General features: G+C 46.6%; 6 protein-coding genes and 5 non-coding genes across 14 annotated transcripts; 6 read left to right on the top strand and 5 right to left on the bottom strand.

The window, feature by feature from the left end:
• Nucleotides 1-3,844: 3,844 nt before the first annotated feature.
• CPOX (coproporphyrinogen oxidase) lies at nt 3,845-17,714 on the top strand. The gene is made up of 7 exons (XM_074983541.1): nt 3,845-4,310; nt 6,472-6,615; nt 8,008-8,118; nt 8,502-8,643; nt 12,942-13,160; nt 15,679-15,783; nt 16,520-17,714. The coding sequence occupies exons 1-7, from the start codon at nt 3,872-3,874 to the stop codon at nt 16,605-16,607; spliced, it is 1,248 nt and encodes a 415-aa protein (XP_074839642.1). The 5' UTR covers nt 3,845-3,871; the 3' UTR covers nt 16,608-17,714.
• A 4,172-nt stretch (nt 17,715-21,886) lies between these two features.
• Nucleotides 21,887-21,958, bottom strand: TRNAD-GUC (transfer RNA aspartic acid (anticodon GUC)). Its single transcript has one exon. It is a non-coding gene; the product is annotated as a tRNA-Asp (tRNA).
• A 3,917-nt stretch (nt 21,959-25,875) lies between these two features.
• On the top strand, nt 25,876-25,949 carry TRNAI-AAU (transfer RNA isoleucine (anticodon AAU)). Its single transcript has one exon. It is a non-coding gene; the product is annotated as a tRNA-Ile (tRNA).
• A 635-nt stretch (nt 25,950-26,584) lies between these two features.
• TRNAI-AAU (transfer RNA isoleucine (anticodon AAU)) lies at nt 26,585-26,658 on the bottom strand. The gene has a single exon. It is a non-coding gene; the product is annotated as a tRNA-Ile (tRNA).
• A 409-nt stretch (nt 26,659-27,067) lies between these two features.
• On the top strand, nt 27,068-27,149 carry TRNAS-AGA (transfer RNA serine (anticodon AGA)). The gene has a single exon. It is a non-coding gene; the product is annotated as a tRNA-Ser (tRNA).
• A 1,648-nt stretch (nt 27,150-28,797) lies between these two features.
• TRNAL-CAG (transfer RNA leucine (anticodon CAG)) lies at nt 28,798-28,880 on the bottom strand. Its single transcript has one exon. It is a non-coding gene; the product is annotated as a tRNA-Leu (tRNA).
• Nucleotides 28,881-30,465: 1,585 nt separating this feature from the next.
• Nucleotides 30,466-74,190, bottom strand: TTF2 (transcription termination factor 2). 2 transcript variants are annotated; one of them, XM_074983542.1, is made up of 23 exons: nt 74,151-74,190; nt 73,641-73,752; nt 72,057-72,143; nt 69,197-69,263; nt 67,643-68,665; nt 65,709-65,835; nt 64,519-64,719; nt 62,433-62,590; nt 59,412-59,493; nt 58,557-58,670; nt 56,061-56,211; nt 55,291-55,396; nt 53,184-53,374; nt 51,927-52,080; nt 49,035-49,126; nt 47,039-47,124; nt 45,906-46,045; nt 44,938-45,108; nt 43,041-43,099; nt 40,987-41,140; nt 33,797-33,879; nt 31,469-31,543; nt 30,466-30,798 (listed from the first exon to the last, which is right to left on the bottom strand). In XM_074983542.1, the coding sequence occupies exons 1-23, from the start codon at nt 74,176-74,178 to the stop codon at nt 30,654-30,656; spliced, it is 3,606 nt and encodes a 1,201-aa protein (XP_074839643.1). In that variant the 5' UTR covers nt 74,179-74,190; the 3' UTR covers nt 30,466-30,653. The 2 variants fall into 2 exon arrangements, with proteins under 2 accessions (XP_074839643.1, XP_074839644.1); XM_074983543.1 differs by lacking the exons at nt 72,057-72,143; nt 73,641-73,752; nt 74,151-74,190 and adding an exon at nt 69,368-69,443.
• Nucleotides 74,191-80,957: 6,767 nt separating this feature from the next.
• On the bottom strand, nt 80,958-103,131 carry GPR161 (G protein-coupled receptor 161). Of its 2 annotated transcripts, XM_074999780.1 has the most exons (6): nt 103,027-103,131; nt 97,665-98,076; nt 93,615-94,339; nt 90,734-90,838; nt 88,683-88,802; nt 80,958-85,784 (listed from the first exon to the last, which is right to left on the bottom strand). In XM_074999780.1, exons 2-6 carry the CDS (start codon nt 98,030-98,032, stop codon nt 85,537-85,539), a joined length of 1,566 nt encoding a protein of 521 aa, XP_074855881.1. In that variant the 5' UTR covers nt 98,033-98,076; nt 103,027-103,131; the 3' UTR covers nt 80,958-85,536. The 2 variants fall into 2 exon arrangements, with proteins under 2 accessions (XP_074855881.1, XP_074855892.1); XM_074999791.1 differs by lacking the exon at nt 90,734-90,838.
• Nucleotides 103,132-107,212: 4,081 nt separating this feature from the next.
• On the top strand, nt 107,213-125,660 carry TIPRL (TOR signaling pathway regulator). Its single transcript, XM_074999802.1, has 7 exons — nt 107,213-107,374; nt 109,939-110,118; nt 112,189-112,288; nt 115,268-115,399; nt 118,028-118,123; nt 118,455-118,517; nt 120,567-125,660. Exons 1-7 carry the CDS (start codon nt 107,274-107,276, stop codon nt 120,714-120,716), a joined length of 822 nt encoding a protein of 273 aa, XP_074855903.1. The 5' UTR covers nt 107,213-107,273; the 3' UTR covers nt 120,717-125,660.
• A 2,834-nt stretch (nt 125,661-128,494) lies between these two features.
• SFT2D2 (SFT2 domain containing 2) lies at nt 128,495-139,435 on the top strand. Its single transcript, XM_074999837.1, has 8 exons — nt 128,495-128,630; nt 130,673-130,759; nt 131,715-131,800; nt 133,781-133,862; nt 136,510-136,545; nt 136,640-136,698; nt 137,632-137,661; nt 139,298-139,435. The coding sequence occupies exons 1-8, from the start codon at nt 128,568-128,570 to the stop codon at nt 139,335-139,337; spliced, it is 483 nt and encodes a 160-aa protein (XP_074855938.1). The 5' UTR covers nt 128,495-128,567; the 3' UTR covers nt 139,338-139,435.
• TBX19 (T-box transcription factor 19) lies at nt 136,644-188,367 on the top strand. Of its 2 annotated transcripts, XM_074999812.1 has the most exons (12): nt 136,644-136,698; nt 137,632-137,661; nt 139,298-139,340; nt 150,503-150,626; nt 158,219-158,443; nt 168,930-169,194; nt 171,616-171,750; nt 173,713-173,774; nt 179,582-179,643; nt 182,419-182,607; nt 184,558-184,693; nt 187,303-188,367. In XM_074999812.1, the coding sequence occupies exons 3-12, from the start codon at nt 139,313-139,315 to the stop codon at nt 187,538-187,540; spliced, it is 1,464 nt and encodes a 487-aa protein (XP_074855913.1). In that variant the 5' UTR covers nt 136,644-136,698; nt 137,632-137,661; nt 139,298-139,312; the 3' UTR covers nt 187,541-188,367. The 2 variants fall into 2 exon arrangements, with proteins under 2 accessions (XP_074855913.1, XP_074855923.1); XM_074999822.1 differs by lacking the exons at nt 136,644-136,698; nt 137,632-137,661; nt 139,298-139,340; nt 150,503-150,626 and adding an exon at nt 156,611-156,678.
• Nucleotides 188,368-287,000: the final 98,633 nt, after the last annotated feature.

Raw genomic sequence — 287,000 nt, forward strand, 5'->3', positions numbered from 1 at the left:
CTACTATGTCTCGAACCTCTCAAGTAAGACCATAGCCATAGTCAAGGCAAGTAAATGTGATGTTCATGAGCAATCAATTCAGCTGAAAAACATGGGTGTGCCATGGAACTGTTTGTCTCATTGAAGCGTGCCAGGTTACTGAAAAGGTTGGGAACCATTAGTCTAAAGCAATCTTATCATGGCCATTTCTGAGCTGTATTCACCTACCTTTGCTTATTCTCCATTGAGTTAACCTTGAGCAGGGCTGGCTTTAGTGACAGGCAACCCAGGTGACTACCTGGGGTGCCAGGCTCAAAAGCCACCTGTTTGTGTTGTTAGCAACAAAGAAAACAGAATTTTCTGAAATAACATGTTTCATGTGTTCCATATGTTGGTTCATTTTTCACTACTCTAGAATGTTTTCAACCTTTGTGAAATCTCACAGAACCTTTCAGAGAACTTTATTTTCATCGCACCTCGTTTAGCTCATTGAACTGGGCTCCTGGGGGCGGGGGTTGAGCCAGGGCCAGGGGGAGCAGGATTTTGAGTTGCGCTTTACTTATGTTAATACAAGTTAAGCACAACTCGAAATTGCGCATTTTGAGGGATTCTTGTAATTCATAAAAAGAACCTGTGTTTTATGACATAAGAAGTGTAAGTAGCAACTTGCAAAGGCAAACACATTAACAATAAATTATTCTAAAGTTGAACAAATGGGGAGGGATTCCAAGGATGCTCCTCACTTGGGGGACCATTTGGTCAACTGCTAACTGTGTCCCTGAGGTGAGAAGCCTACACATTGGTGCCTCTATATAGTGACCCGATGAAAACATAGACAAGAGTAGAAGTTTGAAGGGGAAAAATGCTAATTTAGCTGCAATGGCCTGCTCCCACCCTTGTCCAGATGTGTTTTCAAGTTGCTCATCTAATAGAAGATGTATCATATTAATGATGAAAACAACAATAGGCTTATTTCTAAAAAACGTATGGGTAACAAATCTGTTTTATTTGTAGTAAAACAAAACTCTTGTAGATCAGTTTAGCTCACTACCATTATTCACTGTGGTACAGTCACTTGTGCGTTTGTTTGTAGAAAATGTGGCTTTATTTGTTAACTAATGTCTTTTGTCTTTGTGCTAATCAGTTCATTGTACTGGCTGATTGTGGATATTGCTTCCCACTCTGACTTCAAGGCAGCTGAAAAAGTAGTTAATCAGTTCACTGGACTTGTCATTTTACTCACCAGGCCAAGATGTACTTTATTTTAGCTCAGGGTCAGCAACCTCCCTCTTTTTTGTTTACATTGCCTGTCCACACATATGGACATCCTCCACAAATCCCAGTGGCCACAGTTCACCTGCTTTAACTGTATTCAGTTGTCATAAAATTAACCTCTAAAATATATGGAAATATTAGCTGTGGCAAATACTGAAGACAATATGTGTGACATTTGGCCCTAGACTGACCCATGCCCTCACTGTTCCAAATTTTTGTTTTGTTAAAACCAGCTGGTGCCTGAAATTTACAGACAGAAAGCTTCTATTCTTCTCCCATTTCAAGTCAGCGGTACGATTCTCACGTATTTAAACGAGAACAGGCCTGTAAATATGCTAAACATATACCCAAATACTTCAGATTCTATAGAGAATGACACTGCCCATTTACAATAAAAGGCTCAATTCTGTGAGCCACTATCCTTATGAATAGGCCCTTTGCAGTCCATGGGACCTTTTAGAAGAATACATTTTTGCAGGATCAGGCCCCCAAAATAAGAATCCACTCTACTCATACAAGCAGTCCTTGCCCACAAGCAGCTGTGTCAACTTCAGTGGAATAATTTGCATGGAAAAGTACTAATTAGGTGAGCAAGGTTTACAAAAGCAGGTGCTTTTTGCTGTATCAGCCATAACATACAGTGATATTGGTGAAATCTATATGGAACATACCCATGGTTTCCCTTGCTCAGCCTTTTCCCGATATTAATAAAAGCTAAATTAACAGAAGGAGAGACAAAAGTGAAAGCCTGTGAAGCTTTGTTATCAAAAATCTACTCACTACATTCCATCAGTTAACTATGCATCTCTCCAGCTTGTTTCTTATGGGAGTCAAACAAACAAACAAAAGATTATGTGACCTTTTCTTATTTTTCTTCCCTTTTCTGTGGTTCCACTATTATAATATTAAATTTTGAAACCCAGCCCCCTGTTCACTAGCAACAAATGGTCAGAGGCCAAAACAGATTATACCAGGGGTCATCAACCTTTCCAAGGCAGAGTGCCAAAATTTGACCTTTTCCAAGTGCCACTGATACTTTTTAAAGTAACTAATAATCCTACTTACAACAGCTTCATTAATAAATAAATTCAGATGCAGAGCTTTACTGTTCAGGTGGTGGTTGTTAGGATAGTCTGGTCTTTTGTTAATCCACAGGCAGCATGGCTTTGAGCAAACTCCCAGCTGCATGGGAAAAGGGAGGTGGGCTGAGCTCCCACCTCACTGGGTGATGAAAATTAGCTAGAGTGCCATTCTTGGCACCCATGCCAGGGGTTGCTGACCCCCCAGGATTAGACCTTCTGTATGTTAATATTTGTTATTATTGTAGTATATGCTGGGCATTATAAATTCACATAGTAAGAGACAGTCTCTACCCCAAAAACCATACAATCTAAGATAAAGCAGACTGAAGGTAGGAAAAGGAAAAGACAGTGTGACTAGTTTAAGGTCATACAGGAAGTTGATCGCAGCAGCAGCAGGAAAACATAAGGTCTCCTGTCTCCCAGCCTTGTCCCCCCCAGCTGCCCTTCTAGCTATCCTCACATTCTATTCCTGATTCTACTACTCACCTGCTCTGTCAAGTCACTGAACTCCATGCCTCAGTTTGCTGAACAGCACGATGAAAGTAGTGAGAAATTCCTTCCATTACAAAGCACTTGGAGGTGTTAGGATGGAAGGCACGAGGTGCTAATTATTCTTCAAATTACTACAAAGGATTAACAACATTGACAAGATGTGGGTCAAAGTGGGAACTTAGAAGATGAGCTGGAATAGAGGTAGAATGGGGGCAGAAGGAGACAGTGACAGGCTTGAAGGAAAGAGTGGAGCAGAGGCAAGGCCTGGGGCAGGGGATGGCTAGAGGGGAAGTCGGTGCTTATGGGTCCCGAGAGCCACTGAATCAACCTGTAAACCCTGTATTTGATGGCAATCACTTCAAGCCAGGCTCTACCCCCGAGGGACAGTACGCTTTCTCTCAGTCGTGGCTTTGTCTGACTGAGGTATTACAAAGCCCTGCTGCAGACTTCCAGAAGTGTTATCCTGCAACACAGGCACAGAATTGGAGCCATTCAAATACAGCGGCACCAGTCTGGGTCGGAGGCAGCGTTCCCTGTGAGCTGTGCAGTGGGGCAGCCGCCCCGCTGAACAGTAGCGCGCCCACTGCCCACCCTAGCTTTCACGGGCGGTCCACACTCGTAGGTGCCTCAGTGCACGTTAAAAAATGATCGCGCGCGCAGGCGGACGCAAAAGATTGGCGGAAACCCTGGTCATGAGACACGCCCTAGGTTTGACCCCCACCCCGAGCCTTGGGGACGATGTGAACTCATGTAAACGCTCTCACAGTCCTACTTGAGGGCGGCAGCGGGAGGGGGATATGAACCCCTGCCCCGGTCCCCACGCACCCCGCCGCCCGCAAGCGGTTACTTCAGCCACCCGGGCCGGGCAAGAGCAAGACGTCCCAGTAGGCTCTCCCCGCGGAAGCCACGCCCCCCCCCGGCTCCTGCTGGGGGCTGTAGTGCGAGGGCCGCGCCCTGGGCGGTGGAACGCCCGCGCTGGAACTACATTTCCCGGCGTACCTTGCCCGCCGGCTGGTTCTGGCGGCTGGTGCTGCGGGGCTGTCATGTCCCTGCTGCAGCTGCTGCGGGGGGCTGGGGGCGCCCGGGGCGCGCTGCGTACATGCTGCCGCCGGGGTCCGGTCGCCTCCCGCAGGGGGCTCAGCTCCTGCGCCGGCTGCGGGGCCGGGCCGGGCCGGCGCTCGCTGCTGGCCGGACTGGCGGGGGCTGCGGCGGCGCTGGCCGGGCTGGGGCTGGTGCGGCGGGCGGAGATGGTCCCGCGGGGGCCGGCGGAGGAGGATGAGGCGGAGGACGAGCTGTCCCGGCGGTGTGCGGAGTTCATGGCCCCACCAGTGAGCGGGCTGCGGGAGCTGCGGAGCCGGCCTCAGGACATGCGGAGCCGCATGGAGCTGCTGATCATGGAGACCCAGAGCCAGGTGTGCCGCGCCCTGGCCCAGGTGGATCGCGGCGGCGCCTTCACTGTGGACCGGTGGGAGAGGAAGGAAGGTGAGGAGCGGGGCCCAGGGCTGCAGAGCGCGGAGCCGGCCTCTCGCTGCGCGCACGCCTGTATACATACGGGGTGCTCGCATGGGGGGCTGTGGCCTGGAGGGGTCTAGAGGGTGTGGGCTTATATGTCTGCACGTGCGCTGGGTATGATAGCGAGTAGACGGGTGGGCGACCCAGACCTCAAACCCATCATGAAGGCTCCCCTGGGTAGATCGTGCCTTCCATTAACTCTCTTGTACTTGCCCAACTTGTCATGAATTGGGTGAGAAGAGGAGCCTGCGTGTGTCTGGATGTGTCTGTCCCTGATCAGAGAAGAAGAGGGGTGCCAAAAGGAAGCATGCACCTCTGTAGGAGAATTTTGTATCTGATTAATCTTCTTCCTCTTGTTTACAAACATTTCCTCTTGCTTCTTCCCTTTCCAGTATCAGAGCTCTAGTGCACCTTAAAAAATAAGTAAGAAATTCCTAGGAACAGGTCTTTTCATCTCCAAGAACCACACGATCACTTCCCCTCTAGTATAAAATAAAATTTGTTGTGTTAAACCAAAAAAGCAGTTGAGTAACTCTTGTGAAATATTAGTCATCAGTTGTTGCAAAACTTGGGTAAAGCAGTTTGGTTTACAGACTGAGTCTGTCTTGCAATGATAACCTTTTTTGCAGATGTGACATTCTGCCTCAACTCTCCAAGACAGAAGTTCTGGACATTGCATAGAGTCATGGGCATCTAACAGAGAAGATGTAAATGACCAAGGGTTGAAAAATATACCAACCACTTATTAGGTGGAAAAATAAATCTATTACGCCTAACTACACACACACAAAAAAGGTTAGGTCATACCCATGAGTCCAGAACAAATATATTAGTAAGAAGTCTGGCTCCGTCCCCACAGGTCCCCAGCTGTGGAGAAGAGAGAAACTGTGGGATTTCCACCAGGATGCTTTCCATGTACCCGGTTTAAGGCGTTCTACATCTTATATTTGCCTTTGATTAGTAGATATATGGTATATTTGAAGATTTCTCTTCCTTTAACTGCAAGAAGTTGTTTTCCAGTTTTTCCCGGTCTTCAGAACTACCCTTCCTCAGTAGCCTCCTGACTGCTATGGGTGAAAGGGAAGAAGAAGAACGGTTTCTCTTAAGTCTTCCTTTCTCCTGAGCAACTCCAGTATTTGCATGTAAGGGTGCTCATTGTTTTCCCAAGCAGCAGTACGAAACCAACATAGTTTGTGACATATCTGTTATTATGTTCAGGGTTCTGAATAGTAGCAGAGAAGCTGATTGGAGCCTTGTAATTCAAACACTACTGCTTCATAGGAAAGTCATGAATAGCTGCAGCAGCAAGAAGCTGTCTGAAAGTCAAGTATAATTTTCCAGAATTCTCTCATTGCATTTCACAGAGTCCCTTAACAATCATAAGACTGGACTTTTGTTTTAAGTGAAACTAAGTTTTGTACAATCTCTGCTACTTGCCAGGGAATCTTACCACTGAAAAGTGAGAGTGATTTTTTTCAAGGCATCTAAACGATTTGTGGCAATCCTGTTTCAAAATGTGGCCTTTAATGAGTTACAAGCACAGGTTGAGAAATGAAGTGTAGTATTAATTACAGACTTTGGTTTTGTACCCTGGTAGTTGGGGATTTCATTTTGGATAAGTGGAGCTGCTTAAGTTCAAATTCAGGAGAGAGTACTAATAGTACTTAAGCAGGCCATTTATTTTTGCCACTTAACTTGGGTCATTGGGTGGTTTTTTTTATGGAGAAAACTGGGCTGCACATCTGAAATCAAAATCTGATTGTTCATTTCTTCCTGCTGTCATCCAGGTGCTTTGGTTTATGGTTCTCTTTCTAGCCAGGTTCTAGCAACTCCAGCTTCATCTGTGTATCCAGTGACAGATAAATGGACTCTCTGGCTCTTCACATAATTTATGCTCACCCTGTAAAATCCACTGCTTCAAGCGGTGATTGTCAAATAATATAAGCGGATTTGCAAAAGATCTAGATATTTTTAAGATCATCAACATAAACTGTAGTTATTCCAGGTAAACAACGAAGTCAGAATAGTTCTTGAGGATCTAGTGGTCACCTGTATACTTCTAGTCAGTGTTAAGAATCTACAGGTTGAGAGGTTTCTGAGACCAAAACTTTCCTGAATTTGTGTTTTACAGGTGGTGGTGGTATCAGTTGCGTGCTCCAGGATGGCCATGTCTTTGAGAAGGCAGGCGTCAATATTTCTGTAGTTTTTGGGCATCTTTCTGAAGAAGCAATACAACAGATGAGAAGCAGAGGGAAAACTCTGAAGGCCAAAAATGGTGAAACATGCTATTTAAAACTTCATTGAGTTGACAGTGTTATTGAATTATTGTGTTTGCGACAAGTAACTCCAGGCTTCTTATCTGTGTTTTTATAAACTGCCCAATCACATTCAAATAGATCTGGAAGGAGGATGCATTTGTGAATAAAATTACTTCTCTTCTCCATACTCTACAGGTCTTCCAATAGCTTGACAGTTTCTAGGCATGAATACTTGCCTAGAACACTTTTAAAATCTCCAGAGATTTGAATATCAAAATAAGTTTCTGTTTCTGTCTTGTTGCTGTATCTTGAAGAAAAAAGAAGTGCAGCCAAATTTGTTTGAGCACTTACAACATCCAGATTAAAGATGAAAAGGCACGTGGACTATTAAAACAACCTTCAGGTCAAATGGATTAATTGATATGATGACGTTAGATTTGTCAGAAGACTTATTTTTTAAAACTTTGAGCTCCTAAGGCTATTAGCACTAAAATGTAGTTCAAGTCAAAAAAGAATCCAATAAAAATGCCAGAGTATTCTGTATTCTACCTTCATCTTCTCATGAGTGTAAATCTCGTTCCCTTACACGACCTACAACCCTAGAATGAAAGTACAATTTAGGTTTTTATTCTTCTTTTGTATTACTAAACGGATTGCCTCCCTTCCCCACAAGTAAATTAGCATTAACTGATTTATTTTATAAATAACAAGCCATCCTGCAGCACCTTAAAGACTAACACATTTATTACATCATGAGCTTTTGTGGGTAAGTGTGTTTTACCCAGAAAAGCTCATGACCTGATAAATTAGTTAGCCGCTAAGGTAGCACAAGACTGCTTGTTGTTTGTAAAGCTACAGACTAACCTGTCTACCCCTTTGAGACTGATTTACTTTGTTACTGAAACAAAAAACAGTCCATATCATAGTAGTAAATTTTCTTACCATCAGTGTTTCCTGATCCTCACGCAATCCTAGTAATACTTCTTTGTCACTGCACTAAAACAGCATAAATTGGAGGACACAACTTGCCTGGAGCAAGCATGCAAGGACTTAACACTGTGCCATTTTGCGTATTTTGTTTTTCTGACCATGAATGCATGGTCATAAATAACATCTCACTGTTAATAAGTCGAGCTTGCTTTGAATTTCTTAAATTCCAAATGTTGCTGCTTGTTTGGAGGGGAAAATGGCTTGTGCATTGTATTTCGGCATTCACGAGATTATATTCTATTTCTTCAGCTGGCCCCTACAATCAGACCTGTTTAGTAAACAGGCTGACTTCAATAAGGCTCCATGCAGAGCCAATCACAAGATTGGAGCCATAGTTTGGAAGTCTTCAAGATAAAAGGTGCTGCATGAAACTTGTTTCTCCTCTTAACTACATGTTTTATGTATGTTTTGCTGTCTAGGTAAATTGCCTTTTTGTGCCATGGGTGTAAGCTCCGTTATCCATCCAAAGAATCCTCATGTTCCTACTATACACTTCAACTACAGATACTTTGAAATTGAAGAAGCAGATGGTAAGATTTGTAATGGTCACTGGAGCATGTACAAGTATGGGGACAAACTTTTCAAGTATGGACCATGACTTAGTGGTTAAAGCACAGGATATGAACCATTCAGATTCTGTTCTCACCTGTGCTACAAATTTGTTGTGTAGCATTGAATTAGCTTCTGAACTCGTTTATGCATCTGTAACATTATTTAATACTTCTTCTGTATTCTTGAGTCAGTTTCACCCATATAATATTAGTGTAAAACAAACATTTACAGTGCTACTTTGGGGCACTTTTGAATGTCATGTCTGAAAGTAGCTGCAATTGTTAGATTGCATCTGACACCTAGCATTGTATAAGGTTTGTGTTTGGAAATAAATCAATTGGTGCATGCCTCTCTTCTGTAGGGACCAAACAGTGGTGGTTTGGTGGTGGAACAGACCTGACTCCAACTTACTTGAATGAGGAGGATGCTGTTCATTTTCACAAAACTCTGAAGGAAGCTTGTGATCAGCATAACCCAGAACTGTACCCCAAGTACAAGAAGTGGTATGTGTGGGGAGATTCAAGTACCTTGGGCTTGTTTGTCTTTTTTTATTTGTGGGAAGGAAGAGGTATCACACAACATGCTGAGATAATGTTATTGCTTAAATTCAGTGATTAGCTTGCCTGACACCGTTTTTATGAATTTTATTTAAGCATCTGCTGAGTATAGTATACAGGTTGGTTTAGGAGGGCTGCATTCTGCCCTCTGATATGTATGAGCAGCTCCCAGTGAACTTCAGCAGGAGTTGCCAGTGTGGATCTGGGTAAAATTTGTCCAGATATGTTTGTAAATTGTTTGGAGATATTAATGTTTTCATATAAGACAACATTTTCAAATCTGTGTCTAAAAATTAGGTTCATAAATTGATATTTATACATCTAAATACAGCGTAGTCCTACCTTTTTTTTTTTCCCCAGAGTTGCTTTGTGCCCACATATCCTTCATCCCTGTCATAGATTTCCTGTATCAGCTTGGGGCAAGTAATTTAACATCTGTGTTTCTCGCTTCCTTCGGGGATAAAATGGAGGAAAATAATAAATACCCTTGTGAGATAGATGATGAGTTGATTGGTTACACCCAGAAAAGAGTTCCGAGAGCCTAATGAGAGTGTAGAATCACCAACTAATTCACTGGCTGTTTTTCAATGGAATCTTCAGTGAAAAGAGAATTTAATACTATGATATGGACTGTTTGCACTAATAATGTTTTTAACTGGTTTATTTTCATAATTTTACTTGTTGCCAACCTATCTCTCAATAAATTAATACTATACAATATGGTAATGTCAAAGGTTTAGGTGATACAATTCTAAAAAACACACTTGCCCTCTGTTACAATTGGGAATGCTTTTGCAAGTTTATATATAATTGAAATTGTCAACCGTTTTATTTATGGAACAGTGCCTTCCATTTTCCCCTTCTGCCTTCCATACCAGGCTCTCAAAACACATCAGAAATCTTTAGCAATTAAACTTAGGCCTTCATTCAAGTACCCTAATTATAAGGCTATATCTCCTTGTAACACAACACTACTTAAGCATATTTTTTCTTTCTTTTGTATATTTGGAGGGAGGTATGGGGAAAGTAGCAGGACATAGGGATATTGGCAGGGATGGGGGAGTGAGAACATGTCAGAAGGCGAAACCATAGGCAAGTTTCTTCCTGTTTCTGTGTTAGATGTGAGGAGCTGCAATGTGACATCTTAATTTTAGATATTTGGAGCTTCAAAAGACCTATTGGCTTACCTGGTCTGTTCCCTGCCAATGGAGGATTGCAGACAAGAAGTGCTTTGTCCAGTTTAATTTCTTTTGTGAAAGTTTCAAGCAGCTGAGCTTTCATGCTTTTCCCATAGAGCTGTTTGCTGAAAAACGTTTTCTTCATAGTCCAAGCGAATACATTTACTTCTCTTTTCATCCCTCTGCTTCCAGGTATCCAGTTCCTTGTTAGCCCATCCTAAGAAGTGGGTCTGTCCCACGAAGGCTCATTACCTAACAAATTATTCTGTTAGTCTTTAAAGTGCTACTGGACTGCTTTTTTGTTTTAAACAATTCCTCTTTCTCTTTGGGGCAAGACCTTAGAGTAGGTATACACAGCAAAGTTATTTTGAAATAATAGCCATTATGTCGAAATAACTACGCTATTGTCTACATAATGCAACTGCTGTTTCGAAATAATTTTGAATAGCAATTGTCTTATTTCAAAATTTGGTAAACCTCATTCTGTGAGGAATAGTGTCTGTTTTGAAATAGCTATTTCAAAATAGAGGCTATGTAGACAGGGAATAGAGCCTATTTTGAAATAACCCATCATGTGTCCAATGGCTCTATTTCATAATAGGATCTATGTGTGTAGATGCTGTATTTCAAAATAGCTAAGTGCTATTTCAAAATGCATTTTTGTGTGTGTAGCAGTGTTATTTCAAAATAAGCTCTTCTGGAATTGCTTATTTTGAACTAGGACTGCTGTATAAACATACCCATACAGTGCAGTTGTCCAAAGGACTTGGAGGCCATTTAACTTCGCTTCCACAGAAATCTATAATAAAACTTACATTGACTTCAGTGGGATCAGTTGGGTTAGTATGGCACGTTTTGAAAATCCCACGCCAGCATCTTTGCTGTCAGACAAAGAAACAAATGACTTGACTAAATTACATTAGAACTAATTAAGGCTATATTTTTCCCGTTTTTCCCAAGGAGGGAAAGACATTTGCCCATGTTGCAAGCAAGGGGAGTGTCCTGCAATGTAAATAGCCACAGCTTTCAGTGACAAATGTGTTTGGAGGCTCAGCTAGATACCACTTAAAAAAGTAGATTGAGACTGACTATCGCTGGCTTTGGAGGCTGATGGATTCCTGCAGTCTTAAAGCATAATGGGTTGTTTGTTGTTCTGCATTCAGTATCTTATCTGTCACAACCTATGGTATCCAGAGGAAGGGTAGCTTCTTTCTTTAAGCTGCTAGCCTTTTGCCTGAGTGTGAGAGATAAAGTGGGTGGGGCGTGTAGGGTGGTGATGGGAGAGTTTTTTGCTGCTATCTGAGGGACACACTAGTTAAGGAGAATACAATGTTCTAGCATTTGAGGAATGTCTTATGAAATAGACTGTATCCGAGTGGGTCTCTCTGTGCAGGTTGTTATATTTCCTTTACCAGATGAGAAAAATATTAAAGCAAGCTAGTGACAATGGGGATAGCCAGTGGTATTGGGGGGAGGGGCGTGATTTAAAGCATTGACACATATGCATAAGCAAGTGTGTACGACCCTATCAAATGATCAAAACAAAAAGCAGTCAAGTAGCACTTTAAAGACTAGCAAAATGGTGACTGCTTTTTGTTTTGATAGACTATCAAGTGATGTGTATGTGATTCAGTTGAATCAGCATGAATGTCCTTGTTCCCTGCTCAGAAGGCAGCCTCAGGGAGGAATACACTCCTTCCTTTCCTATGAGGAGGGGAATTGTGTGTTTCCTGTGCAGGTAGCCCAGTGTCCGTGTTGGACATAAGAAGCAGCTGTCCAGGGACATGCATGCTGCCCCCATGCTCAGCTGTTTCAAATGGAAAAGCTTGCATGCACTTACACTTGATGCATTAATTCCTGTCCTAACTTAAAAGTTTCTCATCAGGCTTGTATTCCATGCTGTTCTGTTGAGTCTCACACAATGTCCTGCTGTTCTCTCTCTGTTTCCTCCTTCACCCATCTTGGAATAAAAAGTTGATTCTCCCAGCGAAATTTTTATCTATAGTAACTGCTCCAACTGTGTATATATATGGTACCACTTTTTTAAGTACTTGAGAGCAGTCGTTGTGGACTGATCTAATAAAAGTCTAGTACAGAGAGTGACAGCATCTCGGAAGAACTCGCGGACAGCATTGTCCTATTTTGTTTCAAAATACACAGCTGCTGTGAAATCAAGCCTTTCTCATTCTGTTGCAAATCTGAAAATAGGCCTTCCTTAATGGGCAAATGTTTCTAAGGTTTGTGAATCCTTCAAGGGTTTTGGTTTGTGTTTTTTAAAAAGCTTGCAAAAGGGGCTCCTCCTTTTTTTGAGTGAATGGGCTTGTCTCATCCAACACGTGTGCCTTTTCACATGGTTTTGATGCAAAAACATGACTTGGATCAAAAATGCAAAGGAGAAAGTTTTTTAGGAAGAATGTGAAATGGCAAAAACCTGTGCAAAATTCCACAAACTTTACGCAGATTTGGGAACAAGGGCTGCAGAGATCTGTCGGATGAACCTTGGTAAGACTTTGACCAGTTTCCTTGGTAAGCTGAAGGGTATGGACTTATTACCTTGCAGACTAATGTTTGCATACATATCTATGTATTTTAAAATCTGCTGTTGTGCTTGTGTGAACATGTGCAGTAGCTGATCTTTTTTCAAAATAAGCTGTCATGCTCCTGTAATGCCAACAGACCCTGGTTGCTGGCCCCAGGGATAGAACCTGTGAGCAAAGGGTCTAAAGCCCTGCGCTCTCCCATGTGAACGAAAGGTCAGCTGGCTCTCAGCGAAGGCTGTAGAGCAGAGACTTCACTCACCCCAGATGAGGTCTCAGTGTCTCTGGGTACTACCCTTCTTTATAGCAAGCATATAGTCTGACCCTTAATGTAGAGCTTAGCTCTACTTGCTGCTGAGCACCTTTAGCTTTCCTTTAAGTCACTGGGTGAAGAGAGCATTCAGTACATAGCAGGATTTGGCCTTTCATCTGCATTTATCCAGTCTTTCGTTGGGTTTTTTGTTTTTGTTTCTTTTTTTACTCTGAACTTAGTGCACTAGCATTGACATCTGGTTGTTGCTTCTTCCAGGTGTGATGATTACTTTTACATCAAGCACCGTGGCGAGCGAAGAGGAATCGGGGGCATATTCTTTGATGATCTGGACTCTCCTTCAAAAGAGGAAGTGTTTCAATTTGTCCAGAGCTGTGCCAAAGCCATCGTGCCTTGCTACATTCCAATTGTGAAGAAACACTCCCATGACTCCTTCACGCCAGAGGAAAAGTTATGGCAGCAGCTTCGTAGGGGGAGGTGAGAAAAGCAGGAACAAAATGTCACCTAGTGGAATAGAGGAAGAGAAGCAGTGAGCCTGCGTCCTCTATATCATGACACACAGGAAACCTGCATGTGTTTGGCAGGGCTTCCAAGAATTCTCCTGTAACATCCTGATGATTAATATTTGCAGATTCACAAAGTTTTATGTTCTAAAAATAAACCCTGAAAACCTTACTTAAGTTGCTACCCACTGCATTTTGGAGGGTGGGTTGTTTTTTTTTTGTTTTTTTTTTTTTCCAACTTTTAAATGTGCTCAGGCTGACTCTGTTTTATAAGTAGGCTCCTATGCTCCTTATACCAGTACAAATTGAGCTCTTCGGAGTAAACTATTTTTGGCTTAAGGGGTGTCTTCTGCATATTCTGAAATCCTTGGAATTCTCAAGAGTGCAACAATACTCCTGAGCATTGAGAACGGCACACATTAGTAAAACGTGAGTTTTTAAACCCTAGACGAAAATGGCTGGTACAATGCTTGTGTTTTAATGCTCTGTAATAAAATGAGTATGGGCACGATGGAAAATGACGATGCAGACTAGGAAAAATGAGGCCCTCCAATTTCTGCATTTCTTAAAAGCAGTAGAGTGCAGAACTTCCCTTTTTAACCTCTTCCTGAGAGGAGGCCCATCTTTATGGTAGTGAAATTTAGTGAGGAAGGTTGTTTCTTGCAGGGCAGTGTTGTAATGGGGTTTCAAATGGCTTTTGCACTAGCTACACAATGCAAAGGCTCTTGCATATATGGCACTTCATTCAGACTTCAATACCTTGCTCTGGCAAACCTTTTTTTTTTTTTCTGTCCTCTTAGAAATTCTCTGTAGCTTAAGAAGTTTGAAAAGGGGCTGAAACTTTCCTATATATTTCAGCTGTAATCCTATTATTAATTGCTATGATATGTCATACTTCATCATTTCTACTCAAAGCATATGTATTGCTATTTCTTATTGCCTGGTTTCCTCCGTTTCTTCAAAAAAGTGAATGAATTGGTAAGAGAATGTAGACGTCCAAGATGAGAATGACTGACTGTATTTGAATCTAGGTCTCTATCCTACAGCCATTGCTGACCTGAGCAATCCAGCTTACTTTAATGGGACTCTTCATGTGAGCTGATCATTGCAAGACCAGGCTCATAGAATGGTTGTGGCAGACTCTGGTAGATTGTGGGGAAATGGGTTTCGTGGAGTTGCAGCCAAAGTTTTACTAGGACTGCTTACAACTTTTGATCTCCCTGCTCTCCTCCACATGAAAGTAAGGAGCTGTTCCCCGAGCTGTTCATTTGGTAAACCTGTCTGGTTCTTAAGATAGCCATTTCTGAGCTTTAGTGCTCCTTTTCAGTGCACTGAATGCCCAAATACATTGGTTAGTCTTTAGGGTGCCACAGAGGCCTCGTTGTTTTTGTTGAAACAGACTAATATGGCATTGGCTACCCCCCTGAAACTTGACCTTTACTTGTGGCCTTCTCCTACTTGCAGACATCAACATGGAGTACTCTCTTTTGTATCCGGCCACCCTGGGACTGAGAGTTTGCCAGATCTTCAAATACTCTGGTTAATAGAGGGCAGCTGCGGGGAGACACAGGTGCAGGTCAATGCCTGCCCCAGTAGCAAAGTTCAGCACCCCCCAGCGCCAGCTCCCACTCAACTGCTGCCTCATTACCTTGATGCGGGGAGGATGCCGTGGAGTTGCTTGCAGGGTTCGCGCCTGGCAGTGTGGTGCAGGGAGCCACACTGCATGGCGGACGCCAGGCAGGAGAGCAGATGATCCGGCTGGCTACACACACACACATGCAGCCAGACGGACGCTGGGTAGGCGTTGAGCAGCCCAGCCCTCGAGGGGTGGGACGTTGCTCACATGCTCAGTACTGCTCTCCAGAAGAGTAGGAAAGGGATTTGAGAGTTATGCCAGTTATTTGAGAGTTCCAGTTGATCGAATACTAGATAAAACAGAGTTTACTCTATGTGACAGTAAATTTATTTTTCTACTAACCCTTTGTGTCTGTGGTAGAGAGATAGCCATGTTAGTCTGTAGTCCATCATAATAAAAAAGCAGTCATGTAGCACGTTAAAGATTAACAAAATAATTTATTAGGTGATGAGCTTTCATGGGACAGATCCACTTCCTCAGATCATAGCCTTACCAGAACAGACTCAACATATAAAGCACAGAAGTCGAAAAATTGTTATCAAGGTTGATAAATCAGAAGAATTGTTATCGAGGTTGGCAAATCAGAAGAGCAGAGGTGCGACAGGAGGGGTATGTGGAGTGGGGAAGTTAGAGTTAAATAAAACGAAGTATGTAGAAGTGTCCTTATAACGGTCCAGGTAATTGCTGTCACAGTTCAAACCACGTTAATGTGTTTGAATTTGAATATAAGTGACAGTTCTGAGCATTCCCTCTGCACATGGTTGTTAATGTTCCTTTTCAGTAAGACACAGACTTTCAGGTCCTTAACAGAATGGCCCACTCCATTTTCCTTTGTGTCTGTGTTATTCCTCCACAGATATGTGGAGTTCAACCTTGTTTATGACAGAGGTACAAAGTTTGGTCTTGCAACGCCTGGATCCAGGATCGAAAGCATTCTTATGTCTCTGCCACTGACTGCCAGGTAAGGGAAAAGTTACAAGTTGTTCACGTGCTAGAATGCTGTTTGTTTCCCTTTCTACTGTCCAGGCTTGGCCAGGTATTGACATGTACCTGCAGACCATATATCCCTCTCATTTTGCAATCCTATTGCTGCAATACCAGCGTGTTGCTGGAATGGACTATTTTTATGTGCCAAAGTACTGGAACACTGCTTCCCTTCACAACATGACAAGTAATTTGTAGTGAAAGAAAGAGAAAGTGGACAAGGTTAAATACTGTCCACTGCTTGGAATATCCTTAACTATTTTCTTCACAGCCCCCCATACATTAAGGTTCGCTGAAGTTTCAGCAGCAGCTTGTTGCTCAGTGAACTCTCTTACTTACATTTTTAAATCAAAATTAACCTTGGATTATTGCCAAGCTCCTTATTTAGTCTGCAAACTAGACAATGAGCTAAGCAGTGGGTTAAAGGACTCTAGGCTGCAGTTTGGTGCACTGGGGCAAAAGGGAAGTTGAAACCTAAGGTTTTCTCCTCTCATTCATTGAATTATAGGGCCGTATATGAATTATTTAGAATTCATATATTCCACTATATTCATACCAGGTAGGAATATCTGTTCCTAATTTAGAATGAAGTTCCAATTGCGTGTGACCATGACATTTGTAAAGCAAATCCAATCAGAACGCAGATTTGGATGAGTGTTGTCTGGCCAGCCCTCCAAATGCTCATAGCCTTATTCCCTCTTTGTTGCACACAGGTGGGAATACATGCATGCGCCGCCAGAGAAGTCTAGAGAAGCTGAAATCCTAGAAGTCCTGCGCAATCCCAGAGACTGGGTACACTAAGGCACAGTGTGAGGGAGATGCTCAGCGATGAGCAAACAGTAGGAACTCTTACCAAACAGCTCCCTCAAACTGTCATTGCGTGTGCATTCAGTGTCTGGATTTATATTCTTATCATGTGCCTTATAAATGTTGCAAGCTTGTCATCCTTTGCATGTGAGTGAAGTGTTTCACTAGCTGACACACTTTTCTCTGTCTGATGTTGCCTTGTGGATGGTAGTTGAGAGATGATAATAAGACCAAATGAGATGTTTAGTAACTATCTCAATTTCTCAAAACATACCATGGTATAAAGTACTGTGAAATGTTCCTGTAAGGGACATAGTGTTTTCCAAGCCACAGGGGAATTGTGCCCTAAATTACACATCTTGGTGATAGGAAATTCACAAAAAATTTTAACGTTTTAAGCAATATTGTTCTTTGTTTCACAGTTAATGAATGTCTCTTCTGGTCTGTATGAAATGTCTCTTTTTTTTTTTTTTTTTTTTTATTCCCTTTCAAATACTTTACAGCTATGTCTACACTTGCATTCGTCTTTTGAAAGAGGATGATTTATAGATCTCTTCCTTCCTGAAACAAAATAGGAAGAAGGGTTCTTTCGAAGATGGGGTTTATTTTCAAAAGAGTCCCATCTACACAGCTTTTTTCTTTCTAAAGAATCTCATCCAAAAAGATTATGCAAATGAAGCACAAGATATGTAAATCAGTGCCTCGTTTGCATTTTCAATTTCCCTCATTTGCATTCCTCTCTCAAAAGAGGACTACAAGTGTAGACGAAGCATATATCCGTTACTTTTCACTAAGTGCCAGATTTTTAAATGTATTTTGGCTTCAATAAGAGTTAAGCACCAAACAAGACTGTGTGCCCAATGCTTGTTGAAATCTGGCCCTTAGTTTCTACACATATGCCAGACATATGTACTTGCCTGGGGTGCGGGGAGAGTAAAACAAGTTGAAAATCTACTGAAATCAAGTAGGAAACCTTTTAATCTTAGTGTACTAAGAAGGATACATAAACTCCTTTGCCTTTGCGGAGCTATGTTAAAGACAGACTGCACAGACAAATAAAATTGAGAAGCTGTACATTTTAAGGAGGATGTTTGGGTTTTTTTTTCCCTTTAATCTTAATTCCAGCTACCAAGACTGCAGTTTGATCAAACATTTTTAAAGTGCTTTGTGGATCAAAAATCCTCTAAGATACATTAAAATTTAACTTCTCACTAAAACAGAGCAAAAAGTATGTTTGAGCAAAGTGCCGACCCAAAAGAGGAAGAAATCTATAACTTACTAGTTTTTACACAAGGTTTCATTTGCATGAATGCACTTCTGAGATAAGTATCCTTCACGAACTGCTGCCTCTGAAGCCTTTAGGGGATGGTGGCAAAGGGTTGAGAGAATACATGCTAAAGGGGGGAAGTTGTGACCTGCTGCACTGCACATGCTCACAGAAGAATATCCAACATTGTTAAATGTAGGTGCTTAGAGTTAAGCACTGAAATCCGGGGTATGTTCAACCTCTCCCCACACTCTGTTGCTTATGTGGAATAGTATCTTATTCCTTGAGTAAATCCATGTGAGAGGGACTACATAATGAGTGAAGGCTTCATTCTGTGTCCTTATAAGTGACAGGCCACCTGAGGAGATAGCTGGAGAGATTCTAATCTAAACAAAGCTACACCGACAGGTTGAACCTCTCTTGTCCGGTCCCCCTGGGACCTGACTGATGCCAAATGAGAGAATTTGCCAGACAACAGGAGGTAAATGTCTTCTAGCAGCATTACCAACACTTGCACTCCTTACTGGGCTCTTAGAAGACATTGGCTACGTCTACACAAGCCAAAAACTTGGACATGGCCATGCAAATGGCCATTTCGAAGTTTACTAATAAAGCGCTGAAAAACATATTCAGCGCCTCATTAGCATGCGGGCGGCTACGGCACTTAGAAATTGACGCAGATCGCTGCCGTGCGGCTCATCCATATGCTAGAGTCCTTTCCAAAGGACCCCAGCAACTTCGATATCCCCTTATTCCTATGAGCAGATGGGAATAAGGGCACTTCAAAGTAGCCGAGGTCCTTTCAAAAAGGAGCCCCGGCTGGACGAGCCACGCGGTGAGCCGTGTCCATTTCAAAGTACTGCGGCCACCCACATGGAAATGGCCATGCATCTTTAGCGCCTCATTTACAAATTTTTGGGTCGTGTAGACACGGCCATTCGGGGTCAATTACAGCTAAATAACAGCACAGGATACTGGACTGGTGGCTGTAAACAAACCTTATGGGACGAGGGGAGTTCAGTCACATATGTGATAAGTGGTCATCGGGCAAACTGAAATCATGCCAGATTGCGGAGTTTGCCAGACAAGAAAGTGACAAATTAGAGAGGTTCAACCTGTAAACCAGTTAAGTTTCACTGATGTACCACACAAAGCAACAACTATATTTATTTCAAGATGGCTTATAATAGCTTGGTTTGCAGAGAGTGATGGAAACCAGGTATAAGCAGGCATGCATATCCACACAGAGACTTGCATTAGCTAAAATGAACTGATTTTCAAACCAGATTAAGTTAGTCCAATGGCCTTTCTATCCAAGGACAAACCCCAAGTGGGCTGACTTTAAAAAGTGCTCGGAATCGTTGAATATCTTGCCACTTGCGAAAGGTATTTTCAGAAACCCAAATCTGAAAAAGGTACCCTGTTCGTTTTAGCAGTACGGGGTGTGCAGCTTTCTTATTTTTGCTATTTGCTTCACGAATAAAGAGAGAAGAGCTGCAAGTGCGTTGGTGTCACGACGTGCGCATGGTCAAAGTGAAAAGATTATGGAGGTACTTGAATAATAAGCCAAGTTGGGTGTCCTAAACAATCTATACTAATCCTGTTCACAAAGAGGAGTGAGTGCCATTGTAAGCACCAGCAGTTTTCTGTGTAGCATCCATTTTTTTACATCATTCTTATATTTACTGCTTTCATGAAAGCCTTACCTCTCAAAGACAAGTAATTATAAAAAAATCTTAGCATTTTGCTTACAGACAGAACAATGAACCTTTTTGTCTCTGAAAAAAGACATAAGCCTCCCCCTTGGGGAATCAAACCCCAAAGCACATTCCTCCTTTTGCTTTCCAAACCCCTTTGACTGCACGCACCAACAGCCCTCTCCTGTCGCTCAGGGCTTTGCTCAGCGAGACGCACGCACCTCCTGTCCATAGGACCACCTGGGGCGGCCGCCCCAGCTCCCGCCCTTTGGCACAGGCGGGGAACGAGTCCCTGGGGCACAGCGCGGCGGTGGGGGCCGACGACGCCAGCGGCAGCCGCAGGGCATCGCCTCCCCTTCCATCGCCCCACCCCGCACTCACCACAGGGCTCTCCGACGCACCCTCACGGACAACTCACCCCCTTCCTCCTTGCGCACCTGGGAGGCCTACACCCGCCCACGCTCAAGTGGGCTTCCGCCGCCCACAATTCAGCGCCATAGCGCAGCGTGCTGAGAGCCAGCGGGGCACAGAGCCCGGGGGGAGCTAACATCCTGCGGGTGCCTGCAACTGCCCACCACAAGTCCCCTTCCCCGGGTACTCTCCAGCCGCCGGTCGCGCTGGGCCCAGGGGTCAGAGTGGGCGCGGGCAAGGGGCGGGGCCCGCAGCGTGGAGCGGCCGTCCGGGGCGCGGCGCCAGGGGGACCGGACGAGGGGTTGCCTCGGAACCAACACCCACCTCGCCGCGGCACGCTGCTGAGACGCTTTGGGGTCCCACACAGCTCTTCCCACTTCACCTACTTGGCACCTTCCTCTCACCGAGGGGGCTCAGCCACACTTTCCTTCTCTCACAACCCTTTCTTGCTACCTTCGACCTTGCTCACTTGCCACGCTCCTCAAAGGCACGCCATCGCAAGCCCAGCCTCGGGGCCCTTCGGGTACGCTGTGTCTCGGGCCCGGACGGGCGTCATTCTTTTCCACGCCTCGCTTTCCAAGCAAAGCGCTTTCCAGGAGGCCAGGAACTGCTTTTGGGCCCCAGGGCCCATAAAGAAGGCCCCATGCTCTCTTCCCGTGGAGCTGTCCCACACGCTCTCGCTTCCCAAGCCGAAACCAGGCAGCACCTGCTGGCTCTCTCCCCTCACAGGGGCCCAATCCGCCTCAGCCGGCAGACGCCGCTTGGAGATGCTCCGCTGAAAGACGCCGCCCTGACGCCGAGGCGAGACGAGGTTGCTGTGGCCACAGCGCAGAGTACTGAGCACGATACGATCCCAGCCAGCCCCCAAGGGGGCCTGACGCTGATGAGGAAGAAATGCTCGGTTCAGAACTCTCGCCTATCTGGCCCAGGGCCGCGGGCATCTCTCAAGTCTCCCCTTGACAGTCACGCTGAAGAGCGTCACAAGAGGAGAAGAGACGGTCGGCCAGTCTGCTGCTGCTGCTCCGTTTTTCCTTCTCTCCCTCACCGTGCCCTGGGCCAGAGGGCTTCCCTTTGCAGTTCTGCAGCGTCCCGACGCACAGGTGTTGGAGCTGGGCCCGGGGGCGCAAGGTGCCCTACCTAAGAGGCTTTCGCTAGCCTCTCTTCAGTCTTGGCGCTCGCTCGATAACCAGCAGGACGTTCTCATGTCACCCTCCTATCCGCGAGTCCTTGGACGGCTGATCGGCGTGATTCGGCAGCCGCAGGTCTTACCACAGAAGGGGCAGATGTCGGTAGCTGTTGGAGGGGCGTGGGGCAATTTTTGCCGCTCTTTTCTTTGCCGCCGCCGCCGCTCCTCCTCTGCACTGCGGCGGGACCTCTCCAATTGTGACACGCGCCCACAGATTACCACTCTCTACTGGGGACGGTCCCGGGCAAGGTTCTCTCGAGCGTCGAGACCGATGCTGCACTTTTGTCCTGTCTGCCTTCATCGTGTCCTGAGGTCGCTTCCTCTCGCCCCCAACGCTCCTCCATCCTTCCTTCAACTCCGAAAACAGAATCTGCTTCGGGAGGCGCTGATCACGCATCCGAACCACAGGAGCAGTCCAACCAAGCTCTTGGGGAACGATAAGGCCTTCGATGTCAGTCACGTTCCACTCTTCCAGGACGCGAGCGGTCCTGCGCCTATCCTCCCAAGAGATGTTGAGGATTGTCCTCAGGCAGCGTTGGTGAGGGCGGCTCGGGGGAGCCACAGCCAGCTCATCCTCACTCTGGAGGTAACCATTAACTCTTGGGGGGCGAGAAAGCAGCCCACCCATTGCGCATGCGAGCGTGTGGGGTGCTGCGACAGGCCTGAAGAAGCTGAAGCGCCTTTGTTTGTGTCTGTGTAAAAGGCCGTGGGCCTCCCCGTCGGGGAATCGAACCCCGGTCTCCCGCGTGACAGGCGGGGATACTCACCACTATACTAACGAGGAAAGGGGCAAGGCTTTGGCTCATGCCGGAGCCTGGCAGCCAGCAGTGGGCCACAGGGACCCACACTCCTTCAGCCCCAGGTCAACTTCCTCCTTTTGCTTTCCAAACCCCTTTGACTGCACGCACCAACAGCCCTCTCCTGTCGCTCAGGGCTTTGTTCAGCGAGACGCACGCACCTCCTGTCCATAGGACCACCTGGGGCGGCCGCCCCAGCTCCCGCCCTTTGGCACAGGTGGGGAACGAGTCCCTGGGGCACAGCGCGGCGGCGGGGGCTGACGACGCCAGCGGCAGCCGCAGGGCATCGCCTCCCCTTCCATCGCCCCACCCCGCACTCACCACAGGGCTCTCCGACGCACCCTCACGGACAACTCACCCCCTTCCTCCTTGCGCACCTGGGAAGCCTACACCCGCCCACGCTCAAGTGGGCTTCCGCCGCCCACAATTCGGCGCCATAGCGCAGCGTGCTGAGAGCCAGCGGGGCACAGAGCCCGGGGGGAGCTAACATCCTGCGGGTGCCTGCAACTGCCCACCACAAGTCCCCTTCCCCGGGTACTCTCCAGCTGCCGGTCGCGCTGGGCCCAGGGGTCAGAGTGGGCGCGGGCAAGGGGCAGGGTTCCGTTTTCCCTCTCTGCCTCAATGTGCCCTTGAAGTCCCTGGGTGAAGGAGCTCGCGCAGCGTGCACCAGTATTAGGCGCAGTAGATCTCCTCCTTTTGCCTCGCCTCGCCTCAATCTTTTTGGTTTTCTATCACACACCCCCAGCCAACACACTGTGCTTCATGATGGTTGCTTGGGTCAGCTATTGCTGTCTCATCCTCTCTCTGCCAAGAAGAATCAGTCAGGTGGGAGCAGGTGAGGGGCCAGGTCCGTCGTGCAGAGTGGGTCAGCCTGTCTGTGCTTAGGAGAAATTGTGGTGGCCGCCCTAAAACGCTAACATTGTAACGTTGTATAAGAACAAAGGAGACAGAAGCGACTGCAACAACTACCGTGGAATCTCCCTCCTAAGCATCACTGGTAAAGTGTTCGCTCGCGTCATCCTTGGCAGACTCCAGAAGATTGCTGAGAGGGTGTACCCCGAATCGCAGTGCGGATTCCGCGCAGAGAGGTCTACCATTGATATGGTCTTCTCTCTGAGGCAGCTGCAGGAGAAGTGCAGGGAGCAGAGAAAGCCACTCTCCATAGCCTTCATCAACTTCACCAAGGCTTTTGACCTGGTCAGCAGGGATGGTCTGTTCAAACTGCTCCACAAGATAGGCTGTCCTCCACGGTTACTCAAGATGATCCAGTCATTCCACGAAGACATGAGAGGAACCATTCAATATGACGGCGCATTATCGGATGCTTTCAGAATCAGGAGCGGCGTCAAACAAGGATGTGTGCTTGCTCCAACATTGTTCAGGATCTCCTTCGCACTCCTCCTGAAGCATGCCTTTGGATCTTCAACAGAGGGCATCTTGCTGCATGCAAGATCCGATGGGAAACTGTTTAACCTTGCAAGGCTGAAAGCTAAGTCTAAGGTGCGAGAAGTCCTCATCAGAGACATGCTGTTCGCAGACGATGCTGCTGCAGTGTCTCACACAGAAGACCAGCTTCAAAAACTGCTGGATCGGTTCTCCAAAGCGTGCAAGGACTTTGGGCTTACCATCAGCATAAAGAAGACGAACGTACTTGGTCAGGATGTTGCTGAATCTCCATCAATCAACATTGACAACTATACGTTAGAGGTCATCCACGAGTTCGTTTACCTCGGGTCCACCATCACTGACACCCTGTCGTTGGACACTGAGCTAAATAGGAGGATCGGAAAAGCGGCCACAAGTCTGTCCAGACTCAGCAAGAGAGTGTGGAATAACAACAAGCCGTACACTCACACCAAAATGCAAGTCTACAGAGCCTGCATCCTCAGCACCCTCCTTTTTGGCAGCGAGACTTGGACCCTGTGTGCCTGCCAGGAAAAGAGGCTGAACATCTTCCACTTGTGCTGCCTCAGGCACATCCTTGGAATATCATGGAAGGACAGAGTGACCAACACTGCCGTCCTCGAGCAAGCTGGAATCCCAACCATGCACACCCTCCTCAGGCAGCGTCGACTCCGCTGGCTTGGCCACGTCCACAGGATGAAGGATGGAAGGATTCCAAAAGACATCCTGTATGGTGAGCTAGCCTCTGGCAAAAGACCTCCCGGACGCCCCCAGTTGCATTACAAAGATGTCTGCAAGAGAGACCTCAGAGAGGTAGACGTGGAGCTGGACAACTGGGAAGAACTAGCAGATGACCACAGCAGATGGAGGCAGGGGTTACACAAGGGCCTTCAGAAGGGCGAGTTGAAGATCAGACAGCTAGCAGAGGAGAAGCGAGCGCACAGAAAGCACAATAAGGACTTGCCAGACACCCACTACATCTGCAAGAGATGCAGCAAGGACTGTCACTCTCGTGTGGGTCTTTATAGTCACAACAGACGCTGTAAATGAAGTCCTCAATTGAAACTTTAAAGGGCGCGATCCATAGTCTATGCAGACTGGAGGATGCCTACTACTACTGGTGGCCGCCCTAGACCCCATGCTTTTTGATGTGGGATGATCACTGGGGCGGGCAGGGTGGTTCCCTCTGCCATGCCCTCTTCAGCCATTGAGCTCTGCTAGTCCTCGGTGGCATAGCCAGGTCACCATCTCTTGCTTTTTCTTGGGCATTTGGTTAGTTCGGCCATCCCCCTCTAAAAAACCAGATTCTCTCTCAGCATGTCTGAGGTAGCCGTTTCTTTTCCTTTGGACAGGAGGCGTCTGCGTCCTGTAACCTGCTCTTGGAGAGCAGAGGTGTGCAAAGCGAGGCGTTGCCCCACTTGGGGGGGCCTGAAATGCTTTTATATGTGTGTGTGCACATTTCTATACTAATTCGCCAAGCTTTTAAGTGCGACAGGTTTATTTTCTTACACACACCAAAGGTTTGTTTTTTCAAATGAACGTCTCCCCAATGCCACCGGTTTCCATCAGACGGGTTGCGGGGTCTGCTCATTGCCGGCAGGAAAAGCGGGGCCCGAATGACTCCGCTCAGTGCAGTACCACATCTCGCTCGAGCTGCTCCCCGCTTCTTCAGCCCCCTCGTGCCTGGGGGCTGCAGCTGTCTTGTGTTGGAAAGGGACTCGGGGGGCATGTCCAGCAGCCCGGGGGACGGGTCCCCGCCTGCCTTGGAGAGAGAAGTCTTGTAAGCTGGCCTCCGGCGAGCCGCGCTCGCTGTGTGTGTGGCGGGAGTTCGCCGGGCGCGGGCTGCGGCGCTCTCACCACAGAGGAGGCCACCGGGAAGACACTGAAGCAGGTGAGGGAAGGCAAACGGAAGCCCCCAGCTTGAAGGGGCTTGGAGAAAGAAAGGCAACGCCCCAGCAGCTGGGGCTGGGAGCGGGCCGCGGGGTCCTTGCTCCCCGGGAGCAGCCCTCTGCGTCCCCTTCCACGCGCTCAGGGGCTCTGCTGGGGGGACCGGGTTGTTCCTTCCCAGTCGTGTCGGCAAAGGCGTTCACGAAGTTGCTCCCATGGAAGGAAACAAAAAGCAGTCAAGTAGCACTTTAAAGACTAGCAAAAGAGTTTATTAGGTGATGAGCTTTCGGGGGACAGACCCACTTCTTCAGACCGTAGCCAGCCCAGAACAGACTCACGGTCTGAAGAAGTGGGTCCGTCCCACGAAAGCTCATCACCTAATAAACTAATTTTGCTAGTCTTTAAAGTGCTACTTGGCTGCTTTTTGTTTTGCTCGTGTATAGACTAGCACGGCTCCCTCTCTGTTAGTATTCACCATGGAAGAAAGTGAGGGAATGAAAATCCCCGGCCCCCCCGCGCCGGCGTATGACTCGCGCCCCAGAGGAGCTTTGTGAGTGCAAGCAGCGTGCTCGGCTCTCTCACGGGTGGAAGCCCCAGCGTCTTACTACCAGCTGGCCGGTTAGCTCAGTTGGTTAGAGCGTGGTGCTAATAACGCCAAGGTCGCGGGTTCGAACCCCGTACGGGCCACGGTTTTCTTCTGCCTTTGCGCTCTTTTTGCCCCACTTCCTGGAATGGGGGGACGCAAACCTTTTGCATTCACTTGGTAGCCAGGAGCAAACAACAACGCAAAACGTCTCCCAGGCGTGTCAATGCTGTAATTAATGAACCGTCTACCCAGAGGGAACTGTGTAAAGCGAGAGAGCGGGAGCAGGAACGGAAGAAGAGCTCGACTCCCTCCACGCGGGCAAATCATCCCAGCAGCTTGTTTCTCCTTAACTGCGCCCCTCGGACCTGAGCCTGGGAGGAGAGGCCCAGCGAAGCCCTTTGATTACATCGCTTGAGGGGCAGGTAAAAGCCAGCTCTAGCGGGGAAAAGGCGCTAAGCCGGCGCCGTGCAGGGGCGGGCAGGACTGGGGAGCTCGCCCAGCTGCAGAGGGGAAAGGAGCCCTTACGCCCCATCAGTGCCCCTCAAAGTGGTTACTGCGGTGCCACCAGCCCTTCGGAGCAGATACGTGTGACTGAGCTTCCCATGGGTAGGTGGTTTATTCTTATTGCACTGAAGTGCGGGGCAGACTTTTTGGGTTGTCTCCACTTTACTTCCTTTAGGCCCAAAAGCAAATAAAAAAGGACTTTTCCCTCACCAGAGCGGGGAAAAATGTATTTTGGCCCGTACGGGGCTCGAACCCGCGACCTTGGCGTTATTAGCACCACGCTCTAACCAACTGAGCTAACCGGCCGGTAGTGTGAAGTTTGTTTAGATATGTGGGGTTCAGGATAGTAAAACTGTCTGAGCAATTTCTCCGGGACAAAGTCTGTCTTGTGCCTGCCCCATCGAGTGTATAGTCCTCGCCTCATCTCATTATACTCCAAATACGTGAATAACCCTGTGGAGAGCTTATTGCAGAAAAACTACGTTAACTTACACCCGGAGGAGGAAGCGCGAGTGCTGAATGAGCACTTCGGTAACATTGCTTGCGGGCTGTAATAGTGCTTGGAAACGGGAGCAACCTGGGTTCTGCGAGAAACAGCTGAGCGGAGAGAGTTGATTAGGTAAGGCAGCGTCTAATACTTGGTCGGCGTTGTCTACACACACTCACGCGACTAGACACTGAAAAAGAGAAAAGAAACCACCCAAATTTATAGCAAGTAGTCGTGGCCGAGTGGTTAAGGCGATGGACTAGAAATCCATTGGGGTCTCCCCGCGCAGGTTCGAATCCTGCCGACTACGAACTAACTTTTGCTCTCCCTAGATTTTCTCCGTGTCCCTGACGCGGTGGGCAGCGGCCGGTCTTATTCCCAGGTGCCTTGCCCCTGTCTCCAACGCGGGGCGAAGGGAGCCCGGAAATTCAATGCAAAGCAGCAGCGGTGCATTGTGAGGGCCGCGGTGGGCACGCTTCACCGGGCTCGCTCGCCCAGCGAGAGGCGCAAGCACCGCTGTCCGGCTTCTATTCCTGTCCCTGGGGAGGCCGGCAGCCTCAGGTCCTGGGCTAGTTTTCCCTCTTACACATTTCACATTCCCCTCTTCTAGGTACTTTACGGGAACCTCCCGATCGCCTCCCTGCCTCGGGGTGCAAACAAACCACCTGCCGGGCCCGCGTCTCAGCTCTGAAATCCGGGACACAAATGGCCTTAGCCGCCGTTAGTGGACACGGAGGGACTTCTGCATGGGCAGACACACAGGGATTCCCGGCAGGGAGCGGGACTTAACGCCCACGCGCAAAACTCGCGCAAGTGCATAAGAACCAGCGCCCCCCTAGTGCCCCTCAGGCACGCACTGGCCATCTGGTTAAAGCCTCTGACGCGTAAACAAGGGGGGCAGGGCGGGTAGGAGCGCAGCGGTACCCCAGCTTGCAACTGCGCCCGCTCTCGTTTGCAAACGCCGATTAAGGAATCACTCCCCCAGCCGCACTGGGAGCAGCGGGCGCTTCCAGCAAAGCAAACTCTGAGCTAGTGAGGGGCTTTTCCACTTCTTGAGACGCATGTGCAGCCCCGCAGAATACTACCTAGCGTAACCCCTTTACCGCATTCAGTTTTACCAGCCTCCCCCGCCCCCATATCGCTTTCCCCTTCAAGATCAGTCAGCACTTAGTCAATAATCCTCCCTCCATGGTTTACAAATACCACACTCTTTTGCAAAGAGCACCGGGGGGCTTCAATTGCCACGGCTGTCACAGCCTATTCTCGTGTTTCATGCAGCACGCGGCCTGCCCTGGAGTTCTGCTGCCACAGCTTCACGGCTAGTGTTACTGAAGCTAACCTTGGCTTAACTCAGAGAAAAACTAGCACTTGCATCTACCAAAGTTGCAGTTGCACCTCCTGCCTGCAGTGTGGCCGCCATTCCCTCGGAGACAACTTCCTCCGTGCTGATCCCACCAGCTGTAGCTACGCCTGTAAAATGAGATCCCCTACTGAAGCCACGGAACCAATAGCAGCAGCGGTACAAGTGCTACCGTGGGCAGCAATCGACATTTGCCCGAATCACTGGTGAAAATACACGAACACCGTTTACACAAAGGGCTCAGCAGCAGCACTCCTGCTGCAACTTTTTGGCCCTTGCAGGAAGTTACTAGCTGTGCTGTTGTAGAAAAGCCAGTTGAGAACCAGGGAAATCCACCAGCCTACCGCCAATGCTTCTGACTGGACAATCAAAAGTAGAGAAATCCATCTCTTTTTCCACTTCTGTTCTTTCCCATCAACTATGTTCCTTCAGCCAAGACTTCTGATGTGCAGGAGATTTTAAAGAATGAATGCCATTAGAAGTTGGAAGAAAATATTAGATCGCATTCCTAGAGTGACAGATTTCTATATTGAAAAGTTTGGAACGTTAGAATAAATTGAAAGCACTTGAGAGTAAACTCTGAAAAAGAAAAATTTGATGTCAGAAGTGGGATTCGAACCCACGCCTCCAGGGGAGACTGCGACCTGAACGCAGCGCCTTAGACCGCTCGGCCATCCTGACAGCTGTAAAATGGTCTTTCTTTCTACCATACAAACTGTGACCTGAGCTTACAGTTATTAAATTTACCAACGTTCAAATTTCTGAGTGATTTATTTTGTTACCATTAAGCATTACCTCCCGCTAGCAAATTGTAACAGGACAGATTGCTGAGTGCTGCTTCCACCTGGTGGCCTCCTCTCACATACTTTGGTGCATCTTTCCCAGTAACACTGTGCATATCGTGAACATAAGATGCAAGTTCATTGTGAGTTCCTAGTATGCAAAATAGTGGGTTGTTTTTGTCGCATAGACAAGTGCAGAGGACCTGACTGCCCACCCTACCATCATCACAATTCAGAGGATGTAAAACATTTGATGAAATAACAAAGCACTTTTTCTACAGGGCTAAACTGACAACTTTGACCATTTTCTGGATGCTCCCTTGAGCTCCAGCAGGGAGTCCCTTCCCTGGCCCCTCTGGTCCCTGCAGCAATTGATGTTTCAAGCACTGCAACTCCTTTTAGTGAAGCCTCCTTCCTTGGAGAACGCACCTGTACTTCTTGTTTTTGAGGGAGACATTGCAGGACCACAAGGCCCCAAAGAAGGAGCCTCAAAAAAGTACACCCCATCATAAACTTTTTAGAAGAGCCATACTAGGTCTTAAGGAATCACAATAGGATAAATGCTAACAAAAAATTAGTGTGTGTATTCACAAACATCCTTTAAAAAGGTGACATCCCTTATACTAGTGAATAGTCCCTCCATGGAAGGGGAGGGAACTTCCGTGATGGGACAGTTTTAGTTCATGCTGGAACATGCAACATTAGGTCACCATAGAGGGCAGAGCAGTAACAGACTTTCTAAATTCTGGTGTTTTTAATCCTTCCCTCCATTTTTCTGGAGAGCATATGTAATTTGAAAAGGCTTCCCTGAGGACTCTGGAAAAGTCAAATGAGATGTGTACTGGGCTCCCTATAGGGAACTTAGGGATCCTCATACAATGGGAAGAGGGTATATGTGCCATACGCACATTTCTAAACCTACAGTCACCCACTTGCAGACAGGTTAGAGCTTTTCAGCTATGTGTGGTGTTAGACACATATTCAATGTGTGTGAATACTGACAAGTGTTTTTACTCCCATTCCCCTCAGGTAGCTCTGGGATGAAATAGCACTGCAACTTTTATTTATTGCAAATCTGATATTACATAGGAACTGGTGTGGAGATAACTTCTCTTAGTACCTCACAGGCTCTGGGGACTTTAAGAGCTGATCCTCTAGAAATCTAAGGGTTCAAAAAAACAGACTTGAGCCAAAACCACACTAAATGCGCGCTCTCTCTCTCTCTCTCTCCCTCCCTCTCTCCTTCACAGCCACCCACCCATTCTCTTAAGCAACCTCTTGCTCTTTCCTATCTCGGTCTTCTTTTTGCTTCCCCTCTTCGTCTGTCCTATATGCTCCCAAGTTCTCTTTCATTCTAATAAGGAGAAAAAGAAAATCTTCAATTGAAAAGAAATGTGCTTAAACCCTTCCCCCCTCCTCAAAATAAAACTAAGCCAAATCTATGTGACTCAGAAGTACAGACAAGATTTATATAGTTTCTTTATTGTATACAGTTTCTAACAAATATAAAAATTAAAAAAATCCAGTAGTTTCTCCTCCTGGAACAGTTCTTGTAACAACTCACGTTATTGCTCTAACAAGAACTAGCTACTTTAAATATAGGACCTTTGCTGACAATGACCTGATCGCCTCCAGACCCTGGCTTGCTTTTAAGCTCTGCTGTAAGAGGCAGTTAGAGGCCAAAAAGAATTTTGAGGTCAGCCAGAGTAAGTTTAGTAACGGAATCTCCTGTGCCCGACAGCACTCGCTGAGCCAGATCTTTCTTCTTGGCTTGGAGTTGTGAGATCTTTTCTTCCACTGTCTCCTCACAGACAAACCTAAAACCCAAAAGCACCACATCATTCTAATTTCTGGTAACATCAACCTTTCGAACTCCCATCCCCTTTCAACTTCTGGTAACTCACTTTGTTTTCAAGAAAAGGGGATCAAATCATTTTTAGGCCTGTTCATCCAATAATTCAAGATTCACGTTGCAGCCATCATCATTTATCCTACTAAACATTTATGTTTTTAATTTGAAAGTTAATATTTTTAATTGTAAGGAAAGAACTTCAAGTCCCTAAACAATCCCTCCTTGAACCATAAGTTCTTACTGATATCAAAGATTTCCAAAGGTACAAGACCACAACTGGAACCAAGAGCTTGAAGACCATATTAAACACGTGTAACAATGTGTTTGTCCTTATAGTGAGAGTCCTGCTCATTGGGTGGGTTGCTGAACTGCACTTGGCAGTGAAACAGACCCAAGGCATTCTTCTATGGCTTGATGAAGAGCGGGACTGGGTTTTGACATTGTAAATCAGTTTCAGACACAACGATCAGATGGCAAATTCCAGAAACATTCATATGATGCAGCTTCTGTATGCTGCGCATAACCCAGATGTTCAGAAACAAACCTTAAACAAGCCTGTCACCCCTAATCAAAGCCACGACTGTATAAGGCAGTTGCTTGTCATGCACTACTAAGTCAAGACTAGAAGAGCTGACCTGTGTATCACCACATCATTCTTTTGCCCCACTCGGTATATGCGGTCACATGCCTGGTCTTCAAGTGCAGGATTCCTGCAAGGCAAAACCAAAAGAAAACACTCTTCAAACATTCTAATTGTTTGTGAACCTTAAAAGCCATGACAAGTGTCCTTATCTTCAACTATTTGTCCTGAGCCCCCTGATGCTACTTATTTCCTCTAGACAAGAAACCTGATCTTCTGCCAAGCTCCTTTCCTGTACTGAATACCAAGAAATGCACTTAAAATGAGATTCTCGCTGGACCCTTACTAAAGATCTACCACCTTCTCCAGTGTTGCTTTACTTACACACAGGAACTGCTATACCAGAGATCAAGAGTTTGCTGTGGTCTAGCTAGATTTTCTGTCTGACCACAGCTAGTACCAAGTGTTTCAAAGAAAGAAACTGTATAACAAGGGCTGGTTATAAATTTATAAATCGGGGAGTGGGGGGGATATTTGTTTTGTTTTAAAATAAAGGGACACTTTTTTCAAGAATATTTTTAATGAAAAATGTAAGCTTCTGCTTGACCATCTCTAGTGGACAGCTCAGCTATAAGCTGCTCATAACAGAAATATCTTCCTCACACTGCTTAGTAGTTGGCTTATATCCTGAAGATGAAGAGTTTCTTTAGAGAAAAAAAACAAAACAAAAAACAAAAAAGCAAACCCTAGCTCCTGCAACTACGGATGATATAATTATCCACATAAATGTCTAACTGTATGGCATCCTACTAAGTTCTTGCCTCAACATCCAGGGGCAGAGAAGTCCAGATATTAATTGCACATTGTACTTCTGTTTGTCAGTTTTAAATCTGATATCTTCAGCCGTGCTGCCTGCTCCTTTTTTCTTCTATTATGAGAGAACGTAAGATGAGACAGGCCAATTTACATTCTCTAAACCATTCTTTGTTTCATTTTGCATCCAGTCACTGCTCTCTCTCAACTGTAGAGTGCAAATCCTCCAGTCTCCTCTCACACAGGATTACTTTATGCCTCTATAATTATGTTCTGTCTTAATATCTACAAGAGCCTCATCATCACAGTCTCTGTAAAACACCTCTGAAACGTCCCTCATTTTTTTTTTTTTTTTTTTGTTGAGATGAGATGGCCAAAACTGAACAGTCTTCCAGGGAAAGATGTATCACTCACTTATGCAAGAGAATTTTATACTTCTAGGATTGCTTTGCATTTTATTCTATATGCACCCAATTGTTAGGGTGAAGACTTTCATTAGATGTTGCTGTGGAAAGCTTAGTTTTTTTTCCCCTCAAGCAGTCTCAAACTCTGGAACCCTTCAATAAGTCAAATTATTGGTACCAATGCAGATTAATTTGTACTTATGAATATTAAATTTTCATCTACCATTGAGTTACCCATTCACGTCGCTTTATTAGATCTTTTCAAAGTTCCTCAACGTTTTTCTCTAACCTTAGGCAAGTATCATCTCTTATCTATTGGTACAGACCCGACCACAATGGGGCCCTGCTCCATGACTGGGGCTGTTAGGTACTACCCATAATACTAACAATAATTCTACTATAAGTTAGAAGGCTTGCTCCCTTACAGTTCTGAAAAATAAGCAGATGATTTTTACAAAATATTTTTGTTATGCAGACTTCATTCTCATGTTCCCAGAGGTCTTGAAGGTATGCTATTCTGTCATGGTGAGGGGCTGCTCTCCAAATTTAATCACTTATCAGTTTATTCCAAAATGATCCCCATAGCCTCCAATAGTTTTATTTTCGGTACGGATTACATCTGGGATAGGCACCTCTCCAATTGCCTCTGTGGTAAACCCTATGCATTTAGCCTCTGTTTTGGTCTTACACACTTCATTAGTTTGGTTTAGCTACCAAGAGTAGTTTTGCTGCCATTTGCACAAACATGGGGGTCAGAGTGGCCATGAGTTGAATTGTTCTTGAAAGCTTTACTTTAAAAACCACTCCAAGTCAAGTCATTTCAGGGATGTAAAAATAATAAAACCTTGGCTATTCCTACACTAGCACCCCCCATTTCTAAAAAGGCCTCATGTAGACAAGCCACGTGCGATCAAAAGCGGCATTTTTGAAGTGCTGAGGCTGCCATTATGTAATGAAGTGCTGCATATTCATTGCTGCACCTCATTAGCATATCCCAAAGTGTCTCATTAGCATCCCCCTTTTGGAAAGGGGTGCTCGTGTAGACACAGCTCATGTTTTACATTTAATCAGATATATCCTTCCTTCACCCACAGTTTGTAAGCATGCACATTACCCATGCTGACATATAGAGCCAGTCTGCCCTCAAAGTTTCCACCTCACTTTACCAGTGCATGTCGAGAAGGAAGAGGTGGTTTCCTCCAGTTAGGTTAAGGCCAACACCTCCAGCCAGGAGTGAGATCAACATCACCTTCAACAAACAACAACAAGACAGAAAGATAGGTTACTTCCGTAACGTCATCTGTTCCCATAGAGAACATTCTGATAATCTAGTCAGACTTCTGGTACAACACAGGCCATAGAACTTCCCCCAAACAATTCAGAGAGCAGCAAATTTTAGGGGGGGGGGGAAAAAAAAAAAAAAAAAAAAAAAATCCAGCCTTGATTTAAAAATGGTCCATGAGGAAAATCCAACAAACTCCCTGGTAAATCGTTGCAATTACTCTCACCATTCAAAATTTACACCTTACTCCAATCTAGATTTGTTTAGCTATAACTTCCAGCCTTTGGATCATGCTTCTCAATGCTAGATTGAAGGGCTCTCTATCAAGTATTTGGTTCTACATGTAGATATTTCTAAAATGTAATCACATCACCCCTTAAACTTGGCTTTATTAAAACTCAATGAAACAGACTGAGCTTTTTGAATGTATCAGTATAAGGCAGGCTTTCTAATCCTTCAATAATTTTGTGGCTCTTATCTGAGCCCTCTCCAATTTAATCAACTTCCTTCTTGGTTTGCACCAACAGAACTGGATATAGCATTCCAACAGTGGTAGCACCAATGCCAAATATAGAAGTGAAAACCGCTCTACTTTAAGGGGGTAACTCCTAGAAAAGTTAACGCCCCTTTTATTCTAGGTTTTGGTTCAAGACAAAGGTCGCACCAAATGACTTGTCTGTGTATATTTAGTGCAACAAACATTGGCTTGATAGCCCTGGAGACGGAAATGATCTCTAACACTCTATGGCCTGCGAAGCAGCAGGGCAGTCTTCCCCCATGCATCAGTAGTAGGCATCCTTCAGTCTGCATAGACTATGGATCGCGCCCTTTAAAGTTTCAATTGAGGACTTCATTTACAGCGTCTATTGTGACTATGAAGACCCACACGAGAGTGACAGTCCTTGCTGCATCTCTTGCGGATGTGGTGGGTGTCTGGCAAGTCCTTATTGTGCTTTCTGTGCGCTCGCTTCTCCTCTGTTAGCTGTCTGATCCTCATCTCGCCCTTCTGAAGGCCCTTGTGTAACCCCTGCCTCCATCTGCTGCGGTCGTCTGCTAGTTCTTCCCAGTTGTCCAGCTCGATGTCTACCTCTCTGAGGTCTCTCTTGCAGACATCTCTGTAGCGCAGCTGGGGGCGTCCAGGAGGTCTTTTGCCAGAGGCTAGCTCACCATACAGGATGTCTTTTGGAATCCTTCCATCATTCATCCTGTGGACGTGGCCAAGCCAGCGGAGTCGACGCTGCCTGAGTAGGGTGTGCATGGTTGGGATTCCAGCTTGCTCGAGGACAGCAGTGTTGGTCACTCTGCCCTTCCATGGATATTCCAAGGATGCGCCATGCATCACCACAATGTATTTCTCCTGGACGACCACGAAGCCATAAGGAAGATCCATTAGCACCCAATCTGTGAGCTTTAGCAATGTGGATCTCCTGTAAACTAGAAAATGGATTAAAACCTCCTCTAATTCCTCTCATGGAGGACACTAACAATCAACAGATGGGAGACTGTCAATATCAAGAGATGACTGCTAGTGCCTATTCAGCACTGGGGAGACCACATCTGGAGTATTGCATCCAGTTCTGGGCCTCCAGTGCAGAAGGGATATGGCTGCATTGGAGAGGGACCGGAGGAGGGCAATGAAACTGATTAGGGGGCTGGAGCACATAACCTATGAGGAAAGGCTGATTAATTTGGCATTATTTAGGAAGAGACGAGTGAGGGGTGATTTGATAGCAGCCTTCAACTTCCTGATAGGGATCTCTAAAGAGGACAGAGAGGCTGTTCTCAGTAGTACCAGATGGCAGAACAAGGAGCAACGGTCTCAAGTTACAGAGCAGGAAGTATAGGTTCAATACTAGGAAAACCTATTTCACTAAGGATGCGTCTACACTACAAACTTACTTCAAAGTTAACTTCAAATTAAAGGGCTACTTTGAAGTAGCCTGCAGAGCGTCTACATGCACTTTCCCTCACTTTGAAGTTAAGGGAGGCTACCTTTGAAGTCACCACATTCCCAGGAATGGAGCAGTGCCCTACTTCAAAGTTTAACTTCAAAGTAGGGTGTGTGTTGACGTTCTGCACTCACTACTTCCAAGTAAGGGGTCCTCTAAGACCAGTGACTGCAAGCTTGTGCCAATTCCCATGATGCCTCACTTTCCACAGTCTTTGGTCTGTTCTTGTGAATGAGACATACAGGCTGCGTCTACATTACAAACTTACTTTGAAGTTAGCTTCTAAGTCAGGGGCTACTTCGAAGTCAGGCTAACTCTGAAGTCGCTACTCCATTCCTGGGAATGGAGTAGTGCCCTACTTCAAAGCAGGGCATGTGTACGTGTTCTGCACTCACTACTTTGAAGTACGGGGTCCACCAAGGAGGTCCCCCCACCCCCACCCCCACCCCGGTCGATGGAGACACTTTGGCCAGCCCAGGCAGGTGCTCTGTGGTCCCTGCTGGACGGCTTAAAGGAAGCAGCTCCCCAGCAGCCCCAGGCAGGAAGCTGAGACTGTGCCACAAACAGAGGCAGCATGAGTTCCCACTAGGGCTGCCCCTGCTCGACACACCACCCAGCCTCCGCACCACCTGGCCACCATAGCAGCATGCCAGGACCCTCCTTCTCTCCCTCCAGGGGCCCCCAAATGATGAGTCCAAGGTCTCAGAGTGACCAGGCAAGGGCCATGCCAGGAGGGGACCCTCCTGGTCCAAGGCAGAGCTGAAGGACCTGCTTGTTCTGTGGGTGGGGAGGGTAAGGGGCAGGAGGTCCTTCACCAAACCAGCACCCACCAGAGAAATGCGGAGGCCTTTGACCAGATAGCCAGAGGGCTCCCCGCCTAAGGCCAACCTGACTGCACTGGCAGCAGTGTCAGGATAAAGGTCAACGAGCTGAGGCAGGCATACGTCAAAGCCCAGGGTGCTGCCAGCCAGTCGGTGGCACACCCCATGCACTGCCCCCACTTCCAGGAGCTGCACATGCTTCTGTGGACAAGGGAGGCAGCCACCCCAGGGCATGCGGTGGACACAGCCGGTCCCTCCCCTGCAGACAGTGAGGACAAGGCGGGCCCCTGCAGCACCACCAGCTCCCTGTGTGGGGACTGGCCCACCAAAGGCGATGACGAGGGCTCCAGCAATGGGACCTTCATCAATCGCCCTCCCCTCTGGGACACCCGTCCGAGCCTTCTTGAGCTGAGCCTTGCCCGAGCCCCAGGAGATCGCAGCCGGTACCTATGGGGCAAGCAGGATGTCGCCAGGGACGGGGATAGCTCCCCCCAGAACAGCCCTGTAGCCCACACGCCTGGGGATGGGGGAGCAGGAGGGAACACAGGTCAACCCTCGCCAGGCAGGAACCTCCAGGCACCCAGGATCCACAGGGTTTACAGGCCATCCAGCAGCAAGGGAACAGGGTGGGGGCCAGCAGAGTGGGGGCCCCCAACCCCCTGGGGTTGGGACCCAGAACTCATGGGCCATCCCCCTTCTGTCTCCACAGGTCCATTGTCGGGCAGCCACCAGAGCCCTTCAGGGAGGGCCGCAGCTGCAAGGGGCTGGGAAGCCACCCCTTTGCCTCAGGACTGCATCCCCCCCACGACCACAGCTGGGCCACATGGAAATGATGCTGGAGGGACAAGGCGGCGTCCGCCAACCGGGTGGTCATGCAGGAGATGACCAGGGTGCTGTGGGACAGGCTGGTGATGGAGTGGGATGCGTGTGTGCAGCTGAACAGCAGCCTGAATGCCATATCCCGGGCCTTGGCCACCAGCCTCGCCCAATCTCCCATCCCGTCCCCAGCCGGGCCTGCAGCCACACCCCCCTCCTCCCCCCAGCAGCTGCCCACCACATGGTGGACCTGTCTGCGGCTGCCCCGGTCGAGCTGGTTTAGTGGCTCCTGGCCAGGGCAGGCACACCTGGCTCAGCCCTGTTGGTGCCCTCTCCGCACACCCTGCAGATGCCAAGCCTGCTGCACCCCCACCCCACCCCTAGTACTGTCACAGCCCTGCAGGGGGCCCCGGATCAGGGGCAGTAGGGACAGTTGCGCCCGCTGTGGCTCCCAGCCCCACACACCCCGGGTGACTTAGCCCTCTCCCATCCCAGCCCCTCTCCCAGTTCAGTCTCCCGCCCCAGTCCCCCACTTCCCTTCTGTGGGCCATTCCCCCCATGCATTGTAAATAAATAGAACACATTCTGTTTTGTTTCCAAATTACATTTTGGTGGGGGAGTGTGAGGAGTGGAGGGGCCTGTGGTGCAGAGTGTGGCTGGGAGGGTCATGGGAGGCCCTGCGTGAAGGCCTGACACAAGGCCTCCTGGACCCTGACCCCACCCCTCTGGGCCTTGCAGCATGGGGCAGCGGGTGGCTGTTCGCAGCCAGCCCCCAGGTCCATGGCCTAGCCCTGGATAAAAGGGCTCCCGACGACCTTCCGCACAGCAGGTGGTGATCACCGAGGGGACATCTGGGAGGCTGGCATCCAGCCTGCTGAGGAGACTGTGAAACCTCCCCTTCAGCCTCCCAAACGCCCATTCTACTGTGCCCCTGGCATGGTTGAGGCGAACGCTGAAGGTGTCCTGGGCTGGCACAATGCATCCGGTATAGGGCCACATGAGCCACAGGTGCAGCAGGGGTGGCTGGCCTTGATAGAGCGATGGCCACCCTCTTCCACATCAGGATCGTTGGCCACATCTGGGTGTCCCAGTGCTGGAGGACTGGGGCGAGCCAATGGCACATGCCCTCAAATGTCTGGCGGGTCATTCTGAAGTTCCTCAGCCACCACTCGTCACCCCAGTCCTCCAGCACCAAGCGGTCCCTCCACTTGCTGCTGGTGGTGAAGGCCTACTGGCGCCAGATCGAGGGTGCCTGAGGGAGGGGCAGCAGGGCCATGGCCAGGGCCTGCAGGCTGGGTCCCATGAGGACAACCTGGCTGCGTCACTGGAATAGCAGGGCAACCAGCATGGCCAGCAGGCTGGTCAGCATAGAGAGGACATTGTCACTGGGGAGGATGTGAGCGGGCATGTTCTCCAGCTCTTCTTCCCAGCACATACTCTGTTGCTGAGTGTAGCCTGGCAGCCTTGAGCACATGCAGGGTGAGGGTGTTGGGAGGGGCCCTTTAAGGGGTCAGATGGCTGTGAACCTGGAAGGGTTTGTCAGCCACGCGACCCCCTGCCTGCATCATTTCCTGGCTCCTTGCTTTGATGTAGGAGCTATTGTGCGTAGACATTTTACTTCGAAGTAGCGGGGAGCCTACTTTGAGGTAAGGCAGCGTGCTTTGTGTGTGTAGACGTTCTACTTCAAAGTAAGCAACTTCAAAGTTATTTCGTAGTGTAGACGTGGCCTAGGAGGGTGGTGAAGCACTGAAATGCATTACTTAAGGAGGTGGTAGAATTTCCAACCCTGGAGCTTTTTAAATTCCATTTGACAAGTCCTGGCTGGGATGATTTAGTTAGGGTTGATCCTGCTTTGGGCAGGGGGCTGGACTCGATGACCTCCTGAGGTCTCTTCCAGCCCTAGGATTTTATAATCATTGGCCTAAAAGCTGCTTGCTCAAGGGAAGCTAGTCTCCCGTACTATTTTAAAATCTCCACCAGCAGAGAACCCACTGCCTCTTGGTTTGAGGTTACAAGCTGCAAGGAGAAAGATCCATTTTGCAGATCATCAGCCTGTGGGTCTCTCAAACCTCTAGTGAGTGGAGACCAAGTCTTAATAACAACACTTTAGTGGGTAAAATGTTTGTCAGGAGTACAAAACCCTCTCTTCCCCAGCTGACAAACATTTCACTGATGAAAGTGTCTGTGCAGACAGTGCTATAACAGGGCAAACTCTCCCACCAGCACAGCTACCACTGGTTGTTGAAGGTGAATTAATTATGCTGGCAGGAGAGCTCTGTCCCAGCAGCACAGAGTGGTTACACAAGAGACCTTACAGCAGTTCAACTGCAGTGGTACAGCTGTGCTACTGTAAGGTCTGCAGTGTAACACCACCTAAGACTAGTGAAAAATATCATCAGGTTCATTGTGGTGTTTGCCACTTCCAAACATGGATGTACTCTGGTGGGAATGTAAATGGCAGAAACCTCCACAAAAAAAAACAAACAAAAAAACCCCACACCATTTAGAAGATAACTATGCATAAAGAGATGTTCATTCTGCACTCAGACTCCCCTGCCATGACAAGTTCCAGCAGACAGAATTTCAGAAGCAGTCATAGATGAGAAGGAAATCTTCAGCTCCGAACGGCCCCAACATCGGGCCACAATTAAAATATACATACATATCTCCAATCTGAATGAGTCAGCCACTGCCTCCTTCACTGGAGCTGCTACATGCTTCTCCCACCAGGGGTAGGTGCATACATGGGCAGATGGCACTCGCATATGTGCCCAACCCCTGGTGGAAGGAGTGTGTGGAGCCAGCCAGATACCTCCAGCAGCTCAGCAGAACTCCTCCTGCCATGGTCTGCCAGTTCCAGCGAAGGCCTCCAGCCTTCTTATTTTGGGGATGGGAGCAGGGGAACTGGAGCTGGAGTAGCCTGGCAGGGGTGAGTGGATAATAGCGCCTCATTTAACGGGCTTTCAGCAATAACGGACGCACTTCCCCCTCTATTAGGCTGTGTCTACACTACCTCCCTACTTCGAAGGGACGACAGTAAGTAGGGTGTCAGGAGTTTATTAATGAAGTGCTGCTGTGCATATGAAGCACTTCATTAAGCTCATCCCCCCCGCCCCTGCAGCAACTTCGACATGCCAGCTTGGGTCTAGCTGCAGCTAACCCGCCGGTACTTCAAAGCTGCCCAAGTTTAACACTTCAATGTTGCCGTCGGGGGGGGGGGCGGGGGGGAAGATATTTTTCTTAATGAAGTGCTGCATATGCACCGCAGCACTTCATTAATAAACTCCCAACACCCTACTTACCATCCTCCCTTTGAAGTAAGCTGTGTCTACATACCTCCCTTTGTCCATTAAATCGAGGGTTTACTGTACTTACATCTGGCTTTTTCAGCTACACCCTCCCACTTGGAACACACATCTGGACCATCAAATCCAATCACAAAGAAAAGTAACTATCCCAACTAATACTTTCCTGATACCATTTCATACCTGAGGCCCTTTGGGATTGTTATTGAACTCTTCCACCACATCCATCCTTTGCTTGGGATTGACAGAGCCATCCACTGTGGCATACTTCAGCCCTTGATGCTCAAGGTGCACTGCCACAACCCTCAGCATGCTGGTCCATTGAGACACAATGACACTGAAAAGAGAGAGTCCAAAACAAGCATCAGCTATGTTGTAATAACCCTGCTATGAGAAAGTTTTCACCGACACATTGTAAACTAAATCTGTGAACCTCTTATCTGCTTATCTGCTTTGTTTCAGGGTTTAATACTGCTGCCCATCACCACATTATGGAAGTGTTTTCCACCACAATCAACAGGAAAGTCCTTTGAACTTTATGGAATCTGTCTCTCTTCCATTTGGTGTCAAAATTCTGTTTGGCATAGGTCAGGTTTTTGGATTCAATGGTTTGGAGGGGTATTTTTTTTCTTGGGTGGGGGGGTGGAGATTTAGTAATAGAGGTGTCTGTTGCATGTTATTCTTATAATGGTCATGCTTTTTTTTTTTTTTTTTTTGAAGGTGGCTTTGCACTATTCCTTACAACATTGTCATACTCTGGACTCTCCCATCTACAAATTTATCCTATAAATGGTTTATATTCAAGATGGAGATGAGGTATCTGACCTGTAGCTGCCATTCTAGTAACCCAGAACTGTATTACCAGACCTAGCAGATGCTTGATTGCCACGTGTAATTATGGCAACTGTGCATGCAAGTCAGGTAAGCACATGGGTAACACAAATTGATTTCTTCCTCATAGGACTGAGAATGTGTTTTGCACATGAGTTGCCAAAAACCAGGCATCAGTTTCCAGTTGGAGCAGGTTGTGACAATTTCTTTTTACTAAAACCTGACCAAAGAGAAACTAGCGACTAAATGGCAAGCTCACCTCCCACAAGTGACCATTTGAATCCAGCATGTTATTTGGAGGCAGAAAGACTAAGCAATCTGTTCTCACTGTAGAGATCCTTCCACAAAGCTAATCTGACACAGTCTGGAGATTTCAACCCTGCCTGCATCAAAGGGGACATATATTGCTATGAAACAGTCCATTACAAAGAGTTTCTCTGAGCATTCAATTTTCTAACGTGACCCTTTTAAGAGGATGACCAAATGCTGCATTTAGATATATATCAGCTCTCTGGAGTATCAGTCTGGTATTTAGAAGCACATGCTCATCTCACCATATGAATATATATTTCTGATGAACAGTCATGATTGTGCCTAACATTCTCCTCAAGCTCTTTGGAGGCACACACCATACGGTATCTGAACATCTCCAGGGACCATTTAAAATTAAACTGAACCCAATTTTCCCTTCTCACACCCACACTCACTCTTTGGCACTTTATATCAAAGAAAATTATCTCCCACAAATTATTTATCTGGGAGCTCCTCCTTCCCCAAGGTTTCTCACATGAGAAAAATCAGAAGCCTTACATGAAAGATTCTTCCCCACTCCGTGTTGCACTCTTAGGTCTTCCCATACATCAGACCTCCTTGTTTCACATCTTAAAACCACCATTTCCCAAAGCAGGAGTCATGTCTCCTTGGGAAGTATGAAGGACTTGCTCAAGGGCCCATGGAAGACTTACACACATCAAGATTTGCAGAAGTTTAGCAACACAGTGACGTTGTGGAAGTGTAGGTTTGTTTTCAATTTCCTGAAGTGGGGCTCAGCTTTCAAAAGCTTAGGAAATGCTGACTTAAGCACAGATTTACAACATGCCATGATTTTTTTGGAATATCTTCTCCCAGATTCTTCTGTATGACCAAAATAATTCTATCATACCCAGGAGAAGATTGCCTGCCCGGTTGTCAGATCTCCTCAAAGACTCTCTATGGCTTTAATCCTGACCTCACATCCACCTAATTCCCCAACTGCCTTCAAAGGCACCTCTTTTCCTAATCTCATGTTCAGTTTTTTGTTTGTTTTCAAACATGGTCAACAATTTCACTGTTGGAGCGATCTGCGTATTCAATCATTTTACCTAATCTTCCCCCTGCCCCAGAAAGAAAGGCATTATCACACTTACCTCTTCTTGGATTTCGAGTGACTTTGGATAGTCTTCAGTTCAGCCAAGAGATGCGATAACTGCATGAGAAGAAATTAGTTTACTTGCTGCAGAGCCGCAAAGCAACCTGTACTCTACCATGAGATACAGGCAAAAAGCTTAATACAGACTTAAGACAGGTTCTCGCAGTGGGCTGCCTGAGATAGTAACTGACACAGGATGTAAAGCTGATTCTGCCTGCATGTACAGGGTGCACCTCTAGTCTGGCATCCTTGGAATCTGACCAGTACTGAATGAGAGAATTTGCTGGATCATGGGAAGTCAGTAGTGTCTAGCAACATGAGCAACACTTCCACTTATTACTGGGCTCTTAGAAGACATTTAGGGGTAAGGTACAGCTAAATAACAGCACAGAACACAGAGCCAGCTCTGGTGGCTGTAAAACAAAACTTCGTGGGAAACTTGGCCAATGCATGATAGCGATTCCTTGGCTAACTATAATCATGCCAGATTACAGATGCTGCCGAATGAGAGTATAACAGACTTGAGAAGTTCAACCTGTACAAACTTACGCTATTTTAAGGAGTAAATAATCCACAGACATTTGATTTAGGTATGTCAGTGGCCCTCAACCCTTCCGACTATTGTACCCCTTATAGAAGTTTTAGTTATCATGTGTAGCCCCAAATTTCACCCCACTTACAAATGACTTGCTTACAAAAAACAGACATAACTTACAAAAGTGTCACAGCACACTACTACCGTGAAATTGCTGACTGACTTTCTCACCTTTCACTGTCTCATTATAAAACATATGAATTGCAATATAAATATTGTACTTACATAACAGTGTGTAGTATATACAGCGATATAAATAAGTCTCATCTGCGGGAAATTTTAGTATGTACTGCTTTGCTAGCGCTTCTTTTGTACCATGTTAGAAAACTAGGCAAAAATCTAGAACTGATGCACCCCCTGGATCACCTCTGCATACCCCATGGATACACATACCTCTGGGAGGTAAATTACATAAAGTAAAAAACGTGTTTAGTATGATATGGTACAAAAAACAGTAAATTAACTCTACAAAAGCAATAACCTTGTAATTTGCCACTGTAACTTTTTACTGAAGTTACTGTTACATTTTAGGTAAGCCTCAGCCAGTAACAGTAATAGGATCACAATACACGGAAGTCACGATCAGAAATCAAGAGTTACGAACATATTTTGTAGGAATCACACCCCTTCTCCCACACACTCTCTTAAGATTTTGGGGGAGCACTTTTCTGCCCCTTCCTTTATGTAGAAGGTCTGTACTGTCTGATGTTCGAGATGGGCACTAGAAGTCCACCTGCTTGGTAGAATGTGTGTGTCCTGGTGATTTTGTTGCAGTTACTCTTCTCTTACAGCAGTGTTACTTAAAACTATGTTCCAGGAAACATTGGTGCTCCGTGAACAACTTGCAGGTATGCTGTGAGTGCTTGGAAAAAATAATTTCAAGACTATATTTTCTGTTATTAAAACCAGATACAAGGTTACTTCCTCATTGCTAGGATACCTGATTAAATTACTTTATTTTGTTTTTGCTGTATATGTTGCTGTTTGCTTTTTTTTTTTTTGGTCTGAAAATTTATTTTTCCTGAAGAAAATTTTCAGTGTTCTGTATAAAAAAATATTAGTTTGGTGTTCGGTGGGCTCAAAATATTTAAGAAACGCCATCTTACAGTTTCCTATGCAGTTTGACTGGTTGGAGTCTCCCTGAAATAATGTCATCTGTACATTCATCAGCCTATGCCCATACTGCCTACCTACCCATGCGGGCAACTGCAAATACATCAGGCTATCAAAACTGACAAACATATGAAAATGCCAAAATCTTGGCCTCCCAAGAGATGTGTCAAAACTGCAACCAGCATACCTTGGTGCTTTCTCTGGTGGTTTCAAAGAGATCCACATGGAAGGCCTGGCCATTAAGGTAGACGGTAGATTTCGGGTCAGGGCTCTGGAGTTCAGACAATGTCAAAGCACTGAGGTGTTCTTCCAGGGAGAGGGAAAGGCCTTCGCTCTTCAAATTGTCTTGGTCCAGGGCCTGCAAAAAAAAAAAAAGAGTACATAAGCAGCTCTAGTGAGGAATGAGAGCCACTTGCACAGAAACAGATAGTAACCACAGAGCATCATCTACGTGCAATTAGCAGCACTTTGAGTGTGTTGTGATGCCCATTCTCCTCCCTAGGCTGTACAGTGAAAAGAGGGAGCAGCTGCTTATAATCAGAGAGAGAGCGCATAACTGTCTCCAAATCACAGGTGAAACACACGACGTAGAGGGCGGTTGAACAGAGGCTATAGCACGTCATCCCTGAAGCCTCCCTATAAGGTGGGTAAGCTTTAGCCCTGTCTTACAGAGGGAGAAGAGAAAAGTTGTCTAGTGTTCAACGAGGTTGGCGCTGGACTTGTAAATGGAACTCACAAGTGCGGCCCACGGAGCTTTACCACGTGACCCGAGCTCGCCACTTTTATTTTAAATCTGAAAGGTGAGAGCCACAAGAAATTGCAGCCCAACATGAAAAATGCTGCAGTCTGCTCCATATTATGCCGATCAAGTGCAGCAGCTGGCAAGGAGCCCAGTTATGGAGGCCACATTTGCAATATTCAATGCTGGCCCAGTACCATGACAGGGAACTGGACTGACCTCGGAGGGCAGAACGCCCCCAAACGAGTTACCAACATAACACCCTCCAGTACCTGTGTTTCTGGAAGTTCCATTGAAGGAATTAGCTTAGAAGTCTATCGGGTGTAGCCCCATTGCTCCAGGCCATAACCAAGTGCTTCTAAAATGATTCATTCTATACACCCACATAAATTCATAGTACAAGATTGCATGGTTACCACTTTTAGTAAAGAAAGATGGCAGCAGCACTGGCGCAGTCTCAGCAGCATGGATAAGACATGGACAGTACTTGAAACACGAGAGTCCCTTTGGGACCCCACTGCTAGGGAATCCTTTCGACTGGCTCCAAATTCTTGTGCTACTCGGTAAGAAGAAAATACATTAAGCAAATCAGAAGCATACCAGAGCAGGAGCACCATCAATCAGTCCTGTTGCAACAAGAGGAAATGAAAAGTAACCGCTGTCTAGCATGTAATTTGTGTAGAAACATACCAAGCCTAGCAAAACACAAGACATGGAGAAGTAAGAGGTTACACAGACAATGCTAACACCTTGTTCTTCTCTTATACCTTTCATTAAACCTCAACACCCTTGTTGAGCAGCTGTTATACCCTGCCCAATACCATATAGTTGGAACAGGACTGAGAAGGCCAGTCCCCTGTTCTAACCAATACAATACAGTGCTCAGGTCCATTCTTGTCACACCAATACTTCCTTGTAACCTGGCACCATGTTGCCTCTCTTACCTACAGCAAAAATAAAGGCAGCAAACAGAGCTCTAGCCCATAAAGGAGAGCCTGGCAAGAGAACTGCCACAAAAAGGCCTTTTAGACACACACCCAGTGAGGATGGCAGCATCACCAGGCTCCTGGGCACAGCAGCTGGGGGGGGGGGGGGGGGCGGCAGGTGGAGGGGATCTGCTCCATGCCTGCAGAAGGAGTGTGGCCTTGGGTGGAAGGGGTAGGGTTGGGGTTAGGCATTCCTCAGCACCACCCAGAGAGCAGCGTGTCTTCCCAGGGTGCTGGCAGTGATTTCAAGGAACATCAGGCCCTTTTCTATTGCTGCGCCTCAGGGCAGTTGCCTCATTTGCCCCCACTCCTCATTGGAGGGCCTGCACCTGCCAGGTCACACACCAAGCCTCCTCCATGCATATTCAAACAGCAACACCTCTTACCAATGGTAGCCATCCAGCTGTTTGCTAAAAAGCCCCAAGGAGCTTAGAATTCAGAGGTGCTGACTTGTGCTGTGCACTGCCTCTCAATTGTAAGGAGAATGTCCTAACCAGTTAAAAAAGAAAACCTCCCCCACATAACATTTCCACAGGTGTCAAAGGCGCAGCCTGGAGTCTAACCTTTGTCAAAGGGGTTACCACCGGAGTACTCTCTCCAACGATTCTGCTGCTCTTCTTGTCTCTTTAAGTAGTCCTGTAGCGTTGATCTGGCCAAATGAGAGAGACAGAGCAAGCTTATGCAATCCAGAAATTAGTGACAAATATTTAGACACATTCTGTCCCCCACAAACAGTTCATAATCTAACCCAGTGGTCCCCACACTTTTTGTTTCATGCCTTCCCTTAGCCTTTGCCCTGGTGCTGGAAGCAGGGCTGTGGCTGCAGGAAGGAGGGCTATGAACCGAGTAAGGGATCAATGCTGGGGCCGCAGTCAGTCAGCAAGTGGGGCTCTAGGCGGGCAGCCAGAGCTGGGGGCACGCCCCTCACATCCCCTGTGGAGGCTGTCCCAGGCCCCCTGAATGATGTTCTGTGCCCCTCCCCACCCCACACTACAATGGAGCATGCCCCAGTTTAGGCAACCTCTGACCTAAGTACTGGGGTGTGGAAGGGGAAAAAATAATTGAGCTTCACCAGCAAGCACGTTAGCATGTTTCCAGTTAATGCTATTATTTTTTGGTTCACCTTTAAGGGAATCTCCCATTTCAGAGAGTTTCATCCAAACAGGTACAGCTAGAATGGAGAGCTACCTCACAAAGCATAGGAGGAACAAATGTCACCACGAAAAAAAAAAAAAACACACAAAAAAAAAAAACAACAAAAAAAAACCAACCAACCAACCAACCACACCACAGACACAAATAGCCTTATTTTCATAGGCTTGCAGTGTCCGATGGCTAATGTTTTGTGCAAAATGTGAGTGAAGGGCTAGGGGTTCCTCTGAAAACAGATATAAAAATGAGTAACAGAACACCCGAATCACCTCTCTCCCTCATCTCCATTCATGGCACTAACAAAGTCTGAAAGACAAAAGAAGTATAAATGAAGTAGGGGAGGGGTCCTGGCTGGAAGGCAGATAGCCTGACTGCTGTGCGAATACTGTAAGGGAAAGCCTTTTGCTTTACTCACTTAACTTGCATTTAACCTTTTATTTCTTTGTAATCATAAGAACGGCCACACTGGGTCAGACCAAAGGTCCATCCAGCCCAGTAGCCTGTCTGCCAACAGTGGCCAGTGCCAGGTGCCCCAGGGGGGTGGACCTAAGACAATGATCAAGCGATTTGTCTCCTGCCATCCATCTCCAGCCTCTGATAATCAGAGGCCAGGGACGACGTTCCTACCCTTGATTTGTGATTTAAATGCCTCATAAATGTAAATCACAATCTCATTTACTGTAGTTAATCAATTTGTTTTATTGTAAAACAATTACAGAGCTTGGACTGAAGCATTTGGGAAATTCAATTTGAGATAGCTAGGTACGTGCACATCGTTTTCCATTAATGAAACAATGGACTATACATGAGATGTACTGCCCAACTCTTTCCGTGGGGACAGTACAAAGATGCAGACTTTTGGAGGCAGATCTGGGACTGGAAATTTACTGATGTCTAAGAGCACTCATATTAATCAGCTGGGAAGTTTATATGCTAAAGGCTGGGTGTGAGCTGGTCAGGAGTGGCAGCTTTCATGGCAAAACAGAATAAAAGGAAACAAGCTAAAGAACTGCAGGGACACAGCTGTCCAATAGTCCAATACCCTGCATTTTGTCAAGAAAATCCCATCATTTTACACTAATATCAGAGTAGTAGTACCAAGGGCACAGATAGACATAGGAGTTTATAATCACGATCATCTCAATCCATTCCCACAAGTGTTTAAGAACATGGGGATAAAACCACCAATGATCTGTTGGTGATCTCACTGCTACAAACAACAACAGTGGAGCTACAATGATGAGTGTGCAAAAGGTAGATTTCCAAAAACATCTAGCATCTACACAGCCAGAGGGAAAAAATATTTGGAAAGCAGAATTTGCCTGGATAGTCCACCCCTGGCTTAAGATTTCATTGTAACATGAAAACACTGGACAGGAAGTCACCCTCCTTCACAGACATTCATACCTCGATCGTGCAAAAAGCACATTGTACACAGCCTGCTCATCTTCTGAGAGTTTTATCCGGTGCAACTGAGTGTGTCGTTCTGGCAGAGATATCTATAATAATAAGCCATTTACTGTGTAAAGACTTCAGAAAGCAGCAAGAGCACTACTCATTCCCACAGCTTCAGTGAACTGAACTTCACCTCACCTAATTACGCAAGACCCTACTACTGTCTCAGATCAAAAAGCCTGGTATTTCCCATGCCAGATGGTCCAGGGCTGCTGTGCAGACAACATGCCCAGTGCCTAGGGAGGAAAACTTTCACGCTGCTTTGGATATACCATTGAAGCCCTTCTGGCCGTCTACAGAGCAGTGGTTCCCACAGGCCTCCCCACAATATTCAAGAGTCAAGGAAAAACAACAGGATGGCAGCCATGCGCCTCCACGTGGCAGAAGCCCTGGATCACCAGGCCTAACAGGATGATGCTATATTTTAAAATGGGTCAAGCATGTCAGGTCCTACATGGGTAGGATGTGATAAGGATGTGGTGAGGTTTCTCATCCAACTTGAATCTTTAAAAAAAAAAAATAAAAAACAAAAATGCACAGGTGCCCAAAATTAATTATGCTAAACCATGAAGTGCACTCCTTGTTGACTCTGCAGCTGCTGGTACAGTAACACTCCACACTCCTCACTACAGTAGCTAACAAGTGAAGCTGGTAAGAAGAAAGGCAGTTTAGGCAGAGTAGGAGACACACCGCCCACCCCCCCCCACTGACACACACACTTAAAAAAAAAAAAAAAGTCTTATAGACATCCCTACAATCCACATTGATGCATCCCCAGCCATCCTCCTTACAGGTTCAGCTGCTAAGAGTGAACACGCATAACCTGAGGTGAGTGATAGTTCTGGAAGCAGAGATCAGAGAGATGACTTATCTCACCTCAGATAAGAGCTACTCCTAACTCCTGCCCTTATGCCATAGCAGAAAACCCTCCCTCCAAGCCACAAACTTGCACCTTGCAGTTCAACTCCCTAGATGTCAAGTTCCCTGGCCGCCTTCATCTAAAAGATAGTTTAAAAATGAACACAATTACCAACCCAAAACACTCAACCTCTGAATCCAGCCTCGCCAGACTAAAGAGATTAAAAAAGTAATATTGAACTCTTTTCATTAGCTGTCCGTTTTCGATCTGCTGGGAGGGACAGTGGGGGGGGGTGTATACTTGCTTTGCATTTTCATGCTTTTCTGTGCAATCATGAGGGCCAGAAATTTATTATTAATTAAAGCTGAGACTCTCATACAATAGCAACAGACCAGTAGCTTGGGCCTCAGGAAAAGAAACACTGATTATTCTGACGCTTGTGCTGTTCAGCACTGACAACAAGGTTCCCTCTAATTTTTTCCATGCATTGGTGGAATAAATATTCTGTGCACTGTAGCATGTATGAACATGCACCACCAGAAGGAACACATACTGCGGGCTGTGGGCACTCTGTTAATCAGCTAGACCACATCTGAATCTCTCCTGCGCGGCTGCCCAAGTGTTCAGTTTACCAGGAACACCGGTTAACACCACTCTGAGCTATAAAAGTTTAATCTGTGAATATATTGCATAAAAAGAAATAAAATGTGTTTGTATTTCTCTTTGAATATTGAGACTCCCTACTGCATTTTCCCTCTTATACACAGGTCCAAACAGGATCACTCCTGCCAGTCACTGACCAATGACAAGGTACTGTTGAGTTTTGACCTGGCTTTTAGTTAAAGACTTAACACAGTGTGGCACAGAGCTCAGAAAATGAAACTGTATTTCTGTAATAAGTCTAGTCAACCTAAATCAGTCATGATACAAATGGGTGTTTATAGATCTGATAAGCTCTGCTTAGTTAACACTCAGGTTTAAAGGACATGAAATGCTTTGTTTATTAAAAGGCAAAAACCAGCCAACCTAAGCCTCCTCAGCTGCCACATGCTTACTAGGGCATGACTGATTTCCGGGATTGAGAAAGCAGCTACAGGTTGAACCTCTCTAGTCCTGCACTCTCTGATCCAGCAATACCTGTAATCCAGCATGATTTTAGTTAGGTGGACAACCACTCATCATGGATGTGGCCGTGTTTCCTGTGGTCCCATAAAGACTGACAGCCACCACTCCTGGCTCCCAGTGTTCTGTGCTGTTATTTTGCTGTAATTTACCCCTAAATGTCTTCTAAGAGCCCAGTAAGCAGTGGAAGTGTTGGTAACATGCTAGACAATACTGATCTCCTGTGGGCCAGCAAAGTCTCTCATTCGGCACCAGTCAGATCCCAAGGGTGCTGGACTAGCAAGGTTCAACCTGTACACCATTCACAATCAGATACATCTATAAAGGTTGTGCAGCTAGCGTGTAGTAACCTTTCATGTTAATTAAAAAATAAAAAACATTCTGCATGCTGAGACACAATTTAAGACAGTAATTGGTTTTCTCTAACAGATTATAGGGGTAAGTAGATATGAAAGGCCAGTTCATTGCTGTTAAAATTCCAAGAGTAGGATTGGCAAGCCCAAATAAAATAAATCTGGTACTTGATTATTTCTCTTCTCGGAATATCCAGGCTCACCATCCCAACCTGGCTGTTTATTGTCTGTAAGAGTTCAGTTAAATCGATTTGCTGCTCTGTAGAATGTTTGGACAGGAAATTTAATTTCAAAATGATTTTAGGGGAGGCGGGTTGCTTTGCCTGCAGAAGAAGCCAAGCCCCTTAACTGCTGAATTATAGGGTCTGGTTTTGCATCCTAAATTGCAGGAGAGAGGGGAACAAAAGCTGTTGTAGAATGCCAAGCCCATACATAGTAGGAATGGCCATTGGATTGCTATGTAGATGGCACACCTCCCTTTCCTATCCCCCAGAAGAGAAAGGTCCTTACCAGGGGCTTGCCAGTCGAGTCCAACTGGTCCTTGGTTCTCCGCAATAAGAGACTTCTGGTTAAGATACTCAATCTCTCTCCCCCTTTTTTTGTACTGTTATCTACCTGGGTCTTCCACAGCTTGAATTCATCAAAAGGAGAGCAACGCAGAAACCTACCAGGGAGAAGAGAAAGACTATTAATATCAATTTAGGCAAAATACTTTAGTTAGTCTTGAGATGATCACAAGATAAATCAAATTGGTTCCCATCCCAAACAAGCAATTTCCAGTTCAGCCTCGTGTTCTGTTTACATCAAATGCCCTCAAGCAAAAGCCCACAGCAATAACAGAATCTATACTTAGACAGCACTGACATCTTTGTGCACTGAAACACAAACAGTTTGATGATTAGAGAAGTCTTACTCCCAAAGATGCTAGGGGCAATGCTGTTGGTTCAGCAGGTGTCACCTTCTCAGATGGTACACCTCACAATACCTCACTTTTTCTTAAAAAAAAAGATGGCAAAAGAAAAATAGTGTATTTGCCAAAAGTCATCACAATTAACGTTTTAAACCCCATTGCTCCAAAAAGAAAGACAGACAGAGAGAGACAGAATCTGTTCTTCTCAAGTTTGTGCAAAAGTTCCCTTCTAATCCCCTAGCCTGAAGTTAGAGTCAGTGATTAATCACAAAAATTAGCTGATTTAAACAAAACAAAACATTCAACCAGCTTACGACACACCTGGAGCCATTTGTATTTTTGCTGAGCCATCTAAATTCACAACTGGTTTGTTAGAAACTATTGCAACAAGGACATGCTCTCTCATTTTAACAAAGTCTTAGCAATGCCACAGGAGAGAAACAATGACTATTGAGTGACCTCAACAGTTCATTAAGGTTGGTGCCACGGTCAGTTCAATTCTCCTGTAAGAGTATTAAATAAGTTAATAACCAACATAACCCCCTGGACTATGAAATCAAAACTATAAGCAAAAGGACAAAGGCCCAGGACACAGAGCATCTAGTCTGTAGACTACCTCATCTGCAGGCATAGCCTCTATTGCCATACCAAGAACTGTGGTACAACTGCTGACCTGGACAAAAATCCATTTTACTGGAGATGTCTGCATTACCCATAAGTTGCTTGGTGGCAATGCACTACTCAGGAATAATTGGATTTGCAGTCCCCTCTGCACTAGCAGTTCCTCTACACCAACTGGATGAGGCCTATAAACAACGGTTACCAGGGTTACGTTGCTTCCCATGTGGTCAGCTCACCTCAGCAATGAGTACATATCCAGCAGATTGTTCTGTATAGGCGTCCCAGTGACAGCCCATCTGGCAGTGGCTCTCAGCTTGCACACAGCTATAGAAGTCTGAACCTTGGGGTTTTTGATACTGTGAGCCTCATCTAGTATAATCCGAGCCCAGGCTACCCGTAGCAGAGGAGAGCAAGGATATGATGCATCCTGGAGGAGAAAGCAGGTTTGAATGTACAATTTTATGTCAGGAGTGAGGGGCGGGGCAGGACACATCCTGAAGAACTACAAGTAGTTTTTTTTTGGCCAGGAAGTCCTTCTCTGGAGAACATCCCACAAATCTGAGCAGTGGTCTTAGCAGTCACTTTGAGTGTGAATTTCTTTTGACCCCTTTATCAGGTGCCATTATTATTTTAGTCAAGCAGCTCCCCAAAATGCTCAAGAAAGGTTACTAGCCCAGGACCAAAGTATATGCGCCTGGGTTCTTACTGTGATTAAGGATGATGACAAAAAAGCGTGTAATCTCCTGCCCAAAAATATATTCATTCCAGGCAGGCAGAATTTGGTCAGGTAGTGACAAAAAAGATAAATGTATCCCAAAAAATAGATTCACATCCCATGAAAGACATTGATCTACCTTTATGGCACAGATTTTACTTTAAGTGTCAGGAAATACCAAGATCCAGTGTCTGGGAGCCTGGTCCTTTGTGGTACGCAGATGTAAAGCTTAGAAGTAAAAATCTTACACAAAAGGGCAGTCAGGGAACAGAGGTGCACCCCAGCTATACCAGGCAGCCAACTGAAAGCAGTTTTGACTTTAAAACTTTCAGTTGACTACACAGTAGAGATGAAAAATGCATGGTTGATCCATGTCAGCTAAGTGAGGGGCTACGTCTACACTGCATTCCACTTCCAAAAGTGGAATGCAGTGTAGACGTAGCCCCTCACTTAGCTGACATGGATCAACCATGCATTTTTCATCTCTACTGTGTAGTCAACTGAAAGTTTTAAAGTGGAAATGGAATGCAAATGAGAGAGATTGAAAATGCAAATTAAGCACAGATTTACACATTTTGTGCCTCATTTGCTTATTCTCACACGATTGTGCTTCCAGAAGACGCTTCTTCAGGAAGGAAAAAAACCGCCGCATAAATGGGGTTCCTTTGAAAATTATTTTGTTTCAGGGAGAAGGGTTCTTTTGAAAAAAACCAGGTTTGTTTTTGAAGGAACCCCATTGACACAGCTGTTTTTGCTTCCGGAAAAGCCTCTTCCAGAAGCATGATTGCATCAGAATATTCAAATGAGGAGCAAGATATGTAAATCCACACTTGATGTGCATTTTCAATCTCGCTTATTTGATTCCACTTCCAAAAGCAGAATGCAGTGTAGCCAGGTCACAGAGCTATAAAACTGCCATGTAGGTATTTAGGCTGGATCCCCAGGACGAGTGAGGTTCCCAGAGCTTGGGCTCCAAATGAAACCCAAATATTTACACTTCAATTTTCTAGCCCTGCAAGCCCATGTCAGGTGATCCTGACCAGTGAGCAGGGGGTTACTGCAAGGTGGACCTAACCAGTTGTCGCATTACCTATTGCACAGCCAAGCACAGAGACCATTATTCCATGATTTTTTAAAAAAATCTGCATTTAAAAAGGTCCCTCAGTCTCAGAATTTAGAATAAACCAAAGAGAGATGTTCATGTTTTATGGGGTAGTAAAAATACCTTGCATGAAATTCTACTGAACATGTGTAAGGCTTAACAAAAAAAAAAAAAAAAAAACCACCAACTTCAAAACAAAAGAAAGAGAAAAAAAAAAATCACACTGACATCTTATAATTAGTTACAACCATTAAATAACATGATTATTGTAATGAAAATTAGGCTACATACTCTACATTTTCCAATTTGCTTTGTATACTTGTCCCCCCGTGTTGCTAGTCAGCTTCTCCTGTTTGTACAGCTCTCACAGCAACAGTGGATTGAAAAAGAAATAGAAATATTTTCCCAAGTACAATAAACTTAGGTATTTCAGGTACCACAAACAGGTTGAACAACTTCTCAATCAAGTAAGATTTTTAAGTCTCTGTGTAAAAAAGCAGCCTGCTGTCAAAGCCATGTGTCTCACCGTCACATCATGGTCCTCAGCAGGAACCTCTCCCTCTTCTTTCTTTGTGGGAATCTCCTTGGAGAGAAGAGTGTAGGTAGTGACAACAATATCGTATTCCTGGAGACTGTACAAAAGTAAGAGAGAGGTGTTTGTCAGCAATGTAAGAGTCAATACATTTGAAGTCAGATGACACACTCCAGTCAGCACCAAAATAAAGCAACACAACAAACAGTAATATTGCCTTTCCAAGTACAGAGGAGCTCAAATCTCATGACGCTACACTCAACTTAATACCCGCGTGAGACAGACGGGCATGGTCCACATTTTACAGATGCGGAAGGAAGGAGAAGCTGAGGCACAAGTGCTTGATAAGCCCCAAACACAGTAAATCAGTGGCATACAAGCTCTTCACTCCGAGTCCAGCCCTCAGGGGCACACTCTGCAACAATGTCGGTAGCTTCTGTTCCACTTCCATCAATGCCTGAGCTATTTTCAGCACACATGCAGGAGGACTCATTGTCGACAACCATTACCAGCAAGATATGCACCTGACTCCAAAGATGTGTAGTCTTTCAAACACATAAGTAGCTTTAGCTACAGCCAGTCAGCATGTGTAGGGGTTATGCAAATTTTCCCTACTCTACTCTGACAGGCTTCAATCAGCCCTGACTCCCTATGCCTCCCCCATTTCTACTATTGAGGTCTCCGTCCCACAACAGTTCAGCCAATCAGCTTTCTGAATAGTGCTTTGCTTCTCCAATGCAGAAGTGTCATGGCTTTGCACTTACACCTCTGGCTGTTTGTTCCGGTTGGGTCCATGGTACAGACAGACCCGTAGTTTGCCGTTGCTTACATGCCTCTCAACCTCCTTTTTCCAGTGGTGGATCAAGGATGCTGGACAGACAATTAAAGTACCTTGGGAGAGGATAACAGAGGAATCTGAAACAGAAAGACCAGAAAAAGAAGAAATTTCAGAACTGTCAAAGTTTGACTCAGACTCACAATTTATCAGACCACTCTGTTTTATTAGCAAAGCCGCTCTGCTAATACATTTAGAAGTGAGCCCCCTGAGTGGGGCTTGTGTCTCTTAATTTATACAGTTGTTTTTGGAGAACAAGTTACAGAGAAGTTACAGACAAAAGAAGAAAAGATTTTAGTCACCACCCTTCGAGATCCCTGAGACCAGTCACGTATCTTCAATTACCTGCCACCCTTAACAATCTCCTTTAACAGCTTCCAGTTAACTTAACTAATTGCCCTTCACACCTTCCATTCTGATGCCTGCTTCTTAGAGGTGCTGGCTCCATCTTAATTGCTTCTCCATTCAAAAGCTAACTGTCCCTACGTGTGCTCCCTCAGATACTTTGTAACATGTTTTGGCATGCCCTCTCATATACAATGTATCCAGCATGTCCCCTTATACAACGTTATACTTATACAATGTTATACTTATACAATGTTATACTTCCACAGAACCTAAGTGGAATACAACTAGGATGGGATTTCCTAACCAGCTGCCTTGACTTCCTACACTTTCCATCTTGTTAGAGAAGCAGGCCCACCTTTCCTATTCACATCATTCTGTAAAGTTTATGTGAGTGTCTAAGTGTTTCAATACTTTGGAGCATTCCTGCAGCTGTACATTTTGGATAATATCTGTGCAATATTAATAATGCCATATGTAAACAAAAATGTTAAAGATCAGCTTATTTTTCATGTACTTAATATTCTTTTGTTGCTATTTAGTATTAACAAAAACGTTATGCATGATGCCTTACTACAGTAATAAATAAGGATTACAATATGAAGAACAGTAAGAGCAAAGTGCCTTATTATCACACTGTACTATATCTGTCCCAGCATACTAAAAGTATGGAAAAAGCCAGAATCTGACAGCTCATGAAAACAGTCTATGCAAATTAAGCTTTTGTTTCAGGCAAAAGTAGTACTGATATTATGACAGAATCATGGTAACATTTTAGGAGGGAATAAAAAACTCACAATAAATTAACTGAAGATAGTGCCATCATTCTGAGGAAATAAAATAATGAAAGTTTCTGTGTACAAATCCATATGAACACACACACAAAACTGGACACACCAGTGTTATCAGAACTGAGAGTTGGCCAGGTTTTGTTTGGTTTGTTTTTCAGACTGTAGGAGGATGTATGCAACCTCTATCAGCTTTAGTACCCATCATCACCCAGCTTCTCTGCTTCAAAGCTAAGTATAGATTAAAATATCAATAGCAGAGTCTTTTAATCATCCTCAGATATGGAATGATGTTTGTAGTTCTTTCTACCATAGAGTGCTGGCAAAATCCTTTTTTACTGAGGCTAAGTCTATACTAGGGAAATAAGTCAATTTCAGATACGCAATTCTACCTATGGTATTTACATAGCTAGAAATCAATATACTGGAATCAACTTATTTCCCTAGTGAAGACCTCGCCTCTGTATTCTTGCGTTGACCTCCTTTACTCCTTGCAACAGTGTGGAGTACAGGGGTTGACTGCTGACCCCACAGAAATCGATTTCACAGCATCTTCACCAGACACGCAAAATCAAACTTCTGAAAAATCAACCCTGACCAGGTCAACCCTCCACTCAATACAGAAGAACCGCTAAGATACAAGGGGATTGGGGAGATGACACGACACACAGGAAGTCCCACAAATGATCATTTGGAACCCAAAAATATCTCCAAGCTGAGTTCTATAGTTCTACTTGGATTTTTCACACACACATTAACAGTCTTGCTAGGACTCTGATCAGCCAAACAACTCCCCACCCCCCAAGATTCATCAAAGACCTATAGTTCCTCCAGACTGGGCTGGAAAGCAGGGCCACAGCACTGTACTGCTGCCTCTCCTCCCCACTCCCCCACGTTTCTAAACTCCACCCTATTGAGAGGCACATTTAACAACTTGCAGGAGCCCCAGGGGCAAACAAGGGCAAAATGCAGCCTTCTGATATTCACATGCAACTCACTGAGCTCAGAAGGCACTGCACACACAGCCGACGCTGTCCATTACCTGCACAGAACACATCTGCCTTAATTCCTATAATTCTCATCTCTAGCCCGATCCAGTGGCGCACTATGATCCCAGCACACACGCTCTACTGGGCCTACTACCAGAGCCAAGTGTAGGGCAGTCACTTTGTAGCACTGGGGGTCAGATTTGGGCCATCCTAAAGCATGATGCCCACACATAGTGCAGATCTTTTTGAGAGCCCAGACTCTTGGCATACCAGCTGTGTGTTGCAGAATAAATTATTCCATACCATGTTTGGACAGCCACATTTCTAATTTCTTCTTTTCTTTCCCCTTCTCTAGTCTTTTCTGGGCCAGAATGAGGGCGATCATCGTTAGAGTCTTCCCCAGACCCATATCATCCGCTGGAATGAAAAAAGCAGAGGGAAAGATCATGGTTATCTCATGGAATCAGTCTGCATAGCTCAAATCTGCGCTGCTACATCTCAAACTGCTGAGTAACCTAGTATTTGCTGCATCTGACGAAGTGGGTCTTTGCCCACGAAAGCTAATGTTCCAAAGCATTTGTAGTCTATAAGGTACCACAGGACTTCTGATTGTTCTCATAGATACAGACTAACTCGACTACTTCTCTGACACTAGTATATTTGTTGCTCTTGCAGGACTTTACTGCCACTAGCTATGGGCTGCTCATCCATATGTCAATGGGAGACAAACAGGGAGGATAGATTTTTTTTTTTTTTTAAATCATAAATTAGATTTTTTATTTAAATTGGATTTTGATTTTTTTTTTTTTTTTTTTTAAGAACCATGAATACTATATTTCTCATTTAAAAATAACAGTTACAATTACATTTCATCACAAACATGCTCCATACACAGTTACAGTCCCATAAAAATTAATTAATGGCTCTAGTCTCTCCAGACTAACTTGTTTCTTCGAAGTTCTGGGCTTTCAATTTGCTTCTCACCTTGATTTACTTAATCCATCCTCAGAACAAGGAAGAAACAATTCTACAGGAAATGGATCCTGACCGAAATACACCTTTCACCACTGCAACCATGGTGGAGAATTAATTACTGGGCAGGTTTTTACTGGTACAAATGTCCCCCAAAAGGACACACCACTGAATTATGTCGCTTACCCAGAATTCCTCCGCATGGTCTCTGACTCTCCCTCCAGAGTAGCCAAGCAAGTGCCTGCTTCTGGTGCAGCAACAAAGGCACCTGAAAAGATTAGGTACAGGATGTAAAATGTAAATGTCATTCAGACACATCATCATCATCATCAACCATGGGCTCAGCGCCCATTGCAGACATTTCTGTTCTCAATGCCAACTTGCTCAGTTCAGCAAGTTCAATTTTAGTTCAACTGCATGCTCCACACTTCATCAGCTTTCTTGCCATACCAATATAAACATCTCAGAGAGTGGTACTACTTACTCTGAGATCATACTTTCTCCAGCTGCAAGATACTATAAACATTAAAAAAAAAAAAAAAGATTAACTTGTGCTAATACATTTAAAAATTTCTTTCAGTTTGGTGTGCAAGGTATGATATTTGCAAAGAAATCAAAAAGACTTTTTATGAGCACAATGTCATTTTAAAAAAGTTGATTTTACTGTAAAAGATCACCTTCTGAGAAACAGATCTATTCAGAGTAGGAAAATTTAAAAACCAATAACAGAGTGTGTTATTATATAAGCATCTAAATTAGTTTATCATATAATCTGTAGTGGAAAACTAAGGCATTGTTGAGGGTAGAGGAATTTTTCTTGACTAACTGCATATAGCACAACCATCAACACCTAATAACGCTGGAGGAGAAAACACGACCATTCACAGTTGAAGCTCTATTATAAGGCAACACCCTTACCCCCTAGGTGATCTGGGGCTGCCAGAAAAATCACACGTGCTAGATCTTGCAGCACGGTCAGCAGCGCAGCAGCCAGCCCTTGGCCCCACTGCTGCCTTCTGGGCAACCGGCCCCACGGTCTCCCCAGCCCTTCGACAACCACAATTCTGGACGTTCATATGCTCAATTAACTGGCGCAAGCCACCAGCAGTGCAGGTGCCTGTTAACTGAGCATTCCAATTATCAGAACTCTGGATAACCCAGCTTTTACTATATTTTCTCTTTTAGTGACCTTCTACTGTTCATTCTCAGGGGGGTACCCAAATTAATCTGTAGCTTCACCAAAAAACAAATTTAAAAATAAGGCACAAGTTTTTAAGCAGTGAGATGATAAACAATTAGAACAAAAACGACCAAGGGAAGAGGTGGGGGCTCCATTTCTTGGAGTCTTCCAATCAAAGCTGTATGCGCTTTAACCAAAGCATGTTTTGGGTGCAAACTGGGTGAAATGTAATGGCCTGAGATGTAGTGGAGGTCAGACTGGATGATCTAATGATCTTTTCAGTCTTTAAATTTTATGAAATTCTCAACGGCTAAAAGCTTACTACATGTACCTCCCAAATTTTGGGCAGAGCTGCATTTAACCTCTTCACAGTCTATTCAACAGGGAATGCTCTAACCCACAGCACAGCTTGGGCTACATTCTATGGCAGGTTAAAAGCACAGACAAAAAAAGAAAAGGAATTGGGCAGCTGTGTCCAAGAGCAGCACAGGAGGATTATAATTAAGCTGATAGAGAAAAAATGTGAGGTACTACTACTCATGCCAGCTACAAACCAAGAACTTCAGTTCCTCGGACTGTCCACCCGGCACCATTCACTGGTGCCAAACTTTCTATTCAAACCATCTCAAATTATTTTCCTATGGGGCAGAAAACCATATGTAATTACATAATTAAGAACCATATCACAAAATCATAGAGTCCATCAAGTCCAGTCCCCTGCCTTCAAGACAGGACCAAGCACCATCTCGACCATCCCAGATAATTGTCTCTCTCACTTGTCAAATATCTCCAGTGGTGAAGATTTCACAACTCCCGTAGGCAATTTATTCCAGTGTTTAACCACCCTGACAGTTAGAACGTTTTTCCTAATGTCCAACCTAAACCTCCCTTGCTGCAGTTTAAGCCCCTGGCTTCTTGTCCTATCCTCAGAGGCTAAGGAGAACAATTTTTCCCCCTCCCTCCTTGTAAATGTCTTGTAGGTACTTGAAAGCTGCTATCATGTCTCCTTTAAGTCTTCTCTTTTCCAAACTAAACAAACCCAGTTCTTTCAGTCTTCCCTCATAGCTCATGTTCTCTAGACCCTTAATCATTCTTGTTGTTCTCCTCTGGACCTTCTCCAATTTCTCCACATCTGTCTTGAAATGTGGTGCCCAGAATGGGACACAATATTCCAACTGAGGCCTAATCAGCGCTGAGTAGAGAACAAGAATGACTTCTTGTGTTTTGCTCACAACATTCCTGTAAATGCATCCCAGAATCATGGGGTTTTTTTGGCTTGTGCAACAGTGTCACACTGCTGACGTACATTTACCTTGTGGTCCGCTATGAGCCCTAGATCCCTTTCTGCAGTACTCCTTGCTAGACAGTCACTTCCCATTCTGAATGTATGGGGCTGATTGAGTAAAAAGTACTCCACTTCGGAAGGAACAAAGCACAAAGGTTGCTGACCCCAATCTAGTCTGACCTCCACTACATCTCGGTATCAAAGCCTACACACAAGCAGCTGAATTATGGTTGTACAGAAAGCCTTCATCTGGCATTTCCTACTTGAATAGCATTCTTTTAAAATAATTTTTATTTGCAATATTTAGAATACAGCAACACAGAGAACTCAACTGGGATCAGAACCCCATTGAGCAAGGCACTCTGTAAATACATACATAAACATAACCTCTATCCAAAAGACTTACAAGCATGAAGAAAAGTGGTAAGGTTCCAATGTAGCTGACAGAACCGTAAAAATCTGCTGGTAAAACTGAAGACTCACAATTCAGTCACAGTACTGAAGTCCATTCCCATCATTTTTTGTGGGAGGAGCAAAGGATAAAGAGATCTGCTTTTTATTTATGCAAATCATGGATTAAGTGGAACAATGTACATTACCACAAGGTAGCAGACTTGTCTAGGAGTAGGCAATATGTCGGCATGACCCATTTTATACCATAATCCCTGATGTTGTGTTTCATAATGGCAACTACATGAAAGTGAATCAAATTGAGTACTGCCCTCCCTTGCTATTGGCTCACCTTCAACCCAGATGGGTCCTCAGCCACAGTCTCCTCTGTGGGGCAGGATTCTAGAGACCTGTGAAGATGGTTAATGGCCTCACTTGTGGCATTGTGCACAGCCCAGAGTCGATCTTCAGTCATTCTGCCCCCATACAGACCCTGCACATTGGAGTTTACTGGGAAAGATAACAGTGAATGAGGATGGTTTATAGTGCTAATTTCCACCAACAAGCTCAGAGGCCAAAAAGACATGGTTAAATGGGAATAAGCTCCCGGGAAACACTACAATGCATGCAACACTGTGGATAAAAGTCTATTTTATTTTAGTACATACAATTTTTAAATAGAAGGTTTTTATGATTTTTTTAAATGTGAAATGGTCAATTTAGGATAAGGCTTACTACTATTAAAATCATACAAAATGAAATACAAAATTGGTAATCTGTACACGTCCACTGCCAAGTTTTAAAGAAAAAAAATAATCACTGAACTAGTGCAAGTTACTAGACAACCATCTGAAGTCAGAGCTTATTGAGGGGCTAAAAAGCAGCTTTTGTCAGCAGTAGCCTAGTCTGCAGGTGTAGATGAAGATATTTTTCTTCATTTTTAGTTTAATGAACTAGCTCATTTCAATGCCTACTTCATTCAAGAAGCCAACTGGGAGTTGGAAAAAGAAAAAGTTTGTTTTCCTTTTACACTCCATGAATAAGAACCCCATGTGACAGGACTATCTCTACTAGCTTTAAAATCTGGAAGGACATGGTGACCAGAAACAAATCAGTTCAATTCACTATCAGCAGATATTTTTTATTTAATATAACAATTTTAAATGCAAAACATGCTTTAATAATCTTGTTTATACATCTTCTTGTGTATTAGTTTTATTTAAATAAGTAAAAATGGTGCTTTGGTATATGAGTGAATTTGAATTTCTATCCAGAGGTAAACATAAATCACAACTAAAAATTAATGATAATCTAGTAAATAAATGCATCATTCACCATTTTAATAAAATGCAAAATTAAGAATCTGAATATAAATTAAGCTATAATTGTTTAAATAAATTTGAATAGCTATATTATTCTGGTTAGCAAATCAAATACAAACTGTAGTGTGAAGGCTACACTGGAGTTACATACAGAACACATTTTAATGGTGACCAACCAATAAGAATCCTTTCTTTAAACACACACACCTAAAAAGTGCAATGCAAAACAAAATTAAAACTGATTTAAATCAATCCACCCTGCCAGGAATTAGTATCTAATCACATTGCCTAATCCCCATGGGCAACATAGAGCTTTTTTGTATATGTTATGGCTATGTCTCCACGGCACTCTGCCCAGCGCCATGTCCCTTCAGTAAGCAGAGTGTAAATCTCAATATGCTATTCTTCATCCTAAACCAAGTGAAGAACTCTGTGGGTGGGGTTTGCCACCTATAGGCTGGGTCTTCACGGCGCTCTGCCCAGTGCCGCTGTCATCTAAGTTTTAATGTTTGAGGCATAAGGGACCGGCAACAGAGAGGGGCTCTGACAGCAGAGGCTGGTCCAACAGTCGCTGCAGTGCTGGCACCCGCCTCTGCTGATGCCGAACTCTCATGGGGCTATGGTAATGAGCTTTGAGAGGATGTAAACCGCATGCCATTTGCAATCCTGAGAAGCTCATTTTGCATAGCTCTGCCGGCAACAGCAGTGGGCAGAGCGCTGTGTAGACCCAGCCTACAGGTGGCAAACCCCCACCTAGAGAGAGTTCTTCACTTGCTTTAGGATGAAGAATAGCATATAGAGATTTACACTCTGCTTACTGAAGGAGACATGGCAGCAGCTTGCCAGAAACCATCTTAACAAAGCTTCTGAAACCCTGATGTACCTGGATATTCCTTCTGTCAGGATTTACTTCACAAGATACCTCACTTTACTTCTTTCTATGCTAAGATTCTGCATAAGAAAGCAACTAGAAATTTACTGGAATAATAATTTCTTGCTCATCCACAGAACTTAAGATTCCCTCCCAAATGGTGAGTGATTATGCTATTTAACATGGAAAAAGCCAACTGCTAGATAGCGGGTCGGCTTAATTTCTTGCTGCCGACCCAACTTTACCTCCATAAACATGACTGTAGTATTGACTGGATCCTAGAGAGGGAGCTGAGCTGCAACCGTGCAGTCCTAGAGAGCTTTCAGCAAGAGGACCCTGGAATGGCTCTGGCTTTTTCAGATGCGCAGTGGTCGGTGGTTCAGAGGTTATCTTGCTGAATGTGCTGCACAGAGATTCTTCCCGAGTGTCACTGCTCCCATTTTCCCCTGCTTGACAAGGGAAATATCTGAAGTTAACAGCTGCCAATGGACTTAACAGTGTCCCCAGCTTTAGGTCACCACTTCACATGTGTCAAAGGACCCAAATGTTTCATTTAACCAGTGAAATTCCGTGCACTATTTGAGACATGGGACTCTGTTCTGTTTACAGTGGATCTGTCCATGTTACAAGGGGTGACCCTTCTTGACATTCTCAGTAAATGCCCAGGAACAAGTGGCCTGATGAATCTGAGATACATTCTCCCCCTTGTAAGTGGTCCTTCCAGCTCTCGGCTGGAACAAACTCCATGGAGAGGAATGTGCCTGCTAGATCGCTCTAAGCTGCTACGAGTTACGCATTTTGTTGCTAGAAAACTAGTTTCTGGAACTGTCAACCTGGCTCTTGTCATCAATATGAATTAAAATACAACATGATAGAGATATTTTATATGTATGTGTCGCCACCTCAATACCCATCTCATCCACAGAGGATTAATACAAATAATTAGGTTAATGAGTTAGTATATTGGATTGTGAGGAAACTCCAGAAATATCTACTCAAACACATCTGGCCACAAAATGACAGTATAAATTTGGCACATTGTACTTTTGAAGCAAAATAATTTAAATATCTTGTACAAAAAGTAAGGTTCTCATAAGAGAGAAAACGTTAACCCTCAGGATACTGGTCAGCATGTGACTTGACTTAAATCATACAGCTAACATATTGCTAGAGCTGCAACAGAATCCAACAATTCAGGAATCTAGTCATGTCACCGGGGGGGGGGGGGGGGGGGGGGGAACAGCTCCTAATTAAAAAGTTCACTCACAGACAAGGGAAATTTAATACATTCATTTTCATTTCTTTCAATTTGTGTGTTCAGCTTATTCATGTTTCCATAGCTCTATAGATGCCACATGCTGTGTATGAACTTACGATTTTTATAAACACTGTAGTCAGACGTACCACTCTGCAAAATTTTGACCATCCATCTTACCCTCCTCTGTACTTTCTGCTGTTGAAAGGCTGAGAGCACTGAGTGCGGCTTCCAAATCCTGCACTTGCTTTAATAATCTTTCACCTTTATCTGGCAGGGCCTGAACATTCACGGTTGCCAAAATACTCTAAAAGACAAAACCCAAAATCCACATCATATATATGCTCTTTACTGATATCCACACACAAATACTTCCTTCCAGTAAGTCTCCTCTACACAGGACAGTCAAAAGGTCAGAAGTAAAAAGGGTAAGGCTTGCATTACAGGAAGTCAGATACATTTACCCAATTCTGCAATCTCAAAAATATCAGCAAATGCAGTGCTTTTTTTTTTTTTTTTTTTTTTTAACTGGTATTGAGTATCAGCATCTCGGTAGCCCCAGCCATGGGGTTGGCTGAAGGGAGGAGGTGGGAAGCTGGCTGAATACTGGCACCTCATTTCACATATATAAAAAAAAAAAAAAAAAAAAAAAAAGCACTGTGGACATGTAACAGTTGGTATAAGGGTTATAACAACCTCTGAAGCATCTTAAACTACAAGTTAACTATTATTAAACTTCACAGGAAGTCCTAATTCCCTAAGATTATGAGATGTGAGATAACAGTGCAGTTTAAGGATCTCAATAGCTCTCCCTGGCATTCAATCTAGATTACTTTATTATTTTTACTTCTTACTTCACCATGTTAGGCAACAAAAGTAATAGTTCAGGTAGCCAGATCTAAATTCTATTTTGACCTATGTGTGATCAGAACAGCATTTCTAATTCAGTTTTCAGATCTTATTAGTGATTACGAACAAGACTGAAAGGACACTGTTTTCTACAACCCAGAATAAGGTTGCAAAGCTGGAAACCTTCTCCATGATGCCTTTTTAGTCATTTTTTCCTAACAACAGGAACCCCTCAAGTTACGCGAGTATTCCATTCCCAGGTAGCCTTGCATAACTCGAACTGCCCATAAGTCTGGGGCGGCATTTTCCCCCAGCGAAACACACGTTCTGCAGTCAGGAAGCAGCAGAAGCACCTGGAGCAACTCTTGAAAGGTAAGTCCAGAGGTCGGGGGGGGGGGGGGGGGAGAGTTGAGGAGGGTTAAGCCTGGCAGTCGGTTGGGGCCATGGGAGGGGGCAGGGCAGTTGAGCCTGGGGTGGGCTAGGGTTGCAGGAGGGGTCGGGGAGTGAAGGTGAGCCAGAGCCATGCAGGGTGTTGCGCTGGTCCATGGAGGGGAGGGGAGGGGAGGTTGAACCAGGGCTGTGGGAAGCGGGATTTTGAGTTGTGCGTAACTTGTGTTAATGCAAGTTAAGGGCAACTTGAAATTACACATTTTGAGGGTTTGCTGTATTACTGCGCTTTTAAAAAGCGAACATGGTGGCAATTTTGGGTGCTTCCCAGAATAGAAAAACAGATGTGTGCTTGTTCTGCTCAGCCTTGCACGCTAAAAACAGCAATGCAGCTGCAATACTCGAGCTCATCTCCCAACTACAATCCTGCTCGATCCTGGGTAGGTATTTGAAAGACTAGCCTAGCTGTCTCCCCACCCAATGCAGCCACACTGCTGTCTGTAGTGCCTTAGGTCAACCACTGATAGCACATACCTATCCACTGTAGGAAATGCTCCTGCAGCTGCTATACAAACACAGCCTAAGGTGCAGCCCATAAGTTCATACCATGTTACTGGCATGGCCCTCAGAAGAGAAAAGACTAGGTATCCCCAAACCAGAAGGCCTGAAGTTCTTGTGCACTGTTCTACGTGTACACCAATTGCACTGGTTTATGTCTAGTCTGAGTTTTCAAAAGCCTGAAGCAGTTGCCTATCTCTAAGCACTTGAGAGAGTGAGTGCTCAGTGGGGGCTTGATTCTGCAGCCTAATAGGGTTGGAGCATACAGCTACCTCAAGAATGGAAAGAGCAAAAGTGAGGCATATAATAAAAATAACAACCTTCTTCTGTTTCAACTGGACTGCAAGACAGTTCTGAAGGGCTTTGGCGTCCTGGGTTTCTTCCTTCTGCACAGATGAGGCAACTTCTAGAGAGGAAGAGTAAACCCTTTGTTCATTCATGTGCGAACGTCTGGAAAGAACCTCTCCCTGTTGCAAATTCAATACTGACCCATCAGTTTGGTCTTTGCCCCGTGTGGAAGAAACAAACACAACTGTATCATCTTCTCTGCTAGTACTTTGACTGGCATATCTTCCCTCCCTGGGCACGATTCCTGCCTTCGATGGGGATGGCCGTGCCACTGGGCCTCCTTCAGAGGGCACTTGGTCAATACCATCAGCACTGCATGAGCCTGTAGCCTCCGGGGAAATCACACACTCTCTGTGAGTCGAGTCCTTCTCCCCAGCATTTACCATCACTTCTATTCCTTTGTCCTCCCTGCTTTTCGAGTCTCGCTTTCCAAGTTTCTCCTCTCTCGGTGGCTCGGAGTTTGCTTTGTCGCTCTCAAAGCTTAGGGGTGAGGGCTTTAGTTTCCTTTCTTTGCATAAGGCATCTTTCACTGGCTTTGCACGTGCCTCCTCCTGTTTGTGCTCGGAGGATTTCTCAGTCTCCCCGCTGGTATCAAATGTCAGTTTATCACCCAAAAGGTTTCGCTCTTTCCCAGTCTCAGACTGACTTGACTTTGCGTTGGCTCCTGTTCCTTCCCACAGTTGTGCATCAGGTCTCTTCTCTCCAGACTGCTTTTTCTTAACCTTCATTCCTGCTGGAAGCTCTCTTCCCATCTGGGGTTCAGATGTCAATTTCTCCTCCTCCTCCTTTTTATCTAAGGCCTTCTCTCTCTTTTCCTTCTGCTTCACTCCTTCAGTGGTGTTTTTCTCCCTGTTGTCTTCACTAAGTAGTTTCCAGGACAGTTCACAATTTTTGTCTATAACTCTGAATGGATTTCTCAGACCACTGGGATTAAGGAATAACTCTGATGCGTGCTGGGATTCTGACTCCACTGGCAGTTTGATGGCTTTGGAGTCCTGCAAGATATGCAAATGAAATTCTTTGGGAAATGAATTCCAGTCCATACCCTCGAACATACCATAACCCTCTCAAACAAAACATTAGCGTCTATGAATAACTCCTTTCTCTTAATGCCAACTAGCCCATGTCATAGCCACCATCTTTCTGTGCAGGTACTAATAAGCCCTTGACTCTAGAAGGCATCACTGAAAAGCATAAGGCTGATGCCCTGCACCCACTGCCCATCCACCCCAACCCAGGGACTAAGCAGGATGTCTCATCAACCACAATGCCTCTGAGATTAAGGCTAGGGGAAAAAGACAATAGACTAGGGCCGGATGCTGAAGCCAGACTGCCCACTACGCAGACTATGCTCTGTGCCTTGGCCTGAGGCAGTAAGTTTTATCTAAGCCTATAAAGAAAGGCCCCACTGTACTCTGGAACCTGCAGCCCTTCGCAAGTTAAATGACAGGTTGTAGCATGGACAAATTTAAACAATCACACGTGGTGAGCAGTGGAGAGCTTAAATATAAATGATGAACTTGTACCTGCCATGGGACTCTCCCACACCATCGCTTCCCTTCCATCTTACTTTTAAGGCATCGATAATACAGCCTTGTAGACAAGAAAAAGAAAACATGAGCTGTGAGAACTAGTTATCGCACCTATACTATTAACTTCTGATGCAGGAGATAATTAAAAATTTAGATTGTACGCACAGTGTCCCAGACAGTCTCTCTGGATCTGCACTTGACAGGGCTTTTTATGAATTTAGTCTATCACTGAAGATCTTTAAAAACACAAGAAGAGATCAAATTTAGTAGCTGCCCAATGTACAGCTCTCTACATTAAAATCCTCTGGATACATTAATTTTCTCTGATTAAAGTTCCTCTCTTGCCTTGGAAAAAAAACTGAGTGAGCGTGATGTAGATCTTTCAGTGGGATTCAGTCACCGATTAAGATCAAAGTCTTGGAAACCCCTCAGGGTTTAATAAAAGGCCAAATGTATTAGTTTTTAAATGCACTGCCTCTCTTCTTTAAAGGCTTGGGGAGAAAAGAAATTGAGAAGAAGCGGAATTAGGCTAAGTAGTAAGAGAGAGTCTTCTCCTAAATTGGCAGCCAAAGAGACAGAGGTCTATAAGATGCTTTTACTGGACTGCAGTTGTTTTCTACTTAGTTATTGTGAATTTTAATTGAACCCAGGTGGATAGCCTATATTACATAAATATAAACAAACTGTATCAAAGCCAAACCTTCTGCGATAATACAAGGTTGGATCACTGAATAGAATGAGTTGGTTCTTAATAAGAAAGGGACCAAAATTTTGAAAGATACTGAATAAGTAAATCAATTATAAGAAAGCCCTGTTATTTCAGGCAAAACACTGGGAGTCAAAGAAAATTGTGGTCTTCTATTTGACAGTGATATCCATGGGACAACTTGGGGAAGCACCTGATTATTAGTCACCCCCCCAGTGTAATTCATCACATAACTGACACCTGCCCAATAATCTCCTCTCCTCTCTGGATTTAGTCTAGCATTTCTAACTGCTGAGCCACTTCGGACAGTTGATACTTAAAAAAACAACCACCACCACCACCCAAACTACGTAACTTCTCTCATCCATGGTCCGAGGTCTACCATGGTCTTGGTCCAGTGATAAATTTTAGAGTCCAAAATCCAATGGCCCAGCAAGACTAGAAATGGAACACTGACATCACTGAAGAGGAAACAGGAGCCTTTCCAGTCCTGGAGTGGCCAGAATTAGGTTAAATGCTGACATATTTGTGTCTAGGACTCTATTTTATAGAAGTTTTACATTTATTAGTGTTAAATTCTGTCTGAGCCCAGCCCATTTCGACTCATGCCGACTAAGACAGCTTCACAGACACAAGGATATGAGAAACAATACTATGATTTGTTTTAAATCTCTGTAATGTTCTTACAAGGGATTCTTCTATAACTTGGTGTCACACAGAGACTACATGATGGCACACTATAAATGCTACACTATCACTTGTTTTTACTCATTTGGATTGCTCAGCCATGGCTTTACTGTCCACCATTAACGTGATTATCACAAACTCAAGCCAGTGAAATCCATATATGACATCACTGTCCACTATTTAGACAAATTACAACTAGCCAGTAGAAAGTGAACGTGGCTGCAAGCTGTTTTTTTGGAGCCTTGCATTGTCTAACACAAACAGTATCTATCCTCTAACAATATCTGCATTTTAACATTGGAAGATTCAGACTGTTTTACAATGATGTCAATTTCGTACAACAAAGACATCTCATCTCAGTCCTTATTTACAGTTTATGATCTTAGGAACTGGAACCTGCCATATTGGAAAAACAATATGCAAACCCACGTAATGGCATACACAAGGGACTACAGCAGACCCTCGAGTTACATGAGCGTTCCGTTCAGCACACCCTCGCATAACCTGTATTTTGCGTAAGTGGGGGTCTGACTTTTTCCCCAGTGGAACAGACGTTCTGCAGCCAGGGAAGCACCAGAAAGGTAAGTCCTGGGGTGGCGAGGGGGCAGCTGGGGAGGGTTAAGCCTGACAGGGGGTTGGGGCCATGGGAGGCAGGTCGGGGGGGGCTAAGCCTGGGGTTGGTTAGGGCTGCAGGGGGGCAAGGTGGGGAGTGGAGCTGTGCACAGGGGTGGTGAGCCGGGCCATGGAGGGGCTTGAACCGGGGCTGCTCATGGGGGGCTCGAATGGGGGCTGCGCCTAGGGGTGGGTGGCTTCAACTGGAGATGCATCGGGGAGCTTGAACCGGGGTGGGGAAGGAGCACTTGGAACCAGGGCTGCACGTGGGGGGTGGGTGGGGGTTTAAACTGGGCTGGGATGATGGAACCGGGGCTGCATGCAGGGGGTTTAAACTGAGGCAGCACATTGAGTTGGAGCCATGCGTAAAGGGTGATGAGATGGAGCCAGAGCGAGACGGGGGGGTGAGGTGTGGAGCCGCACACAGGTGCGGAACCAGCAGAGGGGGGCTGAACCGGGGCTGGGAAGGTGGAGCTGGATTTGTGCCTGAGGGGTGGTGAGCTAGAACCAGAGATGGGGGTGGGGGATGAGCAGGAGCGCTGCTCACGGGTGGTTAGCAGCGCTGGGAGGGCCAGAACCGGGGAGGGGGTGGGGGGGCGGGGGGAAGAGTTGAGCCAGGGCCCAGAGGAAGCGAGTTTAGTTCGACTGGAAATCATGCGTTTCCAGGATTTACTGTAGGAATCAGTGGTCAGCCTTGTAAGAGCAGGGTCGCGTACTCTGGGTTTTCATATTCTGAGACTTTACTGTATAAATAGTGATGAGGCTAGGATCACAAAAAGGAAGAGATATCTAAGCCATTCAACTGAATGGAAACTATAAGCGGTACTTATTCCCTTTGAACAAACCTACTTGTATTCTTCTTTGTTCTGTTGCTGTATCAGAACTTGCAGCTCCACCATATATTTCTCATGGATCAAGCAGTAGGAAGCAGGCAGGCTGAACGGGGGGGTGGAAAAAAAACACATTTGAGCTGCCTGAGTAAGAACGGTAGTAGAAACACACGCCTAAGATAGAATGAAAATCTTGTTTTTCTTGCAGGCATGATTAGCCTGGGTTCTGTATTGTTTTGGTGTCATTACAAAGCAGGTTGTCAAGGTGAGAGACAGATGAAGCTCTATTTTTCATGTAAAAAAACTAAGAGTATGGCTGCAATTTAGTCACGTGTATTTTCACTACAAGTCACAATGAGCCGCTGGAATGAGCCTCCGGAATGAGCCTCCGTGACTTTTACTACATAGCACGGACAAAAATCTTGATGGGGTGACCCTGGGGATGCCATGGGTAATGGGGGAGTGGGGTGGGGGACAAATGGCCCAGAGGGTGCCCTCCCCAGAGTGGGAGGTGGCTGGCAGGGCTGAGGCAGGGTCCCTACCTGGCTCATGGACAGTGGTGACCTCCATCTCCTAGCTTCACATGCTGCCTCCACTCTGGCCCAAGCCCTGGTTCTGCAGCTCTCACTGGCTGGGAACCATGGCCAACAAGAGGTGTGGAGGCAGTGGCAGCACATGGAGTTAGGAGCTAAGCCTCAACAAGTGGCCACCACCCCACACCCCAACCCTTCCTGAACTCCTGCTGCTGCCACCCCAACAAGACTGCCCAGCAGTGGCTGGTGTGACTGGCCCAGGGGCTACCAAAACTGCTCAGGGAGCCCCTCGGGCAGGCACATCAGCTGCTGCAGAAGTCACTGAATCCATGACAGACAAACAGACAGAGCCCTGACTAGTAGGATACTGATACTTCTAGCTAATCTATGGATGAAGTGCAGGATGAGCTACAGCTACATCTACACATAAATGGTGTTTTGTAGCCCATGGTGAAAGTATACATGATGGATAAAAACTGCAGATTTGCAGGCATGTAACTCGTTTTACTGTCTCTTTTACCATACATAGAAAAAAAAAAAGCTAATAACTGTTAATCAGCTGGTGTGATGAGGTTGCTGCCTATCATGATGACTAATATTACCTCACTGTGACCTTGTGTTTGTCCCACTTGTTTGTACCTCTAGGATTAATCTTAGACTGTGAGTTTTTTAGTCCAGGGATCATCTCTTTGCCCTATGTTTGTACCACACCTAGCTTATTGAGAGCTTTGATCTGTACTTAGCGCTCTGAGGAACTACGGAAATACAAACAATAAAATACTGTATGGACTTGCTAAAGGGATTAGGATTTTTTTTGTTCCCCAGATTATTTTCAGGATCAGATTATGCTTAAACCGCACTGCCCCTGAGAACACATGCCTTTGCTGAGTAATGAATATTTGTATAACGTAACCCAACAGCAAATCCAACAGTGGAAAAGCTCAGATGACACACACCATGACATGACACGACACAACACAACACAACACAACCTGTACCATGACAACTCAGCATCACCCCTCAGAGGCAGGTATGATGCAGAACAGGAACAGCCCCCTCCCTAAACCTACTCTGCAGGGAGGGTAAATCCACAGGACCCCTGGTCCTGGACGCCACACACATAGAAGCTTTTCCCTTTGTTCGGCCCATCCTTAACACCTGTTTTGAGTAAGCAGAGAGACCCTGGTGGGGGAAAAAAAGCAGGCTTGTGAGACCAGCCCCAACATCAGCTCCCCTCTGAGACCCTGGCTCAGGAGCCCACCACATACATGTGGTGCCCACCCCCCACATCCCCCAACAGCCAGTCTGGAGACACCCCTCAGCCCCAGGGAATCCAGCCTCACATGCAGACTGGTCCCCCATCCCAGGGACCCATAACTCTGGAGATCCCCCTCCGACCCCGTCTGGGGACTGCCCGCTCTAGGGACCTACCCTCCCAGCCCCGGACGAAAGACTCTCCCGCCCAAGGAACCTGTCCCCCGCCCAGCAGCTCTGGGGACCCCTGTTCCAGCCAACTCCCCACACAAACACATAATGCAGTTGCCCTAGTCCCCCCGGCTGGGGCCCGTGCCGCCCCTCACCGTGCCCCGTGCACCGCACCACCTCCATGCCCAGCTCCGCGCTCCGGGCAGATCCTCCGGAAACAAAACGCTTTCAATAAGCCCCGCCCCCTCCCGGAGTCAGCCAGTCTCGCATAAGGTTCCCGCCCCTTCACTAACACATCGGCCAATCACATCGGGGAGGGAAGTAAGCCGGGTGATCGCCGCCTTGCGCCGCCAGTCCCCGTCGCTTTCTCCGCGCGCGCACGCAGGTTTCGAACGCCGGCGACGGCAGGGGGCGGGGCCGTTCGCGGGGAGGCAGCCAATGAGAATTAGCGCGCGCCTGCGCTGGGCGTGTCGGCGTCTGGTATCGGTCGCCTTACGCTGGGGCTGCGCTGCAGGCTGTGGGGTTGGATCTGTCGGCTCCCGCGCCAGGGCTCCCCAGCCGTGTCACTGAGGGGCGAGCGTGGGAGGGGAGCAGCTCAGCACCCCCGTCTTAAAGTTGCTCCAGTGCTACCGGCTTGCGGTCGTCCTGCCCAAGGCGAGGCTGTGCGGTCCCCGGGCTTGCCTCCGCCCGTCTGATCTGACAGCCAGCGGGAGGGCAGGATATTTGGCTTAGAGCAAATGTAGCGCTAGATGAGGCAGGAGATATGGTAGATTGGGGAAAATGTGAAGATCCCTCCAGCGGAAATTGCCTCTGCAGAGTGTGAAGCAGTTTGGATCGTTGTTGAGGCCGATTGTATAGTTCTGAATTTGTAATCGGCACAGACCTTCCTTTTTGCTGTACCTTGACGCTATGCCTCAGCTGTGATATGGCGTATGTTTTCATTGCTGAAAGAGATGTATTTTGTACCCTGGGTTAACTAACACCTGTGGGTTGACCTCAGTGAGTTTTCCTCCTGGTAAAACTAAAATGCCTCATTTTACTGTTCTTTTACTTCAGGATATAGCACTTTAAAGTTCATCTCATGATAACCCTAAATATTATAAACCAGAAGGTGATTTGAGGTTCCTGGGAAGCAAGGGACAGGTTTTGAAACTGAAGAGGGAGTACAACTCCAGGAGATTATGAGATAATGCTCGCATAGGGATGAGCAAACTTTTTACATCAAGCCCACTTTTTGTTGCTTCAATCAGTAAGGCTCCCACAATCTGTCTAATATAACCCCAACTGATGGAAATTTGTTACTTCCATATAAAAAACACCCTTTAGGAACATGTAAGAAAATAAGACTGTAGAATGTAAAATACTTGGTATATAAATGTGAAGGCACATACATAAAAACAGTAATATATTTCAACATTTTTAATGAGATGTATGAGCCTGCCAAATATCAGTCAATCATGTTATGCACCACCTTTTGAAATTTTACAACCCCTGTGGGGGGGTGCCTGGGGTGATATGGGGTGTCTGGGGTAGAGGTAGTACCTTTTGCCTCTCTGGCAGCTGTGCCTTTTCAGGCAGACGGAAGCACTGGTCCTCACCTACCACTCAACTCTCACTGTTGGCTCCTAGCAGCTGTTGTGCATTACAGTGATGCCATCCCCTGGGCACCTGCATCAGCTCACAGGCGAAACACAGTGAGGGGGGTCTGGTCAGTCTCACATACCGACCTTATGGAGGAACTTGTTCCTTCACCTTTCTAATGCACAGTCTCAACAGCGGACCAGGAGGTGTGGTGCTGCAAATCAACAACTCCTGTGAAGGTGGAGGAAGACACCCCACTGCCTTGTGGGTTATTCTGGGAAGGACTAAGGCTAAGGGAGTAAACCCTGACAGAAAATCTGGAGGGGAGTCCTAAGGCGGTTCTGTGTCAACTTCTGGCACTGTCCCAGCAACTCCTGCAGCTGAGCTGGTATCAAACGTAGAGGTTATCCTTTCCTTTGGACTATATCAGTAAAACGGAGAGGGGGGCCTGGTGTCTGGGCAGCCCAGGCTCTCCATAAAAATTGCCGAGGCTCACTCCTGGAGAGGTACTCCAGCATTGCTTAACAGCGTTGAACCAACATGGGAGGCAACAGGTACCAGTTATAAGCTCTTGCTCAATTGGCGTAGAAAACGAGCCCCAGGGGTTGCTTCCGACGGTGGGGGAGATCATTGCATCTCATTGGACAGTCACCGCCAGCCTTAAGCTGGGCAGCCCCCAGCCAGTAGGGTACTGTGTCGCCCCAGTTCACTTGCCTCACTGAGTGCATGAGGCTTAAGGTTTCCAAACCTGACAAGTGACTGAAATGAGCACCAGACAAACCAACAAGAAAATTATTAAGAAAAAGAAATCATCAAAGTTTCAAGCTTGCTTGTTGGAATGTTCAGACCACGTTCACCGGTTTGACTGAAGATCTTCAGGACATCAGCAACACCCGAAAGACTGCTGTCATCAACGAGGAACTGAAGAGGCTCCAAGTTGACATCACCACTTTGCAGGAGACGCGACTCGCAGCTTTGGGATCCCTAAAGGAAAAGGACTACACCCTTTTCTGGCAGGTCAAAGCCCAAGAGGAACCCAGGGAGCACGGTGTTGGCTTTGCCATCAGAAACACCCTTCTGCAAATGGTGGAACTAGTCACGGGCAGATCAGGGAGACTCCTTCAGGTCAAACTTCAAATCTGTGCCGGTCCCGTCCACCTGGTCAGCTCTTACGCTCCAACCCTGAACACCACACCAGAAGCAAAGGACAAGTTCTATGATGAGCTTAGTGCCTCCATAGTGCAAACACCTGTTCGTGATCAACTGTACCTTTTGGGTGACTTCAATGCAAGAGTTGGAGCCAATCATGACTCATGGCCCTCTTGCCTAGGTCACTTCAGTGTGGGAAAAATAATGAAAACGGACAGCGTCTCCTCGAACTTTGCACGTACCACAATCTGTGCATCACAAACACATTTTTCCGAACCAAGACACAGCATAGTGTGTCATGGAGACACCCACGTTCAAAACACTGGCACCAATTAGACTTGGTCATCACCAGACACGACAACCTCAAAAACGTTCTCCTGACATGCAGCTACCATAGTGCCAACTGCGATACAGATCATTTGCTAGTCTGCTCCAAGCTGAAGCTGAGACCCAAGAAGCTGCACCATTCTAAACCAATTGGAAGGCCCCACATTGATGTTAGAAAGACGGCAAACTCAGAAAAAGCCGAAATATTTGGAGAGACCCTTGCAGAGAATCTGCGCAGCAGCCCTGAGGGTGCTGATGCGACATCCAGATGGCAGCATCTGAGGGACACAATCTACAATATGGCCTTGTCAGTGTTTGGAAGAAGAGCTGGAAACACAAACGACTGGTTCGAAACTAACTCCGATGAGATGATTTTAGTCATCGAAAAGAAGTGCACTGCACTTCTGGAGCATAAACACGCACCAAGTCAGAGTACCCAGCAAGCGCTCAGAGTAGCCAGGAAAATAGTACAGCAGACAGCCAGGTGCTGTGCTAACAGCTACTGGCTTAAGCTATGCAGCAGTATCCAGACCTGTGCTGACTCTGGTAATCTCAGGGGAATGTATGAGGGCATAAAGAAGGCAATGGGACCCATCCAGAACAAGACAGCACCTCTGAAATCCAAATCTGGTGATGTCATCACTGAGAAAGCCAAACAGATGGACTGATGGGTTGAGCACTACTCTGAGCTGTACTCATGCGAGAACATTGTGGTTGATACAGCCCTCAGTGCCTCCGAGCTCCTGTCAGTCATGGATGGGCTGGACAAGGAACCAACTGTGGTCGAACTGAAGAAAGCTATTGACAGCATTGCAGTAGGAAAGGCTCCAGGCCATGATGGTAAACCACCAGAGGTAAGCAAGTGTGCCTTGGACACACTCCTGGAACCCCTACATGAGGTGCTGTGCCTGTGCTGGAGAGAGGGTGAGGTTCCACAGGATATGCGGGACACCAATATTTTAACCTTGTATAAGAACAAAGGAGACGGAAGCGACTGCAACAATTACTGTGGAATCTCCCTTCTAAGTATCACTGGTAAATTGTTGGCTTGTGTCATCCTCGGCAGACTCCAGAAGCTCGCTGAGAGGGTGTATCCTGAATCCCAGTGCGGATTCTGCGCCAAGAGATCTACTGTCGACATGATCTTCCTCCTGAACCAGCTGCAGAAGAAATGCAGGGAGCAGAGGAAGCCACTCTATGTTGCCTTCATCGACCTGACCAAGGCTTTCGACTCGGTCAGTAGGGATGGACTGTTTAAATTGCTCCACAAGATAGGCTGTCCACCACAGCTACTCAAGATGATCCAGTCTTTCCACGAACACGAGAGGAACCATCCAATATGACGGCACAGTATCAGGAGTGACGTCAAACAAGGATGCGTCCTTGCTCCGACATTGTTCGGGATCTTCTTCGCACTCCTCCTGAAGCCTGCCTCTGGGTCCTCAACAGAGGGCATCTTTTTGCACACAAGATCTGACAGGAAACTGTTTAATCTTGCAAGACTGAAGGCTAAGTCTAAGGTGCAGGAAGTGCTCATTAGAGACATGCTGTTCACAGACAATGCTGCTGTAGTGACACACACAGAAGGCCAGCTTCAAAAACTGCTGGATCAGTTCTCCAAAGCATGCAAGGACTTCGGGCTTACCATCAGCCTAGAGAAGACAAACGTACTTGGTCAGGACGTTGCTGAACATCCATCAATCAGCATTGACAGCTACACGCGAGAGGTCGTCCACAAGTTTACTTACCTCGGGTCCACCATCACTGACACCTTGTTGCTGGAGACTGAGATAAACAGGAGGATTGGAAAAGCACCCACAACTCTGTTCAGACTTAGCAAGAGAGTGTGGAACAACAACAAGCTGTACACTCGCACCAAAATGCAAGTCTGCAGACCCTGCATCCTCAGCACCCTCCTCTACGGCAGCAAGTCTTGGACCTTGTACGCCCAGCAAGAAAAGAGGCTGAACGTCTTCCACTTGCACTGCCTCAGGTGCATTCTTGGGATATCATGGAAGGACAGAGTGCCCAACAACGCCATCCTTGAGCAAGCTGGAATTCCAACCATGCATACCCTCCTCAGGCAGCGGTGGCTCCGCTGGCTTGGCCACATCCATAGGATGAATGATGGAAGGATCCCAAAAGACATCCTGTACGGCGAGCTAGCCTCTGGCAAAAGACCTCCTGGATGCCCCCAATTGCACTACGAAGACATCTGTAAGAGGGACCTCAAGGAGGTAGACATCGACCCAGATAGTTGGGAAGAGCTGGTAGACGACCACAGCAGCCAGAAGCAGGAACTACACAAGGGCCTTCAGAAGGGCGAGATGAAGATCAGACAGCTGGCAGAGGAGAAGCGAGCCCCTAGAAAGGACAGCAAGGACCTGCCAGACACCCACTACATATGCAGCAGATGTAGCAATGACTGTCACTCTCGTATAGGCCTCCACAGTCACAGTCAACGCTGTAAATGACTATCTTAAATGGAGTTACGAAGGGCACGATCCATAGTCTATGCAGACTGAAGGATGCCTAGGATTAGTGGGGGTGCCTGCCCCCGACTTTGCTGACCCATCTGTTAGCAAATTCTTCAGACCTGAATCTGGTGATCCAGAATAGAGCTATGCCCACCTTGAAAAACACTTGGGCTTTGGCCTGCATTACAGCAAAACTCACAGTCTGGCCCACCCACTTAGCAGGGTCTACAGGCCTGAGTCGAGGGGTTACTGGCCCAAATAAGACTACTGTCTACATGAACTGAAGAGGGTTTGTTCCTGAGTCTGAAATGGGGTTTGGTGTGTTATGTAGCTGTATCCTGTGATAAGATTCCTAAAGTGGGAGACTAATGCCATTTGTGATGTTGGCTTATGTAATGTAGGTACTTGTCCTCTGAAAATGGACTGCAAGAAATCAAAGTCATTGAGGCCTTGTCTACACTGGTCCAGGCACTGACTTTTCAATGTGCTGGGGACGAGTGGTGCTTGACCCCTACCTCTGCCCCAGCCAACCCCCACTCACCTCTTCCCTCAAGGCCCCATGCCATCCCGCCTGTTCTTACCCTCTCACATTCCACTCCCTCCCCTGAGCATGCCAGGCCCTCACTCTCTCATGATTCCTGCATGCAGCAAAACAGCTGATCACAGTGGGTAGGAGGCGCAGTGAGGGAGAGGGAGGCACTGATCAGCAGAGAGAAGAGGTAAAGATACTGCAAGTCTTTCCTCAGCACTCACCATTTTTTCCGGGCATCTCCAGAGTCGGTGCTTATGATGTTTTCCTTAAAAATTCCCAGTTTTGCAGACAGCAGTGATGTTCCACTCATGGGATCTAGCAGTAAAAGAACTTGAGCAAACTGGCAACAGGCATTTTCACCACTGTGACATTTAGCCCTGCCAGGGGCCATACTACAAAACAGCCAGTAAAACATAACTTAGTCTAGGTTTACACTAAAGGGGAAGGTCGAATTAAGATACACAACTCCAGCTATGTTAATTACATAGCTGGAGTTGACCTACCTTAGGTCGAGCTTCCACGCCCTCTCCACTGCAGGTTGACAAGAGCATGTGTTCCCATCAACTTCCCTTACTCCTGCCAAGGGGCAGGAGTACAGTAGCTGAGGGGTGTATCCTCTGGCTTTGATTTACAGCATATCCCTACCAGATGTGCTAAATCGAAATCCAGGAGATGGCCTGCTGCAGCATTGATGTTCCCTATAGAGAAGATATACCCTCAGACACCAGTGATGGATTTGCATCAGTGACATGGTGGTGACAATCTCCATATTCCATTGGCACACCTTTAAGCCATCTAATACTACCCTGTTTCTTGTTTTAAGATACTTTGCCAGAGCCAAACTACTCACAAGGAAATGCCTCTTGTTATTGCTGAGAAGGTGAGAAAAGTTTCAGTTACATCCACTTTTATTTTTCAAAGTATTAACAAAAAAATTTAACATAGGCATTTTAACACTTAAAGTTACGGGAGGTGTGGAATACAAAATGAATATAAAAATACCAAAAGTTTTCTTTAGTCAGAATATTATTTCAGTTACATAATCTTGTGCCTGGTAACAAAATTAAATACCATGAAAGTTATACAAAAACGGATTGCCATTGGCCAACACAGACTGCGGCTATTTTAGATTGTCTTCTAGTCTAGTTCTGTAAATTTACAGTCAGAATGGTGCCTTTGATTTGAAATAATCAAAGCTTTTAAAAAAATATAGTATTTAGAGACTGATTCTCCTTTTGCATCTGTTTACCTCCTATGACTTCAGTGGAGTTACATCTGATTTATGCCAGTGGGATAGGAGGAGTACATGCTAAGAATACCTGCTTTTCTCTACAGAAAGGTTTTAAACGGGTGGGAGGTGGTGTATATTCTTGAACGCCTTTATCACAAATATAAACTACTGTTCCACATGAAAGGACTACTCTCACAGTAAATTGAAGTAGAATATATACAGGTTGAACCTCTCTAATCCAGCACCCTCAGGACCTGACCTGTGCCAGATGAGAGAATTTGCTGGACATCAGGAGGTCAATATTATCTAGCCACATTACCAACACTCCCACTGCTTATGGGGCTCTTAGAAGCCACTCAGGGGTAAATTACAGCTAAATAAAAGCACAGAGCACTAAGAGCCAGGAGTCGTGGCTGCAAACAAACTTTATGGGACCACAGGAAATTTGGCCACACCCATGATAAGTGGCTGTCCAACTGACTAAAGTCATGCTGGATTATGACTATTGCCAGTTGGGAGAGTTCTGGATTAGATAAATTCAACTGGTAAAAGACTAAAATAGACAGTTTGAGATTGACACATGTAACATTTTTCAGCATTAATTGAGAGAGGGGCCAGATGGAGAAGAGCTATGAGCCTGTGCATGTTTGTGCTAAATGCTGCTCTGTTTACTCTGATGAAGCTCCACTGACTTCCATGAATTTACACCAGTATAACTAAGGGCAGAATTTGGCCCTTTGTCTATAATAGTGGATGAAAACACATGCCAAACATGATACACCCAATTTGTTATTTGCTGATTTGTCATATTCTCGTAGACTTCAGACTTGTTGGGCAGAATTCTGATCCCACTTACACTGGTGCAAATCTGCATTATCTCCAATGAAGCCTGGACTGATGGGGAAGGAATTGAAAGCAGACTCTGTACCATTGGGTCTCATTTCTTCTTATAAGTTAGAAAACATCTTTCATAAAATGTTGTAAAATATGGTCTCAGAAAAACATATCTGTAGGGTGTGAGACATGGCAATGTATACAAAGTAAGGACTTACTAACACCCTGTTCTTAGTACATTAGAAGTCCCATGAAGGAACAGGATACTCACACAATTAAAGTTAGACATATGCTTAAGTACCTTCCTGTACTGGAGCACTAAACATTTTGCAAAGTTGTATTTGACATGATGCCACTTTTGTGTAAGGGTGGACTACATGCATTTTGATTTGATAGCTGGCCATGATGTTTGGAGCCATGCTTCCAAGGTGAAGTGGGGGGACTGCTGTGCATTTGCTTCCCCTCCCCCACATTTCTGCTTGGAATGCATGTAAATTCATGAGGAGGGGGAAAAACTCACACCCTCCTCATGGAACAAATCTGATCATAATTGCCACCTCACAGGAGGAGATAACTCAACCCTAAGGCTAAATCTCAGCATGAGTTCAACTCCGATTGCCAGCAAAGGATAGAATATGACAATGCTGGAGAACAAAAGATGGGGTTGCAGGTTTATGCAATATGTTCAATGCATTTGTTTTAGTTTTGAACTGTGACTTTCTTTATTGGAACATTATCCAGATTTAAAAAAACCAAAACATTCGGCTGTGTAATCAGAAACACCTTTGATTATCAAAAATTAAAATGTAAAAATCTTTCTTTTGGGGGGCGTGGACCACTTTAGTCAGATTGGAGAATGATACTACACCGCTGACTTTACAATGTGTTTCCTTATACTCTGTGAGTAACTTTATAAAATGTGTAGTATTTCCCTAACAACACCTCAAACTAAAAAAGCACTGATAGCAGTATTATGGGAAGGGTGTAAGATGTGTTTTGTTCAGTAAATGAATTATTGTGTAAATATATTATTAATAATACATTAGTGAAATTAACACAGTGAGTCAAATTCAACCCTGGTGTAAGCAGGTGCAACACCTCGGACCTTTTCATGGACGAGGAGGGGAGACTGAATTTGGGTGAGTGTCTTGGTGCATAAGGTGCTTTTTAAATAATGCTATTTTGTGCTTTCATATGAGCCTTGGTGCCCTCTCCCCATCCGCTGTACTTACGCCTTTGGGCCAGAATCTTCACAATTACTTCAACTCAACCTAATGGTGAATAAGAGTGAATAAGTGAATAATGGTGAATAAGAATGGTGAATGAGAATAACTATCTTATGGTTTCCCACTGAATTCAGACTCCTTGGTCTCTTTCCTTTCAAGTTTGGTCCAATTATTTTACCAGGGTTTAAAAAATAAGTGGAACATTAATTGTTTCTAACAATTGGGTGGCCTATTATGCTGTGTGGTGTGTATGTTCATATAGATAGGAATTAAAATATCTTCACTACGGAAAAGAAATCCAGTGGCCTAACTTTCTCACTGCATATTCATCTTACTATGGCAGTCATGATCTTGGTCAGTTATTTCCTGACAATTGATGGAATTATATATTCTTGAACAGGTGCCCAGAGCTGTCAAAAGATACATTTTATATAATGAAAAATGTAATAAACTATAAAATGAATGAATGACTGAGGTCATTAGCCTTCAGGCCATCAACTCCCCACACTCCATTGTTATGAACTATGCCTTTCCTGAATATTTTGTAGTTCTGCAAATTACCCCATTTTAGCAGTGGTCTCAATGCAGCAGTCCATCCCTATTCAGCCAATCACATAGTTAATCTTAAGCAAATCCCACTGACTTCAATGGGATAGAAGCAAGGACTTAGGTAGGAACTTAAGCGCACTGCTGAACAGAGATGGATGTAAGCCCATGTCTGAAAGTTTTGTTGAACAGGAACCAGGCAAAGGTGTGATCTAGTAGCATGAGATTGAGCATTCATGAACTCCAGGGTTGCTATCCCCCAACATTCTGTCCATAGCTTTGTGTAAGTCACACACAGCCAAACTGTCACATGAGTTCTCTACTTCTCCGGTTGCGAGTGCCCAGAGTGAGAGGCCTTGTCCTTGATTTTCAGAGGTCTTGAGTACCCACAGCTACCATGTGGGTCACGCAAAATGAGTGAGCCCTTTCTGGACAACCCTGGCTCTTCACTTTGCTGCTTCAGCAACAATGGGTCCAATACTGATTACTTACCTAGCTGTCTCTTGGGGGTCAGAGACCGTAAAGATTAACTCATGTTTGTACAGCGCTCAGAATGTGAAAAGTGCTATATAAGTGCTAAATGCTGGTATTTTCAGATTTAATGAGTTTAACTCCAAAAAGACTTACAGTGAGGTAGCTATTGCTCAAACAACACAAAAAGACACATATAAAAATCCAACTCATGTAGTTTTCCTATATATGTAGGATGAATCCTGTATAATAATATCAATACTAACTGGGAATGCACTATTTATATTTAATCTCATCCTTGTTTAATCACCGTGGCTGTACAATACCTCTAAGTAAAAACCAAGCCAGGGAAGCAAATCATAAATTCTCACTGAGAATGAAAAATATATGCAAAACAGTTTTTAAAAAACTATTTCTGCCACCACTGTTCCAATGCTGATCTGCCTCTACCTCTTAGTTATGTGAGAATGACAACTCTGCACTCTGTGGTGAAACATTTGTCCAGTGGAACAAAGGCAATGTGTAATACAGCCTTACACTCAGCATTCCCATGGCGGAAAAGCCAAAAATATAATCCAAAACCAAAATGAACAGGGCTGTAATTTGGATAAAAGGGATCCTGGAAATCTGAAAACTAGGCTGAGATTTGGGGCTTTTGTTAAATCCACGTTCCTGTCATTTTTTACAGTTCTCCAAAACAACACTGTGTAGAAAGGTCCCAGTAAGTAAAACTATCAAATTTCCTTTTTTAGGGATTACACTGATAGCGCTATGGGTCAGGAAGGAATCTCTACAACACCATATATAACACTGCATGGGTTTTTTGTTTGTTTGTTTGTTTGTTTTGCTTTTCCATGAAATATCAGGAATTGGTCACTGAGAGATACTTGATCTGATAGACCAGTGGTTTGGTCTAGTAAGGCAAATCCTATGTTTTTATGTGCTGTGTAATGGATTAAAACCATTACACAAACACATCTGCAGTACCCTCAACAGCTAGTAGATACTGTTCTAAAATGCAGATATATGTGTTGAAAAACAAGTAGTCAGGTATTTTCAAGTGATCTTGACTAAAACACCGAAGTTAAGCCACTCTGAATATCCTGCTTCTTTTAAAATATTTAGACCTGGTCCTACTTAGTGGTTTCTTCTGGTTCAGTGCTCTTGTCAAATATTTCCTTCATCAATGCTTTGCAGCTGAAGTCTTTGTCCAGCCTGGGCCCTGCCACCCCGTCGTACGCCAGCATTGCTGCCTGGTAGAGTTCGCACAGGGAAAAAAGCTCCTGGTAAAGCGTTTTCTCCAAACAAACTGATTTTCACATCAGCTTCAATAGCTTTAGCCAAGCTGGATGCATAACTGTCCAGAGATTTATGGACTTCAGCTTTCACATGGAGAACAGAATTCTTTGCAGCTTCTGAAAAATAATAAAGACAGAACAATTAACAATAGCATACTATGGCTGTTGCAAGCATCTGAGGGCAAATACTAGTCTTCAGGTCCACAAATATGTCATCGTGTCTTTTACAAATGATTAAGATTGCAACTAATACAGGGGGATAGGGACTGTAAAGTTGCAACTTAAAGCGAAACGGCATATGAGGAATTTTCCCCCATAAGATATAATATAAATAGAGAGGTATAAGGACTATAACTGCATAAATTTTGCCTCTGTAACCATTAAACCCTAAGGTACCAGTCGCTTACTGTACCATACATTTAAAGCATTTTAAGCAACATTTAAAGAAATGACCCTCACCCAAAATCAATGTTTAAAGTATTTTTTTCCTGTGTGCCGTATGAGACAAAGGAGAGTCACAGATGATGCTTTCTAAACGACGTAATGACTTAAGTGCAAGGAATTTTTATGTTGTATTGCTCAGAGTTCCAACAGGGTAAGTGAAATAACTTATATCGCAGCAACTTATAGTGAGGATTGACAGTACTACGTTATGCTTCCACAGTACCTTTTTATTAAAGAATCTCAAAACACGCCAAGCTTCACAGGATCCTCATATCAGTTAGGGAAATCACCCTTAAATTACAGATGGAAAAACTGAGGATGAAGCAAAGCTCTTAAGCACATGCTTAACAAGAAATGGATTACCCGTGTACTTACATGAGACTATATGATAAATGCTTTGCTGGATTAGGACATATGCACAGAAAAAGTTATTGGCCAAAACTGGCAAAACTTCCACTTATAAAATCTGATGCAGAATTTGGCCCTTTGGGAATCCCATGACCTAAGGAAACAAATCAATGACAGAGCCAGGAATACGACTCCTTTAGTGCGTCTACACTAGGAACTAACTTTGTAGTTAATTTCGAAGTTAAGCACTACATCAAAGTAGCCAGCAGACAGTCTACATGCATTTTGCCTTATTTTGACATTAATTCTGAAATGAGCCCAACTTTGAAGTCCTTACTCCATTCCTGGGAATGGAGTACTGCCCTACTTTGAAGTTTAACTTCAAAGTAGGGTGTATGTGTAGATGCTCTACTTCAAAGTTGTACTTCAAAGTAAGCAACTTCAAAGCTATTTTTGTAGTGTAGACACAGCCTTTGAGTTCCAGTTCCCAGCCTCTTCCACTCTAAGCATTAGGTCTACTCTAGAGGATTCTCAATTTAGTTGAGACCGAAAGTTTACATTTTGTTTACATTAAATGGACAACAGAAAAAGCCACATAGCTCATGGTATGTTGTAGACTTAATGAAAATTAACAGTTTTATACACAGCAGAATAACCTCCCCATTCTTTGCTTCACTGAGGCTACGTCTACACGTGAAGCCTACATCGAAGTAGCCTATTTCGATGTGGCGACATCAAAATAGGCTATTTCGATGAATAACGTCTACACGTCCTCCAGGGCTGGCAACGTCGATGTTCAACATCGACGTTGTGCAGCACCACATCGAAATAGGCGCTGCGAGGGAACTTCTACACGCCAAAGTAGCACACATCGAAATAAGGGTGCCAGGCACAACTGCAGACAGGGTCACAGGGCGGACTCAACAGCAAGCCGCTCCCTTAAAGGGCCCCTCCCAGACACAGTTGCACTAAACAACACAAGATCCACAGAGCCGACAACTGGTTGCAGACCCTGTGCATGCAGCATGGATCCCCAGCTGCTGCAGCAGCAGCCAGAAGCCCTGGGCTAAGGGCTGCTGCACACGGTGACCATAGAGCCCCGCAGGGGCTGGAGAGAGAGCGTCTCTCAACCCCTCAGCTGATGGCCGCCATGGGGGACCCCGCTATTTCGATGTTGCAGGACGCGCAACGACTACACGGTCCCTACTTCGACGTTCAACTTCGAAGTAGGGCGCTATTCCCATCCCCTCATGGGGTTAGCGGCTTCGACGTCTCGCCGCCTAACGTCGATGTTAACATCGAAATAGCGCCCAACACGTGTAGCCGTGATGGGCGCTATTTCGAAGTTAGTGCCGCTACTTTGAAGTAGCGTGCACGTGTAGACACGGCTTGAATGCCACAAAAAACTGGCAGCCTCCCAATTGCTCTCAGGAATCCATTTTAACAGCCTTGTAGAACTACCACAAATGCAGAGTGTGCTGGTGGGCCCTACACATCAACGGGATAAGGACATACAAGGACCTAACACCAATGGTAGATGGGTTGTATCTTTGCTCCATTCCACCACACCTTTCCCCATCTCTATTCTACCACTGACATTCCTTCCATTTCTTTATGCTGAGGGGATAAGCAGTGGCAGAGCCGGCATCTCCAGCTTTCTGCAAACTATGAGCTCTTCAGCAGCAGGGAAATCCTCCACTGATTATTGCTGGGTGGTCAAAGGCTTATGTAGCACACCATGTGCAGCAAATCCAGCTCCATATTAAAAATGCCATACTCATCATGCTTTAATTAACAAAGATGCAGAGACGAAAGTAAGACACACTGGTAAGAAATGGCCACTGGTACCAGCCGCACACAGGTGGACTTTTGGCTTCCTCTATCAGAAGTTCTGCTGGTGGGGCCTGGCAATGCTGCTATAGCAGTCCTGCTGGACCCTAAGAGCAAGGCTGACAACAAGGCAGTGAAGGGAGGAAGAGGCAGCTGCCCTGGAGTTCATCGCTTTGCAGCAGTCAGGCGCCCTGGGCCCTTCAGATCACCACTGGAGCCCCAGGGAAGAGTCAGAGCAGCTATCGGAGGGGGACAGGTGAAGAGCCAGGGAGAGTGATACATGTCCTCCATGCGCTGAGGTTTAAGAGAGGGACAGCTCGGCTGGGCAGCAATTCTGGAGCTGACGGGGCTCCTCCCAGGTGAACAGCATGACAGTAACAATCCTAAACACACCTTTGACTTGCTCCACTTCATCTTCAAACGTGACTGAACTCCTCCGTCGATAGGGATAAATGCAATGCGGGTGATGGGCTCCATCTGAGCTATAATCCTCGAGCAGCATCACATCTGTCCCTGAAAGGCAGAAAAGGTTTGGAAAGCGTAACAACCCCTGAGCAGACTCATCTGAAAGTATCAGGGGCAACGAACGTTTGCCCTAGCCTTTCTCTCCTTTCTTTAAAAGATGCCTAAAATGCACTTATGTAGTATTGCTCTGCATTCAGTCGTGAGGGGATTTCAGACAGGCACAGGGCCAAGTTGTTGCCTAGGGTCACCAACTTTCCAGTTGCCTAAAACCAAACACCCTTCCTGACCCCCTACCTTGTCCCTTCCCCGAGGCCCCACCCCTTCTCTGATGCCTCGCCCCCCCTGTGCTAGCTCCATCCTCTGTCCCTCTGTTGTTCACTCTCCTCCACCCTCACTCACCAGGCTGGGACAAAGGACTGGGGTGCAGGAGAGGGTTCCAGCTTGTAGTGTGGGATTTGGGGTGAGCCAGGGATGAGGGGTTTTGGGGTGCAGGAGAGGGCTAAGGTAGACTGGATACAGCTGATCCTATATTATCTGTCTCATTAAATACTTGATCTGGAATGGGCATTCCTTGATCTTCTCTCTGCATACAGTTCCTTTGGTTTGTGCTATCTGAAAAGCCTATTCAGTGAAGTGGAAGATTTCCTAATTCAAATTCCTTAACCACTGGGATGCCTAACAACTTATATCTTGGTGGTCAGCTGTGGAGGCCTCTTGGCGCCTTTCTTCAAGGATGATAACACAGAATGCTATAAAAAGAAGAGTTTTCCATTACCCTTTTATCACCTAGAGCTGCAGTTAAGCTTCCTTCCCCCAGTCAGAAGCAGGCAGAGGGCACTGCAGAACTGCAGCTGTCAGCAGAATGCTCACCGTTGTCTGCAGAGCAGAAATGCTCTTTAAAATAGATCGCAGGTGGGGGTTTTGGAAAACATGACTCTGTTTAGTAGTTAAAACCACAGCCTCCCTATTACCACAGCTGGAAAATTACCAGCAGATCATTGCGCCCATTTCCAAGCCACTGCTTGAGAGATCCATGACACAGATGGGAAGCTTCTGCTCTATAAGGCTTTGTCTACATAACAGTCTAACCTTGAAATAAGCTAGGCAAATCGCATAGCATATTTTGAGTAGATTTCAAAATAGGCTATTTCAACATGTGGCACTGTCTAAATGGCACCACATGCTGAAATGAAGCCCTATTTTGAGGCACCCCTGTACTCTTCATGCAAAGGCGTACAGGGATATTTGAACAGTGTGCCCATTACCTCAAAAACTGTTTCAAGACAGCAGGCGTGTTGCATAGACACAGCAGCTATTTTGGCATAGTGCAGTATCCCAAAATAGCTCCCACAGTGTACATATAACCCAAGAGAGGTTCTAGTGTAGACTAGCCAAATGAAATTGAGCAGGAAGTGAAAAGACCTATTTCCCCAGCAGTTTGCTGCTTAGCAACTTTGGAGGCTGGGAAGGTTACTGAAGAGGGAAGGAGAACTAAGAATGGGACAGACTATCAGGCTCCTAGGAAACATCCACTAGGGAAAGAAATTATTTTCCTAGGCTGAACAGTATTTTCATAGTGGGACACTGCCAGATCAAATATGCAAAAGAGAAGCTAAGGCAGTTCTGCTCAGGGTACCATAGGACGGTGATTTTCAACCTTTATTCATCTATGAACCCCAAAAATTGTCAACTGGTGGTGTGGACATTTAAGACATACGTTATGGAATCCCATGGGTTGCGGACTACAAGCTGAAAATCACTGTTCCACTATAGTGCCAAGCTTTAGCAGACCCTTTGGACGTAGTGTGCAGGCCCCAAGGGGTCTGCAAACCACAGGTTAAAAACTACCACCATAGGAGACGCTGACATTATTATTCTCCTATCAAAGGATAGCTGTACATAAATACAGGCTGCCCACAGAATTCTGCAGGTAAGCTGCAAGTTAAAGCTTCAGTCTCAGAAAAGAAAACAACAGTTACCAGAATCCTGAGAGCAGCTGAAACCGGTGTCCCCTGTGCTGCTGCTGTGTCCTAGCGGCCGCCCACCTGCCATGAGAGCTGTGAGATGGGGAGATAATCCCAGATCTGCAAGAGAGCTGAATTATCACTGAGTTGTGTTCTGCATGGCAGACCAATTGGAACACAGCATTACCACATCCCCACATCCAAGTGCCCCATTCTGCCCCAATTTTCCCTTCTCCCCATTTTTCCTGTGCCAAAACAAAAACCACTCCCCAAACCCAGTCACCAAGCCACCTGGATTTCCCACCTTGCCCATGTCACCAGTTGCCACATGCTCCTCGATTCTTTCCACACAGCAAGCCCACTGTCTGCTGCTCTCCAGCAATTTGCAAGGATGTGCAGTTTATCAGGAGAACCAATTATATTTAGAAATACCCGCACCCACCACCGGAAAAAACTACCAGACCCCCTCTGGCCAAGGGTTTAAATCTAGTCGCCAGCAGTAGTGACAAAGGACAAGTGTAATGGTGGGGTTAGAGCTAGTGAAGACTGGGGCAAGTTCCAGATTCTTTGCAGCTCCCCAGATATGGGAAAACGGGGAAAAACTGGGATTCTTACTACGGTGCAGTTTTAGGGTGATCCTGTTCTGGCTCCACCTTTTCTATCAACCGCTAGACAACTGAGGCCTGATCAATTGGAAGCTGCCCAGAACTCCCCTGCAACTGGAAGGAGAAAGCTTTCCCTCTCTCCTTGGAAGCCAGGCTTCCAATTGCCCCAGAAACTGCTTTTAAGAGCTAGCTGGCATAATGGGTAGAGAAGTTTCCAATGCCCTCACTTTTCCCCATGTTTTGTATCCTCCTTTTCCACTAACAATTCCAGTGCCTGCCCCTAAACAATACCATGAAAGTGAACATTTCAGAGTGCTGAATTAGCAATCATGATAATGATCAGAATCTGGCTAATTTCACAGTGCTACAATGTGGCAAAGCTCTAGGCAGCAACAGAGGGACTGATGGTGCCTGTTTGCAGACTCAGGAAGACGCTATTGTACTGGAGCAGTTTCGTTATGTTTACAAGGCTTTCTTCACAACCAGAACTAAAATCTTAACTTCAACAAGCAAACAGACAAACAAACAGTCACATTTTTTGAAGTCCCTGAAAAAATTGCTACTGGTGAGACACGTGACTTTTTCGAACTCCATGCATAATTGACTACATCAGGATACTTGGTCTTAAGGAATGGAGAGTTACTGCAGATGAGAGGGAGCTGTAGGGCTTCCCCTGACTGGAGAATATAAAAACTGGTGTCGAAGATCAATGAACTCTTACTAGGCCTGATCCAAAGCACGTGGAAATTAATGGAAAGATTCTCATTGATTTTGATGGGTTTTGGATCAGGCCCATCATGAGGAGTGGGACTGTTCCCATCATTTCTGAACTGAATACAAATATTGCACGTGCAGGGAGCAATAAAATTTGTATATCAATAGCACATTTTCCTACCCTGCTATACAGGACAAACACAATTGCTAGCCAGCAACGACAACAGATTGGTCTAGCAGGCCTCCAGCAACACAGAATATTTTTAACTTGAACCATTAGGAATTAGGGAGTACTTCTAGATATCTGACAAATTTTCTATGAGATTTTTATATAAAAATACTTTGGAGAGGAATGAAGTAAATTATTATTTAGCATCAACAACTAACTTATTGCTGTACACTATACAAAAATAAAAACCACCCTTGGACAAAACAGTTTACAATCTAAAATGCACACAGAGAAAGGATGTGATGGACTAGGATATCTAGAGATGTGTGTCACAATTTTCTGTGGGTTTACTGCTTATGAGCTTTGTGGATGAAGTAGCTTTTTAAAGAGACTATCTTTAATTTAAAACTCCCATTTCTGCCTGTAAACATTTCATCTGATACTGTTATAAGGCACACCTAAGCATGCAGTGACTGGAAGCCACTAGAGAAAAAATATTTTCTTTCTTAGTTTCTGTTTGTTTACACCATGAGTTTGATAGCACTTTGAGTCTAGTCAGCTTCCCCTACTGGTTGGTAAGTTTCATACAGTGCTTGCATTAGCTCTTCATACAGCAGGTGGGGGGGGGATATTTTTCCCCCTCCCCTTCTCCAAAAACAGACCAAATGATTTTAACTGTACAAAATATTTTTACCTCAGGCATTGATCAGGCCTGGAAAAGTTTAACCCAACAGGGAAAAGTCTGGGCATGTTACAAGTAACTAACAACATGATCTTAACATGGAAAGTTTGGAGCAATGTTAACCGTGCTGTTATCGCTCCAGCTAAAGTGACAACCTTACCAAGGAAAGAGGTAACACCACTTGGCAAACATTTTTATATTAAAATAGACACGTTTATACTTTGCTCCTGAAAATACACTGGGCCTCACCATACATTCAATGAAGCTGATCTTACACCAGTGTAACTTCACTGAAAGCAACTGTATTAGACCGTCATAAAACCAGACATTGGAATGGAGAATCAAGCCACTGAGTATATTGATTGTATAAAATGCTCAGATTTGGACAGAGAGAGAGAGAGTGTGTGTGTATGTGTGAGTGTGTGCGCACAAGGAGCCTCTACAGGGAGAAAGGAAATTATTTTTATTGGCCCCAGGATTAAGTTCTCTCTGGCAGGCATAATGCAGCTGCATTGCAGAGGGAGGTGCAGTCCCACCAAAGGCAAGGAACTCATCACAATGTTACTTCAGGTGGGAGGTGTAATTTGAAGAATGGTCCATTGAGAGCTACTTCAAGCACATCACCAGCTAACATTTGCACAGCTCTTGACAGGTACATCCTGTGTGCAGACACTAAATATCAACCTCATGGAAAGGAAGAGTATTTTTTATATCAGAGTTTGTTACCTGTGATCCTATTGGAAATGCTGAACAATCTGGACGTCCTATGACGTTGAACAAATGACTCCCGGTAATACCGGTCCCCAAAGCACATTCCTAATAGCTCTTTGCGCACGGTTTTGTTCCAGAGTCCATAAATCAGTGGATGGCAAATGGCACTCGAAAAAGACAACCAGGTTGCTAATGTCTCCAGAGCAGGAGAAATGCTATTTTTCCCCCAAAGTGCTTCTGATGTAATAACGACCATGTAGGGCCCCCAGGTGACAACAAAAGCACCAATGACAACCAAGATAGTTATGAAAGCTTTGCACTGGTTGGCTGAGTAGACAACCCCTTGGAAAGCATTCCTTCGGCTGCCTGATGAGGAGGTGGAGGTGCTGGAGTTCTTTCTCCCATTCCTCTGGGCCTCCTCCTCAACAATGACCACGCTACCACAGTGAATCTTGCGTGCTTTAATCCTAGCCACACGAAATATAAATCCGTAGCAGATCATCATAACCAGGAAGGGCAGCAAAGCACACCAGATCTGCCAGAAGACTGTGTAGCCCACCTCCTTATGCCACGCAGCCACACACATCCATTTGAACTGATCAAACTCCAAGGAAGACCAGCCAAAGAGAGGAGGAAGGCAGCCAATGAGGGAGTGTAGCCACACGTACACCAGGGCGACAACTGCTCTGTTTCCTGTAATCTTCATTGGATACACCATTGGATACAGGACAGCATAGTACCTGGGAAACACAAAAAGAGACATAAGGAGTACGTACAAAAGTACAATAAGCAGAGAGCTAATTTATTAAGATCTAACTCCCATCACAGTCCAGGGAAAGACTTTCCCTCCCCAAACCTCACATGGAATTAGAGAGACACCATGTAAAAAATCATGTTTCAAAAAATTCTTTGCAGTCAAGAGCTCAAAAGTCAAGATGTGCCCAAGATAAAGCCGTATATGCAACCTTAAATCTGCTTCCTGATCACAAAAACCATGTGAATGGCCATACTGAGTCAGAGCAAAGGTCCATCTAGCCCAGGAGCCTGTCTTCCAACCGTGGCCATGCCAGGTGCCTCAGAGGGAATGAATCCTGGTGTGGCTACATTGCTGAGCTTTAAGAATTATACATGATTACATATGCTATTATAGCATCAACTGATTTTAACAATCTTAGACACGTGTGAAGGTAGTATATCGGGAACAGCAGTAGTCAGGGACTCGGGGATCTAAGTTTAGCTCTGCCATTGGTGTTGAGCAAGTCACTTCAACTCTCTGTGCATTAGTTTCCCCATTTATAAAATGGGAATAATGGTACTGATCTCCTTGGACTTTCTATTGTATTTCAAGATTTGCTGAGGAAAAGTGCTATACAGTAAACTCTCGAGTTACGCTGGGGTTGTGTTCTTGTAATCCCCCGCATAACTCAAATTTTCATGAAAGCTGAGGGGAGACAGGCTCCTGCCTGGTTCCCAGTTCCCCTTGGCTTGCAGGAGCCAGGAAATTGACCATCCCACCAGGACTCCTCTCTGCTGCAGGACCCGGGAAACTGACCAGGGCAGCAGTCTTGGTCAGTTTCCTGGCTCCAGCCAAGTGGAGGGGAGCTGGGAACCAGGGGCAGCCTGGCTCCCTGTTGTACTGAAAAGTACTGCAGGGAGTCTTTTCAGGGGAAAAGGCAAAATGCCACATTTATTGGTAATACACATACAGCAATTGACACTTAACCCATTCCCATTCATACACACACACAAGAACACACAAGAACACTCCTGTCTTGTTGCTGTTACCAATAGTTGCTCCCCATAACTGCACTGGCCAGGTGAGTTAGATGGGGAGGGGTGGAGCGGGGCTTCTGCCGATCCGGATCAGTGCTCCAGTGATGACAAGACAAAACCCAGGGTACCTGCGCAAGATGCCTTCGTTTATACAGTCCTTTCTCTCAGGCAGGTTGCCACAAGTTAGCCATCTCATGCATATGCATAATGTGGGAGAGCAGTCTTAAGAATGTGCATTTAGCACCTTCTTCTGGGTGGTGCTTCCAAAGGCAGGCACTTGCTGGTGACTCCCAAGGCGTCCATGTGTCCAGTCTTCTTTCAATGAGCCCACTTCACAGGCTCCATTGTTCTTCTCACTGGTCTTGGATTTACCTTCTCCATACCTGGAGGTGCTTGTCTCCCGCCTTTCCATTCACACCTCGTTCACCCAACAGGGCAAGCAATTAAGCAATCCAAAAAGAAAGGGTACAGAGAGTTTTGTCTTTACCTTCCCTACTTCTAGGAACTGTTCTACAAAATATAATTAAATTTCTATATAACAGGGCTTAATACAATGATACATAAAATGACTTGACAGTATTTAAAAACTCCAATGAGAAGATAGTTAAAACAGAGATGTATCTACATCCCCCCTCTGCTGCCCTGGTCAGTTTCCCAGCTCTGCAAGCAAAGGGGAGCCAGCCACTGGTTCCCAGCTCCCCACCACAGCCAGAACTGCAAAACTGCTCCTGTCAGGGGCACAGCCACAATTCAGGCTGCTGTTGTGTCAGGGACAGCAGCCTGACTTGCCACTGCAGCCCCTGACAGGAAACCACTCCTGTTGGAGGCACAGCTGTGAGTCAGGCTGCCATCCTTGACAGCAGCAGGGAAACTGCTCCTGTCAGGGATGGCAGCCTGACTTATGGCTGCTGTGCCTGACAGGAAACTGCTCCTGGCAGGGGCAGCAGTCACATTAACCCGAGACACATGGAAGTTGCGTGTATCTCGAGGGTTTACTGTACAAGAGTTAAGAAATTATTATTAGTCATTATAGTTGCCATGGTTTCCAACCTTTTCTACACTATACCCATCTTACCACAGAAAAAATGTTTGGTACTTCCCACCCCCCATGTACCCTGACAGAAGGGGAGTGAGATCAGAATTCCAAGTTGAGAACCCATTTTATATTGTACTGTTTGAAAACCAGGATGTCATTGTGTCCCTGTAAACTTGAGTCTCACTGTTCAATGCTTTATCCATGGAACCTTCACATCTAGTCCTGCTCCACCCCCAACGCACCCCGATCTCTTCCCTTTCCCCAAGCCCCTGCCCCTTCCCACAGCCTCCCCCAAAATTACCACATTCCTGCTGCTCCCCCTCCTTCTCAGAGCCTCTCAAACACTATGAAACAGCCACTTAGTAGCCAGTGGGAGGCACTGGGAGGGAGAGGGAGGAGCTGATTCGTAGGCAGGCAAGAAGTGCTGGGAAGACAGGGGCAGAAGGTGGTTGGCTGATGGTATGTGCTGAGCACTGGTGTTCCCTGTAAGCTGAGCCCTTGGGCAACCAGCCAGGAGAGATTCAACTGCCACCCAGCTGATTAGCAAAGTGCCCGTAGCTGGCAGCATGTGTTTGTACTGGTGGTGCACATTTCCTCATGCCTCGGTGCACGTAAAATGTATTCTGCACATGGATGAAAAAGTTAGAGAGCACTTTGCTGAGCACCCACTAATTTTTCCCTGTTCGCCAGCCCTGCAACACCCACCAAGTCAAAAGCTATGGCTGTTCATAACTCTGACATGTTTGTAACTTTGAACAAAAGTTTAGGGTTGTCCTTTCAAAAGTTTTTTTACTTAATACAGCTTTGAAACTTAGCTGTGAAGAAGAAAACTGCTGTGTTCTCATTATTTGTTTAGTTGTTTACATTTAACATGGGGCTTGTGCCATATTATATCATTTATTTCTGTCTGCTGCTATCTGATTACGTACTTCTGGTTCCAAATCATAGAATCCTAGGGCTGGAAGGGACCTCAGGAGGTCGTCTAGTCCAGCCCCCTGCTTCAAGCAGGATCAACCCCCACTACGTCATCCCAGCCAGGACCTTGTCAAGCCAGGACTTAAAAACCTCGAGGGGTTGAGAATCCACCACCTCTCTAGGCAACACATTCCAACGAGGTGTGTGGTTGACTAGTCAGTTCATACCTCTGCTGAGCTTCTATTGTACATTTACAGTCAGCTATCTTAAAAAACAACTTGCTGGCGTGCACCCACTTTGGAATTAACCATTATTATTCATCCCAAAAGAGAGTCGCTTACCGATCGATAGCAATGAGACCGAGAGTTAGCATGCTGGCTGAGCTGATCAGCATATAGAGCAGGGCAGAAAAGTTGCACCAAACTACTCCAAAGATCCATTCCCGCCGGATGGAGCTAGTGACAACAAAGGGAAGCACCAGGACAGACAGGAGGAAGTTGGACAGTGTCAGACTGAACACAAACTTGTTGCTCAGCGTAAGGAGGTAGGACTTCCGGTAGAGGGTGACGACAATCATCAAGTTGCCCAAACAGATGAAAACAGCGATGACGATAATAGCAACCGACTCGGTGACTCTGACTGCCCCGTTGTCCTGTGCTGTGAGGTTTCTCAGGCCCTTCCCATTGCTGAGGGAGGAGTTGATGCTCATTGTCAGAGCACACAGTGACAGATCACACAGTACATGCTGGGATGCTGGAAGAAATAGAAGAAAAACCCATGAAAACACTCATTTTAAGGATCTCCCACTTTCTAGGACCTCTACTAATCAAGCTTCACAATGGCCACAGAAGATACCTAGCTAGAGCAGGGTTTTAATTTCCCCAAGGTCACACACAGCAAGGCGATGGCACAGGCAAGCACAGAACCCAAGAACAGGGCTAGAAAACGGGGAAAATTTAAAAAAAAACATTTCATTTAATATTCTCCAGCTGCGGGAGGGAGACCACTTTTGATCAATGAGTTCTTACTCCCACTTATCTACTCCAAAAAGACATTGGCTGTGTCTATACTAGCTGCCAGCTTCAAAGGCAGCATCGGAAGAAGGCTGTTGGGAGATTACTAATGAAGCGCTGCGGTGCATATGCAGCACTTCATTAAGCTAATTCTCCCCCATGGCAACATTGAAGCGTTAAACTTCAAAGTGCCGGCTTGCGGATAGCCGTGGCTCACCTGCTGGTACTTCAAAGTGCCCGGGCTACTTCGAAGTCCCTTTACTCCTCAAAATGTTGAGACCTAAACACTTTGTCAACCCTCTTCATAGAGCTTCACAGAGGCTTAACACTTTGAAGTTGCCACGGGGAGAATTAGCTGAATGAAGCGGTGCATATGCACCACAGCACTTCATTAATAATCTCCTGACACCCTACTTCCCATGGTCCCTTCGAAGTTGGGAGCTAGTGCAGACACAGCCATTATGAAAAGAAGCAATAATGGTTGTAACTAGTCTTTGTTAATCTCATTTTATAGGCATAACAATCTATAGTATTTTACTCTGATCTTTGGAAAATTTTTTTGCAGCTACTAAGTCACATTAAAAAAACGAAAGATACGGTAAAACGCTTTTTTCTAATATCACTTTTGCAATGCCTGCGGTTGCCGCAGGAATGGTATTCCCAGTGAGCTGTGGAAGGTGGTCCTCTGTGTGACTGTCAGTGGGAAATGTGTCCAAGAGGCAATTCCTCTATGAAGCTCTTGTCCACATTATGAAAATGGTTGATAGCTCCTAAGACTTAATCACTTCTCCCTGTTGACTAACAATACGTCCCTCTCAGGCTCCAGGAATATTGCTCCTGGTTCTTGTGAGAGCCACTCTGACCTCCCCTGTTTCAACAGAGAGATTCCTGATGACTACCCCTTCATCCTGGTAGGCTTGCACTGGTTCCTCTGAGCACCTGATTAATGGCACCTCAGTTGCCAGCTGCCTCATGAGGCCCACTCTCCTGCCTCAAAAATGTCATTCCTGCTTTATTGCCTTCTCTCCGGCCTAAGCAATGGTGCTCATACTACCATAGCAGATTCTTCTCTTTCCAAAACCCCGTACCCCAAAATCTTTGCCAAAAATTGAAAAAAAAAAATTAAAAGGGAATGTCACAAAAGATTGGCTTCAATGTCATACAAACGTGCAGTTAGCATTTCTTGGGAACTGGTGACTCACAGAGGCTGCCTTGGCTGGGATTCTAGCCACCCCTCCTTCCCTGCTGAGCATGAATAGACAGGAAGGGCACTTTTTGTTGGCTCACAAATAGGTAAAATTTGAAGGAAGAAATCACATTTTTCAAAACACGTTTAATTTCCTTCCATCCTTTTTTATAGAAATCCTCAATTTACTGACATGAAAAGAATTTTTATATCACATTTACTTTTCACACCAGTAAAGCTGATTATTTATGGTTTGCTATTCATTTGACACAGACCATAGATATTTTGCATAAGATCTTGGGCTCCGGTCGTATAAACCAGCCCAAAGCCAGCTTCCCCGGCTCCTTAGCTCAGGAATGCTCTCTCCGATGTAGGAGGATCTTCAGGTGGGACAGAGGAATGGATGTAGCTTGAGCAGGAGTGTCCTGGCATCTCAGCAACCCCAACTGTTGTGAGGGTCCCTTCCTGCTTTTGACAGCTGGCACAAATCAGAACAGCGCTCAGGCAGCATTAAAACATGCTAGAGATCTGGAATCATGAAGAACAGCTCCAAGATCCAAAAAGTCCAATGGTGAATTAAAGTGACCTTTGCCTACTCACTCTTCAGTTCTGCAAAGCATCTGCTGCAAAGATTTTATCCTTTCTTTTGTGTTTGTGGGAGAGACAAGGTAGTTGAGGTAATTTCTTTTATTGGCTCAACTTCTGTTGACAAGAGAGACAAGCTTTTGAGACACAGAATCCACCTAGTCTCACAATCCTGAGATCAACAAAGCTACAACTACACTGCATACAATACAATTTTTTATTAGAGAGGTAGCCATGTTAGTCTGTAATTTAAAAAAAAAAAACAAGCAATCCTGTGGCACCTTAGAGACGAAGGTGTCACAGGACTGCTTGTTTTTAGTATTTTTATTGTCATTTTTACTTTCAGGTGCACAAGCACTAGCACAATGCTGCAGGGTATTTGAAGCTTAGCAAAAATACATCTTCACTTGTTTTAAATGCCATTAACCGCTACACTATTTAAAAAAAATAAGTCTTTTACACCATTTGGTTCTCAACTAACAGAGAAAATAAAGTAGGCCTCCTTTTAAATGTAACAAGAACATCTAAATCACAAATTAAACATGCTGAAGAATTTTAGTTTTAAAAACCTTTTTTAAAGAGTCTATCAGGATCCATCAACTAGCTTAAAACAATCCATTAGGAGCACTCAGTGCTCACCATTCCACCAGCAGTTGTATTCCTGGACACATGCCTTGTTTGTGTCATGAGTACAAAGCTTCCCTGCCCATTTTAAATATCCAAAAGGCAAAAGCATCCATTCTTTGACCCTCAGCCAAGATTGAACAGAAACAAGAGCAGAGCGGCCATCCAAGCAGTAACTGGTGCACTGTGGGATAGTAGGCAGAGGACTATTTGTGCTGTTCCTGCTAATATGCCAGCTCTTGCTAGCTGTACTGCCAGACAGGCAGTGATGAAAACTGGTTTGGTGGAAGAGGGCTGACAAGGTGGTTAGGTCTGGCACAGCAAGTTCAGTCCAGAATGTTTAGCAAACACCTGAGCACCAGCAACTGCAGTTGTATGTAGAATGTGGAGATGCAAGATCTGCATAGCCTGTGCTGGAAGGGAAGGGCCAAATGCTGGTTTCCCACCCCCGGAGTTCTCTGATGTAGACAAGCATAGATTTGCATGCAGGGAACAGCAAAACATGGAGACAGGCCCTTCAAAGAAGACACCTTCTCTTATTACACCCCTACATGGTAAATAGTCTCAAAGAAAGAGCTGTATTAGTGTATAACTACACACACACACAAAGAAGCAGTCCCGTAGCACCTTAAAGACTAGCACTTTTATTCATTAACGAGCTTTCGTGGGTAAGACCCAGGATGAAAATGATGAAAAATCTGAAAAAATAGCTCTTACCCACGAAAGCTCATTAATAAATAAAAGTGTTAATCTTCAAGGTGCTACAGGACTGCTTGTTCTCTGTGAAGCTATACACTAACAGGGCTACCCCTCTGAGACTTGGTGAGACCCAGAGACACTTTCCTTTGGTGCTGCCACAGAGTTCTTCTCTAAAAGCCCCAGAGCGGCAGCACCGTTAGTCTGTAGCCTCCCAAAACACAAACAGTCCTCCATCACCTTAAAGACCTAACCCATGCATTTCTTAGGTATCGAGCTTTCATACTTCAGATTCACTTCTTCAGATTTTCTCTCTCACCAGCAGATGTGGTCTGAGCGGGGTAACCTTATTAGTATGTAGCATCCCCAAAACAAAAACAAAAACCGAGGACAGTCCTGTAGCACCTTAAAGACTAACAATTTTCGTAGTAGGTAGTCCATCGTGTCCGACGATGATGTCTTGAGCTTCCACAGGCTCATTGGTTGTGGACTCACATGTGGCTGAGGAGTCCAAGCTTTGAACGGCATGGGTGTTCATAATGGGGGCAAAGGAACTGCCCTGGCTCTGCTGGTGCAGCTGCTGCTGTTGCTGTTGTCTCAGAGGGGTAGCCTTATTAGTCTGTAGCATCCCCAAAACAAAAATAAAAACCCAGGACAGCCCTGTCGCACTTCAAAGACTAACAACTTTTATTTATTAGATAACCAGCTTTCCTGAGTAAGACCCACACTGGAACTGATGAAAAATCTGATGCAGTGGGTCCTACCCATGAAAGTACATTAACTAATACACAAAATTGTTGGTCTTTAAGGTGTTATAGGACCGCTTGTGCTTTTTGTTCGTTTTTCTTTTGTTTTTTAATGACCCCTCTGTGCAGCCCGAGCCTGCAGAGGGAAGACAATCCCGGGGGAACTGGGGCTGGGGTGAGGGAACACAGCACGCTGAGGAATTGTACTGATGCTTCTGCATGGGCGGCCTGTGAGAGAGCACAGGGGAGATGGGGCCCAGGTGACCCGGCGTCACACTACCAGGGCAGGGGAGCGCAGGGGAAAGTAGAGCAGCGGGGGCCGGGCAGCAGGGGGCGGTCTGGGAGCTCGGTGCAGGGCCGGCTGGAGACCGATCAGGCGGGAGCGAGGGCCGGCAGAGGGCCAAGCGTGTGCATGGGCTCAGCGCAGTAAGGGCTCCCGCTGCTGCAGCCCCGGCGCCCGAGCGAGACAGCGGCTCAGACCCGGGGCGGGCAGGTCCCGGGCCCGATCCTGCCGCCGCGACCTCCGGAGCAACGAAAGGTGCAGCCGGTCCCGGACCCAGCGGCCCCTATCGGGGCTGGGCAGCCTACGGCGTGTCCGAGGAGGAGGAGGAGACGCCCCCGGCCGGCCTCGCTAGCTGCAGCCCCGCCTGGCCCGGCCCGGCCCGGCCCGAGTCCGCTCCGCAAACAAAGGCTGGAGCTGGAGGGGGCGTCCCGGGCCGGGGATCCCCAGCTACAGCTGCGCCGGGTTCCTGCAGCAGGGGCGGCCCGACCCCCCGCCCTCGGCCGCAGCCGTATGGTGCAGGGAACAAGTCAGAGCCCCCGCCCGCAGTGCGAAGCTGTGGGGCACACTCACCGCCGGGCCGGGCCGCGCCGAGCCACCGCCTCCTCCTTCCTCTGCAGCCTCCGCCGCAGTCAGGGGCGGGAGGTTTCGAGTTACAGCGCCCCGGACCCCCCACAGCCGCCGCCAAGAGACAGGCCCGGAAAACCTGCCCGACCCTCCCCCCTCCATCCCCCTTTCACACTCCTCCTCCTCCTCCTCCTCCTCCCACCCACCTTCCACACACCCCCTCCTCCTCCCCTTTCCGTCCCGCTTCCACACCACCCCTCCTCCTCCTCCTCCTGGCTCCTTTCACAGCCCTTCTTCTGATCCATCCTTCCCCCAACCTCCTTCTGTGCCCCTTGCACACCTCTCCTCCTCCCCCAACCCCCTTGCACACATCCCTACTCCTGGCCTTTTTCTATCCCACTTCCACACCCTTCTTCCTCAGCTCTTCCCCTTTCTGCACGGCCTGAAACCTCATCCCCTTCCACACACCACCTCTTCTCACTTTCTCATACCCGCCACACATTCATTCCCCAATCTCCTATGCCCGCTCCACACCCCTCTTCGTCCTCCCTCCTTCCATGCATCCTTTCCCCTAACCTTCTTCTGTCCCCCTTTCACATGCCTTCTCCTCCCTCCGCCCCCACTTCACCTGGCTCCTGTCTTCCTCCCTCCACAAAGGCTGATGCAAGAGGGAGCATCCTAGCCTCTAGCTCAGAGCACCAAGGCTCCTCCAGCAGGATTGGAGTAGAGTACAGCCAGAACCCCCCTCAGGCCACACATCCCTGCTCCTAACTTTCTCCTTCTCTCCCGCTTCCACATCTCTACTCCTCTGAATCTCCACCATACAGTTCCCTAGCGCTCTTTTCCCATCCATCCTCTTTTCCACTTTTCCCCCACACCTCCATCCAACTTTATCCATCCCCTTCTTCCATTCCACTTTTCACCTCTTCCCCCCATCCTGCCTGCCAATCTCTTCTTCCTCCATTCCTCTTTCTTTCCTCCTTCCCTTTTCTCCTCTACCAGTTTCCAGTTCTCTTCCTGTGTGTCTTCACTCAGCTGTCCCCCTTTCCACTTTCTTTCCTGATAGGTGTCTTTCCTTTCCACATCCCCATCTGCCACAAACTCTTATCTGTTACTCTCTCATTGTGGGCTAGATTTTCTGCTGCTGAGATCCACTCCGTGTACCAGCATGTGAGTGAGAGATAGAGTAAGAAAGAAAGTTTGCAAACTGTTTAAAATTTAAATTTAGTTAACATTCCCCAAGATAATAGCTATAGTGGCATCAGCACTTTTATACTAATATAACCGTTTTCACTTTAGGAATAGTATATTGGTTAGTCCATATTGGTATAGGTATAGTTAAGGCTATGATTTTTGGGCCGAAGTAACAATGTTCATGGTTATTGTGTATCTGAATGAAGTCTGTGATCCTTCAGTTAGGGATGGATCTACCTCTCTGCTCTAGGCAAAGGAAGAAGAAGGAGATGGCTCAATCCCCAAGCCTTGGTGCCTTCCATAGGTCTGAAATTCCGAGTTCTGGTGCCTCCTTCTGGTTTGAAAATGTTTACCAGAGTTCTGCGAGATGGGCTCCTGCTGGATTTGAGCCTTGCACTCATCCCATGTGTTTGGTAGGAAACCTACTCAACAATTTACAACAATACATGAAACCTGAATTACCCACCAGGAGAAATAAAAAAACAAATCAACAGGGTCAGACGAACACACAGAGACCAGCTGCTACAAGATAGGCCCAAAAAAGCCAAGAACAGAACACCACTGGTCATTACCTACAGCCCCCGGCTCAAACCACTGCAACGAATTATTAAAGACCTACAACCTATCCTTAATCAGGAATCCACACTCCAGATGGCCCTAGGTGACAGGCCTGCTCTCTTCTACAGACAACCTCCCAACCTTACGAGGATTCTCACCAACAGCCGCAGTCTATACCACAGGAACACCAGTCCTGGAACTTTTCCTTGCAACCAAGCCCGCTGCCAGCTTTGTCCACAAACCTTTCTGGAGATACCATCACTGGACCTAACTTATTCACAGAATCATGGGCACATTCTCATGTTCCTCAACTAACATCATATATGCCATCATGTGCCAACAATGCCCGGATGCTTTGTATATTGGACAGACTTCAAACTCTCTTAGACAAAGAAATAATGGGCACAAAACAGACATAAAAACACTCCTGATCCACAAACCTGTTAGCTGGCATTTTAATGGAGTGGGCCATTCTGTTTATGACTTAAGAATTTGCATGTTACTGAAGAGGAATTTTCACAACATTCTTGAAAGAGAGACTGCTGAACTTTCTTTTATATGCAAATTTGACACATTGACACGTGGTTGGAACCAGGATGGGAATTTTCTGGGTCACTATAGGGGCTCATTTGCATACTTGGCTTAATCTAATTCTTGACTCCCCCACCCCAGCCCTCTACTCTCTGATTTGCTCACCTTGATCATTTTTTTTTCTGATTTGTCCACCTTAATTACTGTTTTTAGTTCTCTGTGTCTTAAATATTGAGTCTGTTCTGGTCTGGCTATGGTCTGAAGAAGTGGGTCTGTCCCACGAAAGCTCACCTAAAAAATTGTCAGTCTTTATAGTGCTGCTTGACTGCTTTTTTGTTTTGATATTTAGAGTAAGAAATGAAAATTACAGTTCTATTAATTGCATGATTGATGGTACTAGTAGTGTTCAAACTTGCTTAAAATTGGAAATATAGGTTGAATCTCTCTTGTACAGCACCCTTGAAACCTGACCGGTGCTGGATGAGAGAATTTTCCAGGCAACAGGAGGTCAATATTGTCTAGCACATTACCAACACTTCCACTGCTTACTGGGCTCTTAGAAGACATTTAGGGGTAAATTACAGCTAAATAACAGCATAGAGCACTTAGAGCCAGGACTGGTACCTGTAAGCAACTGGTGGCTGTAAACAAACTTTATGGGACTACAGGAAACTTGGCCGCTTCCATGATAAGTGGTCCTCCACATAACTAAAATCATGCTGGGTTATGGGCTGGGTTACAGAGTTTGCTCAACCAGAGTTCCTGATTAGAGAGGTTCAACCTGTATATTATTAAAATGTGTCCCAACTCATATCTATAGCTATTGGAGCTAGGAAAACTAATGTTCAGCATTTCATTTTAATTGCAGGAAAACATGGATTTTTATCATCAGATAATTAGATTTTTTTTAAATCATGAAAAACTAGGATATCTGGTTATGAGTTTATTTTACTGCATTTTCTACTTGCAACTTCTGAAGTCTCTGTACGGTTTTAAATATTGGCTTGTGTGCAGCACAAACAGACACATGCCATGTGTTAAATCAGGGTCCAACAAACTTTTTACCTCTGGTTCCACTGCAGTAAGCACAGCCCTCCAACCTGTCTAACTTAATCCAAACCAACAAATATTTCAGTTATGTTCATGTGAAAAGAAACCTTTTGGCATGTGTAGGAAAACAGGTAGATCGTAAAAACTGTATTAACTGGTATATAAAGGTGAATACACACACATAAAAACAATAACATATTTCAACATTTTTAATTAAATGGATGATCCTCAGACCCAGCAGCCGATCTTGCTGTGCCTCCTTTTTGCACTTTTACGCCCCCACAAGGGGACCCACCACCCATTTTGCACACCCCTCTGTTAAAGAGAGAAGTGTGCGACCTTGGGAGCAGCCTGTGGGCGAGTTGTGGGTGTGCTCCCAGAGATCCCGGACACATCTGACCCCACTCAGGAGCCGGGGGCTGGAACAACTTGTACACCTGGGATACGCACAGCTGTTGAACCCAACTGGAAACCCCTGTGTATAACAGAAACCACTTCAAGCCAGGGGTGCTGCAGCGCCCCTCCCCACGGGCCCCCACCCAGCACCTCTGGCTGCAGTGACAGCAGGGCCCGCTCGCCGGGAAGGAGCGGTGATGCGCCTGCGATGCCCATGGAGAAGTGGCGGAAGCTCGTAGGGGGAGATAGGGGCGGGCTTTGCAATGTGCTGACGGCGCGGCCAGGCTACGGGGAGGGGGCGTGGGGGAGCGGAACCCTCAGCCACTCAGCGACAGGCCCCCGAGACCCCGCTCCTGCCCCTCCCATCACCGCCCGAGTCCCGGCAGCGCCTGGCCCCCGCGGAGCTAGGCTGGAAACGGAAGTTGCACGTGGGTGATGTGGTTTCCGCTTCCGTCGGCGCCGCTGCTGTTGCTGCGGCGGGGAGACCGGCAATCGTCTCTTCCTCCTCTCCGCCCCGCCCCGCCATGCTCCCCGTGTTCCAGAGCAGCCGCCGCGACTTCACCTTCGGGCCCTGGAAGCTCAGCGCCGCCCGGACCCACATCATGAAATCGGCCCAGGCTGAGAGGTGGGGCCGGGGCCGGGGCCGGGGCCCGTTGCCGAGAGGGACGGGGGCGCGTTGGGCCGTTCGCCAACCCCCGTGTGTCCGCCGCTGGCAGCTCTGTGGTGTCACGCTGGGCTCCGTCAAGCGGTGGTCTGAGACCCCGTCCCGCTGCGGGCCGCTCACAGATCTGTCCGACTTGGGGCGCAGGGCTTGGCTTCTACCTTCTAGGCTTCTCCTCTGCTCGTTTGCACAGGGATCCAGGCCCTGGCGCTTTGCAGTCCGGATCCAGCTGAAATCGCACATCCCAGTGTAAAGGTCTGTGCAGAGCAGCCCGAATGCAGTAGCACGGCCGTGAGACTGGGGTCCAGCAATTGTAAATCTAGGTTTATGATGTTATGTGGCTGCTCAGGCGTGATCTTGGAAGCACTGAGGCGGTGTCTCCAGTGGAGATCTTAGAGTGGCACAGTTCTTCCACTTTGTTTCCTGTGTAGCTAGGCTATTTGGCTGAGAGAGAGCACTCCTGTCATCTTAAATCATACCCCATGAGCAGCGGTAGCTGTGTTGGCAGCAGAGCATATCCCTGACAATGTAGCACTGTTACTTCATTTTTCACCTCACAGCTGATGCAAAATGGACCCTTTGTCTGCAGAACAGATTCACCAAAGATAGTAATATCATGTCAAGCTTTCCCACAGTATGTCTTACTGGTGTTTCTCAAGCCTTAGCGCCAATGGTCCCTTGTAAGGGACAAATTATAATTTTAGTCCACATTGCTCACTCAGACTTTAACACAATGCTAATTTTTCTCTCAGTATATTAGTTCACTTTTCATAGGCAATTGGGCACCTGCTAGATGATGAAAATGTCTAGCAGTTCTGCCATTGACCAGAGTAAGATTAGAACTGTTAAGCTAAAGGTGAAAGGTTGCACCTCACTCTACTATGCCTCTGAACCAGTCTGTTTCCCATATATTTCTTCAACTAAACTATATTTTATATAAGCAGACTGCCCATGTAGCCTTTAGTGCTTCTGTAGCAAATATCTGTGCTTCATAAGTTGTTTTCTTGGTAGTTTAGCAGAGTAAATATACATTTGTTTTTGAACTGTGCTTAGCTCAGTGGGGTTCTGGTGCATGTGGGGAGCTCATGTTACCAGAGTATAACCAATAATAAAAATGCAGGTACTCTGGCAACACTAAAAGGTAGCAGTTTCAGTGTGATCTCATTTTTTCCCTCTCTCAAAGCCTTCACAATTTTATCTTTTTCTAAAGTAGTACTGTATGATAAGTAGTAGTAAGCCTGCACCTGCGCCTAAAATCCTTCAGTGGTACATCTAAGTGCTTTAAAGAAAACACTGTGACCGGAGAACCCTTCTTGTCACTTTAGTAGCAAGTATGGAAAAGTAAAACTGTGAGGTAGTAGAAGAGTCCATGGAAGAGTTTAGCTGATCTAGTGCTGCCTACCAGGGACTTAAATTGACTTAACTGTGATGCTCAAAGGTGACAATCAAATTCAAGCCATTTAATTTTCTAGCATAGACCTGTCCCAGCTGGTTAGTTCTAAACTATTCCATGTTTAAAAGAACTTCTGAGAGTGCTGAGGCTGTTGGAATATTTTGTAGTGTGAATAGATAACCACTCAAATTTCTTTCTTGGTGCACACTCAGTAATGAATAGGATGTCCTCATGTTGCCCTCCTATTTGTGAGTCTGTTGATGGCTGATCAGCCCAATTCTGGTGCTGCAGATCTTATCAGAGAAGAGGCAGTTGTTAGCTGTTGGAGGGACTCAGGGCAACTTTTGATGCTTTTTTTCTTCTCTGCTCTCCTCATCTACTCTGTGGTGGGACTGATCAAATTGCACCACCCACTCACTCACGGATTGCCATTCTCTAGTGGGGATGGTCTTGGGCAGAGTTCTTCCAAGTGTCAACACTGATGCTGCACTTTTTCAGTTTTGACTGCATGGAGGTGAACCCACTGGGCATGGTTATCTATTTGCCCCAATCTCTAAATGGCCTCCTCAAGGGTTGAGCTTGCAACCTCGGGTTTAGCAGGCCAATGGTCAACCCCTGAGCTATCCCTGCCTCCCACCTTCCCCCCACCCAGAAAATAAAAAAAATAATTGGAGATACACATCTCCTAGAACTGGAAGAGACCTTGGGAGGTCATCTAGTCCAGTCCCCTGCCCTCTTGGCAGGACCAAGCACCATCCTTGATATTCAGTCAGGGGGACTGAGGTGGACTATGTTTAGGGCACCTTTTCTAACCTCCTCCCCATGTGGGGTGAGCAGAGTGGATCCTAAATAGGGCTGCTCAGTTGTGGATGCAGCAGCTGGATTGTTCTACCACCTCAGTCCTCGAAACAGAAAGGCTGGTACATACATCCACTGCCTACATGCTGGTTCATGACTAAAAGCTTTCAGGTTTCACAATCCTGTTCATGTCGCCGTTCCCCAGTCACTGTAGGGCTTAAGTTTAGGAGAGTTATACACAGAGTACGCAATTAAACAATGCTTGGCGAACACAGTTACAAAGTCCTGCAAATGTAGATTGTAACTTTGCTGATTTAACTTCTTTGTCCATTTGCAGATTAGCTGATGAATTGCACATGCCTTCCCTCCCAGAAATGATGTTCGGAGATAACATCCTAAGAATACAGCATGATTATGGCTTTGGAATTGAGTTCAATGCAACAGATGCTTTAAAATGTGTAAATAAATATCAAGGTATGATTAAAGTGGCCTGTGCGGAGGAATGGCAAGAGAGCAGGTAAGCAATATTATCACGACAAAGTGAGCACCAGTGTTCCCTCTTAATTTATGCTGCCCATGGATGAAAATACATTTTCTTACTTGTGGATGTGCACTGCCAATTGAAACACATGCTTCTAGCGGTGGATGGCTGCCCAGCATCTCAATCTCTCCTAGGTGGCCTCCCAAGCACTCAGCTTATGGGGAGTACTGGTGAACACTAATGTGCAAAGGGATGGGAGTGTGCTATGGTGGCTAAAGCAGGAAACTGGCAGCTCAGGCTTTCTCACTTGCTGTGTGGTCTTGAAAGTCACTTAAACTTGGGCATGTCTACGCTACGGAGTTTTGTTGAGAAAAGTTATGCTGACGTGCAGCTATCACTTGAATTAAACCTCGGCTGCATGTCCACGCTATGCTCCTTGTGTCCGCAGAGGGCATCCGCAATAGCAGCCCTTGCACTGATACACAGAACAGTGCACTGTGACTCACTGTCTCTCTATGATACTGGCCGCTGGGTGCTTTGGGAAGGGCTTGCAATGGCTCAAGAGGCAGATACAAGCAACTTCTGATGCGGGGTACTCAATTTCATCTTCTCTGGGCATCGTACTAGATTGCCAGCCACTTTTTAACTCAAGTGTATGTGAAGGAAACGGTGAGAGAGCGTGTGGCAGTGAGTGTGTGTGGAAGTGGGAGAGAGAGATACAGTGTGTATTTTGGAGGGATATATATGTGAGAGGGACAGTGTGTGTTTTGGGGGAGAGTGAGCATGTTGGCATGTTGTCTCTAAGTTCATACATCACCTGGAAGCAACTAGTCCTGAGCCAGAGGACTCCCCAGTATTAGCCCCTGCCTCCCTATCCGGTTCCACACACACAAATGCCCCTGCATGCCACTGTGTTCGTAGTGATGGAGAGAGCAGGAATCCATGTTAATGATTTGTTCTTTGGTGCTGGGAACAGAGTGCCATGTTCAGCTATCAGAGTGTCAAATTGTCAGAGCTTTGAAAGAGTCGGGGTGCATGCCAGTGGAACTACATGCAAGGCAGTTGAGTTTGAAACAGTGAGCAGAGTTGTCATGATGGGCATTCTGGGTTACTGGGGAGGGCAGTTATGGTGCCACAACGTACGGCAGCATCTACACTGATTCATCATTGCTTTAACTTTGCTGCAAGAAGTTCTGTTTCTCTTGTCACTATGGTTATATTTTGTCAGCAAAAATTGGAGAGTTTCGCTGCGAAAAATACCACTGCACTGCGTAAACCTCAGCTGTTTTGTTGGCGGAAACTTCCTTTTGCTGACAAAACTCAGTACACATTGGACCCCTGGTCTGGCAGCCCTGGGACCTGAGCCGTCCTGAAGCAGGGATTTTGCTGGATCAAGGAGGTCAGTGCTTTTCTGATGGCTGCCAGCTCCCATTCCTTGCCTCCCCTACAAAAAATACTGAAGACTCCGTAAACTAATTTATACTTTGTCAGAGACTAAGACTCTTTTTCACATTATACCCTTGAGGAAATTTATAGATTGAGTTTTCAAAATCCACCCACCTTCATCTGGGACAAAACAGGTTACCCTGGTTCCTTACAATGTGTTACACTTTCTTGTTTCCCTTTAACCCACCCTTGACTCCCAGATTCACTTTACTTCTATTGTAAACCTGCACATTTAGTAACGTTCTTTGAAACATTCGCTTCATTAAAACTTTTCAGTTGATTTAGGGGCAGATGCATTCTGCCAGCAGACTCATGTCTACTTGTGTAGAAGGATGGGTTGAGCAGGCAAACTTAAATTGTGCAACACTTGACAACCTTAAACAAAACACTTCAGTCTAAAACTGTATGAGTGAAGCATTTATGCTCTGAGGTTTGGTATGCTTGGTAATGGTCTTCAAAATCACTGGATGTGTATGGATATTGTCAGTGAGAAGCTGTACAGTATAGATGTGGCCTGGGACGAGACTCTTTGCATAAGCAAAATCACCATTTCCAGGAAGTTTTGGCTGTTTAAGGTTGGGACCAGGGAAGGTGTCTCTTGTATGTGGGATGGAATGTTACATGCTTATTAAATGTGGTGTTTTCTCTTCCTTTATTGAGGAGTGAGGCTGAACAGACGAAAGAAGTTGTTAAACCATACGATTGGACCTATACAACAGACTACAAAGGAACATTATTAGGAGAAACTGTAAAGTTAAAAGTGAGTTTTTTCTCATTGTTATGTGCTTATTGCATCACATTGTTTATAGACTGACTGAAAAATTAAAACATGCCTTCCAAAGTCAATTTGCATAGTTTTGAAGAGATCTGCTTTCCTAGCATAATGATTTTATGGAGTCTTCAGTATTTTTAAACAAATTACTGTTCACTTTGAGTAGTAAAAATGTAGTGGTTTTTAATTTTTTTTTCCTGAACTATGTATAAAAAATGCCCCACAGTCTCTTGTACTGGAATATACTCTTGTGTGTGTGTGGATTGTTAATGCTTATTGATTTGCCACTGATGTTCTGAATTCCCTAGACACATGAAAACTGAAGGTCTCATGTGATCCTGTAGTACCCTAATCATGCAGCATGCCACCTAGCAGTGACACTGTACCCCAGATTTGGCTTTAATCAGTGTTATTTACATACAGTAATAAGTGTGTTCATACCTCATTTGTGACAACCCCTTCTCAGTTATAAATAACTATTTTAACATAGTCCTGAAGTATCCAGTGCATCTGCTTAATGTGAACAAGCAAAGAAAGCCCCCTAACTCTACTAGGCAGATTATTCTAATTAATCCCCTAGGATTTCTATATATTTTTTTTTCAAATCCAAACTCTTGGGTCCAATGAGAATGAATTTTGTGTTATACAAATATAAAACTTACCTTGTTAGCCAGATGGCACTTAGCCTGCTACCTTTTGGGAGAGGGCGAGTGACAGTTTTAGTATTTGTGTAGAACAGGGGTGGCCAACCTGCAGCTCTTTGAGCAATGAAATGTGGCTCCTGCTTGGAACTGTACACTGGGAAAGCTTACCCCTGCTTTGTGCACACACCCCAGGAAGGGGCTTCTGGAAGGAGGGTGTCCTTCCGGGAGGTCCCCCAGCGGCTGTGCCTCTACACGCTGTTTTGGAGTCCGAAAGAGCTTTTTCTGGACTCCAAATCATGTGACCGTATGCTAATGAGGCACCGGGAATTTACATCTGCGCCTCATTAGCATTTTTCTGGCCATTTATTAGCATGCCTCTTTTGGAAAAAGTAGAAAATGTGTAGAAATGACCTAACTGGTTGGCTACCCCGCTAGAGAATGAGAGACCCTGCAAAGAGAGAGAGAGAGAGAGATACCCATATGTGCCGATAAGGGGAAGAAACTTTTTTTTATGGTGAGCCTATGAAAGATCTTGGTGTTCCGTATACAGAAGCTTATAATGTTTAAAACCAAAATACAATTCAATACAATACAATTCTGTTACTACATATCACACTGTCTGAGTGGCTCATGATCATGAGTGCCAACCTCAAGAAGACTGACAAAAACGGGACAGCTATCCCAAAATGGTGGTATGTTCTATAAGTAGATTTCACCAAGCCAGTGACAAATGTGAACTCCTGGATCACTATGCCAGTCTTACAGTAGAGTCGCAGACGGTCCCCATTGACTCTTTAATCTATTTTGCCACAGGGGTAAACTGGGCTTAGTAATAAATAGTCATTTACAGAAATATTCAGATTGCTGTTAGCCCTGAGAGTCCAGATCAGCTGGTACACTAGATCTTACACCACAGAACAATGCTTGTAGCCGATCCTGTGAAAACGATCTAATGGTTTATTTATCAAGCAAAAGAAATTAGTTAATTGAAGGTAACAGGCAAGCAAACACGTATGCACAAATGAGTTTTATAAATTTGAAGAGTGGGGGAGTTATACTGATCTGTCAATAGAAACATCTGTCAGAGCAAACCCAAAGATAATGCCTCGGTATCTCTTGCTTCAGCTTAGTGTTTCTGATTCTGATTTGCTGCAGTGCTTTAGTGCTACTGCATTGACAGGAGAGCTCTGCCCATTGGGATGACTAATCACCTTCCCAAGAGACAGACTAGCTATGTCAGGGGAGAAGCTCTCCTGCTGACATACACTATCTACATGGGATGTTGCTGAAATTGTGCCAGTATTGGACTGGATCTGTACATTACTCCTGGCTTTTGTTTTATTTCCTTTGTTCAGCCTCCAAGTCCATAGCATCAGCTTCCTTCTACATACTATTTCCAAAATGTAATAGGGTCATTTACTGATCCTTTGTACTGCAGAGTTCCTCGATGGACTGTCTGATTTTGATTGTTCTTCTGGACAGGCTGGGGGAAATGTACTTCCTTTCTGAGCTCAGAAGTTTTAGAGCAAACATTTTCAAAGTTATTTTCACAAAACTTACGTATTCCCCTACAGCATGGAAGGCAGTCATTACAAAGAAGATGAAGTCATGCGGGAATTTACAATCAACAGAGTCTAAACACAATGTCCAGTCGTTGTCTTATACCTATTTTGAGCAACACTAACACAAATGAACTGATCTGGTCTGGTCTCTTAGCTAATGCGTGCAATCCTGACAACAGCTGAGACCTGACTGGCCAGCATCACAATACACTCAGTACTTCCCCCATTATTTGTAATCTAGGTCCCCATCAGACTGTTTTCAGGTACCTTTTTTTCTCTCCAAGTGAAGTTCAGCAAAACCCATGCTCAGCATGCCCTAACCTGCAAGGTGGCCACTTGTTGAAAATCCTGAACTTTGGGTTTCTTCTCTTGTTTGGTCGTGTTTTCTCTTGGAATTTTTAGATTTTAGCACATTTTTAGCATGAGAAGCTCAAACCATTGGCTGAACACCACAGAAGTAAAGATGTGTTAAACCAGGGTGTTGGAGAGTACAGGGTTTTCAGCAGAAGACACAAACTGTAAAAATCTTATGCCCAATTATCCTAGAGAGACAAGGTGTATGAGATGATTATTTTGTTGAACCAACTTCTGTTGGCGAGAATGAGAGTTCTGTGTCAGCTCAAAAGCTAGTCCCTCTGACAGAAGTTGGTTCCATAAAAGGTATTATTTCACCTGCCTGTTCTCTCTGATATCCTGAGATTGACACTGCTGCGACAAAACTGCCAAATTATGCTAACCATTTTTGGACATCATTTGCCTAGGTTATTCCTACAACTGATCACATAGATACAGAGAAATTGAAAGCCCGAGAACAGATAATGTTTTTCGAAGAAGTTCTGCTGTTTGAAGATGAGCTTCATGATCATGGAGTTTCGAGCCTGAGTGTAAAAATAGTAAGTTTAATCACTTCTTATGTAAATAATCGTTTCCTCCCCTCACCAAAAAAAAAAAAAGAATAGATAAAATAAAGTGAATGTAAAATAAAAAGCAGACCTAATGTTCTCTGAGAGGTTTAGTTAAAATTCACTAAATCGATGAATTGAACAGCAGGCCTTTCAAGTTAAATGTAAGAGAAAGGCATATCCAGTGTCACTCTGGAATTCCAGACTTTGGTGGAGGGTGGTGGATTTTTTTTTTTTTAAATCTGTGTACTGTTTTTGGAGTAACAGGAGTGTTCTGTGAGTGAGGGGAGAGGGGAGACGCAGATTGAAGCAGTGTGTGTGTGCAAAGCAGATGTAGCCTAGAATCACAATATTATGGCCCTGCAACATGCTGAGAGGAGAGGGTTTGGGGCCCGAGTACGGGCTGAAAGTTTGGTTTTATGAGCAAAGAAGCAGTCTCCTTTTCTGTTTTTGTGGGGGTTTTTTTGTTCGTATTGCTCCTCCTGCATTTGAAGAAACAGGGCTTTGTACACTGTTTGTAAATAAACAAAAATACCAGACTCCATCATGAGTGTTTCCTTCCAGTTGGAACAACCCACAGTTCCCCAAACTTGCACAAGCTGTTTGGATCCAAGAGATATCAGTACAATAAACTGAAATTTAAAAATTCTTTCAGTGTAAATAGCCAAACTGGGTTTAGTGTTACAGGTAAGGAACATTTCTAAAGGGGACATACTTTGATTCTGTCCCTCCATTATAACACCTTCTGTAGTTTTTCATCTGCTACATGAGGGGAGTTGAGGATTAATTGGCTGAGAGTTGCAAAGCATTTCATATTTGTGAAGTGTGCATCCGTTATAGCATACTGGTGTTCATTCTTCTGTTACAAAATCCTGGGAGCCCCTTACATGAATAGGACAGGACCTTTCCCTATGGCTTGTATTTGTGGGATAGGTCTGTACTATGGTTGACAGTGTGTTTCACGCCATGTGTAGACACACATCCTAAAAATGATAATGTGGCCATTATAGCATGGGCAATAGCTTAGCCTAGGCAGTATATTCTATAAATAGGTGGTAGAATGTGATTCTACTCAAGTGGCTATTCAAACTGCCATCCAGGCTCCCATAGCCATTCTTAGTATGCTAATATGAACAGAGCTAGTTTGTTTCTTTTTACGCCATCTGGGAAACATGCTCCAAACTGTGGTATTGCTGTATTCTTAGGGTGAGACTTCTTTTATGTGATGGCGTGGTTTGTAATACCAAATGTTGTATCTGTTTAGGGGACATTTAATGCTCTATCAGATACATTTAAAATGTAAGTTTGTTGCTGCCCGTGCTGTCCCGCCCCAGGCCCCCCCAACCCCAGTCATAATCTTATAGGGAAGGAAGGATTCTGATATCAGATGTTACAAGGACCAATCTCCTGTCTCCTACTTATTGCATTGGGCAGAACAGCATCATTATTTATGCTGTGTAACAATCTTTTGACTTCTACTATCTACATTGGCATTTTCTCAGTCTTTTGATGCTGCTACAGAGGATCATTAAACACAGAACCTGACTGTACTGTTTAAAGCCTCCTGTTCAATTGTGCATCTGCAATGGTGATTAAATTCATCACAAGACTGTGGCTGTGAACGGTCCAAAGCTAGTAGCGCTAGTGCAGGGGTCGGCAACCTGTGGCTCCAGAGCTGCATGCTGCTCTTTAAGGAGTCATTGGTGGCTCTGGACGCTGCTGCCACTGACTCCTCTGTGGCTCCCTGCCCACCACCACAACAGTAGAACTAAATTTAATTGGTTTAAGGGCTAGCAAGGCAGTGGGAAGGATCCAGCTGTTAAATCAAATTAATTTAGTTCCATTATTTCAGCAGTTGCAGGGTAGGGAGCTTCAGAGAGCCCCGCTACCTGAGTGGCTGCACCCCTCCAATGGGTGTGGCTTGGCTCACCCTGCCAGCGGAACACCTCCACACAAGCCTTTCTTCATCTGGGCACGTGTGGCTGCCCGGCGAAGGCTCCCCAGCCAGCTCCACGGGTGGGTTAGTCCTGAGGACTGGTTTGGGGCTGAGATGGATTAATCCTGGGGGGTGGGAGGGCAGGTTTGGGGCTGAGAGTGGTTAAGAGTGAGTATGGGGGAGTTGCAGGATAGGGAGTTAAAACTTGGGGATGGAGGGTGCAGATTTGGGGACTGAGGCAGGTAAAGCTTGGAGGCGGGGGGGTGGGGGGCTGGTTTGTGGGCTGAGGTGGGTAGAGCTTGGGAATGGGGGAGCGTGGCATCGAGGGTTGATGTGAACATTGCTCCTTCCTGCTGAAGAGTCTATCCCCAGGTGCAACGTTTTCTTTCTCCTCATTTGTTCTACAATCCAGGGGTGAAAGTAACTTAAACTTTCCAACTGGTACAAATCATGTGTGCTGTTCTTAAAATAGGGTTTACAAAAGTACAGCTTAACATTATTTATTAAGGACTGTCTTATATTCACAAGCATTATAGCTCTTGAAGTATTGATTTTTGTAACTGATTTGAATAAATGGATCTACTTGTTATTTTGATTGCAGACGTGCCGAACATCTGATCTATTGCATATTTTATAGTAAAATGCCATAGTGTGTCCAAGTAAACATCTTTGTGTTTTTGCAGAGAGTAATGCCTTCCAGTTTCTTTGTGTTGCTGAGGTTTTTCTTGCGAGTTGATGGTGTGCTTATCAGGATGAATGATACAAGACTTTACCATGAGGTAAACACTTTTATCCCTGATGTCTGTTCCGTGTTCCACTTGGCAGGATATGGCCCTTACGGTGTTACTTGCTTTGTTGTCTGCAATGCTGTTGTAGCTATGCAAATCCCAGGGTATTAGAGAGAGGGGGTGGGTGAGATAATGTCTTTTATTAGATGAACTTCAGGTTGGTCAGAGAGACAAACTTTTGAGCTTACATAGAGCTGCCTTTAAATCTGGGAAACTAACAGAGTGTCACAGTTTATTTTTATGGCTTATTTACAAAGTTCAGTTCATGGAATACCAGACAATTTTTGTTTGTAACTGTTTTACCGGTTTTTTCTCTTATTAGGCTGACAAGCCCTACTTGTTACGGGAATACACATCTAGAGAAAGCAAAATTTCAAGCTTAACGGTAATGCGTTTAGAAATGCTTTCCATGTATACTACCTTCGTCAGTCATAAGACATTGTAGAAAGTGTCCTATCAGGTCCGAGCTCTGCTTGTGTAGCCTGGTACCTAAAGAGAGGCAGAATTCCTCCTGACTAGTTGTGCAGTGCTATTTGGAGGAAGATTGTTTCCTGGCCCTTGCAGAGGGTTGGTGTTTCAGAAGACATGTAGCATTACAGTGCTTTTTATCTTTGTTTGAATAGTTGTACATTTTAGATTGTGGATGGAACTATTCATCCAGAGTTTAAGATCCCATGCTCTCCAGTTAATTCTCCAAACTGATGGTGTATCTACACTGCTAGCAATATTTGAGGTCACTTAACTGCAAGCTGGTTGGTGCAAATGTTATAATTGACCATAGAACTGAAAGTAATGGTGGCCTGTGGTCTTATGCTATAAAAGTGCATTTACACAATAGCATAATCTTTTCCAAAACAGCTAAAAGGTCTAGCTGTTAGAGGTGGGAACTACGAGTTGGCACTACTGAGTTCTTCACTTGACTCCATCACTGACTCATTGTGTGACCTAGGAAAAATCATGTGATGTGTATCTGCCTTTTTTTCTTTATCTGTAAATTAGGCTAATACTGCATTCACTGACAGGGATTTCTGGGCTTTATTTGTAAAACATTGGAGATCCTTAGAAGTTGGGAATTATGCTACCAGAGTGACCCCTTCATACTGAGCATATAGCATATGATATCTGCATAACTGACTTACACCTGTTTAACGACAGATCTAAGTTTGAGGTGAAGGATCCATTTAGGGATCAGAGAGGGCTGGATGCTCTTTTTCTTACTGCAAAACGATCATCCAAGCTACAGAATACCATGCTGGTCATGATAAAGGGACTGAACGCAAATGTATTTCCCTGGATGAGTTTGCAGGGTTACATGTATGGAAAAAAAAATTGACTTGTAAATTGTGAATGCGGGATTTAAAAGTTGGTCAAAGGGTAATGTGAACCTCAGCATATTTCAGTAAAAACCAGTTTCAAACTGCAAGAGCACTATGCTTGATAAAAGCCTGAATAGGCTGCAGTGTGGACTGCATTCCAACAGCTTTTGAGTAATCTTCTAGGTATAGGTTACTTTATAAGGCTTGAAGTCAGTGTTCTTAGAATAACTCATCTTCCCACTTCTTGAAAGCAATGAGACTGTTTCAGGCAGCATTTATGGAGAAGACACAATTTGTAAAATGCCTCTTCCGTTGAACTATCTGGTTTTAATTTAAGATGCTTTGATGAACTATTTCTAAACACTTAGACTTTTAATGCATTTTGGCTCTGAAAATGCAGGGATTTTTTTTCGTGATTCTATTTAGTGAGCAGATTGATTTCCCCTATGTATAATCAGAGTTCTGTCTGCTGACTTCAGTGTCCAAAACACTTCATTTTTTTTAAACACTAGTTACCGTTTTTGTAGTAAACATTCTTGATCTGAATGATCCACACAGAGAAGGGAAATTGAGTGTATGGCTGTGTCTACGCTTGGCCAAAATTTCAAAAGGGCCATGGTAATAGCCAAATCAGAGAATAGTAATGAGGCACTGAAGTAAATAGTCAGTGCCTCGCTAACATGCTGCCGGCCGCAGCACTTCAAAAGTGCCACTTTTCGATTGTGCGCAGCTCATCTACACGGGGTCCTCTTTGAAAGGACCCTGCAAACATAGGGAATAAGGCGATTTTGACATTTGCGGGATCCTTTTGAAAAGGGCCCTGTGTAGATGAGCCACGCGCAATCGAAACATGGCACTTTGAAAGTGCCACATCCGGCAGCATGCTAATGAGGCAGGGAATATTCATTTCTGTGCCTCAATACCGTTCTCCAATTTGGCCATTAGCATGGCCCTTTTGAAATTTTGGCCAAGTGTAGACACAGCCTATGTGACATGGAGTTAAGTGTGTAAAGTGCTCTCTGATTTTGTGTGCTTTAACTGTAGTTGGTAAATATTTCATACAGGTGGGAGTTTCTGGATGTCTTGACTTATTTCTAATTAAACTATTTGCTCCTTAGCATGTTCCACCCTCCTTGTTCACGGAGCCTAATGAGATCTCTCAGTATTTACCTGTAAAGGAGACTGTTTGTGAGAAGCTAGAATTCCCAGAGAAGCTGGATCCTGAACCTACAGCCTCATCAGAAAGCATGTGCATGGAATCAAAATAAATGTGACTTCACGTGGACTTGAAGTGGGTACTGTTCTGGAGATCAAATGACCACTTGGTCATTACTACTGGGCTAGTTTCACCTTTTATGGGATAAAGAAAATTTGTTTGGCTAATTTTTCTGTAGCCTTACAGGAGGCAAAAGCTCATTGCAGACAGGTTTCACTAATGTATATATTGGGTATTTTTATTTCATTTCAAAGCTTGTCTGCAATTAATAATAGATTGGTAACAAACAGAAGAATTGCCTTGACAAATAAGCCTCTCCCATGAATAGCAGTTTTTGTTCTAAGCATTTGGCAATTGTATTGCCTGAACCCTCAGCCACTAACACCCTGCCTCAAGGATTTTGGCTCTTGGTACCAATCAGCCGGTGTGATTTACAAAACTGAGCAGTTGTGACTAATTCCTGTGTAGAATATGTCTACAATAAAAGGTTTTGTTCCCTCTGGTGCATATGATGGTTGATATTCAGTTGTACATTAGAAATTTGCTTGGCTCCCGCTGGTGTAAGCTAACATACAAGTCAGGTGATTTCTCTGAATCTTAAACTCAAGATATCTTATTAGAGGATTTTTGTTTTTCCCTCATGAATGGCTTTAGAAAGATAGCAATGTGCAATTAAAATTTCAGAAATGTTATAAAGATAATTTTCTACCTTGTTTGGGGAGCCATTACCTCAGAGCAGAGAAATGGCTGGAAGTTGAGGCCCATGCAATGGTAAGTTTGTGAGAAAGTACCAGTTCACCAGATGTCAAGAGGGGCTGGAGTGTCTGACAACACTAGTCTGATTTTTACACGGGTTAGGTGTGCTGCTAATATGGTGCTTGACTCCTCAAAATGCATTGCAATGTATTGACTTCCCGGTCAGCACGCCATCTAGTTGGTTGCGTCCTGGCAACCAGACTGCTGAGTCCCAAGTCTTTCAGGTCCTAAAGAGCTGAGGTCTAGTTTTTTGTGACGGCAGTTTTCCTAGTCTTAAAAGGACACTGTCAAGTATGGTAGGCCTGAAATTTAGAATTTTTAAAAATCTTAATATGATTAAAAGTATATTTGTGTGTATATTCATGATTCTCATCTAACACAATTTATACATGTTGTGGATTTAAATATTTACCCTGTGTAGTCCTAAAACCTAAGCATATCAATGTGGTATGGCATGAGAACCAAGAAGCTGAAATGGCCAATCTGGTTTAGTGCTCATATTGCATTGAAGTGTTAGAATCAAATGCATACGATTGCAAAAAATAAATCTTAAGTGTTAACCTGACTTAATATAGTCCAGGATGGTGGCAATAATTCAGATGAGGGAAGAAAACTTTTAATCTTATTAAAAAGTGTATATATTCTTATTCTTCTCTGCATCCAAATATGCAATGTAGAAAGGACCGATAGTGGTGAGATGTTTAGATGTTCTTTTAAAAAATTAAGAAAACCATTGAGACATTAAAAAAAAAGATGTTTCAGTTTAAGATGGCACTGGAGAAAGTAACTTTTAGAGGAGGTAACTGCCATTATAGTGATGGAAGGAGTCTTTCAGAAGCTTGGTTTCACTAGGGTAGTGACGCAGTATGGTCCAGTGAAGTGAGCAGGGGGCTGAAAGGCAGGAACTCCTAACCCATAGTCCTTACTCCGCCACAGATTCACTGTATGATTATGGGTAAGTCACTTAATTGTTCTGTGCCTCTGTTCCCCATCTCTAAAATGGGGTAATACATTCCTACCTCACTAGATTAGTGAGGATTAGTTTGGAAAGCATTATATCTGTGCAAAGAATTCCTGAATACACCTGCAGCCTTACAGTTTGAAAAAACTAGCATGAAAAATATACACACTCAGTGGTTTACTATCAGTTTGGTTCAACTAGAGGATGACTGAGTTTAAAATATAACTGACTACTCAAAAGAGCTAGCTAATTCCCAGGCAGATGTTAGCCGGGAACATCTAAAATGCAGGATGACTAGCTGTTTGGCCGTTGAGGGTACAGCGACACTTACCAGGAGAGCTATCTGGCCAGTGTCAATCTTCCAAGGTTCAATTTCATGCGCCTAGTGAGGATGTGTGAAATTTAACTAAGTGGGGTCAACAGTCGACCCCTATATTCCTCATTCTCCGTGAGGAGTAAGGGAAGTCAGTGAGAGAGATTCTTTCGTTGACCTCCCTCAGTGAGGGCAACCAAATAAGTTGATCGTAGATACGCCGATTTCCAGCTAGGCAATTGCCATAGCTGGAATTGCATATCTAGGACTTTAAAGTCTAGTGTAGATCTGGCCTAAGAGGCTGGTAAACCCTCAGGTGCAAAATTTCCAATTTATTCTCTTTTTCCAGCGCCTGGTCCCACCTACCTCCAAGCTGCTTCTTCCTGCATTTGGTTCCTAGTCAAGCTTCCATATCAATATAATCAGGGTGAAATGGCAGGGAAGTAACTTGACATGGACACAGACATAGTAAATTGTTTTGACAGAAACGTGTCTCATTCAGTGACAGGAAAAATAAGGCAAAGGATTGGAAAAACAGCAAGCAAAGAGGGAATATCCAGCTATGTGGGGAAGTAAATCATACTTAATCCTTTATTCAAGGGGTACACCATTTTAGATGCCTCTTAAGAGGTTTAAAAATCAGACATTTAGGAGTCGTGGTTGGTAGTGTTGACAGCAGTTGAGATAATTACATGGAAACATACCTGTGTGCTGGCTAAAATACTATGGGTTGGGTTAGGTCAGTGATAAAAATTCAGCTTCATCACTCTGAGACAGGATAGAGGAAAATGATCAACGTGTTCGTGTCTAATGTTTAGAAAAGGGTGCATTGCGCGTTCAGTGTATGTTGTGTGTCGTAGCCCTTCCATTACTGCTGTAGCATTTTGTGATCTGCTTAAAACAGAGCTGTGGAGTTTGCACTTATCTCTGACTATGTATACATCTGAGATCCATCTGTTGTGCTTACTATGCATTTAAATGGAATGAGCACCTCAGAGAAATCATGGGATCCTATTAGAAAATTGTACTTCCCTGTGAAATAAATGCAATATGAGATGTGAATCTTCTTTTCTTCTCACTACAAATTTAATGTTGTGTAAATACACAAAAGGCTGTGAAGTTGGTATCCAGGAGGCTACTTGGGTACGAGTTTCCCCAGGGAAAGAATCCAGTGCCAGTTTCATGTGATGTGCACGAGTTGTATTCCTTGGAAGATGGGTGAAATGCTTCTTTGTCAGTTTTGTGGTCACTTTAATATGTGATTATCTATGTTTGTAGTTGTCTATCACTAAATAAAATGTACACACCGTTTTATAGTTCTAAGTATGAGTTTTAATAGAAAAGTAAACATAAAAGGAATGACTGAATACTTGGATGATGTATATTAGACCTTTTTCAGATACTTACATCTCATGATACACCACTTTAGGTATGGAAACAAACAGGGCAGCAAGTCTTAAAGTGCTGCCATGTAGAGAGGTGAACTCAAGGGCATACAAGGAAGACCTATAGACTTCTAAAAAGTGACAGCAGATTAAAGGCAGGATGTGATAAGTTTTTCTAAAGTAGGTGTTGTGGTTTCAGGTTTGAAAAGTTTGGGTAGTACATTGTGAGAGCATAACTTTCAGAGGTGAGGAACACTCATGGCTTCCTGAGAAGTTAGTCTGAGCTGGAGTTCTTAGCTTATTGGACTCTCACCACTCTCCAACAATATATGAACATGATGTGTATATATATTGAAATTTAAAACTCACTTTAATGATAAATGTGCAGGGATAACACTGTGAAATCAAAACACTCTAAAGACTCAGAATACTGCATTATTCAGTGAATCCTGGAAAAGATAGTATTGTCAAATGATTAAAAAATTTCAAGATTAACATCATGACTAACCACAGTTGTTAATAGAATAATATTTATTTAAATATTTGGCTGTAGCAGCAAGGATGTTTTCTATATTGTCAAATATATTGATGTTAATTACAACACACAAAAAGCGTGCAGTGCTTTATAATTTTCATTAAATATTTGCATTGTAAAAAAGACAAAAAATAGAATTTTTCAATCCTACTTTTTGTTCAATCTTTTGCTAAGACAGATAAGTTTGTTGTATTTCAGAGAGAGAATACTGTCCTTATTTACAATGTCACCTGAAAAACATGCGGTTACAGACTGTTGTAGGTGGTGTTGCGAGGTATTTACATGCCAGGCATGCTAAACATTTGTATTTCCTTTCCTGCTGTGACCACCATTCCAGAGGATATGCTCGATGCTGATCACCGTTTCTACCCAAAGTAGTGCAGACTGATGCACGTTCATTTTCATTGTGTGGTGGTACCAACAGATGGTTGATTTTCTTTTTTTGTGGTTCAGGTTCTGTAGTTTATGAATGGGAGTGCTTATCTTTTAAGACTTCTAACTGAATGCTTGATGCCTCATCCATCTCTGATTTTGAAAGGCATTTCAGATTTTTAAACTTTGGGTTGAGTTCCGTATCTGTCTTTAGAAATCTCATATTGATTACTACTTTGTGTTTTGTCAAATCTGCAGTGGAGGTGTTTTTAGATCAAACAACATACTCTGGGTCATCATCCGAGACTGCCATTATACAAAATATATGACAGGAAGTGGGTAAAACCATGGAGCAAGAGATACAATTCTCCCTCATAGACTTTAGACACAGGTTTTAATTAACACATTTTTTAACAAGCATCATCAGTATGAAAGTGTGTACTTTGAAATGGTATTTGAAGGGCCATGCAAATCTTTAGACTTTCTGGCACATAAATACTTTATAACAGTGGCTTCCAAATGTCTGTCCATGTGAATGCCTGTGAATTGAAAAATACATCCTTTTTTTGCAAATACTTGTTTTCACAAATAATAGAAAGAGAACACGCTGCACTATATACTCTGTGATATATTAAAAATCAATACATTTGAAAATGTGAAAAAACTATAATACATTTAAACTGGTTTTTCTATTATTTAACAATGTGATTAAAATTAATCTTGTGATTATTTTTTTCATTAACTGCAATTAGTTGACAATCCTTTAAAAAAAATCCAAACAAAACAAGACCAATCATTCCTGTCTGTTTGCTGCCTGAATACAATTACTGAATGGTAGTTAAGTTAAAAAACAAAACAAAACCAAGAAGTCTACGAGGGCTCTGAAAAAGCTGTACAGACAGTATTGAAGATACAAGTCTTGCTTTACATATCTCTGGATGTGCTTTCATGTTTGTGCAGATCATGAATGTTTAAACCTAGTCTGTCTGATGCGGCGTTGTCACTTTATATATACTCTGTTTGGTTGCCATGTTTGAATTTACCAGTGCCATAAACTACTTTTTAGAATGGGTAGAATGTCCAATTAACTGCTTGATGGCTGGAACATAAGACATAATTGTTTAGAAAATGAAAAAAACTTTTCAACATAATATACCTGTATTTACTGCACAGAAATTGAATCTGCACTTCCAATAATATAACCTTATTTATTTCCATCACCCAGAGATACGAAGAAATTGCTCATTGTAGCCATGCTTTGGTTCTTAAGCTGACATTAGTATAGACCATAAAGAAATTTATTTGGTGTAACTGAAGATATATTAAATGCTACAAGACATATTTGTGAGACATGTTCAGTAATGCAACTTAACTTTTCAGACTTCAGCATTCTGAATTGAAGAGATGTCTCAAAATAAATTGTTTGCAAAACAGGAGAGAGCAGTGTCCTTATGAAAGTAGATACTGTCTTGGGGGTGTCTACACTTTCAGGGTTTGTTTTTTTTTTGGGTGGGGGGAGAGAAATAAACTTCTTTCTGTTTAAAAAAAAAAAAACTCCACCCCCTCACCCCACCCCACCCCAAAAATAAAACAACAAAAAGCACTCAAAATAAGAAAAAACTGGGCTTTTTTGTGAGATAAGAGAGCTTTTCCTGTGGAAAAAGTCCAGCTCTGTGCAAGACTTTCATCATATCCTCTTCCCGGCTTTCAGGGTTGAATATGAGAGAGAGAGAGAGAGAGTGTGAACAATACTCAGCTATTATTGGCTGTGAGCTGTGGCTGTAAATGTGAATGCTGCAGTTTCCCAATGCTGTGGCTGTATGAACACAATTTTTTTTACTTGTTTTGACCATGGGATATTGAAAATGTACAGTAAGCCCTCAAGAAATGCAATTTCGATTTGCACTTAACTCGCATATACATTGGCCAAAATGGTCAGTCTCTATGTAAAAGAATAAATGGACACAAATCAGATGTCAGAAATGGTAACATACAAAAGCCTGCAAGAGAACACTTCAATCTCCCTGGACACTCATCAAAACAAAAAGCAGTCAAGTAGCACTTTAAAGACTAGCAACATTGTTTATTAGGTGAGCTTTCATGGGTCTGCCCCAGGAAAGCTCACCTAATAAACAATGTTGCTAGTCTTTAAAGTGCTACTTGACTGCTTTTTGTTTTGATGAGTGTCCAGGGAGATTGAAGTGTTCTCTTGCAGGCTTTTCTATGTTACCGTTTCTGACATCTGATTTGTGTCCATTTATTCTTTTACATGGAGACTGACCATTTTGGCCAATGTATATGCGAGTTAAGTGCAAATCGAAATTGCATTATATCTCTTTAAAGTGCTACTTGGCTGCTTTTTGTTTTGATAGGGTATAGACTAGCATGGCTTCCTCTTTGTTACCTGCACACTCAGTAACAGATTTAAAAGTAGCCATCCTGCAGCAAAAAACTTCAAAAACGGACTCCAAAGAGAAACAGCAGATGTTCAATTTATTTGAAAATCTGACACCATCAGTCATGGATTGAACAGAGACTGGGAGTGGCTGACCAATTTTACAAGCAGTTTCTCCTCTCTTGGTGTTCACACCTCCGTATTAATTGCTGAAATTGGGCCACGTGCTCCCTGACTGAATTGACTTTAGCCTTCCTGTTAGTTGGGACTCCCTTCTTTTCATGAGCCTGTGTAATTAGTTTCCCCTGGAATCTCCACTGCACGCATCTAATGAAGCAGGTCTTTTCCCATGAAAGCATATGCTCCAAAATACCTGTTAGTCTGAGATTAAAAATAATAAATGTTTGCTGCTTTTCATATGTGCTGTTATTTGAGCCTTTGGATTAGACTTGGGTGCCATTCCCAGCATTCTTCTGCATCATTAATCTTCAAAAACTTTTTAAATTCAGGAGCTGGGGCTTTAGGGAAAGCAACAGGTACTGGGAATAGCAACAGAGATAGCTGTGTTAGTCTGTATTTCCACAAAACAAAAAAGCAGTCCTGTGGCACTTTAAAGACTAACCAAGATTTACTAGGTGATGAGTTTTTGTACTGAAGACCTTCTTCTTCAGATCTAGAAATATTGTCAAATCTGAGGAAGTGGGTGTGCCCCAAAAAAGCTCATCACCCAATAAATTATTTTGTTCGTCTTTAAAGCGCTACATGACTGCTGGTTTGTTTTGTGAAGTATGGGGAAGTTTGCTATAAAATCCTGAGCTGGCAATGCTGCAATGGAGGTAGCTCTGAATGTAGCATGTGCGTGTGTAGAAAAGGAGCGGCAGCCCACAAGTCACCACTAGCCAGGAGCCAATGCCACGCGAGTGGGGTGCAGCACACCTTTTCCAGAGGCAGGCCAAAAAAAAAAAGAGACTATAGCTCCCAGCATGCACCGCGCTAGCGGGTCGGGACTACATTTCCCGCCATGCGCCGCACACACTGACGACAAGCCGATGTCTTCCTGGCCGCGGTGAACGCCGGGAGTTGTAGTCCCGAGAGGGTGGGGCGGGCGAGCGACCCAGCCGCCAGGTAGACGGAAGCGGGCGGCGACGGTAGCAGCTACGGGCCGCGGGGGTGCGAGCCGGGCAGGATGGACAAGCTCAAGCGCGTGCTGAACGGGCAGGACGCGGAGGACCAGGGTGGTCTGAGTGAGGTAACGCTCCCCCCCTTCCCCCCGCCCGTGTCGTGCCCAGCTGCGAGCGGGGCTGGGGGCTCGTGTCCGGCCGCGGGGAGGCAGCTGAGGGTGACAGGCCCGCCCCGCCGGAGCTGCTCCCTGACCCCCCGCGGTGGGACTGCTCCCCGGGAACCTTGCAGCGCTGGAGGGTCGTGGCCACCCACTCCCCTGTGCCTACGCTGCTCTGGAACCCCGGGCTCGGGCTCCAGCAGCCTCCCGTCCATGCACACACGTCGTGCTAGCCAGCCCCCACCGAGCGCACGGCCTTGGGAGCGCAGGTTCTGTTTGTTTACAACATGTCTGTCGGGTGGTCAGAGAGAAAGCATTGCAGCTACCCACTGTGTCCGCTGGCTGGCTGGCTGTTGGCTCGCTGCATGGCTTTCCCTTAGACGGGGGCAGTCAGTTTCATCTCGGTGTATGGTTTCGTTTTCAGGTTCTGGCTGGTACCTTGTTTGGGTTGCAAACACTGCTGGGGAATGGTTATTTGTTACTTTTTTTTTTTTTATTTTATTTTTAAGTATTTGTCTGTACCAAAAAGCATGAACACTTTTTTGTTCCTGAATTTCATAAAAAGGCTACTTGTGGCAAAGCTTGAATCTTGAGCCGAGGTTTGAGACTGGAACTTAAATGAAAGGTCTTAATTTTTTAAGACTGTTTTGTATACACAAAGGCATCTGAACTTTTAGAAGCTAGTCAGATACCACACATTTAAATGACTTCCTCTTGAATGGATGAAAACAAGAGGTTGTTTTTTTTTTCTGGTGGAAAGCACTAGAATGACATTCCAACACCTTTTTTTCTATTAGAACACCAGAAAAAATTTCACTGCCAGTTTCGCAGCAGTCTGGGGACTGGTGCATTAAAACTGAACACCCTAACCTCTATGAGGCATCGTCAGACTTCAGTTCCAGCACCTTTTTTTCTAGAAAAAAGCACTGATGAAAACTATTTCATAAACCCACCAACTTTTCCTCACTCTCATCACGAGTCTAAAACTAAACATGCTCTAGTGTGTGAAGGGCTTGCATCTTCAAGTATTCATCAGTTCTAGAGTTCAGTAATCTTCTGTTGAGTGGATCCAGTTGGGTGTCTGTGGGTGGGAAATACATTGCAGGGACTTCCCTCTGACTACCCAGGTGAAACAGAGGTATATTCTATCTGCACAGGTAAATTGAACATAGAAAACGCAACAGGAGAAAAATTGTGGTGCTTTTTATAAGCTGCTTTTTCCAATCAAAATTTGAGTGGACTCTGTCTGATTTCACTTCTAGTGAATATTGAAGTGAAGGGTGGGAGGGGAAAACTGATAGATAATTGACAATATGATTACACTACAAGTGCTATAGAGTCACAGCTGTGAAGTTGCAACTTCACTGTTGCTTTGTCATAGTGTATATATTAAAGTGACAGAACGGGTTTTTCAATCCCTGTAGTAAATCCACCCCAACTAGAGGCCACAGCTAATTCTGTGGAAGAATCTTGTATGGTAGGGCTTAGGTTGGTTTAATTACATTTCTCAGGTGTGTGATTTTTTTTTTTGCACACCTGAGTAAGGTTTTAGGTTGGCCTAAGTTTTAAATGCAGGACCAGGGGCTTTAATTTGGAGGTGAAGAATATATGCTCACTGAGGTGAGTATGTATCTGCCTAAAGAACAGAATAGATTAGACATGTAGATATAATATAAGGGAACTACACAGACTGTACAGGATCGGGGCAAGCTATTAATTTATTTCAGGCATGTATGACTCGATTGGGACCTCATTCTGAAGGTAATAACGCACAGCTCTCAATTACTTCTGTGGGAATTCTGTTAGCAGTGTGGTTTCAAAACTGAGTTCTCTGATAGCAGTATTGCTGTTGAACACGGATCAGTTTTTTTTTATTTGTCTTATGTTTTAGTGCAATATTTAGCAGATGATGCTTAAACTGTTGATTTGAGAGAGGTCCATAAAGTTTCTCTGGTGAAATTGAGGTACAAGTTAATGACTAAAGGCTGTGTCTCTTTGTTTTTGGTTTTCAGATTGTTGATGCAACTTCATTAAGCTGGGGCACAAGAGTGAAAGGCTTCATCGCTTGTTTTGCCACAGGAGTTCTGTGCTCTATCCTGGTAAGTTCTCTGTTTGTCAGTTTCAGTTCTAGGAGGAAGTGTGTGCTTTTTGGGCTGCAGTACCTTTTATAGCACCTCTTATCCCAAAGTGGCTAACCAAATGATGTCTGAACTAGCCCTAGTTCTGCAAGCTACATGAGACTTTGAGCGGGCATCTGGATTTGGAAGGGAGCACTATGAAAGGCAACTATTTGAAAAAAAAACCAAAAAACAAAAAAAAAAAAAAAGGCACTCCCTCTTTGATTTATGTTGAACTGGTTGATGTATGTATATATATCAATATGCAATACATGTTGTATGGAAACGGATTCTCGAGTACCAAGGGGAATGGTGTGATACAGGCTAAGTGGGATGGAAGTGGTAAGTTAATGCTGGTTTGCAGGAAAGGAATGGGATTCAGGACAGGCAGGAGAACAGAGCTAGGCCATACTGAGTTCATCTACGTAAGCAAATTGAGGGATTGTATGGTAGCATGATTTAGTCAGTCTACACAGGTCAGATCAAACTGTTATAACAGAGTCAGAAGGAACACTTTTGTTGTAAATGCAAATATAACCCCTGGCATGGTAAAACTGTCCTTGTAGATGGAACTACATCATTTTATACTATATCTGTGTATCAGGTATTCCTACTTTTGTGTAAAGAATAAGATCTGTACAAGTCTGGCAAAATTACATATCTGTGCAGAGATTGATATTAGTTTCAGGGACTGTCCCATCCTTGGTGCAAATAAAAAAAAAAAAAAAAAACTAAAACACTTTTCATGAAAAAGGAAACGAGGCTCTGTCATCAAATGAAATTCTCTAATCTCTATAAAGAGTGAGAACAAACGCAAACTGAGCTTTGTAACTGTCTTTAGGTTTAAATTTTCTCGTGCTTCTGCAGTGTTACTGTTTTGGGGCTATTTTTATTGCAGCGTGAAACAATTTTTTTATTCTCTTATTTTTCTCTTCAGGGAACCTGCCTGCTGTGGGTGCCAAGGAAAGGACTAATTCTCTTCGCAGTATTTTACACTCTGGGGAATATTGCATCCCTTGGGAGGTAACCGAGTTCTATAAATTAGCTGTCCAATGCAATGGCAGAAAATGGGTACAGAATGATGGTGTGTGAATGCACACATGCTTGTTTAAGGGGTGGAAATGATGGGATGTGAGGCTGAATGTTCACTTCTATCTATGCAAATCCCTCAAATTCAGAAATAACAGAAAAGGGGCAAACACGAGTGATTTAAACAGTCCAAATCTTGAGAAAAGAAGCCATTTCAACTAGCATTTTGTCTTTCCTGTTTGAATAAAGTATTGTGTGGACCTACTAATTGAAATAAGAGGGATCAAATTTCATGCTTGCCAGAGGGTCAGGAACGTACATATTTAGTGCATCACTGTGGTTTTTTGCACTTTCCTTTGAACCTTGAGCTATTGGTCCATGTTGGAGACACCCATCTGATGAGGTAGGCTTCTGGTCTGCTCTGACAGGATCTATGTTTTTAAAAAAAAACAAAAAACAAAAAACTTCAGCTGTGTAGGTAGTCTCACTGCCTTCCAAAGAGACTTGAACATCAGTGTAAATATCTCACTGAAGATCTCTTAATGTGTAGCTGACATGATAAAAACAAACAATGTAAGGCTATAAAAGGAATGGAGTGGCAAATAATGTAGAAACTACCATAATGCCAGTGCCTAAATCGAAGGTTCAGCCTCATCTGGAATATTGCGTGCTATAATGGTCACCCCATCTCAAACAGCACATTACGGAACTTGAAATATAAAGCTTGGTTTGTTAAGTGGGGACACAAGTTGATGTGTTCAAGAATGTGTGGGTCCTTAATTTTATTAACCTTTTCTTTTCATTCTTTATTATGTAAAGATTTCATTTAAGAAGAGCTGTGAGAATGATCAAAAGCATGGAAAAGTTCTCTTGGAAAGATTAAAAAGATTGGAATTGTTTACTTTAGGAAAAGATGAATAAAATGACTGATACAAGTACTAAATCTTCTAGACAGATTTGTGCAGGATAGTCTATTCTCTCTGACTCTTAACAGAAGTATCAGAAGATAGGCAATTAAAAGTATAAGTTGCGAAATTCAAAGCTAATAAAAGGGATATGTTTTCATGCAGTGTGTAAATTGACTGTAACTCTTCCTATGTGCCCAGGAGGGAGGGAAGACCAGAGTGATTCCTCTGTCATCCTTGGCATGTGGTAGAATTAAGCATGCTGAATGCAGATGTCATAGGTACATGACATCTGGCTGATCTTCACAGGAGTACTCTTCTTGGCCACTCCTGTCTCATCATCTGGGGCTGGCTTGGAGTTTCCTTCTCTCCTGCCACCCATTTCCTCTATTATATTGTATCTTGGTCTGCTCTTGACTGAAGCAATGGCAGCCAGTTGTCAGCAGCAGGCAAGAAGAGAGGAGTCATCTTAAAACCAGGAAGAAAAGATTAATGTAGGTGGACAAAACAAGCTAAGATTTTTAAAAAATAAAAATCTGATCAATAATTTAATCTGAATTGCACTGTTCTACAGTCAGCTGAGTCTCATGGCACTTTAAGACTGAGTCATGCCTTTATATGTAGTAAACTCATTGATTAGTGTGTGTAAATGTAGTCCAGGCATCACTTTTAGCACATCAGAATGGAGGTCTGGGATGGGAACTTTTGTCTCCATGCCCATTTTGCAATGTTTAGACTCCATATCTGTCCAAATCTGTTACAAGTATCAGCAACTGCTTCTTCCCAAGACTATCTGAAGTTGTTTGGTGCCCAGTTCTCAGAATGTATCTTCCCCATTCTCCATTGTGTATTGATTTTTGTTTTATACTACTGCCTAGCTCTCTTTGCTATATAGGTAGCATCAATCACCATGATACTATAGGCCCTGGTATCTAGTATAGTAGTGACCCTCCATGACAACATCTCAATTTATGTGAGCAGCGTAAGCATGCTTGATTATTGCACCTTACAATCTCATTTTGTTGCTGTGTCAATGTTTTGTCTGTCTGCTATGTTTTGCTCGTTACAGCACTATTTTTCTTATGGGACCTATGAGACAATTGAAAAGAATGTTTGAGCCCACTCGTTTGATAGCTACTGTCGTTATGCTGGTAAGTATCAAAGGATTGTTTTAACTTGCATGGAATCGTGATTAAATTCCATTGTAAAGTAGTCAGTAGCGTTTTGTGGTAGTTACATTTCATTGTGCTATTCTTAAAATCTTTCTGCTTTATTACTGGGAGATGTTTTGTGCTAGAAAACGCAGTAAAAGACAAGTTCTGTGCACTGAAGAGTATAGACAAAGTCAGGCCAATACAGTATGAGGCCATTGTTTCAGGGGCATGAAGAAATAGAATAATTATTGAAGGGCTAACTAGGGGTTGCAGAAGTGGCTTTGGAGAAATCTGATATATGCACAGGCAACATGAAAGGTCTGTGCAAAAGTGGGAGCAGAACTGAGAGGTATTAAAAGAAGGATTAGGGAGGAAACAAATGGAGAGGCAGGCAGACAAATGTTATGTTGTAGTGTCAACCCTCTTACTTTGATCTCTTTCCTACCTGTCCTAGCTGCTTGTTTCACTCTTTGGTAGAGTGTCTGTAGATGGAGTTTCATAAGAGAGTGCTTGGAAATTCTAGTCATCCTAAAGTGGCTTACAAATTGATATATCATTGAATTTGTATGGGAAGTTTGCAGCTTAGCTAAATGCACCTAGGTCAGTGGTTTTCATTGTGGATTCCTAAAACATTTTGGCTGTTTTCTTCATGTGCTACTTCTTCCGGAAGCGGCATGGTAATGAGCCATCCTGAAGATGCTAATGAGGCACGGATGTAAATTTCCCACACCTCATTAGCATATGAACACCTGATTCGGGGTCTGGAAGAAACTCCTCCAGACTCCAAAATACACATACAGACACGTGGCCTGCAGGGATCTTCTGGAAGGAAACCCTTCTTCTGGAAGCCCCTTCTTCCTCAAAACCATCCTTTCAGAAGAGCCCCACGGGCCGCACATCTGCACATGTATTTTGGAGTCCGGAAGAAGCTTCTTCTGGACTCCAACTCATGTGCCCATATGCTAATGAGGCATGGGAAATTTACATCCATGCCTCATTAGCATCTTCTGGATGGCTTATTACCATGCTGCTTCCGGAAGAAGTGGTACATGTAGATGCACCCTTTGAATGGAGGTTCAGACACTTTTGGGAATGTTAAGTGTAAGCTGCAGACACCAAGTTGATAACTACTGTTCAGTAGTAACAACAACCTTTTGCAGATTCTTTAGGCATAGCTTGAAAACCTCTGACCGAGCTGGTTGTTTGGCTCTTTCAGTTTTGAAGCTTCTCAGCAGAGGACTGTCTTCACATATAGAGCCACAGCAGTACAGCTTCAGCAGTTCAGCAAAGATGCTCTCCTTATTGATGTATTTTATCATGCTCCTGAGAGGTGGTAGCTCTGTTGACTGGAGAAACTCTCCTGTCTACATGGTGCTGTCTACACAGGGAGTGTGGTCATAATAACTGGATCACTTAGGGCTGTGGATTTTTTTTTTTACTATCCCAAGCAATGTAGTTATTCTGATGTAGGTCTGTAGTGTAGACCTGGCCAAAGCGGAAGTGCATATCTTCAATTGTAAGTTTAAGGAGTCCAGCACCAAGCCACTCTGACAGTGTCATAAATATGCCATTCCTATTTTGTAATAGTTATGAATTGTAGGCATTACAGAGTTGTGAGATAGATGGCTCATTCCTATAGTGAAGCCTTGTAACAGCTTTAAATAAACAAAGCATTAGCAAAAAAGGTAGCTGACACTCTTAACAGTCCCGGTTGACAGAACTGGGAGGCTGTGCCCAGGGGCTGCTGTTTGAGTGATTTCAGTAGGAAACAGGTTCATAGCATATTCAGAGCTAAGCAGATGAGAGCTGCAGCCAGAGCACAGCTAGAAAGTCTGGTTCTGTGTGGGTTCGCAGGTGAAGCAGTGCTACTGGAATGAGTACACCAACTCCCAAAAATGGCCTGGGAAAAAGTAGGAACTTACAGAAATTGTGACAAGTGGTGGGAGTCTCTTGCTCTTCCTTGACAACAGCTATAATGGTCACCTGCTTGTTTCACTTCCTGTTCGGAAGTGGTGTGGGCAGAGCAATGTAAACACACTCATCCCTCATTAAACAAATACTTCACTGATGATTACTCACTTGGGACGCATACTCACCTTTTGTTCACTGGACAAGTGAACTCCCCTGCTAGTACAAGCCTAACCCCTCCCCACCCAACTGGCCCGGCACACCCAAACCACTGCAGCCTGACCCACCACTGACCCCCACAGCCAACCTGCAACAGCTTTAAACGCCCCGCCCCCCCCCCCCCCCCCCCCCCCCGCCTGCCTGCCTGCCCACCCCACAGACCCAACCCACTGTAGCCTTAAGGCCTCCTGTCCGCCCCCAATCCTAAAGTTCACTTACCTTTCAAAAGCAGCGCCACCTGCTGCCACTCCTTCCCCAAGTTAGGAGCCTAGGAACCAATCGGAGACTTTTACCTGCATTTTAATGGTAATTTAGTGTCTCTCTTATGAGTTTTCACCTACAAGCAGGAAGTTGGGAACTAATAGTGCTCATATAGCAAGGGATGAATGAGTGTAACTATTTTTACGCTGGATCAGGTAAAATATTGCATTTCATTTGTCTTCCTTTTTATATGAACATTTTTTTCCTAACTGAGAAGTAGTCTCTCTTTTAACTGAAATTCTGTGGTCTCTTCCAGCTGTGTCTCATACTAACATTGTGTTCTGCCTTCTGGGTGAGTATTTGGTTCTTGTATATAGCTTGCATATGCTAGCAAATATATATCCTCGGTATTTGATTGCATTATTGACTCATTTTTCTTCTTTCAGTGGCACAACAAGGGACTTGCTCTCATCTTCTGCATTTTGCAGTTTTTTGCGTTGGCATGGTAGGTTATTTTTTCTCCTCCTAACGGGGAGAAACCTCTGAATACAATGATTATACTTCTCTTGAACATGCATTTTGACTTGTAGCCAAGAAAGTTCTGGGGAGGGGTAAAGTTGTGAGCCTGTACCGTGACAGCAGTTCCTGGGCCTGGCTCCAGCTGCAAGCACTTAAAATCTGGCATGAAGGAGTGCAGGATTGTTCAGGTTTGGTGCCATTGGCTTACTGGTTTCTATGGATGTAACTGAACCTGTGAACCTCTGCTAAAGCTGTCTGTGCTCTTCCCTACCCCCTGAGTGACCTGGATTATAACTAGCTTCAGTTAATAGATTGTCAGAGGATTGAGAGGTTTTATGAATTGTGGTTGGGGAGTTCTTTCCTCTGGGCACCCAAGCATGAACCACCTAGGCAAATGAATCCTAATAATCTTCTCTTCATGAGTGGCTGTCCTACAAGGTATTTGAGATCAGATGGCTTGTTTGCTTTCTGCTTCAGTGATCTGTTTGGAGTGGGGCCGGAATGGAATGGCACTACTTGGGCCAAGTATGCAGACGAGCCCCGGAGTCACTATAGGGGCTCATCTGCATACTTAACTCAATCTAATTCTTGACCTTCCCCCTCAACCCCTCCACTCTCTGATTTGCTCACCTTGATTATCTTTTTCTGATTTGTCCTCCTTGCTTACTGTTTTTGGTTCTCTATGCCTTAAATATTGAGTCTGTTCTGGTCTGGCTATGGTCTGAAGAAGTGGGTGTGTCCCACGAAAGCTCACCTAATAAACTATTTTGCTAGTCCTTTAAAGTGCTACTTGACTGCTTTTTGTTTTGATATTTCTGTGTGGTGTGGGGAGGAGTTGTTGCTTTTTATGTGTGACTCCGCTATAATCTGAAACAAGTGGTAATTCAGGTTTTTTTTAAATCTTGTCTTCCTCTCTTAGGTATAGCATTTCTTTTATACCATTTGCAAGGTAAGCTGGATTTCTTTTCTTTCCAGTATTAGTGAATAATCATTAAATGTTGCTTTAAGGTTAACTCCACCCTAAATGTATAACCCTTATTTGATTGTGCTACAGTTGTTTTTTTTTTCCCCTGAATGAGCTTAGAGTTGATTACAAACTAAACACCTCAATTTTTCACATGTGACTGAAATATAGCTGCCTCTGGGGTGGGACATGCAGTGGGGTATTAGGAGTGCTTCCATTTCTCTTTCTGTTCTTGCCTCCTCCCTCTCCTCTCTCCACCACCTAAACTTTTCAGGAAGCTTTGGAGGTCTCCGCGTTCACTAGCTTTTTTGCTGAAACTTGCCTGATATATATATATATATATATATTTTTTTTTTTTTTGGGGAGTTACATTAACTGAAAGGTGTTTTTGCATTCAGAGGCTTGCACAAGACTATTTGCATATGCAGTCATATAAATTTCACGTGTTGGTAAACTCTCCCATATTCTCAAACACCACCCCCTCCAAAATGTTGGTGAGAAGCTTGTCTGCCAAACCCCCCCAGATCCCTAGTGACAAACTGATTGGTTTTCTCACCTGTAGAAATCATCCACCCTTCCAAATGAAATGTTGGCACAACCCTGGAGGAGATGCCCTCTGAGTGCAGAGTTGTGAACTGCCCACTTTATCTTGAATGATCTCTTGCAACATGTCTTAGCTCCTCATGCATACCAATAAGTTCCATTTTGTACTTAGAGCATATCTAGACTTAAAACACTGCATCAGTATGAGTTCAGCCCTTTTAATGGCGACTCCCAGCCTAAGCCAATGAGGGAGAGCTCTGCCATCAGTGTAGTTAGCTACCACTTCTCAGGGACATGAACTATGTCAGTGGGTGAAACTCTCCCATCAAGATAGCCCTTTCTACACCACAGCGTTAGGTTGGCTGACTTTTTTTTTTTTTTTTTCTTTTTCCCCCACACACACCTGAGTGACAATTATACCAATATAGGTCTGTACTGTAGACCTGGCCTTAATCTCAATGCACTAAACTCCACTTCATCTCCTCAAATGCAAGCATCCACACAGGTGTTCTAATTCTTGGGCATTTAATTCACTCCTGTAGTTGACTTACCTTAACTTTCCTGAGTGTTCCCCAGTAGACATAATCTGCAATGGAATCCTAAAAATTACATTTTGGAAAACAAAGCAATAATTCAAAGTGCTGCAGGTTAACAAGGGCTAAACTAGCTATACTGTGGGAACTTAATTTAGATTTTCATATATGCATTTAAGGTTTTCTTTCCATACTTTTTTAAGCATGCATGCATGCATACAAACACCTGTGTCCAATTTCGGCATGCTCTCTCTTCCCTCTTCTCAGCCTCCGTACCTCTTCTTCCTTCCCCTCTCCTGACAGGTACCTAGGTGCACCTGTCCCTTCAATTAAACTTCCAACTGTATCCACTATGTACATATCACTAGACACGTTGCAGACATGTACAATTCAAGGGGGAATCCTACAGCCTTACATATGGAATTGTACACTACGTAGGAATAAATGTTCAAGTCTTTAAGCAGCCTATCTTGGTTACTGCAATGATATATTTGGAAAAGCAGCCCAGTCATATCACTATTTTTCTCTCTCCCTCTCCCCCACAGGGATGCTGTGAAGAAATGTTTTACTGTTTGTCTGTCATAACAGGTATATGGGCTGTTCTGTGAAATTATAGGACGTACAGTCAAATTCTGCTAACCATTTGATGTGCCTCTTCCTACTTGTCTTAAACACATGCCTTGCAGCTTGTGGTGGGAGGCTGATTTATATTGAAATCCAGCACATTCAGTTGCCTATAAACAATTATGTGAGTCAGAATGATGAAGTGGTGCTTTCTATTGCATTAAGTCCAGCTAAACATGGTGTTTTAGATAAATGACACCATTTGTGCAGACTGAAACAGTTAACATTTAAACTGTTAGATTAAAAGACACCTTTTTAGATTCAAAAAAAGAATAGATATCTCACTGGTGTAAAGCAACATGGCTCTGTTTTCTTCAATGAAATTATGCTATTTTTAACCAGCTGAGAATTTGTTCTACAGTAGATCGGGCCTGCACCTTGTGACCTCCTAGCTATGAAATAATTTTAAAACCCATTTAGCTTTTTGTTTAATTTGTGCACTAGATAGTGAAACTCACCTGGTCTGTTCTCACTTTCTCGCTCTCGTGCAGGAGTCCAGTGGTGAAGTGATTGGTTTTGGGACATGACCAGAGAAGGTTTAAGTCTAAATGGGAAAACTATTTTGACTAAATATTTTTGAAAGTTTCATTTTTTTAACCCAACTGCTAAAGTGTGGGTTTAAACTATTGACAGTTTCTCTGTAAAATAATTTAAAAAAAAAAAAAAGGGCACAGATCACCACTGGGAAGACTGCCCAGGAGTTCAGTGTAACCAAGGTAAATTAAGAGGCCTTTTACCCATTAGGGACCTGATTTCTGCAACTTGCCTACAGCAGCATGTAGTATTGTAAAGGAGGACAGGGAGCTGCATTTCTCACATCAGGTTAGGTAATGCAACCCAAGACCGGTAGGAAAAATGGGAAAACAGTTTTTCTGGGCACAGACTCTATTGGAAATTTATTCTAAATGGTCCTTGTGTTTATTTTAAAATAGGAAAGCATTTTTATGCACCCTTTAAAAATACCACACTTTCCCTCTGCAAAGGGTGGCCGAAACAGCATTAGAAAAGGCAGAGGACCCTGTTCTTCTGGCTTATAGCGCTCACTGGTTCATTACGTTTCTCACTTCTCTGCACAGAGGTGAGAGATCATTTAAATCCCCCTGTGATTCAAATGTCACTCTGTGGATTAGAAGAAATGCACAGATGTATGATCTTCCAGTGCCTGTATTCTGAGGAGAGTGACATGAAGCTATCCTTGCTATCAGGAAGGACATGCATGCAGTATTAAACTGCCAGATTTGAACAAATTATACTTAATGGCTGGGATTTTTATGATGCATCAAGTTCCAAAGCCATCTTAGCATCCTCTCTCTGTGAGTCCTTAACTAAGCTCTTTTGTGAGCACCGCACAGCGTCATCTGCCTCCAAGTTATACAGTGGTTGATTGGCAAACTTGGTATCTGTTCTGTCCTCTGACACTCTTCTGCTGTGTGGACACTGCTTCACCACTTTGCATCTCTTTTTAATGAAGCTTTACCCTAAACTTGTACCAAAGCTTATCTTTCACTTCGTAGGCTGAGACCATGTTCTGGGAAGATGATGATCAGTGAAGCTTAGTAGATGAATGTATGCAAAATCTGGTGTGTTCTTTTTTTTTTTTTTTTTTTTTTCTCAGTCTTCATCCTTTTGTCCCTTAAGGCCCTATCTGGCCCCCCCCACCCCCCCAAACATGACCACATCTGGGAGTTTGTTTGCAACTTGTAACCTAAGGGCAAACTTTCCCATTGGTAGCATAGCTATGACCTTACCCATGTCTCATAGCCAAATTAACTTTTGTCAGGCCATCAACTAAACAGTGCATCAGCCCCACGAAAGAAACCAGTTTCATGGCATCCAGGAAACTTGTTAAAAACTGAGAAGTTGTGTAAAAACATAAAAACCCAAACCTTTGTGTCTTGCAGTTATTCTAGAGAGCTGAGTGCATTCCGCTGTCACAAGATACTCGTCAAAGGCCATCATCCAGTTTAAATAGTTATCTGTGGGCTTCTTGTGGCTAAAGTTACTTTCTTACAAATCATCAGGAACAGAACAGACCTTAAAAATATGCCCCAGCTACGCTTGGAAGTATGGAAGAGCTATAGAAAACATTTTCCCCCATAAAATTGTGTGTGAATGAGGAGAAATGGGGAATTAATATGCCAACTTGTACTTTCCTGAGCTCCTTCCTTTCAAGGAAGGAACAGTAAAGGACCCAAGATACTTTCCTGTTTCTACCTGTATGGCTTTAAAAATCAGGAGTCATGATACAGCAGTAGCTTCTCTGGATCACCCAGGTTTTAACAGGTCGCATCAATCTCTCTCTCTTTCCCCAGGAATAGAGGCTCTGCAGCCTAGGCTGATGCCCTGATCTGTTGTCTTAGCCTATGTTGCAGTTCTGTGGGTGGAAACTGTGGAACTTCCCTGTAACAACCACCTTTCTGCTCTCCTCTGTATGTACATTAGTTCTCCTGGGTTCCCATCCATACAGTATTGAACTATTCCACTTCTATCAGAGAAGCCATTCTGCCTTTATCTTTATGCTACTAAGGTCCTGCTGTGACAGCAGGTGTGTGAGGGCTGACTTTTTCCAACTGTAGCAGCCTCCCACTTGAAGTCAGAATCTGTACACAATTATAACCTCTGACTGTCCATGGTCCCTAGTTGCTGAGCAGACAGCTTGTCTGGGTTGACACAGACTTCCTAAGGCACTCGCAGGGCAGCAGCATACACTCATAAAATATCCTTCCTGAGGTGGCAAATGCATCACCTAGGCTCAGGTCAGTTACGGTCCCTCTTCCAAATCATCCGCAAGTGGACAACTTGGGGAGAACTAGGTCCTGTTGCCCATTCATGTTGTCGCCTGTTGCTGTTCTTGAAGCAGCTGCTTGACTTGTTCTGTTGCTGATTGGAATACTGTGTTCCCCCTTTTGGAGGTCTGACTTCTCACACGATTTGCAGGCGGGTGGATACCAAGCATAGTCCAGCCATTGAGTTTTCTCCGGGGAAGTGATTTTCATAGGCTTTGTGACAGCCTGAAAACAAAACTCTGCTTAGACACATACAAAAGCCTTGTCCATCTCTCACAACAGCATCACATTTGCTTTGGGAGGTTTGGCTTCCTTTGGCTTCTTTTTTATTTCAGATGCTTCTGAGATCTCATTTCCAGCGAGTCACTTTTTAAAATATGGTTCTTTGATTTATTATGCCTCCTCAAGGCTGCATGATGTAGTGGTTAAAAGAGAAAGCTGGGAGTTAAGATGTTATGCTCCCTCCTCCTGCCCCAACTAAGTCAAGTAACTTCACTTGTGTGCCTCAGCCTAGCGGGGATCTGAGCTATGTCCCAGTCTGTATCCTGCCAAAGGGTTGTATCCAGTTTTTTTTATTGAGACTCTTTCCAGGGTTTACAAAATGCTTCTGAAAGAGGCAGTTGGAAAATCTCTCTTAATGCCTTGCCCAAGGCCAAATTTATTTTAGCGCTACTGTCTCTGGGGGAACTCTCAGAAAGCTCTATGCAAGTAGAATAGAGATTCTTCTCTTCCCGCTCTAGCTCCTCCTTAAAAAAAATGCTGTTAAGCAGGTCCACTAATGTAGGAGCTTAGCCACAATATCTTGTAGTGCTGGATTACTTGTTCCTGCTCTCAGATCACTCGTTCCTTGACCTTTACTGCTTTCCTAAAGGGCTAGCGCTTGCCCTGGATTGTTGCACCAGAGCACCAGCGTCAAACCTCAGTTGTATACACTGGATAAAACTTTCATATCTGCATATTAGCTACTTAGAACCCTTCTGCTCACTTTTTAGCAGAATAGGTGATTCTTGTAAGTAGGGAATTTAGGGTTTTGAGCCATACTGTCACTTCGTTGCCAGCACGCAGAGCGTCTGGGTGTCTTGAATTTCAGATCCACGAGGTCTTTGAAACACAGAGTTCCAGCTGGGCAGCTCTTGAGTCAATAAGCTATAAGAAGTAAACTTTAGTTAATTGTGTGGCGGGGGGTGGGCGGGGGGTGCTGAATGTCTTTAAGGGGGAGAGGTAGGGAAGCAGCATTCACAACTTAAAAAGAAAGGGGAGGGCAGAAAGAGTGGGGGCATAATAACCACTTGAGTTATAACAAAGTTCATGTCATCCTCTGGCACTGTGAAGTTTTGAACCATACTGTTGTGGTGGGGGGCTAAATTGGTAGGAAGGACTCCATCTAGACTCTCTCCAATATGAGAAACACTCAGGTTTGTGTGTTCACCTCCAAATGGCTTTCCCTAATAAAACTGCTTAATTCTACTGAAACAAAGACTTATGACTTCTACTTACTCACTAAATCTCTGTTCTTATGGCTGCTGTGTTTGATGGCAGCTGAATACTTGGCTGGTTAGTGACACGTTGCATTCCCATAACTGTGCTTGTAATTAACCTGTCCTATTGTATGCCTGTGTCCTACGTTAGCCATTGTATTCTACCTGCCTTGCATATACACCTCATCCACTGTGCTATCAAACAACATAATGCTGTAGCTAATGTGGAAATGATGAAACTGGAGAGTAGAACATATTCCCTGTGAACTCAATTGCACTGAGAAGGCAGTCAGTTCTGTCTGTAAAACAAGTTTCCTTGTGTATTGTGTTCTAATGGGTTATTTATTGATGAGTTGTTAGATATCTTAAAACCTCCAGGTTCCTGTGTACAGTCCCTCATATTCAACATTTTTCTGCTCAGTGTGTGTTGAGAATGCATAGAAAATAGTCTAATTTTTTGGATCTCAAAGTTTCTTTCTCTTATCAGGCTCTCTCCTAGTTGTACAAGGTGTTACAGCCATGAGAGCTGAGATTTTCAAAGAATACTAAGGGATATGGGTTCCAAACTCAGAGGGATTCAGGCATCTAGCTCCCTTAGATATACTTGAAAGTCTCAAACCAGCTTGTCTTTCATTTGCTGAAGCTGCAATCCATGTTAATACATGCTACTTAAACCAAAAAAAAAAAAAAAAGCCTTAAAATACAGTTCTAGACTGGAAGTTTTTTCTTTGTTTCCAAAAAGCCTGACTTGTCAGATTCACTAGGAACGGAAGTTAGGGAAAATCTTTTCGCCTGTAAAGAAAGCACATCAGTTCTGGAGCATCTGGAAAGCCTATATGCAATTTTTAATCATTCTTCAGAGTAGGACCTCACTTTGACACATAATGAAGTGCACTTTGAATACTGACACTGCCTGAGATTTTTTTTAGTGATAACCAAATTTTAGAAGAACACAATATCCAATCTTGTTAATAATTTTATAACTATTGAATATTAAAGACAAGTTGAATGAGCAATCCTGAAATCCAAGGAAATGTGTGTTGTACTCTGCACCAAGTTTTAGGTACAGAAAATATCTTGTAAAAATTTAGTTTAAGTTTCACATGTCATATGTATGTTCTGGAATAGACAGTGAAGCTACCAGATCTCTGGGGCAGGTTTCATTCAACGAGTTGAAACACTGTGCCAAATATCTGTACATTGGGAGCAACCTGCATCTACTTTATCTTTTAATGCAGATGTGTGACCCACTGTTTCTAGTATGTAGTTTGCTATATAGCCACACTTCTTTTCTTATTAAACATGGTGGTCAAAAACTGCATTGTAGATCTCTGGGTTGGGAAACATGTTTGGCCAGTCTCCATGAACCAGAAGATGACCCTTTTTTGTATGACTGCAATACATTGTTTTAACCTGTTTAATTTCTAAAAACAGTTTGCAATCAGCTCAGTTGCTTTCTTTTCATCATGTTAATGCCTCCTTTTCAAGATCCACGCCCCCCCCAAGATCTCTGTAGTATTGTTATAGTATCTAAAAATCATTCAGCAAAATTACTCACAAAACATGCTTTTGTCTGAATTGCAAATGCATTCATGATAAGAGCATAGTAAATCATAACCAGTTTGTGAAGAGAAGCACAGCTGCTAACTATGGGGACATTCCATTTTTAAAATCTTGTGCTGCGCTTTGAAATATTATGTAATATTTTTAAAAAATTTTTTGTCAACTGAGGGATTTTTGTAAAACATTTTGTGAATTTCTCTGCTACAATAACTGTTTTGTATTATCTGCTTCTGGACCCTTTGTATATATCCTGGTTGCTTTGTCTGACTTTGTTCAGTAAACATTTTTTAACTTATTTGCAATATTTTTTCTGTAATGAAGCTACATCCTAAGACATGTGAACATCATTGTTTTTCAATAAAGTTGATACCGCAGTTAATGATCTGGTGCCTTTCAATAATTGCTTTTCATTTTTAAATTAAATGATGCAGAGTTTTCTGATGAAACTGCAAATGAAGTTATTCATGAATAAAAATGGCATCTTTTGCCTTTTTGGTGTGAAATGAAATAAAGATCAAGTGAGGAGCTATAGAGTGAACTTAGGATTTGGAGCCAGTAACACTTGGACAAATCTTGTCTTCGACACTGTCTTTTCTGTTCTTGGTCAAGTCCCTTGACCAAAAATCAGAGGCAGGTTTTTAAAATCTTAGTATGCCCTTTATTTTTTTGGCTGGTTGTAGTTACTGACACTCTTCAAGACCTGTATACAATATATTTTGAATAAAAGGAAGAGTGACATGTCTGGTTGTAGCCACAACATTCTAGGCTCTATTCTGGGTAGGTGATTTCTACTGCATACTGTATCACAAGTTCCTTTCACTACATGTTGAACCTCTCTAGTCTAGCTCACACTCATCTGGCAACATCCATAATCTGGCTTGATTTTAGTTAGCTGGATGACCGTTTACACTTGATGTGGCCAGGTTTCCCACTGTCTCATAAAGTTTGTTTACAGCTACCAGTCCTGGCTCTCAGTGTTCTGTGATGTTATATAGCTGCAATTGACCCTTAGAGGCCTTGTAAGAATGCTGAAGTGTCATAATGTGCTAGACCAGTGTTTCCCAAAGCGTGGTCCATGACTCAGTACCAGTCCTTGGAGAAATAAAAACTACCTGTTATTAGAAAATATACAAATTATCACTATGTACTATTATTGTTGTGAATAAATAGTAAACAGTGGAAATATATTCATTTTTAAATGTGTATATATTGTTGGGCTCCAAAAAAGGTACTGAAAAAATCCAGGTCCCAATTGTATAAAGTTTAGGAACCCCTCTGCTAGATGATATTGACCTCCTGTGGTCCAGCAAATTCTCTGGTTCAGCACCGGTCAGGTTCCAAGGGTGCCAGGCTAGGGAGACACAACCTGTAGTGTGCATTAAGCAATATGGCTAATTACTGTGTGTGTTCTCAGCTCCCCCTAGGGGGAGAATTATGTGTAGTAAAGTGTTCTGTTTGTGTTGACTAATATATAGGTGGGCTGCCATATCTGTACATTAGGCTGATAATGCTATTTGCAACATATTCCAAGTATTTAAGAATATCTATCATTAAACATTAGTAAAGCAGTTGTTATAGAGGCCAAATTGGCCTGTACCCTTTTTTCATCTGGTACACACACACACTACATTTCCCATAGCACATTGAAGTGCGACTGGGTTTGGGTAAGTTAGGTAACTGTCAGTATCAGTAAATGCATTTTTTTTTTTTCTTTCCCCCAGCAAAAAGAAAGGTGTTACAGAAACCTAGAAAGTGTCCTTATGCCTCTTAGTACCTGGAATTTTTTTGCTCAGAAGAAAGATTTGGGTATTGTATGATCTGGAATGCACAGATTCAGAACTAAACATAAAGTACACCATGGTACTAGAAACAAAGTAAAAAAGGGATTACATTTAATTTCAGGTGACAAATAGAGTACCTTTTTACTGGTAAACAAGTAGGGCGTAAAAAGATGGCTTTAGAACTTCTTGGCGCATGCTTGCATAAGGTGAGTGTAATCTCACTGTGTAACAGTATTCTTTGGAGACTGGCATTAGATAGTAACTTTTTCTCCCTTGTACTGCTTTAATAAACCTGAGTGACATCGATTGTTTGATCTCTTGAGCATATTTCATAACAAACCAAAGTGTGCTCAAGGAAGCGACTTTACAATTTGTCAACATTTAGGATTTTTAATATATACAGATGTACTAAATCTACACCTGCTGCTAGGTTAGAGAAGGCAGTGCACATTGCACTTACAGCAGGTGATGGAGAAGTTTGTGATAGTTCTTAGTTCAGTTCTTTCAACAGTCTTCAGCCAGCCCTTGAGAGAGTTGGTAACTGGAATTCCCATTCTGTGGGAAATTCTGAAATTAAAAAGGTACAAAAAATGGAAATTCTTACAGGATAAGATGCAGTGATTTTATTTTAACATTTTTAAAATGTTTCTGAGGGTCTTGGGGCTGCTGCCAGGAGCTCTGGGAGCTGCAGCTCCCAAGTCTGCTGAGGAACTGGAAGCCCTGGCCCATAGAGCCTGAAGACCCCAAGCTCCCCAACATCCCCCTAGGCAGGCTGAGAAGCAGTAAGGGAGCTCTAGAGATGGGAACAATATTTCCAGTGGAAAATAAACTATTTCCAACAACACTGAGAATTTTTAGAAATTTTTGAACCAACCCCGCCCCCACACACACACACACAGCTGAAAGTAAATTTTTCAGTGGAAAACCAGTCAGCGAGGGCCCAACTGTCTTCAAACATTGTCTCAACGCACATGAAGACAGAGACCTTAAGAGTTTACTGTCTATCAGGTCCTTAGAGTAAACGTAGAAGAGTCCAATATGATCAGCTAATCTGACTTCTTGCATAATACAGTCCAGAAAGTCACCAAATGTGTTCTGCCTCAAGCCTATGATGTCTGGCTGAACAAGAGTATATCTTTTGGAAATGTACCTAGTCTTGATTTTAAGACTTCATAGTGATTGGAGAATCAGCCACATTCCTAGGTAAGTTTGTTTCAAGGGTTAATTACCTTTACTGTTAAACACTTGATACTCATGTCTAGCCTTCCGTTTTTCTAGGTTCAGTTTCGAGTCAGTGGATCTTGTTACGCCCCTCACAAATTCAGGGGCAGAGACTGTCCTTTTTTAGGTTGTAGGCTGGTAGCATATGTCCCTTTTGGGGTGAGAGACTGAGAGATGAATGATGTTCCCATTTTTACCAACTTTTACTGTTCCTTTTTATTGAGGTTTTGATTTGCTGGGGGAAGTTCCCAGCGGTGTAAGGAATTTGGTGTTGGGAGCTGAGAGGGCTTAATATCTATTTGCACCTTCCCTATTGTCCCAGTCTAAGTAGTAGCAATCTGGAGTTTTAGGGTGCTATGGTGATTGCCCATCCCATCAAGCACAGGTGATTCCAGAGAAGTAGGTTGCTGCTCCTTTTTCATTTCTGCTCCTGTGAGCTCACAGAGAGAGAAAGCAAGCATGAGTACATTGAGAGCTGGAGCACTTAACTGTAGGTGTAAATGAGAAGAAGATTTGAGATGGGCATATTTTTATTGTCCTTTTGGTAGTTTTCTCAGGTACCCTCTGGCAGGCCATGGAGGAGGGGGTGGCTTTGAAGATTTGGGCTTTTAGGTTTCTGCGGTAATAAGCAAGGGGCAATGATGACATGACACGTGTGTTCATGGGGTAGGTTGGAGCAGCTATTTCAGGGCTGTCCCACTGGCTTTGCTGTAACTCTGTCTCAGGGTGACAGGATTGTGGGAGAACAAAGACTCGGCTCATTTTTCATACTGTTAAGTAGAAAGTCAGGGGTGAGGTCCATAATTCAGTTAATACCAACACCCTCAACTTTGTAAGTTGACACTTGCATGAAGGATGCTACTGGGCCTATTTGGTATGGCCCCCTCTGACTTGGTGTTTGGTGTAGCATGAAACACAGATGCAGGAAGGGCGGCTTTGATTGCATTTGTATTTAAATGTAGGAAAGCTCCTACACACCATCTCCCTTTCCTCCCCAGACTGTATCTAATACAATATTGCCCACATTTCTTTTCAAGCCTGTGGATCCCACTCTTACAGCAGGCATGAGGTGGATTCCTTTCCACTGCTGATAAACACTCTCAGCACATGCTAGTTCTGCATTGCCTACCTAAACAGGGTATGACTCTCATGAGGATGACAGACTTGTGCCAGGTCTACATTAGGAGAGAAAATTGATTTAAGGTATGCAGTTCACGTAGCTGGAGTTGTGTAGCTGAGTCCTACCTTTTATCAATTTTCTGTGCCATCCCCACAGTAGAAGGTTGGCTGGAGAAACTCTCCCCTTGACTTCCTTTACTTCTCGTAACTGCTAGGAGTAGTGGGGTTGACAGGGATGCCTCGGTGTTCATGTTAGTGGGTCCATACTAGATCTGCTAAATTGCACCTGACAAGATCAATCTCCAGAGCATCAGCCACCCAGTAAGCATAGACAGGCCCTCAGTGGTTTTGGACAATGCCATCAGTGGGATGGGGGGAAAGAAGTAAAAAAATTTTTTTCAAAGATGACGCACTCCTGCTGCTCCCTCCCCCGCTTTTTTTATAAAAAAAAATATGATATGGAGGTGCTAGTCCTTCTGCAAAATGAGGCCTCTTCAATTTAGGTGCCATCCATGTGGTTTTAGAGCCTTATTTTTCTTCAGGCCAAAATCCTCACTCTTCTTTCCCAGTGCAAAACATCCAACTACTGCCTCTCAGAAGGCTCTGAAATGTAAGGGCTGAAAATGCAAACTAGTTTTTAACCTCTCTTGTTTCTCACCTTCCCCACTGCAGCAATGGGGCAATAATACTGATCTACCACATAAGCAAAATGATGGAGACAAATTCATGATTTTGAAGAGAACGGAGATCCAGGAAGAAGCTGAAGAAGGAGAAGAGAATACAATAATTACCTTATAAGATATTTTTAATAGCTCAGTCTTGCTACACCAGATCTATTTTCAATTAATTTTTCCCTCCCAGAATAGGAAGGCATAGTTGCATTTCCCTGTTACCTATAATGATAGCTACTGAAATTCCAGACAATCAGGTACAAACAGCACAAGTTTTGTGTGTGTGTGCGTGTGCTTGTTGGTGCATGTGTATACACGTACATGTACTAGAAACGTGTCTGTTTTGTGCTGCATGAGAACTAACCCCCCACCAGTAATGAAAAGGCTAATCTTCCCTAAATCTCTTATAGTCCAATAATCTCCCAGGGGGCTAGAGCCGTGATTAAAAACTTCTGAAAGCAGCTGGTTTTTTGTTCTTTTTTTAATTACAAACTCCTCACTTAATAGGTGTCATTTTCCTGCTGGTGGCCTGCCGTCTGAGGTGTTCAGTTTCACGCGGCTCCTGGAACCGAACGTTCAGTGAAGCTTTCTTATTCAAGCAGTTCAGTTGGATGGTGGGGCAATGGAAAGAGTGAGTCCTGTTGTGTGCGTGTCCTCTTATTGAGAAAGGTTGTCTTTTATTTGCAGGCGTGGGCTTGAAGACAAAAACCAGCTATCAAATATCAGGCGGAGAGCAAGCCTTGCTAATTATTTTTTCCTTCTGTGGCTCAGCACCTGTTGGCCAAAAGTGTTTGGGTTTGAGTTTAATCAGTCCAACAAGAAATAATCCAAGCAACACCTCGGTCAGCACACTCATTGCTGGAGCTCAGCAAAATAAAATCCTAGTGCATGTTTTAATGGATTTAGCCTCTCTTTCCCCTTGTCCTTCCCCTCTTGCTATTCATTTAACATTATTTAGCTAAACAATGATATAAATTTTGGATTTGGTATTCCTAGTAGGTGTATCCAGTAATTTGACATTTTGAGCTGCATCAAGTAGTTCTGATTCGATGCAAGTCACACAAGAACATTTAAGCTCCCTGCTTGTATAACTCATAGAACTGGGTTGTCAATGCGGACTCACATTTATAAGATAAACGTTAGCTTTTTGTGTATAGGTATAGGGGGAGGGATAGCTCAGTGGTTTGCACGTTTGTGTGCTAAATCCAGGGTTGTGAGCTTAATCCTTGAGAGGGCCACTTAGGGATCTGGGGCAAATAGATTAAAAAAAAAATCTGTCAGGGATGGTGATAGGTCCTGCTGTGAGGGCAGGGGCTGGACTCAATGATCTCTGAAGGTTCCTTCCAGCTCTGTGAGATAGGCATAGCTCCATTGTTCCCCCCAATATCCCTGATAGTAAGGTTGTGTTCTGAAATATCTACAGGAACTAGATGCAAATAAGATATGAACATTACTCCTGCAGCCACCTTCTGCCTATAAGCAGTGTTCCCTCTACTTTTTTTCTATCTGTGGGCAGAATAAATTTTGTTATGTGCACCAACACATATGTAGATGTGCACCATGAATGGAAACACATCCTGCCCACTGTAGAGGGTTGTGGGTGCTCTGCTAATTAGCTGGGCAGCATTTGAATCTCTCCTGGGTGTCTGCCCAGGCACACAGCTTACAAGGAGCATGGCCTATGGCTGCGTCAGGAAAGCACCTTTGGTCAGTTTTAGTGGCTGGTGAACACAAAGAGCCAATGTCATGTGTTCTTTACCAAGGCAGCTTCATGCTGAAGCAAATACCAGACTTGGAGCCATTTTATTATATACATCAAATGAGAAGAAGACCCAGCAGAGTGTGCAAGGGCTTTTGGAAAGAATGGCCCATGTCCTTTCTTCTGGGCATTGCTCTTGCCTCACATGCTGCTGGAGCCCCAGTGAGGGGTTGCCTTAGAAGTGTTGAGCGATGGAAGAATGAGAGAGATACAGGCAGATCAGATACAAAATGGAGCAAAATGGTCTATGTTTTACCTCGAATGCAGCATTTGCTACACTTCTCCAAGTTACGCTCCACTTCATAAAAATGAAACCGATCACCGCCTCCCTCCCCAAAACCCTCTGTCATTAAAAGCCATCCGTCTTACTGGATCCCCCATGCACCCCAGTGGCTTACCCTTTGGGCCCTCCCAGGGGGATGTACCCCATACCTGGGGGTAGGCGTTCCTGCTCTGACACTACAGCTCCTTTATCATATGAATTAATGAGCTGTGGACTAACTGACATTTAAAATATCTTCATTGGCCTCTGAGTTTGATTGGTGAGATCAGTAGAGGGTGTTTACAGATCAGCGCAATTTTTCAGGCTGGCTGCAAACTCAGGCAGACTTACCCCTCTGAAACCAGCCCCCACTCATGCATCTGGTGAAGTGGGTCTTTGCCCACGAAAGCTTATGCTCCAAAATAACCGTTAGTCTTTAAGGTGCCACAAGACTTCTTGTTGTTCTCGAAGCTACAGCCTAACACGGCTACCTCTCTGTTATTAGCTGAGTTATGCTCACCCCAGCGTTTGAGATATGTGTGTATATTTGAAACCTCAACACCTGGAAACTAATTTTTGAAAGATAAAATAAAAGCTGGGACTCCACAGGCTTATTGAGATGTCTGTCTGTCCCATTTCAACCCTTCTGACTAGTCAGGGAGGGGGACACCTTGCATTTTGGCAAATGATGCTGGTTTAATAACCCCAAGACTGTATTAATTCAACTATAAGACAGTGATTCTATATGTGCAAATGCAAGAACATTTAAACAGCTAGGACTTGTCTACACTAGCCCCCTCCTTCGAAGGGGGCGCGTAAACAAGCCTGAGCAGTGAATAGCAAAGAGGTGCTGCGCTGCATATGCCGCACGTCATTAGCATAATTCTTGATATGCAAATTTCTGAGTTGCTAACTTCGAAGTGCTGGCAAGCAGTGTAGCCAGGGGTATGCCGAAGTACCCGCACAACTTTGAAGTTCTTTACTCCCAAAACGTTTTGGGCTCGTTTACATGCCCCCTTCAAAGGAGGGGGCTAGTGTAGACAGGCCCCTAAAGTATATTTCCCTTTGGTGAAATTTCCAAATGTAGGGAGTAAAAGTTTGGCACCTTGAGCCATCTTGAGAATCCATGTAAAGAACTTGCCATGAAAGTGTTCAATACCCACAACTTCCATTATTTTAAATGGGTGTGTTAGAGGCTGAAGACTTCCAAAAATCAGGCTACTTGTTTAGATAACCTAAATTTGGGTCTTGGCTTTAGGCATCTGGATTTGACAACAGTGGCGTTTGTGTTAATGCTCCAAAGTATTTTGCATTATGGTATGTGGTGCTCACTTTAATATAATACGGGTTGAACCTCTCTAATCTGGAATTCTCTCATCCGGCAAACTCCGTAATCCAGCATAAGAACATAAGAACATAAGAACATAAGAATGGCCATACTGGGTCAGACCAAAGGTCCATCCAGCCCAGCATCCCATCTGCCGACGGTGGCCAATGCCAGGTGCCCCAGAGAAGGAGAACAGAAGACAATGATCAAGTGATTTATCTCCTGCCATCCATCTCCTGCCCTTGTTATGAAGGCTAGGGCACCATACTTTATCCCTGGCTAATAGCCATTTATGGACCTAACCTGCAAAAATTTATCAAGCTCTTTTTTAAACCCTAATAGAGTCCTGGCCTTTACAGCCTCCTCGGGCAAGGAGTTCCACAGGTTGACTGTGCGCTGTGTGAAGAAAAATTTCCTTTTATTAGTTTTGAACCTACTACCCATCAATTTCATTTGGTGTCCCCTAGTTCTTGTATTATGGGAAAAGGTAAATAATTTTTCTATATTCACTTTCTCCACACCATTCATGATTTTATATACCTCTATCATATCGCCCCTCAATCGCCTTTTTTCCAAACTGAAAAGTCCCAGTCTCTCTAGCCTCTCCCCATATGGGACCCTTTCCAAGCCCCTAATCATCTTAGTCGCCCTTTTCTGAACCTTTTCTAATGCCAATATATCTTTTTTGAGGTGAGGAGACCACATCTGCACGCAGTACTCGAGATGTGGGCGTACCATAGTTTTATATAGGGGAAGTATGATATCTTTTGTCTTATTATCGATCCCTTTTTTAATAATTCCTAACATCCTATTTGCCTTACTAACTGCCGCTGCACACTGCGTGGATGTCTTCAGAGAACTATCCACTATAACTCCAAGATCCCTTTCCTGATCTGTCGTAGCTAAATTTGACCCCATCATGTAGTACGTGTAATTTGGGTTCTTTTTTCCAACATGCATTACCTTACACTTACCCACATTAAATTTCATTTGCCATTTTGCTGCCCAATCACTCAGTTTGCTGAGATCTTTTTGTAGTTCTTCACAATCCCTTTTGCTTTTGACTGTCCTGAACAAGTTGGTGTCATCTGCAAACTTTGCCACCTCACCGCTTACCTCATTTTCTAGATCATTGATGAACAAGTTGAACAGGATCGGTCCCAGGACTGAGCCCTGGGGAACACCACTAGTTACCCCCCTCCATTGTGAAAATTTACCATTTATTCCAACCCTTTGTTTTCTGTCTTTTAACCAATTCCCGATCCATGAAAGGACCTTTCCTCCTATCCCATGACCACCTAATTTACATAAAAGCCTTTGGTGTGGGACCGTGTCAAAGGCTTTCTGGAAATCTAGGTATATTATGTCCACTGGGTGCCCCTTGTCCGCATGTTTATTAACCCCTTCAAGAATTCTAATAGATTAGACAGACACGACTTCCCTCTGCAGAAACCATGCTGACTTTTGCCCAACAATTCGTGCTCTTCTATGACTTTAGTTAGCTGAACAACCGCTTGTCATGGTTGTGGCCAAGTTTCCCGTGGTCCCATAAAGTTTGTTTCCAGTCACCAGTCCTGGCTCTCAGTGTTCTGTGCCATTATTTAGCTGTAATTTACTCCTAAATGTCTTCGAAGAGCCCAGTAAGCAGTGAGTGTGTGGGTAATGCTGCTAGACAATATTGACCTCTCATCTTCCAGCAAATTCTGTCATCCGGCACCCATCAGGTCCCAAGGGTGCTGGATGAGAGGGTCAACATGTACACCAAAGAAAGATGGTTAACTTGGTACAACAACAAAGCAATGACTCTCTCTGCTTCTTGAATTACTTCAGTGTCACAAATAAGGCTGTTAAACATTAATCAAGTCCATCATCTGCCTATGATCAGCAAATGACTGGCCTCAAGGAATTCAGTAACATTTGTCCCCTACTGCTGTCCTGCTTCCTCCTCTTTCCAACCAATGTGGTCTGTTGTTGTTTTTATATGTCCATTGATTTATCATGAGATATGAACAACTTGATGCTGGGAGTTTGGATTTGATTTTCAGAGGTGCAGCTGAAGAGCTCTTTCTCCACCTGAAATCAGTGGGACTGATGAATGGTCAGTATCTCTGAACATCAAGCCCTATGTCCTATTATGTGCCCATGAAAGGCCAACTCCTGCTACAGAAATAATAGTGTCATTATGTGGCTGAATTATCACAGCGGCAAGTTCCCATCTTTGATGCTCCTTGAATTCTGAGCAACAAAATTCCTAACATTTGGTCACATCTAAATAATCTTTTCTCTTAATCTCCTTGGTGCAATGTGAGAGAGAAGCATAAACAAGGCAAAAAATCTGTGTTTATTTTAGAGATGGTGGCAAAAATGATTTTTCACAATATCTGTGGATCAATGTTGAATTTTCAAAAGTTGACACTTAGTTTTAATCTATTTATTGTATTTTTCCAGGTCTATATATCAAGAACTAAAAGCCACTTGTCCCATCCTCTAGGTCAGGGATGGGCAAACTTTTCATGTCAGGTCCCACTTTTCGTCCCTGCAATTAGCAGAGCCCTCCAGCCTGTCCAATGTGATCCAAACTGATGGAAACTTTGGTTATGTTCATATGAAAAAAAAAGAAACAACCTCTTTTGGCATGTGTAAGAAAATAAGTCTGTAGAATGTAAAAACTTAATTAATCGGTGTATAACTGTAAATGCGCACACATAAAACCAGTAACAGATTTCAACGTTTTTAAAGAGGTGGATGAGCCTGAGATCCAGCAGTTGATTGTGCTGCGCCCACCCCATGACATTTCATGCCCTTTCTGAGGGGGTCCACCCCACCACTTTTGCACACCCCTGCTCTAGGTGCTTGTTATAACATTTGACACTGGGCTGTGCATATGAAAAGATCAACTTCTTGTCCTTGCCGTGCAGTCGATACAACCAGCCAAAATATTAATTTATAAAGTCCCCATCCTGCACAAATATACTAACCCTCATCACCAGCCAGCTCCCCAAATGCCTCCTGGCTGGATTTTCAGAGCCAGCTGAGCGCCCACAAATCCCCTTTACTTCAATACGCTTTGCAAGGATCTAGGATGCTGGCAATCAGGTTCCAGTAGGTAGTATTAACTGCACGAATGGGCCATTATACTGCAACTAAGAGAGGAAGCTGATGTCTTGGAGCCGACGGAATAACCTAACTCACTTCTCTTTCACAGGGAAGCCTAATCAGCATGTGCTGCATTCTGGGAGGTCCATTTCACACGCCTAAGGAGGACACGCAAAATCAAACAATCAGGGCTCAGCGGTTGATCCCTTCACTCCTCAGTCTTGCAAGGAGTAAGGGAGGTCAGTGGGAGGGTTTCTCCTGCTGACTTCCCTCTGTGAGGATGGCCAGGGAAGCTGATTGTAGTTAAATCGATTCCAGCTATGCAATTGCTATATCTGGAACTGTGTATCTATGATCAACTTTAAGGTCTAGTCACCTAAGTCTGAAAGGGATCTAAACAAAGGAAAATACTTAGCCCCACTCCCACTCCCAAGGGTATGAAACTAGCAGGGTTTGGTGACACAATGATAAAATCACTTGAGCCTTGTTTAAATTACAGCTTCCTCTAGTGCTTATGCCACTGGGAATTGAATTGTAGTTTGTTCCTGTGTAAAGAAGTGTCTCTAGTCTGGTACAGCAGGAAACCTTTGCAAGACTGGAGCTCTGCTCCTTTGGGGCTAGATTCCAATAGACTCACTCTATGCATGGCTCTATTGGAATCAAAGGGGCTGCTTTGCAGAATGAGGTATTACTCAACCAAACAAGGGATGCAAAAAGTTCCCCTTTGCGCTTGGGAGCGCTACGCCCCTCAGACTTCTTGACTTGCAAAGACTGGTGGACTTTGTAAACATACCACAGCTCTGATGAACTTTATTATATTCTGCAGACTGTCAGAAGTCTGCCAGACCCTTAGCACGCTTCATAAAGCCCACCAGATTTTTATTAACTCTGGGGCTGAATACACTTCTAACAACGAAATGAATAACTCCGAAAATATCCCCTTCCTACTTAAAAAAAAACAAACAAAAAACAAAAAACATAAAAGCTCATCAAGGGCTATTGGTTTAAACCAGCCTAAGATTCTCTGACGTGTCATTTTTTGGTTGACCAGAAACTATTAATATACTTTCCAAAAAGAGAACTGTACCTTTTTAAAAATCCCATGTCTCTGAACTGCAACTTGTCCTAACTCCTGAAATTTCAAAGAGGCACGAAATTGTCCTCTGGACATAAGACCACACAGTCAAAAAGGAAGTGTATTGGAGCCTTTATTATTATTGTTATTAATAACAACAAATTATTTTATTATCTTATATTTTAAGAAAAAGGGGAGCTGAGTGAGCACACCTCAATTTCTGAGGGAAGGCTTGCAAGATTACCATCTCTGTGTTCCAGTCTTGAATGTTGCTAGCTGCCTCTTCCCCCTTTGCCTGGGGTTTTCATCAGCACAAGCACGATTTCCCCGCATTGTTTCAGTCTGGAAATGAAACAATTTTCATTAATGGAAACCTGGTTCTCAAGCAGAACAATTAGACCCTCTTCAGACTGAAAAAAGATAAAAGCCCATTAATTTGGATGGCGAACTCTTCTTCCCAGGCAGCCAATTGCGTAATCAGGCTGCCACCCACCTGACTTGATGAGTAATTAGGAGATAGTCCTCTTTTTGTATGTACATGTGAGTCAACCTTAGCACACTGGTGTCATTGTCCCATTGGGACTCCCAGGGGGGAAGAACAAGTAGATGGCTAAAGATCAGGGACAGCTGATTTGTTAGTGTGGCTAATTAATTGGCTTGGGTTTAGATATGCTTTGTGATTGTTGAGGTGTTTTTTTTTAAAGCCAGCTGAGAAGTTTTGGACAGTTCACCATGACTGATTTGGGATGCAAGAAGCCCAGTGACTGCACCGTCTCTAGGCTGCTCAATGTGGTGGAGAGCGAGCTGCAAGCTGGCAGAGACAAAGGGGACCCGACCGAGAAACAACTCCGGGTTGTCTTGGAGGACGCTGTGCTGTGGCAGAGGTTCAGGGAAGTCACTAATGAGATGATCGTGACCAAGAATGGCAGGTGAGTGTTGCACTGTCCCCAGCGTAATTACCATATCCAACGGTATATGGGGAATATTAGCAAATGCTGTTTACACAGGCGAAAGGAAACTGTAGCCATGGTATAATGTTGTGTGTGTATACACATATCCTGCACAGGGGGAGTGAGGCAGGCTCAGACAGTCGATAAGCTAAGCAGAGAGGTTCATGTTTCTTTCTGGATCCTGACAAACCCTTCCTGCATCTTTTTAGCCTTGATTGTAGGAAGAGATATTTACTGCCTTGGGACTAAACATTTCCATGGAGAAGAGCAATCCCACCTGCCAACCCCACTGCAAAAGCTTTCCCCCAACGCCCTGCCGGTGATTCCCTCCGATAACAATACTCCATGCTTAGATAGCAGCTTTTAATCAAGAGGGCTGAATGCGCTTTAGGAAGGTGGAGCTGTATCCTCCCTTCAGAGTTGAGTAAAGTGAGTCATCTGCCTGAGCTCACACCAGTCAACAGTAAATCTCTCACAACACCCCATATTTCCCAACCTGTTGGCCCAGCCACTGTCTCACCTGTTTCTGTGGCTCTGCAAATGGACACACCTGTATAAGTAATTTGTTATAGAAATGGGTGCAAAACAAGCCCATTGACAGAATATCAGCGCAGAATACCAGATTCTGCAGATGTGCCCCATCGTCTGTGGCAGAGAACTCAGAAATCTGGCTGGCACTTTGGTAAATGATTAATTCTGCAGCTCTTAGGAAGGCAAAATGTTACCCTCTGCATTGCTCATGATTCTTAGCTTCTGGGCACAAGCAGTATGTGTGGCACGCTACAAAATGCCAAGGAGACAGTGCTAAACCAGGAATCTTACCGACTGGAAAAGTCTAGTGCTCTGCTGAGATGGGAGTGAAGATTGTTCTTGCACTCTAAGGTGGGCAGATTGTGTCCTTAGGTTTGTGCCACTCTGGTGTGACGAGAGGTAGGTTTAGTCACAAGGCCAGACCGAGATTGCTGTTCTTCAGAGCACGCGCTTCTTCCTTGGCGGGATTGTCACTGGGATGCTTCATAGAATGGAAGGACTGGCACCAAGGGGGAGAGACACCCAAACAGAAAGGGATGGTGTGTGTCAGTCTTGCAGAAAGAGATTAATAAGATCAGCAATTTTTTGATGCAGAACAGTGGATGTCAGCTGAACTGTGTTATGACAGGTGCATGCAGCTAATAATGAATCTTAGCAATTTGAGATCAAAACAACTTATTAGCTCAAGAAGCCTTGAACCTCTGCAAAAATAGCGGGTGTTCTCGAGTTAACCGGTGTTACACTGATACTACACTGGGACTGTAGTCATTCCCAGTAGTGGTGTGTAGGGAGAGAAAGACATCTGTTTCTTCTAAAGCGTCATCTGCACTCAGAAGTTGCACCTGTTAAAATTCAATTGTATTTCTTAAACTAATGTATTTAAAGCAGAGCTAATTCCAGTGTGGGCATTTGTTTTGCTGCAAGGATGGCTTATTTCATTTTTATCTTATGCTGTTTCCTAATCAACTTAAGACAAACCCAGGCAAGCCTGTTAAACTCAGATGAGAGGGCTTTGCATTGATTTAACTAAATTGGTTATAAATCACACACTTGGTTAAGCCAATGCAACTTCCTTTTGCGAACCATCTGGTAAGTGATCAGTGTAGACTATACTGCCTATCCCTACACAGAATAATATTTTACCAGAGGTAATACATACATCAAGCATGTGTGGCAAATGATTTTGCATGGGGAAGAGAGAGTTTGTTGGGTCTGTAATTACCAGATATTCATGGTTACTTTGGTTATGGATAGCTCTCCACTGATCAAACTCAGTATTTTTGCTTTGTTCTAAACTCTGCATTTATTATCAATCTTATTCTGCTCCCCTGCAGTCAATAAAAATTGTCATTAATGTTAGTGGAAGAAGAATTGGATCCTTTCTATAACCGAAAACATAAGCTGCCTATATGAAAAGGTCTATGGTCCTAAGCACAGACTCGTATAGTGATTATATTAGTGTGTTAGAGGCTGTTACCGTAAAATCATGCAGGCTTTCTACACAAAGACCCCTCTTTGAACTTCTAAAAGTATATTTTAATTAAAACCAGTGCTCAAGGTGGGGAAGTATAGACAATGACCTGCAGTATATGCTGTCAAGAAGAATCGAAGGGACAAACTGCGACCCGGTGGAGCTTTTTTTTCTCCATGTAAATTTTCACAATGGAGGAGGGTAACTAGTGGTGTTCCCCAGGGGTCAGTCCTGGGACCGATCCTGTTCAACTTGTTCATCAATGATCTAGAAAATGAGGTAAGCAGTGAGGTGGCAAAGTTTGCAGATGACACCAAGTTGTTCAGGACAGTCAAAAGCAAAAGGGATTGTGAAGAACTACAAAAGGATCTCAGCAAACTGAGTGATTGGGCAGCAAAATGGCAAATGAAATTTAATGTGGGTAAGTGTAAGGTAATGCATGTTGGAAAAAATAACCCAAATTACACGTACTACATGATGGGGTCAAATTTAGCTACGACAGATCAGGAAAGGGATCTTGGAGTTATAGTGGATAGTTCTCTGAAGACATCCACACAGTGTGCAGCGGCAGTTAGTAAGGCAAATAGGATGTTAGGAATTATTAAAAAAGGGATCGATAATAAGACAAAAGATATCATACTTCCCCTATATAAAACTATGGTACGCCCACATCTTGAGTACTGCGTGCAGATGTGGTCTCCTCACCTCAAAAAAGATATATTGGCATTAGAAAAGGTTCAGAAAAGGGCGACTAAGATGATTAGGGGCTTGGAACGGGTCCCATATGGGGAGAGGCTAGAGAGACTGGGACTTTTCAGTTTGGAAAAGAGGCGATTGAGGGGCGATATGATAGAAGTATATAAAATCATGAATGGTGTGGAGAAAGTGAATATAGAAAAATTATTTACCTTTTCCCATAATACAAGAACTAGGGGACACCAAATGAAATTGATGGGTAGTAGGTTCAAAACTAATAAAAGGAAATTTTTCTTCACACAGCGCACAGTCAACCTGTGGAGCTCCTTGCCCGAGGAGGCTGTAAAGGCCAGGACTCTATTAGGGTTTAAAAAAGAGCTTGATAAATTTTTGCAGGTTAGGTCCATAAATGGCTATTAGCCAGGGATAAAGTATGGTGCCCTAGCCATCAGAACAAGGGCAGGAGATGGATGGCAGGAGATAAATCACTTGATCATTGTCTTCTGTTCTCCTTCTCTGGGGCACCTGGCATTGGCCACCGTCGGCAGATGGGATGCTGGGCTGGATGGACCTTTGGTCTGACCCAGTATGGCCATTCTTCTTATGTTCTTATCTCTGGGCCTTTGGGAGACTGGTACATCTTAAATAACAAGAAAAGTGCCATGATGGGCATTATGGCAGGGAATGTCAGCACTAGTCTAACTCTAAAACTCCCATTGACTTCAAATGGAGAAAGGTGGGGTAATTCTGCAATTCCCAACCTAAGCGCTTTCTGAACATTCACAGTTCAATCCTGGCCACATGCTATCAGATCAGTAACTGTTATCTGGGGGAGCTTTTTGCCAGAAGCTGGAAATGGGTGACAGGAGATGGCTCACTGGATGATCACCTGTTCTGTTCACTCCCTTGGGGGCACCTGGCATTGGCCTCTGTCAGAAGACAGGCCACTGGGCTAGATGGACCTTTGGTCTGACCCAGGATGGCCATTCTTATGTAACTGAGGCCTAGTGTGGTGAAGGGACTTGGCCAAGCTCACATACCAAGTCAAAGGCAGCAGCATGAATAGAACCAGAAAAAGTAAGGCTGCGTGACCTTAAAGTTTGGGAAGTAGCAGTACAGTAATAACATGCCCAACTTCGCAAGTTCTAGTAGATGAGTCTCCATTAGGCCCTGAAGTTTCCCCAAACATGCTGGAATCATACTGAGTCCAAATGCCCCTCTCAGAATTAAAGACTTTGCTAATGGAGCCAGCAGTGCTGAGAGCTGCTGCAGGCCCTCGGGCAAGGCCGGGGGAGACACACCAGCTCTGCACTCCAGAAGGAGTGGGATCAAGAGCGGCTAGGTGTCAGCCAGCACCACCCGGATCACTGCCCCTGACTTCCCCCAGCTCCCTCGGAGCCATGCACAGCTGGAACAGCGCTGCTGCAGCACTTCAAAGGGGCCTAGAGCAGAGGTGGTGGCCAGAGCTCTGGGCCTCTTTGAAACACTGGAAAGGGAGGCACCTGCCCTCTTGGCCTCCCTCTGTCATGGGCCTGTATGTAGCTAAGATAAGTATCCAATACAATGTCACGCTCTGCTATAATAATGCAATTGGCATAGCAGAATATAGAGAATCACAGAAAGAAGATGGAGATGGATGCATGTGATGCTTTGGGGATCCTGGAAATCAGTAAGGGTATCTGTCACGGCCTGCCTTGTACCTTTGGGTGCCTTTGTGGTGTGATGCAAAGGCTCAGAGATCCTTGACGCCAGATGCCTATCCACAAGCTCAAGGTCTCACCCCAGCTTCCACCAGCCCAGTCATCCCCTGCAGGGTGTTGTGAACAGTCCTTCTGGTCCTGTGACTCCCCAGAGCCATTCTCCATGAATTCCAGGCACTTGGACTTTCCCCTCTGGCTCCTCACCGCAGGCAGTGTGAAGCCCACCTGCGGACAGCCATTCACGTTGGCGAGCACTCTCCATGTGGTTTGCACCTCGTAGACTTGTTTGGAGTAAATCTATATAAAGGGTTTATTTAGTGAAAAGCCACAGATCCAAAGAGAAAATGAAGCAAATATACAAGTTACATACGATATAGGCAGATGCAGCCTCAGGCTTTGTTTCCATATTAGTAGGGGACCATATCTCCCGGTCCCAAATATGGGACCGGGAGATATGGGAGATGAGGGGTGGCTCCTCCTGGCTGCACCAAGCCCCGGGGAGCTGATGCCCTCCCCATCCCCAGGGAAGCGGCAGCTGCGGGCACTCCCCGCCTGGAGCCCCAGGGAAGCGGCAGCAGCAGGCGCTCCTGGCCCAACCTCCAGCCCCTGAGGGCCTAAATACAGGACAATTTGTCCCTTTTAAAAGGAAGTTGGGATACCTTTTTGGCGTCCCAAATACGGGACTGTCCCACCCAATACAGGACGGTTGGTCACCTTAGAGGTTAGAGACCATCCCTCGTCTAATACAAATTTCCTTATGCCTCTGAACAGTTTCCCAGGGCACAGAGGAGCTATAAAGTGAACCCAGTGTTTCAAGGACAGCACCTGCCAAGCAACTGTCCCTCAGCTTCTGGATGAAAACTTCCATTTCAAGCCTCCTTTTTAAAAGTCTTCCCCACCCTCCCCCAACCTTTCATTCATTCAGACCAGTGTGATTTGTGGTTATGAAGACGAGGGAAGTGTCCAGTCAGAGATGCTGGAGCTAGTGGTGCCGGGGCCATTGCTTGAAGTGGTTTCCATCACACACAGAATTTAGCTGGGTTCCATGGCTCTCAGCCCCCCATTTTACCAATGGTTCCAGCAACCCTCTCCTCAGTTGTTTCAAAGTTTTCCCATTAGCTTCAATAGTCCATCTTTGTGCTTTTCTGGGCTGGAAAGTGACCAAGGACTCGAAGCTAGATTCAGGTACGCAACTGGCTCGGGAGATTGCTCCTCTCTGCTTAGGGTGACCAGACCTCCCCAGGCCAAATACAGGACAGGGGGATGAGCTATTGCCCTGGCCAAAACAGGACAGGTGGCCACCCTACCAGTCAGGTGGTGGCTGCCCTGTGGGGGCTGCCACACTGCTGAGGAGAGGTGCTCCCTGCCTGGGAGGGAGGGGGAGCAGCAGCAGCTCCCAGCTTCCCCAAGCTGTGGGGAGCCATGAGCGAGGCAGTACCTGTGCTGGTCCAGCTCCAGCTTACAGGGAGCCGGATCCGGGCCTTCAGCAGCCAGGCTGGTCCGGCTCTGGCTCCGGCTTCCCCAAGCCATGGGGAGCAGGGTCCGGGCCAGCCGTGCTGCTGATCCTCCTGACTCTCCCCAGCTGCAGGGAGCTAGGAACCTGGCAGAAGCCGGGTTGGTCGGGCTCCAGCTCCCCATGGCGCAGGGAGCCAGGAGCCCGCAAATACAGGGCAATTAGACCCTTTTTAGAAATAAATCAGGACGCATTCGTGGCACCTGAAGTACAGGGCTGTCCCGGCCAATAAGGGATGGATGGTCACCCTGTCTCTGCTCAGCTGCTTTCCAAACCTGCTGTGCAGTGATGCTAATGTTGCACCACAGTTACAATTCACAACTTTCTGTCTACACACCTACAGGCATTCGTAACCTGGGTGCTTATGCAAATCTCCTCATGCCCAAGTTCAGAGCAGTGCCGGCTTGCATGCAAAACGTGACTCCATACGTTTTTATAGAACAGGTTACACCTTTCTGGTCCGGCACCCGCAGGACCTGACTGGTGCCAAACGAGAGAATTTACCAGACAACAGGAGGTCAGCATTGTCTAGCACAGGGTCTCCCAAACTTTATGCAATTGGGACCCAGTTTTTTCAGTACCTCTTTTTGTGGCCCAGAAATATAAACGCATATAAAAAAATGAAAAATGAACAAATTTTCACTATTTGTTATTTATTCACAGTAATAATGGTACATAGTGATAATTTGTATACAGTAAACCCTTATTTTATGCAGCTTCACACTGTGCAAAAAAACTTGCATTAATGCAAGTTTCTCGCAACGTGAAGCTGCTGGGCTGGTAGCCTGCCTAGCTTCGAGCAGCTGCAGGCAGCCAGGCAGCTGAAAGCCCCTTCCCCTCTCTTCCCAGAGCAGTGTTAGGCAGTTCTCTGGGAAGATAGGGGGAAGGCTTTTAGCTTGAATAGCTGTCTGCTGCTGCCGGCAACCAGCCAGGCTAAAACCCCCTTCCCAGAGCAGTGTGGGAAAACCTCCTGTGGCTCACTCCCCCAACTCCTCCACCCCTGTGGCCCAGCTCACCCCCACCACACGCCCCAGCTTACCTCCCCCAGTGGTGGGCTCCAGCCACATGCCTTGGACTCCCCTCCAACCCCCATACCTCAACCCCCCTGCATGCCCCAGTCCCAACCCCCCACCCGGCCCCAGCTCACCCCGCTGCACATGGGGCTCTGGAGCCCCAGGAAAGCAGTGGTTGAGGGCGCTCCTGGCCCAGAGCCCCGGGAAAGCAGCAGCCATGGGTGCTGCCCACCCAGACCCCTGGGGAAGTGATGGCTGCTGGTGGCCCCTGCTCCCCTCCCAGGGCCCCAACCCACCTCCCAAGCCCTCCCTGATTTATGCGAAATTCAAGATACAAGGTAGTTGTGTGGGACACAACCCCTGCATAACTTGAGGGATTACTGGATTTTCTGAGGACCGGTATTTTTTTTCCCAAGGACTGGTACTGGCTGTGGCCCACACTTTGGAAAACACTGGTCTTGTACGTTACCAACACTTCCTCTGCTTAGTGGTAAAATGGTCTCAGAGGTGACATTTAGAGGTAAATTACAGCTAAATAACAGCACAGATCAGTGAGAACCAGGACTGGTGGCTGGAAACAAATTTTATGGGCCTGTGGGAAATTTGGCCATACCCATGGTAAGTGGTGGTCCAGATAACTAAAATCATGCCAGACAATGGATGTTGCCAGGTGACAGAGTCCTAGATTAGAGAGGTTCAGCCTAAATCAACCATTCACTTTTGGGGCTTCATCCATCTGTTATCTCCTTGGGTACTCTGTATTCTGCCACAGCAAGTGCTGGACCTACCAGTTATTAAACCGATACTCTACTTACTCCTAGTCCACACTAGTACAAAACACTCAGCTGGGCTGTGACGCTGATGAAGCGGGAAACCCCACTGTGTTTAGTCTGATGCTGTTGATGTTAGAGCTGTTTCAGTGTCCTTACTACAACTTTTATTTCAAACATTTTGTCTGACTTCACTGTAGTATCGGTGTCTCTCACAATACCCAGGCTATATCTTCGTATTGCTCCTGTGAGGTCGGGAAGTGTCATCACCCTCATTTTTTAGCTGGGAAACCAAGACACAGAGAGACCAAGGGCTGGTCTGTTCAGAAAATGTACATCAGCATAGCTACATCTTCCAGGCTGTGAAAAATCCCCATCCCTGACCCTGAGAGGTGCAGTTATACTGACCTACGCACCGGTGCAGGTAACACTAGGTTTACAGAAGAACTCTTCCAGCAACCTAGTTACCACCTGCTGGGGAAGTGGATTATCTACAGCAATGGGAGAATGGGTCCCATAACACCTTAGGTTACCCTGTTGCACAGCTTTTCCTAAACATAACAAACAAACAGAGTTTTCAGGCAGCCAGGCCCGCCAACGCCAGAGGCAGCAAGGAGAGGGCAGCTGTTCCAGGGCCTCGTGATTTAATCGGGCCCAGGGCTCCTGGATGCTACTGCAGCAATAGCAGTGGCCAGAGCCCCTGGCTCTTTAAATCTCTGATGGAACTGCATGGGGCACGGTCCGGCACGGTGTGCTCTGGGTGCCACTGAAGGGCTGGCTGGCTGGCTGGCTGGCTGAGGGAGACTCGTCCCAGCCCTGCCCCCCATGAAGCCAAGGACCTCTACCCTCCCTTGTTGCACAGGGGCCAGGCAAGTATCTCTGCAGTCCTGCAGGCAGCTCCTGGTTTTAACCTCACCACCTGCTCTCTATAGTTTGCAAAACAAAAATGCAGTCAAGTAGCACTTTAACGACTAGCAAAATAATTTATTAGGTGAGCTTTCATGGGACAGACCCACTTCTTCAGACCATAGCCAGACCAGAACAGACTCTATAGTTTGTAGTGGTAGGATACATGGTCTCGTAACCTTTCTGCAAAGTGACTCAAAGGGGTGTTGTGTGCATTTCCCTGAATGCGAGAAACAGCAGGGAGAGTCTTTCCCATGGACAGCTATCAGAGCAGATCTCCTTTATCCCTATGGAAAATTGAGGTCTCACCCCAGCTACGTACCCCCCAGACTCACTTTCCCTCCTGATCATTTTCAGAACTGCACACCACCACCCAGCCACTTCTCCGAGTGCCTCCAAGCCCACTCACCTCAGGCCTGACTCTCCAATGTGCCCGCGCCTCCCCTGCAGTCCCTCTCCCAACCACAGCCTCCCTGCTGGCCTTCCCACCTGTAGCTTTTCCGTGTTGACCTGTATCACCAGCACAGCTAAGCATTGGCACATGGCGCAGTTCACAAGCTGAATGAGAGGCCTGTGGGCCTCAAGGGGGAGCAGCCATGTCAGTGAGGGAAGTGTCTCAATGCGTGGGGCAGTGGTGGAGCCAGGGGGCAATATGTTTTGGGCGGGGGGGACCCTGGCAAGAGGGAGCATATTTTACAACGGGGTGTGTATGTGTGTGAAACTGTATGATGTATGCAAAGCAAAAAAAACCAAAAACAAAACCAAAAAAAAAACCCCAAACCAACAACCCCTTAAATCAAGAAAACCAACGTTCCACAACATCCAGCTCTTCACTAGACACCAGTAGAGTGAATTCCTGCACAAGATGTCCACGCAATGAGTGTGCGTTTTCATGTAGTAAGGGCCTGACTCAAACTCCACCAAAATCAATGGGAGTCTTTCCATTGACTTCAATGAGCTTTTAATTGGGCCCTGACTGAAGCACTCCTCCCCATTCACTGTGTGTGTTCATCAACCGTACAGCTAGCAGGTGGCTATAGAGCCCTGCCTTATTCCAGGCAGGTATCACCTTCAAACTCCCTATATGGTTCATAGATTCTGAGGCCGGAAAGGCCATTGTGAGTGTCTTGTCTGAGCCACATAACACAGGCCAGAGACCGTTCCAAAAATAATTCCCCTTTTATAAAAAATATCCAATCTTGATTTGAATATATGTCAGTGATGGACACTCCAGTGCGACCCCTTGGTAAATTGTTCCAATGGTTAATTATTCTCACCGTTGACAATGAACACCTTCTTTCCAGTCTGAATTTGTCTAGCTTCAATTTCTCACCAATGGATCACGGTATACCTTTCTCTGCTGAACAGAAGAACCCCTTCTGTGTTAGTGATATTTCCCAGATCTCTGTGTCATGAAGGAAGAATTGAAATCTGCCTGTGTTGGTATATCTTATTTATGGTCAGAGTTCTGGCTCCTGATTGTCTGGTCAGGGGGAAGGAGGGGGAGGTGTGAGTAATTTTTAATAGTTTTCTACAAATTAAAAGTTTGTTGTAAGTGCCAGATTCTTGCCATCTTCCACATCTGTACTACCAGTGGAAGGAGGTTAATAGTTCTGATAGTTTGTACATAAAAGTATGACTAATGAAGGACAACAGTATTAATCCTAGTGCTATCAGTCAGGGTCATTTTGGGGTGAGATTCCATATTTCAGGTGAAACATGAAAGCATTTTGTGGCTGGTTCTGACTGATCAATAGGAAATAGAAGCACTTGGTGAGCATCTTTGCAGAAACCACACCAGCAACTATCTTTTACAGCAGGATTAATGATGCTTTCCCTGCTCCTGCTTTCTGTTTGATTTACAGACGGATGTTTCCAGTTTTAAAGATCAGTGTGTCGGGTTTGGATCCCAACGCCATGTACTCCTTCCTGTTAGATTTTGCTCCCACCGATGGCCACCGCTGGAAGTACGTGAATGGCGAATGGGTGCCAGCTGGGAAACCTGAACCACCCAGCCACAGCTGCGTTTACATCCACCCCGACTCACCCAACTTTGGGGCGCACTGGATGAAAGCCTCTGTTTCCTTCAGTAAAGTGAAACTTACCAACAAGCTCAATGGAAGTGGGCAGGTACAGCACAATGTTTCCAATGCACCTCTTGTTGTCCATCGCAAGCACCTACCAATCAAGAAACATCAAGAGTGCATTTATGCAATTAGAGGGGCCCTTAGAGGCCTCTTCACCCACAGATGCCAATTATTCTCTGGAGCCCAAACGTAAACAGGAATAAACAGGTCTTAATTGGCACTTTCAGATTTTAATGGACTTCTTGATGTTAAGAGAGACCGAGAGTGCTGTGGGTTACTGCATCATCGGGGGCTTTTCATAGTTTGTCCTGTGTGCTACGTTTTTTTCAAAGAACTTTAGAGAAAGGGGAAAAAATTGTTATGGGGATGAGGTTTTTGTTGTTTTCCCCCATGTTGTTTGGTGTAAGTGGAATGTTGGCAAGAGTCAGGTACCAGAATAAAAGGCTGCTCCTAAATGAAATAATTACTGTGTCAGCTTCTGCTTCATGATAATTATCAATATTCTAGTGAGTCAGCTTTGGCCTCGGGAAGGAAACTGCATGTACTAGAAATAAGTAACATTCACTTTGAGCCCCTTAAAAGTATGTATCAGAAAGTAAAATATTACACAAAATCTTTTATTTTTTTATTTGTTTTGTTCTTGTCAGCCTGGAGTCAAATCCCTTCAAGTAAATATTTAGGCTTGGAAGGATTTGATTTTTATCAGTGAATGCTGATTTCACCAGTCACACAAAAGCCAACAAAAATATTTCCATCAATAATAATTTTCTACAGATAAGGAAGGTAAGAGAAATGCTGCTAAAGAACAGACAGGAGTTTGATTTCAGGGTATTGATTTTGCATAGTTTGACATTGTGTTGTCAATTTGTATTCTAGCAATTATAAAGCTTTAAGTTTTCAAATGTCAGCACCTAGTATCTTTAAATTGAAATTATCTGAAGTGTTCCCCTGTGGGCTGACATGCTCGTAATTCTGTGCAACTGTGAACTTTTATATATTAAAAATAGAAAAAATGTTTAAAATAAACATCAAGATTATCTGTCATCATATATAAATTGAATTCTGCCAAACTTATAAATGCTTTCTTTAACCTTATCCCTGAGCCCCTGACCAGTATCTCCCTATTGTAGTGTTTCTAACTAGTTTGTTGTTATTTTTATTAAGCTTATTTAAGCCCCTCCCAACAACCCTTAATGTTTAGCTTCAGAGCACTCATAATGTGGGGAATAATTTACCCCCATTTTATGGATGGGGAAGTAGGTGGAGACAGGTAACATGCTTTGCTCAAGGTCATACACAGAGTCAGTAGCAGAGCTAAGAACGGAATCCAATGACTGCCAAGGTCTAGTCATCTGCATCATAACTATAACACCTCTTGAACCAGAATGGGGGGATAGTTTTTAATGTGTGGGAAAAATGATGGACAAATAAATCTGGGTGTTTAGGCATTTTAGGTCCCCTGTCTGGGGCTCTGCTTCCCTTGTTGTGTTCTTAATCAAAATGTGATAGCTGAAGGGAGGTGTTCTATAGTAATAAATAATTGTATTGTTCCCCCAGCACCCCTTCGGTTCTCAGCACCATGCAAAACACAGGAAAAGAGCCTGGGCCCCGTGTTTTTTAGGCCATATGCGCTCCAGGATGGGTATTCTCTCTTATCTGTACAGCTTCCAGCACAATGGGGCCTCAGTTTTGATCGAGGTCATCTTTGGGCACTAACACAATATAAACATTTACTGTTGCATCAGAAGCACCAAATGTTATTCATCTGGAACCTGTCCCAGTCCACCCTGCAGTTAGTATGGAGGAAGGAAAGGAGAAACCCTCCTCTTCCTCAGCCACCAGGAACTGGGGAGAAGACAGCATGTTAGTGTGGATTCACAGAGAGGATGAAGAGATCTGCTGGTATTGGGTTTGCGTTGTGATAGTTGTACAGCATATCCCCTCAATATGGGGCTGACAATAAGTGTCAATGACATGATACAAAGACCAGAAGGCAAGGGCAAGTCGTTGCTTGTGATTCTTCTCTGGGTCTGCCTGGTAACAAAGTTCCAGGCTCGGCATTATTGCTGTAGTTGTGACAGTCCCTAAGAACAGCGGGATTGGTTCAGACCACAGGTCCTTTCAACCCCGTTTCCTGTCTTCCAACAGTGGCCAATGCCAGAGAGAATGACTAGAACAGGTAATCATCAAGTGACCCATCCTCTGTCCCCCCATTCCCAGCTTCGGACAAACAGAGGCTAGCGACACCCTCCCTGCTCATCCTGGCTGATAGCCACTGCTGGACCAATCCTCCATGAATTTATCTAGTTCTTTTTTAACCCTTTTATAGTTTTGGTCTTCACAACATCCTCTGGCCAGGAGTGCCACAGACTGACTGCCCATTGTGTGACTCAATACTTTGTCTTGTCTGTTTTTCTTTTTTTTGAGCAAGTTGCCTATCAGTCCTGTCTTCTCTCTTCTACAGATAATGCTGAATTCCCTGCATAAATATGAGCCTCAGGTTCACATTGTTCGTGTGGGAGGCCCACACAGGATGGTCATGAACTGCTCCTTTCCAGAGACTCAATTCATAGCTGTCACTGCTTATCAAAATGAAGAGGTAGGTGGGTAATAACGGCACACCGTGAGATCACTACTGATGAGAAATATTAAAAACCAAAGACCTGTAAGATCAGCATGCACCAATTGTTAACATAATCCAAGATTCTAGCTCCCTGTCAGTACAGGGCAGACTGAGGGTTCATTTAGTCGAATGCTCTGTCTCCTTGCTAGAACAGAACATGCCCTTGGTCCACCTTGTCTAGAATCTGACTGCAGTGCCGGGACAGATGAATGGTCAGGCTAGCCTGGTATTTTACCTACTGCCATTCTAGGTTGGTCTGTCTGTACCAGAAGCCATCCCCTTACCATGCTGTAACAGATTGACTTACTGTCTAGGTCAGTATCTGTCTCTAACACTGGCCGGTGCTGGGTATTTCATCGGAAAATGTAACTCCTCCACTTCTCTTATAATTTAGCCAAACTATACCATGGTACTATACTGTGGGGAAATTTCTTCCTGACTTCAAACTGTGCTGTGAGCCCTGAAGCATGAGGGTTGGTGCTCCTTGTCCCTTTTTTCCCTTTAATGACTACAGGTTGAACCTCTCTCAACTGGCATCCTAGGGACTTGACTGGTGCCGGATGAGAGAATTTGCTGGACCATGGGGGGTCAAAATTGTTTAGCACAGGGGTTCCCAACCTTTTCAGTAACCTGGCACACTTCAATGAGACAAACAATTCCACGGCATATCCACATTTTTCAGCTGAATCGGTTGCTCATAAACATCACCTTTACTTACATTTACTATGGCTACAGTCTTACTGGAGATGTTTGCAACATACTAGTGCATACAACAAGCTAAACAAGGATCAAATGCATTAGTGTTTCAAACCCACCACAGAATACACTGGGTTAGACAGTGAACACAGGCACATTTGGAAAGTCTGCTCAGTGCCGTGCTAGGGATGTTTAGTAATCAAGTAACCACTGAAAATTGTAGTGGCTACTCAATAACTAGCAGGTGTGAGGGGTGGCTTGAGGGACCAGACTCCCCTCCCTGTCAACAGATTGGAGCTGAGATGCTGCATTTAAACGGTGTCTTGGCTCCAACAGGCTCCTGCCTTCCCTCTTTGCCACAGCAGGGAGTGGGGGCAGGCTCCTTGCCAGGTCGTGGGGGCTGGGAAGCAGCATTTCAGCTGCCTCTGGGCGCAAATGGTCTCCTGCAGGGTTGGGATTTTCCCCCCACTAGCTCTGCAAAGAGTCACCGCATGGGGAAACCGACCAACCCTGTACCAGCTGGGACTCAGGTAGCCTTGCTGCTTGAGCACCAGATGACATGGGATCATCATTCCTCCCTCCCTTTGGTGGCTCTGCAAGGAGCTGCAGAGGGGGAAATGATGAAATTTTGTAGCACACCAGTGTGCCACTGTGCAGTGGTTGAAAACCAGTGGTCTAGCACATTACCAACACTTCCACGACCTACTGGGCTCTTAGAAGACATTTGGGGTAAATTACAGCTAAATAACAACACAGAACACTGAGAGCCAGGACTGGTGCCTGTAAACAAACTTTATGGGACCATGGGAAACTTGGGCACACCCCTGGTAAGTGGTCTTCTGGCTAACCAAAATCATGCTGCATTACGGATGTTGCTATACAAGAAAGTTCCAGACTAGAGAGGTTCAACCTGTACAGATATTATTCACTTTTGTATGCAATTCAGCAACTTGGGAGAAACAGTCACAGGAATGTAGAATTTGACATACTGAATGAGACCATTGGTCCATCTAGTTTGATTTCTTGCCTTTGGAAGCAACCAGTGTCTGATGTTTCAGAGGTGAGCAATGCTCCCACACAAAGAGCCTGGCTGACATATAATCACATGTTAAATACAGGGCCTGTCTTTTGCTTCACTGACTGAGGTGGAACTCAGTCCATTCTGTTTACTCTGGACAATGCTATGTCAAGTCTCTGTTGAAATTACCTTCGCTAACATGCCTTGTTTTTTGTAAACCCAAGATAACAGCTCTCAAAATCAAGTATAATCCCTTTGCCAAAGCCTTCCTGGATGCAAAGGAAAGGTGAGTTTGTCTTTTGCTCAGATGAGTGATTTTTGCTGCTGTTACACTTAGAATTGTAACATTACTATGAGAAAGATAAGGGATAAAACCTGACCTTCTTTCCATAGCTATAAATCCAGAGTAACTCCACGAAGCTCTGTGGCGTTAATGCCAGATTTATACCCTGGTATTTGTCATCATCACATTTGGTTCTTAAATTGATGAGTGGACTGTTGGTACAAAATGCCAAAAGATCATCTATTACATTTTATAATAATGCTGTTATAATTACATTGTGATAGTCTTTGGTTTTGCTTTTCATTATATAATTAACACTAATTCCTATAAATAGAAACATAACAACTTGACCGTTTGCACTCCTTATTAACCCCTTAGTGTTGCATTTCATATCCATATATATGTGATATAAGCTACGTCTACACATGAAGCCTACATCGAAGTAGCTTATTTCGATGTAGCGACATCGACATAGGCTATTTCGATGAATAACATATACATGTCCTCCAGGGCTGGCAACGTCGATGTTCAACATCGATGTTGCGCAGCACCACATCGAAATAGGCGCTGCGAGGGAACGTCTACACGCCAAAGTAGCACACATCGACATAGGGGTGCCAGGAATAGCTGCAGACAGGGTCACAGGGTGGACTAGCGCTTCCGGGGCAACAGCTAGCCGCTCCCTTAAAGGGCCTCTCCCAGACACACTCAGCCTGCACAGCACGCGGTCTGCAGAGCCATAGGCACGCACACCTCAGGTGACGCAGTCATGATGGACCCCCAGCAGCAGCAGCAGCAGCAGCAGCAGCAGCAGCAGCAGCAGCCAGAGGTCCACCCAGCCGCCCCTGTAGGAGCAATGCTCGCCCTGCTCCATGCCATGCAGGAGGCAGCTGAGCACCTCCTTGCCACAGAGGAGGAGATGCCCGCAGGGGAGGAGGACGCAACCCCCAACCCTGCAGCACCCCGACCCCCCCGCCGCCTCATACACCACCGGCTGTGGAGCTACCCCACCAGCACCGACTGGTGGGAGTGGCTGGTGCTTGGGGAGTGGGACGACGACCGCTGGCTCAGGAACTTTCGCATGAGCCGGCAGACATTTATGGAGATGTGCCAGTGGCTCACCCCCGCACTCAGGCACCAGGACACCTTCATGTGGCGTGCCCTCAGTGTGGAGAAACAGGTCGGCATCGCTGTCTGGAAGCTGGCCACTCCAGACAGCTACCGGTCCGTGGGACAGCAGTTTGGTGTCGGCAAGGCCACCGTCGGGGCTGTCCTCATGGAGGTAAGAGGACCCACGGGGGGGGAGAGGCAGCCCTGGCAGGGGAGGGCAGGGCCAGGGAGGGGAGGGGTGGGGGGCCCTGGCAGGGGAGGGCCACACACACCCTGCTCACCCCTCATTGGCGCTCTCCCATGTGCTTCCCCTGCAGGTCGTCCGTGCCATCAACGCCCTGCTCCTCCACAGGCTTGTGAGGCTGGGGGACCCAGATGCCACCATCGCGGGCTTTGCCACCCTGGGCTTCCCCAATTGCTTCGGGGCTCTGGATGGGACTCACATGCCCATCCGCGCCCTGGAGCACAGTGGATGACGCTACATCAACCGGAAGGGCTACCACTCAGTGGTCCTCCAGGCCTTGGTGGACAGCCGGGGCCGTTTCCTGGGCATATATGTGGGGTGGCCTGGCAGCACCCACGACGCCTGGGTTTTCCGGAACTCAGGCCTGTGCCGCCGGCTGGAGGCGGGGACCTACATCCCCCAGTGGGAAAGCCCTGTGGGGGACACCACCATGCCCCTCTGCGTCATCGCAGATGCGGCGTACCCCCTCCGGCCCTGGCTCATGCACCCGTACACGGGCCATCTCTCTGCCAGCCAGAAGCGCTTCAACCAGCGCCTGAACCACGTGCGCCAGGTGGTGGAGCTCTCATTTGGCCGCCTCAAAGGGCACTGGAGGTGTCTCCTCACCCGCCTGGATGCAGGCCCCACCAACATCCCCCAGATTGTGGGTGCGTGCAGCGCCCTACACAATCTGGCGAAGAGCAAGGGGGAGGCCTTCTTTCAGGGCTGGGCTGTGGAGGCCGGCAGGGCCCATGTGCAGCCACCCGCTGCCCCCAGTCGCCAGGTGGACCCTGAAGGGACCCGGGTCCAGAGGCCCTGTGGGCCCACTTAGATGAGGCCGTGGGGTGAACGCTGCCAGGCCCCCCACTGCACCCCCCCATCCTCCACAACACTCCCTGCCCCTACGTCCACACCACGGAGCACCCAACAGCACCCCCCCACCCCCACTTTTCTTGGACAAATAAAAGCAGACACTTGTTTGTGAAATCAAACTTCTTTACTGCAACTCTTTTCTTACAAATAATAACTAAAGGAACTTCTAAGTAACTGAATATTATATATGTATGTATATATTAACAAAAAAACAGGGATAACAAGGAAGGGGAGAACTATTTACATGGTGTGGGGGAAGGATCAGACTGTGAAAACGGGGGTCACAAATAAATAAATACAAACTATATACAAGGCCGAACAACAAAACAGTGGGGGGAATATATACGGGGGGGGCACGTCCTGGGCCCCACGCCCCTATAGTCTGGCACTGGGGGTGGGCGGCCGGGATCCCCGCCTTGGCTGCAGCCCTGTCTGGGGCTGGCTGGGGGCTGGGCGGACCAGAAGATATGGCCGGCGAGTGTCAGCTGGCCCCAGGTCTCCCTCGGCAGAATGGCCCTCGGTGGCGGGTGGCGGGGCGGCAGCGGACGGCGTGGCAACAGGAGCAGTGGGTGGCGCAGCGGGTGGAGCAGGCAGGGCGGGCGCAGCAGCGGTCAGCGCGGCATGGGGGGGCCAGGTAGTCCGCTATGCGGTTGAATGTCTCCATGTAGGCCCCCCATGCCTCTTGGCGCCAGGCCAGCGCCCGCTCCTGCAGGTGGAGGTGGCCTTGCTCCACCCGCAGCCACTGCTCCGTGACCTCCACCTGCCGGCAGTGGAGGGCCAGCAGCTGGGGGGCCATCGCCAGCGGCTGGTGCTGGGTCTGCCGTCTTGCCCGCTGTGGGGCCGGTCAGTCCTCCGCCGAGGGGCTGGCCTGGAGCAATGGCCCCGGAGGGGATTCTGAGACCACTGAAGCCTCACCGGCGCTCTCCGGTCCTTCCGATGGTGCAGCTGCGGAACACAGGAGGGGGGGAAGAAGAGTGGAGACAGGCATTAGTGTGGGCCCTGAGCCGTGGCCCTTGTCCCCCCACCCCTGTGCTGCAGGTTCCCCATCCCCGTCCCCGGGAGATGCTGCTGTGATGGGGTTCAAGGGTCCCCCTGCACTGCACCCCGTCCCCCGGCGGGAGTGACTCTCACTTCACTCAGCAGGGTCTGACAGGAGAGGTTTCTTAGGCAACAGATGCCCAGTTTCTCCCAGAAGCGACAGCACAGCAGTCAGAGACAGTCCTTCCAACCCGTCCTGGGGAGAAGACCCCGAGGGGTGCCCCTCTGGGGTGTAGCTTTCCCCCTCCTCAGGCTGGCTGCCTTCCAGCTCGCCCTTCCCCTAGCCTCTACCTGCGACCCCCGATTCAAACCCAGCTCGGCTCCTCCCTCCTCTTTGTCCAGGGCAGAGGTGTCACCTGCCAGTTGTAGCCCCAGGATCATCCTTAGCCACTGGGAGCTATTCAGCTTGTTGCTCACATCTAGCCTGAGTCTCGCATTTGCACTCCCCCGACTCCATCACATGCTGCTGCTGCTGCTGCTGCTGCTGCTGCTGCTGGGTGTCCCACCCCCTCCTCCCGGGGGACCCTAGAGGTTCCGCTCCCCCCTGCCCCGGGGATGGGGAATGGCACTGTCATGCTGGGGTGTGGGGGCAGGGGCTGATGCACTCCTGTGAGGGACATGCCACTGCTGTCCTTGGGGCCATGGCCATCTGGGCATGTGGAGGGCCCTGGCCACATATCTATTACCCCTGCCCCTCAACCCCGGGAGTGTACACCGGGGGGGTACATACCTGTAGGTCCACTCCCACGGTCAGGGGACACCTGCGGGGCGGACGCCTGGCTGCTGCTCCGGGATGGCAGGAGGATCTGGAGCCCGGTGTCGGTGGAGGAGGAGTCCCCCTCCTCCTCCTCCTCCTCCTGCTCTGGTGCCCCGGGGGTGGGCTCCAGGGGGGGCCCCCGGGGTGCGGGGCTTGCCTCCGGGCCGGACTCCGGATCCGGATCTGGGGCCTGCTGGGGCTCCTCAGCCGAGGTGTCAAGCGTGGCCAGAGGGGAGGAGGTGTGCCGGGGGCCCAGGATGTCCCTCAGCTCCCTGTAAAAGGGGCAAGTGACGGGGGCGGCCCCAGATCTGCTGGCCACATCCCGGGCCCAGGCGTAACCCTGCCGCAGCTCCTTGACTTTACTCTGGACATGGTCCGGAGTGCGGGCAGGGTGACCCCGGGCGGCCAGGCCCTCGGCCAGCCGAGTGAACGCATCCGCGTTCCTCCTCTTGCTCCCCATTACCTGGAGCACCTCCTCCTCGCTCCAGAGCCCCAGCAGGTCCCGAAGCTCGACCTTCATCCAGGAGGGGCCCCGCTGCCGCTTCCCGGCCTGGCTCCTGCCCCGGGAACCCTGGCTCCCCTTCGGGGGGGTTCCCTGAGGGCGCTGGGGGGCTGCTGGGTGGCCATGAGGTCCTTTGGGGGTCTGGGTGGCTGAAGAAGAGTGTGCAGGCGAGCCGCATGTTATTGCTGCTGCCTGCACGCTCTCTCAGCTTCCTGCACAGAAAGGGAGGGGGTGGGGACCTTTAAGGGGCCGCTCCACGCGGCCACCATTGAGCTGAGGGGCTGGAGAGAGCGTCTCTCAACCCCTCAGCTGATGGCCGCCATGGAGGACCCCGCAATTTCGAAGTTGCGGGATGCGCAACGACTACACGTTCCCTACTTCGACGTTCAATGTCGAAGTAGGGTGCTATTCCCATCCCCTCATGGGGATAGCGGCTTCGACGTCTCGCCACCTAACGTCGATGTTAACATCAAAATAGCGCCCAACACGTGTAGCCGTGACGGGCACTATTTCGAAGTTAGTGCCGCTACTTCTAAGTAGCGTGCACGTGTAGACACGGCTATAGTGTTAGATTCTAGGGTATATTAGCTCCATTGTATTTATGCCTAATTGTTCTCTCATATTCTCATTTCAAGTAACAATCCAGTTATATGAATATGTAGTAACCATAGCCATCAACATAACCATAGTGAAACTGCAATGCAAACATGCTGTAGTTGCTGTACCTTTATGGTAAAGTGTGGCTCATTTTATTTAAATAGTTTCCATGGTAGAGCCCTGTATTGAAGAAGTTAGAGAGACATGCACTGTCCAAAAGTAATAGTGTATTATTTTTCATGTTCAAATGGTTCACATACACCACCTATGCTAACAAAATATGGCTCTTTGTCCCGCTCCAGTGGCTGGACCATGCGTAGCGGTCAATGAGTCTACTACTGCTTCAAAGCCAATGGCCTTGGTCCTTTCACACAAGCAAAAAAGGGCCATGTATTTAGATCCAGAGTGCTAGAATTCGGCCCCTGAAGATGACAGAGCCAGGGACATTGTTGCACATGTACACGTGGAATGAAGCAAGGGCTTCTGCCTCATTGGCTGCACATTTTGTGCAGATAAAAAGCTTTCTACACTTCATTAGCAAACAGTTGAAGATGGTGGAATTTCTCTTTTGTCTTCATTTTCTGTTCCATCTTTTCGGCTGATGAAACCTAAAATTGAGCAATTTTCAGCTTTTTTTCCATTGTCCATTTCCCTAACCCTTGACCTTCTTTTGAATACAGCACATGACCACTCAATGTTTTCTCTTTCAGAAACCATCCAAAAGATATTCCTGAAAATGTTTCAGAAGGTCAACATATGACATATTCACACCGTAAGGTTTCCTAACATCATTTTATTCATGGGAACTTGAGTTGTTATGTGACAGAATTGGTATTGTGGACAAAGGAGGTGCTAGACTAACTGGCCACTGGTCTTCTCCAAACTAAGATCCTGTCACTGATGGAGGCCAGTACTCTAAATAGTTCAGGAGAAGGTTCAAGAAACCTCTGTAAGGAAAATTAATTATCTTTACAATCTCCAATATTTAGAGGGCTGCTTGAACCTAGCAGTTTTAGTTACAACCGTTCCAAAGCTGTGCTCTTTTTTGTTTGTTTCTTTAATGTTATAACTCAGTCAGGAAACTCTCCTTATCCCTACAGATGTCCCATCATTATCACTGTGTGAATGACTCATGAAAACATAGGGTGGGGTTTTTCATGTTTTATTGAAATTTGGTTTTTCTTCCCTTCATAAACAAGCCCTCATAGCTATGAAAAATTTTTTGCTTCCAGATTTTTCCCAGGGTGTACTGACATTGTTTGCCCCTTGCCTTGTTGACAAAATGTTTTCATTTAATTTCCCCTGATTATTTCTAATTGCCACCATGTCCTTCTTAATCAGTCATATTGGCAGTTCTGGTTCTACCTCTAAATGAAGTTTGGATTACTCACCTGACTTGTTTTGTTCATGAATGAAATTCAGTTTGTACAAAGGCCCGTGAGCAGAACGCATTTTGAGATCCCAGCCATAGTGAACAATAGCAGGGTATTAAATTTGCTCTATAGTTCATAAGAAAGTCACAGCTGTCTGCTCAGCATTAATACGGGGTGTTTGTGCACCACTCCCCTCCAGTGTCTGGAGGCCTACCAAATAAAACTCTTCTGCTTCAGTGTGGTTAAAGATGAATGGCTTTATTTCCAATGATGGGTACTTCTGTTTGTGTGCAAGAGGGCCCTGTGTTCTCCGTCGCCCTTACCATACACATGTGGGTATCTGGTAACCGTGCAATTGTATAGCACGTGGTGGGTGTTACAAAGTGTGGAGTGCATGGATGTACAGCATATGGAATTGCTTGAAAGGCAGCAAGCTCAGCATTACGGGAAGGAATAAAGGCAGTGAGTTACATAAAGAACTGCCAAACTGAGATGGAGGCGCACAGCATCAGAGGACTGGAAGCAACCTTGAGAGGTCATCAAATCCTGTCCTCTGCACTGGTGGCAGGACCAGCCACCATCTGGACCATCCCAGGCAGGTGTTTATCTAACCTGCTCTTAAACATCACCAATGATGGACATTTCACAACTGCCCTGAACACTTTATTCCTCCTCATAAGGCTATGTCTACACTAGAGGGTTTTGTCGGCAATACCCCGCTTTCATGTGTGGCTGCGATTGGTTGGCAGAAGTTTTGGCAGAAAATATCTTCCAACAGCGACGTCTGTCGACAGATGGCTGTAGTGTAGACGTAGCCATGGCAGACTAGTTGAGTCTTCTGTGGTGCCTCTGAGAGAAGCGAAAGGTGGGGGAGAGGTTGGGAAGATAACTGTTCGAGCTGAATATTGATTTATTTTATTAAAACTAAATTGGCTGCTAATTATAGTTGCATGTTTGTTGTCACTTAAAAAAAATGGAAATGAAATCCAACTCCTGATGTGTACCCTGGCCCTGGGCATTAAATATTATTTGTAGCCGATCTGAATTTTGCCCATGACATATAGTATACAATTAATGTATAGCACATAAATCTGCTGCTGCTCTTTTAACTCCAGGGTCCAAAAAAAAAAAAATCTGAACTAGTAAGTGATTTGAACCCTTCTAAAATCTGACTGGAAAAATTAATACATGAAAATGCCAGGTTAATAGCCAAGATATTTTGCCCTCTAATCTTTGCATACCCTTTTTCAGAGGGGTAGCCCTGTTAGTCTGTTTCAGCAAGAACAGCAAAGAGTCCGATAGCACCTTAAAGATTAACAAATTTATTAGGCCATTAGGACATAAACTTTTGTCAGATGCTGAAGTGAATTGAAGTCTTTAAAGTGCCACTGGACTGCTTGCTGTTTTCACAGAACTTGTTAGGGGTTGATACCTTGCTATAACCTTTTGAATAAGATGGCAGACCTAGGTCCTGGCTGTGCTCAATAAGGATCTCGCAGTACTTTTCTTAAGAGTTAAGGACATTACTTCTGTGGGCAGGCCTGTAGGTAACCAACTTTGTTTTCATAAATCTGCAAATTATAATATTCTTTACATCTCGCCTTATACTGTTGTGTTGTGTTGCCCTTTTTTGAAAAGAAATGGCCATGTTCCTTCCAAGAGGTGGCTGCATTTCACTGGGGAGTAAACTACTTCCTTTTAAAAATTTGCGAAGTTCTAGGAATCATTTGGGAGGAAGATGCTATGTAAGTATTAGAGATATTGTTATCCAATGCTTAAATATCAAAACAAAAAGCAGTCAAGTAGCACTTTAAAGACTAGCAAAATGGTTTATTAGGTGAGCTTTCATGGGACAGACCCACTTCTTACCTAATAAACCATTTTGCTAGTCTTTAAAGTGCTACTTGACTGCTTTTTGTTTTGATAGTGTATAGACTAGCACGGCTTCCTCTCTCTTACTATTCAAAATGCTCAAATATGCGTTTGTTGTGTGTGTGCGTACGCCCTGTAAAAGTGTGTGTGGCCTGTAACTCAAAACAAACACTAAGCAAAAAGCACAGTTCCTGCTATCTGGAGTGCTAGTGATCAGGTTGGTACATTTTTAGGAAGTCTGGTTACTTTCCTTATTCATATTTTATTAAATTTCCTTACTGTTTCTTCTTTTCTCTTCAAAGTAGGTGGTTGGTTGATTTCCAATCCAGATGCAGTGTGTGCATCAGGAAGCCCGAATTATCAATATGGAGGAGCTTTGTCTCTTCCTGCTCCACATTCTCATCATGGCTGCGATCATTATGCAGCTCTTCGAGGGCATCGGGCTGCACCATATCCTGCTTCGTACATGCAGAGAAATCACTCCCCAACAGGTAAGGCTGTAATGTCTTCACAGAGAGAGAGAGAGCAGGTTCCATTAGCCTGCACAGCTCTTCCTTATGTTAAAAGAAACAGCCAAGTGAGAAAACACAGGAATCGGGGAGAGAGCACAGTGTGTGTGTCATCTGTAGCAGTCTGCATTGAACTCTGAGAACAAAATAGCTTCTGAAACCCACGTGCAAGAAGGGCACTCAGAAATGTAAAGGTTCTGTTCACAGAAAACAGAAGAATAAAAGTTACAGAGGTACAGAACTCCCAGAGGCTAAGTTGGTGAAGATAGATCATGTTTACATTACTTAATAATTATACTAAAAAGCCAAGAACCATTTCAGGCTTTCCTTTCATTCCACATAATAAATCAGTCCTGAGTCAAAAGAAGCCCCTAAGGGAATGTTAAGAGCTGATTTGGGACTAGGTTTTTGTATTGCCAGTATGTCTTTAGAGTCCCTTATACCTGAAAATTCTCTGAGGTGCTCTTCTCTGTCCCATTCAGTACTTCATCTTCCTGTTGTTACTGTCAATATCAGTCACGGTGGCAGTTTCTTTTATATGGTTACATGTCCACGAGGAACTGGACTGAGAGAGAATCAATTTGTTGGACATAGGCCATTGAACAGTCAGCAGCTGATAATAATTTTGCTCATTCTGACCTGAGGCCTGGTTAGAAGTACAGGTCAGACAATGCTCGACTGGCGATGCTAGAGACAAAAGGTTCTATATTCCATTTAAGGTGGGTCAGAACTCAGAATTTCTACTGGGTGGGAAATGCTGATATTTCAAAATTTGGTTTCATTCTAAATCAGAAAAAATCTCCACAAGTTACCATAAATAATTTTTTTCATTTTGTTTGTTTGCTTCAAGTTGGCCAAAATTGTTCATTTTTTTGATGTCATGAGCACATCATTTGGATTTTGACTTTTTAAATTTTAATATTAATCATAAGTAGAGCTGGTTGGAAATTTCCCATTGAAATGTGGCCTTGCCAGAACATGCCAATTGGCCGGATCAAAACATATCACTGACTCTTTTGCAAATTGGCCAAAACTTTTTCCAAAACACAAGCAAGTTTTCATTGGAACCCAGCTGGGGTTCCATGGCTCACAGCTCCATGTGTGAGATCCTAACTTGGCTCTCCTGCATTGTTCGCTGTAAGCTAAGTGCTTGGGCAATCAGCTGGTTGAAATTTAGGTGCTGCCCAGCAGATTAGCAGAGTGGTACTGGTGGTACACATCCACACACGCCTTGGTGCACATAACAAAACTTAGTTTGCCCATGGATGCAAAAAAATTAGCAGGAACACTGGTTTCCTGGGCTGGCAGGGTCCCCACTTCCTGGCTCCAGCACAGATCCACCTGGAGAACTGCCCCATGGCCAGCGACCCCTGAAGCTTTCCTGATGCATAATCCCACAGCAGCTCCATCATGCTTCTCCTGTGAAGACAGTAGCCTGAAAGCTTGGGGATACCCAGCTAGTCACTCAGCTCCATTTATAGTATTAAATACATCCCTCAGTAAAAAAGCCATTTTGAAATGAAAATTTGAAAGATTCCATTGAGATAAGGTCAGCCCGGAACACATCACCCTGAGCAAAGCATTCACAGTTTTTTTTCCAAACAAAATTTAGTCAAAATCAACTTGTTGCCATGGGAGGTTTTGGTATCAGTAACTTGGCATTTTTCCAATAGAAAAACATTCCATTCCAGATCACTCAGCCAGGTCAGATACTGTTACCATTCTTCTGCCATCCAGACTAGTGCGAATCGCTGAATGAAGAAACAATGAGCAAAGTAGGTTTGTTCTTGGGAAGATTGCTGTCCCAAGTCCATGGGCAGGAGCCTTTATTAACCAATTCAATTGCTTTCTCCCTTTTGCCTGTTTTCTGCAATCCTTTTTTGCCTTGCCGTAACTTGGTGCAGTCACCAACGTTTTGTGTTTCCTCCAAAGTGAATTGGATAGAGAACTCAAGCAATAATCTGCAGATGTTTCCTGGACATGAGAGCTGGAGTTCTTTGACATCTGCACCACATGCCAACTTGCTTTCAGTACCGTACAGCAAGGGCGCTGCCTCTGCTGGTCCAAGGTAAAGTTACAGTAGAACCATCAACATTAGGGAAGGGATAAGTCCCGCTGTTTCTCCTTCCCAATCATTAGGCAGCATGACCTGGAAGCATGAGCCAAGGGGGTTAGAACTCAGCATTTTATGACCAGGTCTAGCTCTGCCAAAACCTCATTGCATGGCCTAACCAAATCACTTTACCTTTGTTTGCCATCCTGTAAATTGAGGTGAATGATGTTCACTGGCTGAGTTTTGTGAGGCGTAATCTTTTGTGCTGTTCTTTGAAAATTTAAAATATTAAATAAATGCTAATTAGCATTATCTCCACCCTTTAAATAGTCCCTTCAGTCTATTTTCCAGGCTTTAAGGGAGTGGCTCTCAACCTTTCCAGGCTAATGTATCCCCTTCAGCAGTCTGATTTTAATTAAATAGGCCCAAGTTTCACCTCACTGAACAAATATAGGTTGAACCTCTCTAATCTGGAACTCTCTCATATGGCACAACATCCATAATCAGGCATGATTTTAGTTTGCTGAACAATTACTTATCATGGGTGTGGCCATGTTTCCCATAGTCCCATAAAGTTTGTTTACAGATGCGTGTCCTGGCTCTCAGTGCTATGTGCTCTTATTGAGCTTTAATTTACCCCTAAATGTCTTCTCAGAGCCCAGTAAGCAGTGGAAGTGTTGGTAATGCTGCTAGACTATACTGCCGTCTTGCCATTTGGCAAATTCTCTCATCTGGTACCAGTTAGGCTCCAAAGGTCTCGGATGAGAGAGGTTCACATTGTATTTGCTTACAAAATCAGACATAAAACTACAGGAGTGTGACAGAACACTGTTACTGAGGAATTGCTCACATTCTCATTTTTGCTACATAATTAAAAGATAAATCAGTTGCAATACAAATACTGTGCTTATATTTCTGTGTCTAGCACACAGAGCAGTATAAACAAGCCATAGTCTATATGAAATTTTAGCTCGCACTGACTTCATTGCTAGTGCTTCTAATGTAGTTTGTTGTAAAACTAGGCAAGTAGCTAAAGCAGTTGATGTATCCTCTGGAAGACCACAGCACACCCCCAAGATAAACATAACCTCTGGTTGGGAATAGCTGATTTAAGGGTCTCAAATGTTGCTTTTTTAAAACGATGTAAGAAAATAGTGTGTTGCATTGATTTCAGCCAGGCTCTTGGAGGTGTAGCCTTATTTATATGTTGCTATTTATAGTGCATTTAAAATGCATGGGACTATATACAGTAAAACCCTGGTCATTCTGTGAAAAGCCATTTAAGGTCACTAATTTTAAATTGAAACTTCTGAAAAAAAAAACTTTTAAAAGGGAAGGAGGGGCCTGACTGGGACCCAGTACTTGCTGTGCGAAGTGGGGTCAGGATTGTGGATTCTCCTAATGGCAATGAAGAAAGCCATTTGATCCAGTGACAACATACATGGAACTAGGTGACAGGACTCTTCTGTGGCTGGTTTTGGTGACTGAAATCACACGTGCATTTTTAGAACTATTCACTAGGTGTGTGTTCCTTGTTTTCTGGGTGTCCAACCTGAGAATCCTGGCTTGATTTTCATAAGCTTTGGGCATCTACATCCCTAGCAGAAATCGAAGGGAGCTGCCTGTGGATCAGCACCTCTGAAAAGCAATGTCTTCTATCAGCACATTAAAAACTCGGGCATCCAAAATTAGTGGACGCTGAAAATATTTTGGCCTTAATCTCTCTGTGCTTCATTATCCTGCTGTGAAAAATGAGGATGATATTGCTTACCATATTGGAGCTTTGTGAAGTCTAGTCCGTTAGGGCTGTGTCACACTGGCCCCAAACTTCGAAATGGCCATGCAAATGGCCATTTCGAAGTTTACTAATGAAGCGCTGAAATGCATATTCAGCGCTTCATTAGCATGCGGGCGGCCGCGGCACTCCGAAATTGATGCGCCTCGCCGCCGCGTGGCTTGCCCCAACGGGGCTCCTTTTCGAAAGGACCCCGCCTACTTCGAAGTCCCCTTATTCCTATAGCAGATGGGAATAAGGGGACTTCGAAGTAGGTGGGGTCCTTTCGAAAAGGAGCCCTGTCGGGACGAGCCGCGTCAATTTCGAAGTGCCACGGCCGCCTGCATGCTAATGAGGAGCTGAATATGTATTTCAGCGCTTCATTAGTAAACTTTGAAATGGCCATTTACATGGCCATTTTGAAGTTTGGGGCTAGTGTAGACATAGCCTAGATGTAATAAAACTTACATATCAAGTTATTGTGAACGGAGAAGTTGAAACGTTATGAGTTTAGAAGTTTGGATGAAGATTTTAATTTTGAAATGCAGAAAGTCACTGGAGAATCTTTTTAAAAATCTCTCCTTTGTTACTCAGGTGCGAGCTTATGGTTTCTTTTCAAACTTCAGAAATATAAACAATTTCAAAATTAATTTCACATTTCCTCCCCTTCCCCTAAACCAGCTTTAGTTGTTATTGGGTTTTCACTGAGGAACTGTCAGGTCTGTTCTGCTATCAGAGTAGCCTGTACTGGGTAATACACTTGCCTCTGCTATATTGTGCTATACAGAGCATTAATCTACTTCAAAATACTTATTTGAGTTCTATTCTGGTTTACACTGCTTTGTTCCAGCCACTACCCATGTCTCTGGACAGTCAGCAACAGTGCCATTAATGTTGCCAACCCGGGGAGTGATGTGAACGGCAGCCCTCCAGGCGCGTTCCTGCGAGGTAACATCCCTTTGTCCACCACACCTTCATCTGCCTCGACTCCTCTGCCGGGAGCAGTCACCAGCAACGTGGAAACACCTGGGGAACCTGCTCTTGCCAGACTAGCTGATTCTGCCTGGACATCTTTGCATTCGTTCTAATGGGCGGGACGTTCTTCGGGAACGTTCAGTATGTTCCAAGCAAGACGGACAGGACAAGAACACCTCCTAGGATCACAGCTCAGAGCAGGGAGGGGACACGCACACGAGAAACCTGTCTCAGTGAAGCACCATATTCCATAATCAACCTTGCAGCTCTCCATTTCCAAGTGAGCCACCCAAGACTGAGTCGAGAGGTCTGGTGCAGAGGTGGGGGAATAGTTACAGGGGCAATGACTTCTTGTGGTAACATTCTGCGCTCCGGTAGACAATGACTGATCCACATCTTTAGAGACAGTTTTGCTTCCAGGTCAAAGGAAAGACGCCAGGGCTTCAGGGTCCAATGGAAGAGAAGTGGCAGCCGGGCGTTGTAATGGGATTTCAGAGGAATGTTTGTTGTAACTTAAGCCAGTAACAGATTGCTAGCAGAGCAGGGAGCTCATAAAATAATACAGAAACCCATGACATCCTCACACTGTTCCCGACTGGTATTCTTAAGTGGAACTACTGCCTGGACACGCCCCAGCGTTCTTAAAAATTTGCTCTTCAAATTCCTGAAGCTAACTTCTAACTTGGAGGAAATGGCCCTTCGTCTCCCTGCAGCTCTCCCCTGTAGTTAGGTTCACATCCCTGGGGTGGTGGTCTCCCTTCCTCCCCTCACCTATTGTGTAGTCTTTGTGTACTATAAGAAAACCTAGCAAGGCTGCCAAAAGGTTGGCTGCATTTCAGAATGGATTAAAGTGGTTCCTATACAGAGTGTGTAAAGCGATGTAAGTTCTTTGTGTCAGATATTTATTGTTATTTTTGAGCAAACAGTGACAAAAGGGGAACATTAATCTTGCATTTCCACTTTGCTTCAGGGTTCTGAGGAAGTAAAAATAAACAAAGAAAATGGTTTGGGTTAGTTTCACTTTCTTACAATAATAATAATGAGCACCTCTCTTCCTGTAGAGGCCTCAGAAAGAATTCAAAACAATGCAAGCAGCAGCAAACCCCAACCCAGGCAGGAGCTTTCTGCCCCAGCTTTGCTGTTGGACTGCCCTATGACCTTGGGAAAGTCCCTTCCATTCTCTTGCACCTTCCCCCCTTTTGTCTGTTGTAGCTATTCAGGTTGTAACTTCTTCAGGACTGGCATTGTCTTACTCTGGATATGTACAGATAGTGCCCAGCAAAACGGGTCTGTGATTTCACTTGGGACATCTGGCTGCCAGTGACCTACTAGCTTCCCACCCTCTCCTGCCACTTCCCAAACACCAGCATCCACCAGGTGTCTTCATTCCCCAAAGCCAGTGTGAGGCCTTGCTTCACCTTGGTACTGACCTCTGCTCTCTGCAGCAGTGAAAGAGCCCTGTTTCATGTCTGCGCTCACTGGCTGGGCATGAGAGCCACCTGCCTGTGCACCATGTGTATTGAGTGCCTTGTCACCATGAACACTGGCTAATCCCTGCCTTGCCAGCGGTGTAATCAAGAGGCTGGCCTGGGCGCAGCACCTTTTCTCCCAGGCTCAAGTCTGTCTGGCACAGTAATGTTGATCTTCGGAGACAAATGCTGCTGGGACTGAAAGAAAATGGTTTGGGTTAGTTTCACTTACAATAATAATAAGTATTATTATTATTTCCAGTTGGGACCCAGCCTGAGCCTCCAGTTTCTCTCCCGGCCATACCGCCTCTTCCATTCCCACCTCACTTGCTCGATTTAAACAGTTCCTTCTTGGTAGATGTTTAATTATAGCTTTGAAGGCTTGGGAGACTTTTTGGGTTGGCCTTTTTGTTCTGTGTTGTTGTTTGCTCCTGCCCCCCAAAAGGTGAATGCAAAGGCACTGCTTCTTCCTGGCTGGTGGCTAGTGCAAGAAGAGCAAAAGTAAAAAGTAACTCTGACCCGTGCAGAGTCTGAACTCAGAAACCTGCCTCCAATAGTGCCACACGCTAACTAACTGAACTGAGCAGCCACCTGTGAAGCCATGCTTTTCAGCTGGTAAGAGAGCTCTGCAATCTCTGGTTTCCTACCTTAAAATTTTTGCTATGGCAGAAGTTACAGCGTTGTCATGGGGGGTGGGGGGAGGGCATGTTTCATTCCACCACTTCATTCCTTTCAAATTACTTAGTTAACCCTTTTGAAGACAGGGTATTGAAGGCAGAAACAAACCTACGCACACAAATCACACCAGATTAATTCTTACAGCTCATGACAGCATTCGGGGGGGGGGGGTGCTTGAGGGGATTCCACAGAACATGGGGGACAGCTGCAAAGCCCTTCTGAACTCACAGGTAGAGCCTGCTATAAAATGCCTTTATTTTTCAAAGTACTTTCAGGATGGGGTCTTCAAATGGACTCCTTGGTCATTTTTCAGTCATCTTTAATGTGTTCCTGGCAGGCTACTCTATGAAAAGCCTTAAAACAAACCTAAGAGCGCTGCAACCCAAACCCGACCAACTCCCGCCAAGCACAGAGAACACAACTTGCCTAAGCCCAGGTTACATCTCTTCTCACCTTCAACACACTTCAACTCTAGCAATAGGAAAGGGCCACTCAACTCAAACCCTACATACTGTGCAAAGGCCCATGTAACACGAGACACCTGCACCCAGCAAACACAGGAAGATGTGAGGAAGGTGGGAACACCAGTAGCTAAGTACTGCACTGAACAGAGGGGCTGGACTGTTCCCACAGGAGTTGTGTCCCACTAAGTGTAGAAAATTGCCCTATAAAAATTGGATGCTGGTAGCAGTTACCAATATGTATAAGAAACTGCTCACATAACAAACTGCTACCTTCAGGGTACATTGGCTGGGTATACACTAGCACCCCCTCTTTCGAAAGAGGGATGCTAATGAGACACTTTGGGATATGCTAATGAGGCGCTGCAATGAGTATGCAACACCCCATTAGCACAACAGCAGCCACGGCACTTGGAAAGTACTGCTTTCGATCATGCATGGCTCATCTACACGGGGTCCTTTTCAATTCCTATTTGGCTATAGGACTAAGGGGATTCAGAAGTGTGTGGGGTCCTTTTGAAAAGGACCCTGTGTAGACGAGCTGCGCGCCATTGAAAGTGGCACTTCTGAAGGGCCTTGGCTGCCATTATGCTAATGAGGTGCTGCATATTCACTACAGTGCCTCATTAGCATATCTCAAAGTGTCTCGTTAGTGTCCCCTTTTGAAAGGGGGGGGTGCTAGTGTAGACCCAGCCATTGTGGGAGAGAGAAAAGAGACACACACACAAATGGCGACCTGGGTTCTTGCCACTGGGCCCAGCTCCAACACCTGCCTGTTGGGCACACTGCAGAATTGCAAGGTGAAACCCTCAGGCCAGGGTTAGGGGGTGTGGGAGGAGTTGTGTAGTCCCCCAGAAGTGTTTAGCTGAGCAACAGCCTGAGCAAAAGGAGAGGGCGGCTGGTACATGCATCCAAAGGCATTTAGAAGGAAAAGCGAGGAAATGGTTCTGGGGTTGGTGGAGTTATACGCTGCCCATCACTGGTCTCTCAGTGGTGCAGACAGTAAAAGTGCTTGTTCCTTTCCTTGTTAGTACAGTGGTGTGTATCCCTACCGGTTGCATATAAGACTGGTGTTCAATCCCCCCCAGGGAGGCTGATGTCCTTTTGCACAGAGAAAAAGGAAGATGGTGTTCCTCACCCTTCAGGCCTGCCACACCACCCCACACGCTTATGTAAGTGGCAGCCTGTTCTTTCACCCCGAGGGATTTATTGTTACCTCCAGAGACAGCATGAGCCAACTATGGTTTACCCTAGCGAAAGCCTCTTAGGTAGGGCATCTTGTGCCCCCGGGCCCAGCTCCAACACCTGTGCGTCGGGACGCTGCAGAACTGCAAAGGGAAGCCCTCTGGCCCAGGGCACGGTGAGGGAGAGAAGGAAAAATGGAGCAGCAGCAGCAGCAGCAGCAGCAGCAGCAGCAGACTGGCCGACCGTCTCTTCTCCTCTTGTGACGCTCTTGAGCATGACTGTCAAGGGGAGACTTGAGAGATGCCCGCGGCCCTGGGCCAGATAGGCGAGAGTTCCGAACCGAGCATTTCTCCCTCGTCAGCGTCAGGCCCCCTTGGGGGCTGGCTGGGATCGTATCGTGCTCAGTACTCTGCGCTGTGGCCACAGCACCCTCGTCTCGCCTCGGCATCAGGGCGGCGTCTTTCAGCGGAGCATCTCCAAGCGGCGTCTGCCGGCTGAGGCGGATTGGGCCCCTGTGAGGGGAGAGAGCCAGCAGGTGCTGCCTGGTTTCGGCTTGGGAAGCGAGAGCATGTGGGACAGCTCCACAGGAAGAAAGCATGGGGCCTTCTTTATGGGCCCTGGGGCCCAAAAGCAGTTCCTGGCCTCCTGGACAGCGCTGGGTTTGGGAAGGAAAGAAGGGAGTCCAGTCCTGAGAAGCTGCCCCATCTACCTGTCATCAAGGTGACCCTGTCCCCTTCCCATTCCTCTTCTTCCTGACCCCCTGGCTATGGTAAGAGCTGCGCAGGCAGCAGCAGGGAGCTGAGCACCCTCCGCCTGCCCTGGGGCCCTGCACCCTGAGAGGAAATAGAGGACTCGTCATGGCACCCCACATGGCTTTTACCATGGCCTGGATGCAACTCCAAGCCCCTGCCTCTGGCTGCAGGCAGGTCAGGAAGAGCTGCATGGGCAGCTGTGGAGATCCTGGTTCCATCTGCTTGCCTTTGGTGGGAGGCCCGGGGGATGGAGACACTGACAAGGGGCTGACTAGTCTCCATGGGCAGTAAGGGATGCTAATCTGAACTGTTTGGGTTGGCAGGCACTAGGAGATGGCCAGTGGTGGCACAGAGAAGCCAGCTCCTTTCAACACAGAGGGAGCTGTTAAATCTATCAGTGTTAATTAGCCTTGATGCGACCTGGGCCTCTTGTATTGTCTTCAGCTAAAAGCCATTCTGCACAATTTGGCTATTTCAGAAGAGCTTTTCCAGAATAGCTTACTTTGAAATAGCACCTCTACATGCAAAATGTGTATAGAAATAGTGCTCAGCTATTTCAAAATAGAGCGTCCACACACAATCGCCCCTATTCTGGAGTAGGGCCCCTGGAAGCACGATAGCTTATTTTGAAATAGTCAACAAATCCAGTGCGGTGTCTGCATTTCCAAGACGTTCTGTCAACAGTAAATGGCATGTCTGTTGACAGCATTCTGCCATTCCCCCATGAACATCTCTCTTGGTAGATGTCTGTCAAGAGAAAGCCAGTCTGGACAGTCCAGGGGACCTTCTGTCAACAGACAGGGCTTCGAGGACACCAGGCAGCCCTGTCTGCTGTACTTCCAGTTGGCTACTTTGTCAAGAGAATGGCCGAACTCTCTGTTGATGGAGCGGATCACTCTTGCAATCTGCTTGGTAATTTGGCCACAACCTGTCGACAGAAGTTTTGTTGGGAAAAAAAAAAATTAGGAAGATGGGTGCTTTTGAACATGGGGTTTTATTTTGACAGAACCCCATCCACACTGCTGTTTTGCTTTCAAAAGTCTCTCTTTCAAAAATGCAATTATGCAAATTAACCGTGAGATATGTAAATTTGCACTTCATTTGCATTTCTGATTTGCCTCATTTGCGTTCCTCTTTCGAAAGGAGACTGTAGCGTAGCTGCAGCCATTTCAAAACAGCTGTTATTTTGAAATAACTTCTCAAGTGTCTGCACAACGCAACCGCCATTTTGAAATAATTTCAAAATAGTGGACAGCTTATTTCAAGTTTGGTAAACCTCATTCTATGAAGAATAGAGCAAAATAAATAATAGTAAAATAGATATTTTGTAATGGGGCTGTGTGGACAGTGAATAGGGGCTGTTTCTAAATAAGCTATTTTGGAACAGCTTATTCCAAAATAATGCTGCTGTGTAGACCTAGTCTTTTGGAGTAGAACCTCTGGAAGCCTTGGTTCCAGGGACTCTAATCTGAAATAGATTCTCTTTTGTGTGGACACATTATTTTGGAATAAGTTTTGCTTATTTTGACACTTCCCTGTAGTATGGATGCATTATTCCAGAATAGGTTTTTTTTGGAATAACAACTCTGGAATCAACTATTCCAGAATAACTCTGTAGTTTAGACATACACAGACTGTGCATTGAAAACTACAAAGCATCCTGGGGACAGCTGGAAAACCAAAACAACTTGAATCAGACATTGAGGGATGCTCTTCCAACAAGTGCTTGTGTTTTCTTTTTACCATATCATCTAAAGCTCTAGGTGGTGCTGTGGTTCTAACAAAGGTGGTAGCCCTTTAAAAATGATTTTGTAATGTTGCAGAGGGTAACTGTTATTCTGTATCTTCACAAAAACAAGCAGGTGCTATAGGGCTGCTTGTTTTTTATAATGTTGCTTAATGATTTCTACAGTTTGCAACAACCATTTATTTGGGAGAGGGAGGGTTCTGCCGCAAAACTGCTTTTCAGAGAGGAATGAACACAACCAGGACAAAGAATAGAATGTTAATATATAGCATGTTAACATACTAATGATGAGAGGTTAGCAGAAATCACATTGAGGTTCTGTGGCTTATGCTTTAATACTGCATAAACCAGTTGTCCACTCTATTTATTTATGCCATGTTAGTCCCTCTGGTAAGGTAGCACCTGTACAATGCACTTCTGGTGCTTTTCTCAATAACTTCAAGCTTGTTTGTCTATATGTATGTAGAATAGATTAACCGAGTCTTCAGAATGGCCAGGCTCTAAATTGTCCTTGATTGTGAGGTACTGGGTATAGGCAGGGTTCATATACTACGTAACTGAAGCAGTAGGCTCCTAATAAAAGTAAATCTCTCTTGGTGGTCACTTGATAATGAGCAGGGCATCTTTGTGTCACCCTCCTATTTGTTAGTGCCTTGATGGCTGATCAGCCTGATTCTGGAGCTGCAGATCTTTCCACAGAAGGGGCAAGTGTTGGTAGCTGTTGGAGGGGCCTAGGTCAGTTTTTGCCACTCTTCTCTTCTTCTCTGCCTCTCCTCATACTCACTGTAGCTGGACCTCTCAAAATGTGCCACCCCGTCAAGGTTCTCCCAAGTGTCAACACCAATGCTGCACTTTTCCACATCTGCCTTCATCGTGTCCTTACGTCGCTTCCTCTCACCCCCAACATCCCTCTGTCCTTCCTTCAACTCCGAAAACAGAAAACAGATGATGTGCCCTGTCATAGCAATTGTCACCAGTTGTTTAGATCTGATGATGTAGATTCCCAGGATTTTGGATCAATGTTGAACTTTTTCATGGCATATTCAAAAATATCCTTGATTGTAGCATTAGTCTTCCTCTTGTTCTCAACCCACATGACAGTGCACTGAAAATGAATTCTTTGGGAAGACATTCATCACCGATTCTTCTCACGTGACCAAGGCATCGTAGTCTTCTGCTGATGAGGATTGCTATGAGGCTGGGCATGCCAGATCTTGACAGAACTTCTGCATTTGAAACTTTATCCTGCCAAATGTTATTCATAATTCTGCAGAAGCAGCGAAGATGGAAGCTATTCAATTTTTAGTCCTGGTTTGAGAAAGTGGTCCATGCCTCAGAACCATATGGCAGGACACTCAATACACATGGCTGGTAGATTAGTATCTTTGTTTTCGCTGTAAGCTTAGGACTGGTCCATGCTCATTTCATAAATCTGCCAAAAATAGCAGCTGCCTTCCTGATTCTGATGTTTAGGTCTTCGTCCATGGACAGATTTGTGGTGACAGTAGATGCAAGGTAACAGAATTGTTGAACCACATCTAATGGGCTGTTACCTAGAAGGACACTGGGTCACTGAGGTACACCTTGAGTGAATACAACAGTTTTTTTCATGTCAAGGGAAAACAAATTGCAGGCTCTGGACAGAGAATCCATCAGTGACTGTAGGATGTCTTCATTATGAGGGATGAGAGCTGCATCATCTACAAAGAGGAGTTCCCTGATGAGGACTTTCTTGACCTTAGTTTTGGCGTTGAGTCTTGCCAGGTTGTAGAGAGAGCCATCTAATCTTGTGTGGAGAAATACATTGCTGCGTGAGTTTTGAAATGTGCAATTTAGTAGCACTAAGAAGAATGTGCTGAAGAGGATAGGGACAAGGACACACCCTTGTTTGACTCCATTGTTCATTGCAAAGGTCCTGATGTAGATCCGTCATATTGCACAGTTGCTTTCATGTTTTTGGGAAAGGATGTTATGAGCTTGAGTAGGGTTGGTGGGCAGCCAATCTTGGTTAATACTCCGTATATACCTTATCTCCTAATTGTGTCTGATGACTCTGTTAAGTCCACAAATGCTACAAATAATGCCTTTCCTTGTTCTCTGCATGTTTCCTGTAGTTGTTGAAGTGAGACAATCATGTGCATTGTTGATCTGCCAGGCCTGAAGCCACATTGTGTTTCTGGATAGAGTTGATCTGTGAGTTTTTGCAGGCTTTTGAAAATGACCCAGGCAAATGCTTTTCCTGTGATGCTCAGTAATGAGATGCCTCTGTAGTTGTTACAGTCATCCATGTCATCTTCGTTTTTATAGAGTGATGATGTTTGCATCCTTCATGTCATGTGGGACATCACCTGCTCTCCAACATTTTAAGAGTAAATCGTAGAGGAAGGGGAAGAGCACAGCCTTGTTCGCCTTCAGGACTTCAGCTGGGATTCTGTCGTTTCCTGGAGCTTTTCCATTGGAGAGACCATCAAGTGCTTGAGGAAGTTCCTCCTCCATAGGCTCTGCATCTAGCTCAGACATTTCTGGAAGAGTTTGGGATGAAGGTGTCAAGTTCAGGTTGTATTGTATTCTCATGGGAATAAAGACTTGAGTAGTGTTCCACGCATCTGGACATCTGCACCTTTTTGTCTATGATCACCTGTCCATTTAAATGCTTCAGTAGGGCGACTTTGGTAATGTTTGGTCTGAGTGCTTTCTTCAATCCATCATACACAGTTTTCAGATCTCCCAAATCAGATGCCTTTTGAATATTAGAACATAGATTGGCCCAATATTTGTTAACACATCACCTGGATTCTCTCTGACGAACACGCTTTGCATGTTGAAGTTGATCTCTTGTGCTTTGAGATGGGTTCTTTATGTTATTCAGACGTGCCTTGTGTTTTTCTTCAAGAAGAGGCATAAGAATGTCAGCATTTTCATTGATCCAGTCTTTGTTAGAGAACTTATGTGTTCCAAAGGCAAATCTGGCACATTCATATATTGCATCTCTCAGCATGGACCATGTTTCATCAACGGTTTGTTGGTCAGGTTTGTGTTCCATTTTGCGAGTGAGATCAGCTGCGAAGACAGAGCATTTCAGTGTTTCTCTGGTATTGAGGGTATTGATCTTTGGCTTACTGCAGTCCTTTGTCATAATAGTGTTTCTTTGGGATGATTTTCACTCTGCTGATGATCAAGGAGTTATCAGTGTCACAATCTGTGCTGTGGTATGTGCACGTAAATTTGATGGCGTTGAGATGTTTCCTGTGTATCAGTACAATGTCAAGTTGACGCCAGTCACTGCATGTAGGGGCAACACCATGAAACCTTGTGACACTCTTTCAAGTTAAAGAAAGTATTAGTGATGCATAGTTGATTCTGAGACCTGAATTCAAGAAGACTTTTATTTTCCCAGTACTGTGATTACCAAGGCAATTGGGCCAGGACTGATGGTCACATCCAACTCTTGCAATGAAGTCGCAAAGGATATACAGTTGTTCACCCATTGGAAAGCAGTTGTCTTCTAGCAAGAGGGAAGCTATGATCTCTATTAAAGCAAAAATCATGCAGGTGAGAGTCCAGGGCCTTCTGCCGTGCAGGGTCCCCCATATGGCCTCAGTGATACCCGTGACTCCACAGAGCCCCATCAGAGCCTCGGGGCTGGGAAGCCCCAGAGAAATACAAGACTGCTCCGAGCTCAGCTGGCGAGCACCCACAGTCCAAAATTGGAGCCCAGGGACAGGCCATCAACCAGGAACCCCGCAGGAGAACAAACGTCCAGTGATTCCATGTGGGTCACCTCACCATCTCCCCACCTCTCCATCAGCCAGCCAGGGGGTGAGCCCCGGGGTCAGTCACGGCCTGTTGCCCTCTGACTCACATGGAGAGGCCCCTGGAAGCCCAGTCCCAGCAGCTGGCCAGGCCCCGGGGAAAAGCTGAATCTCTCTCGGTCTCAGACACTCTGATGCCCTCCCCCTGGCAGCATGGGGCCTCTGGCTGGCCACACTGTAGGCCTCGGCATGGGCCCCATTGCCAGGCCTCCACTGGCGCCCAGGGCTGGGTCGGCCCAACTCAGACCTTCCCCCGGTGGAAGCCGGCCGGCCCTGCACTGGGGCTCAGGGAGAGCAAGACTGGGCCACCCAGGCCCTGCAGCAAGGCTCCCCATGCTGAGCACCCCCATGCCATGGCCCAGCCTGCTTGGCCCTGGCCCCCTCCCCACAGCGCCCTCTGGCCCAGCCCAACCCCTGCAACCCCCCTCAGCTCGACCAATTGCTGAACCCACCCCGGCCTGACAGCCCCACAACTGCTCCCCGACCCCTGCAGCCCAGCCTAGCTCCACCTCCGGCCCGACCCCACAGCATAGGTCAGCTCGATCCTCCCTGCCACCGCCTCTTCCCTGTCACTGAGTCGTCCCCCCCCCCCCGGCCCATAGCCCCACCACAACCCCGGCCTGGCCTGCTGCCAACACCCACCCTGGACCAGTCTTCCCCCGCCCCCGGCCCACCGCTCACCCCCCCCACCCAGGTAAGTTAAAGGACTCACTGCCACCTCCTCCACTGGCGCCGCCATGTTGAAAGGCAGAGAAAACAGGGCTGTGAAAACTCATGATCTATCAAGCTTAGGTAAATGGAGTTCTCTCTCTGGGCATCACTTCAGAGAGCCTCTGGCACACATCTGTGCACAGCCCAGAGCTGTTTCCGTGCCGGCTCCGCTTGTGTGGCGGGTGTCACTGTGTGACATTTAGGCGTCTGTTTTCCTTGTGCTCCATCTTTGAATTTTTTGGAGGCTGATGGTCTGTTGCCCTGGACCATGTGGTGTGATTTAGACCGGTGCCAAGCAGGTGTCAATGGCTTCCACATCAGGCGGGTAGCATTTTACACACATTCGGCAATCACAGTGCGCTGGTCCAAGGGAATATACAATGTGTGGTGCTGCAGAGAATGGGGTCCCTAGAACCTGGAGAGAGAGGCCATGTTGGGATCTATGCTGGGTATTCTTTCTGTTTATCCCACTAATGCCCAAAAATATATGTGTGTGTGTGTGTGTGTGTGTGTGTGTGTGTCCCCTCCCTAACTGGAGCTGGAAGTCTGGTGACTGACCAGCTTCCAAGTCAGATGTGACTGACTCTCCTCTTTCCCACTGTGCTCCCTTCTATGAAAATTCCTCTGTGTAGAACCAAATACCAGGCCAGACAATTAACATATGTTGCTGTGTGTCTTATCCATTCTGCAGAGAGACATATTGCTCCAGGTGCCTCCTGTCAGGGCGCAGTGAAATGCCTTGTCTGTAGCCATTTAAATTCAAGAGTTGAACTACGCAGAGCAGATTTTCTCAAGGTTGCCCCTAGCAAGAGCTGTAGTTCTGGGAGCCTGTAGGTCTCTTCAATTACTTGTCTGTCGAAAGGGCTGATTCAAGTGGACAGCTTTACCAGCCTGTGCCCTTTCCATGGAGATGGCCGGTAAGCAGCGTGTCTGGCTCTGCTGCTGACTGTGTGATCTTGGTCCAGTCGGGTGACAGAGGAATTACGCCTGTAAAAGGGGAATAGGAAAGTGCACTGAACGCCCTCACAGAGGTGTTATGGGGCTTTACCTGTTTTGCCAGTGGTAAATATGATGTGCTAAGTATTATTAATATTATTGGCATTGCATTAAACTGCCTAAGAAACAAGTTTTCTTTCAAAGGGCCCTGTCAAATCAGTAGGGGCCCAAAATGAAAGTTTAGTAATTGTGCGTATATCTAGTATTTCCGTGACATGAACCTAATCCACCAGCCCATATCCATGAACACAAGATTATCTGAGGCAAACTTTCCCCTCAGCACAGGTAACCACTAGAGTTACTGGATACTGACTTCTGTCACATAAGAGGGTCCTGATTCAATAAGCTACCTCAGTGCAAGCATAGCTCAGGCCCATCAGTCAGGGAGGGGCAATTGTCCCAGGCCCTTTCAATTGTCACCGGTGCTCTGTGCTAAGGGTTGAGGGAGGAGTATGCGGCACTCCAGGCCACCCTGAGGGCTGGCTGCCCTCAGTCCCGCCCCTTCCAGGAGCGTGGAGCCGACAGCCCCCTCCTCATTGCCTGGGGCCTGCAGAGGCTCCACTGTCCTAACTACGTATCTGCGCAGAAAATAAGCACGTTTTTTTTCAGTCAGGCATGTGTGTGAGGAGTATCTTGCTGAAGGGGTGAGGTGGCTGGGGGGCGGGGGGAACACTTCATTTGTAACCCTGGCCCAGGTCATATAACTGGGTGAAGGAAGTATAGTTCAGCCTCCCACCAGCACATCAGCTGCAGCGTGGGAAGTACAAACACGAGAGCATAAAATATGAGGGTGAATGAATGATACGGACTAGACCAGCAGTCCTCATACTGTGGGTCGGGCCCCCCAGATGGGTCTCACAACCCCATTTGAATGGGGTCACCAGGGCTGGAATAGACTTGCTGGGGCGGAAGCCCAAGGCCCGGGGCCCAGGGCCAAAGCTCAGCCTTTATCTGTAGAGCTCAACAGGGCCTGAAGCCCTTGGGCTTCAGCTTGTCCCTCTTGATAGCAGTGGGGCTGAGGCTTTGCCCCATCCCACCTCATGGCAGTGGGGCTCTGGCAGGCTCAGGTGTCAGTCCCCCCGGCTCCTGCAATCACATAGTAATTTTTGTTGTGAAGGGGTTGCAGTGCAGTGAAGTTTGAGAACCTCTGGACTAGATGCAACAGTGAAAATGAGCAGCCCAATAGCACTGTCCAAGATGAGTGGGATTACTGACTCATGCCAATCACCCCACACATGTCAGTGGGGTTACCTGTGTGCATAAGACCTGTTCCTGTGAGTTTGCCAGCTTTGCCGCCTAACTAATACTCACGTCATGGAGCCATAAGATTCTGCACATGGCAGAAAGCATTGTTTCCTTGTTTTGTTTTGATGGAACATTTCAGCTTTCCACATTTCAGGGTCAGGGAGTTTGGGGCGCAGGTGGTATTCTCTTCAATCCTGCCTGTCAGAGGTAGGGGCCCAGGCAGAGACAGGTGTATCCTGGAGGTGAATGCTTGGTTGCGTAGATGGTGTCACCAGGAAGGCTTTGGTTTCTTTGACCACGGGATCCTTTTCGGGGAAGAACTGCTAGGCAGAGATGGCGTTCACCTTTCGAGGAGGGGGAAGACCATATTCGGACACAGGCTGGCTAACCTAGTGAGGAGGGCTTTAAACTAGGTTCGACGGGGGCAGGGGAGCAAAGCCTGCAGGTGAGTGAAGAGCATGGATACCTGGGAGATGAACTTGAAATGGGAGGGAGTATGGGCTACACTGGGAAAGTAAAAAGAGGGCCAGGGCAAAACTGGGAGGCAAGACCAAATCAATGTCTGAGATGCCTGTATACAAATGCAAGAAGTATGGGAAATAAACAAGAAGAATTGGAAGTACTAATAAATGAATATAACTATGATATCGTTGGCATCACAGAAACTTGGTGGGATAATACTCATGATTGGAATGTTGGTATTGAAGGGTACAGCCTGCTTAGGAAAGACAGACAGGAAAAGAAGGGAGGAGGTGTTGCCTTGTATATTAAAAATGTACACACTTGGACAGAGGTGGAGATGGACGTAGGAGATGGACGGGTTGAAAGTCTCTGGGTTAGACTCAGAGGAGTAAAAAACAAGGACGAAGGTCCTACTAGGAGTCTACTACAGGCCCCCTAGCCAGGTGGAAGAGGTGGATGAGGCTTTCTTTAAACAGCTAACAAAATCATCCAGGGCCCAGAATTTGGTGGTGATGGGGGACTTCAACTATCCAGGTATATGTTGGGAAACTAATACAGCAGGGGACAGACTGTCCAATAAATTCTTGGATTGCATTGCAGACAACTTTTTATTCCAAAAGGTTGAAAAAGCTACCGGGGGGAAGCTGTTCTAGATTTAATTTTAACAAATGGGGAGGAAATTATTGAGAATTTGAAAGTGGAAGGATGCTTGGGTGAAAGTGATCATGAAATCATAGAGTTCACAATTCTAAGGAAGGGTAGAAGGGAAAACAGTACAATAGAGATAATGGATTTCAGGAAGGCAGATTTTGGTAAACTCAGACAGCTGGTAGGTAAGGTCCCATGGGAAGCTAAACTGAGGGGAAAAACGGCTGAGGAGAGTTGGCAGTTTTTCAAAGGGACATTATTAAAGACCCAAAAGCAAGCTGTCCCGCTGCGTAGGAAAGAGAGAAAACATGGCAAAAGACTGCCTTGGCTTAACCAGGAGATCTTGCATGATCTCAAACTAAAAAAGGAATCGTATAAGAAATGGAAACTAGGACAAATTACAAAGGATGAGTTTAGGCAAACAACACGAGCATGCAGGAGCAAGATTAGAAAGGCTAAGGCACAAAATGAGCTCAAGCTAGCTACAAGCATAAAGGGAAACAAGAAGGCTTTTTACAAATACATTGGTAGCAAGAGGAAGACCCAGGAGAGGGTAGGGCCATTGGTCAGTGACAAGGGAGAAACAGTAACAGGGAATTTGGAAATGGCAGAGATGTTTAATGATTTCTTTGTTTCGGTCTTCACTGAGAAATCTGAAGGAATGCCTGACATAGAGAATGCTAGTGAAAAAGGGGTAGGTTTACAAGTTGAAATATGAAAAGAACAAATTAAAATTTACTTAGAAAAATTAGATGTCTGCAAATCACCAGGGCCTGATGAAATGCATCCTAGAATCCTCAAGGAGCTGATAGAAGAGGTATCTGAGCCTTTAGCAATCATTTTTGGAAAATCGTGGGAGACGGGAGAGATTCCAGAAAACTGGAAAAGGGCAAATATAGTACCCATTTATAAAAAGGGGAACAAGAATAACCCGGGAAACTACAGGCCAGTCAGCTTAACTTCTGTGCCAGGAAAGATAATGGAGCAGGTCATTAAAGAAATCATCTGCAAGCAATTGGAAGGTGGTAAGGTGGTAGGGAACAGCCAGCATGGTTTTGTTAAAAACAGATCATGTCAAACCAATCTAATAGCTTTCTTTGATAGAATAACGAGCCTTGTGGATAAGGGAGAAGCGGTGGATGTGATATACCTAGACTTCAGTAAAGCATTTGACACGGTCTCACATAATATACTTATCAATAAACTACTCAAATACAACTTAGATGGGGCTACTATAAGGTGGGTGAACAACTGGCTGGACAACCGTACCCAGAGAGTAGTTATTAATGGCTTTCAAGCCTGCTGGAAAAGTATAACTAGTGGGGTTCCACAGGGGTCTGTTTTAGGACCGGTTCTGTTCAATATCTTCATTAACGATTTAGATATTGACACAGAAAGTACACTTATTAAGTTTGCAGATGATACCAAGCTGGGAGGGGTTGCAACTTCTTTGGAGGATAGGGTCATAATTCAAAATGGTCTGAGGTAAACTGGAGAAATGGGCTGAGGTAAACAGGATGAAGTTTAATAAGGACAAATGCAAAGTGCTCCACTTAGGAAGGAACAATCAGTGTCACACATACAGAATGGGAAAGGACTGCCTAGGAATGAGTACAGCAGAAAGGGATCTAGGGGTTATAGTGGACCACAAGCTAAATATGAGTCAACAGTGTGATGCTGTTGCAAAAAAGGCAAACATGATTCTAGGATGCATTAACAGGTGTGTTGTGAACAAAACACGAGAAGTCATTCTCCCGCTCTACTCTGCACTGGTTAGGCCTCAGCTGGAGTATTGTGTCCAGTTCTGGGCACCGCAGTTCAGGAAGGATGTGGAGAAATTGGAGAGGGTCCAGAGGAGAGCAACGAGAATGATCAAAGGTCTAGAGAACATGACCTATGAAGAAAGGCTGAAAGAATTGGGCTTGTTTAGTTTGGAAAAGAGAAGATTGAGGGGGGACATGATAGCAGTTTTCAGGTATCTAAAAGGGTGTCATAAGGCAGAGGGAGGGAACTTGTTCTTCCTTGCCTCTGAGGATAGAACAAGAGGCAACGGACTGAAATTGCAGCAGGGGAGGTTCAGGTTGGACATTAGGAAAAAGTTCCTTACTGTCAGGGTAATCAAACACTGGAACGAATTGCCAAGAGGTGGTAGAATCTCCATCACTGGAGATATTTAAGAAGAGGTTAGATAGATGGCTTTCAGGGATGGTCTAGAAAGTGCTTGGTCCTGCCATGAGGGCAGGGGGCTGGACTCAACGGCCTCTCGAGGTCCCTTCCAGTCCTACTCTTCTATGATTCTATGATTCTTCTATGATTTGCCTTAAATCAGTGAAGGACTTTTTGAAAAGAAGTTGCCATACTGCACGGCAATTTTAAATGTGTGGGGTATGGTGAGCCATGCAGCCTACTAGGCTAGGCTGAGAGCTCTGTAAGGATACCCTAGCTCATGGTCTTTGGATTCCTAATCCTTTTATGAGCCTTTCACAAGGGGGCTGGGCTAACATGCGGACAGCAGGGATTTAAAAAGCCAGCTCCTAAGTGATCAGAGGAGCTAGAGTCCAGGAGAGTTTTGCAAGGGAGCTGGGCAGCTAGATTCACCTAACAGACATATTCACAACTTAGGTCATTAACTTCTCTCCACCAAAAAACTTCCCACAAAACACACCCACCCACCCACACACCATGGGATGGGGACCACCAAAGAAAACACTTCACTCCACTCTATGACACTAACATCTCACACACTGGCTACGTCTACACGTGAAGCCAACATCGAAATAGCTTATTTCGATGTAGCAACGTCTACACGTCCTCCAGGGCTGGCAACGTCGATGTTCAACTTCGATGTTGCGCGGCACCACATCGAAATAGGCGCTGCGAGGGAATGTCTACACGCCAAAGTAGCACACATCGAAATAAGGGTGCCAGGCACAGCTGCAGACAGGGTCACAGGGCGGACTCAACAGCAAGCCGCTCCCTTAAAGGGCCCCTCCCAGACACACTTGCACTAAACAACACAAGATACACAGAGCCTACAACTGGTTGCAGACCCTGTGCATGCAGCATGGATCCCCAGCTGCCGCAGCAGCAGCCAGAAGCCCTGGGCTAAGGGCTGCTGCCCATGGTGACCATAGAGCCCCGCAGGGGCTGGAGAGAGAGCATGTCTCAACCCCTCAGCTGATGGCCGCCATGGTGGACCCCGATATTTCGAAGTTGCGGGACGCGCAACTACTACACGGTCCCTACTTCGACGTTGAACGTCGAAGTAGGGTGCTATTCCCATCCCCTCATGGGGTTAGCGACTTCGACATCTCGCCGCCTAACGTCGAAGTTAACTTCGAAATAGCGCCCAGCGCGTGTAGCCGTGACAGACGCTATTTCGAAGTTAGTGCCGCTACTTTGAAGTAGTGTGCACGTGTAGACACGGCTACTGTGTCTCTGGAATGTCAGGGCAGCTCACAGTCTGTTCCTTGTAGGTCCCAGGCCTCCTCAGGGCCTGGCTGAGTTGCAGGCTTGCTTCAGGTCAGACACTTGCTCTGGGTAGCGGAACTCTTCTCTCCAGTGTCAAGGCTGTTCCCCACTCTGATACTGCAAGTGCAGAAGGCTGGGTCTGCAAAAGACCTTTAAAATACCTTAACTACATAGGCTTCTGCTTAAAAGCTTCCCAAGATCACAGATTCCCTGACCCCAGGAGGTAGCTGCCACCACTCAATCTTCCTCCCCTCCTTTAAAATCCAAGAAGATACACTTGGGATGTCCCCCTGTGGTGTAACCCCAAGTTCTTACCCTCCCTTAGGAGAGAACCTGGAACAAAGACAAAGAAATTAAGCTGCAATCTGATAGCTGACCTTTTGGTCTTTGGCATTAATATACATAGACAGTTCTTTAGGACGCAGGAATCCAATCATTGCCTTTAAGAAAAAAAGGTGATTTATTAACAAAAGAAAAGATAAAGTTTACCAAGGAAGTGATAACACACAGTTGGTTCTAGGTGTTACCAAACAGCTTAAAAAAGTAGATAACAGCACAGAGAATCCCTTTCCTGGGATTCAGTTTAGAAGTTACAGCATACAGGGAGAACATCAGCCAGCCTGAGAAGTCCTGCACCAAACCCAAAATAGTAACCTCATTGTGTCTGTCTAAACATTTCCTTTCTACTTACATTATCCCTAAGCCCAGGTCGTGTTGTGGCCTGAATAGTTACTGGATTCATTATGCTTGCTCAGGATTAAACATCTTAGTCTCTCTGCTCTGGTTATACTGAACAAAAGACACCCTCCACAGGTAACTGCTTCAGTTCAAAAGATCCCTCTCTCTTCCCATTGGCTCAGCTGCCTGCTTGCCAGCAGAGAGCTCACACTCTCTGGGTTTAAGCGTTTACAAGCACCCATTAATGACATCCAGTGCCAACCCCTTCCCAGTCTGGCTTGCAAAACCTCTTGGCTGGTGGAGTCCCCCGGCACTGGGCCTCTACACGGCCCCCCCGGCTTTCCTCTGCTGTTCACAGCACCGAGCTCCAACATTCTCCAGCCCCGGCTCCTTTCCCTGCTCTTCTGCATCTAGCTCCCAGGCGGCTTCTCTGGCCCTTCTGGCTCTGTGTCTGCAGCCCTACATGGATCTGCCCTCTGCCTCAGGATCTGCACTGTGCCTCAGTAACTCTGGCAGCAGCTCTCCCCCGAGCAGGGCTCTGCTGCTGGGCTGTGTCTCTGGCTCTCTCTGGCTGGTGTGGTTCTCCTTCCAACTCAGCCCAAGCAAATATCTCCTTAGCTCAGCCCCACTCAGTCTAATTCAGGAGATTTAGCTGACAAGGAGGACAGGACACTCCCCAGATTTTCCAGTCCCTCATTGGCTTGTCCACCCTGGTAGTCAGGCTGACCTGGAGGGCTGGCCTCTTCTCATTGCTCCTGAGGGCTGTCAGTCTCAGGATTTTGTTTTCTCGAAGACCCTTCCCATTCCTTTTGGTACTGGGACCTAACTACCAACCCCCTCCCTTGCCGAATGTGAGTAAGGCGCCAATAGTCCCCTATAATCATACAACATAACAGCTGTGTCTACACGTGCACGTTACTTCGAAGTAGCGGCACTAACTTCGAAATAGCGCCCGTCGCGGCTACATGCGGCGGGTGCTATTTCGAAGTTAACTTCGACGTTAGGCGACGAGACGTCGAAGTCCCTAACCTCATGAGGGGATCGGAATAGCGCCCTACTTCGACGTTCAACGTCGAAGTAGGGACCGTGTAGACGATCCGCGTCCCGCAACGTCGAAATTGCGGGGTCCTCCATGGCGGCCATCAGCTGGGGGGTTGAGAGATGCTCTCTCTCCAGCCCCTGCGGGGCTCTATGGTCACCGTGGGCAGCAGCCATTAGCCCAGGGCTTCTGGCTGCTGCTGCGGCAGCTGGGGATCTATGCTGCAGGCACAGGGTCTGCAACCCGTTGTCGGCTCTGTGTATCTTGTGTTGTTTAGTGCAACTGTGTCTGGGAGGGGCCCTTTAAGGGAGCGGCTTGCTGTTGAGTCCGCCCTGTGACCCTGTCTGCAGCTGTGCCTGGCACCCTTATTTCGATGTGTGCTACTTTGGCGTGTAGACGTTCCCTCGCAGCGCCTATTTCGATGTGGTGCTGCGCAACGTCGAAGTTGAACATCAACGTTGCCAGCCCTGGAGGACGTGTAGACGTTATTCATCGAAATAGCCTATTTTGATGTTGCTACATCGAAATAAGCTATTTCGATGTAGGCTTCACGTGTAGACGTAGCCAACAACAGCTCAGTGCTCAGCCCTGCCCATGGTCTTGAAGGAATTTCAAATGTCAATACCCTGAATTGCTCATTTCCTAGACAGAAAGAAAAGAAATAATAATATGAGGGGTGGGGAGCAGAGGAACATATGAGAGAAGGAGAGATGGGGGACATAGAAGCCCTGGCATGGGAAGGAAGTGGTGAATGTTGGGTATACAAAGGCCTGGCCTTTGAGAAGAAGGGGGAATGATGGACACAGAGCCCTGGGCATGGGAGGAAAGTGGGGTACACTGCGCCAATAGCACATAGGATTTGGGGGTTGCAAGGGAGTCTCTGAAACAGAGGAGGATGGGAGGGAAGGACACAGGGAGCTTCTGGGTTGCAACAGAGGGGTGCGAGGAGCCCAGGTTTAGGCAACAAACCTCCAGGAGCTATGAAGTGTGAACCCCTCTAATTTGAATAAAATATTAAAATTTCTGCTGGGTAGCAGGCATCCAAATGGATGTTAACATCTCCTGACACTCTTTGGAAAGTGTGTGTGTGTGTGTGTGTGTGAGAGAGAGAGAGAGAGAAGAACACGGGTATTTTGACCTATATCCCCCCAAAAAAAACCACAACTCATGGTCTAATGTGCAACTGTACTGCTGACTGTATAGGGCCGTCTCCTTTGCTCGTACAGTGTCTGACTCATCACTGCTCTGAGGTACTGTATTTTAAAACCCAGCTCCCTTCTGTGCCATAGCTACTGGAATTCTAACCTGACAAGGCAGAAGGCTGGTTTAAACTTTTTTCTTCTTCTTTTTTGTTTCCCTCGAAAGCGAAAACAGTGTGTGAATGGACTCACCACGTAAACCCCTGCTTTTGAAGCATAATTATATTGACTGCACCTCCCTATCCAATCTGCACTGTCCAAAGGACTGAATTCTGTTGACAGCAAATATATGCCAAATCCCACACCCTACACCATTATACAAAGGAGGCCAAGGAAGACACCTCACATTTTACTTCTGATCTTCTTAGCAGCTAGAAATCAAATGGAGAGAGAAATCTCTGAGCTGCAATTTATTTGCAAATTTGACTCCATTAACCATGGATTAAACAGGGACTAGGAGTGGCTCGCAGCTTACAAAGGCAGTTTCTCTGCTTTGGGTGCTAATATCTCCCCATTAGACTCTGACAAAGACTCACATCCCCCCGTCTGATCTGACTTGTTTTTTCCTCTTTTGATACCTACTATTGATACTGGGCCATTTCCACCTTGCTGGATACACCTTGTCAGCTCTGGCCCTCCCTCCTGCTGGGACCCCACTCTTTAAACACCCTTTGAAACCTCCCCTTCACTCATGCATCTGATGAAGCGGGTCTTTGCCCACGAAAGTTTATGCTCCAAAATATCTGTTAGTCTATAAGGTGCCACAAGACTTCTTGTTCTCAAAGCTACAGACTAACACGGCCACCTCTCTGATACTTAGCAGCTACTTTTTTTTCCTACCAGTCCAGCAGATGGTGTCAGATGACTGTTTGATGATTCACATGGGGCACAAAAAGGAAGAGGGGTCTTTCTGGTGCCAGAGTTGAAAGATGTTAGAGGAAAGCTGCCAGTTTTCAAGGATGTGTGAGGAATTTGGAAGCTGAGATGGGCTGTTGCTTCAACCGTGTTGTGTGTGTGCATTGTACTAGCGTAACTATTCTGGGTGGCTACATCTTAGCTTTGCTATTCATCATATCCAACACAAAGCCTGGATCTGTGGTATTTTGTGTCTCTGTCCCAAGAGATTAACAGGACACCTTTTTGGCTTGATTATGTTGTTCTTTAGCCACTGACTTCATGTAACCTTAATTTAGATTTAGACATGATTTTATTAGTCTGGGACCATGTCTCATTGCTGTAATTCTTCTTCCAATGCCTAACAGCAACTAATTAAATAGAATTAAAAAAAATCCCTGTTTTTCTAGCTGTTGGACTCTGTAGCATGGCGTGTGACACAGCAAGTTGTTGCAGTATGCTCCTGTGAGCGGGAAATGCCTTAGAAGTCACATGCTGCTCTCCCAAACAAAAGAGGTGGGACAGGGGAGTGATAGACTATGAACCTTTCACCCTAAAGCCAGCAGTTCAGATGTGGGCCCAGCTTGGCTAAAAGGTAGCAGTACTGTCAATCCCAGGATGGTTCTTATATTGAACCCAGACAGCAGACACTTTTGTGCAAAGATCACCTGTTAAATGAGACTGATTGCAATGGTATGTTCAGGTATATTGGTTCCAGCTAAATGTGCTATGCACACATTAGCTGTGTCTACACGTGCACGCTACTTCGAAGTAGCGGCACTAACTTCGAAATAGCACCCGTTGCGGCTACACGCATCGGGCGCTATTTCGAAGTTAACTTCGACGTTAGGCGACGAGACGTCGAAGTCGCTAACCTCATGAGGGGATCGGAATAGTGCCCTACTTCGATGTTCAACGTCAAAGTAGGGACCGTGTAGTAGTTGCGCGTCCCGCAATGTCGAAATTGTGGGGTCCTCCATGGCAGCCATCAGCTGGGGGGTTGAGAGACGCTGTCTCTCCAGCCCGTGCGGGGCTCTATGGTCACCGTGTGCAGCAGCCCTTAGCCCAGGGCTTCTGGCTGCTGCTGCTGCAGCGGGGGATTCATGCTGCATGCACAGGGTCTGCAACTCATTGTGGGCTCTGTGTATCTTGTGCTGTTTAGTGCAAGTGTGTCTGGGAGGGGCCCTTTAAGGGAGCGGCTTGCTGTTGAGTCCGCCCTGTGACCCTGTCTGCAGCTGTGCCTGGCACCCTTATTTCGATGTGTGCTACTGTGGCGTGTAGACGTTCCCTCGCTGTGCCTATTTCGATATGGTGCTGCGCAACGTCGATGTTGAACATCGACGTTGCCAGCCCTGGAGGACGTGTAGACGTTATTCATCGAAATAGCCTATTTCGATGTCGCCACATCGAAATAGGCTACTTCGATGTAGGCTTCACGTGTAGACGTAGCCATTATGTGCTGGGGTAGTCAATAGGTAGACCATGAACCAAATCTAGAGCAGCAGACCACTTTTAATGGGTCACCAAATCTTATTTAGTTGTTGTTATCATTATTGTTATTATTTTTTTACATAATTTCTCAGGAGACTGGACTTTGACTTTACTTTGACCAGGAAATCTGACAAAAAATAACTGACTGCCCCTACTTGTGTGTCATTGGTTTCAAAGGGATTAATAGTAATGATGGTAGTGCAACAGGCCAGATGGTGGGATGATCTGAAAACATAGACTCAAGTTGCAGCATCTTAGTACAGATTTCAGCCTCCTCTCCCACCAACATCACCATCTCCAACATTTTCTGTGAGGATGTATTAGGGTCTTTAGGTCTGAGACGACACGTAGAGCTGAACAAATTACTGAGTTTTGCATTCGGTGGCTTTCTGGTCATTCATAAAGCTGTTTTTCAAAGCCTTGCTGATTAGCAGTGCCCCACACTGTGCTCTCCTTATTGCCCTGGTGACTGGCTGCTCATAGTTAGTGGGTAGGTGATCTGCCTCCGCCCTCCAGCCTGGTATGAATGATGCACCCACCCCCCTGCCAAACATACTATCACATAAGTTATGGAGCACACAGCAGGCTGCCACAACAAGGGGAATATTGCTTTCGCTGAGGTCTAACCAAGTCAGGAAGCTCCTGAATCAGTCTTTTAAATGGCCAAATGCACATTCTACTACCATTGCGCACTTGCTCAGCCTGTCGTTGAACTGCTCCTTACTGCAGTGCAAGCTGTCTGTGTATGGCTTCATGAGCCAAGGGAGCAAGGGATAAGCTGGATCTTCCAGGATCGCTATTGGCATCTCCAAGTATCCAATGGTGATTTTCTGGTCTGAGAAGAAAATTCCATTCTTCAGCTTTCTGAACAGACTAGAGTTCCTAAAGATACAGACATCACACACCTTTCCCGAACATCCCACGCTGATGTTGGTGAAACAGAATTTATGATCCACCACTGCCTGCAACACCATTGAGAAGTATGCCCTGTATTTTATGTACTCAGTGTCATTGTGGTCTGTTGCCAAGGTATGGATGCGTGTTCCATCTATCGCCCCCACTGCAATTAGGGAACCTTATTGCAGCATTAAGTGCTGTGCATTTCCCAGAGCCAGAGTCCTTCATAGCAGGTTATTGATTGCCTAGCCTACCCAGATGACAGCGGCCTCCACTGTAGATTTGCCTGCTCCAAACTGATTGCCCACTGACTGGTAGCTGTCTGTCACTGCAAGCTTACCTAGAGCTATTGCCACACACTTCTGAACTGTCAGAGCAGGTCTCACTTTGATATTGCTGCACTTCAGGGCAGGAGAAAGCAATTCACAAAGTTCCATGAAAGTGGCTTTATGCATGCGGAAGTTTTGTATCCACTGCTGACTGTCCTCTCCCAGCAGAACTACGTAGTCCCACCAGTCAGAACTTGTTTCACGGCACCGGAACTGGTGCTCCACTGCGTACAAAGCATGGAGTGCAGCCAGCATGTCCCCTACTCTTCCTCTCCTGTGCTTCACATTCATGTATGCCTGTGTCCTCCTCAGTCTTCATTGCTCTGACGGCTCTATAGGCTCTGCACATACTGCAGCACAAAGTGTGAGGTGCTCACAATACTTGCACCAACAGTTTTAATATGGAAGGCTGGGTCTACATGTGCCCCTTCCTTTCGAAAGGGGCATGTTAATGAGCAGGTTCGAAATATGCCAATGAGGCACTGCAATGAATATGCAGTGCCTCATTAGCATAATGGTGGCTGCGGAGATTCGAAAGTGCGGCTTTTCGAATCGCGCACTGCCCATGGAGATGGGACCTTCTGAACGGAACCCCTCCAAGTTTTTGAAAGCCGTTCTTCAGATCACCAGATAGGAAAAAGGGCTTTAGAGAACTGGGCAGGGGGGTCCTTTCGGAAGGTTCTGTCCCCACGGGCGGCGCGCGATTCAAAAAGTTGCACTTTCAAATCGCCGTGGCCGCCATTATGCTAATGAGGCACTGCATATTCATTGCGGCGCCTCATTAGCCTATTTCGAACCTGCTCATTAACATGCCCCTTTCGAAAGGAAGGGGCACGTGTGGACCCAGCCAAAGTGTCCAAGCTAACCTTGCAGTGGCATCTGTATGGGTCCTAGTGAAAAAAGGGCGTGAAAACACTTTTGCTGTTGTTTTCCAAAGGGAAGGGGAAGCGCAAAGTGCACTATGAGAAGCTGGCGACACCCTCGCAAAACCACCTGTGGCACTTTTTTGTCTCATCAGTCACTGGGAGCTTAAGTCACTATGCAGGGAGCAGCAGGAACTGTGGGATAGGTATCCACAGTGCATTGCTGACAAAGTTGAAGCTACCTACCCTAATGGGGACATGCTCCATCAACTTCATGTGCCAGTGTGAAAAGGCATCCTCAGTTTCACAAACCTGAGTACTAAAAAATTGACCTTAACAAATTTGACCCAATCTTCTAGTGTAGATGTACCCTAGGGCACTTGCTATCTTCCCCTGTCCCCTCTCAAATGCACTTAATTAGGAGGTGTAATGCTCATTAGTGTAATGAGGCAAGAGGTTGCTAAGCTAATGAGAACAATTAACCCATTAGTTGGGAACAGTTAAATGACAGGAAAAAAGTGCAAGGAGAAAGGCTAGGAGGGGTGACAGGATCTCAAGATGAAATGTTTCCTTCTGCTTCCTGCGGGAATGAGCTGATGGGGAAGTTATTTCTGTTTATATGGGGCTGCACAAGGGAGTACTGGTGCGGGGGAGACTCAATAACAGTGGTGATGGTAAATGCATCTGATGAAGTGGGTCTTTGCCCACAAAAGCTTATGCTCCAAAATATCCGTTAGGTGCCACAGGACTTGTTTTTGATGACACGTGTAAAGGTCCAGGCTGTGTGTGGTGGGCCACAGGACAGCAAAGATCATAAGATGACTCTGTCACTAAACCCACAGCTTAGCTTTCAAAGATGCTGAGACCCAATATTTCCAATTGACTTCAGTGGGAGTTGATGTCTGAAAATTGGGCCATTCACTGATCAATATTATACTAAGTATTTAAAAACAGCCAATGTAAGCTAGAATGGGAGCTGTGCAAAAACTGATTTTTCTCTTTGCCAACCAAAAAAGTCACACATAAAACTTGTTTTGAGTGAAACAAAAATTTCATTTTTGAGTTGTTAAAATCTGTTTTAAAATAAAATGATATAATAATTATAAAATTGTGCAATAATAAAATACAAAGTAATTTTAACTTAAAAATTCTAATAATTTACTTTAAAAATATAAAACCAAAATATTTAGATTATTTCTCATTTCGGACTGAAAATATTTGGCAAATTCAACATGAATTGCAAAACACTTTGGTCAACCTGAATCTGTATTTTTCAGCAAAAAAATGTGTTGGCGGAAAAATTGCACCCAGCTCACCCACAATAGCCAAGTATGCCCACTCTAAAAGATTTACAGTTATCAAAGTTCCATCTACAGTCTGAATTACCTTTATTGTTAACTAAATCCTCTCTTCATTCAAAAAGATGAAGATAATACAGGTTGAACCTCTCTTGTCCTGCACCCTCGGGACCTGACCAGTGCTGGATGGGAGAATTTGCTGGTCTCTGGTAAATTAATATTGCCTGGCACATTACCAACACTTCCACTGCTTACTGGGCTCTTAGAAGACATTTAGGGGTAAATTACAGCTAAATAACAGCACAGAACACTGAGAGCCAGGACCGGTGGCCGTAAACAAACTTTATGGGACCACAGGAAACTTGGCCACGCCCGTGGTATGTTGTCCTCCCACTAACTAAAATCATGCCAGATTACGGACATTGCCAAACAAGGGAGTTCCAGATTAGAGAAATTCAATCTCTAATACTGTTAACATGTGTGAGAAGTGGCTACCACGGAGTCCCCACTGGCTTGTCAGTGCCTCATTTTTGTTTGCAGGGAGCCATTGCCATCCTTCCCTCTTGCAAATTCCAGTTCATTCTAGTGCACCAGCTGGTACAGATACCAACAGAGATTAGTGATTTTAGGTACCTCTAGGGTTCAGTCGAGTAGCAGAGCCATGGCAAAATGGCAGAAGAATTAGCCAGGGCACTGGGATGAATGCATAAGCTTATGTAAAGTGTGTGGTAGGTGGGGTCTTGCAGAAGAGACAGGAAGTCAGGCTTTCTGTGTTTTTTTTTTTCAATCTGAAACTACATGGTATTGCATGTATCTACTGCAGAAAGATGAAGGCCTGGAGAAAACCCTGTAGCTCCAGGGAGTCTCATATTGTTTAGCACTTAGCCCTTTTCATTATAAAAACAAAAAAGCAGTAAAGTAGCACTTTAAAGACTAACCAAACAATGTATTAGGTGATGAGCTTTCGTGGGTCAGACCCACTTCTTCAGATCATAGCCAGACCAGAACAGACTCAATATTAAGGCAGAGAACCAAAAATAGTAATCAAGGTTGACAAATCAGAAAAACATTATCAAGGTGAGCAAATCAGAGAGCAGAGGGGTGGGGGTGGGGAGTCAGGAATTAGATTAAGCCAAGTATGCAAAAGAGTCCCTATAACGTCCCAGAGAATTCGCATTTCCGATTCAAACCACGTGTTAATGTGTCGAATTTGAATATAAAAGAGAGTTCAGAAGCCTCTCTTTCCAAAGTAGTGTGAAAATTCCTCTTCAGTAAGACACAGATTCTCAAGTCATTAACAGAATAGGGGCTCTTTTGCATACTTGGCTTAATCTAATTGTTGACTCTTGCCCACTGCCCTCTACTCTGATTTGCTCACCTTGATAATTTCTTTTCTGATTTGTCAACCTTGATTACTATTTGTGGTTCTCTGTGGCTTAAATATTGAGCCTGTTCTGGTATGGCGATTATCTGAAAAAGTGGGTCTGTCCTGCGAAAGCTCATCACCTAAAAAATTATTTTGTTGGCCTTTAAAGTGCTACTGGACTGCTTTTTTGTTTTGATAGTATATAGACTAGCATGGCTTTCTCTCTGTTACTTTTCATTATAGTTTCTGAAGCACTTAAAAGATGGCTTGTAAAAATCATTATCTTCCAAGTAGATTAAAGCTCACAGAGGTAGAAACCAAAGTGCAGTGACATACCGAGGTTCTCATGAATTATCAGTAGCAGGCACAGCACCCAAGATTTCTGACTCCCTCTGCACCACTGACATGCACTGGACCACTGAGCAGCCAGCACCAATCTGCCAAACTTAATGCAATTTCTAGGATCAGACACTGAATCCGATTTCCAGACAGTCTCAGGGATTGTTGAAACAAACCGCGTCTGTTACATTTCCAACATCGCATGTCTCCAAGGCCGGGAGTGGGAGGGTGGGTGGGGGGGGGGAATGCAGTGTGGGTGAAAATGTGTATAATCGCCAGAAGAGGTGTGGGTTCAGTTTTTTCAAGAGCCCAGGGGTTGGCATGCTTGGAGTGCAAACACTGTTTATTAGAAGTTTCAAGGGTCTGGCCACATTGCAAGCAAAGTAAGCCCTGGCGTCAAACTCAGGCTTCAGTCTAACTTCTCTTCTGTCTCCACACAAACTGTGCTAACCTGGGAGGGCAAGGAGAGGCTGAGTCTGAGCCAAGCTGGGATCCAGGGTTCAAGCACTATTGCTTTGTAGCGCAGACACAGCCCCACTGGACTTGTGCTCCATGAGTCTGCCAGAAAGAATCCCACAGTCTTTTCCTTCCAGGGTGGAATAATTTTTATGTGCACCCAGGCATGTGCAAAGGTGCACCACCCGTACAAGCACAAAACCCAGCTGTGGGTGCTCTGCTAACCAGCTGGGCAGCATTTGAATTTCTCCTGAGTGGCCACACAAGCACACCGCTTACAGGGAACACTGCCCACCACCACAGGAAGTGGATTTCTTTGTCCTTTGCAGTCAAGTTTTCCCACACTGCAACATGAATGAAGGGCTAACGTGGCCATATTTTGGCTGGGCGCTTGGAAGGCTGGGCCCCACCCCATCATATGCTCGGCCATGCCTGAGCCCCCTTCTGCATACCAAAGTCTTCATCTGCAGCCTCGGACCACACCCCCAGCCCACAGCCAGTGTCCCCTCTTGTGTCTCAACCCTCAGAACCTCCCCAACTCTGGAGCCTCCCTCCCGCAGCCTAAAATCCTCATCCCCAGCCCCACCCCAGAGCCCACAACACCAACCGGAGCCCTTGCACCCCAAACCTCTGTCCCAGTCCTGCATTATGCAGTGTTGATGCTGATGCCTGTTGAACCCAGAGTGCAACAATTCCCAGCCTGGGGTTACCAATGAGTGCGGGTGCTCAAGCCTTAGGTTAGCAAAGCCCAGGGCTGCTCACCTGAACTCTACTAAGCCCACGCTTCCATTGCAGTCCCTCCATAGCATTGTCTCCACTGCTCACGCTTCCACAGGACCTTTGTGCAGACTAAATTGATCAGCAGGAGGAAAATAGCAGTTGCCTAGGCAACCGGCTGATGATTCATCCTGGGTAGCAAGCTGAAAAAGCTGTGAGACTGCAGTAATTTTCCAGATGCTTAATCCTGCTCTTGCTTCTTTCTTTATTTCTCCCCACTCTGACAGGCTGAAACCCTCCTCTCACTTTTCTTTTCTTTTCTTTTTTTCATTTGCAGCCCCTTGCATGCTGCAGCCCTACATGCTGCAGAGAATAGTTCCCCACTGTGCTCACCCTGGATGGCGTCACAGGGACCGCTTGGAATCATGCTGATGAAGGGCTTGATGGAGTGAAACGGAGCCCCCAAACAGAGTAAAAATAGGACTTGAAATTGCAGGCAGCAGAAGCCAGCCCCAGCCCCCAAACTCATTATGGGCATCGCATTTCTTATCATAACCCTGAGCTGGCATCTCTGTGCTATGGCTGTGTCACCCTCACCTTGTTCCTGGAAGAGCGTATCCGTGCTGTGAGACCTTCGCATGTAATCTGTATTGGGCACGCACATTTAAACAGGGCAGAGTGATCTATATATTTGACTCTGACAAAGGCTCACATCCCCCTGTCTGATCGGACTTGTTTTTTCCTCATTTGATAAATACTGTTGTTACTGGGCCATTTCCACCTTGCTGAATAGACCTTGTCAGCTCTGGCCCTCCCTCTTACCGGGACCCCACTCTTTAAATACCCCTCTGAAACCACCCCCCCCCCACTCATGCATCTGATGAAGCAGGTCTTTGCCCATGAAAGCTTATGCTCCAAAATATCTGTTAGTCTATAAGGTGCCACAGGACTTCTTGTTGTTCTTGAAGCTACAGACTAACACGGCCACCTCTCTGATACATATTTAACAAATGCACTTCCACAAAGTAGCCTCCCACTTTTCACCCCGTTCAGCATAATTTTTGGTTATTTGGGGCAAGTTTTAGAGCTAATTAAAGGGATTTGGGTTTGGGGAAGGAATTTTTCCTCAGATCATATTGGCAGAGACCTTGGGGGCGTAGAGGGGTGGCGGTTAACCTTCCTCTGCAACGGGGGGCCCAGGTCACTTGCCAGTTTAAACTAATGTAAATGGTGGATTCTCTGGCATTTGAAGTCTTTCAACCATGATTTCAGTAACTCAGCAAGAGGTTCAGGGTCTATCACATGAGTGGGGGTGAGGTTCTGTGACCTGCAACATGCAGGAGGTCAGACTAAATGATCGCAATGGTCCTTTCTGACCCTGAAATCTGTGAGCACCACATTAACAGCCCTGGAGGCTGATGTCCTCTTCACCCCAGAACAGGTACAATATGGGCAACAGAACTGCCAAGTTTCTGGCTCACTCCATCTTGACCTAAAGCAGGTGTTCTCACCCTTTTTCTAACGCTTACCCCCGCATGCTGTAAGAACTCTTCAGCCCACCTGTGCTACAACTGGTTTACTGCACGCCAAAGCCAGGGCCAGATTAAGACCAGGTGGAGCCCTAGGACAACACAATCACAAGGGACACCCCCAGTATATTAAAACATTAATGCAATATCATTATTTGTCCTTTAAAATCTATTCATGCTTGTTATTACTCATGATATGTCATAAAATTACACTTAAACTAATTATAAAAGAAGAATGACACAACACATTTCTTTTGCTCCATTAAAGTGAATTGTTCAAACAAAATGGAATTAGGGAGCCTTGGGGCCCCCTCACTGCTGGGGGACTAGGGGCAACTGCTCCTTTTGCCCTCAGAGTGCTGGAATCTCCACTACATGCATCTGACGAAGTGGGTCTTTGCCCACGAAAGCTTATGCTCCAAAACATCTGTTGGTCTATAGGGCGCCACGGGACTTCTCCTTGTTTTTGCCCTTATGTTAATCAGCCACTGGCCAAGGCTGGCCGTAGGGGTAGCAAGCAGTGCAGGTGTGTGAGGCCCCATGGTGCAGGGGTCCCTGCAAAGCTGCATTCGTCAAGGGCTTTGGCTTTAGCCCCAGGTGGTGGGACTCAGGGCCCCAGACATCACCCCATGTGATGGAACTTTGGCTTCTGGTTCTACTTGGTGGACCCCCCTGAAACCAGCTTGTGATCACTCCGGAGGCCCAGACCTCTGGCTGAGAACCACCAATGGAAAGTGTTCACCCCTAGGGGTAGGAATGTAGCTCCTTGTTCATTCGGTGGAGCGGGGTGCCATCTGATCTCTTGCTCAGTTGTTGGGACTGCCTATGAGGAGGCTTGAGTTGTTCAAGCACCAGATGAGGACTTGGCAGACCCAGGTTTGCTTTCTGGCTCTGTCACAGACATCCCGTGTGAACTTGGGTAAGTAGCTCTATTTGTGCCTCTGTCCTCAGTCTTTACAATAGAGACCATGCTGCCTTTCTCATGTTTTATTCGCTTAACATGAAGGCTTTGGACACAGTAGTGTCTCTGACCTTGTGTGGGTACAGCGGCTACCACAGAGGGCCCTCATTCTTTACTGGGTGTTTCTAGGCATTGAGCTCAAAAAGGGCCTATCCAGGTACTGTGCTGCAAGTCAGCAGATATGCACTAATAATTGTTTGTCTTTTGCAGTGACCATGAAGTCTCATTTTCATGCATTTGAGCCCTCTTTTTTTAGCATCCAGAGCACCCACCTGGGAACTGGGAAATGCATGTTCTCCTTTGAAGCTCGTGCCATTTAATGTCAACTTGATGGATTATAATATTGTGCTTCCTGGATTTTTTTTTTATAACTACAAACCAATGGAGCGATTACTAAGTCCTCACCGTATTTCACCTCTTTGTCATTTGCAAGCGTGATCATCGTTAGCTCCTTCCTCATCCAAATGGCTCTTGGGGTGCTTCACAAATGACAATCAATCACTTCAGCCTTACCTCAGAATAACAGTATTTCATTTTACTTAATACCTGGGGTACTTTTATCCTGACTCCCTCCTAATGCACCTAGCTAAACATTAGCACCCTTCCACTATCCCTGGATTTGATTATTTGACATCCTGGAAAGCTGGTGGCATAAGATTGACAACAATGATGACCAGTGGGACTGACGGCCACCACAGGCCCCAGGGCAAGGGGGGAGGGGGACCCGTCTCTGCACCCCTGGAAGGGGCGTGGCCGAGAGAAGAAGTGGTGCGGCCAAGGGCAGTCAGCCCTTTGTGCCACTTGGATCAGGGTGTTGCCTCCCCCGCATCCCTTCAGAGCTGCGCAGAGTGGCACAGCAACACTGCGTGGCCTTTCAAAGGGGCCTGAAGCTTATGCTGCCACGACTGCTAAAGTAGCAGCAGCGGTGGCCAGAGCTCTGGGCCCCCCCTTTGAAACTCCAGAGCCTGTGCCCTCCCTTCCCCCAGCTGGCAGGTCTGAGGATGACCGCCTTCAAGGCCCATGGGAGCAGTTCTTGCTCAGTGACGCAAGGCGTTGTCTCTCTCCTCGGCATCCCAGGGAGTGAGCGCTCTGGTCTGCTAGCCTGTCCTGGTTAGGGAGTGAAAGATCAAGCCCTTTCTTCCCTTCTTGTCTGTGTCCAGAGACACAGACGACGTAACTGAATGCTGCATGCCAGCTCAGGGCAGACGTGAATTTGCATCTGGTTGTTCTTATCAGATTTTCAGAGAACCAAGCACTTTTGTGGTGGACCAATAGCATGAGAGGGGTGTGAAGAGGGACTGCTACTGCAAGCTGTTCGGTTCAGGATGTGTGTGGTGCCCTCAGTCAGCTGGCAGTTTGGCAGCTGGTGGAATAGCAGACTCAGCCACCACTGCTCCTCGTGGAGGTGACGTTCCACTGAGCTGGCCAGGTCTGCAGCACACGGAAGGATAGGCAAAACATCTTGGGTAGTGGACGTGGTCTGCAGCTGACCGTTACACTACAGAGCTCCAGACTCATTGGTCTCCTCAGGAAACACAGCAGAATAGGCCCAAAGAAGCTATTATTCTCCTACCTGAAGATGACACCTACAAGCATCATTTCAGATTTTGATGCTGGGGCGGGGGGGACTTCAACAATTTAGGCACTTGAAAACTCTAGTTTTCTGGAAGATAATTTAGCATTTAGCTGAGAGCAATCATGTACTTAATTCCTATGGAAATAGTAGACCTGCTCAGCTCTAATAATAATGTTCTGGCATCTTGCTGCAAGTCACTGAGGTGAGATTGTTAGTTTTACAGTTTTAATAGACATTCTCACTTCGGAACTAACTCTGTGGAGTGAGAGAGGCCCTCCCAGAACTCTTGGGTTCTAGCTCAACTCTGGGAGGGGAGTTGGGTGGGTTACGGGCGGGACGGATACATTTGGGTTCTATGTAAGAACATCAGAAGGGCTACATGAGGTCAGACCAAAGGTCCATCTAGCCCACTATCCTGATTTCTGACAATAGGAAATGCCGGGTGCTTCAGAGGCAATGAACACAACAGATTATCATTGAGTGATGTTTCCTGTCACCCATTCCCAGCTTCTGGCAAAGAGACGTGAGGGACATGCAGAGTACGGTGTTGGATCTCCGCCACCCCAGCTAAGAGCCGGTCAGCTATACTCCATTAACTTATCTAGTTCATTTTTGAACACTGTTATGATCTTGGCCTTCACAGCATTCTCCGGAAAAGAGCTCTGGGTTGACTATGAAGAAATATTTTCTTTTGTTTATTTTATAGACGCTGCTTCATATTTCCATTCAATGATGCCTGATTCTTGTGAAAACAAGGAGTCCTGTGGCATCTTAAAGACTAATGCACTTATTGGATATGTGTACACTAGCCGGCTACTTCGAAGTAGCTGGCACAATGTCGAAATAGCACGCGTCGTATCTACACGCGCTACGTACTATTTCCACGTAGAAATCAACTTTAGGTGGCGAGATGTTGAAATCGCTATTCCTATCCGAAGATGGGAATAGCGCCCTACTTCAACATTCAACGTCGAAGTAGAGCATGTGTAGATGATCTGTGTCCCGCTACTTTGAAATAGCAGGGTCCCCCATGGCGGCAATCAGCTGAGGGGTTGAGATGTGCTGTCCAGCCCCTATGGGGCTCTATGATCACTGCACGCAGCAGCCTTTAAAGCACCACGGACCCGGATTTCCTGTGGCAGGAAGCTGAGAGCGTGCAGGCAGAAGCACACGCATGTGTCAGCCCTGCACATCCTCCAGAGGCCCTGACCCCTCCAACCAGCGCCATGGCATCCAGCCAGACCCCTGTTCGCCCCCAGGGCTCCCCTCCTGAGGGGTTCCAGGGACCTCCAGCAGCCAAACGGGGGCCAAAAAGTGGCGGGACCCCTCCTGGTCGGAGGCCGAGCTCCGAGACCTGCTGGGGCTCTGGGGTGAGGAGGAGGTGCTCCACGTGATGGGGAGCAAGTGGCGGAATGCAGAAGCATTTTCCTGACTGGCTGAGGGCCTGGCCCACTGGGGTCACCCTGCCCACACTCCTCCGGATCATGTCCGGAGCAAGGTGAAGGAGTTGCAGCAGGGTTACTCCCGGGCCTGGGATTCGGCCAGCCAGTCTGGGGCCACCCCCGCCACTTGCCCCTATTACAGGGAGCTCAGGGCCATCTTGGGCCCCCGGGACACCTCCTCCCCCCAGGCCACATTGGACACCACAGCTGAAGAGTCCCAGCAGGCCTCGGAACCAGAGTCCGGCCCGGATGCCAGCCCTGCATCCCAGAGCCCACTCAAGGAGCCATCCCTTGGAACAGTGGAGGAGGAGTCCAGCAGCAAGGAGTGGGGCCTCCTCATTGACCTCCCCTCTCGGAGGACCAGCCCACCGCAGTTCCCCTGACCATGGCAGTGAATGGTCAGGTACGTATCCCACAGGGCACACACCCCCGGGCCATGGGGTAGGGGCACCAGACACTACTGGGAGCCCCACACACCCCCAGTGGACCCAGCCACAGCACGAACCAGAATGGCGGCATGGCCATCAGCGCCCGTCAGCACCCACACCCATGGACAGCACTGTGCCCTAACCCCAGGGGCAGGGGAACCATGCAATGGGGACATCCAACAGGGACACCTACCCACCGATGGGGAGGGAGACCCAGCACCCATGGGGAGATGGGGGAAATGGGCCACGGGCCAGGGCACAGTATCAACAGCCTTCCCCTCCCTCTCTCCCTCCCCACAGCTGCACCATCCAAGGCCCCAGGCAGCCAGGCACTCACCGTGGTCCCCGAGAGCCTGCTGAAGGCCAGGCACCACCAGCGCCTGGGGACACCTCCAAAGCCAGCAGGACGGGCACGCCACCGCCAGACCCATGGGATGGCCCCCATTGCCCCCCCAGCTCCTGGTGGCTCTCCGGCGGCAGGCAGAGGTGGCTGAGGAGAGGCTCTGCTTCGACAGGGAGGAGTCCACCTGGTGCTGGGAATTCATGGGCGTATTCTGGGACACAGCTGGGTCACTCCAGGAGGCTGTCGCCCAGCTCCTGCACCCCTGCTGCCCCCCATGCTGCCCTCCTTGCCACTCCACTGGATGCCCCCCACCGCCCCACCTGCCTCGCCTGCCGCTCCGCCTGCCGCTCCACCTGCCTCACCTCCTGCCAGCCCACCAGGACTGGAGCCCACTGGGTCTGAAGACCGGCCGGTGGAGGCATCCCGACCGTACCTGCTGGTCCTCCCGGCCCCCAGCCAGCCACGCAGGGAATGCAGACAAGGCGGGGACCGTGACCTGTACCCACTGGGGGTTGAGCCCCTCTACACCCTCCCCTGATTGAGTGGCCGATGGCCGAGCCATCCTCATGTCATTGAGCACATGGATCACCCGTGGGGAGGGGACACGAGTGACTGTGAAGGTGTGCAGGGTGCTCCAGGCCCCTCCCTCCAGGAGCCCCTCCAAGGCACCTCCCCAGACACACCCATGCTCAGCCCCTCCCTCCCCAGCCCCACACCCAGCCCCCTCCCCGGCCCCCCTGACCCCCAGTGGGTGCGTGCCTGGGCCTCCTTACCTCCATGACGACGGCCCTGACCATGGCCTTTCCCACTCCAAACTGGTGTTCCATGGAGCGGCAGCTGTCTGGAGTGACCAGCTTCCAGCTGGCTATTGCGACCCTCCGCTCGATGGGGAGGGCGCTCTGCATCCGGGCATCCTGGTGCCTCAGTATGGGGGTGAGCCACTGGCAGAGCTCCAGGAAGTTCTGCTGGCGCATGCGGAAGTTCCACAGCCATGTGTCATCGTCCCACTCCCCCATGACCAGCTGCTCCCACCACTGAGCTGGTGGGGTAGCTCCAGAGGCGGCAGAGCACCCAGCGGGGGAGGAAGAGGGGAGGCCGGTGGTCAGGGGCGTCCTCATCTGCCCCCTGGGAGGGGCCCCCTCGCCGGGATCTGCTGGGCAGCCTCCTGTGCCGGACCTAGCAGGGCGCTTGCTCCTTGGGTGACTACCTGGAAGGCTTCCAGGTGCTGTTGCTGCTGCCGCTGCTGGAGGTCCATAGCTGCTGTGTGTCGGCCTGCGAGAGTGTGGCTAGTGCTCTGGAGACCTCGTGCTGTGCAGGCCGGGTGTGTCTGGGAGGGGCCCTTTAAAGGAGCAGTTTGCTGTGGCCCTGGAGGGGCTAGTCCAGCCTGTGACCCCGTCCGCAGGCTTTCCTGGCCCCTTATTTCGACAGGGAGCACTTGTGCGTGTGGACGCTCCACGTTTCCTTCCGGGGCGGCTCCTTTCAATCTTCCCCATCGCTACTTCAACATTGAACGTCAACGGCACCAGTCCCGGAGGATGGGTGGATGATATGCGTCGAAGGAGCCTATTTCGATGTTGTTACTTTGAAACAGGCTACTTTGATGTAGTGTCCTAGTGTAGACGTAGCCTTTGGGGCATAAGCTTTTGTCAATGAAAAACACATCATCTGGAAGTAGGGTCCCAGCTAAGGGATAATTTCCTCTGCTCCATTTGGATGTTCCTCTTCCTCAAGACTTTCACCTTCCTCAGCAGCACAGAGGCTGTCTGACTAGAGGTGAGACTGTACTACTGTGTTCTGCAAATTCTCCCCATGTACCTCTTTGCTTCCCTTAGTTCTTTCAGTTCAGCCATCCTGGTCTCCAGAGTCGTACATGGTCTCTGGGGGCCAGGAGCTCCTTCCCTGGGATTTACACATGCCCCACCTGCTTATAGGGCAGATAATCAGACATACTACATTCAGTTCAATCAATTGGATGGCCTCCTCTCTATTGTTGGGCTTCTCTGCCTGCATTCTCCTTTTACTCCTACAGTTTATCCTTTCTTGGTATTTGTTTTTTAAATCAGGAGGTTTTGGGTTTAGTTTAAAGAAGTGCCTCTACACCCCCACCCCTGCAAACTCTACCTCAAAACTCCCTCACAAAACTCCCCTGTTAGCCCACCCTTTGTTTCTTCTCTGTGTGAACCGAGTTGCAGTTAAGAACTCTGTCTGGGGCTACGCTGAGTAGACCCCGATTCACAGTTCAGAGGCAGGAGCTACAGCACTCCTAACCCCGCTCCAATTCCCCCCCCCTCCCCCCCGGCTAACACAGATGAAAGCTTGGCACTGGGAGAGCTGTGAGATGGGTCTGAAACAACCCATCAGGGTCTAAGTGGCAGTTGGAAGCTGAGCCTAGATTTAGAACTGAATCTCAAACCACCCTCCCCAGCAATGAATGGTCCCAGAGTTTGGGATGTTTTAAATCCAGGTAGAGTTGGCATTCTGTGCTTCGAGCCATCCCTCTGTTCCAGTAAACACTCAGGGCTCATTCAAGGGCTGTGTTCATTAGCACAATGCACTACTGATGGAAACAAATAGGGCTCCGAAGGTTCCTACGTTAAGAGAGATGATTCAGCCCTTCCTGGCTGCACTTGCCACTTCCCAGCACCAGAACTGATTTAAGATAAAAGATTTAAGATAAAAGACAAAACAATGTGAACACCTCAACCATCCCTTCCACCCCACAGCCAGGGTCTTACACCATAGCTGCAGGGACCGCCTCTAGCCATCAGAGGGGCATCGGCCCTCTGGGTCCCACGAAGCTCTGGCACCGCGCTGCCACGGTCAATTCTAATTGGTTGTTGGCATGTGGATTCCAGTCCATTGTGCACTAGACTAACATTGTGGGATTCAGGAGGAAAGGAGCCCAGTAGTGTCATTAATAATCACTAAACATCTTCCAATAAAAACATATTTTCTGATGGATGCTGTATTAATCTGTGCCATAGCTTGCCAAGGGAAGCAGTGGAAGTCTCATTGCTTGGGACTGAACTCCATGCATGAGAAGCTCTTAAGATATGGTGGTAACCCTCCCCGCCACCCTCAGCACCCAGCCTCAGAGCCTGGGTCAGCTGAATTGGTGTGCAAGGGCCTGAGCTCCAGGAATAAAAATAGCAGTGTAGACAATGGGGCTCAGGCTGGAATGTGGGCTTTGTGCTAATAAGGACTGTACCTACCTGTGTGCTTGTATCATGCCTTGTGCAAAGAGGGCCCAGTCCTGGTTGCAACCATCACCTATTAATAGTAGAAATGATAATTGACTGAACCAACCACTAGAAAACATCAGCAGGGGTCAATCCTGCTGTGCAGGGGATACACGTGAGGTCCTTGAGCCGGCCATAGTGAAGTGAATTAGAGCTTCACCATGGACTTCAATAGATATACACCAAGCCATGTCCCAGCAACTGACTATTCAATATTGAATTTCAATGAATCTTCGATATTTATTTCTCCATTTAATTTAGATTTATTTTTGAAAGGCCCTAGTGCTTACGGGACTGTCTTTTTCTTGGAGAGACACAACACTGAGTCCCTGTTCACTTGCGGTCAAGATTCCCCGGTGCTCAGGGGCTCTAAGAATCTGCCCACTATAGATTTTTTCATTTTGTTTTGTTTTGTATTGTTTTTTTGCTGCTCTGTGTTGAGCCCCTGCCAGCTTATCCAGACTTCTCTGGTCCTGGGGTGTTCGCAGTGGAAAGCAGTATTTCAGTTGCAGTCACACCAGAACTTTATGCATCTGTGTCCCATGACTCCTTTGTGTTTGCAGGGCAATGGTGCACTAGCATTTTTGGCTACCAAATGACATGGTAAATTCATATCTAATTTTCTCTCTGCAGGAGGTGCTAGATGCCACACCACTCCAAGGCTCTGGTTTGGTACCAACTCAGAGATAAGCGTCCCACCCACTGAATCCACAGCACCACTTCCTGAAGCACAAAGAGATTTCCTCCCAGGTCTGCCATTGAATTCCTGGCTAAGCCTGACCCTGCTTATCTTGTGGGCAGTAACTAGCTATACCTGCAGAAAGATGTGACATGGACACCCCACAGAGGCGGTGGATTTAAGGTCCTCCCACATATTTTATTGCATCCTTCCGAATTCAAGCTTTCAGAGTGGAAAAAAATTATGACATTAGGACTTCTGGCTGTGCAGATTATTTGTTATTGTTATGACAGAGCTTACGTGCAGCTGCAAGTGGGTTAGAGGCCCATTGTGCTCTGTGCTGTACAGTAAGTAAAATAAAAAAAAAGTCCTGCCTTCACAAACTCATGGTATAGGAAGATGACACATTGTACAGGTGGACAAATGGGAAAAGGCTCATTGGGGGACAAGATAACAGTAAGGATGTAACCAGTCCTACTGCAGGGTGTCCTTGTGGGTGCTTAGTACACCAGTCCCCACTAGATGTCTGCTACAGTGCGTGCCTCAAGTTCGAAAATGAGTGCTGCGGGCACTCCAAGCACTAGGCTACACAGCCACAGGCCCTCTGTGAGTTCCCGCGCTCCCATACTTTGGGGAAACACCACCCTTTCTAAGGTGGCCTCAAGCTCAGTACCTTTAGGCACAGTTACGCTGTGATCTCAATGATCAATCCCACAGTCCCTAATCTAGCCCCTGGAGCAGTCCACTAGCAGAGAGTGGTGGTGGGAATTGCCTTCAAACCCCACCATGGTGTTCTACTGCCTGCATGCGGCAGCCCTCTACCCTTCTGCTTGCAGCAGGGTAAGACTTTCATGAGCTTGTTTCCTCAGGCTACAGCTTCCTTTCCTTCTCCTGGAGATTCTCCACCCAGCGGGGAAGGGCAGTTTCCAAGCAAACAACCAGCTGTGTCATTTACTATCACAGGAGTAAAACGCATCTGTGGTGTACGCAGTTATCTTTAGTACTCTTCCTGTGCTGAGAACAAATGGTTCCCATGTGTGTGGTAAGCTTTTCCTCTGTTCAGCTGAATAGCGTGTTAAGCCTAAGGCTGGGTACAGACCATCATGGCTCAGTGGTGCCCTGCTGAACAGAGGTACAAGAGGCAGCCAGGAAACTCGGCGACAGTGGGCCTTTTTTTCAAAAGCTGTGACAGCTGTTATTTTTGGCTGTGACACCGAGCACCCTTGAAAAACTCTCACCCACCCATCTGTCACTCTCGTCCACCTGAAGCAGCCTATCACGGCAAAGCATTCGGGCATAAGAACACCTGTGCTTTGGAATGTCCCTTCTGAACCTTTGTCATCCCAGTTAAATGCGCTGAAACCAGGCACCCAGGGCAAGTAACAGCCTGTCTGTGCCTCAGCAGGGAGACAGCCTGAGGGAAACCCTGCTCTTGCCTTGCCCTGGAGCCTTCCATTTCCATGTCTGTTAGTCTAGCCCCTTTCACCAATACTAAATTTGCATTGTGAAAAAGCACAAAAATGTACCAGCCAAATAAGGCTGATGCACAATCACAGCACACCCCTGAGCAGGTCCAGAATCTTTCCTCCCAGAACCCATGTTCAGATCTGAACTTTGTTTCAGCTCCCTCATTTGCCAAATGAGCATCTTGAATGTGACCCTCCCCACTGCAATGCTTTGGGGAATTTTGGAAAACCAGATGTGAATTTTGCAACTGTTCTGTCCAATTAAGGGACCTTGGTTGCTAAGGCTCATTGCTTAGTAAGGTATAGGAAGGGTAGCCGTGTTAGTCTGGATCTGTAACAGCAAGGAAGGGTCCTGTGGCAAGCTCATGCTCAAAACTTTTCTGCTAGTCTATAAGGTGCCACAGGACCCTTCATTGCTGCTTAGTAAGATGACATTCCAGAAAAGCATGTTACAGTTTAAAACCTAGGGTTGTGTGTTCAATCCTTGAGGGGGTCATTTAGGGGGCTAGGGCAAATAGATTTAAAAAAAAAAAAGGGAGGACTCCAGAGGTCCTTTGCAGTTCTATGAGATGTGTATCTCCAAGGGCTTGCTGCTGTGGAATACCTTGCCCCTTCAGAGTGCAGGCCAAATAGCATCTTTTGGGATCAGGGCCTAAACTGCAGAATCCATTTTCAAGCGTTCTTTTTGGTTTTGTTAGAAATCTTCCCTGAAGCTGCAGCCCCATTCATCACCCTGCTCCTTCGCAAGTGTGGCAGCATCTCAGCAGGTCAGACATGCGCAGTATGTGACCACACCCAGGCTTGCTGCTGTCTGATGGCCCAGATTGGTGTAACCTCGATTTCCTCCTTTCCAGGTAATCATTTTGCTAATGAGCTACAGATGCAGAGATGCAGCCTTTCTGCCTGCTGGGGGTGCCTGAGATTACTACAGAAGCCCCTTTATAATCAAGCCAGGACTGGCTTTTTCATTTAGTTTTATTAATGTTGCTCTCCAGCCATATCGGATGTTCTTGAAATTGCCAGCAATGGAATATTGGAATATTCATAACACATTCTTTGGAGTGACTTTGGAACAAAGGGGGTTTGTGTGCGCAAGCGTGTGTGTGTTTATCTGATATATTGCATTTTGCCTGTTTTCATTTTAAATGACATTTTTAAAAAAAAGGCCAAGTTATTCAGATGTGAGGAGCTGCCGCACTGCGTAGTTTGGTTTCCAGACCACATTTTGCTTCACATCATGTGTAAAGAAGCCATGCACAAATAAAGTAAGACTTTAAAAATGCAGCACTAGCCAACTGTTCCCACATGGTTACTACAGGTATCCCCTACCCTAGTCTGAGGAGAACCTGCACTGCCTGGTAGCTGTGTGCAAATGCTGGTTTTTAGTGGTAACCACTGTGCGTGGCAAGCTACACTGCAGTTATTGGAAGCAATACCCAGTACCACATGAACAGTGTCCCAGCACCTGCAACAGGGTGACAGAATGATGCAATGACAGGATTTGATGCCAGTGTTTCTTACACATATGTAGGATGAGATGGTGGCTGATTCTGCCCAGGAAGAGGGAGCAAGGACTTAAGGAGCTCCACCACCTTGCACCAGGAACTGCTGGTGTGTGAGCGAGGAGTGAGCCAATGCATGCTAGTTAGTACCGGTGGTGGCACTAAAAGCTGCAAAGCGAGTCTCATCCTCCACACATGTGCCACCCCTCCCTCAAGATGGTTGGAGCTGCTGCTTCTGTAGCATAGATTCCCTAAGAGCCCTTGGGAGAAGTTCTGGCTGATTGGACCAAAAATCCTCAGCTTACGGTACATCTTCACATTTCCTTTGTGGACCAGTTGTAGCTGCCATGATCTAGACCAGCGCAGAGGGGCTGGAAGGCACCAAGGCTGGTTAATGGGTGATGGGAGCCTCTTACCACACTGTCACTGGCTGGAGCTGCCCTAACTGTTTTGCTGGCTAGGGAGAAAAAAAATTATGTTTCCTGGTCCCTCCCGCATGCTTCAAGTCGGTGGAAGAAAAAAAAACCCCATCCTAAACCAAACCAATAGCCAGGCAATCAATAGCACAAAAATGGCCAGTCCACCTGAATGTGGAGCAAAACAAAAGGAAAACGAGTTGATGGGCACAGCAGTACAGTGGCCCTGGGAGCCTGTACCCTGGGGTGAGTGTCCTGGTCACGCATTCAAATCCAGCCAACCAGAATCACTTTGCATGCCTTCCTGACATGCCAGGAAGAAGCACACAGGCAACAACCCCTTTGCGCTTGGCTAAGTTGCTTTGCCCGGGACTTGACAAAGAGGTCCATCAGCAAGGGCTGGCAGCTTCCCCAACCTGCCCCCTAAAACCATTCCCACCATTAACAAACACAGTATGGGAGCTTGCTGCCCCTCAGTTCTGTTGCCCCAAGAGAAATAACCATTTTGTGCCTCATGAATGAAACACAAATAAACACGCACCTCTGGGAATAAGGCACTCAAAGACAAGCTTGGACGGTAACTAACTCCCCCATCCTGCGCAATAGGGTCCAAGCATTTATTGACAAGGTACAGCGGCTGTGCTGTGAGTTAAAGGAATAGTTGCCCAGCAATTTTACCCTGCCACTAGGCTTCCTATTATGCCTTTGGCTTCAGAATATTTGAAAGGCAAGGAGCTGTTTCTCTTCCAGCCACCTGTAGGTGAGGTGAAAGGATCAGTGAGCTACCCCAAGACCAGGGGGTGGCTCAGTATCAGACTCAGCTCTGGAGCTCTTGGGAAAAGGCATGCCTGTCATGGAATTTTATTCAATCTTTTAATGATGGGGGGATTTGGGGATGTAACATTCTCCCTACAGGTGGGGCAGGTGCAGTGGAACGGAGGGAGGCTAGAGCCCATACCATTGAACTATGTGGCGGTGGTAGGGGGGAGGCAAATGCATGTGTCTGCTTCCCCTAGTGGTTTCCACCCTCGCAACAGCTTATGGAGGGGAGAGGAGACCCCAGAGGAGGGGCTGGAATGGTTGCCATGGTGTGTGAGAATGGACTGAGTCCTGGGAGCAGGTGGGAACAGCTGTCCTCCCCCTGCCTCCAGCCACTGTGGGTCTCAGCACAGATGCCTGGCCTGGGGTCAGGGCAGGATCCCATGCACCAGCTGTTGAGATGGGCTGGGTGAGAGGACCCTGGCAGCTGGGTGTGGGCACAGAGACACCAGCAACCAAGGCTGCGGGGAGCACAGGACCCTGAGCGTTGGGCAACAGCTGCTGAGGCTCAGCCCTGGGAATGGCAGTAGGAACAGTCAGGATCCCCCTTTCTAGCCTGCTGGATTCAGCTGCCCATCTTCTGCCATGTCTCTGCAGTGTCCCTCTTTCCGTTTCCTATCGCTCCCCCAAGCTTCGCAGTTTTCCAGGCAGCTTCCTCCTTCTCCTTCCTGCCCCCAGGCCCCCATTGGAAATCCACCCCCAGTGGCATAGGGTCATTGCATGTGACTCCCAGTAAAAGTGACATTGAATTGTCGTGGCAGCTGGAGAGCTGCACAATGAGCCAGGAGACCTACCTGGCTGCACCATTGGCCCTTTCCTGACTCAGTTTCCTCCCCCACTCTTTGTGTGTCTCTTTAGACTGGAAGCACTTTGGGGCAGGGATTGTCTCCTAGTATGTTGCTCAAAGGAGAGTGCAAACAACACAGCTAGGAGATGACACACCACGCATAGAGTCCTGTCTCGTTTCCCACATACTTTCTGTGGCTTTGCATTTTTCTGCATTAAGTTGAGGTTTGGAACTAATGCCCCTGTACCTGAAAGTTGGTCCCTCATTGTGCTTACTGAATGCTCACACCTGGTAATTAGCATTCCGGTGCCTTTGCAATAGCAATTTCTATTTTCTGCCCCATGACAATGGGACGCAGTGAAGCGGGTGCTCTGATTTTGCAGCTATAAAGGGTGACATTTAATTCCTTTGTTTGTCTTTTCCACGTCCCAGAGTTCTGACAGCGGCATCAATTTAGGCCTATTCACTGCCCTCTTCTCAGGCTACCCAGGCTGTACAAAAGAACCTGGGGCCCCTGGTGGGAATCACAAAGGTTTACCAGGCTGGGCTTGTGTGTTTCTGCATGCACCAGGGTGGAAGGTCTCAGGCCTGTGTGGAAGAAAGCCATTGAGATTAGACAGGGTACAGCTCCTTCAGAGGTACATTCCAGCTTTATGCTGGTGAGCTGCAGAATGCAGAGTCCATGATTACTGAGCTGCAATTCATTTCCACTTTAGTGCAGAGGGTACAGTGCAGCGACCTGATCCTGAGAAGGTGCAAAGAAGGAGACAGTTTTCCAGGAGGGCTTGGAGGTAGTCCCCCCATTTTCCCTGACCTTGGAAAAGTCTGTAACTTTGGCCTCAGCTCCATCACCTCCTTAGTTTTCACCGTGGTGGGTAGTAATGAAAGGGAGCAGAGCCCCTCACTGAGGCTAGAGGTGAAAGTAAGACACCATGAGTGGGATGGGTCAATGCCCTTCCTATGGAGAGTGGGAAGGCCCAAGAAGGGAGGCAGGGCACTGGTTGGGAGCTGGTTTGCTGGCCACAGTTGCAAGGTGGCTCCCTGGAGGGGCCATAGGAGCAGCAACTCTTCCTGCCGCAGATGAGAGGCAACGTGTCTGGAGTGCAGCTGCCTGCTGGACGTCCCACCCCACACAAGCCCCACCAGGCAGGCGGTTGGCTCCCCTCTGTACCTTGCTCACGTGTTTGACCATCCCGAGTGAGGCCCTAACGTAGGCGTGCGAGACAGCGCCCCGATGGATCCTGTGCGAATGTTACTCCAGGCGAGAGGCATTCAGCAGCTCTGTGAGAGTGATGGCTGGCGGCTCCTGGTGCAGGTGAGAGTCTGACATGGCTTTCTGCTGACCTCCTTACTCTGCTCATGTGTGTGCTCCGTGAGACAGCCCCAGGTGCCTGGTGTTCCCACTTAGGCAACGCAGTCCCCCTTTTGAAAGAAATATCTGATCCTCTAAGAGAAACATGGCATGGGTGATGATGACAGTGAGGCATGTTGTGTATTACCATAGTGCCTAGGAGCAATAATCACAGAGCAGGAATCTAGTGTGCCAGGTGCTGTCTTACATGTATGTCACTGGGAGCCACTGGGAATGGTAAAGCTGTCACCCAGTCGACTGAGGCTGGCCCCAGAAGTACCAGTTTTCATGTGGCGATGACAGTTATTTTTTCTAACACTGAACAAGGAGCTTTATTAGAATAAGGAAATGGCATTACTCCTAAAAGCTTCACCGCCTGCCTCTCTGTCTCTTTCTCTCTTCCACGGTAGAACTCTGCGTGAACCTCCCCTAGCTCACACTTCTGCCTGACTTCCTGCTTCACACCTGGCTGCACTGAGAGCAAAATATGATCCATACAGTTAGCTTTAAGCATATGCTGAAGTTCCATTGCTTAAGTGCTCTCCTGCAAAGGGGTATTTTCCTGCATCAGAGCCTGAGTGTCTCCTTATTTCAGATACTTTTCACCTGTGACCGGATCTTCCAGGTTTCCTTTCTGAGTTGCTTTTATTTAAACCAGCCCTCACTAGAGACTCAGGGGAGACACATTGGCTGTCTCTGTGCTCCAGCTGAGCATTGCACTAGCCATGAAAATCAATAGTTTATAAAGATAATTGAAAACCTATTAAAAGAGCCCTGCAAATCTGCAGATACCCAGTTTAGAGCCATGGGTAGCTGCATCTGAGGAGGCAGTTGTATTTTTACCATCTTTGTGAGTCCCATGCAGATCCAAGTTTTTGCCAATGTGGGGGGGCACTAGCAGTGAGATAGGGTGCTGCTGCAGGTATGGATGTGAATAGATAGACATATACAGGGTCTCGCAGGTTGAATACAAATTAGTTATTGTGCATGTGGATTGGCTGTGGAGCTAAATGTTTGCATCTGTGCAGGGCTCTACTTGCTGACATGAATGTCCTGCCCAGCTGCATCAGTGAGAGCATTTGGCTTGTATTTCTGGGCTTTAAGGTAATGTTTGTATTCCGTTTGCAGCTGACTTTTAGCCCTGGCCTCCTTAGCGATGACACTGTTGTAGCAGAACGAGGGACGGGGAGGAGCATTCTGGTGAATATCTGAGATGTGACACAGAGCATTCCCAGTCCTCATCTGCAACTCACTGTGCAGGTCAGCCCTCACCACTGGGATACTGTGTATAAGTAGCGGAGGTTGTCTCCTCCTTGGTGTTTTTGCTAGAAAGGGCTGGCCTGACTTAAGTACCCCTTCCAGAGAGACTTCATTGCTTTGAATCAAATGGAGCTGGGGATTCCCTCTGGCCCCATAGCTGGGTGCTAACTCCCTTTAAGGGTGGGGCCTAAAGCTAAGCCCCACCCTTCTCCTCAGTGTTTCCGATGGCTGCCTTAGGCAGCTCAGCGCTCAGAGTACTGGCACCTGCAATTCCAGTTCTTAGGTGTCTAACTCCATTCGCCTAGCAGTTCACACCAAACTATCTGCATCAGTTCTGATGGAGAAGGAAGATTTCAGCTTCTGAATCTTTGCCCCTACTTCTTACTGCCTTGAGCTAGTTCCCACCAGAGAACAGACCTGGCCAGGCCTTGCTTAGTGAGCTCCTAACCCTAAACTGATATTACTGCTGGCATAAATAAATCTGGGGAGATGTGGCTGGCAGTGGAGCTGCACAGCAGAGAAGTTAAGAGAGGTAAAAGGGTGATGGAAGGAGAGCTTGAGGCAGAGAGTCTGCTGGAAGGAGAAAGCGGTGCTTGTATTAAAAGAGTGTAAAGAAATGGTCAAGAAGGAAGTGAAGTGAAAGTGACATGTGGGTAAGAAACAATCCATGCACAACCCAGTTAAACTACTGAAATGATCCTTTGTGGCTCCTGTGAGCTTGCAGCACGTCTGACCACTGTGGGTGTGACTTCATGCTGCGTCTCGTAGCGTTGAACTAGAAATATCCCCCTCCTGCTGAATTAGAGGCGTGAAAACCCCATGAGTATGTTTAAGGTGCCGCAAACAGGAAACTTATGATCGGCTCAGGCAGCTCCTTCTGGATTCTTGTATATTGGTTTCAGAAAATTAACCCTTGTACTGTCTTGTTCTATGATCAGGGAAACCTTTCTTTGGTCTTTGATAACCAAGGTCACCACAAATCTTCCACTAGTTGGATGCACCTCACCCCCCTCTTTAACTCTGGGGAGGCAGAAACTTCATCCTAGCGCTGACTGACTCTTGGTTTCCACTAAAAGACTGACTTAAGTAGTCCCACTTTTCCAATCCCCAAAAAATCTTTTCAGCTACAAATCCAGTGTGGGGGCAGAGGAGAATTTTCACCAAATGGGAGGTGAGCTGGGCAAACAATTTCTGAGAGGATGTTAAGAACTGAAACCAAGCATTCCCTGTCCTTAGAAAACAGGGCTGGGATTTGAGCCTGAGGAGAGAAGGTGGGGAAGGAAAAAAAATCAAATTTCTTGGACCCAGCTAGTGGGGCAGAGAAACAAGTGTTAGAATCTGGGCATCAGATTTTAAATGTGACTAAGTGCTGGACTAGTAATGTCAGATGGAGCATATTGGACACTGGGGCCCTCTGTGAGAGGCAACAGGGCTCTAAAGATGCTCAGGAAATTAGGTGGAGTTCTAGGGCCATCAAACAGTGTTTGCCAGACCACAAGCCTAGCTGTAGAAACCAGTGCACTCAACCACACGTGCCCCCCACAGTTCTGCAGGCCTGAGTTTGCCTCCAGCAGAGCTCATATGGTACTGGAGGGCCTCGTGAGCCTCCTGGGACTCTCCAAGGGCCCAAGAGTCTCCTATGAGATGCCAGGGTGTAATGCACTTTCCCGGGTATTGAAGGCACTGGTAAGTCCTGCAAGGCACATAATACAGTAATGCAGACACTCAAGGCACCAGTACTGCTCCTAGGCACGTGGGCTTAGGTCTTCAAAGGCATTTAGGCAACAGTGGCACTGGGAACAACAAGAAGTCCTGTGGCACCTTACAGACTAACAGATATTTTGGAGCATAAGCTTTTGTGGGCAAAGACCCACTTTGTCAAATGCATGAGTGCCACTGCACTTAAATGCCTTTGGAGACCTAAGCCCAAGTGACTAGAGCAGCACTGGTACCTTGAGTGTCTGGATTACTGTATTATGTGCCTTGCAGGACTTACCAGTGCCTTCAGTACCTGGGAAAGTGCATCACACCCTGGCATCTGGGGTGGCACTGGGACAGTTTTTGGAGAGAGGGTGTTGAGTTGTGCCCCACCACTCCTTTAATATTCTCCATGTCCCTCACCACCCCATAGAGCTGGAGCTGGCAGTCAGGACTCTGCATGAGGGGCCAGTGGTCAGGACCCAGGGCATGGACACTGCCTGTGGGGCCAGCAGCCAGGTGGGACCCAGTGGAACTTCTGGGCATGGGACCAGTGGCCAAGCAGGATACGGGGCTGGCAGTGGAGCTTCCAGCAGGTGTAGCATCTGGGACACCGGGTGACAGAGGGATGGGCCCAGGACACCTAAAATCTGGGGGTGATGCAGCACCACCTCCACTGCTACTTCCCACACCCATGGCTGGGCATCTAATGCACACTGAGTTCAAGGGGATCCAGGGTCTAAATACCTTCATGGGCTGGATCTTGGTGTGCCAGCAGGGTGACAAGCACTTGAAGTAATGACCTGGCTCTCCATGCTTGGAATGCTGAGCCCAGCTTCACTGGGAGAGAACTTATTGTCCTCTGCTCCTTTCCCACCAGTGTCTTCCCCACAGGTCCGTAGGCTTTCTCCCGTTCTAGATGCCCAACACAGACTTTTGTGGTGGCCATTGGTGGGAAAGGAAAGCTTTGTTTACACCCTTGAGCCAAGACTGTTAGGTTCTGGACACACCTTTTACCTTCTTTAACTCTCCTTAGAGCCTGAAGGACTCTGAGCTCTCTGGACTGGACTCAGTCTTTGTAGCATAGGTGCAACATGCCTCAGGTGACATATGACTAAGATTCATCACTGAATTAGGTCTGCGGCTTGGCTCAGTAGCTCCCAGGGCCCAGACTGGGTATTACTGGAGAATGCAATGTGAATGCAGATCCATGCCCCTGGTGTGTCACTAGCAGACTCAGTGAAACGCCCACACAAGACTGGCTTCCTTTAAAAGAAGATTTTAAAACAAGATCCAAAATAAGGGAAACAGTTTGCAGGCCATATCTCAGGTGAATGCTTAGCAAAGCCCAGAGACACAGGTGGCCCCGAGGACTAGTTACAGAGAAGAACAAAATCTTTCATGGTCTCAAAGCAACCACTATCTCTGAATAATAATGCCCATTTTCTCATATAGGCTTTTCTGCAGGAGAGCACGAGGGATTTCGCAACCTCGCACAACACCCCCATGAGGGAGGGAGGTGCTGTTCTCCCTTTTTCCTCAGCTGCTACGTGATTTGGCTGAGGAGTCACAGGAAGTTCATGGCAGAGTGGGAGATTGACTCCAGCCACGTAGGCCAATGCCAAACCACCAGACCAGCTATCCTCTGCCCTGCCCTGCCCTGCCTGTCTGACAATCTTGGGCCACTGCATGCAGAAAAAGCACACTTGTCCCTCATCCAGCCTGCACGTGGCATCCTCCGTACACATAGCCGTTACAGTCTCACGGTGCTGGGAACTCAGCATTTCCCTGGAATGATCAGGTGCCCCACCTGATCCAAAATACTCCATTTGGCAAAAGGGTTATGAAGGGAAGAGGGGACTTGGTGTTGCTGGGGGAGGAGATTGTGTCACCTTACCTGTAATTTCCATTACTTTCCAAGTTTGGGGCTTCTTTACATGTAATCTTCACCCTGACTTTCTCAGCATTCTGTACTTGTTTTATAGCAACAACAATGATTTTATAATATTTTTTTATTTACTGCTATGTGCTTAGCAGCAGCTTAAAGCGTCTGCCTGGGAATATGTCACTGTATAGCCTAGGGTCGTAACACCACAGCCTGTGAAACTCAGCTCAGCTGAGTTGGGCTCGTGCACAGCAGAAGCTCTCCCAGGAAAACCAGATGTGCTGAAAGAAACCGGGCAGGAGATTGAGCAGATGGTGTTCTTCAGCCTGAGCAACTACAGACTCCATACCAGACGGCAACAAGAAAAAGACGGCTAGCTTGCTAAGGTGGAGAAGGAGAGTTGATAGGAGGAATGTTGACGGGTAGTGGTCAATGGCTCAATATCTGGATGGCGGTCTGTTTCAAGCGGAGTGCTGCAAGGCTCGGTTCTGGGGCTGGTATTATTCAACATCTTTATTAATGACCTGGATGAGGGACTGGGTTGCACCCTCAGCAAGTTTGCAGATGACACAAAACTAGGGGGAGAGGTAGATATGTTGAAGGGTAGAGAGAGAATCCAGAGGGACCTGGATAAATTGGAGGACTGGGCCAAAAGACATCTGATGCGGTTCAATAAGGAGAAGTGTAGAGTCCTGCACCTGGGGCGGAAGAATCCCAAAAATTGTTACAGGCTGGGGACCGACTGGCTCAGCAGCAGTACGATGGAAAGGGACCTAGGGGTTATGGTGGATGAAAGGCTGGATATGAGTAAACAGTGTGCCCTTATAGCCAAGAAAGCTAATGGCATACTGGGGTGCATTAGGAGGAGCATTTCGAGCAGATCTAGGGAAGTTGTTATTCCTCTTTATTCGGCACTGGTGAGGCCACATCTGGAATATCGTGTACAGTTTTGGGCCCCCCAGTATAAAAAGGATGTGGATTTGCTGGAGCAGGTTCAGCAAAGGGCAACAAAAATAATTAAGGGTCTGGAGCACAAGACCTATGAGGACAGGCTGAGGGATTTGGGCTTGTTTAGTTTACAGAAGAGAAGACTTAGAGGTGATTTAATAGCAGCCTTCAACTTCCTGAAGGGGAGCTCTAAAGAGGAGGGTGAGAAATTGTTCTCAGTGGTGTCAGATGGCAGAACAAGGAGTAATGGTCAGAAGTTGAAGAGGGAGAGGTATAGGTTAGATATTAGGAAAAGCTACTTCACCAGGCGGGTGGTGAAGCATTGGAATGCGTTGCCTAGAGAGGTGGTGGATTCTCCATCCCTTGAGGTTTTTAAGTCCTGGCTGGACAAGGTCCTGGCTGGGATGACTTAGTGGGGGTTGATCCTGCTTGAAGCAGGGGGCTGGACTAGATGACCTCCTGAGGTCCCTTCCAGCCCTATGATTCTGTGATTCTGTGTGACTGGGCACTGAATAACTTAACTGCTTGTTCACTTGCTTTCAGGAGTCATGTTGGCAGGCTATGCACTCTGGTATCTTTAGCTGTAAACGAATTGATTGCTTGTGTGTGTGTGTGTGTGTGTGTGTGTGTGTGTGTGTAATTACACCACTAACGGCAGGGTTTTTCAAGCTGCTGAATCCTCTGTATATGTGGGATCTCCGGCCAGCGTAAAGCCACCTCACCTTCTGCGTCAAATCCGCCACTTGCTGCTCCTTTCACCATCCGGGCCTGGGCATGGGGGCGTGTTGGGGGGCAGGGAAGAGGGGAGGGTGTGTTTGGGAGGAGGGAGGAGGCGAGGGGGCTTGGCGCAGCAAAGCTGATCCTCAGCAGGTGTAAATGCTTGTGATTGGCAGACACGGGAGCTGCATCCCTAGATCTAAAGCCAGGGCTGGACAGCTGAGAACTGGGGAACCACAGTCAGTCCCCTCTCAGCCCTGTCCCCTCCCAAGTTCTCCCTAGGCCCCCCAGAGGGGAATTGAGCTCAGTATGTTTCTGAACCAGGAAGTTGCATAGGGAGGCTCCGTCGGTGCCTACGAATATCTACATCTGCATGGAAACCTCTGCACTTTGACAGCAAAATATATTTCTGTCCCTGTGTCTAGAGAGCAGCATGAGGATCGTTTGTGCCTGCGCTCTGTGTATGAAGCTAAGCAAAGACTGAATATGTGGGTAGCCAAGCCAGGCAGCTGGGGTGCTGTGCCTGTTGCTGCTCAGAATCATCTCACTCCATCCTCCTGCTTTCCCCGTCTGTTCAGCTCACCACTAGTCTCTTACATTTAGCCTGTGAGCTCTTTGGGGCAGGGTCTGTGTCTGTGTCTGTGCAGCACCTGGCACGGCAGAGCGGAGGAGCTGTAAGTGCCATCCCCGACCAATAAAATGTAGATCGGATTCTGATTCTTTACTCACGGGGCGGGGGGAACTGACTTCAGGAGTGCCCAGGTAACCAATAGAATTATACATGGAGTAACATACTACTCAGTGAGAGACAGAGGATCAGCTTCTGTCTCACAGCGAAATGCTCAATGTCATTTGTTACATTTGTGTAGGTGAGACCGTTTAGGGAGAATTACACTCACATGCAGACCACGAGGACTGTGTGGTTTTTTGTGTTATCTATAAGGCACTCAACACTGAGGATGTTGCCTGAGCATGAATCTGAATACCCTGTATTTCAGCCAGTGTGTGTTTCTTTGACAAGTTCTCCTGGATAATGCTGCTTAGATTGTTGGGTGTGAACCCATTGTCTCAGGCTTGGTCTACACTAGGCAAGTAAGTCAATTGCAGATACACAATTTTAGCTATGGCAATTGCATAGCTAGAATTGACTTATCTGCAATCGACTTACCTGGCCGTCTGCACAGAGGGAGGGTGACAGGAGAATTTCGCCCATCAACTCCCCTCATTCCTCGTAATACGAGGAGTACAGGGGTCAACTGCCGGCCCCAGACAGTTTTATTTTGCATGTCTCTATGAGAAGTGCAAAATCAAAATCTGGAAGATCGACCCTGACCAGGTTGATCATCTGCATTGTGAACACATATCCTTAGTCTGGCTCACCAAGAATGTCTGAGGATTTTTAACAAGGCTTTTGGGAAAGGCCACTAGCGAGCATTTATAGTGAATAGACACTAAGGATATCTTCACTGGTCTGGAGAAATAACGTGGTATGTGTTACTAGGCATGCTCTGTGCACAGGGGTGATGTACGGGCAGCCTGCCTTACAAAGTGGGTTGCTTTTTTGCACTGTTTCCAATGACAGCACAATGGTTTGGACTTGCGGTGCTCGGGGACCATTACAATCTTTTAGATGCGTAACAAACACACCTGCCACACGTTCACGTGTCCCTGGCTGCGCAGTCTGAAATGGGAATGATATTTTGCGTTGCAGGACCTTAATATGCTGTGTTATGGTGAGGAAAATTTCTGATCGGCAACAGGCCTGGGTCGAGGTGGGAATGTCAGTGAAAATAGTGTGACGCTCCCTGGAAGGAAATATTTGCATGGAGTGTTGAAAGTCCTCCTGGAATGTGAGGTTTTCAGTGCTGCATCAGTCCGTCTAGGGAGGGGCATCTCTACTCTGCCCGGCAGCTCACAGTCTGGAGGTCTGAATTGCAGCGTGTTGCGAAGTGCGGCGCTGTAACTCCCCAGTGTGGCCGCTGCTGGCATTCACTTAAAGGCCCTGTGTTACAGCGGAGCACTGTGGTGGACACTGTGGTTCACACCCTCATAATCCAATCTGTGGGGAAGTATCAACAGGCCCTTTGTTTGTACCAAGTCTGTCGTGCTATGGCTTTATGTGCTGTGCGCTGCCCGGTGACGCAGAGAAGAAAAAGTGATGCCACTCTGAGGCACGTTGCGTGAATGCATTGGAGCACTGGATCCACCAGATGCAGGACATGTCCAATACTCCACCAGGGGAGACAGGGTAACTTGGATACAGCCCCATGTGGGCATCGAGAGACGGGGATCGAGTCAGCCCCATGCACTGCCTGCTTTGCAAGAAGGGCTGGGCTTGTTAGAATCATAGAACACGAGAACTGGAAGAGACTCAGAAGAGGTCAACAAGTCCAGTCCCCTGTCCTCACAGCAGGACCAAGCACCATCTATATCATCCCCGTTAGATATTTATCCAGCCTGCTCTTAAATATCTCCAATGAAGGAGATTCCACAACCTCCCTAGGCAATGTATTCCCTTACGTAACCACCCTGACCATTAGGAAGATTTCCTAATGTCCAACCTAAACCTCCCTTGCTGCCACTTAAGCCCATTGTTTCTTGTCCTGTCATCAGAGGTAAAGGAGAACAATTATTCTGTCTCCTCCTTGTAACACTCTTTTTGGTACTTGAAAACTGTTATCATGTGCCCTTTCTGCCTTCTCTTTTCCCAACTCAACAGTGGGGTAAGAAAGAAAGACAAGGAGGGTGAGGTAATATCTTGTACGGGTCCAGCTTCTGGTTGGCAAGAGAAACAAGCTTTCCAGCGGACACAGAGCTCTTCCTCAGGTCTTTTTAGTCATTCTGGCTCTGGAATGGTTCTAGGGCAGGGATGGGCAACTGCAAGTAGTGAGTGTGTGGGCCACATGAGTGGCTCTCCTTCACCTCAGAAGGCTGAAGCAGCCTGTGGCTCACTTGGGTTCTACTTGTGGCTCCATGACCGGTATCTACTCCCCTCCCTCATGCACCTCTGGGGCACCTAGACACCTGCAGTCACTTACCAGCTCCCCCTCCTCCCTCCCAGCACTTTCGGAGTGAATGAATTGCCTGATTTGGGCTCCATACCTGCTCCTCACCCTGCCCCCCAGAGCTGGAATGCCATGAACTGGGAGGGAGGGGGAGGCATAAGAAGTATGAAGCTCTGGTGCCCTGGTGCGCGAGAGACATGTGGAGAAGGGAGGCAGGTAGGGGGCCCACGGGCTGCAGGGTGCCCACCACTGTTCTAGGGGATGTCAGTGTAGTGCTTGGGGGGCATCACTCGTTTATGGCTAAGGCCTTTACGGAACTCCCCAGTGCCACAGAGAACTGCATGGCAGCTGCGATTTTGCAGCAGGGTTCATCAGTGTGATCCCAGCCGTTGTCTGCACCACACCTGCTTCAAGCGAGCATGAAGCAATGTGCAGGAATCAGGAGAGTTCTCAAGCTATGAATAGGCATATAACTTTGGTGCTGTTTTCCGAACAGGGAATGCACAGGCGAAGTACCCAGAAGCATTGGATGAGTCAGCCAGCTCTGACACATCACTGCTCAAGGAGCCATCGGATCAGCAGCTTCTGCACACTGTTTAGCTGTTCTAGCGGCGTTTTCCTTTTCTGTCACAGTGATATGGCCCTTATCTGTCAATCCCACTGTCTCGCTGAATGTGCGACTCCGCATTCGCTCATTTAAGGCACTGAGCAGGAGTTTTCAAAGGTTCTCAGGGACACGAAGAAATAGATGGGTACATAATTACTTTGCTTGTGGGCAAAGAAATGCTTCCTGCAAGTGAATGTTAAGCAGGGGCAGATATTCTCTGCGTATTGCTGCACAGGATGGCAGGTGTGGTTATTTTTTTTTTGTTTTGTTTTGTGGCACCGTTGCTATCTCTTTTGTTCATCTTAATTGTACTGACTGTGGTTTTAATTGCTTGTGCGAGGTGGCGCGAGTATGTGACGGTGCCTCTTGTGGGTTTGTTAACTCAGTAATCAGCCTTGCTAGCAGGGCCATCCCTAGAAGTTCTGGTGCACTATGCAGCCCCTGCACCCCCCAGCCATATGGGTGGTTTGGCTGTGCTCAGGGCTGCGGGTCTTGGGCCTGTGGGAGGCGATGTGATGGGGTTCAGTCAGCTCCGAGCACTGCACCCCATCTGCAGTCAGAAGTGATTCTCACTCAGCAGGTAGAACAGGAAGTTCATTAGTTGACAGAGACACAGCATACTGCGGAGGTGTCAGTACAGGGACAGCTCAGTGGTTTCAGCATTAAGCCTGCTAAACCCAGGATTTCGCACTCAGTCCTTGAGGGGGCCACTTAGGGACCTGAGACGAATAGATTAGAAAAGGGATGCTGCTTGGTCCTGCCAAGAGAGCAGAGGACTGGACTTGATGACCTCCTGAGGTCCCTTCTAGCTCCATGAGATGTGTGTTGTCTCCAAGGGGACCCCACCCAGAGCCTTGGTTCCCCCTCTTTGTTCCTCTCCTCCAGAGCAGGCTAACTGCCTTTACACACCTGGTTCCAATTCAAACTGCCCAAGCCCCTTCTACCCCCTTTGCTCTGTTTCCCAGGGAACAAAGGTGTCATCTGTGAACTCATATTTATCTCAATGCTGCCTAGTGTGGCTTAGAGGAGCTACAGGGCCCCAGGAACTGCATGTCAGCTAGCCAGGGGATAACAGCCCCCAACCCTTGCTTTTCCACATCTGGAAGCAGGGCAGGGAGGCAGCAGGAGTCAGGCTTCTCAAAAGCACTGCTACGCTGCCCCCTGACTAAGCAGAGGTGTAAGTTTCTGCTGATGGGTGTGCACAGAGCCACCTAAATCCTAATGCACAGTACAGCTAAGGAGCTCCTCTGAGCTCTGGTGCTGGCCAAAGCCTGGTGGCTCTAAAGCAGGATTCTCAAACTATGTGTTGCCCTGCCTGTCTTGCCAGGAGGGTCTAATGCTGCCGGTGTGCTCTGAATGTACCTACAGGCTGAGGACCCACACAAAAGATTGCTGGCCGAGACCCACCTGTGCCAGTACCTGCTGGCAGGCCGGCCCCTCAGGCTGCTCAACAGTGCTTGTGTGAGATCCAGTTCTGAATCTCTACCCTGCCTCAGAGCAGCAAGTAGATCACAGGTTGCCCTCAGCCCAGTGGAGTAGCCTAACCCCCAGCCTATTGGCTAGAACAGTGAATTGCTCTCTCTATAGTCAGAAGAGGGTTTGCAGCTAAGAATCCCAAACAGAGCGGGGATGCCTCCCTCCAGCCCATCATGTAGAGGCCTAAAGCCCAGATCAATGGGAAAGAGACATCTAACCGACTTTGCAGAGCTGATTGCTCTTCTTCCCTCTGCATTTCACTCCTGTTAAACTTGGTCAGCTCCCTGGCTTCTAAGAATCCCTTTCATAGGACCTCCTTCTCCCCACATGTTGTGTGGGGAGCCTGGCTTCTGAGAAACCTGCAAGGCAGCAAGGCATCTTGTTGCAATACCTAAGCACCTTTATGAATCTAGCCCTGGTCTTCAGCCAAGGGCTTCACCTTTGCCAATCTGGTGCAAAGTGACTCACCCAAGGTCACCCAGGAAGTCTGTGGTAAAGTAAGGAATTGAATGCTAGTGTCCCAACTTGTAGGCTAGTGTCCTAACCCCTGGACCATCCTTCCATGCCTGGTGATTTTCTAACGTAACGACAGGGGAATTTGTAGTGATCATTTTGTGGAATGTTTTGTGGCTCATTTTTGTGGTTGATGGTGACCTAAGAACAACAGAGTGATCCAGTAGTGCATATAGGGTCACCTTTGAATCCTGACGATGACTTAGTACCTCTGGCCAGCACACATTCCAGGTAATACAGCTAGGGAAAGCTGTAGCCATTTGAAAAAAGTATTTTCCTCTCTACGGATGTGTGCCCTGCCCAGAAGATTTGCTTTGGGCATATACCCAACAGGTAGCAAAACACTGATCATGCTGCCTGCTGTCTGTTAAGATGGATGCCATTGTTGCTTTTCTATTGTTGTCACAGTAAGATTGTTTTCCACATTCCTGCCAATATAATTGGCAGGGCTTGAACAATGCATTCAAAGGGCTGTAATGTCAGGTCTCGGCAACTACCTTCTGTTTGCAGGTGCAGCATCACTTCAGTTAAAGAAATCTCTCCTTCTTCTCTGAGTTCTACGTAAGGCTCATTGTGCACAGCCTGGAGTAGCCCCTACCCTGTGCTGAGGAGTGTGTGATTTGAACAACGTGTGTTAATCTGTTCAACGGAAGGTATTACATTTCGCAACAGCTAAGTCAGCCTGTGTACCTGAGGGTGTGGATAGCACATTAAGTTGGCAAAGGGCTATTTTGCTTAGTTTCCGTCTCATTGTTTCACATGGCTACAAACTGATGTTGTGGTTGTGCATTAGGGGAGTGTGATCATTCAGGCCAAAGCAGATCACTGCTTCTAGGGCTATACTATTTAGGGATTTCATCTCTTATACACAGGATCACTGGGAATGAATCTCCCCACATGGCTGCCTTGCTAACCAGCAGGAGGGCTGATGTGAGGTTTGTGCATAGGTCTGTTGCTGCTCCTTCCCCCTCTGTTGAACTAAAGGTTGAACCTCTCCAATCTGGAACTCTGTCATCCAGCAACATCCGTAATCCGGCATGATTTTAGTTAGCCAGATTACCACTTATCATGGGTGTGGCCAAGTTTCCTGTGACCCCACAAAGTTTGTTTCCAGCCACCAGTCCTGGCCGTCAGTGCTCTGTGCGTTATTTAGCTGTAATTTACCCCTTCATGTCTTCTAAGAGCCCAGTCAGCAGTGGAAGTGTCGGTAATGCAACGAGACAATACTGACCTTCTGAAGTCTGGGAAATTGTCTGGCTCGGCATCGGTCAGGTCCTGAAGGCGCTGGATGAAAGAGGTTCAACCTGTACTGTTATTCAGCTTGCTGGATATAGGTCAAGAGTTGGAGCCCAAGCCTTGCAGGGTAGTGGAATTTCTGCACTGAAGCTGTTGGGGGATGGGGGCACAATTGCAGACTTCTTGCTCCTATACCCCTTCCACTGCCACTGGAGGGCCCTGTGCTCAGTGTGCAGATGAGTCATGCTGTGCTATGGCAGGAGAGCCAATACTCCGCAATCCAGATCCCAGCTGTGAGAGCACAAGTTCTGGTTCAGGGTAAGGAGCAGCAGAAGCAAAGACCTAATCTGACTCTCAGGGCTTGTTCACCCTCCCATGTATATCTGTGTAATTTATGTCACCCACGGGAGTGAATAAGCCACCCCCTGAGCAATGTAAGTCACAGCGACTAAGTGTCATTAGCATGCCAGATGTGCTAGAGTGGCCCAGCGTCATACTCTTACACCCTCTATGCCCTTCTCTGCCACGGGGCAAGATAATATGTCACGGGCTTCCTGGGGAGAGGGAGGGAGCTGTGAGGAAGAATAAACATTTGTAAGGTGCTTTGGGAGCCTTCAGGGTGGAGGGATGGATTGGTACTTTGCAATCCTAGAAGGAAACCCAGAAGAGTTCTGAGATGCTCTCAGTGGATTCAAGGAAAGGGAGGTTTTCGGGAGAGATCAGTTGGGAGACATTATATAATAAATACAAAGAAACTGGTTGCCTGAGGAGACCCCGACAGGAAAACAGATTGCTAAACATAGCTCCTAGACATCAAAGTGCTGACAGGATGTACGCCAGCTTCAAGTGCTGCAGCAGGAGCACCAAATACCTCAGTCTGGATGGTTTACCGTGCCGTCATTAGCACCTTTCAACTGGAAGGAGCTGCTCCCAGGATTGCAGGCTCCCCAGTCCACAGCTTAGCCTGGCCATGCAGCATGTTGACTTGTGCTTGCGAGTGCAGCACTTGCAAGGAAAAATCACCAATGGCGTTTCATGCCAGCAAAAGAAGAAATCCCTTCAGCCTGCAGATGAGTTATTCAATGCTGCCAGTAAGAGTGAAGAGAATTGGGAAAAAGGAATTGTCTCATCACTTCTGGGCAATGGGACAGCTAATTTGTTATTATGTCATACTGTTATACCACATCAAACCCGTGATTTAACTAGCCCAGCATCCTGCCTTCAGGACATCACACAGCAAAGAAATCTGTCTATAGGTGCTATTCTCATCTGCACATATCTGTGTAGAGGTCCATCCCCATTAGTCTGGCAGCCTCAGGACCTGACTGGTGCCAAACTAGAAAATTTGCCAAACCGCAGGAGGCCAATATTGTCTAGCAGCATCACTAACACTTGCACTGTTTACTGGGCTCTTAGAAGACATTGAGGGGTAAATTACAGCTAAATAATGGCACAGAACACTGAGAGCCAGGACTGGTGGCTGGAAACAAACTTTATGGGATCACAGGAAACTTGGCCACAGCCATGATAAGTGGACATTTGGTTAACTAGAATTATGCTGGATCATTGATGCTCCTGGGCCAGAGAGTGCCAGGCTGGAGAAACTGGAGACTGTAGTAGAGTTTTTTTAAAAACCTTGTGCCATTAGTCACTCAATAAGTTGCAAAGCTGATAACTCTAGGATACCTCTTAAGATGGTGGATGTGCTTCAGTTCTTTTCAGTGCTTGCAGAAAGTTTTAATATCACTAGCAACTGATGACTTTGAGCACCTTTCTCCTCCCCCTACAGGCCTGGCATGAAATGCACGGTGGCTGTTACACGACGAGAGGACCTCTATTAATATGATTTAATCTGATGGCATTTTAAAAAGGTGAACTTTTCAACACAGTGAGCTGGGAGCAAATTATTACAGAGCTATTCATCCGGCCGGGCCACTCTTTGAATGCTAATAAGCAAATATTGCGTTCTGCTCTCAGCACCACGTGACCTGCACGCTATTGACCGACTGGAAGGAGTTCACAGGAGAGGGAAAAAAGTTACCAGGAGGGCAGAGGGTTTGATTTAAGAGGCGTGATTGCCAGAGCCACTGTGAATGCGTGGAGAAAGGACAGCTCAGTGGGAACGTGGCCAGAGTCTGCAAGGTTCTAAATTGGATTAGCACAGGAAGGGAAAGGAATGATTAAGACTATGGCTACACTTGATGCTCCGGGTGTGATTTTCATCCTGAGGATACACACTTGTTTGACCTTATTGAGCTAGGAGGTTAAGAATAATAGTGTGGCTGCGATAGCATGGGCAGTGATGAGCAGTGGCTCTGGCTAGATACGCTGCTTACAAACCTGCCCAGACCCTATGGGTACAGAGGCGGGCTGCCAGCCTGCACCACTGCTTGCCGCCACCCATGGTCACACTACTACTTTTAGCACAGGAGTGTGATGAGAGGTAGCATGAGTACGTCAGTGTAAGCTGGGAATCACACCCTTAGCTCCAAGCATAGCTGTAGCCACAGCGCAGTACACGAAGCTGGGAAGATTGTGATGGAAATTAAATTAGGGAAAATTTAGGCTCCCCGCCCCATGAGCCTGTTGGAGCCAGGATGTGACATTTAAACCATGTCCCAGCTCCAAAAGGCTCCTGCCCTCCCTCCCTCTCCCCTGTCACAGCAGGGAGTGTGGGCAGACTCCCCGCCATCTCATTTGGACTGGGAAGCAGTGCTCTTGGTGTGAACGGTTTCCTGTGGGATTGGCATGTTCCCTCATGGTGGCTCTGCAAAGAGCTGCCAAGCGGGGGCGTGGAACTGATGGCTGCCTCGCAAGCTGGGACTCAGGCAGCACCCACAGCTGGCTTGATCCTCAGCTGGTACAGAGCAACAATTCCCTACTGTGGTGGCTCTGCAAAGACTCACAGCGAGGGGAAACTGACAAAATTTCCTGCCACTCTTGGACTGTTTTCATGGCACACCAGTGTGCCGTGGCACACTGGTTGAAAAACACAGGCCCAAAGCAGTGATTCCCGACCTGGGGTCCACAGACCCCCTGAAGGTCCATGTGAAGGTTTTGCAGGGGATCCATGTGAAAAAATAAAAGATTAAAAATAATCATAGAAAATAAGTTTAGAGAAATTGCAAAGTCGTGATCAATTATTTTTAAATTAATATCTTCCAATAATGTTATGAATTGCTGTCCAAAAAATCTATGTTGTGGGTCCCTTTTTCATGTAATGAAGTGTACATAGCAGTTAGAATGGTCTATGATGGGGATCCAGGAATGGTTTGGTTGGTGACTGGGGCTCTTCACTGGTCAAAAGGTGGGGAACCACTGGCCTCGAGAGACCTAGTTCCTTCTCATCAGTGTTTTCATTCAGTTCCCCCAGAGTTCCAGCTGATGGGAAGGGTCCAGCTGCACATGCCCTCTTCACGGGAGTGTGGGAGGGGGGAACCCATCCCACAAGTCTTTTATCCATTGATGTTCTGTAATGGCTCTTGCAGTGTCTGTAGGCTTTCTTTTGCAGGGCAGGAAATAACACCTCTTGGGCAAAACTAGTATTTCACACTTGTTAAAGCTTCATTCCTCCGGAGGGAGTTACCGTGTCAGAGCAAATGCTTGCTATAACTTCCTAAGGCGGGTCACAGCTGACGTGAGACTAATACATGCAGCATCTGACTCCCATTTCCCCAAGTCTGAACACTAAACACATTTCAGTGCACAGGTGAGCCAGGCTGGCTTCTGGATGTATTTGTTCAATTGGGACCTCTGGGCATTGCCATGAGTTGGCATCTGTTCACCAGCACCTCACTGTACACACCCCTTGAAGTCCTTGGGCTGGATGCTGTCAGAGAGAGGATACTGAAGTTGATGGATCATTGGGTCTGACCTAGTATGACCATTCTTATGGTCTTAATACCAGGGAAGATTTCTGGACAATGACACGACAGCTCAACTAACAATACTGTTAACCTTTCCAGCTATCAACTCAGCCCAACAGAAGAGTCCCTCTTATCCTGGGGTCTTTCTTTCTGCCCCACTTCCTCCACGAACTTAATACAGTTCTGTGGTGACCCTGAAGCCTTCTTTCGCTGCCTCCATCTAAAGGAATTCTTCCAAAAGACCTTTGAACAACAGTCTGACTCTCTCGACACCCCCCCACCAACACCAAAACAAGAAGAACTCTACGTGGACTCCCTCTGACGGCCGTAGTGAAAGTCTGGATTTCTACGTACAATGCTTCCGCAACTGCGCTCAGACTGACATTATACACAAACAATGCCAAATGAGCCACAATCTCAACTACGCTGAACGCCATGCTGTCCAGAGTCTCAAAAATAAGCCAGACATAATAAGCAAACCAGCTGCCAAAGGGGGTGCTGTTGTCATCACAAATAAGTCAGGCTATGAACAAGAGGCAGACAGATGACTCTCCAATACGAAATTTTACAGACCTCTCTCCTCTGATCCCTCTTTGGAATTCCAAAACAAATTACAACTACTTGAGGAACTCCCTCCTACTAGCCAGGACCTTATTCACTCAGACACACCATCTGAGCCCCAACCTGGATTATTCTATTTTCTTCCCAAAATCCACAAACCCAGAAACCCAGGACACCCTTTCATTTCAGGTATTGGCACCCTTACCACCGGACTATCCAGTTATGTGGACTCCCTCCTCAAACCCTATGCCACCAACACTCCCAGCTATCTGTGAGATACCGCCGACTTCCTGAGGAAATTACAAAACATCAGAAAGTTCCTGACAACACCGTCCTTGCCACCATGGATGTCGAGGCTCTGTACACTAATATTCCACATAAAGATGGTTTACAAGCAATAAGGAACACCATCCCTGATGCCACCACAGCCAATCTGGTGTCTGACCTCTGTAACTTTGTTCTCACCCACAGTCATTTCCGTTTTGGGGACAATTTATACCTCCAGATTAGTGGAACTGCTATGGGCACCCGCATGGCCCCACAATATGCTAATGTATTTATGGCTGACCTGGAACAACGATTCCTCGGCTCTCGTCCCCTATTACCCCTCCTCTACTTACGATACATTGATGACATCTTTACGATTTGGACCCATGGTATAGAGACGCTAGAAGAATTCCACAGAGCCTTTAACAATCTGCACCCCTCCATCAACGTATGCTTCGACTACTCTATGCGAGAGATGCATTTACTGGACACTACAGTACAAATCAAGGATGGCCTGATGGGTACCACGCTCTACCAGAAACGCACTGATCCCTATACTTACATACACGCTTCTAGCTTCCATCCTGCACACACAACTAGATCCATTGTTTACAGTCAAGCTCTTAGGTACAATCGCATTTGCTCTGATCCTACTGACAGAGGCCGAAAGCTATAAGATCTCTATCAAATATGCATAAACCTGAATTACTCACCAGGGCTACGTCTACATGTGCAGCCAACATCGAAATAGTCTATTTCGATGAATAACGTCTACACGTCCTCCAGGGCCAGCAACGTCGATGTTCAACTTCGACGTTGCTCAGCCCAACATCGAAATAGGCGCAGCGAGGGAACGTCTACACGTCAAAGTAGCACACATCGAAATAGGGATGCCAGGCACAGCTGCAGACAGGGTCACAGGGCGGACTCAACAGCCAGCCGCTCCCTTAAAGGGCCCCTCCCAGACACAGTTGCACTAAACAACACAAGATACACAGAGCTGACAACTGGTTGCAGACCCTGTGCCTGCAGCATAGATCCCCAGCTGCCGCAGAAGCAGCCAGAAGCCCTGGGCTAAGGGCTGCTGCCCACGGTGACCATAGAGCCCCGCAGGGGCTGGAGAGAGAGCATCTTTCAACCCCCCAGCTGATGGCCGCCATGGAGGACCCAGCAATTTCGACGTTGCAGGACGCGGATCGTCTACACGGTCCCTACTTCGACGTTGAACGTCGAAGTAGGGCGCTATTCCTATCTCCTCATGAGGTTAGCGACTTCGACGTCTCGCCGCCTAACGTCGAAGTTAACTTCAAAATAGTGCCCGACGCGTGTAGACGCGACGGGCGCTATTTCGAAGTTGGTGCCGCTACTTCGAAGTAGCGTGCACGTGTAGACGCAGCTCAGGAGAAATAAAAAAAAAAATCGACAGGGCCAGAGACCAGTTACTCCAAGATCGGCCCAAAAAAGCCAATAACAGAACGCCACTGGTCATTACTGTTGAAGCAGAGACTGCCATTTTATGTCACCGCCATTTTGTGCTAAGGTCAAAGCATGTGGCTTATTAGTGTTAAGGTGGAGAACAAAATCCATATATGGTAGCCCGTTGGCTTGTCCTATCAAGTGCATGTTACTGTGCAGAGTACAAGCATGGTGCCAGCTGATTGGTCATTTTGTATGTCTTGCGCGCAAACTATATAAGCACTGATACCTTCTGTTGGGGGGCAGAACTCACTGCACAGCCGGGCAGAACCCACTGTTAGGCCTGTCTGTCTGTGTGTGACTTCTCTTTCTTTGCAACGTTGCTGGGAAATAAAACTTGTTTACTTTCTTCAGTAGTCTCCTAAAATCATTGAAGCTGAAGTTTTGCTTCGACATTGCCTACAGCTCCCAACTCAGACCACTGCAACGCATTACTGAAGACCTACAACCTATCTTTAATCAGGATGCCGCACTCCAGAAGGCCCTAGGTGACGGGCCTGTTCTCTCCTACAGACACCCTCACAACCTTATGAGGATTCTCACCAACAACTACTGTCTATAACGCAGGAACACCAGTCCTGGAATTTTCCTTGCAACAAGGCCCATTGCTGACTTTGTCCACATATCTATTCTGGAGATACCATCACTAGACCTAACCAGGATATTCACAGACTCATGGGCACATTCTCATGTTCCTCAACAACATCATATATGCCATCAGCCGCGTCTACACGTGCACGCTACTTCGAAGTAGCGGCACTAACTTCGAAATAGCGCCCGTCGCGGCTACACGCATCGAGTGCTATTTCGAAGTTAACTTCGACGTTAGGCGGCGAGACGTCGAAGTCGCTAACCTCATGAGGGGATAGGAATAGCGCCCTACTTTGACGTTCAACGTCGAAGTAGGGACCGTGTAGTCGTTGCGCATCCCGCAATGTCGAAATTGCCGGGTCCTCCATGGCGGCCATCAGCTGGGGGGTTGACAGACGCTCTCTCCAGCCCCTCAGCTCACTGGTGGCCGCATGGAGTGGCCCCTTAAAGGTCCCCTCCCCCTCCCTTCCTGTGCAGGAAGCTGAGGGATCGTGCAGGCAGCAGCCTACACACGAGGCCAGCCTGCACCTCCCTCAGCCCCCCACCCAGCTGCGATGGCTGCCCGGCAGCTCCCCCAGCGCCCCCAGGGGACCCCCCCCAAGGGGAGCCAGGGCTCACAGCCCAGCCAGAAGGGCAGCCAGGCTGGGAAGCGGCAGCGGGGCCCCTCCTGGACGGAGGCTGAGCTGCGGGACCTGCTGGGGCTCTGGAGCGAGGAGGAGGTGCTCCAGGTAATGGGGAGCAAGAGGCGGAACGCGGATGTGTTCGCTCGGCTGGCCGACGGCCTGGCTGCCCAGGTCACCCTGCCCGCACTCCTGACCACGTCAGGAGTAAGGTGAAGGAGCTGAGGCAGGGTTACTCCCAGGCCCAGGATGCGGACAGCAGATCTGGAGCCGCCCCCGTCACTTGCCCCTTTTACAGGGAGCTCAGGGACATCCTGGGTCCCCGGCACACCTCCTCCCCTCCGGCCAACCTTGACACCTCGGCCGACGAGCCCCAGCAGGCTCTGCAGCCGGAGTCTGCCCCGGAGGCAAGCCCCGCACCCCGGGGGCCCCGCCCGGAGGCCACCCCCGGGACATCGCGGCAGGAGGAGGAGGAGGAGGAGGAGGAGGAGGGGGGCTCCTCCTCTGCAGAATCCGGGCTGCAGATCCTCCTCCTGCCATCCCGGAGCAGCAGCAGGGCCTCCGCCCCCCCGGGATCTCCGGACCGTGGGAGCGGACCGACAGGTAGGTACCCCCCTCTGGTGTACACCCCTGGGCTTGAGGGGCGGGGGTAATAGATATGTGTCCAGGGCCCCCCACATGCTCACATGGCCATGGCCCCAAGGACAGCAGGGCCATGTCCCTCACAGCAGTGCATCAGCCCCTGCCCCCCCCGCCCCCCGCATGACAGTGCCATGCCCCATCCCCGGGCCAGGGGGGAGCGGAACCTCGAGGGGCCCCCGGGAGGAGGGGGTGGGACACCCCGCAGCAGCAGCAGCAGCAACAGCAGCAGCAGCAGCAGCATGTGATGGAGTGGGGGGAGTGCAAAAGGGAGACTCAGGCTACATATGAGCAACAAGAGCCGAATAGCTCCCAGGGGCAAAGGAGGATCCTGGGGCTACAGCTGGCAGGTGACACCTCTGCCCTGAACAAAGAGGAGGGAGGAGCCGAGCTGGCTTTGAATTGGGGAGGGGGGGCGAGGGCGGGGGCCACAGGTAGAGGCTAGGGGAAGGGAGAGCTGGAAGGCAGCCAGCCTGAGGAGGGGGAAAGCTGCATCCCAGAGGGGCACCCCTTGGGGTCTTCTCCCCAGGACGGGTTGGAAGGACTGTCTCTTCCGACAGCTGGTGCTGTCACTCCTGGGAGAAACTGGGCATCTGTGGCCCAAGAAACCTCTCCTGCTGTCAGACCCTGCGGGGTGAAGTGAGAGTCGCTCCCACCAGGGGACGGGGTGCAGGGCAGGGGGACCCCTGAACCCCATCCATCACAGCAGCATGTCCCGGGGACGGGGATGGGGAACCTGCAGCACAGGGCTGGGGGGACAAAGGCCACGGCTCGGGGCCCATACTAACGCCTGTCTCCATTCTTCTTCCCCCGCCCCTCTCCTGTGTCCCGCACCTGCCCCATCAGAAGGACCGGAAGAGAGCGCCGGCGAGGCCTCAGTCGTCCCGGAGAGCCCTCCGGGACCATCGCTCCAGGCCAGGACCGACCGGCCCCGCGGCGGGCTAGACGGAGGACCCCGCGCTACCACCCGCCGATGGCGACGGACCCCCAGCTGCTGGCCATCCACCGTCGGCAGCTGGAGGTCGCGGAGCAGCACCTACAGTTGCAGGAGCGGGCGCTGGCCTGGCGCCAGGAGGCATGGGGGGCCTACGTGGACACTTTTAACCGCTTGGTGGACTACTTGGCCCCCCATGCCGCGCCGGCCGCCGCATCGCCCGCCCTGCCTGCTCCACCAGCCCCACCACCAGCTGCTCCGCCCGTCACCGTCCCGTCCCCGCCACCCACCGCCGAGGGCCGGAGCGCCGAGGGACCCCTGGAGCCACCTGAGCCTTGCCGGGCGTCCTACCTTCCAGTCCGGCCCACCCCCACCCAGCCCCGGACAGGGCTGCGACCGTGGCGGGGCTCCCAGCCGCCAACGCCCAGTGCCGGGCTATAGGGGCGAGGGGCCTGGGACGTGGCCCCCCCCTTGTATATAGTTTACAGTTATTATTTGTTGCCCCCTGTTTGCCCCATCCCCCCCATGTAAATAGTTCTCCCCTTTATCCTCCCTGGTTTTCTTTTTATTATTGAGGACACTGGTTTCTTTGTATTGTTTTATTTTTGTACATATTTGTGTTTTTCAACATGTTTGTACATACTTTGTTTTTGGTTCAAATATTTACAGTTAAAAAAAAAAGGTTCTGAAACAAAAAGACGTTTAAGTTCAGCCACCACTGCATGCTGTCATTTGTCCAGGAAAAGTGGGAGGGGGGTGCGGTGGGGTGCTCCATGGTGTAGGCGTTGGGGCAGGAGTGTGGTGGAGGAAGGGGCGGGCAGTAGGGGGCTTGGGCAGAGTTCACCCTGCGGCCTCTTCATCAAAGTGGGCCCGCAGGGCCTCCCGGACCCGGGTCCCCTTGGAGTCCACCTGCCGACTGGGGGCAGCAGGTGGCAGGATGTCTGCCCTGGCGGCCTCCGCAGCCCAGCCCTGGAAAAAGGTGTCCCCCTTGCTCTCTACCAAATTGTGCAGGGCGCAGCAGGCACCCACAATCAGGGGGATGTTGTTGGGGCCTGCATCCAGGCGGGTCAGGAGACATCTCCAGCGTCCCTTCAGGCGGCCAAATGAGCGCTCCACCACCTGGCGCGCACGGTTCAGGTGCTCGTTGAAGCGCTCCTGGCTAGCGGAGAGATGGCCCGTGTAGGGGTGCATGAGCCACGGCCGGAGGGGGTATGCCGCATCTGCGATGATGCAGAAGGGCATGGTGGTGTCCCCCAGAGGGATCTCCCGCTGGGGGATGTAGGTCCCCGCCTCCATCCAGCGGCACAGGCCCGAGTTCCGGAAAACCCGGGCGTCGTGGGTGCTGCCAGGCCAGCCCACATAAATGTCCTGGAAATGTCCCCGGCTGTCCACCAAGGCCTGGAGGACGACAGAATGGTAGCCCTTGCGATTCAGGTATCGTCCTCCACTGTGATGCGTGGTGCGGATGGGGATGAGAGTCCCATCCAGAGCCCCGAAGCAGTTGGGGAAGCCCAGGGTGGCAAAGGCCGCGATGGTGGCATGTGGGTCCCCCAGCCTCACGAGCCTGTGCAGGAGCATGGCGTTGATGGCACGCACGACCTGCAGAGAAAGCACATGGGACAGCACCAATGAGGGGTGAGCAGGGTGTGCGTGGCCCTGCCCTGCCCTGCCCTCCTCTGCCCTCCCCCGCCCTGGCCTCCCCTCCCCTCCTCCTCCCCTGCCCTGGCCTCCCCTCCCCTCCTCTCCCCTCCTGTGCCCGGGCCCCCCTCCCCTGCCCTGCCCTCCCCCCGTGGGTTCTCTTGCCTCCATGAAGACAGCCCCGACGGTGGCCTTGCCGACACCAAACTGCTGCCCCACGGATCGGTAGCTGTCGGGAGTGGCCAGCTTCCAGACAGCGATGCCGACCCGTTTCTGCACTGTGAGGGCACACCGCATGGCGGTGTCCTGGTGCCTGAGTGCGTGTGAGGCTGGGGGCGGGGGGCGGGGTGCTGCAGGGTTAGGGGTTGAGCCCTGCTGCCCTGGGGGCATCTCCTCCTCCGGTGTACCAAGGAGGTGCTCAGCTGCCTCCCGCATGGCACGGAGCAGGGCAAGCCCTGCTCCTGCCAGGAGGGCTGGGTGGACCTCTGGCTGCTGCTGCTGCTGCTGCTGGGGGTCCATGACTGCGGCGCCCGGGGTCTGTGTGCCTATGGCTCCTCAGACCGCGTGCTGTGCAGGCTGAGTGTGTCTGGGAGGGGCCCTTTAAGGGAGCGGCTAGCTGTTGCCCCGGAAGCGCTAGTCCGCCCTGTGACCCTGTCTGCAGCTGTGCCTGGCATCCCTATTTCGATGTCTGCTACTTTGGCGTGTAGACGTTCCCTCGCTGCGCCTATTTCGATGTTGGGCTGCGCAACGTCAAAGTTGAACATCAACGTTGCTGGCCCTGGAGGACGTGTCTCTACTTCGAAATTAGCTACTTCGATGTAGCGTGCACGTGTAGATGTAGCCATCATGTGCCAACAATGCCCACATGCTTTGTATATTGGACAGACTTCAAACTCTCTTACACAAAGAATTAATGGGCATAAAACAGACATAAAAACATGCCTGATTCGCAATCCAGTCATCCACCACTTTAATGGAGTGGGCCATTCTGTTAATGACCTGAAAGTCTTTGTTTGCTGAAGAGGAATTTTCACAGCAGTTTGGAAAGAGAGGCTGCTGAACTCTCTTTTATATTCAAATTCGACACATTAACACGTGGTTTGAACCAGGGTAGTAATTTTCTAGCTCATTAGAGGGGCTCTTTTACATACTTTGTTTTATCTAGTTCTTGAGTCCCCCCGCCCCTTCTGCCCCTCTGCTCTCTGATTTGCTCACCTTGATAATATTTTTCTGATTTGTCAAGCTTGATTACTCTTTGTGGTTCTCTGTGGCTTAAATATTGAGTCTGTTCTGGTATAGCTATGGTCTGAAGAAGTGGGTCTGTCCCATGAAAGCTCATCACCTGATACATTATTTTTTAGTCTTTAAAGTGCTACTGGACTGCTTTTTTGTTTTTATAGTATATAGACTAGCACGGCTATCTCTCTGTTACTGTTTAGGTGTGGCGTGTCAGAGAGGTATCCATGTTAGTCTGTAGCCGCGCAAATAACAAGTAGTCCGGTGGCACTTTAGAGACTAACACATCTATTAGGTCATGAGCTTTCCTGGGTAATATATACTTCCTCAGATAAAAAAAAAATAAATAAATAAAATAAAGAAAAGGCCTGGAATACATGGTAGTAGTCCCACCTCTTGGAAACTTTACATTTAAACAGGCTTAAACATTAATATTTGTAATCCTGCAGCAGCTCCCAGAGCAATGGGCTGGCTGAAGGTTATTAGTCATGTTCCAGCACCTAGAGGCCTCCCCCAAGATCAGGGCCCTTGTACAAAGGCAGTGTTCCACCACAGAGTAATGAGTTCCACCACAGAGTTCCACCCCTCACCCTAATGGGTGTGCAGCCGACATCGACAAAAGGACAGAGCCAGAGGGAAACAAAGGCAAAGAGAGGAAGTGACTTATCTCACTCACACCACAGGTTTGGGGCAGAGCTAGGAATAGAACTCAGCTTTCTTGCCACCCACTCGACTGGGCCCAGCTGCTCAGAGGACTTGTCAAGTGTCACACTCAGTGGAGTTGGGATGCTGCAGGCAGCCTTGCTTGTGCTCAGTGGGTGGCACTCTTCCCCCTGTGTAAGTAGAGAACCAACACCCATGTTTCTAACGCTGCAGACAATAATTTCACTTCCTCAGTTGGGCTTTGTGCTGTACCTCTGTATTCCTCCCCTCCCTGCCCCTTTTCTTTTGTTTTCAACTCTGTCTTAACAATGAGAAGTCCTGTGGCACCTAACAGACGTGCATCTGATGAAGTAGGTCTTTACCCATGAAAGTTACGGTGACCATATCTCCCTGTCCCAAATATGGGACAGGGAGATATGGTGGGGAGGGGTATCTCCTCCAAGCCCCGGGGAGCCAGGGAAGAGGTGGCAGCTGCTGGAGCTCCCCAGGAGCCTGGGGAAGCAGCAGCCACCAGCCGTCCCCCAGACCCGACTCCTGGGAAGTGGCAGCTCCCTGGTGCTCCTGGAGCCCTGGGGAAGCAGCAGGTACCTATGCTCCCCCTGCCTCCCCGAGGCTCAGAGAAGCGGGGGGCTGGGGTTAGGGATGGCCCAAATATGGGACAATTAGTCTCTTTTAAAAAATAAGTCAGGAAGCATTTTTAGCATCTCAAACACAGGGACCGTCTCACTTAATATGGGACAGATGGTCCCCCCAACGAAAGCTTATGCTCCAAAATATCTGTTAGTGTATAAGGTGCCACAGGGCGTCTTGTTGTTTTTGCAGATACAGACTAACTTGGCTACCCTTCTGACACTTAACCCTGTCTTGGAATCATGTCTGTAGACTCCTCCTCCAAATGCCTCACTTCCCGCAGCCACAACCCTGCGTGAGCTGGATTTCTCTTTACCAGCACAGTCTTATCCTGTGTAAAGACTGAGAGCCAAGGATAGTTAAGCGTTGAATGTAATGGTTCTCTCGAGGCTATGCTGAGGTGCAGCAGGGAAAACTGGGCTGGGCAGGGTGGGAAGTATGGGGGCAGTCTGCTGTTTGGTGGGACACAGGGAAGGAATACAGCTCACCAGAGACCATGGTAGACATCTCAGCTCTGCAGCTAGCAAACAGATTGGGCAATGAGAGCTAGTCATGTGAATAGGCATGGATTTGTACTTTCTACAAAACCCTGGGATATTGCCACATGAACCCTTAACAATTTAGGAAAGGGGTTGAGTTCTTGAGGGGCTTGGCAAATATGAACCAGCTAAGCCTGATCTAAACTCAGCCATGTTGCCAAATGTAGACGCAGGGTAGCATCAGTTTTAGCAAAGACAAATTATGGGCTTTGGGGTTTTCAGGTTTTTCTTCTTTCTTCCTCCCATCCCAATCCCCCCACTTTTGCCACTAGAAAAAGAGGAGGGAACACAAACTGAAAGAGAAAATTGTTCATAGAAAGACAAAAAGGAGGCACAGGGAATCAATTTGCAAAGGATGACCAATTTGTCAGACAGCTGTACCTATAACCTACACCCAGGCCTCAGTTCAAAGGGTTTTAAGGAAGAAGGCAAGATGAGGGCGGAAGGGTGACTGATGTGTAGAATGTAGTTTGGTTGTAGAATGACTCTGCTACATATTTCTTTGGTTTTTAGGGTTTGTGTCTGTAAGATACATGGTCTAACAACTCTAACACTCAGTTTAGAGTTTTCTGCGCAGTGATTTATTACTCAGTGGAAACCAGCTGTCCTGTGATTCACGCATATCACATCAGCCATATCACATTTATGAAGACCCTCTAGGCTATTGCTCAATTTAATGGTGACGTGCCCAGGGTCCTTAATTGCCAGTTCCACTGCTGAGGCTGGATGATAGTGAAGCTTCTTGACAGCTGAAACCAGGGTTGAAGATGTCCTTTTGCACTGTGCTAGGAGTAATGCTCTGAAGGCTGCAGGAATGTTTTGCTGGAAAAAGCACATATTGGAGGCAGCAAGCTGCAGAGCAACAGCATCCCCAGTGATGCTTACAAAGGACAGGAGAGCACTGAATGCACATTGCTGTCAGCTTTGCATTCACCTCTGTTACTAGCAATTTACATTTATGCAGCAACTCTCATCCAGAAGGAGCCCAAAGCTCCTTACAGCCTAGATGAAAAGCTAATTTCACTCCCCAGGAAATGCACAGTTTCTGGGACAGAGCACAGTTGCTGCTTAAAAGAGCATAGCAGCCCAAGACAACAATTTGGAACAGGCAGTGAAGTTAACAGGCAGGATAATAACAATAATTAGCACTTGCCATTTTCAGAGCACTATGGAAATTTTAACTGTGTGAATTCTGACTGTGTCCTGTTGTAGCACCTAGAGATGCTGGCTGAGATCAGAGCCCCATTATGCTATGAGCCCCATTACGCTTAGTAAGACATAGTCCCTGCCCCTAAGATGTAACAACCTGAAGAGGCAAGACACAAAGAACAGAGCAATGCATTGATTTACCCAGCCTCCCACAGGAAGTTTGTAGCAAAGTCAAGAACTGAACTTACATGCTTGAACTTTAGTCCATTGCCCTGACTAAAAGACAGTCCTTTCTCCAGGTATGTCAATAATCTTCCCAAGAGCCCTAAGATATAGACAAGCAACAATTGTGCCCCATTTTAAAGAAGGCAAAACAGATGGGAGTGTGGTTAATTACTAAGATCTGCATTGCAGTCGCACCTAGAAACTGAAGTCAAGGATCCAGGCCCCTTTGTATTAGGTTCTGTACAGAGCCTAGGTGAACAGGACTCCTCCTGAATCTTGATTGGGGGGTTAAGTGATTTGCCCAATGCCACACAGAAAATTAGTTGCAGGACAGGGCTTAGCAGTCAGGAATTCCCAGCTCTTTGCCCCAGCACAGTCCATTAGCTTACTGTCAAAAAACCTTCAAGATGACCTTAGGTGTGCAGAATGTAGTTCCCTAAGTTGGAATTTACCCAGTAGCTGGTGGAAATATCCATTTCCTTATTGAATTCTTAAAGCACGTGATCTTATTCTGTTCACCTGTTATCTCAGTCTTTCCCCGGCTGAGAGTAACCATGTAAATAACTCCTATTAGCACAGAGGGCAGCGTCTCCTTTACTTCAGCTCTCCCAGCACGGCTAGCTTTCATCTCAGCAGATGGAATGCATGCGGCTCTTCAGCGCGAGTCACTGCAGAGGTCATGCATGCGCTTGGTGGAACCTGCTGACTGAGTCACTAAAATATGCATGGGTTTCCTCCTGTTAAAAACATTAATGTGGAGCTTCCCTGTCATGTGCAAAGGAATGCCAAGCTGGGGACTAACAGTGGCTCTAGGGGGAGATCGATTGATGAGGAAAGATCTAAAGAAGATATCTGCCTGGCAAATATGACAGCTAGGATGGTACAAGGAGGGTGAGGAGTTATTCAGAACAAAGGGCATAGCTAGGAGGAGTGGGATGAAAGTGAGCCAAGGAACCTGTAGGAACGTTCCTGACCGTGCGATCAGGCTGTAATAAATGCTATCTCTCCCCCGCACCTGTCACTGCCGTAAGAGAGCCATGTAATTGTTTCCTAAAGGAAGCAGTACAGGCCCCATTGCTTTGGATCAGTTAGAACTGGGCTGGGCAAAATATTGATTTTTCCTTGGACCGCACAGCCCTGGGGGCGGGGGGTGTGATGGGAAGAGAGCTGTGCTCTGCACAGGCCAGGCTACCAGAACTAGGGCCCAGATGGTCATGAGTAAGCAGGGACATTGTGCACTCACTACTCTGTCCTGGAACTGGTGAGTAGGCAGGGAGTCAGCAAAGCCCTGGCCTGATCTCACAATGCGCCAGCCAGTGCAGCTGAGCCTGGGGCATCTCATTTCCTGCAGGCATAGGCTGGTTAAAATAATTACCCTCTCAGTGCAGGGCGGGATTGTATCTCTTAGGACACATCTATATGTTACCCTTCTTTCTGCAGTGGGTAGTGGATGTGTAGTTACAGACAGCAGTAAAAAGCAAGCATGTTCCCCTCCTGTCTCCCGCTTCCAGAGCCTTTCCCTGCTGCCAGAATCTTCCCCTGCTGCTGGGAAGGCCCCGGAACTTGGGAGCTGCCTCCCGCTGCCACTTCCACTGTGGCAGGGGAAAGCGCTCCAGCAGTGAGAAGTGGCCTGAGCCTTTCCCAGCTGCTGGGGTCTTCTTCTCCACAGGAAAAGACACCATCAGCCGGGAGGCAGTGAGACGCTACACAGCTGAAAGGAACAGTGCAGATGGGGTGCCATGGCAGGGAGTGAGCAGAAAGCCACATGAGGTATGTTCTCGGGTACATACCTGCCCCCTTCAGGTGTGTCTGTGTTCTCCTCAGCACGTCTCCCCATCTGCACTGCTGCTGAAACTTGCGCCAGGGTGGCAGGTGGAGTCTCTATCCATGCTGCACACCACTGACAGAAGTATGCAGGGCAGAGGGGGCCTTTGATGCACACAGGGCTTGTGGTGAAGCCACAGTTTAGCCCACTGGGCTGCAAAGGGGTCAAAAGTGGATGCTATTAGCTAAACCCAGCAGAATTGGGGTGTTTGGCAGGTCAGAGTGAGGGGAGTGCACATTAAGGTTGCGTCTACACTAGCCGGCTACTTCGAAGTAGCTGGCACAACGTCGAAATAGTACGCGTCGCCTCTACACGTGTCGTGAGCTATTTCGATGTTGAAATCGATGTTACGCAGCGAGATGTCAAAATCGCTATTTCTATCCGAAGATGGGAATAGCGCCCTACTTCGACGTTCACCGTCGAAGTAGGGCGTGTGTAGACGATCCGTGTCCCGCTGCGTTGAAATAGCGGGGTCCTCCATGGCGGCCATCAGCTGAGGGGTTGATAGATGCTCTGTCCAGCCCCTGCAGGGCTCTATGGTCGCCGCATGCAGCAGCCCTTCGCCCAAGGCTTCTGGCTGCTGCTGCTGCTGCAGCTGGGGGTCCATGCTGTGTGCACGGGGTCTGCAACCAGTTATTGGCTCTGTGGATCTCGTGCTGTGCAGAGCGAGTGTGTCTGGGAGGGGCCCTTTAAGGGAGTGGCTTGGGGCTTTGCTGGCCCCTTATTTTGACGGGGAGCACTTGTGTGTGTGGACGCTCTGCTTGTCCTTCTCGGGCGGCTCCTTTCGATGTTCCCCGTTGCTACTTCGACGTTGAACATCGATGGCACCAGCCCTAGAGGATGTGTAGACGACACACGTCGAAGTAGCCTCTTTCGACGTCCTTACTTCGCAATAGGCTACTTTGACATATTGTGCTAGTGCAGACGTAGCCTAAAAGGGCAACAATGACTCTGGGGTACTTCCATCTCAAGTTGCCACCAGTAGCACAAATTGCACCACTGGAGCTTGGTTGACAATTCCTCTGATGACAAACAAACAAAGAAACAAACCAGGACAGACTTCAGCTCCCTTTCCCACAGCTCCATTCTCTGGAGTTACTGGGCCCCTCATGCTAGTGCTCTGCTCTGGCTCCTTTTTGAGCAAATTCAAGGTCTTTCCCCTCGTTGTGTCTCACTCTTCACAGCATCACAGAATCATAGGGCTGGAAGGGACCTCAGGAGGTCATCTAGTCCAGCCCCCTGCTTCAAGCAGGATCAGCCCCTACTAAGTCATCCCAGCCAGGACCTTGTCCAGCCAGGACTTAAAAACCTCAAGGGATGGAGAATCCACCACCTCTCCAGGCAACGCATTCCAATGCCTCACCACCCACCTGGTGAAGCAGTTTTTCCTAATATCCAACCTACACCTTTCCCTCTTCAACTTCTGACCATTACTCCTTGTTCTGCCATCTGACACCACTGAGAACAGTTTCTCACCCTCCTTTTTAGAGCTCCCCTTCAGGAAGTTGAAGGCTGCTATTAAATCACCTGTAAGTCTTCTCTTCTGTAAACTAAACAAGCCCAAATCCCTCAGCCTGTCCTCATAGGTCTTGTGCTCCAGACCCTTAATCATTTTTGTTGCACAACAGCAAGGCCATGCGGTAAGCAAATGGATACAACTGGGCTGCATGTCACCTCCTACACTGCTGCTCTGTTAGGTTCTCATGGGTTCAGAAAGAGAAGACAGGCGAGAGGGCTAGCAAACTGTTTTACGGGCTGCTGCCTAATTTCTATTCATTATAGCAACAATCAAAACCCTTCCTGGGCCTCATTTTAGCTGTGAAATCACCAGTCCTTCATAACCATGACCCCCGCCTCACAATAGTGCCATTCCATGGTAATGGTGAATGAGTGGACGACTAGTTGGAGCCCGGTGAGTGGAAGCAGCGGAACTTCCCTTGGGGACTTGATTCTGTGAGGGCTGAGGGTGCAGATGAAATCTCTCTGCCTCCAGAACTAAACGCAAAGGTCATTTCTTTCACAGAGCTTCCCCTCCATACTTTTTTCCCAATTAAAGGGAGGGGGAATAAAACCCCTCCCATGCTCTAATTAGAACCAGAATTCCTCCCAAATTAATCCAATTGGCTAAAAATGCAGGTGGTGCTTGGCTGCTGTGCTGATGGTCGGGGCGGCACACAAAGATAAATAATGAGCCCTTGATCGGTCAGTACCAAGTGGGACTTCAAGAGGCACAGGGAGCTGGTGGGAGGCTGGTGATGTCTGAAAGTGGGATGGCAAAACTGAGACACAAAACTGTGATCTGATCCAGTTTACAACACTGGGTAAAGATTAAGCTGTACAGACTGAATGCAGGGCAGGCAGAGTTCTGAGAAGTCTCCCATCTAGGCAATAGATAGGTTGCGTAAGGAGCTATTTTTACATGGCCGATAGAATGGCCCAGCCGGTGTGAAACATTGGACTCTGGGTGGGGAGTAATAGGCAACCTATAACAGACAAAGCCCCAGATAGTGGGAACTGGCTTTATAAAATTGGCACAATAGATCACCCTAATGGCTCTGAGATAGCTACACCCTCTGCTTTGGAAAGTGACACTGTGACTTTACTATCAAAACAAAAAATCAGTCCAGTAGCACTTTAAAGACTAACAAAATAATTTATTAGGCGATGAGCTTCCGTGGGACAGACCCGCTTCTTCAGACCGTAGCCAGACCAGAACAGACTCAACATATAAGGCACAGAGAACCAAAAATAGTAATTAAGCTTGACAAATCAGAAAAGTATTATCAAGGTGAGCAAATCAGAGAGTAGAGGGGCAGAAGGGTGGGGGTGGGGTCACAAATTAGATAAAGCCAAGTACGTAAAAGAGCCCCTATAGTGTCCCACAAAATTTGCATCCTGGTTCAAACCACATGTTAATGTGTCAAATTTGAGTATAAAAGAGAGTTCAGCAGCCTCTCTTTCCAAAGTGTTGTGAAAATTCCTCTTCAGTAAGACGCAAACGCTTTCAGGTCATTAGCAGAATGGCCCACTCCACTAAAGTGGTGACTGGCAGGTTTGTGAATCAGGAGTGTTTTTATGTCTGTTTTATGCCCATTAATTCTTTGTCTAAGAGAGTTTGAAGTCTGTCCAATATACAAAGCATCTGGGCATTGCAACACACAAAGCGCTCTGGACAAGGAATTAATGGGCATAAAACAGACATAAAAACACTCTTGATTCACAAACCTGCCAGTCACCACTTTAGTGGAGTGGGCCATTCTGCTAATGACCTAAAAGTTTGTGTCTTACTGAAGAGGACTTTTCACAACACTTTGGAAAGAGAGGCTGCTGAACTCTCTTTTATATTCAAATTTGACACATTACCATGGTTTGAATCAGGATGGGAATTTTCTAAGTCATTATAGGGGCTCTTTTGCATACTTTGCTTTATCTAATTCTTGACTCCCCCCTGCCCCCTTCTGCCCCTCTACTCTCTGATTTGCTCACCTTGATAATATTTTTCTGATTTGTCAAGCTTGATTACTCTTTGTGGTTCTCTGTGGCTTAAATATTGAGTCTGTTCTGGTCTGGCTATGGTCTGAAGAAGTGGGTCTGTCCCACGAAAGCTCATCACCTAATAAATTATTTGGTTAGTCTCTAAAGTGCTACTTTACTGCTTTTTTGTTGTGATAGTATATAGATTAGCACGGCTTTCTCTCTGTTACTTTTCATTATAGTTTGTGGAGCACTTAAATATGTTCATATTCCAAATTGGAATGAAAAGTTAATCTTTCACTTCTTTTTAACAGAAATAAAATTAAAAAAAAAATTCCATTTGGGAACATTGAAATGTTTCCCTTAGCTAAGTTAAAATATATAAAATATTGAGAGTAATTATATAGAGTATATTACAAGTATAACATGTAAAGCCTAACAGAAACAAAATGCTAGTCATAATCAAATGTTTTAGCTTTATCGAAATGAATCACTTTGACACTGAAATGAAGCATTGTGACATTACCAAAAACAAAACGAGACAGCTGACAGAATTTGCTTCAACATTTTTCCATTGAAAAGTTTTGTCAAACCAGCCTGTTCCCACGAAGTATCATTTTGACCAAACTGCGCTGTCCTATGGAAAAACAACGAGAAGTCCTGTGGCACCTTATAGACTAAAAGATTTTTGGAGCATAAGCTTTTGTGGGCAAAGACCTGCTTCATCAAATGCATGTAGGTCTTTGCCCACAAAAGCTTAGTAGCAGTAGTAGGCATCCTTCAGTCTGCATAGACTATGGATCGCGCCCTTTAAAGTTTCAATTGAGGACTTCATTTTCAGCATCTATTGTGACTATGAAGACCCACACGAGAGTGACAGTCCTTGCTGCATCTCTTGCAGATGTAGTGGGTGTCTGGCAAGTCCTTATTGTGCTTTCTGTGCACTCGCTTCTCCTCTGCTAGCTGTCTGATCTTCATCTCGCCCTTCTGAAGGCCCTTGTGTAACCCCTGCCCCCATCTGCTGCGGTCATCTGCTAGTTCTTCCCAGTTGTCCAGCTCGATGTCTACCTCTCTGAGGTCTCTCTTGCAGACATCTTTGTAGCGCAGCTGGGGGCGTCCGGGAGGTCTTTTGCCAGAGGCTAGCTCTCCATACAGGATGTCTTTTGGAATCCTTCCATCATTCATCCTGTGGACGTGGCCAAGCCAGTGGAGTCGATGCTGCCTGAGGAGGGTGTGCATAGTTGGGATTCCAGCTTGCTCGAGGATGGCGGTGTTGGTCACTCTGTCCTTTCATGATATTCCAAGGATGCGCCTGAGGCAGCACAAGTGGAAGACGTTCAGCCTCTTTTCCTGGCGGGCATACAGGGTCCAATCTCGCTGCCATAAAGGAGGGTGCTGAGGATGCAGGCTCTGTAGACTTGCATTTTGGTGTGAGTGTACAGCTTGTTGTTATTCCACTCTCTTGCTGAGTCTGGACAGAGTTGTGGCCGCTTTTCCGATCCTCCTATTTAGCTCAGTGTCCAATGACAGGGTGTCAGTGATGGTGGACCCGAGGTAAACGAACTCGTGGACGACCTCTAACGTATAGTTGTCAATGCTGATTGATGGGGATTCAGCAACATCCTGACCAAGTCTGTTTGTCTTCTTTAGGCTGATGGTAAGCCCAAAGTCCTTGCATGCTTTGGAGAACTGATCCAGTAGTTTTTGAAGCTGGTCTTCTGTGTGAGACACTACAGCAGCATCGTCTGCGAACAGCATGTCTCTGATGAGGACTTCTCGCACCTTAGACTTAGCTTTCAGCCTTGCAAGGTTAAACAGTTTCCCATCGGATCTTGCATGCAGCAAGATGCCCTCTGTTGAAGATCCAAAGGCATGCTTCAGGAGGAGTGCGAAGAAGATCCCGAACAATGTTGGAACAAGCACGCATCCTTGTTTGACGCCGCTCCTGATTCTGAAAGCATCCGATAATGCGCTGTCATATTGGATGGTTCCTCTCATGTCTTTGTGGAATGACTGGATCATCTTCAGTAACCGTGGAGGACAGCCTATCTTGTGGAGCAGTTTGAACAGACCATCCCTGCTGACCAAGTCAAAGGCCTTGGTCAGGTTGATGAAGGCTGTGTAGAGTGGCTTTCTCTGCTCCCTGCACTTCTCCTGCAGCTGCCTTAGAGAGAAGACCATGTCAACGGTAGACCTCTCTGCGCGGAATCCGCACTGCGATTCGGGGTACACCCTCTCATCAATCTTCTGGAGTCTGCCAAGGATGACGCGAGCGAACAGTTTACCAGTGACGCTTAGGAGGGAGATTCCACGGTAGTTGTTGCAGTCGCTTCTGTCTCCTTTGTTCTTATACAACGTTACAATGTTAGCGTCATGCATATCCTGTGGAACCTCACCCTCTTTCCAGCACAGGCACAGTAGGTCATGTAGGGGTTCCAGGAGTGTGTCCGCGGCACATTTGATTACCTCTGGTGGTATACTGTCCTAGCCAGGGGCCTTTCCTGCTGCAATGCTGTCGATGGCTCTCTTCAGTTCATCCAGGGTCGGTTCTTGATCCAGTTTGTCCATTACTGGTAGGAGCTTGACGGCATCGAGGGCTGCGTCAACCACAACGTTCTCGCGTGAGTACATCTTGGAGTAGTGCTCAACCCAGCGCTCCATCTGTTTGGCTTTGTCAGCAATGACTTCACCAGATTTGGATTTCAGAGGTGCCATCTTGTTCTGGGTGGGTCCTAATGCCTTCTTCATACCCTCGTACATTCCTCTGAGATTACCAAAGTCGGCACAGGTCTGGATGCTGCTGCATAGCTGGAGCCAGTGGTTGTTGGCACAGTGCCTGGCTGTCTGCTGTACTGTTCTTCTGGCCTCTCTAAGTGCTTGCTGGGTACTCTGGCTCGGTGAGCGTTTGTACTCCAGGAGTGCAGCACGCTTCTTTTCAATGACTGGAATCATCTCATCGGAGTTAGCTTCGAACCAGTCGTTCATGTTTCTAGCTCTTCTTCCAAACACCGACAAGGCCGTGTTGTAAACTGTATCCCTCAGATGTTGCCATTTGGATGTCGCATCGGCACCCCCAGGGCCGCTGTGCAAATTTTCCTGGAGGGTCTCTCTGAACTTTTCAGCTTTCTCCGAGTTTGCCGTCTTTCTGGCGTCAATGTGGGGCCTTCCAGCAGGTTTAGAGCGGTACAGCTTCTTGGCTCTCTGCTTGAGCTTGGAGCAAACTAGCGAGTGATCTGTATCACAGTCAACACTATGATAGCTGCGTGTCAGAAGGACGTTTTTGAGGTTATTACGCCTAGTGATGACCACATCTAGTTGATGCCAGTGCTTCGAGCGTGGGTGTCTCCACGACAATCTGTGCTGTGGCTTCGTTTGGAAGAAGGTGTTTGTGATGCACAGATTGTGGTACGAGCACAGTTCAAGGAGACGCTGTCCATTGTCATTCATTTTTCCCACACCGAAGTGTCCTAAGCAGGAAGGCCATGAGGCCCAATCATCTCCAACTCTTGCATTGAAGTCACCCAAGATGTACAGTTGTTCACGAGCAGGTATTTGCGCTACAGCAGCACTAAGCACGTCATAGAACTTGTCTTTTACTTCTGGTGTGGCGTACAGGGTTGGAGCATAAGCGCTGATCAGGTGGACAGGACCGGCGCAAGTTTGAAGCGTGATCCGAAGAAGTCTTTCTGATCTGCCCGTGACTAAATCAACCATTTGTAGAAGGGTGTTTCTGACAGCAAAGCCAACACCACGCTCTCTGGGTTCTTCTTGGGCTTTACCCTGCCAGAAAAAGGTGTAGTCCTTTTCCTTTAGAGATCCCGAATCTGCGAGTCACGTCTCTTGCAGTGCAGTGATATCAACTCTGAGCCTCTTCAGTTCCTCGTTGATGTCAGCGGTCTTGCGGGTGTCACTGATGGCCTGAAGATCTTCAGTCAAGCCGGTCAGCATGGTCCGCACATTCCAGCAAGCAAGCTTGAATTGTTGATGTTTCTCATTTCTTGTTGATTTTCTTATTGGTTTGCCTGGTGCCCAAATTTCAGTCACTTGTCAGGTTCAGGAACCTTAAGCCTCACGCACCCAGCGAGGCAGGCGAACTGTGGCGGGACAGTACCCTATTGGCTGGGGGCTGCCCAGCTTGAGGTGGGCAATGACTGTCCAGTGAGATGCGAGGATCCCTCCCACCGTCAAAGGCAACCCCTGGCGCTCGTTCTCTACGCCAATCGAGCAAGAGCTTATAACTGGTATCTGTTGCCTCCCATGTTGATGCAACGCTGTTCAGCGATTCCGGAGTACCTCTCTATGCTCCAAAAAATGTTAGTCTATAAGGTGCATAGGACTTCTTATTGATTTTTGTGAATACAGCCTAATACAGCTACCCCTCTGATACTTGTCCTTGTCCTGAAAATATTTTGCCCTTCTCTAGTCAGGTATGGGGAAGATTTGTTTGCTGTGACAGTCTCAGTGGCTTGACTTGAACCCAGTTGTGGGCACTTGGATGCCCTCAGTTCAGGAATAGTATTTCCTGTTAGAAAGTACTGACAAATAATGGTAGTGCTCTGGTTCCTCATGGCTCCTATTTCCTTACCAAGGTCTCCCTGTTGCCATTTCCTCTCTCCCTTTGAGGAAGGGACACTTATGTGCATGGCAGCCTTGATTCTTCAACTCTTGCTTCTAAGATGGACCCTTGGAGTGCTGGATGTCTTCTGTAAGCTTCTTCCTGCATTGGTACTCATACAGAGTCACGGTGCTCTATGTATTGTGGCTTAGGTGTATCCTGTAACAACCAGGGTCCAGAAACTCCAGGGAGAGAACAGAGGGCCTCAACCCCAAAGATTAAGCAATTGAAACAACTGAATCTACACAATGTTTGTGTTGAGTAAGGTCTTTAATGAAAGCTTGTAATGTTCTGAACTTGGGGCTATGGGGGTTTAAGCCTGGGGGTGGCGTGGGGGTGGGGTTAGCTCCATGAGGGGTGTAAGCTTGGGGGCATGGTTTGCAGCTATTTTGTGTTCAGCCCCCCGGAACATGTAAAAAATTGCTGTGTGGTCCCCAGTGAAAAAAGGTTGGACTCTCCTTTCTTACTCCATCCCTGTCTGAAACAAACCACCTTTGAGCTGTTCTAACTTATGCTGTGTTTCATTTTGGAGCCTGTCTGGGCTTAGGGTCAGTGGCATGTAAAAGTGTCATCTTTTCCCCATATTGCGCCCAGGCTTGTGTTAAGCAGAGCTCAGCCTGTCCAAAGACCCCGTGTCCACATCATTATGTTTGCACTAACCTATAAAGACTTTTAGGGGAAGTCTCAGGTGATGTGACAACCATGTGGAATTCCAGAAGAACATAAATTGAGGTGCATTATGCAGGATTAGAACTGAGCTTATAACTGGATGGCCAAACAGGATATGAAATTCAAATTTTCCCAAGCAGTTTCCTGCACACCTGGAAAGCAGCAGAGCTGAAAGTGGTGGCCAGAGTGGCCACATTGGGGCACAGTCAGACACCTCCAGCAAGCCAAGCACATTGAATTTCACTCCATCTGCATTACCCTAAGGTTGAGCAGGCAAGGTCAAATTTGGCATTACTCCTCATGAAAAGCAGGGGTAGAAAAGTCAACCTGAGGAGCCCTTTAAGTCAAAGGAATGGACCCTGGGGTGAGGAGTGATTGCTTAGACATTTGACCTAAGTCACATAAATTCAACCTAATCTTGTAGTGTAGACCAAGTCTAAGAATCACAGCCTTGAGCTAGAGATGAAGAGCAGTCCTGGGATTTCTTGTGACTTGGAGAGACCTTAACTGAGGCTAAATCTATGCTAGGGAAATAAGTTGATTTCAAATACATAATTCTAGCTATGGCATTTGCAAAGCTAGAATCGATGTATCTAAATCGACTTATTTCTCTAGTTTAGACCTAGCCTCTATACTCTCCCATCGACGTCCCTTACTCCACATGTTAGCATGGAGTACAGGGGTCGACTGCTGACCCCAGTGAGATCAGTTTTGCCACATCTATACCAGATGCGCAAAACTGAACTCCAGAAAATCGACCCTGATCAGGTCAATCTTCTCCTTAGCATAGACAAGCCGTTAGTCACAAACTTTCCCATTTCCCTCTTGATTCAGCAAGGTAGTTTTCTGCCAGCATGTTCTAGCAGTTTGTTACAATGTTCCCAGCACCAGCTGATCTGTGCTGGCCAGTAAGTAGAAGGGAGTCAAGGGTTTGTGCCCTCTCTGCCCATTCTCTGTCTACCTACTCTAATGACAAAGTCAGAGGGGGCGTAGACCCTCTTACACCTGCATGTCCAGATCCAACATCCAGTCAGTCTGTGTAGAGTCACATTGAGGTTTGAACAGGAATTATTTTGGGGAAGTTCTGAGGTCTTTGTTGTCCAGCAGTACACAAAAGATGAACACTTCTGGCCTTAGAATCAATGAATTTACAGCTCTCTTGTACTCCCCTGTCTTGTCCTATATATGAAGCTGTTTGACCCTGAACCTTTGGGATACAGCATGAGACTAACTCTTGGCATTCCAATCTAACCTAATTCTCCTACAGCTTTTTGCAAGATTTTGAACCAGGGCCTTATAACAACTTGCTCTTTTATGAGAGCCCTGACTGTTCAAATTTCATGAGAATGTTTCATAATAAAGAAGAAGGGAAGTAAAATACTTTCACAAAACATTTACTAAGGAATAAAATTTAGTGCAGCCTACAGGTTTTCTGGAGCCCTTCCAATGCCAAGCAGTGGGCAACAGTACAAGAGCATACAAACACTGGATAATAACATTAATCCATAAAGATCCAGCCTCATTAAGTTAGGTTGTAGGGGCCCTAACTTTGCCCTCCACCACATCAGACCCCCTTTGGTAAAGCTTTTCTATTTCTTGCTTAATTCAAGATGTATTCCCCTTTTGAAGGAAAGAGACAAAAAGAAAGAGACTTTCTAAAGCTAGTGCCACACCCTTAGCTGGTGTAAATCCATAGGCTTCCATGCCCATTTACATCAAATGAGGATCTAGACAAACCCCTTTGACTGGTTTCTCGGCTAAATCAGGCTCTAGCCTACACAAAGGGTACTGTCACTAACATCATTTCATAGAATGCATGCGTGTGGATGTGAGACTGACGTACACCCTCTCCCTGCCCCCGATCCCTAAATAGATTTTGAATGTGAGCAACTTCCTGTTTTCTTGAGAAAACAATTAGACATACCAGGACCTCTTCTTCCTAGAAACAAACAAACCATTTCAATGGGCAGGTTTTCAAAACAGCTCAAGCGGCCGTTCCAGCACCTCTGTGAAGCGGCTGAGTTTTTAAGAATGCGTGGCACCCAGCAACTCTCATTGTCCTGAGTGGGAGCAGCTGGGTGTTGGGCTCTTTAGAAAATCGGGCCCTGAAAGGGTTGTGTATGTTAGCCTCTGGTGACACCATTCAGGCAAAGCTTGGACAAAGGATCACTGATTCTGGATGCATTCATTTGTGGGTGACCACCCAGACGTGCTTGGGGCTGGATATTCAGAGGTACTGAGTACCTGTAACTCCAGTTTGAAATCAATCTAAGTTGAGGTGCTCAGCACCATACAGGAGCCTCAGCTCAGTGGCTGGAAGTGTATTACCTTCTGACAGCTGTTGGGGGACCTACATAAGCTAGAGATCACATCATCACTTACCTCTATGTTGCAAATCTCAGTGCAGCAGACAAGGACTAACCCTTAACTCCATGGTGTCCAATATGTTCGCCACATGTGATGAACAGGACATCGCAATGTGGTGATTCTGGGCTCTGGAGCCACACGCGGTTCTTGGAGCTTTTAAATGCAGCTCCTCAGAGATGCACACAAGTGCCCTCTGCCCACTCTGTGAATGTGCCCCACCCTTTGGTGAGGCAAAAGTGGGGTGGCAGTGGTGGCAGGTCCTGCAGCTCCTGCCACTGCAGCTCTGATACCTTCGTGGCTCCTGCCTTGGGCCCCCATGCAACTCAGGCCCCACTGTGACTCAGGCCCCCATGCAGCTCCAGCATCCTGCCACCAAGGCTCCTGTCACCATGACTCTGGTGCATCCCTGGTTTGGCTTCTGCGGCAGTGGCTCTGGAGAGTTGCCATGCATGGTGTGCGTGCGTGTGTGCGTGCGTGTGTGCGTGCGTGTGCTTCAGCACGCGCACCTGGCTCTGGGGATGCCTGGCTCTGCGGGAGGGGCTGGGCATTCAGTTAGAGCCGGAGGGACTGGGGATGCCTGGCTCTGGGAGAGAGGGAGGGCACTTATTTACAGGGGGATGTGATCAATACGAAACGACAACCACCGCCTGTGTGGCAATCCTTGAATTACTATTGGACATCACCGCCTTAACTGAATTAGTATGCTATCCCCAGAAGAGGGTCCTGTAAGCACACTGGCAGGGAGTTTGGCTGTATCTGTCCTACAGAGAGACAAAATCACATCCAGGATGGCCAAGACGGCCCCCTACCCTCACCTATAAAGAGAGGGAAAAGGATTTATTGCCAAGTGGGATGAACTGTGCCCTATGGCTCCCAGAGACAGTGTTTAGGTTGCGGTGTGAAAGTGAATTTGATAAGCCAGGTAACTGCCCAGTCGGAGGGCCCAGTCTCATCTGAACGTCTTATGAAAGACCTTGTTGTACATACTGGGTCTGTGAAGGGGTGACCTAAGGCTGTGTTTTGAAAGAGAATCTTTGGGTGTTCTGGTTTCGTGGGTTTAAAAGAAACCAAACTGAACATTTCAGGAACACATAGCAGAAGAGCATCATTACCTGCATATGCATCTCCTTTTCCTTCAGGGTTCTTCCAATTCCACTTACCTTAATTGATGTTTGTCCTTTCCATAGTTGTCTGTGCTGTTAGGCCCTGTTCCTCCTCCTGTTAAAGTCAATGGCCAAACTCCCATTGACTTCAAGTGTGCAGAATCAAGCCCTTGAAGATTGCCAGCAAGTACCCCACTAGTTCTCCCCGAGACCAAAGTTTCCTTCTTCTCACAGAATTTTGCAGATTTCCTTTCAGTACCAACTCAGGGCACAATAAGCTCCATGACCAGGGCCATGGGGCCAGATTTACAAAGCTACTTAGGCATTTAATAGTGCAGATTGAAAACCTCACTAGGCTTCTACCTGACATGTTAGACGTCTGAATACCGCTGTAAACCTGGCCCTGGAGTTCGGTCAAGTGCTGAGCACTACTTCAGCAGGAATTGAGGGACCACAGCTTGATGCAGGAGTGGTCTCTCAGAGGCAACTGTTATGCATATTGGTTCCTCCTCACCCCCCAAATGGATCAGTCCATCTGGTGTGGTTCTTGCCTCTAGGTCTAGCCAACGACCGAGGCTTCATAAGAAAGAAAACTGCCCCCGCCACATCATAAACCACCTAGGCAATGTCGTTTGATGGTGTGCCCATCTGGAGGAAGGGAGGAATTTGCTTCCTGATTCCTGCAGGTCTGTGCCCTGGAGGCAGAGGTTGGAGTGCCCTATATCACTGCCTTAAGACAGGGCAGCGTTAGGGTCAAGTTGCGGGTGCGGCTGTACTGGCGCACACTACCAGGAAAGTGCTCTGAGCACAGACAGCGATTATTCAAGCAAAGCCCGTGTTTATTCCAATCCCCTCGAGCAAAATAAGACATATCAGCAAAAGCAGAGTTTAGCCAGAATAACTGCATTTTTGCAGAATTGCAGGTTTTAGCCAGCCCAGTGACGTGTGTCCAAACCAGATCTCGTCACATAACTATGCCTGTAGAAGTTCGTAGTGTAAACCCTCCTGCCCTTAGACTGCAGAGCCACAGGATTTACTAGTGACAACGAAATACTCAGAGTTTTTTAAATATCTACTCACAGTGTTTGACTCTGCCTGAAGTTTTGTATTCCTTAGGCTGACTACAACTGTGTAAGGAAACATATTTCTTTAAGGAGCATTAGCCCCAACCCAAACTCCACAAATTCAAGCACCTGTTAATCTGGATCCAAACTTCTCACTTGGCCTTTATCTCTAAACTAAGCCATGCCAAAACAGGAGGTCCAACACCCCTGAACCTTATGAATGAGCACCAGCTCCTCTGTTGATGTGTTTCTCACCGTACTGCCCTTTAATGCATTCAACATGACCCTTGCTTTCAGTCTATGGCCAGACGAATCAATTTTCATTATGACCATCACTGTTTTGAATAATTTAAGCACAACAATCTCATTCTTTTCCTTTACAGGCTAAATAGTCCAGTTTTTCCCAATATTGTGTGAGAGATCAACCCAATTTAATCCTCTAACCTGTTTCCTCTATTTTTTCCATCCACAGGCAGAATAAATGTTGTTATGTGCACCAAGGCATGTGTGGATGTGCACCACCAATAGAAACACATGCTGCCCACTGTGGGTAGCTGTGGGCACTCTGCTAATCAGCTGGGCAGCAACTGAACCTCTCCTGGTTACCTGCCCAAGTGCTCAGCTTACAGGGACCACTGCCTCTAACCATCAGCTGTGTCATCCTTCTGTGAACTTCTTTGGTCTCCACTATACCAGCGAAGAAGCAAAGAAGTTAAGCGAAGAAGTTTATTGAGTACAGGGTTCAAAGGATGACAAAGTCATTAACGTGGCAGTTCAGATATGTCTAATACATCATTATACAATTTGTTTGAGAACTTAGATTCTCACTATATTAGATCAAACCAGTGATCCAGCCAGTGAAACATCCTGTCTCTGATGTTGGCCAGTGCAAGATGTGTCACATGAAGGCATAAAAATGCCCGTAAACAATAATGCCTAGTCTCCAAGGAACCTTTTCTCCATACCTCAGACATGGGTCAACTTATGCCTTGAAGTATGCAGACATAATAATCTTATTAATATGTATCTTCTGTCATGCAATTCTGGAAGTTTTCATTATCCACAGAGATGCATAACTCTCTTCTGAATCATTCTGCACTCTGAAATGCCATAATAGAGAGTGGCAGTATTAATTATGAATTGTATATTCTCATGTATGTTCCAAGTTTTCCACTGTCATATCCAAGCATCAGTGTGTTTCATCAGTGTTATTCTCGATCATTATTTCAAAGCATCCTACTTTTTTTATTTGAAACTTCAGTTGTACAGTTCATTAAGTTGTCTGCAATGACTCCATCCTTACCGCTTGTCTTTAGAGGATCCTGCAAGTCCAGGTGTGGAAAAACTTAGATTATCTTTGCCAACAGGCACTTCTGAGCCTTCTCTATGTTAAATTTAATTTGACATTGTCCTGCCAAACCACACAGCTATTTAAGACCATCTGGAGTTTCTAACAGTCGTCCACAGTTTCCACTACCTGAAAGAAATCACTTTAATAAGCAGAATACCCCAGCTCACTGTCTGTTCCATCTCCAGATAGCTAATGCCTGGAGCAAATATCACCAAGCAGATCCTGGATGGGCTCCTGAGGCTGTCCACCATTACTACCACTCTTTGTTCTGAGAAAGCAGGACAGGAGGTTCTCAGTATAGGGGACAAGAAAGCCTCTCTGCTGCTGATCTGTCTAATTGGGCATAGAGGGGGTAAGTGGGAGGAACTGCGCGGGAGGGGGAGGCCAGCTATATCTGGGCACACAGGTGCTCAGCTGATTCCAGGGCACACAGCTCAGCTGGCTGTGTGTCAGTTGGCTGTAATTCCTTTGGTCATTCTTGGTTCACTTTTGAAGACAGATACAAGCAACTGCGTGACAGGGTGGATTAAGCCATGATGTTCCCCCAGAGGCCTTGCCACACCCCATCCAGCAAGAGGAGCAGGAGGGAGCGGCTGTCTCTGCAACAGCCAGTCAGGACCCAGCAGGCCAATATAAAAGAAGCGGCTGGGCAAGGTCCTGTCAGTTCCTCAGAGGAGCTCAGCCCAGGCTGACTGTGGAGGGGACCAGCAATACTATGAACAGCTCTGAGTGCAAGTGGAATTGAGACCTGGGTAAGGCCCAGGCCCAGTGGCTGGAGACTGGCCACAAGCCTAATACAAAAGACAAGCTGCAACGTGGACAGAGCTAGTCAGATCCTAACCCCAGAGCCTTGCCCCAGTTGACCAGGCAAAGAGCTTATGTCACATCTCTCGGCCTCAGGGGGTGGACACTGGCTGGTGGACCCCATAACAACCTGATAGAGAGAGAAAGGGTGTTACAATTGGATGTGTCCAGTGCTGTTCATGCGAACGCTAGCTCTAAATGTAGCAGAACGATATTGTCTCAGAGCTGAGTCTGTCAATAATGTCGCTCCAGGGAACGGCGATTTCAGCAGAGGCAGAGATCAGGGTTCTCCCACCTCAGAAGCCTCACTCTCCATTTCACCCAGATGGTTCCAGGCTTGGCTTCCGTGGGATCACAGAGGGTTGGAAAAGTGAGTCCCGTCATCCCCCTGCAGGGGGAGCCACTGGGCTTGAAGGAGACGCCCAGGACACTTTTTTGGGGAGGGGGAGAGGGCAGGGACAGAAAGGGGACTCCAAGCTGAACGTTGCTTCCTTAAAAATAAGAGAGGCTCCTTCCTGCTCACCTCTTGCCACTTCCCCTCCCCTAGCTCAGTTTCTTAAAGGCAGTGATCAGAGGCGCTCCGCCTGCCCTGTGCTGCCTAGCTGTGACCTCCTAGCCTGGCAAGCGCTCTGCACGCTCAGGAAGGCAGCCAAGCCCGCTGCAGCAGGAGCAGAGAAGATGCAATTTCCCTGACGTGATGAGGGCCCACCCGCAGGGCCTCATTAGGGACGACAGCCCAGGGCCCTGCTTTAGCCTGGGGCCCTGGGATGCAGCCACTAAAGCCCCCATGTGCTGCGTTCTTGCCTGGTGGAGGGGCGGAGGGGAAAGCAGCTGTGTGCACTGGTGTGCCCCCTCTCCACCCTCCCCTTGCTGGAGCTATGTGCTTTGGCACTAGGGCTATGTGGACACTAGCATTCCTCTTTCGAAGGAGGCATGCAAATGAGGGAAACCGAAAATGCAAATGAGGTGCAGATTTACATATCTGACACCTCATTTGCATATTCTTCTTTCAAAAGGGCTTCTTTTGAAAAAGAAAAGCAGTGTAGATGTGGCTCTTTCAAAAGGAATCCCCATCTTCGAAAGAACCTTCCTACTTTTTTTTTTTTTCAGAAAGGGTTTTTTCAGGAAGATGGGGTTTGCCTTCGAAAGAGCTGGGCCTACACTGCTTTTCTTCTTTCGAAAGAAGAGTACACAAATGAGGGGCTGCATATGTAAATCTGCACCTCATTTGCATTTTTGATTTCCCCCATTTGCATGCCTCTTTCGAAAGAGGAGTGCAAGTCTAGACACAACCTAGCAGTGCTTGCCTGAAGGCCCTGCTACTGCCACTCCCATTGGCCAGGAATCATTGGCAAAGGGAATGGTAGGGGGCAGGGCCTTCGAGCACAAGCTGGCACGGATCTGGGTCTCTCACTGCCAGGAGCTGGGCAAGCTAAGTGTTCCAACCTTCGGCCCCTTCCCATTCATGCACCCTCCCACTCTTCCAGACCCTGCAGCTCCAGTGCACTCCTGCACCCTGCCTTCCACCTCCACGTCACCCCCCACTTGCTCCTGCACCCTACCTCCCACCCAGGCCCCACACTCCCACCCTGCTCCCTGGGCAGCCTCCCATCTCACAATGAACCCTTCGTTTTTGGCCCCACCACAGAGCCTGGGGGCGTTTCACAAAGTCTACTGTCCCCGGGCCCCCAGAGCAGTTAATCTGGTCCTGTCCCCCAGGTGCTGTTGATAGAGACGATGGAGGCCAGCAAACCCTTCCCTCCAGTTTCAATAGGCTGTACCCCTAAGGGTCTGGGCTGTCTGGCCTCTTTCTATGGGCAGGGTGCGGCTGGGCCTCCTTCTCATGCACACAGGAATGAAGCTAAGCCTCTTGCTGCAGTGCCGTACCCAGGGGAGCTGATAGCCTTGCGGGCACCAGGGCAGGATACGTGGGGGGTGAGGCGGGGGGAAGGCACAGCGCTGCACTTGTGGAAGGGGTGGGGGCAGACAGCCCTCAGTATGACCTGGAATACACCACAGCCGTGTGCCAGCAGAGAGGCAATTGGCCCCTTCCCCTCTCTCCCCCATCGGCTGCTCAGCTCGCTATTCTGCCCCAGTTTGTATCTGCCCTGAGTCTGTTTCTATAGCGCCTGAGTCACATGTCTACCTGGGCGTCCTACGTCCTGGCCGTGTCTACACTTAGAGAAATGTTCGAAATAGCCATGCTAATGGCCATTTCGAAGAATACTAATGAGGCACTGAAATGCATATTCAGCAGCTCATTAGCATGCCGCTGGCTGCGGCACTTCAAAATTGCCACTTTTCGAAAGGGCCCCACCAACTTCAAAATCCCCTTATTCCTACTTGCTGAAAAGGAACCCTGTCAGGACGAGCCACGTGCGAGCCAAAAACGGCAATTTTGAAGTGCCGCGGCCGGCGGCATGCTAGCGAGGGGCTGATTATGCATTTCAGCGCCTCATTACTATTCTTCAAAATGGCCATTAGCTTGGCTATTTCAAAGATTTCTCCAAGTGTAGGCATAGCCCATGAGTCATAGGTTCTTGTGAGGAGTCTTTCTGGGATGCTGGGGAAATTTGTTGTTCCCCAACCCTGGTGAGAAATTATCTTCCAGAAGTAATTCGAGTAACTCAGGCATTGGGGGCCCTGAATTTCTGACATGCCACATCTCACTTTAATCCATCCTGGGCAAAAGGCTCAGCTTATCAATATTCAGCTGTTTTCCTTTTGGGCACAAACTGTTTCTTTCAGTGCTTGCTGACCAAGAAGTGAGGCCCATAGAGTTTTTTGTTGCTGGATTTGGCTAGTAAGCAGTGTTTGTTACAGCCCCACAGCAGTGATACAATGTTCACGGAGGAGGTGGTCGTAGGCTTGAACAGGATGCAGCAGTTGGTGTTATTTTAATACTTGGCTCACCATTGCATTGCAACGCTTTTAAGTAGTCCTTTGGCTGAGCTGATGCATCACTGTTTTGTTAGGCTGTCATAGACACCCTGGCATTTCCTCACTCATCGGTGACCCTGTGTTCCAGCAGCCTAGCTATGAAGGAGGCTCCATGCTCACCAACAGCATCACTCCTGAAAGCCTCGCTATTCTTAAGCTGACTGCTCCCTAGCACAAGTGGACATCTCGTCCCCACCCCAGCACACCCACATGCCCCTTGCAGGAGCTGCAGTGACTATTATGATCAGGGACAGAAGGCAAGTGAGCCACATGCCGATCTCCGACACATACGGCCTGTCCTCTTGCATCGCCAGCCCCTGGCCACTGGGTCTGTTACAGCATTTGGCTACAAGGAATAGCCCTTAAATTCAAGCTGCGGAGGCTCCTTGTTAGCTCAAGAGGTCCTTCAGTCAGTCGACGGTGTTGGATGAGATTATCGCTGAGGCAGTCCTGCCTATCCCCCGGGAGAAACAAGGTGGGTGAGGTCATCCCTTGTTTTGGACTGGCTTCTGCTGCTGAGAGAGACCAGCTTCTCCTGAGTCAGCAACAGCACAGGCTTTACTGGTGCGGTGAGCCAGCGGCACACTCAGCTCTGCGTCAGCATTTGCAGAGTGGCCCAGCCTGCTGTGCCTCCGGCACCTGCACTGGGTCAGGCATGCTTCAGCTTTTCTGGTGTCCTGTACAGTGCTGTCTTCGCAGGCCGTAGTATATGAAGCAAGAACGGCTCGCAAGGCACCTGGCAGACAATGACCAGCTAGGTGAGGCCCAAAGCCGGTAGCCATCTATGACGTGCCCCAGTAGCTGCCCTGTGACCGCCCGAGCTTGGCTCATTGCTATTAGGGTCCCACCATTTGATATTTCATGTTTAAAATTCATTGTTATGCCCTGGCCACATCCCCTTCCCCTCGGCCCCCTCCCCTTCCTCATCATTCCACCTCCACCCTCCATCCTGTTCCCACAGCCATTCATCTCCCACCTCAGCCACATCCCCCTCCCACCCCACGATAACATTCTCTCTCACCTTCAGATGCAATCCCCACCCGCAAGCTCCTCAGTCACCTTACAACGGCCTTCTTACACCCACACCACCACCCTCGTCATGTTCCCCTCCCACTGCTCTGTGACGCATCGCCTCAAAACCACCCCTACAGTCCAGTCACCTCCCCACCCGTCCCCTTATTGCCCGTGTCCCAGGGAGGTATCCACTGCCTGATTCCCCCATCGCTGCCAATCCCTCTTGGACACCACCCCATCCCCAAACCCTTCCGCGAGAGAGTGAAGTTGATCACCTCGGCTACGTCTACACGTGCACCCAACTTCGAAATAGCTTATTTCGATGTTGCGACATCGAAATAGGCTATTTCGATGAATAACGTCTACACGTCCTCCAGGGCTGGCAACGTCGATGTTCAACTTCGACGTTGCTCAGCCCAACATCGAAATAGGCACAACGAGGGAACGTCTACACGGCAAAGTAGCACACATCGAAATAAGGGAGCCAGGCACAGCTGCAGACAGGGTCACGGGGCGGACTCAACAGCAAGCCGCTCCCTTAAAGGGCCCCTCCCAGACACACTTTCATTAAACAGTGCAAGATACACAGAGCCAACAACTAGTTGCAGACCCTGTATATGCAGCATGGACCCCCAGCTGCAGCAGCAGCAGCCAGAAGCCCTGGGCTAAGGGCTGCTGCCCACGGTGACCACAGAGCCCCGCAAGGGCTGGAGAGAGAGTATCTCTCAACCCCCCAGCTGATGGCCGCCATGGAGGACCCCGCTATTTCGATGTTGCGGGACGCGGATCGTCTACACGTCCCTACTTCGATGTTGAACGTCGAAGTAGGGCGCTATTCCCATCCGCTCATGGGGTTAGCGACTTCGACGTCTCGCCGCCTAACGTCGATTTCAACTTCGAAATAGCGCCCAACACGTGTAGACGTGACGGGCGCTATTTCGAAGTTACTGCCGCTACTTCGAAGTAGCGTGCACGTGTAGACGCAGCCCTCATGTGTTATTTACCTCCCCGCCCTGTCATGGTGCCACAGAGCTGACCTGTTTGAAAGCCTCATGAAAACTATGAACATGACCCCTACATTTTTCACGAAAGTCTGGACTGGTTTGAGCCTGAGAATGGGAGGCATCCAGACCGCCACTGACACAAGCAAGGCTACCGTGTTGTCCCTTCGGACACCAGAGCTGACTCCTCCATGAAGATGTCAAAGCCATCTCCTGACACCAGTGTGCAGATGGAGGAGGAACTGAGTTGCCGGCAGGCAGCTGGCACAAAGGGACCCCCAATTATTTCTTTCTGACCTCCAAACGTCCCTCTCTCCACTGACTTTTTATCTACCTAATGTGGATTGGCTGAAGGCCAGTGTGTCACAAAGCATCATAGTGGTTAGAGAGGGGATAGGCTCACAAGCCTGTCCCATCCCTCCCCAGGCAGAACCAAGAGTATAGTCTGCTGCTGGGGCCTTTGCCAAATACTGCACTTGAGTTCTCCGCCCTGCAGTCTATTCATGCAGATGGATAAACTTTGAGACTACGGTTACTTTTGGAAATGCTCTCAAACAGAAAGAAGGAGTATAAGGAAGGGCATCAGGCTGATGGGCGTGCTACAAAAGAGGATGTCTCTTGAACACCCACTATTATATAGACACTAAAGAGACACTCTCAGGACAAAAACCTGAACTCATAAGGATGAATTTTGTTCTGTTGTTAAAGATGATCTTCACCTGGTTGCTTATGCATATATTGTTACAAATGAAAGCTTCTCCCTTCCCCTCACCCATACTACCACTAGTCTGTTCCACTACTTTTCGTGTCTTTTAAGAAGGCAGTGTATCTAGTGATTAGAGCACCGGGCAAGAGGTTTCATGAGATCTGTCTGATCTCGGACAAGCCACTTTGCTTCTTGTTCACTGTCTTGTTTTAGAATTAAACAGCAGAAATGTAGCACTTTAAAGACTAACAAAATGATTTATTTGGTGATGAGTTTCATGGGACAGACCCACTTCATCAGATCGTTTCGTTACTTTAAAGTGCTACATTGCTGCTGTTTTGTTTTGTTGGAATACAGACTAACATGGTTACCTCACTGTTACTATTGCTTTAGAACCATGGGTCTCAACCTGTAGTCCATGGACCCCCCCTGGGAGCCGCAGACTATGTTTAAGAGGTCCAGGAAAAACTTTGAAAACGTATTGAACAGGATACAGCTACATATACAGACAATAGATTTCTGAAGGGATTTACTCCTCCATCTGTAATGTCCAAAGGGGTCTGTAAATGAAAAAAAGGTTGTGCATCACCATTTGTATGAGCTCAGTGTGGAATCTGGACAGCACCTAGCACAATGGGACCCTAATCTTGATTTGGAACTTCTACATGATACAAATAACACTAGTCACTTTCTTCAGCTTGTGGGTCTCGAGCACAAGCCACGTGCTTGGGTCTCCAACATAGCAGGGGAAAATTTACGACCTTTTCCCACTTCCAAACAATTTTCATTTTAATCTGTAAAAATCCTGTGGACACGTTTTTATTTATGAGGGTCTATAAAACTTGTTTTCTTAACAAAACCCAAATGAAGTTGACCATGTCCCTTTAAGCAGCTCTTTTCCCATTTTCTTTAAACAGATGTTTCTGAAAACCATTGGGCCTGATTCAAACCCCAGGGAAATAAATGGAATAGCTCCTGTTGGCTTCAGTGCAGCTGGATCAGGCCCATATTACAAACAACAAATCCAGATGGACCAGTTATGAAAAATTTCCAAGAATCTTTTCAATTGCAGTTTAGTTGGAAGATGTTAAGGCGTAAAAATATGCATCTCAAACTATGTAAACCTGCCAGTAGGTCTCTGCCCTCTCTGACATATGTGTATGTGCTCAGTTGAAATGACATCCCACTGATCATTCACCTTCACTTCATGCGATTAATTTTATTTTAATTTCTCCGTTGTAGTTTTTTTGTTGGTTACTTGTAGGTGATCTCCCAGGCCACACAGTAGCAGACTTAAAAGTCGCTATCCTACAGCAAAGAAATTTCAGGACCAGACTCCAAAGAGAAATTTCTGAGCTACAATTCATCTGCAAATTCGACGCCCTCAGCTCAGGCTTAAACAAAGACTGCGAATGGCTGGCTAAATACAAAAGCAGCTTCCCCTCCCTTGGTGTTCACACCTCCAGATCAACTGATAGTAAGCCTCACCCTTGCTGACTGAGCTAACCGTGTTATCCCCACCCTTGCTCTGGCTTATTTATACCTGGCCCTGCAGATTTCCAAGACCAGCATCTGACGAAGTGAGTCTGTGCTCACGAAAGCTCATGGTCAAAACTTTTCTGTTAGTCTATAAGGTGCCACAGGACCCTGCGTTGCTGTTACAGATCCAGACTAACACGGCTACCCCTCCGATACACGTAGGTGATGTCATTTCAGAGTAAAACATTCCAGACAAGAATAAGTGTTCTTCATGTGTTGAGTAGCTTCTTGTCCCATTTCAACAAGCAAAAATATGGCGATGGGCAAAAAATTAAAGAAAGGTTTCTATGATCACTGAGTAAATCTCAGAAGGTTTAGGGGGCCTGGGGATTGGTTAGCTCAGGAAACTGATACTAGGCTAGTGCCTGCAGGCTCTGCCAAAGAGTTTGCAGAGCCCAAGGTGGCACACTGGCAGCAGGGCCTGACCAATGGGTAGGGCCCAAGTGGTACGCTAACAGTGAGACCTGGCTGGTGGACGCTGCCCTGAAGGCACAGGGCTCAAGGCAACTGCTCTGCTCACCTTGCCCTAAGGCCAGGCCTGAATGCCTGTAAGCAACTGGCTTGGGTTAAGCCAAGTGACCAATGAGAAGTGAGTTTGGTAGGTTGGTTTCTGCATCTGTTATTCCTGAGGCATTTACACCCAGGACTGCTGATGGGAAGGAGATCGAGGGGGCAACTGCCTTGGAGCCCCAGGCTCATTTAACTGCCACTGGACAGTGAACTCTAGGGCTACGTCTACACGTGAAGCCTACATCGAAGTAGCTTATTTCGGTGTAGTGACATCAAAATAGGCTATTTCGATGAATAACGTCTACATGTCCTCCAGGGCCGGCAACGTCGACGTTCAACATCGACGTTGCGCAGCACCACATCGAAATAGGCGCTGCGAGGGAACGTCTACATGCCACAGTAGCACACATCGAAATAAGGGTGCCAGGCACAGCTGCAGACAGGGTCACAGGGCGGACTCAACAGCAAGCC

The sequence above is a fragment of the Carettochelys insculpta genome, chromosome 1 (assembly GCF_033958435.1).
Source record: "Carettochelys insculpta isolate YL-2023 chromosome 1, ASM3395843v1, whole genome shotgun sequence".
NCBI classification, from domain to species: Eukaryota; Metazoa; Chordata; order Testudines; family Carettochelyidae; genus Carettochelys; species Carettochelys insculpta.

What these genes read in the sequence shown, in the direction of transcription:
- TTF2 (XM_074983542.1), bottom strand. Translation starts at nt 74,178, where the DNA reads ATGGAGGTGGTGCGGTGCACGGGGCACG. An exon ending in GATATGTACTCATTGCTGAG is followed by an intron (nt 52,081 to 53,183) that starts GTGAGCTGACCA and finishes TCTCCCTGGTAG; the next exon opens with GTTTCTGCGTTGCTCTCCTT. An exon ending in AATGATGTGGTGATACACAG is followed by an intron (nt 30,799 to 31,468) that starts GTCAGCTCTTCT and finishes TTTGGGTTTTAG; the next exon opens with GTTTGTCTGTGAGGAGACAG.
- SFT2D2 (XM_074999837.1), top strand. Translation starts at nt 128,568, where the DNA reads ATGGACAAGCTCAAGCGCGTGCTGAACGGGCAGGACGCGGAGGACCAG. An exon ending in ACCAGGGTGGTCTGAGTGAG is followed by an intron (nt 128,631 to 130,672) that starts GTAACGCTCCCC and finishes TTTGGTTTTCAG; the next exon opens with ATTGTTGATGCAACTTCATT. An exon ending in AATATTGCATCCCTTGGGAG is followed by an intron (nt 131,801 to 133,780) that starts GTAACCGAGTTC and finishes TGCTCGTTACAG; the next exon opens with CACTATTTTTCTTATGGGAC.
- TIPRL (XM_074999802.1), top strand. Translation starts at nt 107,274, where the DNA reads ATGCTCCCCGTGTTCCAGAGCAGCCGCCGCGACTTCACCTTCGGGCCC. An exon ending in CGAGCCTGAGTGTAAAAATA is followed by an intron (nt 115,400 to 118,027) that starts GTAAGTTTAATC and finishes GTGTTTTTGCAG; the next exon opens with AGAGTAATGCCTTCCAGTTT. An exon ending in ATACAAGACTTTACCATGAG is followed by an intron (nt 118,124 to 118,454) that starts GTAAACACTTTT and finishes TTCTCTTATTAG; the next exon opens with GCTGACAAGCCCTACTTGTT.
- GPR161 (XM_074999780.1), bottom strand. Translation starts at nt 98,032, where the DNA reads ATGAGCATCAACTCCTCCCTCAGCAATGGGAAGGGCCTGAGAAACCTC. An exon ending in GGTCTCATTGCTATCGATCG is followed by an intron (nt 94,340 to 97,664) that starts GTAAGCGACTCT and finishes TGTGTTTCCCAG; the next exon opens with GTACTATGCTGTCCTGTATC. An exon ending in CATTTCCAATAGGATCACAG is followed by an intron (nt 90,839 to 93,614) that starts GTAACAAACTCT and finishes GCTCTCTTGCAG; the next exon opens with ATCTGGGATTATCTCCCCAT.
- CPOX (XM_074983541.1), top strand. Translation starts at nt 3,872, where the DNA reads ATGTCCCTGCTGCAGCTGCTGCGGGGGGCTGGGGGCGCCCGGGGCGCG. An exon ending in AACTCTGAAGGCCAAAAATG is followed by an intron (nt 6,616 to 8,007) that starts GTGAAACATGCT and finishes TTTGCTGTCTAG; the next exon opens with GTAAATTGCCTTTTTGTGCC. An exon ending in TACCCCAAGTACAAGAAGTG is followed by an intron (nt 8,644 to 12,941) that starts GTATGTGTGGGG and finishes TGCTTCTTCCAG; the next exon opens with GTGTGATGATTACTTTTACA.
- TBX19 (XM_074999812.1), top strand. Translation starts at nt 139,313, where the DNA reads ATGTTTTACTGTTTGTCTGTCATAACAG. An exon ending in CTGTTTGTCTGTCATAACAG is followed by an intron (nt 139,341 to 150,502) that starts GTATATGGGCTG and finishes CTCACTTAATAG; the next exon opens with GTGTCATTTTCCTGCTGGTG. An exon ending in ATCGTGACCAAGAATGGCAG is followed by an intron (nt 158,444 to 168,929) that starts GTGAGTGTTGCA and finishes TTTGATTTACAG; the next exon opens with ACGGATGTTTCCAGTTTTAA.